We start from the raw sequence: 245210 nt of genomic DNA on the forward strand, positions 1-245210 counted from the left end.
GCTCCTGTTCCCACTTTAGCTGGGTTCTCACCATGTGAAAGATAGGTCCTTGTGATAGGATATGTTGAAGAGGTCTGGCATGAGAATTAATTTCTGAGGAGGGATATTAGTATTTGAATACGCATGGTGTTTTTCTCTAAAGTGAAGAAAAACTTACTTGATATCCATTGGGATAATATACTCTAACAATGAATGACTCTTAATAATTTAGGAATATTCTTGTGTGCTAAATGGTATCACAAATGCAAATAAAGTCCCAAAAAGACTATTCCTTCCTTGAGAATCTTCTGAAAGTCCTGCCTCAATTTATGTTTGGACAAATTATGGCCTTCATAGGGTTCTGCCTCTTCAGCTACTATTGTTCCCTTGAGAACTCAGTTTCATTCATACAGAAGATTGTCCGGTATTTGTTGATATTTCTGAGTACCAGTGTCACATGGATAATATGATATGTTGGCAAATGTTTAGCCATTTAATTTTATTTGTGGTGTTAGGAGATGCTATGTGAGTAACCTAAATTAACATTGTTATGCTTTTTGTAACTGGTACATACTGCAGCTACTGGATGCCAGTCATGATGAAGATGAAAAATCAGGTGGTGAACGGATAACTAATCAAGTGAGCTGCTTTGTCCTGGATGGTGTCAAGTTTCCTGAATTCTTGGAGCTTCAGCCATCTTAACCACTGGAGAATTTTCCATTAACTTCCTGGCTTACCTTTTAAATGTAATGCCACATTGATATCCAGGGATGTTGCTCTCACTCCAACCCTGGAGTTCAGTTCTTTGCTTCAAGGGTGTGATGAATGGAGCCAAATGACCATGGTAAAACCCAACTAAGCAAACCCAATGAGCAAACTTGCCCACCTGGATATTGGTTCCCCTCCAGTTCAAGTGCAACCCATCCCTTTTGTACAGGTCAGACTTTCCCCAGAAGAGATCCCAATGAAATATATACCCCTGCACTAGCTGAGCAGGTTATTGGAGAGTAAGTACCATTTGATAGCTCTGTCAAAAATGCTTTCCATTACTGTTGATAAATGAGGTAGACTAATTGAATAGATTTGTCCTGGTTTTTTTTCTGTACAAGATACCTGGGCAATTATCTGCATTATCAGGTAGATCCTAGTATGTTGGAACTTGGTTAAAGATATGCCTTAGTCTGGAGGACAGACTTAGTACTAGATCCAGGCTTTTCTCTGGTCCCATATCCTTTGCTATATCAAGTAATATCAATTGTTTCATGAATGAAATTGACTGAAAATGGCTTTGTGATGATTAGGAGGAAATCAAAATTTATTATTCACACAGCACTTCTTGCCAAACATGGTTGTACATTTCTAGCCTTAAATTTGTCCCTCATTCCAAGTCTCACCACTGAAGGTGGGGCAGATCTTGGAGTCCCTTTCTTGTACCATTCACAAGTAGATATGGAAGCCTCTAGTGCTTTGATCTGTTCCAAGACTTGAAGATCACATGCTGTTTTCATTGTTTGCAGATGCAGCAGGTTGGCACAGTAATTTTAGTTAAGTCTGGCTTCTGGTAAATCTTTCTGTACTCAATAAACATGAGAGAGTTCCTTGTCTTGATTATAATGAAGAGTCGAGGGATGTGAATTGGTAAATTGATGTGCAATACTTCTGACAGTGCACAATACCAGTTTTGAGCTACTCAACTTGTTTTGTCTCTTTTATTGATTATGATTGCAATGACAATGGGATAGTGTATGCTGTTGCCAGTTCTGTCATTAACACAGATTGATGAGTACAAGGTGAAGTTGGTTTCTTCCATTTGTTGGTTTGCTTACTGCCAGCCACAGAACAATCTAGCAACAAATTCCTTCATGACTCAGCCAATTTTGCAAGTGGTACTGCTGAGGCATTCTTGGTTTTCCATTTTGTGCATGCTACTCTGAGTCTCTACTGCCTGTTGGTCAAATGGAGGAGCACTTGCTTTTTCATCAGCTAAGAATGTGGTAATCAGAATATGCTATCTTGGCTCCCATTTAAACCTGACGATAACGTCATTCCTCTGGCTAGGAGTGAATGTTGAGAAATATCAGACCTACTCCATCTCTGTCTTGTCTTCCACTTGACCACCAATGCCCTCCACCAATGGTGCGTGTGTCCTGCTAGAGTAACAAAGCTAGGGGTTATGATTATGGAAACCAGCACTTTGCCTAAAAAATCTGATACTAAGTGCAACTTCATCAGGTTCAGCTCACCCACCTGTCCCCAGATGTTTGTGAGGTGTATTTTTCAAGATCTTGAAGTAATCTTGCTGGGTGTGAATTCTCAGTTCAATATGCAGTTTGACATTGAATTGTGGTTTCGTCCTTTTTATGTTTAAAGATAGACATTTTGATACAATTTTATTTCACTTCAGAGGGAAAAGAGAAGGTATTTACATGAGACACTCATGTGTCTGGCCAAGGCTAAGTGAGGGTGATGAATATCCTTTTCTAAAAAAAATTTCAATTGAATTGGTTCTTTCAATGATTCAGTGTTTTCATTGTCACTACAGTATTACTAATGCCATTTTAAAACTATATAATCCTGATTTTAAAAAGATCATTGATTAGGCACAACTGCCCATTACGAATTGCTTGTAACGAGCAGCAAAAGGCAATGAACCAGAACAGTGTTTAATTTTAAAACACTAATGTTATTTTTTACTCTTAAACTGTATTCTTAATTCTTTAACTATCCTTAACACTAAATCTATCCCCAACTATGCACAAGTGGTGTGTGTGTGTGTGTGTGTGTGTGTCTGTGTGTCTGTGTGATATATCCAAACTATTACAGTCCAGGCCAAAATTAAGAAAGTTACTTCAAAGTTCAGTCTTTTAAATTCAGTGTTGAAGCGTAGGTCTTTGAAATTTGATGCCACTAGCTTTGAAGAAATGTCCATCCACATGAGCTGCGGTCATAACACTCCTGGACCTTTTGTAGGCAAGACTTGAACTGGGCGGCCTTTACGAAGCTTCCAAGACCTTGGCACCGGTCTCTCCAAGTAACTTCACCACTAGTCACACTTAAAATGAAGCAGTCTCTCCAAGTGACTATCACTGTTAGTTACAATCAAAATGAAGCACTTTGCTTCCCAAAAAGACCCACTTGGTCCAAGTCAATCCACCGAAAAGGCCCAGTCATTCACAAAGCATGCTTTGCTCTGAATTCTTCAAAAATGGTTAGCCACAAGAGCTGCTTCAAAAAGCTGTTTTCTCTGCGGCAGCCAGAATGGTTCTCCCTTTGTAAAATCATAGTGTCTTTGCAAATGTATTGAATTCTGGAACAGACTGTGACAAACCTTCCTCCAGTTCTATTGTATCGAATTATCACTTGGCTGTAACTTGTGCTTTTGTGAAATATTAAATGTTAACTGTGACCATTCAGTCCCTCCTGTCTATACTATCCTTTACAGTGATAATCCCATTTTATTAAAACAGGATCTTGTAATAGGCACAATCATGGTGATGGTTTGTTTGTCCTAGCCTCTGGATTAGTAGTTAAATATATTTGGTAAATTCAGTCCCTCCTGTCTATACTATCCTTTACAGTGATAATCCCATTTTATTAAAACAGGATCTTGTAATAGGCACAATCATGGTGATGGTTTGTTTGTCCTAGCCTCTGGATTAGTAGTTAAATATATTTGGTAAATTAAATACTTGCCCTCTGGAATTGACCTGCTACCAGCTCAACTCAAACAAAAAAAAGCAATTTTTGTGACCATACTTAAATCTTTTGCCTTTGCATCCTTCAACTCTACCAAAATTTGATACAGATTCCTGCACTCAAACTATGAGTTGTTTTCCAGGCCCACTAATTATGAAAACACTGCCTATGAAGATAGCAGATAATAGGGGTTTGCTTGGCACTGGTTTGAATCCCAGATACAGGGATTTCCATGGATCACTCAGCAATATTTGTTAACAATGTGGCTCAATTGTAATCACGCCCTTCAAACATAATGCTATGTCGTGTATGTCTGTGTGAGTGATGATTTCTTCCTGCTCCTCGACACCTTTGCCACATGAGGTAGAAATGAGGGCGAACTATAATGCGAGTGCTGTCTACAAAACTATTGACATCAGGTGGCTTTGGGTCGATTTCATTCCACTGTACTGAAGTGCAGGATGTTGTTCATAACCAGATGAAAGGAGGTAAGGTTGGAAAAACTCAATGGTCTAGGCAGTACTTATGGAAAGACAGATTTAATACGCTCTCTCATTGATGCTACCAGGATTTCCCGAGTTTGATTCGAATATATTTAGTTTTGACCAATTCTCTGCATTGCCAACTCAAGGTTTCGCGCCGAACCGCTCCCCCCACGTGGGCTGACTGGAGCGAGGCTCGCAGACCGACTTGGACAGAACCAATGAAACTTCGAGAAAAATAAATATTGAGTGGCTCTCTGAAGATACAGGTTCCCCCACCCCAGAGTGGGCGGATATTTAATTTGATTGACATAAGCTGAACCAATGGAATATTGGGTAATAGGTAAGATGACTGATGACGCAGGCGGACTATAAATTGGGGCGCGACGATTTTCCCCATTCAGTCGGGCTGTAGTTGTCCATGTGTTCTTGTTAGGAAGTGGTGTGGCAAGATGAGGGAAATCGTTCATCTTCAGGCAGGCCAGTGTGGGAACCAGATTGGAGCTAAGGTGTGTACTGTTGTTGAGGGGGTGAAGAGGTTGGCCCAATGGGGTTGATTAGGTGGTGTACGTCCAGGAGTAGTGGGCCAGAGACTGTAGGCCGAGAGATACGCGTCCACATATGAGGGAAACTGCTCTCGATGAGAATATTAATATGTAGGTGCGGGATTTCATTTTCATCGAAGGCAGATCTGGCTTTAGCCTGTTGCCGTGAAGCGCCAAGGTCCGGGCCCGTAAGGCGCTGTTCACCAGGCGGTTGGAAAACCGTTAGAAAGCGCGCGCTTTTAGGAGCCTCCCGCTGGCCTGTCGGGCGACCCCACGCCACGTACACGTCAGCCCTTCGGCTCGTTGCCACGGACACGGCTGAAACATGGAGTGAAGGCATAGAACCAAGAACTGCGCGGGAAAACGTCGGCAGTCGGGCTGCGCCTGCGCCACATTTCCCCGCCGCCTCGGGTGTGGCGCTGCACGTGGAAGAAAACTTGGTGATTCGTCCTGGAATGAGCCAGACAACTCGCATCACGTATCGCTGGACTTGGTGACTGCAGTTTCTGCGAAGAAATTATGTTGGTTTTAATTTGATAGACAAGCTAGCGAGATAATCTCCAAAAAGTGGTATTCCCTCCCCACCCACTGATTAAAAATTAAAGTTCTTGGTTTTTTTTTAAAAAAAAAGCTACTTTGATTTTAACCAACTGTACACTCAAACATTGATCTTCGCTATTCCACAAATTACTTACTATCTTGTGTTAAACATGTCAACTCTGAATATGTCAGTTTTTTCCTCACAAGCGGGGTTTTTGGTTTCTCTCACTGATACCTAGTTTCATGCAATGCTTATTGTAAAGCTTTTCTGTTGGTTCCAAATGCTTCTTGAAATAATGGAAAAAAACTCCTCCGTTTTAGATGCAAAAACTGGAGTAGGTTCCCTAGTGGTATTAAATTAATAATAAAGCTTGTATTTGTCTTTTTAGTGATTGTAACGTAGCATTTATTAAAATTTTTCTCATGGCTTCCATCTTATTGACATTTTAGCAGCTAATTTGTAGGTGGCTAATATAGAAGTAAGGTATAGGGATACTGAGAGGTATAAAAAGTGCATATAAATATACTGGTCAATTCAGGGTTAATAGTTCCATGGCAAAAGTACTGAATGTTCAAAGAAACAAACCTTTGTGCATGACTTAAATCCTGGATGGTGGATATACATCTCCATGGTTGCCTTAATGATTCTGAAACAAAATGCACTGACCAATCCCCTCTGTTATCATTTTTTTAATGTAGGTTTATTGATATAACTCTAATCCCTCAATCTGGGATTAACCCAACACTTCATAGAGGTTGAAAGTTTGTTATAAAGTATTTTTTAAAACTCCCAGGCAAACATTTGCTTGTAGATTATCACGGTCATATATGTACATTATCCCTTGGTATATACCTTTCTGCAAATGCTATCTAACTGGATTGACTCAACTTTAATAAAAAGTGCAGAAGGGTAAAACAGAACCAGATTTGATTTTTTTTAAAATTAAATGCCAAAGTTCAGATTTATTGTTAGATGCATGCATAACATTGGATATAACCCTGAGATTTTAATTTTGTGCTGGCTGTGCAGAACTTCCACCTATTGGTAGTGCAAAAAAAATTATTCAAGAAAAAATAAATATGAAAAATATAATCAAATACAAATGGCAATGCAGAAAATAAATATTCAATGATAAATAATGTGCAAAGTCCTTAAATGTGTCTGATTGAGTTTATTGTTTAGGAGCCTATGGTGGAGGGGTAGCATCTGTTACTGGACCTAGTGGTGTGAGTCTTGTGGCACCTATACCTCTTCTGATGGCAACTTCAAGAACAAAGCATGTGCTGGGTGATGTGGATCCTTGATGATTGCTCCCTGTAGGTTTTCTCTGATGGAGAGATTTGCCTGGTATCTTGGGCTGCACCCACTATCTTTTTCAGGGCTTTCCCCTTAGGTTAATACCAGGTTGTGATGCAGCAGGTCAGCACACATTATACTTCACTACAACACAGGACTACATGTATGTTAAATATCTAAAGCAGCATGCAAGTAACCTCAACTGCAGTTAAATCAAACTGCAATCCTGACACATCTGTTTATCCTCATATGCAACATTAATAAAGGGATAAGATATGAGTGATCTTAACAAGAAAATTCATTTATCCATCTTGATTTTTCTCTTGAGTTTGCGATCATCACAGAAAATGGTCATTCAGGCAGTGTGGTTCAGTTTGCATGAATTCTGGAAAAAATGAAGTACAGCATCTGGGCTACAGCACTAAAAACCTGTTCTCCAGAATTAGTTGCACGTCTAATCTAGTATTTCCATTGGCATCTTCTGACCATGAGAATTTGCCCAGGTACTGTATTTGCCATTGTATAGGACGAACCAGAATTTACACCTAAAATGGTGCTTTTGAGTGGCACTCTTTGTATAAGATGACCCAAAATCTAACACTTAACTACTGATCAGTGGATGCTGATAAAAGCAAATCACAATATTAAAATAACAAATTTTAATTTGAAGGTTTCAATTTTATTTGGATATTTTTAAATAAACCATTGTCGGCTCCTGTAACACTGATTAAAGCCTGTACAGAGCCGGATGGACCCCATGGAGGAGCGCTGAGATTTTGCAAATAATTAACAGGGCGTACACAAGATCGTATCGGAGCCAGTAGGAAGATGGCAGTGGTGGTGTGACTTCAAGATAAGAATTTTAGACACTTCGTATAGGATGACCTGGATTTTAAAGTAAATTCGAGGGTCACCCAATGCAATGGCGTATGTGGTATGTATATTCATAATAAGCAAGTTTGCCTGGTGCTGCTGCATACTAAATTACTTCTTAATCAAGTTTTATAATTGTAGTCAACAGTGTTATGGGCAGACTTGGCAATGGTGAGCAGGTACTACCAAGACTACTTTGCTTCAGATATTTCAGACTGGGCTGAAAATGCAGTAATTGTTTCTGAAAGTAATGAAGTTAAAGTCCATCAAAATGTTCCAATGCAGCAATGAAATGGTTGTGATTTCATAATTCCAGTCATTGATGCAAACGTTCATGGAGGCAACCATCAATTCATTTGTAAACTCAGCAAATGAAAGTGCAGCAACACCTTGACAATTACCTATTGGCTAATGAGTGATAAATTACACTTGTGCCACTTTGAATGGCATGAAGCGATAATATATGCCAGGAGCAGCACCAGACAAACTTTAATGAACGGCAGTCCTGCCAAATTTTCAAGTCCGAAAGATACCACTTAATGGAATAATTTAATGACCTGCACCTGATGATCAGGTCAAAAGTACTGTTCAGAACTTAATGAGCTATATAAATAATGTGACTAAAGAGCAAATCAGAGATTGGGTATCTTATGGTGGTTATCTGCAGATGCTGGGGTTGAGTGCATGCACACAAGTGCTCGAGAAATGTGAATCATTAAACGTTATTTTCTATCATATAAGAATTCTAAGACTATGGCTTTAGTTTTTACAGTATATTATATTCACAGTACAAAACCACAAATATCAATGTTGGTTTGGTAGAATCTTGAAATAGTACTGTAATTCTAATTATCCAATTTTACTTGATGCCACATGATAATGCAATAGAATGATTGCTTCATTTGGTGTCTGTATTGCTTTTGACAGTAAGACAGCAGATAACTTAGAACCATACAACATTTCAAACATGTTCTGGGTCTGCTTTTCTTTTAGTTCTGGGAAGTCATCAGTGATGAACATGGTATTGATCCCACTGGAGCCTACCATGGAGACAGTGATCTTCAACTGGAAAGGATTAATGTCTACTACAATGAGGCTACAGGTATACATTTTAAATATTAATGTTTTGTTTTGTTTATATTACAAATACAGAAATGTGTTTATTTTGAACAGGTGGAAAATACGTACCCCGTGCGATTCTCATGGATTTGGAGCCTGGTACTATGGATTCTGTTCGCTCTGGACCTTTTGGACAGATTTTCAGGCCAGATAACTTTGTGTTTGGTAGGTAAAAGTTATCCAAGTGATTGTTTGAAGGTCAGTTGGATGTTCGCATAATAGAAAAAAATAACTTTTAGAGGTTAATTGGCCAACTCCTAGTCCATTGTTTAATAGTTTGCATATCCCCAATAATTTTTTCAATGGTTTCATTCAGTAGCAAATAATGCTAAGAGGGGCATAAAGAAACAAACAAATTGAAGTTGAAACACAAGGTATATATTGGAAAATGACTCCGGGCTTAGTCCAAGAATTAAAGAACGTCTTAAAAGAAGGTTAAAAAACACTAAAATGATGGAGAAACTCAGCGGGTTAAACAGTGCCTTTATGTAGCAAAGGTGAAGGTACATCACCAACGTTTCAGGCTTGAGCCCTCTGTAGGGACTGCTCCCTCCATGACTCCCTTGTGCAGTCTTCCCTCCCCACCCATTGCCCCCCCCCCCCCCAACCCGGCACCTTCCACTGTGGTCGTAGGAGATGTAACACCTGCACCCACATCTCCCTCACCAAGGTCCCAGACAGACCTTTCAGGTGAAGCAACACTTCACCTGTACCTCCAAAGAATTCATTTACTGTATTCAGTGCACCCTCTGTGGCCTCTCTACATCAGAGAGACTGGTTGCAGATTAGGAGATGGCGTCGCCCAGCACCTCCTCTCCGTCTGCAACAAAAGCAACTTCCCCGTAGCCAACCATTTCAATTCTGAGTCACACTCTCAAGCTCGCATGTCTGTCCATAGTCTTTCACACTACCTCACCCTGAATACCCACAGATAGGAGGAACAACACCTTATTTTTCATCTGGAAACCTTCCAACTTCAGGGCATGAACATTGAGTTCACTGCATTCCACTAATCAGCTTGCTGCCCCTCCCCCCCCCCCCCCCACTAGTTATTACAGTTCCTACTTCCTTTGTCTCTCTGCCTAGACTTCCCCCCTTCCTGTGATGTTTCTCACCCCCCTCCATCTGTCATCTCCCCTTCCCCCTTTTGTTCGGACATCTCTCATGTTCCCCCACATCTTGATGAAGGGCTCAAACCCGAAACGTTGGTGATACATCTTCACCTTTGCTACATAAAGGCACTATTTGACCTGCTGAGTTTCTCCAGCATGTGTTGTGTTTTTTCATTTTACCACGGTGTCAACAGAATCCAGTGTTTTACCTCTTAAAAGAAGGCAAAGGGTTTGGAAAGAATTCAAGGACATAGGGAACTAAAAGTTTTTATTATTATTAATTAATTACAGCGTGGTAACAGACCATTTCAACTTAGAGTCTGCCGCCTAATTAACCTACATTCCCTTATTTAAGATATATTGGATAGAGTAAAGAAAGTTAACTAAGATGGTACCTGGAAATTGAAGGATTATTTTAGGAAAGGCTGAATAGGTTAGGTCTGACTTAATTATATTTAGAAGACTTGAGAGGTGCTATAATTGAAAATTAAGATTATTAGGAGATAAGATGGCAAATTCTGGGTGGTTTCTTCTGAGAAAGACTTACATCAGAGGACAATTCCCGTCCCTAGACAGATAAAGAGGCTAAATCCTTAAATGTATTCAAAACAGATTTTTAATCATAATCAATGATTATGGAAATAGTGTGGACTTGAGTAAGGTTGGATCAACCATCATCGTATTGAATGGCCAACTTCTATTCTAATTTTTGTGGTTTTTTTAGATAGTTTCCCATTTCACTATCACCTTTGGTTAGCTTCACAAAGTTCTTGTTTCATTATTCGGGCTTTTTGATTTGGTTTTTAAAAAAAGTTTAATGAGTTGGTGTAAAATTGTTAGTTACTAGAATTTCCTTTCGAAAGATTGAGCATGGGTCCATTAGGACAGTGCCCTGGAATTAGCAGCAGGTGGAAGATTGTAGTTCCGTAGTTCGAAATGGATCAGTTTTAGACATAAGATTATCTTAAAGATTTTAAGAAATTTGTTGATATGTTGCCTAAAAATACTAATATTTGTTCCTCTCATTTCTTGTAGGTCAGAGTGGTGCTGGTAACAATTGGGCAAAAGGTCACTACACTGATGGTGCTGAATTGATTGACTCTGTTCTGGATGTGGTGAGGAAGGAGGCCGAAAGTTGTGATTGTCTCCAAGGCTTTCAGCTCACTCATTCTCTAGGTGGTGGGACTGGGTCTGGCATGGGCACACTCCTTATCAGTAAGATCCGTGAAGAATACCCTGACAGAATCATGAACACCTTCAGTGTTGTACCTTCACCTAAAGTATCAGACACTGTAGTAGAGCCTTATAATGCAACTCTATCTGTCCATCAGCTTGTGGAAAATACTGATGAGACATTCTGTATTGATAATGAGGCTCTTTATGACATATGCTTTCATACTCTTAAACTGACGACTCCTACTTATGGTGATTTAAATCATTTAATGTCAGCTACCATGAGTGGTGTAACAACCTGTTTGAGATTCCCAGGTCAGCTGAATGCTGACTTGAGAAAACTAGCAGTAAACATGGTTCCCTTCCCCCGCCTGCACTTTTTTATGACAGGGTTTGCTCCTTTAACAAGTCGTGGTAGCCAGCAGTATCGTGCGCTCACAGTACCTGAGCTTACCCAGCAGATGTTTGATGCTAAGAACATGATGGCAGCCTGTGATCCTCGGCACGGTCGTTACCTGACAGTTGCTGCCATTTTCAGAGGCCGTATGTCCATGAAGGAGGTTGATGAACAGATGTTGAATGTACAGAATAAAAACAGTACCTATTTTGTGGAGTGGATTCCCAACAATGTTAAGACTGCAGTTTGTGACATCCCACCACGTGGGCTGAAGATGTCTGCCACCTTCATTGGCAACAGTACAGCAATTCAGGAGCTGTTTAAACGCATCTCTGAGCAGTTTACAGCTATGTTTCGAAGAAAAGCTTTCTTGCACTGGTACACTGGTGAGGGCATGGATGAGATGGAGTTTACTGAGGCTGAGAGCAACATGAATGATCTGGTATCTGAGTATCAACAATACCAAGATGCCACAGTTGGAGATGAAGGTGAATTTGAGGAGGAGGGGGAGGAAGAGGCTGCATAAACAGAATTGTATGTTGTGAACTTCTAAACATGTTTTCTTTGTTAAATTAAGACTTGTTTCTGAAGTTTGACTTTTATTCTTATAGTTTCACTGTTGTGTTTCATATTGACCAATGGTTTGAAAGTTTTAAATAAAAATGGTTCCTAATTTAATTTTAGTGTTTCTATCCTAATAAGCCCAAGGTAAATTCATAAATGAGCTTAGAACTTGAATTATCTGCTGTAAAACACTGTAATGCCAGAATTGTTCTGTTCTGGCCTGGGTGCATGCTACATTTAGTTGAATACATTACTAATAGAAATGTATTTAGTACAAATTTACATAAACTATTTACTTGCATTAGAACTTTAGCCTTCAATGCTTTGGCAATTCAAATATATATTTTAAATGACATGAGAATAAATGCCTTCAGGCAGTGCATTCCAGACCCCATCCACCCTCTGAAATAAAATCTCCCTCAGACCCCTTCTAATACTTGCCCCCTATCTATCCTTGCATGTCACACTTCCTCGCCTCTCAGCTTTCTCCTCTTCAGGGAAAACAAAACCAGACTATCCACTCTCTCATAACTGAAATGCTCCAAATCAGGCAACATTCTGATGAATCCCTTTTACTGCTGCATCTGCTCAGAATGACTGAACCTAAAAGCAGTAATAGCATGGAACATGTAGAGATTAAAGAGAGGGAGGTGCTTGCTATCTTACAGCAAAAAAAGGTAGATAAATCCCACAGGCATGACATCATATTTCCTCAGACCTTGAGGGAGGTGAGTGTAGAAATTACAGGGGCCCTGGCAGAAATATATATAATGTCCTTATCCACAGGTGAGGTGCCGGAGGATTGGAGGGTAGCTCATGTTCCATTGTTTAAAAAAGACTCCAAAAGTAAACCATGAAATTACAGGCCATTGAGTCTGACATCAGTAGTACATAAGTTATTGGAGGGTATTCTGAGAGATCGAGTATACAAGTATTTGGACAAGGATGGCATGGCTTGTGGATGGTAGGTTGTGTTTAACATCTTAGTTTTTTGAGGAGGTTGCCAAGAAAGATGAAGGAAAGGCTATGGTTGTCTATATGGACTTCAGTAAGGCTTTTGACAAGATCCCACATGGGAGGCTAGTTCAGAAGGTTTAAACACTAGGTATCCATGGAGAGATTGTAAACTGGATTCTAAATTGGTTGAATGGGAGTAGTGGAAAATTGCTTCTCAGACTGGAGGCCTGTGATTAGTGGAGGACCTCGGGGATTGGTGCTAGGACCATTGTTGTTTGTTGTCTATATTAATGATCTAGATGATAATGTTGAAAATTGGATCAGCGAGTTTGCTGATGACATGAAGATTGGAGGTGTGGACAGTGAGAAAATCTTCAAAGCTTACAGAGGAATCTGGACCAACTGGAAAAATGGGCAAGAAGGTGGCAGATGGAATTTATTGCTGAGAAGTGTGAGGTATTGCATTTTGGAATGACAAACCAAGGTCGGACGTGCACAGTAAATGATAGGGCACTGAGGAGTGCAGAGGAACAAAGGGAATTCAGATACATAATTCCCGGAAAGTGGTGTCACAGGTAAACAGGATTGTGAAGAAAGCTTTTGGCATCTTGGCCTTCATAAATTTTGAGTACAGGAATTGGGAGCTATGGTGAGGTTGCACAAGACATTGGGAAGGTCAAATTTGGAATATTGTTTGCTGTTCTGGTCATCAAACTACAGGAAGGACATCAGGAAGATCTAGAGTACAGAGAAGATTTACTAGGATGTTGCTGGGTCTTCAGGAATTGAGTTACAGGGAAAGGTAAAACCGGTTATGACTATTCCTTGGAGTGTAGAAGAATGAGGGGAAACTTGATAAAGGTTTACAAAATTGAGCTATAGATAGAGTAAATGCAAATAGGCTGTTTCCACAGATTAGGAGAGATAAATACAAGAGAACAATCACTTAGGGTGAAAGGGAAAAGGTTTAGGGGGAACCTTTTCAGAGAGTGGTGGGAGTGTTGCCATCAGACTTGGTAAATGTGGGCTGACTCTTAGTTTTAAAAATAAACTGGATAGATGCATGTTTAGGAAAGGTCTGGAGAGTTATGAAATGGGTGCAATATGATATTTTTGACAGACTAGAAGGGCTGAATGACCTGTTTTCTGTGCTGTAGTGTACTATGATATATTTCAGCATACAAGTTGAAATTCAAAATCTGAAAAATTGGTGGTTGACTTGTACATCAGTTATACTTAAAACATTGGACTCCAATTCAATGTATAAGTTGCCCCTTGAAAACCCAAAATAAAACCCAATGACAAATTTTCATTGAAAAATTTATTGAACAAAACACATTTTGAATCCTTCAAAATCACTATCATCATCTGAAGCAAAGATCACGGCAAGCACATCATACTCTCATTGTTTAAACCTTCATTATATGGGTCCCAGTCTGTATCTGGTGAGGTAGCTTAAGTTTCATCATCTGTCCCACAATAAATCATCTTCTGTGCCAACAATTGCACAAGAGATGCCACTTTTTAAACGATTTTATTAGTGTCTACTTTCATTTTGTCCCATGCTTTGAATATGTAATCACACAGCACATCAAGTGATGCAACACACATTTCCCTGACTTTTGTAAACAACTTTTCTGCCTTCATCCATTTATTCCATTCCTCATGCACATGGTCTTTGAATGACTTGTTCAAGCAGATATTGAGAGTTGCAATATAGACGTCAAACCACCCAGGATAACTGCCATCTAAGTGTTTATTTTGTGCTAATCTATCTTTTTGTGCTTTCAATTAAGTGACTACAAAACATCCCAGGCTAGGAAACTTCCTTGAGACACATTGTCTACCATAGTTTTACACCATTTTTCATACATCCATCCTTTTTCATGAAAATATATAAAAATACCTGCTTGGAATTTTAGGTTTAATTTTGCATTTGAAGATTACCATGGGTATTAACTTCGTCCTGTTAGCCTTGCATGATAACACTATGGTAAATGTGGTTCTTCATGGCTTCTACTGGTTTGCACCATTTTCCCCTTTACATTTCTCTGTTCTTTTGCCTATCGTTGAAATTCATGGGGGATTTGTTCATGTTTCCAATATTTGCCAATACAAACTGGTGTCTCTGCTGGTTACGTATAATAAACTGATGAAAACTTACAACTTTATGATCAAGATCTTTTGGTAGTTTTTGAGCAATTTTTGTTTTTTACTGTTGTAATACCAGATTTTTCCTGTTCATGAAACAGTTGCACCAGCCTACTGTAGGTTCAAAATCTTTATTGAAGTCTAGGTGTGACTTTGTTTTCAAGTGACTTGTAGTAATCTCGACTGTTCACGTACCCATTCTGCAGATTTTTCTTAAAGTTTCTTCTTTCAGTCTCTTGCCAACTTCTCATATATGTCAAATTTTCTTGCATAAGCACAGTTACTGGGTTTTTTTGGCCATTTCTATCACTTTTACTTTAAAACTTGCTTCATACTTCTGACATTTTGTTGGAGCTTCCATGATAACAATCACCTCCAGCCAACGCCCAGCAGATCAATCATTGCGATTTTTGGGGATTGACTTCACGCCGACAAATGACCAACATCTCAGGCTTCACAATTTTAGGGGGTAGAGCTACACCCCATATATGATAAAAACACTTAAAACGAGACTGAAAAAAGTGGGTTGAATTATACACCAAAATATGCAGTAATTTAAACAATAGTAATGAAACAGGACCAGAAATTTTATTGGGATCTGAAGAATGGAATGCAAACAGAAAATGCTGGAAGCACTCAGCAGGTCAAGCAGAATTTGTGGAAATGGATATTTGGCTTTTATTTCATATTTCTTGCAACTGTAATTTCTTTTAGTTTCACGAAATAGAATATAAATAACATCTAAATTGTTAAGCCAAACCATCTCATGTATAAAAGCAACATTTAAAGTAAAAGATGAGTTAATGTGTGTACCTTTCAGATCAAGAGATGGGAAATAGTATTAGAACCAATGGAATAGAAGGATGAGGCAAGGTCAGAAGCCTAGAAGGTAGTTAGCACTTTTTAATGTGAACCTCCTATCAGCCCCTAGTGTATAAATTATTTGAACCATCCCTTATCAAATTCATGCCTATTTTAACAATGTCTTTTTTTCCTTACTTAAGTTACAAATGTTAATAAGGAAAACTGCTATAGATTTGTATATTGATCTTAAATCAGAGACAATGGATTTGTTTAGAAGCAATCCTGGAATTCCTTCCAAATGTTGATCCAATATCAAATCTAGATCCTGTAAAATACAAGACAAGAAAACATTAAAAAGCAGAATATTGCTGTTTATAGAATTAGTTTGTAAAGAATAAGCTAATGCATCACTTAAAATGACACAGTCAAGTCATGGGAAGAATGCCTTTTCAATGAAAATTTTGAGCAAAAGAAATTGGAGCAGCAGTAAGTCAGCGCTGCTTGAATTTGAGTTGCTATTCAATTTAGATGGTAGCTGATCCATTTCAACACCATTCCCACTCTTTTCTCCCTAGCTCTTGATTCTTTTGTAGTTCAATTACTTATAAATCGCTGCCTTGGACATATTTAGTGATTACCTCCACAGCTCTGTGGGTGGAGAATTGCCCTCATCATCTTAAATGGAATACTCATCATTGGGAAACATTCTTTCAGAGTTCCCCCTTTCAAACCTCCCATACTCCTTACACCAAGAATAGAATCTGGAACAGTATAACACAGGAACAGTCCCTTCTGCCCACCTTACTTCAGATGATTATCCTCCATTCTTCTAAACTTAAATAAATAGTCTCAATCTGCTCCAAATCTACGTGTCAACACTTCCATCCCCTGAAACATCAATACAACTGTACATTGCCTCCATTGCAAGTTGGTCATTGGTTTAATATGGAGATCAAAACTGTATACAATATTCTAGATACCATCACCTTGTAAAATGTCATCATAACTTTCTTATTTTATGTTCCATATTGCTTGTGATAAAAATGAGAAATCTATTATCACTTCAATACATTCTGCACCTGTATGCTTATCATTTGTGTTTCACACAAGAGAAACCCTAGATCCTTTCATACTACGCTGTTCAGTCACAATCAATTTAGATAATTGCATTTTTGTTCTTCCAAACTGGATAACCTACCATTTTCCTAAACTATTCCACCTGTGGGGGAGTCACGTGATGGAGTAGTGGCCGGACGGTGAACTCCAGCCCTCTCCAGAAAAGTCGGAAAAAACAAAGGAAAACACAAAGGCACAAAAATAAAAATTAAAGTAAAATGAGTATAAAGGTGGAAAGAAGGTGGCGACGAAAAAAGAAAAATCGAAACCAACGGTAAGAAGAGAGGAAGAGAAGACAACGGAAGAAGAAGGAGAAGGCCTTACCTGTTTGAAGAGGCCCGCAGTGGAGAGAGAAACCTGCTCCCTCAGGTCGGTAGAAAGTGGACTACAAAAATGGCTCGCTGAGCCGAGTAAAAGTGCGCAACCGCGCATGCGTGAGGAGTCGCGCATGCGCGATGCGCATGCAAAAAAACACACCGACGGGAGGGGTGACCAGCTGGGGAGTCAATCTCCACAGCCGGCAATGACAGCTGCAGAACAGCTGCAGCAAGAGGAGAACATAGAAGACAACGAAAACAAGAAAGAAGAGAAGAAAAGGGCAACAAAGAAACAACAGATGGCCAACCCAGAGGAAGAAGAAGAGGAAGAGGAAGAGTACAGTGAAATAGAAGAAGGAAAAGGCAAGATAAAGGATATACTTTCTCTTATTAAAGAATACATGGAGTCATTTAAAGAATGGCAAGTGCAAGAATTTAATGATTTAAGAAGAAGAATAAACAATACAGAAGAGAAAATGAATAAAATAGATATGACCTTATCAGAAATGGGAAAAAGAATGGACAAGATGGAAGAACGAGAAGCAGCAGTAGAAATGGAGGTAGAGGACTTAAAAAAGAAATTAGAGGAATCTAATAAAAAAGTTAGAGACACAAGAACTGTTAGCTCAGAAAATAGATATAATGGAAAATTATAACAGAAGAAATAACATAAAGATAGTGGGCCTTAAGGAAGATGAAGAAGGCAAGAATATGAGAGAGTTTATAAAAGATTGGATCCCTAGGATCCTAGGATGTCCAGAACTACAGCAAGAAATGGAAATAGAAAGGGCACATAGAGCAGTGTCCTTTAAACCACAACCACAACAAAAGCCAAGATCTATTTTAGTAAAATTCCTAAGATATACTACAAGAGAAAAGGTACTGGAGTAAATAATGGTAAAAGTAAGAGAGGGCAACAAGCCACTGGAGTACAAAGGGCAAAAAATCTTCATTTATCCAGATATAAGTTTTGAACTCATGAAGAAGAGAAAGGAGTTCAATACAGCAAAGGCGATTTTATGGAAGAAAGGGTATAAATTTATACTAAAGCATCCAGCGGTATTGAAAAAATTTATTCCAGGACAGCAAAACAGACTATTCTCAGATCCAGAGGAAGCACGAAAATTTGCAGAACAATTACAAAATAGACTGAGAGATGAAGACGTGTAACGAGAGTACTAAAGACTGCGAACTAAATAGACACATAAGTTTTGAACTCCTGAAGAAGAGGAAGGAGTTCAATACATCGAAAACGATCTTATGGAAAAAAACTATTCTCGGATCCAGAGGAAGCAAGGAAATTTGCAGAACAACTACAAAACAAACAGAGAGATGAAGACATGTAATAAGAGTAAAAATAACCACGATTTATATGTATGTGGGTAAAGAGGTATATGTGTGTATATGTATAATGTGCATACATGAATGTATCCATAATTAGAGGAAAATATAGATAGTATAGACAAGAATTAATAAGGGAAGGAAATGGAATAGAGGGAATAAGGAGGGAATTAAAAGAGTGACCTTTGTTACATATGAAAAGTGAAATCTTTTCTGGGGGGGGCTGGGTGGGGAGGAGTTACGGTCACTGCAAAATCAGCTGACGTTTGCGAGTGAATTCGCAAATCCAAATGGAGAGGGGAGGTGTGGTTGTCCGACAAGGGATAAAGGACAACTCAGGAGGGGGAGGGGAGATTGGGGTTAAAGAAGTTTTAAATAGGAGAATAGGGAAAATGTTTGATGTTTTAGAAATGTTGTCTTATAAAGTGCTCAAAACAAAAAAGCAGAAATGGATAAGAAGGAAAGGTAATGATGGAGAAACGGAAAGGGAAGATAAACAAAGTATAAAATGGCTATGTTGAACTATATGACTTTAAATATTAATGGAATACATAACCAAATTAAAAGGAAGAAACTGATAAATTTACTGAAAAAAGAAAAAATTGATATAGCATTTGTGCAAGAAACACATTTAACTGAATTGGAGCACAAGAAATTAAAGAGAGATTGGGTAGGACACGTAACAGCAGCATCGTATAATTCAAAAGCAAGAGGAGTAGCTATATTAATTAGTAAAAATGTGCCATTTAAAATAGAAGAGGAAATAATAGATCCAGCAGGGAGATATGTAATGATAAAATGTCAGATATATTCGGAGTTTTGGAATCTACTCAATGTATATTCACCTAACAAAGAAGATCAAAAGTTTATGCAAGATATCTTTTTGAAGATAGCAGATACGCAAGGGAACATATTAATAGGAGGGGATTTCAACCTGAATTTGGATTCAAATATGGACAAAACTGGGAAAAAAATTAACAGAAAGAACAAAGTAACCAAATTTATAATTAAATCAATGGAAGAAATGCAACTTTTGGATATATGGAGGAAACAACACCCAAAGGAAAAGGAATATTCATATTACTCGGCTAGACATAAAACATACTCAAGAATAGACCTATTTTTGTTATCAGCTCATATGCAAGATAGAGTAAGAAAAACAATATAAAGCTAGAATACTATCGGACCAGTCACCCTTAATATTGACAGTAAAGTTAGAGGACATCCCTCCAAGAATGTATAGATGGAGATTAAACCCCATGTTACTTAAAAGGCAGGATTTTAGAGAATTTAATGAAAAACAAATTAAAATGTATTTTGAAATAAATACGAAATCAGTGAAAGATAAGTTTATACTATGGGATGCAATGAAAGCATTCATTAGAGAGCAAATAATAAGTTATGTAACCAAGATGAAGAAGGACTATAATCAGGAAACAGAGCAGTTGGAAAGGGAAATAGTAAATATAGAAAAAGAGTTAGCAATGAAGGAAGATACAACTAAAAGAAGAGAATTGGCGGATAAAAAAATAAAATATGAAACACTACAAACATATAAGGTGGAGAAGAATATAATGAAGACAAAACAGAAATATTATGAACTAGGTGAAAAAACGCACAAAATCCTAGCATGGCAGCTTAAGACAGAACAAGCTAAGAAAATGGTATTGGCATCAAGGAAAAAAGACAAACAAATTACATATAATCCAAAAGAAATTAAGGAAAACTTTAGAGAATTCTATGAACAATTATACCGAACTGAAAACGAAGGGAAAGAAGGGAAAATAGATGAATTTCTGACTAAAATTGAACTACCAAAACTACAAATAGAGAAACAAAATAAATTAACTGAGCCATTTGGAATAGTAGAAATACAAGAGATAATAAAAAAATTACCAAATAATAAGACACCAGGAGAGGATGGATTCCCAATAGAATTCTACAAAACATTTAAAGACTTATTAATTCCGCCCCTCCTGGAAGTAATCAACCAGATTGATAAAACACAAAGCTAACCAGATTCATGTAAAACAGCAATAATTACAGTAATACTAAAGCAAGGGAAAGATCCACTCACACCAGCGTCATATAGACCAATATCTTTACTTAACACAGATTATAAGATAATAGCTAAACTATTAGCAAACAGATTAGCAGAGTATGTACCGAAAATGGTAAATTTAGACCAAACTGGATTTATCAAAAAAAGACGCACAACAGACAATATTTGTAAATTTATTAACTTAATTCATGCAGTCGAAGGGAATAAAGCACAACAGTAGCAGTTGCTTTAGACGCAGAGAAGGCCTTTGACAGAGTAGAATGGAATTATTTGTTCAAAGTATTGCAAAAATTCAGTTTACCGGAGAAGTATATTAATTGGATTAAAGCATTATACAAGGGACCATTAGCGAAAGTGACAGTAAATGGATATGTATCAAAGCAATTTAACTTAAGCAGGTCAACACGGCAGGGATGCCCACTATCACCTTTATTGTTTGCGTTAGCTATAGAACCACTAGCAGAACTGATAAGAACAGAAAATAATATAAAAGGAATAAAAATAAAAGACAAGGAATATAAAATCAGTTTATTTGCGGATGATGTTATAGTATACTTAACAGAGCCAGAAGTATCAATAAAAGAATTATATAAGAAATTGAAGGAATATGGAGAAGTGTCGGGTTACAAGATAAACGTAAATAAAAGTGAAGCAATGCCTATGAATAATGCGGATTTCTCAAAATTTAAGAAGGAATCACCATTTAGATGGCAAATGCAAGCAATAAGATACCTAGGTGTACAAATAAACAAAAATCTCGGCCAACTATATAAACTCAATTATTATCCACTAATGAAAAAATTACAGGACGATTTAGAGCATTGGAAAGATTTACCACTAACACTAATAGGAAGGATAAACTGTATTAAAATGAACATTTTTCCAAGGATATTATACCTATTTCAAGCATTGCCAATACAACTGACGGAGAAATTCTTCAAGGAGTTAAAGAAAATAATAAGGAAATTTTTATGGAGAGGGGGGAAACCGAGGATAGCACTAGATAAATTAACAGAATGGTATAAACAAGGAGGCTTACAACTGCCAAACTTTAAAAATTATTATAGAGCCGCACAATTAAGATACCTATCAGATTTTTATCAAACAAGGGAAAAGCCAGATTGGACGAGATTAGAATTAGATAAAATAGGGGAAAAGATACCTGAACACATATTATATAAATGGGATGAAAAATTGGTACAACATAGAACTTCTCCAGTATTACATCATCTCCTCAATATTTGGAAGATTCATGTAGAAAGAAATAAAACAAATTATCAATTACCAAAACTAATATTGATGCAAAACAAGTTACTCCCTTTTACAATAGATAACCTTTCCTTTAGAGAATGGGAAAAAAAGGGATTAAAAGAATAGAAAATTGTTTTTTAGGAAATAGATTCTTATCCTTTGAACAAATGAAAGATAAGTACAATATAACTCAAGATACAGCGCTGGCATATTATCAATTGAGATCCTACTTGAAGGATAAATTAGGAAGCAGTTTGAGTTTGCCAGAGGCAAGTAACCTTGAATATGTGATTACAGATACAATGATAATTAAAAGATTTATAACAAATATGTATATTAAACTGCAAGGAAAGGAGAATGAGGAAACAAATGGTAAAACTAAACAAAAATGGGAACAAGATTTAAATATAAAGATAAAAAAGGAAACATGGGAGAAGTTATGCTCTGGAACGATGAGAAATACAATAAATACGAGGTTACGTATGATACAATATAACTGGATACACAGGCTATACATTACACCTCAAAAGTTAAATAAATGGGACCCAACAGTATCTGATAGATGTTTTCGATGTAAAAAAGAAATGGGAACAACAATTCATGCAATCTGGACATGTGAGAAAGTAGAAAAATTTTGGGAAGATCTAAATCAGATATTAAATAAAATAACAGAAAACAATATACCAAAGAATCCAGAGATCTTCCTCCTAAGTAACATAAAAAACAAAGAATTTGGAATTGATTTGGAGGATGCACAAAAAAGATTTGTTAAGATAGCTCTAGCCGTAGCAAAAAAATGTATTATGTCAATCTGGAAATTGGAAGATAATTTGAAAATACAACAATGGTATATAGAAATGAATAAATGTATTCCATTAGAAAAAATAACATATAGTTTAAGAAATAATATTGAAATATTCGAACAAATATGGGAGCCTTACATTAAACACAATAGCGAAAACCTACCGGGGACAATCACTACCTAAGTTAACGGAAGGAAAAAGAAATGAAAAGAATTCAGTGGAATTTTTTATTGAATGACAACATTGTCTGACTGGTTTAATGTATCCTAGATTTTATACTTTAAATGGACGGGAGGGGGGAGGTAGGGAGGGTGGGATGGGAGGAGGGAGGGGAGGGGGGAGAAAATGGCACTGTATATGTATGAAAAGGAAAAAGTGTGTACCATGGTTAATATGATTTATGGTGTGAAAAATAAAAATAAAAAAAACCAACTATTCCACCTGTCAATTTTTAGGCATTTTGTGTCACTCTCATTTATCTAACATCAAACATGGCTTCATCCCTTCATCCAAATCCAAGAGATAAACATAGATTGTAAATTGTTGAGGCTCTTGTAACAATTGCCTGTCTAAATTAACCTCTTATTTTCTATTAGCTATCTAATCCCTAACCATGTAATAGATTACCTCTCAACCTTGGGTATTCTTATATTTAGTATCCTTTTTCTGTGACACCTTATAATGGTCTCCCAAGAGGCCAAATGCAGTACATGTACTTGCAACACTTGTTCCATACATTTTTAACTCTAGCAAACATGATTTGCCTTTCATGAATTCATTTCAAATCTGCTTAGATATCTTATGATTTCTACGTGCCCAGCTATTCCCTCAATCATGGATTCTGACATTTTCCCATGACATTTGACCCAGCTGAATAAAGGCTTTCCAGATTAGACTTTCCAGCTTCTGGTTGTAACCTTATAGAATGTAATACCTCAAGAGTATATTCAAATGCTACCCTTTTCAGCTCTGGTCCAGATCCCCAACACTTCCAGATGAATGTATTGTTACTTTAAATGTAACCTTTTACCATGCGTGAGCTGGATGGTTTGGCAGTGGTTGAATGGTGGGCTGCACTGGTGCTACCATAAATGCTGATAATAAATACTGAAACAGACATTATGTAATTTAAGTTTTAGATTGTCTCTGCTTGAAGCATGTAATGTACAGTGTATGACATAACTGATGATAATTTATCCAAAAGACACAATCCTCAGAAAAAGTTCCAGAATCAAGATTCCTTCTAGAAAACTACAATGATGCATTTCTGGTATTTCTGTGAAAACTCAAATCGATTCGATCCTCCCACTCACATACCACCACCAAGGTTTGCACATGGCTCAGCAGGATGTGTTACTCCAGAGGGATTTGCATTCATGGCAAAATGTCCCTCTTTTCTCCAAGTTTTTTTCTGATACTTTGCAAGAATTAAAACTACATTTAGCTGCATTTTTGTGAAAGAAAATAAAAACAATCATTTTATCCTCAAACACTACTTGCTGAATTTCATGAGTTGTTTCTTTCCAACTGTTTGATTTTCCCATAACTACTACTTGTCACTCATTCCCCAGCTCTTCATGCAAGTTCCCTATCTCATTTTGAATGATGTCATTCCTTGGAGACTACTTCGCACACTGATCTTGTTCTTTTTAAGATGCACTACGTTTACGTGCATTTAACTCTAATAAAGTTGATTAGCTGGGTGTTTGAGCTGCTGACGTTTGATGTCAAGCAGTTGCCCCAGCCTTTAATTTGCTCCGGTAAAAATGACTTTAAGGTTGAGTTGGTGTTTGGCACAGTTATCTTCCCCCACACCAACTTCCTCATATTAAGGCGAGCTCACAGCCGCATAGTGATCAGCCAGGCCCACCCTCCCTTGCCCACAGCTTGCATCCACTTTATCTCCCCACTGATCAGGCAATGGTGACAGCAGGAGTGACAACATCCACCTTCCAAGATATTCAGGCACAAGATGCGCCACGTTCCACTTCATCTCCCCTTTCTTCCTGCTGGTGTTCACAGCCGTGCTTCCCATGAGGTTTCCCAGTGACTGGAGTGACAAGGGACGGCTCCTTGCCTTGGATTTGCACCCCTTGGACTGAAGGGGCTGGCTGCGAGTTGCCTCCCCTCTTCAAGTCCAACGATGCTTGTTTAAACCAATGCGGGATTCAGCGACCATTCAGGTTGACCCACTTTATTCCCCCACAAGAGTGTTCTGTGCCCCCTGCTCTGGTCCACACCAACTGGATAACCATGCCACCGAGATGTTTATTAATATCTCCTTGCCCTGCACATGTGAGATTGCGGGCCAGATAAATTTGGATTGCAGGCCAGATTCAGCCTGTGGGCCATAGGTTAACCACCCTTGTTATAAAGCCCCTTTAATCCTACCAATTCTACGTCCATGATCTTAGTTGTTTAGGGAAAATAGCCCTTTTGCAATTTATACAAGCAAGATGTAATTTTGCATAGAAACCCTGGCCTATCCACTTTCCTCACAGCTAGAACTTTACAATCCTGTCAATACTCCCATAGATTTCCTTGAATTCCTCTTGTTTAATTAGAAGACCTGGATTAGAGACTGTATATTCTGCATACCCTTTGTGTTAATTTATTCTATATCTAATAAAGTACTTCTACTTTTCCTAACTTCCCTATAAACACCTGATCATCCACCTTAAAATTATCTGTGGACATGCCATCCAAAGTCTCCGTTCTTCTGCACTCTACTATATAGTGTATTCACAGTGCTTGTTTGTCCACCTCATTACATTTGCCCTATTGGAAATGGTCGTCTTAATGTAAAATGTATGTCATCAATTTTTTTTTTAAACACCAAGCAATTTTGGGTCTAACTTTCAATATTTCTCATTGGATTCCATATAGTAAATACTGTAGCTGAGGTCCCAGCATTGAACCTTGTACCCTACTAATAGCTACCCATTTATTACCACTCTGCTTTCTTCCTGCCAATTATTTTTTTCTATTTATGTCATTGCATTACCTTCTATACTACATCCTCTAATTTTGCACACTAATCTCAGGTGCGTGCGGGAAACACATCATATTAACCAGGTCACCGTTGTCCCCTCTACTGGCTACATTCTCTAAAAATTCTGGAAGATTTGTCAAACATGATTTCCCTTTCATAAATCCCTGCTGACTTGGATTCTGTTTCTTGATTAATCCATGTATGTCTAGATGAAAATAATTTTAGGTATCAGAATTTTTCCCTGCTTTATTAATGGAAAGTTGGATCCAAAATGGCACAGTTAGAGTAGCAGTTATTGCGCCTGCGACCCAGGTTTAAATCCAGCTCTGTCTGTGAGGAGTTTGTATGTTCTCCCCGTGTCTGCGTGGGTTTCCTCCAAGTGCTCTGATTTCTTCCCACCCTTCAAAAACGTATAGGTTTGTAGGTTAATTGGTCAGCACAGGTGAGAAGAGCCTGTTACTGTGCTGTATGTCTAAATTAAAAATTTTAAACTGATTTGATTACAGGGAAGCAAATGGTATTTGTTGACAATAAAGAGATTTGTGGATGATTATCAGTTAGGTTGAGATAATAGATTAGTCAGAGAGAATCCTATGATGGGGAAGATTAAAAGTAGTTGAAAAATTTGATCTGGGACTTCATTGTTTTCACACAAATGGCTGGGTAAATGTGGAACTCTTTAAAAACCTTTTGAGGTAGAAGAGTGGATTAATTGAAACTTTTGCATCTGAAATTGAGAAATTTTAACCAAAGCATTAAGGGAAATTGACTCAAAGTGGCTAAATGGAATTAAGAGGCAGATCAGGCATGACTGAATTACTTAACTGATAGGTTGATCAAAGGTCAAATGACCAGCTCTATTCTAATTTTATTTCATGAAGCTTGTGATTGGCCAAGAGGAGCTCATTCAATGACATCAAGCAACGTAGAATAAAATTTAGTTTTATGTGTCTGGCTAATGACCTGCATTCAGCTTCAAGTGATCAACATAACATTAACAAAAGGCAAACCCACTGTAATCTTCTGATCATTTCTTGATTTACATTGCAAAAAGCTCCTCCATATAACTTCTGTCCATTGAATGAAATTCAGTAAGTATACCTGAATTCTCAGTGAGTGTCCTATGAGAAGTCAGGAAGCAAATACATGAATGTATGATATTTGGGCTGCATACAAAGGGTGTGTATAGTGACTACACAGTAAAAAACAAAACTTACCTGGCAGGTGTCCTGCATAATTGGGAACTAATGGTTTGTTCAGATAAATTTTACTATTAGGTCGAAAATCATCTTCATGGTAACCCCTGATCTTATTTCTCACAAGGGACTGAAAGAGAAAAATAATCATAATCAGGGAAAATGTTTCAGTGTCTGACTTGCTATTGCCAGTGGATGGCAGAGGCTGCCCTTGATGGGTGCTAGTTATGAGGGACCACTGGTGTCAAAAGAAATCTACAGACAAGCAGGTATGTAAATGAACTTTCAAGAAGATGAAATATAGGCATACTAGCACTGCAAATTCATCCTATTCTGCTCCATTACCTTTGGACATCCAGGTTAGTCAAGCTTGTCTGGAGACCAATTAAGGAATCCTGGAGTCAGCAGACTTTCAGTAGGAGAGGAATAGGGGCTTTTCAATTTCAATCTGGTTTGCTGTCCAAGTGTATCTACTGTTAGGTCTGCTTTGTTCATGAATGAGTGAGTCAAACACCAGACTGAGTCGAAATCAAGGTTCTTTGTTCTTTATTGCCGGATTGTAACACTTGCAACTAACAGTGTTAGTTGGAGAAGGCGCATTCTGCCGTTATCAGCAAGTGGTGTTTTTTATATACCTTAGGATACGTACTTAGTAAATTATCATACCATGACATTGTCCAATGAATAAACTGTTGCTATCCTTCTCTGCTAGTTTCCTGCACATCAATTTGTCATCCCCACTCTTATCTTGAGAGTACAAGGTCACAACTGCATCTTGTTACGGCCCAGCACTGGGTGACTCCTTCTACATTCCCAGCTCATGATGTTTTTACCTAACACTACTCGTAAGAAACTTTGATCAGAAGTCATGGGGGCTAAGTGGTTATTGTGTTAAACTTACAAGCCTATGCTTTTAATGGTTCTGACACTTCTCAGAATAGATGGACTTTCTCCTGGACATAAAGTGATCATATCCAGAGTTTTCTCTGGTTAAATGACTGGATAATAAACTTAGCAAAGTGGCATGGCTGTATACTCATAACTTAGATGTTAATACATTTGCTCATATTGGGCACCTTAATTGTTGAGAATTTTTAGGGGGGCGAGGTTAGGATAGCAGTTACTGCAATGCCAGCAGCCCAAGTTTGAATTCAGCGCAGTCTGTAAGGAGTATGTACATTGTCCCTGTGACTGTGTGGGTTACCTCCGGGTGCTCCAGTTTCTTCCCATCCTTCAAATTGGTGTATTTGGGGGGAATGGGCTTGAGTTTGAAGAGTCTGTTACTGTGTTGTACATATAAAAGAAACTCAAACTCTAAATCTTAAATACCTCAACTCCTCCCTATGCCTCCAAGTTTATACTCCCTTTTCTTTGGAGATTACATTATGTTAGAACCACTGTCTTCTGATCAGCTGAAAAATTATAGACAATGTGCCCAATCGAGTTCCAAGATGAGGCATACACAAGATGGTGAAAGGTTTCTGCAGGTGGATAGGAATTAAGGTTGAGATTACATTGGATTAACTATGATCTTATTAAAGGCTAGATCAGGTTTGAAGGGATGCCTATGCCAAGCTGTAACTCATATGTTCAAAGATAATGTCAGAATTGCAGATACCTGTTTGCGCTGAAACTTGTCCATGGCATTCTTCACCTGTTCTTGGTAGGGATGTGCAAATTCACTAGAAGTACGTGGAATAAATCCAGCATATCCTACATCAGCAAAAAAAAGTTTTTTTAAACTGCACAGAATGTGCTGCCATTTATACTGCATGACTTCCTGTCCACCACAGAGGAGTCTTGATACTCAAGCATTTTCCTGAGGCATTCTGAACCCCAGAGGATGCTCAACTGGTGGTTATAAAAACACAAAGTTCATTGATCCCCTTCCACCCATCCTATCTTTTAAATTCCCAGCCCCCTTCTGTGAATTAATATTCCCATGCCTCTTCCCAGGTGAGATTACTTTTCCTGGTTTCCTAAGGATTATAATTCATGAATCCTCTCCTGTAGATTACAGGCTCACTCTAAAGTCTGTAATTATGGTAAGACTACACTGTATATGTTTTTTCTTAGATCATTGTAATATAACCTATGATTCGGCTTGAACGTGGAACTCAGCTATGTAATGATAAAATAAACAGTGATATTTTATTAGGGCCAAATCCTACCCAACCCCTCATCATCCCACGGGCCCTTTGTACCTTCCTCTCACCATATCCCTCAAACCCATCAATTTATCCTTTTTTACGTTCAACCTCACCTGCCATAACTTCATAGTGTCTATCCCTCTCTAAAATTATCCCTCAATTTGGTAATCTCCTGATACCCCTGCTCGTTTTTTTCATCAGAAGTACAGTTAATTGTCCTTTATGTATTTAACATAAACATAACATAACATAACAATTACAGCACGGAAACAGGCCATTAGGCCCTTCTAGTCCGCACCGAACCAAACACCCCTTTCTAGTCCCACCTCCCTGCACAATGCCCATAACCCTCCATCTTCTTCTCATCCATATACCTGTCCAACCTTTTCTTAAATAATACAATTGACTCCGCCGCCACTATTTCTCCCGGAAGATCATTCCACACGGCTACCACTCTCTGAGTAAAGAAGTTCCCCCTCATGTTACCTCTAAACCTCTGCCCTTTAATTCTTAACTCATGTCCTCTTGTTTTAATCTTTCCTCCTCTTAACGGAAATAGTCTATCCACATCCACTCTGTCTATCCCTTTCATAATCTTAAATACTTCTATCAAATCCCCTCTCAACCTTCTACGCTCCAAAGAATAAAGACCTAATCTGTCCAATCTCTCCCTATACTCTAGATGCTTAAACCCAGGTAACATTCTGGTAAACCTTCTCTGCACTCTCTCCACTCTGTTTATATCCTTCCTATAATTAGGTGACCAGAACTGCACACAGAACTCCAAATTAGGCCGCACCAACGTCTTAGACAATCTCAACGTTACCTCCCAACTCCTATATTCCATGCAATGATTGATAAAGGCCAGCATACTAAAAGCCTTCTTCACCACCCTATTCACGTGAGTTTCTACCTTCAGGGAACGATGTACCGTTACTCCTAAATCTTTCTGCTCTTCTGTATTCCTCAATGCTCTCCCATTTACCACGTATGTCCTATTCTGATTCTTCTTACCAAAATGAAGCACCTCACACTTATCAGCATTAAATTCCATCTGCCATTTTTCAGCCCACTTTTCTAAGCAGCCCAAATCCCTCTGCAATCCTTGAAAACCTTCTTCATTATCCACTATTCCACCTATCTTAGTATCGTCTGCATATTTACTAATCCAATTCACCACCCCATCATCTAGATCATTAATGTATATAACGAACAACAATGGGCCCAATACAGATCCTTGAGGCACACCACTGGTCACCGGCCTCCAACCTGACAGACAATTATCCACTACCACTCTCTGGCCTCTCCCTTTCAGCCAATGTTCAATCCATTTGACTATCTTAAAATTTATACCTAAAGACTGCACCTTCCTAACTAACCTTCCATGTGGTACCTTATCGAAGGCCTTTCTGAAGTCCATATAGACAACATCCACTGTGCTACCCTCATCCACATTCCTAGTCACCTCTTCAAAAAATTCAATCAGATTGGTCAAACATGACCTTCCTCCCACAAATCCATGTTGAGTGCTCCTGATCAGACCCTGTCTATCCAGATGTTTATAAGTACTATCTCTAAGAATTTTCTCCATTAATTTACCTACCACAGACGTCAAACTTACAGGCCGATAGTTGCCAGGCTTCCTCCTTGAACCCTTTTTAAATAACGGAACCACATGCGCAATGCGCCAATCCTCCGGCACTATCACCATATCTAATGACATTTGGAAAATTACCTTCAGAGCCTCTGCTATTTCCTCCTTCACTTCTCTCAATGTCCTGGGGAAGATCCCGTCTGGTCCCGGAGACTTATCCACCTTTATATTCTTCAAAAGCCTTAAAACTACACCTTTTGTAATCTCTATATTCCCCATATTTACCCAATTTGCTTTTTTTATCTCACATCTCCCAATATCCTTCTCCTTAGTGAATACCAAAGAAAAGAAACTGTTCAATATCTCCCCCATTTCTCTAGGCTCCACACACAGTTTTCCGCTCTGATTTTCTAAGGGACCAATTTTGTCTCTAGCTTTCCTCTTACCATTAACATATTTGTAGAACTCTTTTGGATTAGTTTTCACCCTGCTTGCCATAGTTTTCTCGTACCTTCTTTTAGCTTTCCTAATTCCTCTCTTAAGATTCCTCTTACATTCAATGCATCTTTCAAACATCTCCTTAACTCCATGCTTCTTATATCTAATGTACGCCTCCCTTTTTCTTCGAACCAAGTTTCCACTATTCCTTGAAAACCACGGCTCTCTCAAACCTTTTTCCCCTCCTTGTTCCTTCCTAAAAATAATTCCACTAATGAAAAAGTACCTCTGACCTTCCACTCACTTGAATTAAATCATATTGGACCAGAATGAAACCAAGCAATGTGATTTGGTAAGGTTTAAACATACAATGGAACCCCATTATAACGCGATGGTTCAGGTCCAAAAAATTAGATCACAATAAAAGCGGGGTCCTACTAAATTGAGATCATGAAAACAGCGTTTTCAAAAAAATAAAGAATATATGTACAAAACCTATATTTGCAATCATCTTTTTTATTTCTTACAGTCATCATTTTATTTCTTAAAAAAAGGATCAAGTGTTCATTGCCTGAGCGCAGCATGTCGTTGGAGGCGAGCGAAATCCAAAAATGCTTCTGAGCTGGAGGATTTTTATGTGGACCACATCCTGGGTCTCCAGCCAATGTAGGTTAAACTTGAGGTACTCAATGGCTTCAGACACTTTTGAGAGTGGGGGTGGAGACTCCTCCTTGTCATCCTCCTGTGGTTCAGAAACCATTGCTATAGTAACATTACGGATGATCTTGGAGTCTGTCAGATGCTCATATGTCGGGCATTCGTCATCAGCAGAGAACAACTGGTGAAAATCCTCTTTGCTAATTTCAAATGGTCTTTGTGCCTCACCCACCTCTTCATCTGTGAAGCCACTTCTTGATCATCATCATCATCCTCCTTGGTGGAGTTTTGTGATGAAGACCATTCTCCCAGCATTTTTCCACACACAAAGCACTGCTGTCTAAGTGACAAACTTCTTTAATATTCATGTTTTTCAGATAGTCTTCCAGTGTTGTTGATTCCCCTACAATTCTATGAATTAATTCATGTCTGTAATTCTACTTGAACACAAAGATGATCCCTGATCTAGGGGCTGGATCTTTGAGAGGTAAGAAACTCTGATCTTTCCATCACGGCTTAATAGGTTGGCAGCTGGCGGGTGGGCGGGATAGTTGTCAAGCAAAATAAGAGCTTTGAGTTATAGCTTTTGGTTACATAAATGAGTGCAGAGAGCAGGGACAAAAGTTATGTAAAAACAATCCTCAAAGATGACACTGGTCATCCAAGCATTGTAGTCGAATGGTGGAAACAGCAGGGTGAGCGAAATTTGCCAATCATGAGTGGTTTTAACATATGTATTCCAGTCTTGTTAACAGAAAACAACAATATCACGTAATCTTTGCATTGTTTGAACCCTTCATGTTGATGGGCATCATCTTTGCTAGACATTGTGTCATCTGGGATCATCTTGTAGCAGAGGCCTGTTTCGTCACAGTTGTGCACTTGCTCTTCGACATAGCCATCTTCTTTAAAGAGTGTTTTTAGTTCTGCTGGGTGTTCACTGGTGACAGCACTGTCGGCTGAGTGAATTTCTCCAGACACTAACACTTGAGAAATCCAATGACGGCGTTTAAAACAGTTTAGCCATCCATTGCTAGCTTTGAACAGTGAGATTTCTCCATTGATCACCTGGTCAAACTTCTCAGTTTGAGCTTTGAGAATAGTCCCAGAATTTTGGAAGGCCTTCTGAGTGCGCTTGAACGAACCACTCGTACAGGGAGTCATCAAGGCTGACATCTTTGGCTGTCTTCATACATTTGCCCTTTACTCCCGCCTCTTCTCCAACTTTCCAAAGCGACATGCATAGCTTAACTTCCTGAGATTTCCAGCCACAAAGTGTTGATTCAGGTATACCGAGGTTGCGTGCAACTTAGGTTTGACTTTCATTTTTGATCACATCATTCACAAAAAAGATTATTGTCTTCTAACAGTGTGTTCTGTTATGAGCCAAGAAGACCCATAAACCCAGCAGCAATAGATATTCACCAAGACAAATGGCTACTTAAACAAAAGTTCCTTTTAATTATCTTTAAACATGAAAAGAGAATCACACTTTAACTTATCACTATTAACTTAACTAACCTAACTTAACCTCCTTCTAATTCTAAGTCCACATTTGTCATCTATATCAATGATCTAGATGATAATGTGGTAAATTAGATCAGCAAGTTTGCAGATGACACAAGGGGAAGAGGTATTGTGGACAGTGAGGAAGATTTTCAAAAGCCAATTTCCACTGGCATCCCAGTTAATTGGCCGTGTGATGTGTCTAAGTTCAGAAAAGTTCTTTGGTTCACAGTCCAATCTCACTTCTCATTCCTCCAAGTTCACTGGTTGCAGGCAATTTTTATACTGTGCACAGAATTTTACATTTATGAATTTCACCAGGCTTTGGTGCTTGAAAGGTAAATGGTTACCACTCAGGAAGGTTCTTGACGGTTTTCAGAGAGAGATTTGTTGTTCCAGGACATCCACAACTGATCCCTTTTTAATCAGCCACTCCAGTGTTTTGCTGACGAAACTTGCCCCCTTCAGGGTTCTCCAGATGATAACCTCTTTCTTTCAGGTCACCACAGAGTTCCTTTTTGTTTCTCTTATTCCAAGTGAAACATTAGACAACCAGTCCTCTCCTCTTGCATGAATTACAAGTGTTTTGACCAGGCTGAAATAAGAACTCATCTTCCAAATGGGGTTTTCCACAAGCTTGCCTGCTTGTCCTGTTCCAGTCCCAGCTGCTGTTGCTGACTGTAACACTGTAGAAGTCTTCTCTCTCTCTCTCTCTCTCTCTCTCACACACACACATGCACACACACACACTGAGGAAAAGCCTGTTTGACTCTCTGCTTGCAAAACCACATGACCCTCTTAGAACATCTCCAGACAATCTGCAGTTCCAACAAGATCTTTCATCTGTGGCCTTTCTGCAAACAACAATCCATTTATGAAGTCTCTTGGGCACTCTCCAAAGCTCTTGCAAAGGCTGTGAGGCTGATACGTCTAGCATTAGCAGAACTCCAGTATTTCAAATAAGATCTATTTTAAAGTGTTTGTATGTGACCTACTCTAACAAACCTTTCCCAATTTATCTCCCAAAAAGATATCTATATACTCTGTCACAGTTCCATTTTGATCTAAAAACAATTTAATTCCAGAAAGAGGTAAAAAAAGGGTCCGCTGGCTGATCGTGTTTTATCCAGGTTTGCATTAAATCAAGCTCCACTGTAAATTTGAAAATTTCTCTATTGCTTTAGCTGAAATAAAACTGGTTCACATGTTCCAAGTAATATGTTTTGGTTATTATTGATTTCACACCTTTCTGTACAGCCATTCTGTCACCTACCTGAAATAGCTCTCCTCTGAAGATCAGAAGGTTGAGTGGCTAAAAGGTGCTTGTCCTTATATAGATGAGTCCATGTTTCAGGATCCACATTTGCAGCTACAGGTTTCAGTGGCCTGTTCTCATTGGCAGTCACCAGCTAGGGTAGGGAAAGACACTTCATTATGTGTAATTAATTTCACATCCATCTTAATAATGTAGAGGTTACTATGGAATGTAATTGATCACTGTGGTTTCCTGCTGCCTCTCTCCTTGTTCTACAGTTCAATATATGAGCCCAGGCATTAGATCAAATGCAAATTCTTCAAGGACTCATTAGCATGAATATAGGGAGAATGTCATCCTTGGCTGAGGAGTTTAGAACCAGAGTCCACAGTCTCAGATCAAGAGTAGGTAATTTAGGACAGAGATGAATAGAAATGTATTTACTCAAAGAGTGGTGAATCTTTAGGAACTCTACCCTGGAAGACTGGAAAAGATCAGTCATTTTACAACATTCAAAATGGAGATTGATGGGTTTCTGGATATTGGATAAAATGATTTTTTGCAATAGTATTTACTCAGAGTCAAGGAAAGTTGGAAAATAAGCAGCGAGGTCATGGGATTGATGCAGATTAAAGAGGAGGAAGTGTTTGCTGTCTTAAAGCAAATAAGGATGGATAAATCCCCAAGGCCTGACAAGAAATTCCCTTGGACCTTGAAGGAGGCCAATGTAGAAATTGCAGGGGGTCTGCCTGAAATATATAAAATATCCTCAGCCACGGGTGTGGAGCTGGTGGATTGGAGGTTAGCTCACGTTGTTCCATTGTTTAAAAAAGGTTCCAAAAATAACCATGGAAATTATAGGCCAGTGAGCCTGACATCAGTAAGATAAATTATTGGAAGGTGTTCTAAGAGATCAGATATATAAGTATTTGGATAGCCAAGGACTTATTAAGGATAGTCAACATGGCGTTTGTGCATGGTAGGTCATGTTTAGCCAATCTGATAGCATTTTGAGGAGGTTATCAGGAAAGTTGATGAAGGAAAGGTTGTGGATTTTGTCTACATGGATGTTAATAAGGCCTTTGACAAGGTCCCACATGAAAGTTTAGCCAGGAAGATTCAGACGCTTGGTATTCATGATGAGGTATTAAACTAGATTCAACGATGGCTATGCGGGATAAGCCAGAGAGTGATGGTGGATGATTGCATCTCAAATGGAGGCCTGTGACTAGTGGTGTGGCTCAGGGATTGGTTCTGGGACCATTGCTGTTTGTCATCTATATCAATGATCTGGATGATAATGTGGTAAATTAGATCAGCAAGTTTGCAGATGACACAAGGGGAGGAGGTATTGTGGACAGTGAGGAAGATTTTCAAAAGCCAATTTCCACTGGCATCCCAGTTAATTGGCCGTGTGATGTCCCTGGGATAGAAGCCATTTGTGTTGTTTCCACTGGGCCACCTTTAACTTGGACAGTGACTGCTTTTCCATTGAACACACTCATCCCTGGGGATTGGAGGGTTCTACCTTCAACTGTAAACAGGACACTTTCTGCTTTCCTTTTTCCTTTTTCCACTGGTTTAATTGGTATGCCGACATCAGCTGATGCCAGGGATATGAATATCAATCCTCAGCGTGAAATGATGTAATTTGACATCAGTATGATGACTGTTTCTTTTTCCATTGGACCCTGTCCCATTTAATTCACCAATAATTCCTGGGACAATGTGCCAGTGGAAAAGGGGCGAATGCTTGCAGAGGGATCTGGATCAGCTGGAAAAATGAGCTGAAAAATGACAGATGGAATTTAATGCGGACAAGTGTGAGGTGTTGCTTTTTGGAAGGGAAAACCAGGAAAGGCCATGCACAGTAAATGGTAGGGCACTGAGGAGTGCGGTAGAACAAAGGGATCTGGGAATGCAGATAGAGCAAGATCCCCATTATCTAGCACCTATGGGGATCCTGGATGTCGGTTTTGCGAATTTTCCAATTGACTGAGACTCTTACAATGCCTAACTAATTTAGAATACACGGTTTGGAAGACAAAAGACAAAATGTAAAGTAATTTGAAAAAGAAAATCAGTTTTGTATTCTTTAATTATATGAAGTTCACTTTAATCTGATAATTCCCTTAACTTACAAAAATTAAATTTGAACTCTGGTTGCTGGCGCTGAAACTATTTTGCATTAACTGCTATGCTAACTGTGCTGCCGTCAAAATTAACCCCCTTCCCTCGCACTGACAACCCGACTCACCTCAATGCCAGTGTCCCGGTCAGATCCTCAGTGCAACCTGACTCACCTCCATGCCAGTGTCCCGGTCAGATCCTCAGTGCAACCTGACTCACCTCCATGCCAGTGTCCCGGTCAGACCCTCAGTGCAACCTGACTCACCTCCACGCCATTGTCCAGGTCAGACCCTCAGTGCAACCTGACTCACCTCCACGCCAGTGTCCTGGTCAGACCCTCAGTGCAACCTGACTCACCTCCACGCCATTGTCCAGGTCAGACCCTAAGTGCAACCTGACTCACCTCCACACCAGTGTCCCGGTCAGATCCTCAGTGCAACCTGACTCACCTCCATGCCAGTGTCCCGGTCAGACCCTCAGTGCAACCTGACTCACCTCCATGCCAGTGTCCCGGTCAGACCCTCAGTGCAACCTGACTCACCTCCACGCCAGTGTCCTGGTCAGACCCTCAGTGCAACCTGACTCACCTCCACGCCATTGTCCAGGTCAGACCCTCAGTGCAACCTGACTCACCTCCACGCCAGTGTCCTGGTCAGACCCTCAGTGCAACCTGACTCACCTCCACGCCATTGTCCAGGTCAGACCCTAAGTGCAACCTGACTCACCTCCACGCCAGTGTCCTGGTCAGACCCTCAGTGCAACCTGACTCACCTCCACGCCATTGTCCAGGTCAGACCCTCAGTGCAACCTGACTCACCTCCATGCCAGTGTCCCGGTCAGACCCTCAGTGCAACCTGACTCACCTCCACGCCATTGTCCAGGTCAGACCCTCAGTGCAACCTGACTCACCTCCACGCCAGTGTCCTGGTCAGACCCTCAGTGCAACCTGACTCACCTCCACACCAGTGTCCCGGTCAGACCCTCAGTGCAACCTGACTCACCTCCACGCCAGTGTCCTGGTCAGACCCTCAGTGCAACCTGACTCACCTCCACGCCATTGTCCAGGTCAGACCCTCAGTGCAACCTGACTCACCTCCACGCCAGTGTCCTGGTCAGATCCTCACTGCAACCCAACTCACCTCCACACCAGTGTCCCGGTCAGACCCTCAGTGCAACCTGACTCACCTCCACGCCAGTGTCCCGGTCAGACCCTCAGTGCAACCTGACTCACCTCCATGCCAGTGTCCCGGTCAGACCCTCAGTGCAACCTGACTCACCTCCACGCCAGTGTCCCGGTCAGACCCTCAATGCAACCCGACTCACCTCAATGCCAGTGTCCCGGTCAGACCCTCAGTGCAACCTGACTCACCTCCACGCCAGTGTCCCGGTCAGACCCTCAGTGCAACCTGACTCACCTCCATGCCAGTGTCCCGGTCAGACCCTCAGTGCAACCTGACTCACCTCCACGCCAGTGTCCTGGTCAGATCCTCACTGCAACCCGACTCACCTCCACGCCAGTGTCCCGGTCAGACCCTCAGTGCAACTCGACTCACCTCCATGCCAGTGTCCCGGTCAGACCCTCAGTGCAACCTGACTCACCTCCACGCCAGTGTCCTGGTCAGATCCTCACTGCAACCCGACTCATCTCCACGCCAGTGTCCCGGTCAGTCCCTCAGTGTAACTCGACTCACCTCCACGCCAGTGTCCCGGTCAGACCCTCAGTGCAACTCGACTCACCTCCATGCCAGTGTCCCGGTCAGACCCTCAGTGCAACCCGACCCACCTCCACGCCAGTGTCCTGGTCAGGCCCTCAGTGCAACCCGACTCACCTCCACACCAATGTCCAGGACAAACCCTCAGTGCAACCTGACTCACCTCCATGCCAGTGTCCTGTCAGGCCCTTGGCACATCTTCCTTCATGTTCAAAACAGTGTTGCAGTAACTACTACGCTAAACCATGCTGCCGTCATAATGAGTTTACAGATAAAGCCTTACTAATATACTTAATAATTTACTGAAATAGTTAAGGACTCTAACTAGGCAGGGATAGGGAGACAGTTTGGGAGAGTCATCCCAGCAGCGAGAAGACCAGCCGGCTCTTCTTCCTGGGCACCACCATTTTATTTAAACACAACTTTATTGAAAATTTATTCAAACAGCTGCTGTGGGGGGGTGGGTGGGGCACGACCAGATGCTCCACTGACTGAATGTTTGCTCCCAATGGGTTGTGTGTTGCTTCGGATAACATTTATATTTACAATTTTAAACTTCTATATAAACTTTTATTTAAAACATTACTTATTTCCTCTTTATTTTGGCAGTTCTTTGTGTTTCCATTGATGGAGTGCTGGATAATAGGGATTTTACTGTACATTGTTCCCTGAAAGTGGTGCCACAGGTAGATAGCGTCACAAAGAGATCTTTTGGCATATTGGGCTTCATGGTATTGAGTATAGGAGTTGGGATGTTATGGTTAAGTTGTTTAAGACATTGGTGAGGCCAAATTTGCAGTACTGTGTGCAGTTTTGGTCACCTAACTACAGGAAAGATATCAATAAGATTGAAAGAGTGCAGAGAAGATTGACTGGGATGTTGCCCAGACTTCAGGAACTGAGTTACAGGGAAGAATTAAACAGGTTAGCACTTTATTCCTTGGAGCTTAGAAGAATGAGGAGAGATTTGATCGAGGTTTTTTAAATTCTGAAGGTATAGACAAAGTAAACGTAGGTAGGCTTCTTCTACTGAGGTAAGATACAAACCAGAGGATATAGGTTAAGGGTGAAAGGGGAAATGTTTAAGGGAACATAAGGGGGAACTTCTTTATACAGAAGATGGTGGGGGTGTGGAACGAGTTGCCAGCTGAAGTAAATACAGGCTAAATTTTCACATTTAAGAAAAAATTATTCAAGTACATGGATGGGAGAGGTATGGAGGGCCATGGACTGGGTGCATTTAACATTCTCTGGTTCTAGATACATCAAGGGATATAGGGGAAGGAAGGAAGTTTTGAGGGAGAAGGTAATCCAGAATCTTGTTGGTGAATCAGGCTTGTGGGCTGAATAGCCTAATCCAATTATATTTTATTAATGTTCTTATATTGGTGTTTTCCCTTTGTGGAACACCCAAAGCTAATGTTTTTTGAATCTGTTGCTGTTGTGTAATAAGTTTTCCTATGAACTCTCATGCTAATCTGGATGAGACATTGGGAATGTACCACCTTCTGATTTCAGCCACTTTGTGTTAGCTTCAAGCACATCAAGGTTGGGTATAGAAGGTAGAGCTACAGCTGAACGCTGTCTGCAGCTGTCCCAGCAGTGTGCTGTAGGCCTAATCTTGGAAGAACTGATGTGATCATTCTCCATTCTCCACCTGGCTCCTCAGAGCCTGGGAATTGGTGCTGCACTATTTGCCCTGAGCAGTTGCACATGATTGCTTAAATTCACTCATCTTGAATTCCTCTAGCTAAGGGAGGCATTGATCCATTCAGCCTTCACTAGAATTAGATCCAAGTTTCTTCATATGCCCCATTATTAAATATTTATCCCATTATGTGGCCTGCAAGGTGTTCCCTTTTGTGCTTTTTAAAAGGCCATTGCCAAAGCTCTCTTCTCTAACCCATGCATGCAACTGGCATGTAAGTGGGAGGATCAACCTTGCTGCCCTCAGTTTCCCACTGTGCTTACCTTCCTTCTCCCATCCATATAGCTGATGAGCACAGGCTCTTTCATTTTTTGCATGTATTCCATTTGGTGTTTTTGTAAATCTAGTCCTGATTTTAGGGTCTCCTTGTAATAGTTCCCACCATAGTTGAATAACTTCTGAGGGATGTAGCCTATTAAGTAAAGACAGAAAGAGATGAGATAACCAAGTAGTTTTGGAACTTACATTACAGTTGTAGAAGGCTGATTGGACCCCATTCAAGGAATTCTTTTCAATGTGGAGCACTGTTCCTCAGGAAGGATATACAGGGATTTATAAGTCAAGTCAAGCAAGTCACCTTTATTTATTGTTCATAAATTATAAAGATGAGATAGCGTTTCTCCAGGACCATGGAGCATATTTACATAAATATGTTAGAATAGAAGTTAAACCCATTGAAATATTAAACTATTAAGACATATACAGTAAAAGTCCATGGTAGATGTCCTGCATGGATTCACCAGCATGTTACTGGGGCTTACTGCAAATGTTTATTGAGGCAGGTCACATTAACCTGGCTGGAACTGACTAAAAGACAGAGTTAAAGAAGCAATTAAAATACATAAAGAATTTGTGAGGGATGAAGAGGAGCAAAACATTTGATGCCAAAACAAAGGGGTATGACAGAATTGGAGGCTTCTTATTCAGAGGTCTTGTCAGCAGGAGTTTCTTCACCTAGAGCGGTGTGGAAATCTGGCCATCCCTCTCCCTACCATATGAAGGAAATGTAAAACTGAAGTTGACAGAATTTTGATGAATGATGTCTCCAAATTAAACCCCCAGCTATAGATAGAGTGTGTGTACAATGAGTGGGGTTAGTATGTAGAGGTGAGTACACAGAGTAAGTGGAGTTAGTGAGTACAGGGGTGAGTGGAGAATGTATAGGGTGAGTGGGCAGACGATAGAGTGACACTAGAGTGAATTGTGAATTAGTGTAGCAGAACATACGTGGTATGAATATGTTCAGGTACTAGTCTCTGTTCAGGTTAAGGAGTTGAGTGTCTAAGATGAGTATGCAGAATGTGTGCAGAGTGAGTGGGGTGGGTGCATGATGAGATTCATGAATGTACACGAATAAATGGTTGGAGGTAGGGCAGTAGGGTAGAAATGGTATACAGAATGGAGATGAGGATGTTCATGTTTTGAAAGAAAAGGCAGACGCAAGGAGAGGTGGTCAATCTACCACCGAGGAAATGAAACTAGGGGTGAAGGTGTACAGGACTTGAGAAAAAAGGGCAGGGATGGAGGTGAAGCTGACAGGAGTGCTTGTGGAAGTGTACAGGATGGAGGTGACGAGTGAATCTGCACAGGAGAAGAAGATGAGCATTAACAGGTGTTGTGAGCTGCTGTACACTCATTTATCTGGCTCCACCCTGTTTTCTGACTGTACCCATGGCTCCTCTTTCTTGACCCTATATAAAGGCTCCAATACAATAACCCCTTTCTAGAAAGCCTGGGTCACAGCACAGGATGACCTTCAAGTTTACTGTAAATGAAAGCCTATTGTTCTGTAACTCCAGTCTTTTGAGTTATTAATAGTACATCAATTTTATTTACAATAATATTTTTCCAACAATGGAACAACTCTTGAAGCCTGATAGGCTGGAGATCGACCCAGAATTGCCAGAAGCCTCAGACTACTTTGAACTCTGGCTATGCTGCTTTGAGGTCTTTATACAAAATTCCTCCAGAATCGTGGCCATGGAGGCAAACAAGCTGCACCTACTCTTCTCCCGGGTTGGTCATCAAGTGGTCCTGATGATCAGGGATACCTCAATGTATGGGGAGGCAATGGGCATACTCAAGGACCAATACAGGGAGAAAGTCAACGAAGTTTATGCCAGGCACCTGCTGGCCACCTGCAGACAGTGGCCGAGTGATGAGTTCCTCCAGGCCCTGTGGGAACTCACACGAGTGTGCAACTTCCAGTCGGTGTTGGCTGCCCAAAACATGGGGGACATTATCCGGGATGCCTATGTTGTAGGTGTCAGGTTGGACTATGTGCACCAGAGGCCAGTGGAATAGAGTAAGATGGACATAAAAGGGATGATTGAAATTGTGAAATCACTGGAGATCACCCTCTGTATCATGGAAACTTACTCACAAATGGTGTGATGTCCACATGGGGGCTGCCATCTTGGGACATGGGTTTACAGGCCAACAGTCCACTACTGCGTCCAACAAGCAATCCCACCACAGCTACGGTTTCCCAGGAGCACCTGAAGTGCTACTTTTGTGGCCACTAAAGCACTCCCGAAAACGCTTCCCGGCGAAAGATGCAATGCGCTCAAAGTGCAGAAAGAAGGACCACTATGCAAAGGTATTTTGATCACAGCCACCTTCCAGCGCCAGTGCTGCTGCATGTGTGGCATGGGGGCTGCCATCTTGGCCACCTTTATCTTACAGAGACGACCACGCCGCGACATGAGGCCACCATCTTGAACACTGCCAACTTCCAGCCAGGGATAACCACGCTGCGGCATGGGTGCCACCATTATGTTCCCAGACTACAAGTCAGCATGAACCAGACCATGAACTGACACTGGCCTCCTTGGTCCTGGATCAAAACAGCCTGCATCAACTCTCACAGTCTATGGTGGACATCTCAAACAACGATGAGGGTGACAAGATGCCTTTTTGATAGTAGGAGCACTGGGAGTTTTATCCACCCCAATACAGTGTAGTGTTACTCCTTTAAAGCAAACCTAGTAATCTATAAAGTTGCCCTGGCTTCAAAGTCCCACTCAGCCGAGGCGCTACACCATCGTGACACTGACCGTGCAGGACACAACTTACAAGGACTTTAAACTCTTCATTATGTCACAGTTCTATGTGCCAATGCTGCTGGGGCTGGACTTTCAGTGCCACCTCAAGAGTGTTACAATGTAATATGACAGTCCTCTCCCCCCCATCATGTTCGGCAACCCACAGTTTGTTAGCCGGTTTCCCCCATCGCTCCCCCCACTGCTGGCCCAACTGTCACGTGGTCTCTCTGCACTCCATATTGATCCCCCACTGCTGTTCACGAACCTCACCCCCAACTGTAAACCAATCGCTACAAAAAGCAGGCAATACAGTGAAGGGAACAGGGTGTTTATTAAAGTGGAAGTGCAGTGACTCTTGAATGAGGGGATCATTGAGACTAGTACCAGCCCATGGAGAGCTCAAGTAGTGGTGGTGGGGGTAAACACAGGATGGTGATTGATTCTCGTCAGACCATTAACCACTATACACAGCTGGATGCATATCCCCTCCCTCGCATTGTGGATATGGTCAATCAAATTTCCCAATATCATGTGTTATCCACGGTCGACCTGAAATCCACCTACCACCAGCTCCCCATCTGCCCAGAGGACCACCAGTACACCACCTTCAAGGCAGATGGCATCATGTAAAGGTTAAAACCTTGTGTTTTTTGATTTTTAGTAATTTTATGACTATCCCTTTAAGAAAAATTGTTGTTTCTAGTGTTACCATAGTTCCTAATGATATCATATGTCATAATACCTGGGCATACAGGTAGCTTGCTTTCATCCTTTGAAGAACCATGGGGAGGCATAAGCATCGAAATATTTTTCTTTCAATTCATCTTATTTTATCTTAATTTAATTTTAATCATCTATTAATCATCTCTTATTATTGTCTTATATTGTTTTGTCTTTAAATATAGCCGAATGCTTCATTTATCCATAGTTATGAAAATCTTGATCCGAAGTTATGCAAGATGTTTAAACATTATCAAGCTACTTACAGCTGCAATTACAAAGTTTTATTTATTGGATTAATAAGATAGTAATTCAGGATATTGTGGCTTACATTTCTGTGAAGATAATATGTTTCGAATTTGAGAAATATAAGAGATTGGAAGTGTCACCTACACTGCCTCTACGACTTCCTTAGGGTACTCTTCAGTGTTACCAACAGTGTCTCTGTCTTCCAGCGGGAGATGAACTGGATGGTGGACCAAAATGACCTGCATGCCGCCTTCCCCTACCTGGATAATGTTATGATCTGCGGCGACAACCTGCAAGATCATGACGCCAACCTCCATAAATTCCTCATAACAGCCAAATTCCTCAATCTAACCTATAACAGGGATAAACGTGTTTTCCACACTACCCACCTGGCGATCCTTGGCTGTATTGTGGAGAATGGAGTCATTGGCCTCAATCCTGACTGCATTCTCCCCCTGCTAGAGATCTCCCTCCCCCACAGTTTCAAGGCCCTGAAAAGGTGCATGGGCTTCTTTTCCTACTATGCCCAGTGGGTCCCTAATTATGCAGACAAAGCCCGGCCCCTTATCAAGTCCCCACCCTTCCTCCTGACAAAAGAAGCCCGAGGAGCTTCCTTTCGCATAAAAGAAGACATCCTGGAGGAGTCACGTGATGGAGTAGTGGCCAGTCGGGGAACTCCAGCCCTCTCCGGAAAAGTTTAAAAAAAACACAGAAAACACAAAGGCACAAACACAAAAATTAAAATAAAGTGAAAGTAAAGGTGGGAAGAAAATGGCAGCGATTTGGACATGTGAGAAAGTGAAAAAATTTTGGGAAGATCTAAACCAGATATTAAATAAAATCACAAAAAGCAATATACCAAAAAAACCCAGAGATCTTCCTCCTAAGTAATATAAAAAACAAAGAATTTGGACTTGATTTGGATGGTGCACAAAAAAGATTTGTTAGGATAGCCCTAGCTGTAGTAAAAAAATGTATTATGTCAGCCTGGAAATTAGAAGATAATTTGAGAATACAACAATGGTATATAGAAATGAATAAATGTATTCCATTAGAAAAAATAACATATCATTTAAGAAATAATATTACAATATTTGAACAAATATGGGAGCCATACATGAAACACAATAGAGAAAACCTACCGGGGACATCTACCACCTAAAATGACAGAAGGAGAAGGGAATGAAAAGAATTGACTCAGTGGAATTTCTTGTTTATTTTTATTGAGTGACAACATTGTTTGACGGGTTTAATGTATCTTAGATTCTGAACTTTAAATGAATGGGAGGGGAGGTAGGGAGGGTGGGATGGGTAGAGGGAGGGGGGGGGAGAAAACGACACTGTATATATTTGAAAAGGAAAATGTATGTATCTTGATCAATGTGGTTTATAGTGTGAAAAATTTAAAAATTTAAAAAAAAAGAAGACATCCTTAAGGCCACAACATATGCGGTGGATGAATCTGCCCTGTTTCAGGTCAAGAGCAATGTGTCCAATTTCACCCTGGCCGCCACCCTTAATCAGACAGGTCGGCCTATGGCCTTCTTCTGCCGTACCATCTAAGGCCCTGAAGTTCAACACTCCTCCATTGACAAGAAGGCTCAGGTAATAGTTGAGGCAGTGTAGCACTGGAAGTATTACTCGGCCGACAGACGTTTTACCCTGCTCACGGATCAACAGGCTGTGGCATTCATATTTAATAACAAACAGTGGGGTAAGATAAAAAATGATAAAATTTTGAGGTGGAAGATTGAACTCAACCTATAACTATGATATTCTGTATTGGCCAGGGAAGCTCAACGAGCCCTCAGATCCCCTGTCCCGAGAGACGTATCCCAGTGCCCAGATAGACCACCTCAAAACCCTCCACAATGAGCTCTGCCACCTCAGAGTCACGAGATTTTTCCTCTTCATCAAATCTTGTAATCTGCCGTACTCCATCAGGGATGTCAGAGACGGAGACTGCTGGCTTTGCATGGAGTGCAAATGCACTTCTACCAACCAGATAGGGCGCACCTGGTAAAAGCTACACGGTCTTTGGAATGCCTGAGTGTGGACTTCAAGGGCCCCCTCCCCTCCACTAACTGCAATGTGTATTTCTTCATGGTCATGGATGTGTATTCATGTTTCCCCTTTGCCATCCCCTGCCCGGATATAACCACCACCACAGTCATTAGGGCACTGTGCAACTTTTTCACCCTGATCGGCTACCTGTCATATGTTCACAGCAACCAGGGGTCCTCATTCATGAGCAATGAGTTGCACCAATGCCTGCTGGTCAAAGGTTTCGCCACCAGCAGGACCACTAATTATAAGCCCTGAAGGAATGGCCAGGTGGAGAGGGAGAACGCCACCTGCTCGGTCTTTCTTCGAGATCATGGTTTTCATGTTCCAGCACTATTCCCATTTCCTTTGGTTCCCATAACTTTCAAAAATCTATCAATCTCAATTTTAAGTTGAGAATTGTAAAGTGAAGAAATCTCTCCCCATTTTAAATGGGTCACCCCTTATTTTGAGACTGTGTTTCTAGATTCCTCAAAAAGGAAAAAAACATCCTTCTTGTATCCAGGCCACTGAACCCAGTAAGAAACTTGTAAACTTCAATGAGGGCTCCTCTCATTCTTTAAAAGTGAAGTAGAATAAAATACAATAAAATATAAATAATCAAGAAAATAAGGCCTTGAATTCCACCATACCTGGAACAAATTTGTTTAATATTACCTCCAGGAAATATATTTTTTGGGAAAGGAGACCAAACAGTATGAAATACCAAGGTCCTATATAATTTCAGTACGACAGCTTTTCTCCTTCATTCAAAACATCTCATAAAAAAGGCCAGCACATTATTTGTCTTGCTTATTGCTTTCTGCACTTGGATGTTGATTTTTTGTGATTTCAGTACATTGACACCTAGCTCCCATTGAACACCAGAGGATGTTTAGAGTGAATATGTACAGAGTGAGTGTGAGTAATATCCATGTTAAAAGGTTAAGTCTTACAGAGAGAGTCTTTAGAGGTGATTGTATAGAGGGCTACCTGCACTGAATGAGTTTGCACTGGATGTGTATACAAGGTGAATATAGGTGTGTATATGAGTGCAGTATGTATGCATGCAAGATGAGTGGATAAGTATGCATAGAATTTGTATACAGCATCCATATGTACAGGATGAGTTATAATAAGTAACCTTGAACAGTGTGACAGTGTGAGTGGAGGTGAATGTGTACATGTGTAAAGGGCAAATCTCTCACAAGTTGAGCATTATTAAGGGCCTATGTGCATAGCAGAAGTAAATGTCATTGCACAAGCAGGGGAAGTGGGAACAGTGAAGTGTGGATGGGTGAGTGAGATGTGGATTTGAGTTTTGAACCAGGCTGGATCAAGTTTCAGTTTGTTGAACTATCATCCCTTTCCACCCCTCAGTCTGCCAGATAGGTTAATATATTGTTTTAGTCTGCAATATATTGTGTAAGTACTTACACCAAGGGAAGGAGAGCAACTACAGATTATCATTGCTTAATAAGGTGGAGGAGAGGGTTTAGGTATCTGGGAAGATTAAGGAATGATTGGTGACCCAGGCTTGTGGAGCATTCTCAATCATTGCAGTTCTGTTAGGTGCAACTCACCAGTGTAGCCTGGAATGAGTTTCTGTGGATGGATCTGGTCTGACACATCAGGTGTACAATTCTCCTCATATTTTGGAAGACACTTATCCAGAGTTTCAGTCATTGGTGACAGAATCGATTGGTCAGCTTTTGACTTTTTAGGATCCTTAAGGATATCATGAGTAATCCTTCCGTAAGTCTTGCCAAACTGGAATGGAAATGTCCGGGAGTATCCTCCATATCTGGATGGGTGACAAAAGTAAATATCATTGCACAAGCAGCCTGGTGGCAACAGCTCCTGGACTACAGGGTTCTAGAGATATACAGCAAAGAAACAGCCCTTCACCCCTCTGTGTCCATACACTAATCCCATTTACCAGCATTTGATCTGTTGTCTCCTGTGCCTTGGCGAATCAAGTACTTGTCTGGATTCTTCTCAAATGTATTGACAGTACCTGCCTTCTCTTCCTCTATCCACACAGACAGTGCAATCTAGATTCCAAATATCATCTCATGAAAAAAAATTCTTTGGATCTCCTCCATCCAATCTCCTCCAAACAACTTATCCTAATCCAGTGCCTTGAGGTTTCAGACACCTCTACTATGGGGAAATGTTTTTCTCAAACTATCCTATTTATGCCTTCATAATTTAGTAAGCCTTAATCAGGTCCATATCTCATCTTCTTGCACTTCAAGAAAAACAAAACCAGTACCCTATCAGTCACTGAGCAAAAATGTTCATGTCTTGGTTTGCACTGACTTATTAAAATGTGACATTCAAGGGAATAGAAGTTTCCAGACTGCTATAATTCTCATTTCTCCTCATCACCTTTACTCCTCACCTTCCCCACATTTCCGAACCAGACAAAAACGATTTGTGCTCATTGTTAAACACACTCCTCTGGAGGAATTCAGTGGTTCAAGCAACATCAAAGGGAGAAAAGGAATGGTCATTGTTTTGGGCCAAAACCCTTTATCAGTTGGCTCCAGCAGGTTGCATTTAGCTTCAGATTCCAGTATCTGCATTTTCCTGTGTGTCACTTTTGTGGTCTGTGTTTCTGAACAGAATTATTTTATCTCTTTGCACAATGCTAGCCATGGTATGGAAATCCAAATAAATAGGGAACCTTTCAGTTCTTCCTCATAAGAGTGTCCTAATCTGAGAGTCCGTGTGAATAGTGAGGAAATGTCACCTGAAGCACTCAATTAGGAATTCTTTGGCAAAGAACTTTGATAGAAATCTTAGTCCATTTAAGCAGTGCAAATAAGTGCCATGGAGAGAGGATGAATAACAAGCACAAAGTTGTCCTTATTATGGAAACATATAGAAGTGGAATTATGATCCTTAACACAAAGATTAAAAGTGGTTAGCTTTCGACTTGCCCTAATGTGTTGGGGACCAAGATATTGGGACACACCAGTCAGGACATGCACAGTGAATGACGGGGCCCTGGGAAGTGTTGAGGAACAAAGGAAATGAGAGGTACAAATACATTGTGCCCTGAAAATGGCAACACAGACTGTCAGGGTGATGAAGAAGGAGAATAGCATGCTGATCTTTCTTGATCAGACCATTATGAAAGTTGGGATGTCATGTTACAATTGTACAAAACATTGATTAGGCCACACTAGGAGTGTTGTGCGTACTTCTGGTATTGTGGGAAGGTTGCAACAGGACTAGAGAGGATGCAGAAAAGATACAGTAAGGGTGCTGCTTGCAGTGGAGGCTTGACTTTCAAGGAGAGGTTGTTAGGTCGAGAGATGAGCTGATAGAGGTATAAAATTATGAGAGGCATAGATAGTCTGAGGCTGTTTCCCATGGTTAAACCAGAGAACATACATTTAAGGTGAGAGGGAGGAGGTTTAAAGGGGATCTGATGGGTAAATGTTTCTCACACAGAGTAGTTGGTATCTGGAATGAGCTGTCAGAGGAGGTGGTGGAGGCAGGAGGGGAGGAGGGAGGAAGGGAGAGAGGGGAGGGGAATGGGAAGGAGGGTGAGTGGGAGTTGGGAAGGAAGGAGAGAGATGAGGGAGAGGGGAAGAAGGGAAGGGGAGGGAGAGGGCAGGGAGGAAAGGAGGGGAGGTACCAACACAAGCGCATCTGGACAAGAACAAGTGGGCAGGGCACAGAGTGATATAGAATTAATGAAGGCATGATGGTTGGCTCAGATACAGTAGGCGAAAGGTCCTGTTTCCATGCTGTACAACTCTATAACTAGAAGACACCATTGTTCAGGTGTTTGTCTGCTACATGATCAATGGGTCATATGTTTTGATGACATTTTCAAGAATCTTGAAATATTAATATAGGATGAAAAATAGTTGTCGTATATTGTTTATTCATGTGTATCTTCTTTCCAAAACATTCACTTCTTTCCAAAACATCTTGAGCAAAGAATTGCTGGAGGAACGTAACAGGTCAGGCATCATCCATGGAAGGCAATGGACAGCATTTCAGGCTGAAAACCCTTCATCAGGAATAGCAAGAAATAAAAGGGTGAGGAGACGGGAAGGAGCACGAGCTGGCAGGTGATAGATGAATAGAGCTGGGAGGTGGAAGAAATGGGAAAGAAGTTAAAAGTGCTGAGTTCCTCCAGCAATTCTTTGTATAAAGAGGCTATTTTTTAAGAATTTGTAGAGAGCCAATTTCAAAGAGGAAAGATTAAGTTTCTTGCTAATGAAAAAACAGAATGGATATGTTAGATTATTTCTCATTATGTTCTCTAGTCAAAGATATTGGGAGCATCTGGATTTGGTTGGGAACAATGAAAGCTTGCAAATCTGTAATTGGGGCTTGGAAATGGAATTGTCTCATGAGGAGAGTTTGCTGATTTCAGAAGCCCAAAGGGGCAATTAAACACTCAGTGAAGATAAAGGAAAGATCTGGAGTGGTTATCACACCGTTTGCAAAGAGGAATATGGTCACAAATAGAAATACACTGAACAGGACATGCAGCCAGTTACAGATACATGGGCCCTGGCGTCATCCCTCCCACCACATCTTCTACACTGACACTGTACACTTTCCTTACTCTGATAAAGAGTTTCAGCCCTTCCAGCAGATTGTATTTGGCTTCAGATTCAGCATCCTGTGTCTCCACAGTATACTTAGCCTGTTATAGTCATAAAGTCATTCAGACAGGCCCTTTGTCCAACTGCGTCCACACCAATTATCGAGCACCCATCTACACTGATCTGATTTTTTCTGCTTCGTGCCAGATTTTCTGCCACCTACCTACTCGAGGAAATAACAATTAACACAGCAATTAGCATGTCTTTGGGGCATGGGAGGAAATTGGAGCACACAAAGGGAATCCACGTGGTCATAGACAGAAGATGCAAACTCCATCGAGATAGCACCAGAGGTCAAGATCGAAAGGGGTTGCTGGAGGTGAGAGGCTGCAGTGCTAACTCCTGTGCCATTGAGTCACCCCATACCTGATGAAGGGCCCATGACCAAAACTGCTGGGAGACCTGCTGAATTTCTCCAACACTTTTGTGTATTGCACATTTACGCAGATTATATGGATAGGAAGGATTTAGAAAGATATGGACAAAATGCAGGTAAATGCGACTAGCCCAGAAAGTTAACTTGGTGAGCATGGAGGTGTTGGGTCAAAGAACCTGTTCCATAGTGTATGACTCTGATTTTATTCATACCCCTCCCATTAAGTCAAGTTCTTAGTCACAGCACAATCCTGATCAATCTCATCTGTATCTTTTCTAACTTAATAACATCCTTCCTATAGCTGGTTGACCAGAATTTCACACAGTACTCCACAAGTGTGGCCTGACCAACAAATTGCATAGCTATTATCATGATGTCCCAACCCAGGTATTCAAATGCCTGCCTAATGATGGCAAACATGTCGAACACCTTCTTTATCACGGTGCCCACTAATGCCGTCATTTTCAGGGAACTTGTGCCCCAAGGCCCCTCTCTTCTACAAGGCTCTCTAAGGATCTATCATTTACTGTGTGAGTTCTGCCCCATTTTGATTTAATTCATCACCTTGCATTTGAGGTGACACGGAATTTATTTCTTCATTGTTAGAATGAATAAGGAGTCAGTCCAACATTTGGAGAAGACACCTGTTGCAACCAACTGGTAGCTGTTCTCTTGCCGCTCTTTGTGGGTCTCCAGGCAATCTGGGCTAAAATGTTAATATTTACACTTTTACAAAGTGTCACAAATACTAGCACCATCACAATAGCCCCATACCTCTTCAATTATCCCTCCTCATAGCCAATATCTTCCCCAGAGTTTCAGATGTGAGTCAGGTTTCTCCACTGCCGTAATTCCAACATGATAGGTTTTTTTTAAAGTCACTTGTGATATAACTTTTCTTCTTTGAAGCCTTAGTGTTGTTGTTCACACTAATCTCTCAAATGCCCCTCCAGTCCAGCTGAATGGACCATAATAGACTAAAAAAAAATCAATGGTGATGGCACTTAATTTCTCATCACACAATCTCCTTCAACCCCTGCTGCCTTTTAACTTGTCAGGCACATGCAGAGCCATGTTAAAATACAAATTTAATGTTACTCATCTTCCAACTCAGTTTACGCACTGAACAGTACATCTATCCATGAATAGATATTCAATCACATCCACACACCCTGTAAAAGACCTGAATGAGAATCGCACAAACAGTATATACTATTGTATAGACTTAAAAGAAGACTCTGGTCTAATGCTTCCTGAAGGAGTAAGTATTGAAAAACAAACCATCTGATAACAAAGTCCCAGTACTGAGGCATCAAAGAAAAAGGCAGAGAAAACATTCCACCATTTCTCTCTCAGAAGCATAATGAAAGATAAAAGCAAACCAAAGGAGACACTGAAGGTTGGGGAGGAGGTTCACCTTAATCTGAGTCAAAGAGGTTTATTTTAAGGAGGAGGCAGAAAGAGAGGAACGTTTCAGAAAGGAATTCCAGAACTCGGGCACCAAAACACCTGAGGATTGGAAAGTTGTGAGGAAGTGTAAGAAGAAAGCACAGGAGTTCAGAGATGGAGTGGAATGCGGCCTTGGAGAGGTATAAACTCATGTCAGGCGATGGAGTCTGTTGGAACATGGAGAATAGGAGAAGTGCTGAGATGAATTTAGTGGGGAATGTAAAGAAGGAGGTCAGCTGAGTGTACACGTTCGCAGGTAGGGAGGACGCCCCAGGAATCAAATGGCCTGACACATGGGGCAATAGCAGGAAATGTTACTAAGGTGATGGAGAGGAGGGGCAGTTGCTGTTGGTTCTCCACGTACTTCATCCAGTTATGAGGAAACACTGCAGATGCTAGAAGTCTAGATATAAGTAGAAAATGGGAGGAATAACAGTGTCAGGCAGACTGAAAGGAATAACAATATCGTTTCTATAATTCTTGCTCCAGATTCCTGCGTCTGCAGCCTCTTCTGTCTCCATCAAGATTGTTTCTTCAAGACTTGCTTCTTCAAATAGTTTGATAGCTACTTACCCAGGAATATAATGTGGCTCTGGAGTGAAGAGATGGTGTTTTTTTGTAGTCATTTTTCAAATGCAGGTATTTTACTAACTCTTGATAGTTGGGACACTCAGGGGCACAGCCCCTTTCCTACTGTCAGTGTCAAGTAGTTACTAAGCAACCAGCTGACAGTGCCCATGACAAAAGCATGGGCACCACTGCCAGTCAAGCTAGTCAACAATTTGCTGCTTGATGTCGAAGAACACTGTGCAGGAAAAATGATGGGTTCTTCAATCCCATTCCAGTCCCACTGGCCAAAAGTAAGTGTAGATAGTCATGGCCATTTTGTCAAAGTAACACCTGTAAACGTGGGTCAGTTTGACCCAAACAATCCAAAATCCCACAAACTAGCCTCTTGCAAAAAGACTCCCACTCATCCACCCTACCACCATTTCATGAAGGAGAAGTATTTCCCACATGGCAGCCAAGCATTTCTAACCCTTCTTGCTCAGTTCAAGGCAAAGGCAATAGCACAGTCTGGCCTGGAGTGTGTTGGGACACACATCCCATCCCCAGCAGAGTGGAGAGCTCTGGAAGAACTCCGTCAAGAAACTGAACCGGGACCCTCATCAGCAACTGCCAGCAAAGCAGCTGACCCAGCCCAAAGATCTCAGCCAGCCAGCCAGAAAGGCCAAGAGGACACTGCTCAGGAAACTCAAGAAACAGCAACAGCTCAAGCTTCTGAAGTCCCGAAGGCAGTGACCACTCAAACCCCAGATTACCTTGTGATGCATGATCCAAGATACTTCCTGCGAGAAACTGGAGGGTGGGCCATCTGCCTAGACACCGCAAAGTCCCCATTACCAGGGTTTCAGCTACAATGTCCATGTGAGATGATAACTTTGACTTATTGTCCTTGTAAGCTACTGAAGGAACAGGAATTAAGCACAGTTTCAGGACAGGTCCCACCAGATCAGCAGGATGCAGAACCCAATGAACTAGTAGAACAGGCTGACACAGCTCCCACAGGATCAGCAGAGGATACTAACACTGTTCCTGCAGAACCAACAGAGCAAACTAATGAAGTTACCATTGAACCAGCAGAACAGATTGGCACAGCTCCCACTGAACCACCAGAGGAGGCTGACACAGTTCCCTCTGAACCAGCAGAGGAGGCTGACACAGTTCCCGCTGAACCAGCAGAGGTGGTTGACACAGGTCCCCCTGAACCAGCAGAGGCAGTAAATACAACTCCTCCTGAACCAGCAGAAGTCTTGGAAACATCTGCTGGTGAACTAGCAGAGAACTGATCATGATCTCCAGGTAAACAAGTTCAGTGTTCCTTTTATTGTCACATAATGATACATTGAAATGTAACATACATGATATACTTCAACTTTTGTTTACCATAAGGCAGACAAAGCATCATAATTAGTAATGGCCCAGACCCCTTACAGTTCGAGAGAAAGAGAAGCAAATGAGAGATCCTTCAAAATCATTAGCCCTTTTTCCACTGGCATCCCAGTTATTTGACAGTTCAGTGTCACGGGATAGGATGTGTCATTTCCACTGGGACACCCTTAACTGCGACACTAATTGCTTTTCCACTGAACGCACTCATCCCCGAGGATCGGAGTGTTCTACCTTCGACTGGAAACAGGTGAGTTTCTGCAGTCCCTTTTCCACTGGTTTTATCAACACTCCAACATCAGCAAACACCGAGGATATGAGTAGGGATAGAGACAGTTAATCCCCAGCGTGAGATGACAGTGCTCCTTTTCCACTGGACCCTGTTTCAGTAAAATTCCAGTTAATTCCTGGGACAGGGTGCCTCCAGCAATCCTGCAGCCCCGCAGCCACACAGAGTCCTGTTTGATTAATCAGCAACCCAAGATCCAGATCTAAACCTTAAATCAAGAAGTTATCAGTGTCCGAGGCCCTTTGGAAGCCCTTCTTCCCCTCAGCATCCTCTTGAATCCTAACTCTGATGCCTGGTTCTCTGAGCCAGTGTCAAGCGGCCTGCAGCTCATGTGAGTCCCTTAGCCACTCAGCCCCTTGCTGCTCCGCTGCCGTGGTCACCTTCTGTGGTGCGCTGTTAGCCAGAATCAGACACACACAAAGATAAAGGCTTTAATCCACAAAGACTTCCAATGAGCCAGGCTGGCTGTGGCTGCAGCAACTCTGAGTGAGGCCTTGGGAGGCCGGTGCAGGCTTATATCCCGGAGGGTGATTGACACCCGACCGGGTGGGGCTTGATCCATTCAGGCCGAGTGATTGACAGCGGCCAGGTGTTGTCCTGTCCTCTTATACTCCTGCAGGTACAGAGGTTGACCCCTGCAGTAGGCCGGTGGTGTACCACCACATTCACCCACTTCATTAAAATTGTCCCGGAGGGGGGGCGGCAGTAACAAGGAATCGCACCCACTATGTACATACAATATTTAAAGGTTGAGACGACTCGGCGGCCGCCGGGGTCTCTGTAACCGTCGTAGGGCTGGCTCCTCGTCACTGGTCAGAGGGGAAGTGGGGGGGGGTGGTGGCAGGGGTGTGTGGGGCTGGTGTGGTGCTGCGCAGAGGGGTGGCCAGGGGGGCTGGGGTCGACGTATGCAGGTCGTATTGGATGGGTGGGGGGGGGGGGTGGGTTTGTCTCCTAAGTCTGAAGCGGGCCCCTGGTGGTCAAGGAGGCCCTGCGTGCCCCATAGCTGTCTGTGGACAGGGATGTATGCCCGGTCAGCGTCGTCTGGGTTGGAGGGTGGCGTGGTGTGGTGGGTGCTCCTGCTGGCACCAGGTCCCTGGTTGAGACAGTGTCTTCCCTGCCACTGCCAAACCTAATGTAAGCGTAGTTACGGTTTGCATGAAGGAGGAAAACCTGCTCTACCAGGGCTTCGGCCTTGTGGGTCCGTACATGCTTTCGCAGAAGCACCGGTCCCAGGGACGTGAGCCACGCTGGGAGTGATATTCCAGTCGCCGACCTCCTGGGGAATGAGAATGAGGGGTCTCGTTGGTAGCCGTGCTCAGCAGTAACCGGTTGGGGCTTGATGCATTCAGGCTGACTGATTGACAGCCGGCTAGATGTTGTCCTGTCCCCTTACACTCCTGCAGGTACAGAGGTTGCCCCTGCAGTAGGCCGGTGTGTACCTCCACACCTTCCCTGTCTTCTCTAATTCTCCCTCTCAATGGGGGTGTTATTCCCATTTCTGGTGCTCTGCACTGGTCCACTGTTCCCCCGCAGTCTGCAATCCCTTGTGGTCTTGCTGAGCATAAACCCTACAGTTGCTGGGTTTTACTTACAAACACCTTCAACTCCATTAACAGGCCATTAAAAGCCTGTATGGAGCTGCCAGCATTGTGTCTCCACTCTCTGCCCTTCCGGATCTGCACTGGCAGGAGTGCTGCTGTTACACCTGCTCTGCCAGCACTCCCATTTTTTTGTTAAAAAGTGCCATTCTGAAGAATTATTTATCTATTCAGGTAGTTTAGATAGTTGTGGTATTGAATCTAACTCACCTTGAGTAGCCTTTTCCTGGTTAGAATATGAGTGTTCTCATCCCTGACCTGACACACAATAGTCCTGCTTCTGTATGGCTACAGTTCACCATGAAAAATAACACAACTCCCATGTGTTGTTCTTCCACACCTTTATAATATCACCTACACTCAATCAGTAGACAGTGGCTGTTCTTTTGCAAAGGGGAACTTGGTCAAATCCCCTTTCCAAGTCAGAGCTTACATACCATTCCAGTCATGGAAGATGATCAGTCAGGGTCGATCACAGTTCATCGAGGAGAAAAAGATACTTCCCATTGGAAAGGTCTCACAACACATTGGGTGCAGTTAGACTGTTGGTGAGTGCAACCTCACACCATGTTGAATGGCTTTATGACATCACATGGAAGCAACTTTGGCATCATGAAATGAATGTGACATACCACCTCATCTCCAGGGGTTGATGTCCCAACCAGTAAACAACCTGTGTAGTCAAGGTGATTGGGTTTCCTAATTATGTCATCCTGCCCCAAAAGTCCCCCTCCATCCACAGAACGTCCACTGATCCCTCTGACAGGATACGGTTTGATCCCCTTCTCGTTTACTATGTGATGGCCATCCAATCAATAACCTAAAGTACTGTGGAGATGTGAGTTGCCTCCTGCAACAGACCTCAGTGGGCAGGAATTCCACACCATGCTCCATAGTTTGGGGCCATAGTCACACTCTAGGTAATAAAGAGCCAATCTGGTGTGATGCAATGGGCAGTATGGATTCTTTCACAGTTGCCACTGTCTCTGAGAGAGAGCAGAGCCATGTTGCAGGCCAGGAGCTGAGATTCCCTGCACCTGTGCATGTCCCGCGATCCCTTCTGACCTGCGATGTTGACATTGGCTGCTGTTTCTCAGAATGGTCAATTTTATTTGAAAAGGTTTTTTGGCGTTCCTATATTCACAGCTGAACCTCAGTCTCAGTACCATATTACTCATGTCCTCTAGATGCCTTTTTTGTGTCCAGCATAGAAGCACACTTCCTTAAATAAATTCAGTGACTTGGCCTCCATTGCCCCTGTGGGGGAGAATTCCACCATGCTCTGAATGAGGAAGCTTTCCTTATCCAAGATCTGAATGTTTCATCCCATATTCTGAAGTTGTGATCCCTTTTGCTGGACTCCCCAACCCAAGGGGAATATCATCCCACCAGGATTGAGTCATGCCTACTTGGAAATGGGCCATTCAGGCCACCACATCTGTTCTAACCATCATCCATCCATTTACATTAATCCTACATAAATCCCATTTGATTGCAACCACATTCTCAACGCCTACCATTATCCTCCGCACTAGGAGCTCTTTGCAGTGGCCAATTAACCTACTAAACCACATGTTTATTTCACCCATGAAGTTACAGTGAGAATATGCAAACACCCATAGACGGCATGCAAGATCAGGTTTGAATCCAGGTTTCTGGCACTGTGAGACAGCAGCTTTACCAGCTGCACCAGTGCGCAGTCTTAATAAAGAAGAATGATGGGGATAATCTGTGAGTCATATATTTCCTTTAGGATTCTGCACCCAGAGGGGTTATAGGTAATTGACAAATATCTCTGCCATGGAGAATGGCCTCTGTGAGAGGGAGAGAGGAGTGCATTTTTGCACAGTACAATGACTTACCATATATACTCATGTAAAAATCGATACCATGTAAAAGTCCACGCCCTATTTTTGGCCCAAAAATCTGGTATTTTCCATGAGGCGTGGAAAAGTCAACCCCCTTTTTTCTCAGCTGCCCGCCCACTGGAGCTCCCATTGCCTTGACCGTGGACTCGCACTTAAGCCCTAACAGCCCACCTCACGGAAATCCTGATGCCCCGACTGCAGACTTTCACCTAGGCCCCAGCCGCCCATCCATCCCAAGCTCCTGACCATGGACTCTCACCTAGGCCTCGGCCACCTGCCCATCCAAGCTCTTGATGCCTCAAACCCGACTTCCACCTGGTCCTAACCACCCACCCATCTGTGCTTCCAACGCCTGAATGGTACAGGTACTTACTGTGGTCAAAATTAGTATTCATTTAAGAACATTAAAAGTAAAAGATTAGTGAGAGATAAAATTGGACCCCTTGTAGATAGCGAGGGTAGGCTGAGTGAGAAGTCTGAGGAAATGGGGGAAATTTTGAATGATTTCTTTGCCTCGGTATTCACTAGGGAAAAAAATGTTGAACCAGTTGAAGTAAAGAAAAATAGTGGGGAGGTCATGAAGCATATAAGGATAACCGAGGAGGTAGTGATGGCTGTGTTAAAAAAGATAAAGGTGGATAAATCTCCCGAACTGGACAAAATATTCCCTAGGACACTCAGGGAGGCTAGTGGACAGTTAGTGGGGCCATTAACAGAGATATTTAGGATGTCACTGGCTACGGGGGTGGTATCAAAGGATTGGAGGGTGGCGCATGTGGTTCCTCTGTTTAAGAAAGGGTCCAAATGCAAACCTGGGAATTATAGGCCTGTAAGTCTGACATCTGTGGTGGGCAAGTTGATGGAAAGTGTTCTGAGGGATGCTATTTACAAATTTTTGGAGGTACAGGGATTGATAGGGAGTAATCAGCATGGTTTTGTCAGGGGTAGATCATGCTTGACAAACCTGATTGAGTTCTTCGAGGGGGTTACAAAAAAGGTTGATGAAAGGAAAGCTGTGGATGTTGTCTATTTGGACTTTAGTAAAGCTTTTGACAAAGTTCTCCACAGGAGGTTAGGAAAAAAGGTGGAGGCATTAGGTATAAATAAGGAGGTAGTGAAATGGATTCAGCAGTGGTTGGATGGGAGGTGTCAGATTGTTTGTCCAATTGGAGGCCGGTGACTAGTGGAGTTCCTCAGGGTTCGGTCCTGGGTCCACTATTATTTGTTATATATATTAACGATCTGGATGTAGGGGTGGAGAATTGGATAAGCAAGTTTGCGGATGACACAAAAATTGGTGGTGTTGTGGACAGTGAGGTAGATTACCGTAGATTAAAAGGTGATTTAGGAAGGCTGGAGGTGTGGGCTGAGAAATGGCTGATAGAATTTAATACAGATAAATGTGAGGTGCTACATTTTGGAAAGGCAAATTTAAATAGGTCATATACATTGAATGGTAGACAATTGAGGAGTGCAGAGCAACAAAGGGATTTAGGAGTTATGGTAAATAGTACCCTCAAGGCTGATACTCAGGTAGATGGTGTGGTGAAGAAGGCATTTGGAATGTTGGCCTTCATAAATCGGAGTATTAAATTCAAGAGTAGGGAGGTTATGATGAAATTGTACAAGGCATTGGTGAGGCCAAATTTGGAGTACTGTGTACAGTTTTGGTCACCAAATTATAGGAAAGATATAAACAAAATAGAGAGAGTGCAGAGAAGGTTCACAAGAATGTTGACAGGATTTCAGGGTCTGAGTTACAGGGAAAGGTTGTGCAGACTGGGGCTTTTTTCTCTGGAGCGTAGAAGATTGAGGGGGGACTTGATAGAGGTGTTTAAGATTTTAAAAGGGACAGACAGAGTAAATGTGGATAGGCTTTTTCAATTAAGAAAGGGGGAGATTCAAACTAGAGGACATGGTTTAAGATTGAAGGGGGAAAATTATAAGGGGAACATGAGGGGAAATTTCTTTACGCAGAGGGTGGTGGGGACATGGAATGAGCTTCCGGCAGACGTGGTCGAGGCGGGATCATTGGTTACATTTAAGGAAAGACTGGATCGTTACATGGATAGGAGGGGACTAGAGGGGTATGGACCGGGTGCTGGTCAGTGGGACTAGGAGGGTGGGGATTTGCTACGGCATGAACTAGTAGGGCCGAACTGGCCTGTTCTGTGCTGTAAGTGGTTATATGGTTATATGTAATTGTCTACCCCCTAAATTTTATCCTTAAAATTCGTCCATGAAAGTTGACTATTACACAGGTAAAAATAGTACTTTTCTATCTCTACTTTTGCTTTTATACGTTGTATGAGCAGATTAGGAACTTATTTGCTTCCTTTGTCACATCTCCCAGCTGGGAGAGATGGGGTTCGAGGTTCCTGCTAATTGTGGGACACCCTGAGTCTCTGCAATTTACTGCTATTGTGCCCATCTATTTCTTTTGCTGCATCATGTCTCAGATAGAGTTAATTCCGGCCAACAGGGTCTTGCAGTGAGTGAGAAGCAGTATTTTGTTCTCAGGATGCTTCATGGGACAGTGCTTCAATAGTGTGATTACAGTTATTAAGTAACAGTGGTAGCCAGAAATGCTTAAGAAACTAACCCTGAGCCTTCTGGATGTTCCATGTGCAATATATTGCTCAAAGAAACTGTCTCGAAGATAATGTATGAACCTGTTTTCAAGGTTAATTTGCCAATTTCATTTGTTTAATTAATATGAAGACTAAACCTGTCCATGATTATCACAGTAAAAACATAAAAATGCTGGAGGAACTTAGTAGGTCTCTCAGCATCCATGTTTTGGGCCTGAGCCCTTCATTAAGGTATGAACAAAAAGCCGACAGGCACCTGAATAAAAAGGCTGGGGGAGGAGGAGCCCAGGCCAACAGGCAAAAGGTAGTAATTGGATATGGATAGGAGGACAGTTGATCGGGGGAGGAGATGGCCCTGAGAATGCAGAGCTAGAGACAGAGGCAAAGGGAGAGAGAGAGAGTGTCAGGGAGGGGGCTAATGAAAACCAGAGAAGTCGATGTTAATGCCATCTGGTTGGAGGGTGCACAGATTGAATATGAGGTGTTGTTTTTCCAGTTTGCATGTGGTCTCGGTTTGGCAATGATGTTGGCATGGGAAAGGAACGGGGAATTGAAATGGGTTACTACAGGGAGATCCTCGCTATTGTGGCGAACAGAGCCAAGGTGCTCAGCAAAGTATTTCCCTGTCTGCATCCAGTCTCTCCAATATAGAGGAGACCACAATAGGAGTTCTCAACGAAGTCTTCAATGAGGCTTACTGGGCACTCACGCCAATGACTTCTTTCTTAATTCTACACAAATAACTCCAGAAGCTCCCAAGATCATATCTCACCAGTGTATTGCTCTCATCCTTCATCAGCAGTTACCAACCTCTGTCTCTCCTCCAAAATGTTAATTACTCAGGGATATTCTGTTCTTAGTCTCAGTTACACAATTGTGTCATCTAAAAGGCCAAAAGCTCAAAGCTCAGTCCCAGATTTAGGGCAGAGATGAGGAAAAATAGTTTTTCCCAGAGAGTAGTGAATGTTTGGAATTCTCTATCCAGGGAAGTGGTTGAGGCTGCTTCATTAAACATATTTAAAATTCGGGTTAGATACATCTTTATATGATAGAGGAATTAGGGGATATGGGGAGAAGGCAGGTAGGTGGAGTTAGGTCATAAATTAGATCAGCCATGATCTTATTGAATGGCGGAGCAGGCTCGATGGGCCATTTTTGGCCTACTCCTGTTCCTACTTCCTATGTTCCTATGTTTCTACTTGTGCCAGCAATCTGCTGATATGTTATGAATCATGTGTAACAGATGTCTTGGCATCATATTCCTTATTTTGGCTCCATTTATAGTTATACTATCACATTTCTCCACTCTGGTAGCCACCATGTACTTTCTAATCTTGCTCATTGGAAACATCTCAACTACTATTTTGTTTAAAACTCAGTCTTCATCTTAGTTGATTTGGTGAAAGACTAGACCCAGTCCAATGCAGATGAAACCCATCACAATGGAACAGCTCTCCCTTCCTGTGTAAGTCCAAGTACAATAGTAAGTTCTGAATGTAAATCTGCAAATGATTTTGTGTCGAACTGGCCAGTTTGGATATATGAATATCTACCTGTAACGTTAACTTTGTCTTTCTCTCTCTCTCTCTCTCTTATTTAATTTCAGTGACTGTTGTGTTCAGCATTTATCTATTTCTCCCTAGTTCTCCCTCCATTTATTTCTTAAGGAAGCTTAACTGTGAAAAATAAACGCTTATCACCCACACTTCCAACATCAATCCGTAACATTCAATCTCCCCACATTTCCATCCATCACAGAAACACTATCTTTCTCTCCAACTCTGTCCTTTTCTTTCAATTTTGTAACTTTTCCAGGTTCTGAATCAAGATCAATGATGTGAAATGTAAATTCTGCTTTTCCTCCAAAGATTATGCCTGATGTCTGCAAATTTCCAACATTTTTTGTTTTTATTTCACATTTCCAACATCTGCATTTGTTTATGTTTTTGCCCATTAACCCATGTACCCAATGATAGACAGTGTCTGACCTTCTGACCCATGTACTCAGTGATGGACAGTGTCAGACCCACTGGCCCATTAACCCATGTACCCAGTGATGGTCAGTGTCAGACCCACTGGCCCATTATTCCATGTACCCAGTGATAGTCAGTATCTGACTCACTGACCCATTAACCCATGTACCCAGTGATAGATGGTCTGACCCACTGGCCCATTAACCCATGTACCCAGTGATACACAGTATCTGACTCACTGACCCTTTAACCCATGCACCCAGTGATAGATGGTGTCTGACCCACTGGCCTGTTGATCCAAAAACCCAATGAAAGAACAGTGTCTGATACTTTGACTGTTTGACCCATTGGGAAATTGACATCTGCAACACTTTACCTTTCAATTTCTACAAGGACAATAATTATCTGCTTGATCTCAGCAAACCCAGCCATCGTATTGCACTTCAGTAATGCTCTGGTACATTTCCTCCTGCTTGCAACAACAAAGAAGTAAAGAACAGCAGACATTGGTAAGTTCCAGTACTCTAACTAGCTGTATGGGGTCGGCATAATCACCTCCTCAAAATAATAATGTGGAGACGTGTTACTTAAGATAACAGACAGCGTGGCAGACAAATGTATGGTTGTGGTCATCAGGAACTCAGCAGAGTCCAACCTATAATTAAGTTATAGAAGAGATTTAAAACTCCACATGTGAAGTAGCAGAAAACCTTAATATAGAATCTGCACAAACATGTAGCAAAGACTCAAGTTTAATATTTTATATAGTTTAAAAAAAGCAGACTGGCTCTTGTTTGAATTGTCGTTGTCATGGGTATCCCTCGGGTCCAGCATGATGGTCTTCATTCCATTGATCTGTTTATGGGCTCTCAAGTCCAATCTTGGAAAGTGGCCCACAAAACAAAGACTGTGTGTATATTTGTTTAACGTGTACTTAATGTTTCACTCTAAGAAGCACATGATACTTCACAAATCAACCAATTCCAATGGCATGGAAACCATGATGATCGGAGCTGATGGATTTGTTGCAGCCTTCGTCCACCTTTACAGCCATTGAGTTCAAAATAACTTCATCCACTTGTTCCACCATTGTTGTTTGTCAGGGGCCTTACCACCATGGATGGCCCTACCATGAACATAGCTCCTGACAGCATTGCTCCCAGGATCTCAGGACTACACAAGCTTCTCCATCACGACAAAGTGACAATCTACAGAAAAGTCTGAAATGTAGTAGATTTCTGGAATGAGTTATTGCTTTAATATATCCTAACAAGAGTATTCTCCACATTAGACATATTGTGTAACCACAATTTAATAATGCATGAATGTTAGTTGAGCAGCGGGAATAGGGGTTGATAGGACTTGGTCTGAGATGGAACCATCACTGCCATGGCCAGCATAATGGTCCGCAGCCAACTGAAGGTTTACTGAGTGTAGAGCTCGTCGAAAGAATCAAAGACTTGTTGATCCAAACCAAGGCTTTTATTAGCAAAAGACAGGAGCTCTTCACAGGTGGCCGACCAGTCCAGAATGATCTGACCTGGCTAGGGACACAACCCTTTAAGGCCCAGACAGTAGGCGTGGCTAAGCTCTCAGCCAATCGCTCTAAGCACAGTCATTACACTCTAGATACTATAACTATATACATTGGTGATAGGTCTGTACTATCACACTGAGACAGTCAGAGGGCAGTTAAGAGTGAATTAAATTCCTAGCAGCTGTCAAGTTGACCAAATGCAACTGATGCCACACAAAAATGTCACAGATCTTGCAACATATAGGAAGTAAAAGGTGACCAACATTTCAGACCTGAGCCCTTGTCAGGAATCAGGCAAAACAAGTAGATGCTTGAATAAAAATGTGGGGGAGGAGAGGAGAGGAGGGAGAAGGGAAAGAGGAAGGTAATAGCTGAATACAGGTGGGAGACCAGAAGAGAAAGAAGCTGAGAAGTGATAGGAAGAGACACCAGAGGGTAGCTCTCTGGAAGGAGAAGGAAGGGAAGGAGCTGGAGAGGTGGAGGAAAGGAGGCAGAGGGGTAGGGAGAGAGAGTGACTGGGGAGGGGAAATAACAGAAATTGGAAAAGCCAATATTGATGCCATCTGGTTAAAGACTGCTGAGATGGAATATGTGTAGTTCTCACAATTTGTGGATGGCTTGATCCGGCAGCACATGATGAGATGGACAGACATATCAAAGTGACAATGGTGTATGGAATTGAAATGGTCAGCTGTTGCAGCGGACAAAACGCAAGTGCTTACTGAAATGATCTCCTAATCAGCATCCAATCTCCCTGTTGTAGAGAGGCTGCATCAGGATGTTATGGGCCTGTAGAGCTCGACGAAAGAACCAAAGACTTGTTGATCCAAACCAAGGCTTTTATTAGCAAAAGACAGGAGCTCTTCACAGGTGGCCGACCAGTCCGGAATGATCTGACCTGGCTAGGGACACAACCCTTTAAGGCCCAGACAGTAGGCGTGGCTAAGCTCTCAGCCAATCGCTCTAAGCACAGTCATTACACACTAGATACTGTAACTATATACATTGGTGATAGGTCTGTACTATCACAGGGCCCTGCTGGTGAAGCACTAAAGTAGCGCCGGGGAAGCGCTGAAACAGCCCTGGGAAAGCTGACGGCTGTCAAAAGCACAAGACCCATGCGCTGGAAGCCGGTGGGCTTGTGGAGACCGTGCTACTGCTGTCAACCTCTCTCCACCAATAGGGGGAGCTGAAGGCACGTGCTGGGGTAGTCAAAGAGCCCAGTGCGTTGAGTTTTTGAACAGGTTGGTAGTTGGTTGGTTGGTTGGAGAGTAGTTGGACAGACTGTCAGTGTGCTCGTCTAGTAGTATCAGTGGGAGAAAGAAGCCAGAGCTACTTTGTCTACGGGTGTCAGCACTGTTGTTCTGACAGCAGTTTGCGCCCCTCTGATACCCAGATGGTGTCTGTGACTGACCTGGGCTTCCCCAATCCCCTTCCAAAAGGAGGACTTTGTGTGACAGTAGTCACTTGACAATCCAAGACAGGGTGATTAGAGGGGAAGATCTGTGTGACAGAAAATCCCTTGTTAACCCTAAAGTGGGCTTCAGAGATGTGAACCTTGTGTAGTGACTAGGAGGTCCCTGGATGCAAATTCCCTTGTGAAAAAATCAAAGGTGGTTGTTGCCACATTTAAAACTCAGGAATGTTGTAAGTTTCCAGTGTTTGTAAGTCTACAGTGATCATGGCCACCTGCCTTCATGTCCAACTAAAAGACCAGTGTGCAACCAAACTAAGAATCCCTAGCCTGGAGACCAGACTCTACGAGCTGTTTCTTTTTGACTGACAGACTTGACGTGACTGACTTGAGGTTTTATATTGGGAGTTTTCATTTGGGGCCTTTTGAGCTTGGACTGTAATGGTCTGGGTTTTTTTTCCCACATATACCTTATAAATATCTATTGTTAATGTAGAGTTGCCATAAAGGATTATGTTCGGGGGTTAAGTTTATTGAGGTAATTCTATTATTGTTAATTTGTTAATAAATTTTGTGTTAAACTTAACCCTTCTGTTTATGCTTCTCTCAATTGCTGCTGGTGAGGTGTAACAGGGAGCAAGAGATGCAGTGAATGACCCCCACAGATTCACAAGTGAAAAGTTGCTTCACTTGGAAGGACTGATTGGGGCCCCAAATAGTGTTAAGGATGGAGGTGTAGGTGCAAGAGCAGCATTCCTTGTAGTCACAGGTAGGTCACAAGGGGGCATTTGGTGGGATAGGATGAGTAGAAGTGAGAGTTTTGGAGGAAGCAGACTCTGTGGAAAACAGAGAGGGGAGAAAAGGGGAAGATGTGTCTGATGGTAGGATCATGTGTAGGAGGTGGAAATTGTAGAGGATAATTATGTTGGATGCAGAAGCTGGTGAGGTGGTGGTGAGGTCAAGGGGAATCCTGTCCTTGTTGCATCTCGGGCAGAAGGGGCCAGGGCAGATGTGTGGGAAATAGAAGAGCTGTGGGTAAGGGCTGAGTTTTGGCAGTTGAGGGAGAGCAATGTTTTCTGAAGGAGGAGGTCCTCTCAGATCTCCTTAAATGGAAGGTTTCATCCTGGGAACAGATGATGCGTGAATTGAGAAAAATAAATTGAATCCTTTCAGGGGACAGGTTGTGAAAAGGTGTAGTCAAAGTAACTATGAGAGTTAATGGATTTATAGAAGATGTCTATAGATACTTTGTCTCCCAAGATGGAGACAGAGAGATCGAGAAAGGGGAGAGACTTGCCAGAGATGGATCAAGTAAATTTGAAGTCAGGGTGAAAGTAGGCAGCAAAGTTGATGAACTCATCATGGGTGCAGAAGGCAGCACTAATGTAGTCATCAATAAAGCAGAGGAAGGGTTGAGCCTTGCCTGTGTATACCTGTGGTATGGACTGCTCCATAGAACCAACAAAAAAAAGCAGACATAGTTGGGTCTCGTGGGTGCCCATGATACACCTTTAACTTGAAGAAAGTGGGATGAGCCAAAGGAAAAGATATTAAGGGTGTGAACAAGTTCTGTCAGGCAGAAGAGGGTGGTGGTGGAGGGGAACCGGTTAGGTCTGTTATTTAAGAAGAAGCAGAGAGCCTTGAGACTTTCTCCATGGGGGATGAAGGTTCATAGGGACTGGACATCCATGGTGAAAATGATGTGGTCCAGCCAGGAAACTAGAGGTTGTCGAAACAATGGAGAGCACGTGAGATAGCTCGGGTTTCGGATGGAAGGGTGGTAAGATGATATCAGTTTGGTGGGGTAGAAGCACATGGAAACAATGGCTCTACCAGGACAATAGAGTTTGTAGATCTTCGATACAAGGTAGAATCGGACAGTGTGGGGTTGGGAAACAATGAGATTAGAGGCTCTGGATCTGGAAGGGAGATTAAGGTCAGTGTTGGTGCATGAGATGGTGGACTGATGTTTCTGAGTGGAATCTTGATCAAGGGATAATTAAGAGAAGGTGTCTAAGAGCTGTTGAGTGGCCTCGGCAAGGTAGAGGTCAGTGTGCTAGACCATAAAAGCACCACCCTAGTCTGCAGGTTTGATGGTGCAGGGAGAGGAAGGGTGGTGCGTACTGAGACGCAAGATTGGAATAGTTGACTGAAATGATGAAGTGGAGAAGTTTAATGTCTCGGTGGCAGTTGGAAATGAAAAGATCCAGAGAAGGGAGAAGGCCCGAATGAGGTGTCTAAGAGGAGGAAGAAGGCTTAAAGTGGGAGAAGGGGTCCTCTGAGTGGAATGGGGAACTCTTACTAAAAAAGTAAGCACGGGGACTGAGGAAGAAGAGTTCGACATCGTGATGTGTGCGGAACTCATTAGGTTAACTGATATCGTTCTCCAAATAGAACCACAAAAATTCACCATACCTGTCAAAGCTTAACATGGCGACAATACTACTCCAGTCACTAGATAATTCCACTGTCAGTCGTGCCATAAGACCATGTTATAGGAGCAGTAGGCCATTTAACCTGTCGAGTCTGCTCCATCATTCCATCATGAGCTGATCCATTCTCCCACTCAACCCCACTCCCCATGCTTTCTCCCCATAAAATTTGATACCTTGACTATTTAGGTACCTATGAATCTCTACCTTAAATACACCAAATGACTTGGCCTCCTCAGCCACCTGTGGCAGCAAATTCCAGAGGTTCGCCACACTCTGGCTGAAGAAGTTCATCCACATTTCTGTTTTAAATGTTCAATCCTGAAGTTGTGCCCTCTTGTCCTTGACTCCCATGGGAAACAACTTTTCCACATTTACTCTGTCCAAGCCTTTTAACATATGAAATGCTTCTATGAGCCCACCCCACCACCCCCCCCCCCCATCCCGTATTCTTCTGAACTCCAAGGAGGACAGTCCAAGAGCCATCAAACATTCCTCATATGCTAATCCCTTCATTCCAGGAATCATGGTTGTGAATCTTCTCTGAACCCCCTCCAATGCCAGCACATCCCTTCTTAAATAAGGAGGTCAAAACTGAACCCCGTCCTCGAAGTGAGGCCTCATCAGTGTCTTATAAAAGTGTGGATGACTGATAGTGATTTTTGTGTGACTGCCTGCTTTTGTTGTTTGGTGTAATTGCTGTCAGATTTTGTTTCCTCAGTCATTTAAATTGATGCATTTTTAAATCAACCACATTTGCTCCAAGGTTGTCAGTTAACCAAGAGCTGGGACATATCACCTGTCCTGCTTCCAACACAACAGAAGACATTGATAAGTAACTTATAAGTAACTTATAAGTATCATTGATAAGTAACTTGTGTGATAGGATAGAGAGTCATGTGTTCACATTTTCCAATGGCATGGAGATTAGAACATTGTCAACAATGTGGTTGCAGAACAAAAGTCAGACAGAAGCCTCGTCGGCAGCTCTGAGGTTAGTACACTGGACCTAATAATGATGAGCGAGTGCATTTTCCAGATGATATTGCTGAAACGGTGTTGAAACAACCATAGAACCATTTACGGAGCGGAAACAGGCCATGTTGGCCTTTCGAGTCCGCACCGGTTCACTGATTTTGTGCGCCCTCTTCAGGCATTGGTGATTTTAAGTGTTGAAAATAAATAAAATTTAAAATAAAAGTTTAAAATTGTAAATGTCCTCTGAAGTAACACATAAACCTTTGGTGCACTGCACCTTGTCTAACCACAGTTTTCAAAGTTTCAAATACAGTAAAATGCCTGCTATCCAGCACCTACAAGGATTGTTAGATGCCAGATAAACAAGTTTTCTGGTTGCTTGAGACTCACTCTTACAATCCCTAACTAATACACCTGGATGAAGAATAAACAGTTTAAAAGGTAAAAAATAGTATACTGTACTTACACTGAACAAACTTAATTTGCATGAATATATAAACCTTAAAGCATTTTACTTTATTTTCAGACACATTCCTTTAAAACTTTTAATTGTTGCTGCATCTGCAGGTTCCACACCTTCCATGTGGCCATCAGAATGATGAATATAATAACACTGTAGATAGTTAACCCTCTCCCCACCCCAGTTTACAGATAAAGCTTTATTAGTGTACTTAAATAATATACTAATAGAGATAACGACTCTTACTAAGCAGGGATAAGGAGACACTTTGACAGTCACCCCAATGGCAAGCGGCTTCATCCTGGGAAACATCATTGCTGTTTCACTCAACTTTATTCAAACAGCTGCAAAGCACGACCAAGGCACTCAACTGGCTGCATATTTGCTCCCATCTTCACCAAAGGTTTATGTGTTACTTCAGAGAACATTTACTTTCACTGTTTTAAACTTTTCTTTCATTTTTTATTTATTATAATTTTATTTATTTTGTTTGCCCATTGCTTGAGGTTGCCAGTTGCTTGAATTCCCGATAACAAGGGTTTTTATTGTGTTACAATCTTCTATCAGGATCCAACTAAAACAACACAGATGCAATTATTTTTTCAACATTCCCTTGTTTTAGAAATTTCTGTGCATCACAATTCTGATGGAATTGTGCACATCCATTTGCAGTTCTTGCACAGCTGTGATTGTAGTCTGGTCCTCAAGTGGATCCTTGCGACTAACAAATAAGTGATTGCTGCGACTGGCAATAATCTGCGAAGGGCAGTGAGGGGGACAGAGGAGGGAGGAGTTATCTCTCCACCTGGCCCAACTTTTCACTGAACAATACCATTAAGAATGCCCATAGACAACATGTTTTTATAATCCTTGAAGGAGAGTATCCTAAGAATTTTTGGAGATGCATGAAATCCAGATGGACAGACAACACTAGTGTCCAGATGCTTAAGGTGAATAACTGTTTGATCACTGAGGGCCAGAAGAAAGCAGAAACACTTGCAAACCAATTCGAAAATGTCTTTTTCCGGGAAGATGTGGATCCTTCATCTTTTCCTGGTCTACTGCCCAGTCTGTATATAGACATGCCTTCCATCACATTTGAGGCTGAAGGTGTCAAAAAGTTACTACTTAACATCAATATGGCAAAAGCTATTGGACCAGACCAGATTTAGAATCAAGCCATCGAGATTGCAGCTGAAGAACTAGCTCCTGTTCTGCAGTTTATCTGCTAGCAGTTGCTCGACTCAGGTGACCTTCCCCTGGATTGGAGAAAGGCAAACATCACTCTTCTCTTCAAAAAGGGCTTAATCACCAACCTGGCAAATTATCACCCTGCTTCATTAACAAGCACCTGCTGCAAACTCCTGGAGCACATACTTGACAGCAACCTGATGAGGCATCTTAGCAGCTGCAATATTCTTGCTGATAATCAGCATGCATTTAGGAAGCAGAGATCACGCGAGACCCAGCTTATCCTGAGAACAAATGACATGGACAAAAACTTTGATAACAATGTCCCCACTGATTTAGCGGTGTCTCTCCAAAGCATTCGATGTCATTCCCCACCAAAGATTACTTAAGAAGCTTGACTACTTCGGTATTCGCTCCAACACAGTTTCTTGATGAAACGTCTCCAGCGGGTGTGTGTGAACGGAAAAAGCTCTGAATGGCATCCAGTGTTAAATGGTACATCCCAAGCACAATGTTAGGCACACATTTATTTTCACTCTCCATCAACGACATTCACAGAAATGTTAAAAGCACCACTAGATTATTCACGGACAACTGTTTGGTATACCGTCCAATTAAGTCAGCTGGTGATGAGGATGCTCTCCAAAAAGATCTTGATAGCATGGTAGAATGGTCACAAAAATGGGGAATGCAATTCAATCCTTCCAAATGCGAAACCATGCAAGTCACCAGGAAGAGAAAACCAGGCAAAATATCATACAAAACCAAACAGACCAAATACCTTAGCATCAAAATCCAGAACAACCTGTGTTGGAATGATCAGACATATCATACAACGGTGAAGGCAACAGGAGTCCTACATTTTCTGGGATGCAACTTCCATCATTGCTCAACTTCTGTCGAGGAGAAGTTGGACTTCACCCTCTTCAGACCACATTTGGAACTGCAAGGGATCCTTCACAAACAAAAACACTGCTACCACTGAACAAGTCCTGAGAAAGGCAGCCCGATTGTCACAAATATATATGGAAGAGAAGCGAGTGTTACAAAGCTCTTGGATTGATTAAAGTGGAGCTTTCTCCAATACAGATGTGAACCACACCACCTGACCTACTTTTACAAAATGATAAACTGCCAACTCAATATAGACGACCAGTTCGACACCGAACCCAAGACCTCTAGGAGCAGACGAGGGCACACAACCCTATTTGTGGTGCCATCTTCCAAGACAGATGTGTACAGCAATTCATTCTTTCCTCGTACAATTAAAGCATGGAATAATCTTCATCCTGCCGTCTTCACACAACCAGACCCAGTTAAATTTAAGACAGCTCTTCTCCAAAAATCTCCTCTTAAGCTCACCCTCCTCACCTCCAGTTTAAATTCCATATGGAATCATTTGGAGGATCTAGAACCAAGATGTCAACATGTGGATGGAGAGAGACATACTAGGGATATTATGGTGAAGTTCCCGGACTCACAGAATGAGTTCTGGACCATTGATCTAGAGATAGCATGGCAGGTGAGAAAGTTCCATATAAATAATTAAATTATGCCAAAATTAAAGTGAATATCATCACCAAATCACACTCATTGCCACACAAACTGACATTCCCTCTGACACCCCACCCCCCCACCCCAGACACCATCACCCACACCCACACACACAGCATATTATGCTGAAGCAGTTAGGCTGTATAACTTGATGTAATAGTTAACCTCAGGCCTTTAACGTCAAAGGAAACTTGCCAACCATAGAAATATAAGAATGACTTTCCTTGTGCTTACCTTTGGTTATGTCCTTCCTCCCCAGTTCACTGGTCTTGCACAGTTCCCTCAGTGGCTTCCACTAGGCTTTTGGAAGGACTCAGCCTTCACTGATTAATTGCAGAGATCTGTTTAGATGGGCAAAGGACTGGAAGGCTGGTGAATGCACCATTGAAGGCCAAGAATTGACAAGCTGGGGTCACCAGTTACAAGACACAAGCATGGGCATTGCTGCAAATATAGATGTTAATTGGCCATGAAAAGAGAGCATTTTCTAGTTTGTCCTCCTGGGACAAGGCTGTCTGTGATCCAGAGGAGCATGAACAAAGGTGACCAGCTACCGTGTGGCAATTGTTGGCTCCCCCATGGCAATAGTGGGCACCCAAGTGGCATCCCATCCTGCTCCAGGGTGTCAACTAATAAAATTGATTGGAGCCTCTTGAGTCTTCAATCCTTGCCAAGGGCTTGGGCAGCCTTGTATGCAGTACAAGCAAATGCCCATCGTGGGCAACACTGTGATGGCACCAGTTCCTGGAAAGGCTGGTGATGGTTGCTTCTTGCATCCTGTCTGCCAAGGTGGTCCATACATTAAACATTTCCACATACAGCTATCCCAGCTCCTGATCTACACAGTTCTCACACGTTTATGTGTAGGTTTGAATGTGTAATCATGTGTTGTAGTGAGTTTTTTAATCAGTGTGTGCTGGTGTGTGTAGATGTTAGTGTAAATATGTGTTGGTGTAAATGTGTGTGTGTGTGTGTTAGTGCAACAGTGGCTGTTGGTGTGAGTGTGTGCTGGTGTGGGTGTTGATGTGAGTGTGAGTGTTGGTGTGAGTGTGTGTGTTGATGTGGATGTGTGCCTTAGTGTGAGTGTTGGTGTGAATGTGAGCATGTGTTGGTGTGAGTGTGTTTTGGTGAGAGAGTAGGTGTTAGTGTGAATAAGTGTGTGATGGTGTGAATGTGTGTGAGTGTGAGAGTGGGTGTGAAAGTGGGTGTGAGTGTGTAATGGTGTGTGTGTAATGTTGTGAATATGTGTTTGGGAGAGTATGTGTTGGTGTGAGTATGGGTGTTAGTGTGAGTGTTGGTGTGAGAGTGGATGTGTGCGTTGGTGTGAGTGTGCGATGGTGTGAGTGTATGATGGTGTGTGTAATGGTGTGAGTGTGTAATGGTGTGAGTGTGTAATGGTGTGAGTGTGTAATGGTGTGAGTGTGTAATGGTGTGAGTGTGTAATGGTGTGAGTGTGTAATGGTGTGAGTGTGTAATGGCGTGAGTGTGTAATGGCGTGAGTGTGTAATGGCGTGAGTGTGTAATGGCGTGAGTGTGTAATGGCGTGAGTGTGTAATGGTGTGAGTGTGTAATGGTGTGAGTGTGTAATGGTGTGAGTGTGTAATGGTGTGAGTGTGTAATGGTGTGAGTGTGTAATGGTGTGAGTGTGTAATGGTGTGAGTGTGTAATGGTGTGAGTGTGTAATGGTGTGAGTGTGTAATGGTGTGAGTGTGTAATGGTGTGAGTGTGTGATGGTGTGAGTGCGTGATGGTGTGAGTGCGTGATGGCGTATGTGATGGTGTGAGTATGTATTGGTGTATGTGTTGGTGTGAGTGTAGATGTGAGTGTGTGTGTTGGTGTGTGTGAGTGTGAGATGCCTGATCCCATGGCTTGATTCCTGATTGACTGCACTGCCCTGTTTTCCGGATCCAGTTTTAAAACCCTCCAGTTTGTATTCTTGTCAATCCTTTCAGTTCTCCAAAGTATTTCACTGGCAACAAGCTCCCTGTAAAGTTTAAAGTCAGCTGGATGACAGTTTTTGGAGGGTTTGTACCCAAAGACCTGGAACCTGAGTTAACAAGAAAATGTGCAGATGATGGTGGTCGAGGGAAATACACAAATGTGCTGGAGAAACTCAGCAGGTCACACAGCATTCATCCTTTGACTGGGCCCAGGCCCAAAATGTTGGTTACTTTTTGAGGATGCTACATGACCTGCTGAGTTTCTCTAGAATACTTGTGGATTGCCTGGAATTTGAGAGTTCGGAGTTAGTTCTACTGTAAAGACTACAATTAACAGAGTACCCCAAATTGTAACAAATAACCTCTGTGCATTCTCTTTCAGGAAAGTCGACGTGCATACTCCCTGTAACTGCTCGTACTTGAGGTGAGGTGTGGGCACCAACCATTCTTGCAGACAGTGACTCTCCCTCAACATCCAATGGGAAACTCAATAAATATCAGCAGCACTAGTACGAGTTTCTCACTGGCATCTTTCTCCAGAGAGAGCATTCAGTTGGGTATGAGATTCACCCATTTAAAGGATGGCTAGAGAGGGATATAGTGGCATAAATGTTCACTGACATTTACACAGTTGGTTACATTGGCATGATTACACTACTCAAGAATTTTTTCCAAAATGTTTGCTTCCTGAAAAAAAATTGGGGATTAAGATAACTAATTTCAAACTGAACACAAATAATTTCATATTTACTGTATCACATTGGAAGTTGGAGAAACATTAAATTCATATTTATTAAATTTAGTATGTTTGTAATTATGCTAATGACGGCGACACATTGTGTTATTCAACTGTTTTGCTACTAATTTTCAAATGTACTCAGCATCTGATGCCTCTCCTGTCAGTGTCCAACAATAGTCGGCCAACATTTCTGATACTGCTTCTCCAATGTCCTGGTGAAACCTTTCACTATTTTCGTCACTGACTGCACCAACATCAGGAGGGAGCAAGTGCAAATGCAGAAAATGAATTTTCACTGACAAGTTGCACTTCATGGTTTTGTATCCTTGAATCAGGTTAAAAATGACAGGAAATCACAAAAATAGCTTGTATCTCAAAAACAGTACGTGATAGGAAAACGTTAAGGTGATTTGAGTGATCAGCAGCCCAAAATCCATAGAATAGACCCAAAAGTGTTCAGGAAGCAAAATCTTCATTGTCCAGTGTGTGCATTCCCCCAGGATGCTCGTTTCCTCCCATATCCTATGGACATGTGGATTCATAGGTTGATTGTTAATCACTGTACACAGAAGTGCAGGAGAAACTCGGCAGGTCACGCAGCATCCACGTGAGGTAATGCGTAACCAAGGGTTTTGGCGTGGGCACTTTGCCAGGAATAAGAAAAACAGGGAGATGCCCAAATAAAAAGGTGAGGTGTTGGGAGGTGGGGGGGGGGGGTGGGGGGAGAAGGGAAGTGGAAGAAGTAGCAACAACAACACAGACTGACTTGTTTAACTTAGTTGTCTGCTGTAAACTGCCTCTATTTATAGGTGAGTGGGGGTGGGGAGAAATTGATGAGAATTTTAAAAATGGGATCATTGTGCAGTTGTTGCTGGTTACCAAGGACTCACCCGACTGAAAGGCCTATTTCAGTGCTGTACAACACTGACAACAATCCACGATAGTGGAGTAAGGGGAGGGAAACAAGAACGCAGTCAGGTATATGCAGTTGTTGAGTGACTTTACAAGGGACGAGATCAAATTAAAACAACAACATTCAAGTTTTTTTTTAAAAAAGGCATCAATCAAAATGCTAAAACTAAAGATTGAAAATTCTTTCTAGGGTCCCTGACCTAGTAATGATCAATGTACTCTTAGACAAATCCAAATTGTAACTCAACAAATGGAACTATTTTAGGCTTACAATCAAATGCAGCTGTGTTTAAAGATATTGGGTGTTCATAGAAATGAAGAACTAGAAAGTCAGAATTTGTGTCACAATGGTAAACTTCCCCCTCTCTTGTGAATGCTTGTGACCGAAGACCTAAAAATAGGAGGATCTTGGTTAAAGGTAATGACTTTAACACAACTGGAATGGCTTAGAATAACAATGAATAATAACCTAAGGAAATAAAATAAACAAGACTTATAGTACATCATAAAGTAAGGATCATCTGAAAGCCCAGAGTGATACTCTGCTTCACAAGTTGCTTATCCCATATTTGATCCATCAAGGAGGACTGAAATGTTGGTTCAGGAAACCCCAGAATGATGCATCGGAATGCAGTGACAAAGCAAACCAATCTCATGGTGGAGGGAGAGAAATGCACCTGAGTGGATTAGCCACAAATATTTAACGCAATTAATAGTATATTTAAAAGAAAATCATCTTCTGAAGGTTAGTCATTCACACATAAACTATCCACCCTCCCAATAAGACAATATTAGGAAGGTGTATAATTATGGCCCAAACACAAATGATGGAACTTTTGAGATCACGCTCCTCTCGTGATTTAATGCCTATCCAAGTAGATTGGACGGGTGACTCCACAAATCTGGCGTGCTCTCAGCAAGTAACAGAACCTGTCTTCCCCCATGGACTACACATTAATCCGTGGGAATAGGGTTGGGGGGGGGGGGGGGTGCAGAATCACAAATGCTCAGGAGGACATGAAATTATCCTTGCTATTCAAAGGGGGTTGCAACCTTATGTAAAATCTTTTGCCCCTGGAAATAATTTTTCATGCCCGGTTATACAGCCAATTTTTTTTGTGTTAAATCTTTCATGTCATGCTTAAATGCTCATTCCTAAGGAAAGAAATTGGAATTGATGGGCTGATTGAGTTTCTAAGTTATACTGCTATGTTTGGTGACTTGCTTGAACAGACATCCTGACTCTGAAGCTGAATGATGGTGACCTCAGCCAGCAGTCAGTGGGAGAACTAAAACAAAGACAAAATGAAAAGGAAAACTAAAGCTGAAATAAATCATTGGATAAGAATTGTATCTCGTGCTACCTGTGATGCAACTGATTGTTATTGTATCTGGTAAATAACAGGACAGGCAGGGAGAGCAGATGAGGTTTTGGTTCAGCAAGGACAAGAAAAGATGACTTAAAAGTGACTGATGTCTTGAGGCGTTAGAACACCAGTCACATGTTTGGGAGGGTGAAGGGGGTTGGACCCAATCACCACTTTTGCAGCAAGACCACATATAAACTCAAAGTAAACCAATGTTGAAGTCAAGCAGATGGATTGTGAATACAGTGGTGACCACATTTTAAATAACTTTGTAAATTCTTCACCTTATTCATATTTCTAAAGCATCGTTCAAATCGAGGCACCTACAAGATTTGTCAAGGAAACTGTTTGCTTCAACACTCTCCAGAGCCCATGCAGTAGATGATCCAATACAGAGAGTTCTCTAGAGTAGGTACTGGTAACCTGAGAAACTTTTAGTCACTTTTAGTCACTTTTAGTCAGGAAATTTACTCACTCATTTGGATTGCCATCATCCAAGGGTCTTGTATCAATCAATCATTGCATGTGGTTTTTCTTTTTATAGCGAAAGGGTGTTAGTGGAGGACAAATTTAGAGCAACTTGAAAGAGATCCGAAGGCAGAGGTAAAGACCTAAAAAGATGGGGACAAGTTCATATGAGCACAAAGGCTGCACACTGCTCCAGTGCTGGCATCCAAGGGGCTCAGGAGGTTGGAACAGCAGGCTGGTTCTGATAGTTGAGACAAGGACTGAAGTTACAGAGTTCTTCTCGGGTCTCTAATGTACCAATCCTTAATGCAACGCACACAAAACCATCAGACACAAAGTCCAAAGGCTTAAACTTTATTTCTACAGAAACCTGCAGGGAAAGTAAGAGGAGATCATATGCACCTCCCTGGAGGTGGAAGAGTTTGGGAAATCGAGATTTAACACAAATAAAGTTTTCACACTTCTGTTCCTGGTTAGAGATTAATCACATTCAAAACTATGCCTGGGAATCAGACAGAGCATCAGAGAGTAAGCTTTTCTTTGGGTGAAGTGCAATGCCAGCAGATGGATCGGTTACTCAGCTGTGGCAGCCCATAATCCCTCCCGAATTCAGCTTGGCAATAATGTCATTCTGACTTCTAAAAAAGCCAGGGGAGACCAGTTCAGAAGAACTGATTTCGAGGCTTTGTTCTCATTTTTTCTTCGGTCCCTTCTCCAGCGGTTGTCCAATATCCTTCCCACGCAACTTGAGGCCTTTAAAAAGAAAAAGATAGTTCAGTTAATGCCAGGTAAGTCTGCACAGGACAATCAAACTTACTGGCTAAACTCAGAGTTGGAAGATGGTTAGGAATGAGACTACAAAAGGGCTGCCATTCACCATCAGCAGAATCCCTCCTTGAATCACTGCACTGTGAGACAAAATCTTGTTTGGTTGTGGACACAAGGGATTTTGACCCAGTCAGGAAGAACACAAAATAGTACATTTCCAAGTCCAGAGGATGTAGGAACTGGAAGAGAGCTTGCAAGTGGTAGAAAGCCCTTGTCCTCGGGCTGCTACAGAGTGCATGTTGGGGAGCAGAGTTAAAACATCTTGCAGTTGATGTAGAGCACAGGCAGGTGACAGAGAGAACACTTAGGTCAGTGGTCAGAATAGTGATCAAGTGGGCTGCTTTGTTCAGGCTGATGTGGAGCTACAAATTACCAATTTCCCTTGCATTAAAATAAGCACACTTCAACACATCAATCTCACTGTGTTCATCCTGTCCATCCTTTTAGATATGCTTCAGAAGCAGAATTTTTTGTCATGAAACTCGTTGTGCAGATCTTTTAAAAGTGCTGATGTGCAGAGGTATTTGGGAATCCAGGTCCATGCAAGTGGCCACACCAGTAGATAGGGCAGTAAAGGAGACACATGGGATGTTTGCCTTCAAAGGGAAAGGCAATGGGAACAAGAGTAGGGAAGGCATGTTGCAGCTATATAAAAATATGTTGAGATTACATTTAGAGTAGGAGTACTGTGTGCAATTCTGGTTATTAAAAGGATGTGGAAACTTTGGAAAGGGTGTAGAAGAGGTTTACCAGAATGCTGTCAGGATTATGAGGTAGCAGGAGTGGCCAACCTTTTAATTTTGACATACAGCACAGTAACAGCCCATTTCAGCCCACGAGTATGTACCGAGGGTGTAGGTTAATTGGGCACCATGGAATTGTGGACCAAAATGGCCTGTTGCTGTGTTGTACATCTAAATTAAAAAGGTTGGCCACCCCTGAACAAGAGGTTGGACAAATTTGGAAGTGTTTTCTCTAGAATATCAGAGGCTAAAGGGAGACCTAAAATTATGAGAGGTATAGATAGAGTAGACAATCATGGCAGAATAATAAATCAGCACAGACTAGAAGGGCCAAAAGGCCTAATCAGAATCTTTTTTCCTGGGTAAAAATGTTAAATACGAGAGGGGTGTTTAAGATGAGATGAGGGGAGGTGTTGAAAGGAGATTTGCTGGGCAAGTTGTTTACACAGAGTAGTGAGTGCCAGAATGGGCTGCCAGGTGCCGTAGTGGAAACCATCCCAATCCTTGCACATTCCCACATCACTGATGAAAGCTTTGCTGGGTCAGATAGACTATCACCTTGAAATCAGAAGCTGAGGTCAACGCTACACAATTTTACGTGATGGTGTTTTTTTTTTTGACACATTATTTATTATGACAACAGCCATTTAGCCCAGTGCCTTTGCTGCCTGTCAGGCATCTCCATCAATTCCCTTCCCCCACATGTATCCAGAAGCAGTTCTCTCTCAAGTCCCTTAGTCCTCCCAGCCTTGATTCTCCAACACAAGTAGGAATCTTTGACTGTGGCCAATCAACCTACCATCATACCTTTGGGATCCCCAAATTATATCAGCCCAGGTTAGGATCAAACCTCGAGCTCTGTGGCAGCAGCACGACTTGCTGCACTGCTGTACACCCAGTGCTAACAAAACAAAGTATGACAAAGGTACAAAGGGAAGCTCATGATGATCCAACTGAACTCCTGCCAGCAACGAGGTCGGATGAAGGAGGGCTGGAAACAGAGGTCTAGGTGTTCCTCGCCACCCTGAATAAAATTTATGCACTCACCAATCACTCTTTCAACCTTGCCAAGAACCTGGTTGTTAGGAATAGCTTTTCCACACTCGTAGTCAGCAATGACTTGAGGCTTCTCGCTAATTCTCTGAAGAGGCAACAAGAAGCATGAATTAGACTGAAAGAAATTTACTTCCTGCAGCTTAGGATTTTTAAAGCAAGCTGAGACAAGGGTAATGGCTGTGAAAATATCCCATAAAGTGAGCCCTTTTGCTAGAACACCCTAAACAGAGCGACACCACAGTCGCCAGGAGTGGGTGTTACCTGTTCTCAGGACTTGAACCATCAATCAACTAATCAAGTCACATGTGGAGAACATTCTCTTAAGTGCACATATTTTAATGTAAGGAGCATTGTAAATAAGGAGGATGAGCTTAAGGCATGGATAGACACATGGAAATACGATATTGTGGACATCAGTGAAACTTTTGTTGCAGGAAGGGTGTGTTTGGCAGTTAAATATTCCAGGATTCTGTTGCTTTAGGCATGATAGAACATTGGGGGATTAAAAGGTGGAGGAGTTGCATTACTTATTAGAGAGAACATTACAGCAGTGCTGTAGCACGATGGTTTGGAGGGATCGTCCAGCGAGGTTATTTGGGTAGAACTGAGGAATGGCAGAGGCATGAAAACATTAATGGGAGTGTATTATAGTCCACCAAATGGGCTAAGGGAATCGGAGAAACAAATTTATAAGGAGATTGCATAATAAACACAAAGTGGTAGTTATGGGAGATTTCAACTTTCTGCACATTAACCGGGATGCCCATACAGTAAGAGGGCTGGATGGGGTAGAGTTTGTCAAGTGTATTCAGGAAAGTTTTCGTAATCAGTACGTAGAAGAACTGACTCAAGAGGGGACAGTATGGGATCTCCTATTAGGGAACGAGATAGGTCAGGTGCCTGAGGTTTGTGGCGGGGAACACTTTGGGTCTAGTGATCACAATACTATTAGTTTTAGGCTAGTAATGGAAAAGAATAGAGATGGGTCAAAGGTTGATATTCTTGATTGGAAGAAAGCAAATTTCAAGCGAATAAGAAAAGATTTGGAGAGTGTGGTTTGGGATATGATATTTTCAGGGAAGGATGTAGCAGATAAATGGAGGATATTCAAAGGAAAAATTTTGAGAGCACAAAGTCAGTATAGCCCCGTGAGGATTAAGGGAAAGGCTTGAAACTATAGGGAGCCTTGATTTTCAAAAGATATTGGGACTTGGTTGTGAGAAAGAGGGATGTGTACAATAGGTTTAAACAGCAGGAGAATTGTTTGAGGAATACAAGGAGTGTTAAAAAAAAAACAACAAAGAAATTAGAAAGGCTAAAAAGGGATATGAAGCTGCTTTGGTAGGCAAAGTAAAAATAAATCCAAAGGGTTTCTATAGGTACATTAAAAGTAAAAGAATAGTGAGGGATAAAATTAGGCCCCTTGAAGATCAAAGTGGGTAGGCTCCGTGAGAAGTCAGAGAAGATAGGAGAAATTATAAATGTTTTTATTCTTCACTGTTCACTAAGGAAAAGAATATTGAGCCAGATGAAGAAATATAGTAGGGAGATCATGAATAATATAAGGATTAATGAGTAAGTAGTATTGGATATATTAAAAAAGATCAAGGTGGATCATCTCCGGGTCCCGACAAAATATTTCCTAGGACCCTGAGGAAGGTTAGTGTACAAATAATGGGAGTATTGACAGAAATATTCAAAATGTCATTGGCCACAGGGGAGATGCCGGAGAACTGGAGAGTGACTCATGTTGTTCCGCTGTTCAAAAAAGTCTGACATCTGTGGTGGGCAGATTAATGGAAAGTGTCCTTAAAGATGGTATATCCAATTATTTGGAAGGACAGAGATTGATTCGGATAGTCAGCATGGTTTTGTACGGGGCAGATCACGTTTAACAAATCTTTGAGTTTTTTGAGGAGGGATATCTTCTACAAGCCCATCAACTCCTGCAGCTCTCTCAACTACACTGCTATTACATATGCTCCCAGGACCAGGTCTTCCATGCAAGATTATCTACGAATGATTCCACCTGCATTGAATTCACCCATCGTTATTGAATGAAGATCTACCGGGACCAATGCCTGAAGACGGCGCACAAAATCAGTGAACCGGTGCGGACTTGAAAGGCCAACATGGCCTGTTTCCGCTCCATAAATGGTTATATGGTTATATGGTCACTAAAAAGGTTGATGAGCGGAAGGCTGTGGATGTTGTCTATTTGAGGACTTTAGTAAGGCTTTTAACAAATGGTTGGATGGGAGATGCCAGAGAGTAGTGGTGGAAAATTGTTTGTCGAATTGGAGGCTGGTGACTAGTGGAGTGCCTCAGGGATTGTTACTGGGTCCACTCCTGTTTGTTATGTATATTAATGATCTAGATCACACATGTCAAACTCAAGCCCGCGGGCCAAATTTGGCCCGTGATATAATTATATTTGGCCCGCAAGATCATATCAAATATGTATTAGAGCTGGCCCACTAGCCGCCGCGCCAGTATAGCGCATGTACAGCTAATACTACAAATCCCAGAATGCTTTGCAAATGCGTTGACGCCAGCCCGTCAGCCCGCTAATCGCCCCCACCTTCTCTCTTTACTTTCATTAGCATCTGCGACCTGTCGCCAAACTCACACGTAATAAACCCCTTACGAAAAATGGCCAAACGAAAGTCAGAAAACAGGACCTTTCAAGACAGGTGGGAGGCAGACTATATGTTCATCATTTTAAAAGACAAACCTGTTTGTCTTGTGTGTGGAGCCAACGTGTCTGTAGTTAAAGAATATAACATACGACAACACTATGAAACGAAACACCAGGACAAGTACAAGGATCTGAACGAGAAGTAAAAGCTCCAGAAGGTGGAGGAGATGAAAAGAAGTCTGGTTTTACAGTAAATTTATTTTATATTTTATTTCTCATTTGTTAATGCTTCTTCTGGAAAGAATTTAACCAAAACTATTATTAAACATTTATTTTAATAAGAAAAAGTTTAACATTACATATGTTGAAAGAAGAGAAAACATGCAGATGTTGTTGAAAATTTTCAATAAATATTTAGTTAGTCCAAGTTTTTAATTTTGGCCCTCTGTGAATTTGAGTTTGACACCCCTGATCTAGATGATAGGGTGGCAAATTGGATTAGTAAATTTGCAGATGATACAAAGGTTGGCTGTGTTGTGAACAGTGAAGAAGATTATCAAAGCTTACAGGAGGATATAGGACAGTTAAAAGAGTGGGCTAGAAGATGGCAGATGGAGTTTAATACTGATAGATGTGATGTGCTACATTTTGGTAGGGCTAATCAAACCAGGACATAGACGTGAAGTGGTAGACAACTGAGGAGTGCAGTGGAACCTTTGCAGTTGTTGTAGGAGTCATGGTACATAATTCTCTGAAAGTTGAATCACATGTAGATAGGGTGGTGAAGAAGGCATTTGGTTTGTTGGCTTTCATAAATCAGGGTATTGAATACAAGAGTTGGGATGTTATGTAGAAATTGTATAAGGCATTGGTGAGGCCAAATATGGAATACTGTGTGCAGTTTTGGTCGCCGAATTATAGGAAGGATATAAACAGAATAGAGAGAGTGCAGAGGAGGTTTACAAGAATGTTGCCAGGGTTTCAGGATTTGAGTTACGGGGAAAAGTTGAGCAAGTTGGAACTTTATTCCCTGGTGCGTAGACAATTGAGGGATAATTTAATAGAGGTATTCAAAATTATAAGGGGGACAGATAGAGTCAACGTGGATAAACTTTTTCCATTGAGAGTGGGGAAAATTCAAACAAAAGGGCGTGTAAGATGTAACAAAAGAGTGTAAAATGGGAAAAGTTTAGGGGGATCATGAGAGGGAATTTCTTCACATAGAGGGTCGTGGGGGTGTGGAATGAACTTCCGGGAGAGGTGGCAGAAGTGAGATCGATGTTAATATTTAAGGAAAAGTTGGATAGGAGAGGTATGGAAGGTTATGGGACGAATGCAGGCCAGTGGGACTAGGTGGGAGAAATTGTTCAGCATGGACTAGAAGGACCAAACTGGCCTATTTCTGTGCTGTTAATGGTTATATGGTGTATGAGAGGGCTCGCAAGAGTTCCCTTGGGATCAAGGACATTGTAAATACTACAAATAGTTCTCTAATTGTTAACAAAAGGGTTCGTACTTTGGATTTAACACTGGCATCTGTTATTTCTCTCTGGGTCTAATAAGATGAAGCTTGTATTCCACACAACGCGTGCACAGCACAAACATTTGGCACATTTACAACATTTTGGCAATGAGGAGACAGCTTCAGTCACAATGGAACAGTTGCAGGCTGTCCTCAAGCAGCAGCAGGAAAACTTTGAAAAACAGGCAAGGCCAATTGACCAGCTGGAAGAAAAAATGTCCGTTGGGACTTCAGCCGTTGTAGAAATCTGAAGTCGATTCAAATTCGGCGGATGGTTTAATAAGCTCTATCACTGAGTTCTCATTTGACCCAGAGTCAAGCATGTTTGAAACTTGATTTAAAAAGCATGAAGACTTGCTTGCAGTCAACTTTGCCAAGTTCAATGATGCGTGGAAAATTAGGCTGTTGTTGCGAGAATACAACTGCTATACAAACTTCATTCTGCCAAAATTTCCCCGTGAGCTCAGCTGCAGGGAAACACTTGACATGTTGGCAGAGATATTTGGTGAACAGACATCACTGTTCAACATTTGGTATCAGTGCCTCAAAATGACTAAAGATACATACCGAAGATTTTGTAACATATGCGGGTATGATGAATTGACAGTGCAAGTGTTTTAAACTCCCTACACTGAATGAAGACCAGTTTAAGTGTTTAGTCTTTGTAGCGGGAATGCAGTCGCACCAAGATGCCAACCTCAAAATGCATTTCCTAGTGAAGATAGAGTCAGATATGACTCTTCAAAGATTAACAGCCGAATGCCAAAACTTAATTAATCTGAAGCATGACAGCAAAATGTGGAAGCATACCAATCGTCAAGCAGTTGTGTCCAGACAGTCAAATCAGCAGACCTCACTAGACAAAAGTGTGATCCACCCAACAAAACCACCCAGCGCCTGTTGGAACTGCAATGAGAGGCACTACGCTTGTGACTGCCCATACAGACATTAATGCTGCAGTAAATGCAAGCACCTGGGGAAATAAAGCAAAATGCTGTAGAGCTGGAAGATGGAAAACACCTGATAAGTTCACTTCACCCTCAAAAATGAAACATACCACAGCTACTTTCAAGGTGGCTAATGCCAAATGTAGGGAATGTGTGAAAGTGCAAATTAATGGCATCCCAGTGAGGCTTCAAATTGATACAGGGTATGAAATTAAAATAATATTATCAAAGAAAATGTGGAAACTGATTGATCACCTAGAGGCAAATTCAACTGAAAAAACGGTATGGAACACTTCTGGGGTGGGTGGTGGGGGGGGGTGTGGAAGAGGGATTCTGGAGTTGTTAGGTTCAGTTGACTCTTCCGTCAGCTTAAACAGCACAGGAGAAAATGGAATATGTTATCTGATAAAACCTCCTAACCTTGATCTCATGGGTCTCCACTGGATCAAAAGGTGAAACCTTCTGGACCAACTACTCAACAATATTTGCCACAAGTTACAAGTGGCACATACCCCACAAGCAGCAAATACCCTGCAAAAGTTGCTGGTACAGCTAAAGCAATGCCACGCAATGGTATTTTCCGAAGACCTTGGACGGAGCACTAAAACGTGAAACCGACTTTCAAGCCACAACTGCACTCTGCAAAAAGTGGAGCAAGAATAGGAATGGCTAAAACATGAAGGATTAATTGAACAGGTCGACTACCCATCATGGGCTGCACCTATTGTGGTGGTTGGGGGTGCGGGGGGGGAGGGAGGTGTCGAATGGCTCCATGTCTGTGATGATTTCTTTGCTGGTCTGAAAGCAGCATTGGACACCCATCAATACCCACTGCCATTGCCTGATGACCTCTTCACTAAGCTGAGTGGTGGCAAATGCTTTGTGAAGATCAACTTAGCAGAGGCTTATTTACAGGTGAATCCAGAGAATTGCTAACCATCAACACACACTGTGGACTGTTCAGATTCACCTGTCTCCCATTTGGAGTTAAGACTGCTCCAGCTATCTTTCAACAGATCACAGACACGATGCTGAATGATGTTCCGGGAATTGTAGTGTACCTAGATGACATCCTGGTAATGGGAGCAAGCACATGCTCAAGAATTGTTTGATTGTCTTGATTGTGTTTTGTCCCGCATCAAAGACTACATTTTTTAAGTGCATCCCGAAAAATGCATTTTGTTTCTTCATTGGCAAATGTGGATGATGGGCAGATCCACAAAATGCTGACGCTATCAAACACTTGCCTGCACCCACAGATGTGACCACGCTACTTTCATTCCTTAGTTTTATCAGACATTACAGTTCATTTCTGCCAGAGATGCACAAACTCCGTGATCCATTTAACAAGCTCCTTACCGTGGGTAGCAAGTGGAAATGGACATTAAAATATTAAGAGTCGTTCAATTGAGCTAAGTCAATGCTAAACTCGAACCTTCTTTTGATGCCCTACGATCCAAACTTGGAGATTGTCATAGCTTTGGATGCATCACAGGGCAGTCATTTCTCACATTTTCCCCAGATGGTATTCAAAAGGCCATAGCACACAGCACACTCTCTAACAACAGCAGAGTGTAACTATGGACAAATTGAAAAGGAAGCTCTAGCAATTATTTTTGCAGTGAAGAAATTTGCCTATGGACAGCAATTTACTTTTCTGCTCAAAGAAAGGAATTCTCATTTACGCAGCAAACGTCTGCAAAGGTGGGCAACCATGCTACTTGGTTAGGACTTCAAAATTAAATACCTGCCGAACACAAGTCTCGGACAAGCTGATGTATTGTCACACTTATTAGCGAGCAGGAAACAGAGTCAGAAGATATTCTTGTTGTGGAACTCTCTGCAGAGGCAGAGGTCAACCTGGAATTCAAAGATGTTATCAACTCACTGCCGGTCACAGCAGAAAGAGTCAGACAAGCAACGAGCAAAGATGACCTCCTACAAGAGGTAATGCATTATCATTGTTCAAGGGGGCCAAAAGCTTGTCCATGAATGGAAATCCAGCCATTCTTCAAAAGACCAGAATCATTGATAACCATCAATGACCGTCTTTTGTTTGCAGAAAGGATTGCAATTCCCCAAGTTCTACAATCCTCAAACCATTTCACAGTGGACATCCTGGAACGAATTGAGGGAAAGCACTTGCATGACGCCAAGTTTATTGGCCTCTGATAGATGACCAGATTGAACAACTGACATGGTCATTCATCCTATGTGCCTAGGCTGCGAAATTCCCTTTTAAAACTAATCTACGTTCCTGGCCTCAACCAAGCGAGCCATGGAATTGACTTCATATTGACTATGCAGGACCAATTAATGGGGAGTACTACCTAATCATAGTGGACGGATACTCCAAATACCCTGCGATCATCAAAGTAGCCCGACCAACTGCATCGGCTACAATGATGGAACTCAAGTCCATATTCAATCACTTTGGTTCTCCTGTAATATTAGTTTCAGATAATGGAAACTTTTTTGTGGAAAGCAATACAGCATCATGCATATTCGCTTGCCTCCCTATCATCCTCAGTTCAATGGTCAAGCAGAACGTTTTGTGGACACATTCAGACGAACTCTGAACAAGGCCAAGGAGGAGGGTCCAATGGAGGAGATCCTGCAGACATTCTTGTTTAATTACAGGATCACTCCAACCCCTCGAATTCCACGTGGCACTTCATCTGCTGAATATCTCTTTGGAAGGAAAATATGAGCACCGCATGATGTCACATTTCCATAAAGACCAGAATCTGGACTGAGAGATTATGATATGGAACATCTGTACAATCGCTGGCATGAATCTAAAGAAGGCACTTTTCATGATGGTCAATGTGTGTTGGTGCAGAAATACAGAGATAAGTCAGATGTATGGCAGAAAAATTGGAGATGTTCTCTACCATGAACAAGTTGGGCCATACATGCCAACCAGTTGAAACTAACAGAATGCAACCTCACTGAAGCAATATTTGCGCAACTCATCCTGAATGCCCTGTTGGACATATTTGAACTTCAGAAACAAGTGAACCACCAATCACACAGAAACGAGCCTAAGCCCTCTACATTATAAGTGTCTCAAAGAGTTTGGAGACCAATGAAGCTCTTCGAAGTGGATCCCAGACTTGACGCATATGAGTAACTAGCTCACAAGGGAGGTGCTAGGATGCCCTAACCAAAGCAACCCCACTGTCGCCAGGAGTAAAGGTGTTATCGGGACTTGAGCCATTAATCAACTAATCCAACCACAAGTGTGTGAGATGGCTTGCGAGAGTTCTCTTGGGACCAAGGGCATTGTACATACTATAAAGAGTTCTCTAATTGTAAATAAAAGGGTTTGTTCTTTGGATTTGGGTAAACACCGGTGTTCGTCGTTTCTCTTTGGGTCGAACGAGGTGAAAGCTTGTATTCCACACAACTCGTGCACAGCACAAACATTAAGCAGATCCACAACACCTTTTCTCACCTGCACACTACTGTGATGCACAAGAGTCACCAGCCAGCCCTATGTACTCACCGTGGCCAAATCCTTTTGATTCATTCCCATATTTTGTCGCCCCTGTTGGATCAGTTTGCCAACAGTGAGTGACACGCGCTCGTGATGCAACTCCTCTGTTTCCCGGTCCAGTTTTGCAGTGTTCTTAGTTATAGTGTGTTGTTTATTTTGTCCTGCAGCCCCTGAGAACACAAAGTAGAGGTGTCCTTCAGTCAGTCACAACATCTACTCAGTACTCAACGGTGAATTTCCATCCAGCCCATCTAGTAAAAATCCTTAATCCTTCACAGGACAGATATAGCCTAATTAAGATTGAAGCTTTCTCTGAGTCGTCTCATTCATACCCAGGGCAGATATGGGAAGGATCAGAAACAAAGTTCCTTCTGCATCTTCCAATGAAATCCTCACAAAGCAGGCCATCCCTCCAATGGGAAATGAAAAGCAAAAAACCCCAGATGCTGGAAAATCAGAAATTATTTCTTTATGTATTAATGTCTTTCCCATGTCTCAGTTCAGTCGTGATTTTTAATAACGTCGCTTCATGCAACTTAAATTCTCTCTCAGTTGCTGGTTGTTGTTTATTTCCCAGCAGTAGAACATTTACAGGTCTGACTTTTAACTGATTATTCAGATTTGCCTTTTCATAAACAAAGTGCACAAGAGGGGGCTGTGGAGATAAAGGCGAGAGGGAAATCCAGAAATGTACAGATCAAATAGCTCATTGTCTATTGAGAATGAAGGTAAAGATGACAAACACCATGGAAGTTTCCAGTTTGACAAGTGTCTCAGATTATTAACAGATACATTCTGCTTGATGAACTACAATTGAACAACACTAGAATTTTTTTTAAAAGCCTTGAAAGTGACCAAGTAGTCATCAGGATACACGAATGTTAAATGCAGGGATTATCAGAAGGCAATTGTTCTAACTGCAAATGCCACATTAGTGCCTCGATGGGCTGGGTGGCCAGAGACTGCACTGTGGATGCTCAGGTATTCCTATTGGCAGCATTTGACAAGTGGCCATAAAAAAAATTATCCTACTTATAAATGGTTCAAATAACAGAAAAATCCATTCAAGATTCAGAAATGTCAATGTGAGCAGTAATGGTGAAAGAACTTAATGAGAACCAAATATCAAAAGATTATATCAATAAGGGAAACTGTAGATGAAGGATCTCAGTGTCGGCAAATGTAGTCATTTATTTTGAGACCTACAAAGATAAAGCAGAGAACATTCTTTAAAAAAAAATGGAAAAACTAGATACAGTGAAGCTGTATACAGATCTTGGGTTCATTATGTAAAATATGAAAAAAATAATCAAAAACTGAGAGAACAGCTCTCAACTGCAGGGCATTATACAGTGAATGATAATGTACAGGTAAGTGGCTTGATACAAAGAATTGGAATGCATGGACACTGCTTGGAGGTAGTCAGGAAACACCTCTATACCTTTAGAGTGGTTCGAGCAGAGTACTCTCTCCTCCAAACAACCAAAGATGCAAGGTCATTTGTTAATTTTGTTAATCAAAGTTAAGAGACAAGGAAGAAAGACCATAAATATAGAATACTGTCAGAAATGAGGTATAATAGATGAGGAACAGGGGTTAATCAAGCAATTAAATACCCCACATTTCTAGAAATAGCAAGGTGCAATTATTAAATGTACTTACATTTTTTTGTTGTCTCTACATCTTCTCCTCTGCGTTGGGCAGATGTAATTGCCTAGGGAAAAAGAAAGTAAAGTAAAAAATCAAGACAAGGCATAAAATCATTGCCAACTTCCTACCAAATCCACTTTCCTCAATGCCCATTATTCCTTTACTATCCAAAAACCCTCAGTTTATAGCCCTGAATAGTGCTCTAGCTACACCCAGGAAAGACAAACATACCAAAGTACCCATCCCACCCAGATGTATTCATCTCCTGCAAGTTCAAAAGTGTTGTGGGGGGGGGGGGGGGGGGGAAGGAAAAATGCACACCAACAGGCTTATAACCAGTTTCTTTCCCACAGCCATTAGGCTCCTATTGAAGGAACCTATCAATAGTGTTCTTGTACTGCCCTTGTTATGCTCATCTTTTGATTCTAACTCTTTCCAGTCCAAGATGGTGGTGCAACAGCAGTCCACAGCTGCCTCTCCGGATCTAGTGTTACAGCGACTCACCAATTAGGCACTGTGGACAACCACTGATGGGATGATGCCGGACACTGGAACACTGAGATGGGTGTTGCAAGTCAAGAGATCAAACAAGAAGCAGACGCCCGAAAGTCACTGAGAAGATGGGCAGACTTGATGTCTGAGACCAGACCACTGGTATGGTGATGTGGGACCGCAGCCCTCAAGTGTCAGAGGCAGGGGTGTGGCTGCCAGGGTCTCCACCATCAGAGTTGGCAGTGCAATCACCTGCAGTCGGCGGTGACTTGAAGAGTTGGAGTTGGCGGTGTTGCTGCCAATGGACAAGATGATGATGTTGGAGGAGGTGTTCTGAGGCATCCAGAGCAGTGGGCTGTGCCCCAGTTCAGGGATGTGTCAGCATGGATCGTGGGGTCTATTGATGGACAATGCCAAGGCTTAAGGACTACGAAGCGTCTGTGAATTGGGTGGTGGTTTCACTACAAGCTGGCGGACTCTTTTTAACATTAGTGGTCCAGCCTTCAAATCCTGGCCTTCGATGGCAGCAGGCCGCAGCAGCCTCTTTGGACAAGGGCGATAGTTAACTACAATCTGAGCCCACTGCCTAGTCTCTATTAATATATTGTAACACTTTTTTTATATATTCTAAAAAGTTTGTGTAATTGTAGTTTGTAAGTGTAAGAGGACTAGTTTAATTTATGATGTTTGATTCCTGTGAGGATAGAGACTGTGGTTTCAATATGGCGGCACAGTTGCTCGCAGTGGCCTCTTGGATATGGTACTATTATATACCTTGCTGTGTTGTAGTCCTATATGTTCTTTATGTAGCACTTTGGTGTTGGAGCATGTTGTGTATTTTTTTTTTAAGTCTACTGTTTTAAAGTGACAAAGAAGGGTACTTGAACTTGAATTCCCCACAAATATCCAGCCACTAAATTTTATTATTTTCAGCCAGTCTCTCAACAGCTAGCATCTCAATCCCCCTCAGAATTTTGTGTCTCAATAAATATTTTGGAGTGAAATTACAGTCAAACCACAGCTTGGGAGGTGAAAAAGGAACGTACATTGGTATCTGCAAGAGATGTCAATGCATGTTGGAGACAACTTCCCTGTAGTCCAGTGGCCATGTTTAGAGATTTCAAATTTGATAAATATCCCTGGTGTACATGTGACCTGCCCAGCATTGAAATATTCAGTATGGCCTGTTACACTGGCGTCCAGTAACCTTTGTGTGGTCAAATAAAAATAATGGCTCATACCAATATTGATGTCATCTTGATCTTTCAATTTCCAACCTGTGTCAAGAATCTTGGGATAGTCAGCATGACATTATCGTAAGCATGGAAAAAAAAAATCACTCCTCACAAATTTGATAAGAATTTTTTTTTTGAAGAGGTGACTTAGAGGATTTACATGGACAAGTCAGTAGGCATTGTTACTATGGGTTCAGCAAGTGTTTTTTTTTAAGGTCCTGCATGGGAAATTGGTATGGAAGGTTAGAACAAATGGCATTTAGGGTGAGCTAACCAATGGGATACAGTATTGGCTTGGTTATGGGAGTCAGAGGGTGGTAGAAAATTTTGGTTAGGATGCAAATGGAATGGTATGTGCAGCTTTAGTTGAACTAGGAAAGTGATGTGATTAAACTAGGAAAAACGTAGAGAAGATTCACAAGGATGTTACCTGGATTAGAGGGCTTGAGTTATCAGGAGAGATCAAGTAGGCTGGGTCTCTATCCCTGGAGAAAAGTGGCTGACAGATAACATGATGTATGCATGTACAATTATCGGAGGCACAAATAGGGTAGATAACCAAAGTCTGAATCTAAAACAGATTTAAGGTGAGGGGAAGAGGTTTAATGGAGATCCAAGGTGTACATTTTTCCAGAGTAGTTGGCATCTGGAATGAGCTGCCAGAAGAGGTGTAAGCATCTGGGTACTAGTACTTGAGAGATCAAGGAATATGGAATTAATGCAGGAAAGTGAGAGAGTATTGATAGACTTAATGGTCAGCATAGACATGATAGGCTGAAGAGACTATATGACTCTATAACTTTATAACATCCAATTATAACACTGCAGTTACTCACTAGGCTACTACAAGACCAACTACCAAATCCACAACCTGTTACCAGAAGAGCAAGGCAGGTGCATGGTAATACACCACCTGCTAACTCAATTCCAGCTCATGCACCATCTTGACTTGAAAATAAATTGCCATTCCTTCAGCATCACCGGGTCCAAATCCTGAAGCTCTTTCCCCCATAGCTCCGTGGCAGCACCTTCGCATCTCATCACCTTCGAGGATTGTACCAGTTTACCACAGGCAACAAATGCTAGATGTGCCAGCAACATCCAAATAATTACAGATACTTCGTCATACACTCAGATGCAGCAGCTCTTCAAACATTTTAGAGCATTAAACTAGAAACAGGTTTGCAATGCCAGTCAGGAGAAGTGTCACACTTGCTCAACACAATCTCTGTGGGTAACAATGAGAATTAGAGGAAGAGGACCTCCCATAATCTCACTGAATAAGGGAGAACATTATCCTATTCCTGTTTCCATTATAAATGCCTCAATTCATGATCTCACTCACACAGATCTCCGAATAAAAAGGCAACTAAAAACATATCATAAAGATATGCGCTGCTATACAAAGCTGGCGCTCTTTTGTGGAAGTCTTAATTTGTGTCTATCCTATACTCTTCATGCCAAGGAATGTTTATTTTGGGTAAAGTTCTCTATACACTGCCATCCAGCCTGTACTGTAACTGTTTAGGTTCATTTTGACATCAATCCTTGCTCCCTTGTGCCATGTGACATTTAAAATTTTCATAATTCACCAGAAAAAATATCTAAAAATTTGAAACATCACATACCTAGTAATCCTGGTGCTGCAATAAATGTAGAACATAGGAATTGACAGCACAGTACAATGTTGTGTCGACCTAATAACCTACTCTAAAGCAGCCTAGAATTTTCTAACTTCATAATTTTAAAATGTTCTCAGTTCCTTGTATCTATCTATCTAATAATCTCAAAAGATCCTATTGTACCTGCTTCCACCACCGTTGCCAGCAGAGCATTCCATACACCTACCACTCGCTGTCGAAAAACTTACCTCTTACACCCTTCCAGTACTTACTCCCAAGCACCTTAAATTTATGCCCCCTCATATTAACCATTTCAACCCTGGGAAGAAGCCTCTGGCCATCCACACAATCAATCCTTTCATCATTTTATGCTAAAAAAATCAAATATATTTTTGTTTCCATCGTAATGAAGTTATAAAGTACATAAATAAGACACACAACATCAACATAAGCTTGTAGAATGAGGGACATGGGACAAAATTTGATCTACGTATTGCCATATATTTATACCAACAACCACAATCAGATCGTGGAAAGTTGAGCATCATTCAGAAACTGACACCACGAAATGAATTTGAAGACACCTACAGCTGGGAATTTCCCCAGATTCCAGAAAGTTACTGGTTCAAAGCCACCCCACTGCAATGAGTTGAAGAATCTTTGACTACGCTTTGGTTGTAGTTAGCCTCTGTATCCTAGAGAGAGCAGAAGGAGTCCCCAAGTCTCGGTTGCCTCTTTTCCTGTGCGCTCTGGCAGGGAGGCGAGATGAAGGAAGGGGGCTATAAAGCGGGAGTGGGGCTGCAGGGTTGAGGAAACGGGCCCGTGAGGCCTGCGCTCGCAGCCACATCAGGACCAATCGTGAGCAGAGGCCAGCAGAGAACAAGCGCCTAGATCACGGAGCTGGGAACCAGCTCCCGCCCGCTACCTGCTTGGACTTGGCCTGCGCCGCGCTCGGGCCCTTCTTACGCAGGACTGTCACCGTGTCCCAGTCACTCTCCGCCATCTTCAACCGCCTTTCTGCGCAACCGCTTCAACAAAACTTTATTTAACGAGCACAACTTTATTAGAACAAAGCCCGGGCGACCAATCAGAGTGAGCGCTGGGCCGGAAGTGCTGACAGGTCAGAAATTGTCACCTCCTTGTAAAATTAGACTCCTCATGATGACATCGCTTCGATAAAAACAGCGTGGACTAAATACTCGTCCATCTCAGTCACAAAACCCTTCGGCCCACCACGCCCCTGCTGACCCGTCTGCCCTGAGTCCATGTCCCAGCTCTGGCCCCGAGCTTTCCCTAACCATCCCAGGGCGGCAGCAGCGGAGAGCAGCACCCATCCCTCTCACAGGATCTCTGGAACCTTTTCCCCACCCCCGGGATTTAAACAAGAAAATCTGACGATGCTGGAGAAACTCCTGACGAAGGGCTCAAGCCCGAAATGTTAACTGCGCCTGACTTTCGATGGATGCTGCGGAACCTGCTGAGTTTCTCTGGCTCTTTTGGGTCTCGCACTTTTATTCCTCCCCCAGCGTAGTGGAGGCAAGTTCAAGCTAGGTAGACATTTTTTTTAAATATTGAAAGTATCAAGGGATTTCGGGCAATGGGGAACTGAACTGGCACAGAAGAGGAGCTGAGAAATTAGCCACGACAATTGTGATTTTTCCGATTAAAAGCAGGGTGCCGCAAGGATCATTTGTCATCTACAGTATTTATGTATTGTTAATTTTGTCATCTGGTTGAGCAAGTACAACACAATGTAGTCACAGTGGATCCTTCATGTGCAGCCACTAAGACACAGAGTCATCCACATTGGAAAAGGCCCTTCAGCCCACTGAATTTACCCTGGTCAACAAGCACCCACCTGAATTAATCTCATGTCTTCTCACATTCCCATCATCTCCCAGATTCTACCACACACTTCCTCAAAGCCTATAAACAATGGCCAAATCACCCACCTATATGATAGAAAAACAGAAAATCAGCAGGTCAGGTCACATCTGTGGGAAGAGAAATGGCATTAATATTTGTCAGAACTGGGAAAACCCTCATTCAGCTGCAGAGTGGGAGGTGTCTCCAATAGAGAGAAACTGAGGCGACTATGGGGACAGCTATAAACAAGGTAATTTGATCAATTAGAGCAGTTAGATAGTGAGAACATAGGCAACTCAGAGCAAGAACAGCTAAAGATTTCTGGAGCGAAGGCATCTTTCAATGGGGTAAAAGAGAGGCAAGACTGTGCAAGTGAGTGATGTCAGCCAGTAGAGTGGGAAAAGTTTAAAAAGTGCCATATCCAGCTGGCAGTGTTCAGAGTGGGCTGCAGAGTGAGAGAATAGCAGAGTGGTAGGGCTTTGACTCAATGGGCTTAGACAGGGTAAATCTACCTGTGTTAATTGTGGACAGGAAGTATGTGTGTGAGGCTGGTGTTCTGTGCTCCATCTCAGATGTGCAAGGTCTTGAAGTCTCCCAGTCTCCCAGACAGTGATATCTGCACCTGGTGTTTCGAGCTCTAGCTCCTCGGGAACTGAAGTTGCAGCTCAAAGACTTTCATCTGGTCAGAGAGAGTGAGGAGGTGATAAAAAGGAGTTCTAAGCAGGTGATCACACTTGGGCCACAGGAGATAGACAAGTGGATCACAGTCAGGGAAGAGGAAGAGGCAGGTTATAGAGAGTAATGTCGGGGGAGACAGCTTACCTGGGGAAAGCAACAGTGGCCTTGCCTCTAGCATAGAGTCTGGCCCTGAGGCTCAGAAGGGTAGGGAAAGGAAGATGAAGGCAATAGTGATGGGGACTCTATAGTGAGGGGGTCAGTCAGGCAATTCTGTGGATGCAGGAAAGAAACTCGGATGTTAATTTACCTCACAGGTGCCAGAATGTTTCAGATCACATCCAAAATATCGTGAAGTGGGAGGGAGAACAGCCAGAGATTGTGGTACATATTGGTACCAATGACATAGGTAGGAAAAGGGAAAAGGTCTTGAAAAAAAATACTACAGGGAGTTAGGACAGAACTGAGAAGCAGGACCGCAAAGGTAGTAATTTTGGGATTACTGCCTGTGCCAAGTGACAGTGAGTATAGGAATTGAATGAGGTGGAGGATAAATGTGTGGCTGAGGATTTGGAGCAGGGGCCAGGGATTAAGATTTCTGGATCATTGGGACCTCTTTTGGGGCAGGTGTGATCTGTACAAAAAGGACGGGTTACACCTGAATCCCAGGGGGACCAGTCATCAAAGGCATAAATTCACCTTTGTTCATATTTACCTTGTATCCCGAGACCTTCCCATAATCCTCCAGTGTAGTCTTCAGCCTGGCTAACTATCCCTCGGACTCTGTCAAATACTCTAACACATCATCAGCAAAAAGGTTGATTTTGTGTTCCACCTGGCCCATCGTGAACCCCTTTATGTCTGTATCCCGCTGAATGGCTTCCGCCAGCGGCTCAATTGCCAGTATAAACAGCGCTGGAGACAATGGACAATCTACCTACAGGACCTACTCAATGGAAACACTGGAGACATCTGCCCATTTATAATAATTTTTGGTTGGCATTTATGCTAAAGTGTCTTCACCCAGTTAATAAATGTTTGACCCAATCCAAATTTCTCCAGTACCTTGAACAAAAAGTCCGTCTCCACCTTGATCTGGATTTGCTAATTTCAGCAAATATCTTGCCAACTTGTTAGCCAATGTTTTTGCAATGATTTTATAAACCATTTTTAATAATGAGATGGGGCTACACGAGGCGGGGCTCAATGAATCCCTGCCTCTTTTGGGTATCGCCATGATGATTACTGTTGAGAAAGACTCCAGGACAGCATGCGTCTCTGCCGCCTGATCCACCACCTTCATGAGAAGGGGCATTAAAAGATCTTTAAACTCTTTATTCACTCTTCCTGGTCCAAATTTGGTAGGTCCAATGAAAGCAGGAAATCATCTATTTTGGTGGGTTCACCCCTTGATTCCGATCTATACAATTCCTTGTATACCCTTCTAAATGCATCATTTATTTATTTTGGCTCATATGAGATCTTGCCTTCCCCTGTATGATTCACATTCATTGTTCTCGAGGCCTCTTCCACCCTCACCTGCCAGGACAAGACTTTGTGGGCCTTCTCCCCCAGCTCAGAGTACTGCAGTCTAGATTTTAAAATCAACTTTTCTGTTTTGTATGTTTGTAATGTAAGCTTTAATATTAACCATAATATTTAAGCTTTTCATTCACCAAATTTCTGTATTTTTCTTCTGTTCCCCATCTTTGATAATCCTTTTCCAATTGAGCTATCTCCTGTTCTTGAGCATTAACCTCCTTCATGTGTCCTTTTTTAATGCTTTTGGTATATCCAATGGTCTGGTTCCTTAAGTAAGCCTTTAATGTGTCCCATATTAGGAAGTTATCCTCAATAGAGGGGCAATTTATCTCACAGAACAATTTCATCTGGGCCCTGACATAGCTACAAAATTTCAGTTTTCCCCACAGCAACGTATTCAGGTGCCATCTATACACCGAGGCCTGCTTATCTGGCATTATGATGGATAAAATCAAAGGAGAGTGGTCCGACAGCACACAGTACTCGGTTTTACGATCCTATCTCCAATTGGGCTGATGTCAAAAATAAATCAATTCTAGTGTAGGAATCATGTTGTTTTGAGTAAAAGAAGTAATCACTTTCTCTTGGGTTCAGCCTTCTCCAGACATCTATGAGATTCAACTCTTTCATAAAAGCCAGGGTAGACTTAGCCACCCTGGCCCTTGTTACTTTTTTTGCTTACTTGTCCATGACTGGATTCAAACAAAAATTTAAATCCCCTGCAATCAAGAGGTTCCCACACTGTTCACATACGTTTAAGAATATATCTTGTATAAATTCTTCATCATCGAAATTCAGGGCATATATATTCATAAGTGTCCAGGATTCCAAGTATATTTGGCAATGCATCATTACAAATCTCCCTGCCAAGTCCGCAACCACATCCTCAACCACCACTGGAACATTTCTCCTTATCAAAATGGCCCTCCCCGGCCCTGGAAATGAAAGAATTTATTGTCACTTGATCCCACTCACCCCCTCTTTAATTTTAAATGCTTTTGTTTTGTAAGGTGGGTTTCTTGCAAAAACGCTATGTCCACCTGCATCTTTTTTTTAGGTCAGCCAAGACTCTTTTTTCTCTTAATCATTCTGTTTATCCTATTTACATTAAAACTCATGAATTTAATTGACTTATCCATTGTCCTCAGACCACTCCATTGTGCTCTTCCTGCTCCTTGTCCCCTGATACTTGGCCTCTGTCCTGATTCTCTTCCGTAGATCCTTAGCACAGGCAATTGTGCTCCAAACAAAAACTCAATAAGTTAACAGAATTAAAACCCCCATTCCAAAACCAAACAAAAAACTCCTCTTCTTCCTTCCTCCCACCCCCAATTTGCCCTTACCCACCCAGAACCAATAACCAAGCTATTAATGCCAATCTTCCTCTATTTTGAGAAGTGCCCAACACTCCCATTTTTCACTTATCGTTCCTTCACTTTCTGTGAGCTCCCCATAATTTTACTTTATTTAACATATACAATCCCCTTCAAACATTAACGCAATATAAAGAAACATAGTCTTCCTGTAGGCCCCACATTTTCAATATTTACAGTCCATTCTTTCCTAGAATATTGCTTTCCCCTTTATTTACATTTATATTTAGTCTCATAGTGGTGGCAGGGCTCTTACAAAGTCCATTACTTCCTTTGGGTCCTTAAAAAACTTTCTTTCCCCTCCAGCCCTTACTATCTTCAACATTGCCAAATGAAGGAGAGTAAATTCAATTCCTTTTTGTTTCAAACCCTTTTTAAAAAAAACCAGATCAAACTCCCTCCTACGCTTCAACAATCCCGCACTTATGTCCAGATAAAATAAGACCTTCCTCCCTTCCCCATATTCCACTGGACCCCCCCCCCCTTGATTTTCCCCCCACCGCCGCCACCCTCAAAATCCTCTCTCCTGAGAGCACAGGAGTCTCACCAGGATAGGGCATAGCTGTTGGTGTGGCCATTGGGGTGAGAGACCAGTGGGTCCAATCTATTTCCAAATTGTTTCCTATTTATTTTGACCCTCCCCAGTATGTCTGGGATCCATTTTTGCAGGAACTCCATTGTGTTTCTCCCCTCCTTCACCCCCACAATCTTAAACGTATTCCTCCAATTAATATTTTCTAACATACCTATTCTCTCACACATCTTTACCCTATCCCTTTCCCATGCAACCATTTCATTCTCCCTCCATCCCGTCCAATCTTCCCTCTCCCCTTTCAATTCTCTCCTGTTTCCGTTACCCTTTCCATTAATTAAGCTGTCTAACCTTTCTTTAATTGCCCCTTGCCCTGCCACCAGTGTCCTCAAAGTCTTTTTTATTTCCCCAGTGCCCTCAAGCCCTCTGCCTATTTTGTCAGTCTTCCATGTCCATAAGTTATCTTTCTTCTGCCCCCTCACTCATTTTTCTTCATCTTCCTCCTCCTCCACCTCGCTCTCCAACTCTAGACTGCCCCACCACGTATATTTCCCACCAATCTCCCTCTGACCGCATTGCCCCTGGAGTCCACCAGGCCTGACATCTCAGACGCTCTCTAATGCTTCAAACCCGACCTCCTCACACCCGGCAATTGGAGTGATCTTATCAGGTAAGTCCTCGCTATCCTTGGCACCTCTCTTCCCAGCCCGTCGACTCCATCTCTCTGCTGTTGCCGATGTTGCCACGGTCTCTACTTGGGTCCGACTCCCCCAGCCTCTTGCTTCCAGGTTTCCCTCTGTCGCTGTCATCACTGTCATCCCAACCTCAGCCTGGCTTTGCCACCCTCACCTCTCCATATCTCTTGCTGCCTCCAGTATCGCTGCCCTCTCCTTCTTGGACAGAGTCTCTTTACCTCAAGCCTCCAGGCTCCCTGTCCTCACCGACGTCACCACTATTTCTGATGCCATTCTCTCCATCCCAGCCTGACCTTCCTTTCTGCGCTGCCGCATCTCCCGTGCCTGACAGCACTTACAGCTCCTCAGTCGCTGTCATCACTGGGCACCTTCCTGGGCTGGCCTCTCCCAGGCTCACCTCCTCCCGTGCATTCTCCTTCCGACAAGAAGGTCCCTGCTCAGGTGTTGACATTGCAGGCATCGCGATCCTTGGCCTCTGGATAGGTCCCTCCTTGACTTCACTCTCCCTGCCACGAGGCAAGTCCTTTTCACTCTCTCCTCTTGCCTTTTTTACCTATTTCTTTATCACTTCACTGCTTTCTGAACTATCCTCTCTCCTATGGATTCTTACAGGGAGTTTCTATACCTCAACCTCTTCTAATCTTTTTAAACGGGAGCTCTCCAGCCTCACTATGTCTCTACTCCCGCCATTTTGCCTCCCCTGTCTAAGAGCCTCTTAAGTGCCCCTAATGTTTCAGCTTCCACCACCATCTCTAGCAAGGCATTCCAGGCATTCACAACTCTACATAAAAATAATCCCTGACTTCTCCCCTAAACGTCCTTCCCTTCACTTTGTACATATGTCCTGTGGTATTTGCTATTCCTGCCCTGGGAAACAGGTGCTGGCTGTCCACCCTATCTATGCCCCTTAATCTCCTCTCATCCTTCTACACTCCAAAGTGAAAAGTCCCAGTTCTACTAACCTCACCTCATCAGACTTGTTTTCCAATCCAGGCAAAATCCTGGTAAATCTCCTCTGTACCCTCTCCATAGCTGCCACATCTTTCCTATAATGAGGTGACCAGAACTGAACACAATGCTCTGTGTGGTCTTATCAGAAATGTGTAAAGTTGCTACATATAACCATATAACAATTACAGCACAGAAACAGGCCATCTCAGCCCTTCTAGTCTGCACTGAACCAAGTACACGCCTCTAGTCTCACCTACCTGCACCTTGCCCATAACCCTCCATTCCTCTCCCATCCATATACCTGTCCAATTTTTCCTTAAATGACAAAATTGACCCTGCCACCACTACTTCTCCTGGAAGCTCATTCCACACAGCCACCACTCTCTGAGTGAAGAAGTTCCCCCTCATGTTACTTCTAAACTTTTTCCCCTTAACTCATGACCTCTTGTTTCAATCTCTCTACCTCTCAAAGGAAAAAAGCCTATCCACATCAACTCTATCTATCCCTCTCATAATCTTAAATACCTCTATCAAATCACCCCCGTCAGCCTTCTACGCTCCAAAGAATAAAGACCTAATCTGCTCAATCTTTCTTTGTAATCTAGATTTTGAAACCCAGGTAACATTTTTTGTAAATCTTCTCTACACTCTCTCTACCTTCTTATAATTCGGTGACCAGAACTGAACAGTATTCTAAATTTGCCCTCACCAATACCTTGAACAGTCTCAACATCACCTCCCAACTCCTGTATTCAATGCATTGAATTATAAAGGCCAGCATACTAAAAGCCTTCTTCACCATCCTGTCCACATGAGATTCTACCTTCAGGGAACGATGAACCATTATTCCTAGATCTTTCTGCTCCACTGCATTCCTCAATGCCCTCCCATTTACTACGTGTGTCCTGTCTTTATTATTCCTCCCAAAATAAAGCATTTCACACTTATCTGCATTAAACTCCATCTGCCATCTTTCAGCCCACTCTTCTAAACAGTCCAAATCCCTCTGCAATCTTTGAAAACCTTCTTCATTACCACAATTCCACCCATTTTAGTATTGACTAATCCAATTTACCACCCCATCATCCAGATCATTAATGTAAATGATAAACAGCACGGGATCCAATACAGAACCCTGAGGCACACCATTTGACACCGGCCTCCAGGCTGACAAACAGTTATCCACTACAACTCTCTGGCATCTTCCTTCCAGCCACCGTTGAATCCATTTAACTATCTCAAAGTTAATACCTAGCACCTGAATCTTCCTAACTAACATTCCATGCGGAACCTTATCGAAGGCCTTACTGAAGTCCATATAGACAACATCCACTGCCTTCCCTTCATCAACATTCCTAGTCACCTCTTCAAAAAATTTAATAAGATTGGTCAAACATGGCCTTCCATGCACAAACCCTTCTTGAGTATTCATGATCAGACCCTGTCTCTCCAGATACTTATATTATCTCTAACGCTTTCCATTAACTTTCCTACCACAGATGTCTAACTTACAGGCCGATAATTGCTAGGCTTGCTCCTCGAACCCTTTTTAAACAAAGGAACCACACGTGCAATACGCCAATCCTCTGGTACTATACCCATCTCTAATGACATTTGAAAAATCATTCAGCCACTGCTAGTTCCTTGCTAACTTCTCTCAAGGTTCTGGGGAAAATCCCGTTGGGACCTGGAGACTTTACATGCTTCAAAATCACCAGTACTTCTTCTTTCTTAATCACTACAGTCTCCATAATTACCCTCTTTGCATCTTTACCCTCCACAATTCAATATCCTTCTCCTTAGTGAATACCGAAGAAAAGAACTTGTTTAAAATCTCCCCCATCTCTTTTGGTTCCACACACTGTTGTCCGCTCTGATTCTCCAATGGACATTAATAGGATGCAAAACTGGGCTGAGAAATGGCAGATGAGTTCAACTCAGATAATGTGAAATGGTTCATTTTCAGGACAAATATAATGGCAGAATATAGTATTAAAGGCAAGTCTCTTGGCAGTGTGGAGGATCAGAGGGATCTTGGGGTCCAAGTCCATAGGATGCTAAAAGCAGCTGCGCAGGTTGACTCTATGTTTAAGAAGGCATACAGTATATTGGCCTTCGTTAAATATGGAATTGAATTTAGGAACCTAGAGGTAATGTTACAGCTGGGACACTGGTCAGACCCCACTTGGAGTATTGTGTTCAGTTCTGGTCGCCTCAGTACCAGAAGGATGTGGAAGCCATAGAAAGGGAGCAGAGGAGATTTACAAGGATGGTGCCTGGATTAGGGAGCACGCCTTATGAAAACAGATTGAGTGAACTCAAACTTTTCTCCTTGGAGCGATGGAGGAGGCGTGACCTGATAGAGGTGTATAAGATGATGAGAGGCATCATTGTGTGGGTAGTCAGAAGCTTTTTCCCAGGGCTGAAATGGTTACCACAAGAGGACACAGGTTTAAGGTGCTGGAGAATAGGTAATGAGGACATGCCAAAAGTAAGTTGTTTTACATCAAGAGGGGTGACTGTGTGGAATGGGCTGCCGACAACAGAGGTGGAGACTTTTGGATAGATACATGGAGCTTAGAAAAATGGAGGGCTATGGGTAAGCCTAGTAATTTCTAATGTAGGGACATGTTTTGACACAACTTTGTGGGCTGAAGGTCCTGTATTGTGCAGTAGGTTTTCCACGTTTTAATTCTGCATTCTTTAAAGGAAAATTGTCAGGTACATGTCTTTAGGATGTGTTCAGTCATAGGCAGTGGAAAGGAGCACTCTAAATGTGATGAGTGGTGCAACAATAACAATGGTGCTGTACCTTTAAATATGTCTAAAAATATCAGAAATGGTTTGGTTCTCCCTGCAAAAGAACATTGTACTGCATGCCAGCCTTACTGTTTACCTCTTCTAGTTGGCCCTACATTGTTGAGTGTGCCTGATGCCGATACCAGTTGCTATGGATGATCTGAGTTTATGCTCAAGTTTGTTAACCCTAGGCTCAGGTTTATGAATCAAGGACGTGTACCACCTTTCCTGAAACAGTGAGAGGAAATGTTTAACATTTGTAAAGTAACTTCATAGCCTTGTAAAGACTAAGTATTGAGCATCTAGTGAATTTCCAAGTTGGGAAATTGGGTAAATGATGGATTGAGACAAATAGGGCCAGAAAAGCACTTTATTGTTAGTAACAGAGATATCAGATTTATAAAACTCATCCATCCCACACTCACCAAAAGGTTGGGTCATCCCACCTCTTGAGCAGATGACAGAAGAGGAAGCATTCTAATCATCAGAATATCCATGGAGATACAGAACAGTGTAGGAGAAGGATATAAGCTATATTTAAGAAGAAGGTGCATTTCTAGGAATGGGATGGATTTGGCAACTGGAATATATTTGGTGCCTGGTGTCATTTCTCATGATGGGAAAACCTCAGGTACCTGGCTGCACCTTCATTCACCAGCATTTTAGAAGAAGCATCTGGGCTGATGTTGAGGCGCAGACAAGGGAGTGCCCAGATCTCCCATGTAGCTACATGTCACTGGTATCTTTTTACCTCTGGGTAATACTGATTATCAACTCATTAGGGAATGTGAAGGGAGCTGTACTTGAATTCCTTTGTATAACTTTTGGTATTGATCATGTGAAAACATTTTTAACTCTCGATTAATCAACATATTTGACTAACTAACACCCTCATTGCCCATGAATACTGGATAAGAAAGGTTTAACTTTCCATGAGTAAATGAATAGTGGGGAATGTCTTCTGTCATAACTTTCCCATACAGGGAGTCATGGTCATCTCTCTTGAACCCCGTGAACTGAGAGGTTGAGGAAGAGGGGATGGGTTACACGGGGATGCCAGAGGCAGTGATGCAAACCTGGACCCATGATATGCTTTATGAGGGTCAGTGGCCCTTCAGCCCCATTTAATGGAGCAGCAGAGAACCTCTGAACCTGCATGAACTGGGAGTTGGAGTCAGTGACCCCAGAATCCGCAGGCTGGCATTACTGGGGTGGCGCGATCCATTGATCAACCCTGTCAATCACACAAGATTACAGGTCATCAAGAGCCTTAGTGTTGTGCAGATGCAGGAAAGACCCAGTCTCATGGAACAAATAAACCTATCAGCCATGCTATCAAAGTCAGAAAAAGATAAATAACTCTTTCTACAAATCAACATCAATTGGCTCCTGCCCTGTGTGCAGGGTTTTCCCTCTGGCTGCTCGGATCCTTCCAGTCATTAGTCAATCAGAAGTAGTGGGGGATGGAACTCCCGATCCTTCAGACGCTCTTCCAGATCCTGGCAAGTGAAGACAAACAGAGCAATCACTACGTTCTTCCATGGGAGGACTCTGACCCCCAGAGGGTCAAACCCAGCCCTTCACTCCTCCAGTAACTTACCCCACTCAAGGGGACAAACCAGCTGACCCATGCAGCCTACAGTGGGTTAATGTGGGGCAGACATCTACCCAATGGCTGACAACTCATGATCAGCAATGGAGAGATGGAAACCAATCCATGTAAAAGCCACAGTCCATTATGCTTAATTTGAAAGAATTACTCATTAGTCCTATATCCCGACCTTTTCACCTTGTTAAATATGGACATACCTGGTGCTTAAGTTTATAAATGTTACTGACTTGTCATCCCAAGGCAGAAAGAAAACTATCTTTGTCTTGTTGCATGTCTGTATGTGCTGCTTCATTCACTGAGGCTTTGCAGATGGAATCAACTATTGAACCAGGTGCCTCCACAGTCTTTGGGGTGGAAAGTACTGAAGACAATGTACCTTGTGCCCTGAGGAATTTCACCGATTAACAGTCACCAACCTGTGTGAGGTACAACCACAATTAGAGTGCCTATCAAGTTCAGTTTCACCAGGGCTCCTTGACACCACTTTCAGTCAAATGGTGACGGTATCACTCTCATCTGGAGTAAGGTTGACAAGAGGTCCTGGCCAATCTCAGACAGAACATAGAGGAGTGTTAATAGGAACAGGAATGGGCCATTTAGTACTTTGAGGTTACTGTGCAGTTCATGAAGATCATGACTCATCCTCTGACTGCACCATTTCTAGCCTGATCCTAATGTATCTTGGTTCTCTGAATATCGAGGAGTCTCTATTCTGATTGATGATTAAACCTCAATAGCCCTCGAAGATAAAGAATTACAAAGATTCACCACCTTCTGCATGAAGAATGGTCTTAAATGGTCTGCCTCTGACTCAATTAGACCTCTCCAAAGAGTTGTCTGATAGGAAGGTGATTGGCAGGACTGAATGGTTCCTTATGGAAAGAAGATCTCTGGGCAATTTTCCTGCTGTGTACCTGGACTGTAACAGCTTGGTGGAGGTGGAGGTAGTTTTGGAGGATATCCTCAGCACACCAGCTGATATATCACCGAATTCAACAGGTATTGTGAACCAGTAACTTTCAGCTGCTTGTTGATGTCACATAGAACTGTCTGGCTGAGGTCAGGATTGGAACATAGGGAGGAGAATGAGAATGGATCAACAATGGTTAAAGTTTGATGCTTATCCCCACCGGTACTGCACCAGTGTTAAATAGAAACAGACCAGTCCCCACCAATAATGTAAAAACATAGAAATGCTGGAGGAACTGAAGGTCTCGTAGCTTCCTCCTAGGGATCCTGCGAGGCCTGTTGAGTTTCTCCAGTATTTACATTTTTACTAGAATCACAGCATCTGCAGAGTTTCATGTTTCACTCCCAAATTCTGTACCCTAATGCTAGTGACAGACCTTCCCCACCAGTACTGTACCAGCGTTAAACAGACATGGACCCAGCCCCATCAGTTCTGTACCCCAGTCTTAAACAGAGACAGATTTGACCCAATCAGTACTGTACCAAAGTGTAACAGAAACAGACCCATCCCCACCATTACAGACCCATCTCCAGCATTATACCACCAGCACTGAACCCCAGCATTATACAGAGATAGACCCATTCCAACCAGTACTCTACCCCAGTGTTATATAGTGACAGACCCATCCAAACCAGTACTATACCTCAGTGTTATACAGTGACAGACCCATCCCCACTGGTATTGTATCCCAGTGTTATACAGTGACAGACTTGTCCCCACCAGTACTGTACTCCAGTGTTATATAGTGATGGACCCATCCCCACCAGTACTGTACCTCAGTGTTATACAGTGACAGACCCATCCCCACTGGTATTGTATCCCAGTGTTATATAGTGACAGACCTGTCCCCACCAGTACTGTACTCCAGTGTTATATAGTGATGGACCCATCCCCACCAGTACTGTACCTCAGTGTTATACAGTGACAGACCCATCCCCACTGGTATTGTATCCCAGTGTTATATAGTGACAGACCTGTCCCCACCAGTACTGTACTCCAGTGTTATATAGTGATGGACCCATCCCCACCAGTACTGTACCTCAGTGTTATACAGTGACAGACCCATCTCCAACATTATTGTACCCAGTGTTATACAGTGACAGATCTGTCCCCACCAGTACTGCACCCCACAAACCCATCTCTACCAGTATTGTATCCCGATGTTACATCGTGACAGACCCATCCACACTGGTACTGAACACCAGTGTAATACAGTGTCAGACCCATCTTCACCAGTATTGTAACCCAATGTTATATAGTGACAGACCTGTCCCCACTAGTATTGTTCCAGGGTGACATTGGGAGAAACTTCTGGGACTGTTCAAAAGATTAAAAGTTGTGCACAGGATTCATGCTACAAACACATCACGATGCCGCTGATTATTACATTTTTTTTATGACCTACCTCCCCTTCACAAGAGATGAGCGGTGAGATCTCACATATGGCAGGGGGATCGTCCACTTCCCGGAGTCTGTGGAGAACACCAGCCTTCAGCAAGACTGCCCTTGCAGGTGCAGATACACCTCAGATCCCACTCTGCCTCAGATTTCCCCTCTGTTCTGATCGATGACACCAGTTCCAGCTTAATACTAGAGTAGAAGCGAGAAGTGGGGGACACTAGAGGTGGGGCCAGGGATGGATATGGATAAACTCCAGAACTGACCCTGTGGGACTGGGAACATTTTAGATCCCTTCCTCCTCTGATCAAGTCACAACTCCAGAATGCCCTGCTTCTGCCTCCTGGCCTGACTGTGGCCAGGAACTGTTTGCTGCTCAGTTCCAGGGTGATGGGATGGAGCGGTGAGAGGGCAGGGCAAGGGGCGCCTCAGCAAACAGTCCTCATTTGGCTTTGCTGCAGGCCAGACACTCCCAGCATACCTCCAGCAAGGAGCTGTATTCTGCAGGATGTTTCCACATCAGCCCTCCCAGATATTTATAATCTGGGCAGAAAACCCACTGTCCAGTTCCTCCATCCTCATTCTGAAATGGGGCCAGGAATGGGAAACATGGTGTTGGAACCTGTCACAGCCTTGTCCACTAATCCAGACCCAGCCTATCTCCACCTGATGCCCTTACCTCACCCAGACCAAGCCAACAACTGGACCCGGACCCTGCCCCCTCCCACAACTGGAGAATCCAGGCCCGAGATGGGGGAGAAGTTCCACTCACTGGGTGAGAACAGGTATGCGGCTGTTGTTGTGGTCCAGGAAATGGGCACCAGCCCTCACAGCCCAACGGTAGTGCTGCCAGAGCAGGGCACGCCGGGCAGTCGAAGGGGTGTCTTTGGCAACAGCACTCTCAGCATTCTTCAAGGGAGAAAACTCATCTTCTCTCAGCACATCAAACACAGCAAACTTCCTGTGCAGGAACAGGGAGAGGCCATCAGACCCGAAGGGGCACCAGGACCCACCCTGGGTGCAGGGACCCCAACCCACTTGTGGCCACTGGCCTCAGGTACCCCAATTCATCCATGGGCGCCGATCGCGGGGACAATGACCCATCCATGGGCACTAGTTGTGGGGACCCTGACCCACCCGTGGGAACAGGAGAATGAGGAACTTGCTCCACCCTTGGGTGCACAGCATGGGGACCTTGCACCACCTGTGGGCAGAGCGTGGGCATACTGTCACACCCATGGGTGTAGAGTGTAAGAACTCTGCCCTACCTGTGGGTGGAGAGAGTGGGAAGCAGGTTTAATCTGGGCACAGAGCCAGGTCTTCTGCATTTTGGTGTTCATGACATGGTTGCCTCTCTGTAAGAGGGAGCATTAACCACTGGCTTTGCTCAGAGCAACTCCAGCCTCTACTGTCACAGCTATTTCCTTTGCCTCTCCATCCAGCCAACCCTCCCTAACCTTCCCTGCAGTTTACTGCTTTTTTTTTTTTAAAAATCAGATTTTTTTCCTCTTGTGATTTTTTTTTCTGATTGTTTATGAATCAGTCTCTCCCTCCCTTTCAATGTGCTGGCCTTTAATGTTTACAAGAACTTGTCTGCTCAGGGGGCTGTTCCAGCACCCTTAACCCAGCCAGTTGGAACTAATAGAGGGAGGAGCAGGCCCAACTATATGGAGGTGCGGTGGGAAAAACCAGGACTAGCAAGCAGCTACTGTTGGACCAGAGCTTCCCACACAACTCACTTGGAAAACTGGAAAACGTCAAAGACAAACTTCTCCATCTTAATGCCATTGGGCTTCTCTGGTTTTACACAGTTTCCCTCTTCGTCAACATAGGGAATCTTCTTCACAGCCACGTGAGGCTTCAGTTTAGGTTCAAACTCTCTGCAGAGAATGACAAGGGAACATCATGGAGTCCGTAAAAATTAGGAGGCAGAAAGGAGGGAGGAAACTGAAACCAAGAAACAAAAAGAAAGACAAACTAAGGAGGCCAAGGGGAAATAAAACACAAAAGTCTACAGACACCATGGTTGAAATAGAAAACACAATGCCGGAGAAACTCAGCAGGACAAACGGTGACCTTTTATATAGCAAAGGTAAAATTCTTAACCAATGTTTTGGGCTTAAGCCCTTCTTCAAAGTATGGAAGCTCTTGTCTTGCCTCTGACCACCCCCCACATCCACCCTCCATCCTCTGCCCTCCCCTACCCTCATCTCCCCCTCTGACCTACCATATCCACTTTCCCACTCTGACCCCTACATCCCCCATCTCCCCCTACCCTCTTTCTGCTCCGACCTCCCCTACCCCACCTCCCCCTACATCATCCATCACACTAACTCCCACTCTGCCCCCTGCTTGATCTTTACCATCCCCTCTGACCTTACCCTCTCTGAGTCGGAGTGTTTGTTCCTCAGTAGAGGCCTTGCCTTTGTCCCCCTCTGCCCACACAATGAATTCTGCATACACCCCAATGCCGAACTCTTCTTCGGTACCCTCCGTCTCCATGCCCACTTCCCATTGAAGATCCCTTCTTCCTCCTCTTGGACACCTCATCCTAGCCAGTTGCCTGCTCTGGATTTTTTTAAATTTCTGATTGGTGCCAAGACATCAACCATCTCAACTTCACCACTCCTCTCTTATTCCAATTTCACCTCCTCTGAACACTCTGCCCTCCACTCTCTCTGCAACGATCCCTTAAAAACTTACCTTATGAAGGGCTCAAGCCTGAAACATTGGTTATGTATCTTTATCTTTGTAATATAAACTACACTGTTTATCCTGCTGAGCTTCACCAGTATTGTGTTTTTACTGAGGACTGAGAAATCCCTAGGACCCCAGCACTGAGAATTCTACAGCAAATACTTTAGTTGTCATCTTCTGAAATTTCCCAGATCCTAAAAATATTCAAACAAATTAGGAAACAAAAAAATCTAACAACCAGATAAGGATGGAGAGAGAGAGATAACAGGCAAAATGCTGGAATCTATTGTTAAAAATCTAAAAGCAGGACAATAACGTTTCGCATCAGAGAAATCTCCCATTCCCACCATCTTCCCTTTGACTATTCTAGCCATGAACCAACAAAAAGGAGGCTAATTAACCTCCCAGAATGCAGTTGGGATGGAGGAGGTCTCAGGGCGCCCAGTGGAAACTGGGAAAATCATAGGGAGGTGGTACACACATCCACGCAGGCAGTACCAGAGGGCAGAGTTGAATCCAGGTCACTGGAGCTGTGTCCAGCTGTGACTTGCAACCAAGTCAACCATGGAACTATGGAAGTAATAGGTAAAGGTTCTATGGAAAATCTAGCCTGGACTCAGGTGCCCGAGGCAGAGCAGGAATTTTCACTTCTGCTGAATATTTGAAGAGGAAAGATGCGGGAATGGATACTACAAGCACCAAATCTGTAAGAAAATGGGGAACAAAGTGATGGAATGGAACTTGAACCACATGACAAGTACCTGAACCCGGTGTAATACCGACCTTTAGCAAAGGAGACCAGAGAAAATGAGAGAAGATTCAGCACATTCACCCAGAGAAGTATCTACTGAGAAACTGCAGAGGAGAAGGAAAATATACTTAAAGAAGGCAGACAAAAACAAGATAGTTTTAAAGCAGGATCAAGTCTGAGGACAATGCAGGTTTTCAGACTTACAAGCATCAGTTTTATCTGCTTCACAAATTTTAAGCAATAGCCATATCTCACCATGGATGTCCAGGGAGTGGGCATGAATATGGCGGCATGCTTTAGATCTGCATTTTTGTAGAAAAATGTGGTCATAAAAGCAGAAATGAACTTTATACTACTCTTAATCTTTATATTATTCCAGTCTCCTTATGCAGTAAGATTTTATCTATTGATGACATTGAGTCTTTAAAACAGTGCAGAACAGTGACAGACAGTATCATATACATAGATTAGCACATTTGAATTACTGATTAACAAGGACAAAGGTTAGATTCACCGAATTCCAGAGGTACAGAAAGGCCTATCATATCTCCATAAGAGCAATCATGAGTCCAACACACACACTGTCTCCCCATGACCCTGCAAATTCTTTCCTCTCAGGTACTCATCCAACCCCACTTTGAGAGCTGCACCATTCCCTAGGCAATGCGATCCATATCCTTTTCACTTGCAGTGCAGTAAAAAACCTTGAATCCTGCAATTGGAGGGAACTTCCACTTATCCCATACAGGATTGTGGTGGGTCCAGAACCAAGTGATGGATCAAAATTGCAGGGGTAGTGGGAGGAAGTTCATTCAATGGTCACATGAGGAGTGGTGATTTGTCTGAAACTCTGCCCATCAGCAATGAGAGGTCACAGAGGGAAGATGGAGAGAGACCTTGGGGAAACACCGAGAATGATTAGACAGTCCTATTCTCTACAACTAGAACACTTTTGTTGGACCAAATTGACTCTTTCTCTGCCTTCATAATTCAACTGAATGTTATTCATATATTCTGACTGGGGCCAAGAGAGGTGTATGGAAGGAGAGGGAGAATGGGGAGGAGAGCAGGAATGGGGCAAGGGAGAGTGGCAAAGGTACAGCAGGGTGGGGAAGCAATTTTTTTAAATTTAAATTTTAAATTTAGAGATACAGCACAATAACTGGTTCTTCTATCCCATGAGACCACACCACCTTAATAAACCCAAGTGACCAATTAACCTACTTGACCCTGTGTACTTCTTTGAAATGTGGGAGGAAACCAGAGCACCCGGAGAAATTCCCATGTGGATACGGGAAGAACGCACAAACACCTAATGGACGGCAATGGATTCGAACCTGGGTTGCTGGCATTGTAATAGTCCCGCCCCATATAACGAGAGGAAAGCTGGCTCACATCCAGTGGTAAGGAAAAGAGAATAAGCAGAGGGAATGGTCTCCTTGCCAAAGATAAAACCCATGGACAGTTTCTTCATATCACATATGCACAACTTACTCCGTCACAGACTTGAGGAACTCCACAGTGAAAAAATGGTTGCAGATGTTGCCAGCGTTGAAGGTGAGTTGGCCATCAGGATTCCTTCTCTCAACTGTCTCCTGGCTGACCTCGCTGTACTCCACAACCTGATAGATGCCGTTTACGCGACACACCACGCCCACAGGCTCGGTGGGGTAGGCCTTCCCAACCACCTGAGGAGGCAACACTGCTATGTCAAAGGCACACAGACCACCGTCCACCCCAAACTCCTTCAGCCACTGATCTCTGGCCCAGCATGTCAGTGTCAATCCCCAGGCATCTGTCAGTGACGTACACGCCAGCTTGGCACAGCACAAAGAGAGCTTCCCTGTGGCTGGCCAGAATGGGGAGAGTGCAATTCCCTGTTCCCAGACACAGAAGACCGCCACCCCAACATAGGGTCAGGAGGATGCATGGATTATGGATTATTGCTGGGTGGGGGGGGGGGGGGGTGGTGGAGAGAGGCAAGGGGGTGGATTGGGTGCCTCTCTTGGTTGGTTGGGGCATGGTGGGAGTGGAAGGAAGAAGCTCCTGAAGGAGTAGTCTAGTGACCAGAGATTAATTAAATTGTTTTATTGTCGTGTACAATAAAACAGTAAAAAGCTTTGTTTTATGTGCTATCTAGGCGTCGACTCAACAGCAGGCAGAACAATAATATTAAATCAATAAACAAGATAATATCACTTGGAAATTCTGGTGGATTGTGGCTGTGGGAGATGTTCATAGGTTGGCAGATTTTGGGTTGTCAGTTAGGCGTTTTCAAATTGCAGCACCTGGGTAGCCCTCCTGGGACCCAGGTGAGATTACTGGGTTGTGTGTGCCTCAATGCACCTTTCAAATAGCAGCCTAACCTACCTGATAAATCGCCAACCCGGCAATTTAATGGGGGTCCCACCCCTGTGATGTCGTGGTGAGTGATGCATCGCATTGCCACTGAGAAATCCCCTGTTCCCTGTGTTCTTTCTGTTTAAAGTTCCAGAGTAACCAGATGAGCCATTTCCCTTTCAAATCAGTGAAGAGGATGCTAGTTTTACTGGGTTCCCTGACCACCTCCGAGCTTGCCGGTTCAGCCCTTTCAAACAGCTCTGTACCTGGGTCTTCAACCTAGTAAATTGCCCAATTAACCCCATTTTACAAGGCAATTTGAAAGGGCCTAGTGACACCCTGACCTCAATGGATGACAACCCTTCACCCAGCTCTCTCAGGAGTGGGGAGCTCTGACTGACAAACTGACCTTGGCCCCACAGTCTGCTCCCCGCTCCACACAGAAACCGATAAATACTGGGTCTGCCAACTTCACCAAGATGTTGTCCACGCAGTACACATGAACAACTCGAACTCCTCGCAGGTCCATGTCCTCCAGGATCTTGTTATCAGTCAGAGCTCGGTATAGGCCACCATTTCCATCTGCAGAACAAACACACAGACTACTGTCAGCAAGAATATCCTCCGGTCCAGCTCCCAGCCTTTCCCTGCAGCAACACAGCCATTTCTCCTGGCCCAGGGCATCCATAACACTGGCCAGACATGCCCCCCCCCCCCCCCCAAGTAACTTGCTGCTCCTCCCTGATGCTCACAGTGTTTGCGAATCTGCCACACAAACTCTAGTTACTTCACATAGGGATCTGCAGAGACTTCATCCTGTGCTCTCGTTGTGGCCTCCTCTACATCGAAGAGACTGATCATAGACCAGGAGCTCGTCCCATTGAGCACCTTCCCTCTGTCTGCCACAATAGACGGCATTAACATCAATTTCCATTAACCCCTCCCCCAAGCTTCTCTCTTTCCCTATCCCTCTGTCTCCTTTCCTCCCGCTTACTACTCCCTTCCCTTCCAGTGAGCCACCCCCTCCCCCATCACCTCAGCTTTTTTTTTCTCTTCTACTCTTCCATCTGTATCCTCATATGACCATTTGCCTGTTAGACTGTGCTCCTCCCTTGCCCCTTCCTCCTTCCCACCATCTTCTTATTCAGTTGCCTGTCTGTTTTTGCTTATACCGGACAAACAGCCCAGGCCCAAAACATTAATTACCCTTTACTTCTTATGGATGCTGCCTGACCTGCTGAGTTTCTCCAGCATGTTTTCTATTGCATTCAACCCCAGCAACCCCAGACTTTATTGTTCAACTCCAGTAACCTCCACAGACTCCTCTGGGAGGGAGAAGAGATCTGCTGACAGTGAGAAGGCCACCTCCTGAGTGAAGTGTTCAGAGACTGCTGAATGGCAGCTTCAACCTCCCAAGGGGACAAGAAACACAAAGACATGGAGGTTGGGGTTGAGCTTTACTAGACATCTAACCCTAGCCTGGAAAGGCACACACTCATTAATAAAGTCCTCTGAAGACATTTGAAGAATTCTGCTCTTTTTATCCTCTTTGTTGTGAATGTTCTCATGAGACCCAGCTACCATGAAAATTTTCAACTCAGAAATAAGATTCTGATATATCAACACTCTATCATCAAGGACCCTCACCACCCAGGCCATGCCTTTTTCCTCACTGCTACCATCAGGAAGGAGGTACAAGGGCCTGAAGATGCACACCCAATGGTAGAAAAACAGCTTCGTCCTCTCTGCCATCAGATTTCTGAACAGACAATGAACCACAGACTCTACCTCACTTTTTCTACAAATTATTTATTTTACATCTTGTTTTTAGGAAATGTAATTTTACACCTGTAATGCACAACACCGCTGCCATAAAACAGCAAATTTCATGATAATAAACATGATTTTGACTTGGTACTTTTGGTGACACTGGATTGGAAGGTTTTTTGAGGACTACTGGATATTTCTAATACAGCAACACACTGGATGTTACGCAGTGGGATAAATTCTCCAGTGAAGCAGGTAAGATTAAAGGGAGCCCAGAAAAGAAAACCTGATGAGCCACATGCCGAACCAGCAGATTTACAAATAATCAGAAGTTTTACTGTACTTTCTTTTCTATTCATAATGTATTTGAGGGCAGTTAAGAAACTCCCATCAACCCTTGATCTTCCATTCTACCCATGTGGCCTTGTTTCCTGATCCTGCCAGCACATCATCCTTGCTTGCACCCACCCACAACCCCTCTCAGCCAGTCCTGCCCAGGTAGAAGTCATCTCCATGCCACAGTCCCACATCTGGGAGAGGCTGCCTGCAGCAGGAGCTGGTCTTGAATGCAGGAGCACTCAAGAGACCAGAACCATCTGGGCTGACCATGGCAAATGCAGTAGTTGGAGAGTCAACCTTACTCACCGAGCAAGATGCTATTCTGAACCACACTTCCACCAAAGAGTGCTGGGGACTTGGGAGAGCAGGGAGCAGAAATACAGTGTTCCTCTCCAGGGTCCTACAGCCTGATTATGATGCCGATAGTCCCATACAGACTAAACAGCCTGATAAAGGGGCCAATGGTGTTTTATCAACATCTTTGAAACACGGAGATCCATGGCCAAGCTGTCGGCATCCTTGCTTAACAGTAGATGAGGGGTGTGAGCTCTGGGGAAATCACAAGACCAGTGGTGGGCACCCAAAAGGGAGAACATCCCCTGCTGAGAAGGAGAAGCTTGGGAGTCAACCCCAGGGAAAAGTGATCTTGGCAACAGACCAGTGAGAAGCTTAATAGCTAAAGGACTCAAAGGTTTTTAGAGACCGGCTCATGAGTACCAGCATCGGGACCAGGATTTGAGTGGGTGCTGAAGGCAAGAAGGGCTTCCAAAGGGCCTCAAGAGCTAAAATCATGCTAATTGTATTGGAGGTTTGGATCTTGGAGCATGGGTTTACTGCTGGAATGTACAGGAGACCATGTGGCTGCAGAGGTCGTGGGTGCTAGAAGCAATTCCATGGACACTCAGTGTTTCTGAAGGGATTCTTATTTGCTTCACTCTTATTGTTGGGGGTGCCAGGCTAGTGGCACCTCTGTGCCTTTATGGCAAGCAAAAGTTGACAAATCTTATCTATTATTACATGATGTGTGTTATTAAATGACAAAAAAGGAATTTTGAGTCAGGGTGCATTGTGGTCAAATCTCCTCAATACACACAGCTCAGTGTAGAGCAAAGCTGGAGATGGCCTTGAGCAGAATGCAAATATGAGACAATTCAAAGAATAATCCAATGCACTGACCTGGAGCCATTGCAATCCGGCCCTTCCCTTCCAAGATGATCTTCCCATCAAATCCAACGGCAGGCAGCATCCTCTGTTCAAACATGACCACGTCCGACTGGGGCAGACCAAAGTACTGGTGCTTGGCGAAGAATTTCTCTGTGGGTTCCAGAGTGAACTCACTGGTCATTATATACCTTTGGAACAAAGAAAGTAACACCATCAATAGCAGTCATTTGCAAAACTATTGTAAAACAATTCACCACCAATAAGTAAGTACCACACACTGGTCTCAGAAACCAGAAAGAATGATAGAATTTACAGGTATCCCTGCCCCATCATGTACACACTTGTCAAGTCTGTGTTATTATGCATGTAAATAAAAAACTATATTTCCCAGCATGCAATGCACATGGTTGGGCGGAAACCAGAAATGGTTTCTATGAGGGGAGTCACGAGCATTATCAGTTAAAGACAGTTGAAAATCGTTGGATGCGGTGGAAGCAACACAGGGAAAATAGAGTCAGTTAATTGATAAGCCCACGTAAAGTCATTCTTGAAAGAACAAGCATAACATGGTGTCAGAAGTAAGTAAGAGAAGACAATAGTTTGTAAGCATGGATAAATTAAGTCCTCCCACACTGATGCAGTTTACTGGCAGCCTAGCCAATAATTGGAAATGCTTCAAACAGCGATTCAACACTTATTTAGAGGATAGTGGAGCAGGTAAGATCAATGGAAAATGGAAAGCACCTATATTTTTGCATGTGATGGGTGAAGATGCCTTGGACATCTAGAACCATTTTGAAATTGATCAGGCAGCTTTCACATTGGACACTCTGATGACAAGATTTGAGGAGTATTTTGTCCCAAGTAAAAACGTCACATATGAGAGTCAAGTTTTTCTCCTGTTACCAGAAACAAGGTACAAGCTTCGACCAATACTTTAGCAGAGTTTCACACGCTAAGTAAGTCCTGTGAATTTGGAGATTTGAAAAATTCACTCATTAAAGACAGAATAGTTTGCAGAATCCTTGATAATGGACAGAGAAAGACTGTTGAGTAAAAAAGATTTGACACTGGAAAAGGCTGTGAATAGGTGTAGGGCAGCAGAGGCCACATAAGCACAAGTTAAGGAGCTGCACAGGATAGATACAGCAGTGCATATGATGAAGGCAAATAGGCAGAGCACCAGGAATTTCCCAGAGCAACAATGAACCAAAGTGGTAAGATCAAACAGCAAATACAACAGGTGCAAAGGTAGATATATTCCAAGGATGTGACCTGCCTATGGAAAATCCTGCTACAAATGTGGGAAGAAAAATCATTTTGCATGATTCAAGTCAGGGGATACCAAAAGAAAGGTAAACACAGTGGACAAGGAAATGGAGGAATTCTTCGTGGATTCACTATAGACTGTTGCAGGCCAGAAGACTAAGATGGAATCTTTATTTCGAACTTCTTCAAAAGAATCACTTTTCTCATCACAATCAAAGGAGTCATTTGTGTGAACTGCTTCAAGAGAGTCACAGAATCAAATTGACACAGATGTTCAAACCTCTGGTCCTATATTTGATCAATCTTCAGATATGGAAAGTGAGACAGAAGATTCAGCAGGGACAGTTGAGAGCCTTAGTTGGGATCCATCTTCCAGGATTGGAGGATTATGTGAGGAGCTGGCCAATATAACTGATTCTACTTCTCGTAACAATGTTCTTCGTTTGGCAAAACAAGAAAATAATGAGTACCGCAGGCAAGTCCAGACATTGACCTGAGAAATTAATGCACTGAAGGGAATGAATGAATCACTTGAGCGCCAGATGCAAGATATGGAAAACTGGTATAAAATGGAGGCCACTAATACCAGGACACCATTTCCCAGCTTGAGAATGAAATCAGTCATTTGAAGGATGAAATGGGTCACCATTTGCAAGAACATCAGAAGGCCTAGAAGTGCTGGAGCAGGTGAAAATATCCAAAGAAATGAGTAGAGAGACTCTTATCAATGTTACCAGAACATTGTTATGCACAAAGGTCCACAACAAATTGGCGACTGTCTTGGCAGGAGGCTGTGGTCGATGTTGTTCTGATGGCGAAGAAACCAAATGAGTCAATGGGTCTCTTCATGGTTGAAATCATGGAGATGAAACACAAATTAAAAACAGAATGACACACGGTGTGAAGGGAATAGTTCTGGATCATGGTGCTAGGCACCCAGACAGGAAGAAAAGGGTGGAAGATGCTTACATTCTCACCAGCTGCATTTCATTGGAGTATGAAAAGATAGAAATAAATTTTGGATTCTTCTATAAAAACGCTAATGAAAAAAAAATTTTTGCAAGCAAAGAAAAAGTTAATTGAAGACTGAGTTAATAAAAATTATAGCACTGAAAGAAAAGTGTGTGGAAATTTAAAATGGATTTTGTAGTAATTAATCAAAAGAGTTTTGATCCATTGTTATTCGATGCATTTGCAAAAGAAGGTATTGTGGCCTTGAGAAGAACAAAGCTTGCTTCTGGAGGTATTGCTATGAATTCTGTGGAGGACCTCATCCCAGAATGCTTGGGTCATGCTGGATTTGTTTATGAGCATACTTTGGGTGAAGAAAAGTTCACCTTTGTTGAGCAATGCAACAATCCTAGTCGGTGACACTGCTTCTCAAGGGTCCAAATATACACACTTCAACACCAATCCAAGATGCAGTGCGTGATGGTCTGTGTGCAGTGAAGAATGCAATTGAGGATGGATGTGTTGCAGATGCTTTGATCAAACACAAGGCTAACTTAAAAGGCAGAGCAGAGTTGGGAGTACAAGCATTTGCAGATGCTCTGTTAATTATTCCCAAGGTACTTGTACAAAATTAAAATGACCCTCAAGAAAATTCAGTCAAAATACTATAAAAACAGTCAACTTGCTGGATGGAGTAGACTTGAACAATCCAGTGAATAGAACAGAAAACAATTTCTGCATCTTCTGAGCAAGAACATCGACCAGATTTTTAAAAAAAGGACAAGTTCTACTGCCACATTTGTTCAGTGTTAGTGTGACTGGCTGACATTTTGCTGGTGTGAAATTTGTCCCAGTTGAACCTCAAAAAGAAAAAGTGACACCATTTTAAGAAAGGCCTTGGGTGGGGCTGGGGGGGGGGGGGGGGAAGGGAGAAAAAAAATATATAAAAAGTAAGGCCTTGTCTGTTAAATGAAGATATATTTTGTGATTGTTGCAAAACCAATGCAGACGGGCAATAGCTGTCTAGTCTACTGTATTTTGTACATATTCTGTAAATATGCTTGTTATGTAGACAGACTATTGTGGGTTTTTTTTGTAAAGGGAAAGATGTGTTATTATGCATGTAAACAAGAGCTATTTTTCCCAACATGCATGGAAACCGGAAGTAGTGTATATGAGGAGAGTTGCAAGTATTGTCAGTTATTGTCGATTGAAGACAGTTGGAAATCGTTGGAGGTGGTGGAAGCAACACAAGGAAAATAAAGTTGGTTAATTTATAAATCCAGGTAAAGTTGAAAGAACAAGCATAACAAAAGTCAAGTTTATTGTAGAAGTACAACCTGACTAAACAGCGTCCTTGGTGCAAAAACATGCAGACACGCAACCAGACAAACACACATACAGTCAAATAATACATATACAGGACAAGTATTATATCTATAAAAGTAAATATTTTGTTTCGTAACAAATGAGAGCTTTGTGTAGTGTGAGCAGTTCCTTTGGTAGTTCAACGTTTTTACTGCCCGTGGGAAGAAGCCTGGTGGTGCTGGCTCTAATACTCTTTTCTCTTACCTGACAGGAGCAGCTGAAAGATGCTGTGTGCAGGGTGGAAGGGGTCCTCAATGATCTTTGCATCCTCTTTGAACAATGATCCTGGTAGATCATTCCAGTGATCACTCTGCCACCCTTTCAGTCCTGACCTCAGATTCATTTCTCTGCAGCAACCATACCACAATGTGATGCAGCCAGCCAGGACTCTCTTGATAGAGCTCCTTTAGAAGGTTGATATAATGATGGCATCATTTGCTCACTTCAGTCTTCATAGGAAGTGCAGTCACTGTTGTGTCTTCTTGACAAGTGAGGATATGTTGAGTGTCCACGATAGGTCACTAGTTAAGCGAAAGCCAAAGAACTTGTTGGTTGGTATACTGCTATCTTGGGATCTATACTCTAATCATCTACAACTGGCACTGACCTTAATGCATCTGGTGATGGAACGCATCAAAGCACATCTCCCAGAGACACTGAACCTATTTCAATTCACCTATAGAAGAAAATCGTTCCATGAATGATACTATAGCTTTGCCCTCTACTCCATCCTGACTCACCTGGAGAATGATGCTTCATACACCAGACTGCTGTTCATTGACTTTAGCTCGACGTTTGATATCATCATTCACTAGAGGCTGGTGGAGAAGCTGTCCTTGCTGGGATTCAACACCCATCTCTGTAACTAGATTCTGGACTTTCTAATGGATCGACAAGACTGTCGAGGTCAGCAGCAGAACATCAAGCTCCGACATGGTGAGCACTGGAGCACCTCAGGGCTGTGTACTCATCCCACTCCTGTTCATGCTACTGACAATCTTATGAAATGGTGCGAGAGTAGCAACCTGAGTCTCAACATGGACAAGATGAAGGAGATGATCATGGACTTCAGAACTAGGAATGATCATCCTCCAAATCACCTTAATAACTCTGTAGTGGAGAGAGAATGAGAGCACCAAGTTCCTTGGAGTCCACTTAACTAGTGACTTAACGTGGACAGTCAACATCTCCTTCACTGTCCAGAAAGCATACAGTGACTGTGCTTCCTGAGTAGACTGAAGTGGGCAAGGAGACCTGCCTCCATTCTGTCAACCTTCTACAGGAGATCTATCAAGTGCATCCTGGCCAGCTGTATCACAGTGTGGTACGGTTGCTGCAGAGAAATGGATCAGAGGTCAATCCACAGGAATATAAGAGTCACAAAGAGAATCACTTGGAGACTCCCTCCCCCCCCCCCATTGATGTGGTCTACTGGGATTGTTGTCTGAAGAGGGCAGGAAAAAATCATTGAGGACCCTTCCACCCTGTACACAGCATCTTTCAGCTGCTCCTGTTGGGGAAGGGATACAGAAGTATCAGAGCCAGCACCACCAGGCTGAGCAACAGCTTCTTCCCACAGGCAGTGAGTTGTTTGTCTGTATGTGTGCTATGGCTGGCTGGTGTCTGCATGTTTTGCACTAAGGACAGGAGAATGCTGTTTTGTCAGGTTGTACAATCAGATGAGTGTGTCCTGGCCGGCTGCATCACAGTGAGGTACGGTTACTGCAGAGAAATGGATCAGAGGTCAATCCACGGAACCATAAAGCGGCAGAGAGGGTGACTAGGGTCTCCCTACCCCTCATCGATGTGATCTACTGGGATCATTGTCTCAAGAGACAATCATTGAGGACCCCTTTAACCCTGCACACAGCATCTTCAAGCTACTTCCATCAGGAAAGAGATATTGGAGTATCAGAGCCAGAACCACCAGGCTGAGAAACAGCTTCTTCCCACAGGCAATGAGACTGCTGAACAACTGAATGAACTGGTCACATTAACCCTCCGAGACTATTATTTATTAAACAATATTAATTTTATATATGTATATTTATTCTGCATATGTATCACTTGTCTGTATGTGTGTCCTGGCTGGTTGGGTGTTTGCAGATTTTGTACTGAGGATCAGAGATCACTGTTTCATCAGGTTGTACTTGTGCATTCGGATTATAAATGAACTGCCATCCACATTGGTTAAGTATGTTATAACTAGTTAAAAAAAACCATGGGGCTAGTTCCCAAACATTGGTTACCCTCTTACTTCCTGTGTGGATGCTGCATGACCTGTTGAGCTACTACTCCACATTTGTGTACAGGCAGTCCTCAGGTTACGAATGTCTGAGTTACAAACAACTCGTACTTATGAACAGGCTGTTCCCCAATTTGCGCATGTGCATAACGTTACCTCACGAATGCTAAATAAGAACCGGTAATTACCCATTCCACCTTACATACAAATTCAGCTTAGAGACAGATCAAGGTAATGGAATTCGATCATAACCTGGAGACTGCCTATGTTGCATCAGTTGCATTTTGTCAACTTAACTATTATATAGGAATAAAACACAAATGTCTGCAAACTCCATGATGGAAGTAAAATATCTTTGAGGGATGTCTATCTTAAATAAATTCCCCTTTCCTCTCTGAAGGGAGTTCTGTGGGATTCTCTCTCACTGCCCCACATCTGTAATCCCTGCCGAGTTTATTGTCACATACAGATGCACTGAAATCCTTTTTTGCTGCAGCCACACAAGATACAGCAACAATAATATAAATTAAATTATCATAATGCGCCATGAGTCAGAAAAAGAGGCAATAATGTTGGAAAAGAGCACAGGTGAACCATAATAACTGGTATCCACTCACATACTCAATAACAGATATCCAGGCAGTAAGGTTAAGCTTTGCATGGAGGATGGTGCACTCTGACAGTTGCCTCCTGTTCAGACACTCCTGGCGTAACCATGCTGACAGAGACCAATTGGGGAACAGAAGCTCACCAAGGGAGAGTGCATTTCCCGCCCAGCCTCTCCTCTGCCAGTTGCTTCATCTTGCGAATTCGCTCGGCCTGGATTTGATAAAGTGTCTTCCCACTTGGCAACCCAACGTCATACATGCCCTTAGGGTATGGCACACCCAATCGGGTTCCTTGTCCACCAGCCAACAGCAGAACAGCTACGTGGCCTTTTGAGATCTCCTGGAAACCTAAAACAGTCAAGACATGAGGCATAGCCTTAGTAATGGCAAGGAAGTGTATTGCTTTCACATGGAAATCTGATGTCTTATTAACATTAGAAAGATGCCATACAGAAATTCAAAGTTGCATTCCTTTAGAAAAAAAATACATATAATTTAAGGGGTAATATTCCTTATTTTACAAATTTGGAGGCCATATGCTAGTATAATGAGATTGAAATTATATATTTTTTCTTAATCCTCCTGAGCAGTGAAGTTTTCCCTGAATGAATAATAATTTTTGGGATCCTTAAGTGTCATCTGAAGCAATCCAGATAAATACATAGCTATGTTATTATGTATTTTAAAATAGATTTAGATTAGTTATGGGATTTGGGTCTTTTTATATATTTTCAACATATATTTGTTAACACTGTAATATTGCAATTTATTATTGTTTATTATTATTCCATATATGTTGATTTAAATAAAATATTTTAAAAAAAGACATGAGGTAGCAGATAAAACAGAAGGTCATAGGCACAGCCCTGCAGTTCCCGCCTCCACAGGCTGCTCACAGTGCAGACAGACACCCAGCCCCATTGGAAGTTTCCTCGCAAAGTAACAGCACGGAACAGACCCTTCAAACCACTGAGTCCACACCAACCATTAACTGCTCTTTCACTATAATCCCTGCTGCTCCCATTTTATTCCCTCCCTGTTCCCGTCAATTTCCCCACATTCTGCCACTACCAACACACAGAGCACTGGCCAATTAACCAACCAAACTGCACTCCTTTGGAACATGGAATGAAACAACTCCCAGACTGCCACAGCTATCTCCACGGGGACAGGACCAGAGGTCTGGATTGAACCTGGGTTGCTGCCATCTGTAACCTCTTTATTTCCCTATCTCCTTCTGATCTGAGTGGTCTGTGGCCTGCTGTATTGTTAAAGGGAGGATCAACACGAGCCTGAAGAACAGTATCTTCCTCTTCCTGAAACTACTGAATTCAATATGGAATTCTACAACTTCAGGTCACTCAATCTCTCAGTCTGTATCAATCAGTGGGTTGGATGACTGATACAGTAATTAAGGGGAGAGAATTCTCAAACCAGAGGTCCAAAGAGTCCTAGTGCAGGATTCCCCAAAGTTTAACTTTCAAATTGATTCGGTAGTAAGGAATGCAAATGTTCACATTTATTTTAAGACGACAACAATATAAAGGCAAAGATGTAATGCTGAGGCTTTTAAGACATCAGTCAGACCACATGGAGTATTGTGAGCAGTTATGGGCTCCATATCCAAGGATATTTAGTGTTGGATAGGGTCCAGAAGGGGTTTACAAGAATGATTCTGGGGATAAGATGGTTAACTTATGAGAAGCATTTTATGGATCTGGGCCTGTAGTCATTGGGGGTATAGAAGGATGATGGGGGATGTCATTGAAATCTCTTTGGCTTGGCTTCGCGGACGAAGATTTATGGAGGGGGTAAAAAGTCCACGTCAGCTGCAGGCTCGTTTGTGGCTGACAAGTCCGATGCGGGACAGGCATTGAAATCTATAGAATAATGAAACCTACCGAATACTTCCCACCATAAAGGAAATCTACATAGAATGCAGCTGTCGAAGAGCAGTAGCAATCATCCAGGATCCATCCACACCACCCAGCACACACTCTGTTCTCACTGCTACCATCAGAAAAGATGCCACAAGACTGCACCACCAGGTTCAGGAACAGCTGCTACCCCTCCACCATCAGACTCCTCAATAAGACTCAATCAGAGACTCATTTAATTACTTAATATTCACTATTTCTGTATTTGCACAGTTTGATTACATTTCCTTCTTTATTTACATTTCTCTCTTTTGTATATGCATCTTTTCTTGTGTACAGTTTACATCACCAACAAGTACCCCACAGGAAAAAGAATCCCAGGGTTGAATGGAATGTCATACATTTACTCTGACAATAAACTTGAACTTGACTTGACAGTTTGGATGTAGGGAAAATGTTTCCCGTAATGGAAAGGATCTAGGACCTGAGGTCACAGCCTCAAAATAAAAGGACATCCTTTTAACAAAGTTGAGAAAAAAATAAAAAATTTAAAAAAAACAAAGATGAGGAGAAATTTCTTCATTCAGAGGGTGGTGAATCTGTGGAATTCATTGCCACAGACGGCTGTGGATGCCAAGTCATCAGGCAGATTTAAAGAGGAAGCTGATAGGTTCTTGATCAGTAAGGGTACCAAAAGTTATGACGAGAAGGCAGGAGAATGGGGTTGAAAGGAAAAATAAATCAGTCATAATTTGAATAGTGGAACAATCTTGATGGGGTGAATGGCCTAATTCTGGGTCTGAACCATGGTCTTAATATTAACTCAGCATTTAAAAAAAATCCTATTGGTCTTTCTGGGAGTGGAGACCATGTCCAGACTAACCTGCCGCGCACGTCTTCCTGCTATGCATATCACAACCTTTTGTTCTCGCTCTCTAAAATGCACACACAACTCGTGCAGGCACACGGACCCGCAGTCGCGGGCACACGGACCCGCAGTCGCGGGCACACGGACCCGCAGTCGCGGGCACACGGACCCGCAGTCGCGGGCACACGGACCCGCAGTCGCGGGCACACGGACCCGCAGTCGCGGGCACACGGACCCGCAGTCGCGGGCACACGGACCCGCAGTCGCGGGCACACGGACCCGCAGTCGCGGGCACACGGACCCGCAGTCGCGGGCACACGGACCCGCAGTCGCGGGCACACGGACCCGCAGTCGCGGGCACACGGACCCGCAGTCGCGGGCACACGGACCCGCAGTCGCGGGCACACGGACCCGCAGTCGCGGGCACACGGACCCGCAGTCGCGGGCACACGGACCCGCAGTCGCGGGCACACGGACCCGCAGTCGCGGGCACACGGACCCGCAGTCGCGGGCACACGGACCCGCAGTCGCGGGCACACGGACCCGCAGTCGCGGGCACACGGACCCGCAGTCGCGGGCACACGGACCCGCAGTCGCGGGCACACGGACCCGCAGTCGCGGGCACACGGACCCGCAGTCGCGGGCACACGGACCCGCAGTCGCGGGCACACGGACCCGCAGTCGCGGGCACACGGACCCGCAGTCGCGGGCACACGGACCCGCAGTCGCGGGCACACGGACCCGCAGTCGCGGGCACACGGACCCGCAGTCGCGGGCACACGGACCCGCAGTCGCGGGCACACGGACCCGCAGTCGCGGGCACACGGACCCGCAGTCGCGGGCACACGGACCCGCAGTCGCGGGCACACGGACCCGCAGTCGCGGGCACACGGACCCGCAGTCGCGGGCACACGGACCCGCAGTCGCGGGCACACGGACCCGCAGTCGCGGGCACACGGACCCGCAGTCGCGGGCACACGGACCCGCAGTCGCGGGCACACGGACCCGCAGTCGCGGGCACACGGACCCGCAGTCGCGGGCACACGGACCCGCAGTCGCGGGCACACGGACCCGCAGTCGCGGGCACACGGACCCGCAGTCGCGGGCACACGGACCCGCAGTCGCGGGCACACACACATGGGCATGCACACAACTGGTGCATAATTCTCAATGTAATTATCATCCCCGTTTTCCACCATCATCATCCTGGGGTGTGGGGGGGGGGGCTGAGTTGGGGCACACCGATTCAAGATTCCTTTATTATCATGTAATAGTACCGAACATGTAACATTACACAAAATTGCTTTCTGCCTCCCAAAGGCAGGTGAAGAGTCGCCAGTAGTGTCATACGGGACCCCTTACAGTCTCTACAGTGAGAGAAAAAGAAGCAAAAGACAGTTTCTTCAGAGTTGCTGCATCCATAGATTCGTCTCCAGCCCTCCCGTAGCCCCTGCAGCCACACAGACTCCTGTTCGATTCATCGTCCACTTGAGCTCCAGATCCAAACATCCTTCAAGAGAAGATCTGGATCACCCAGACCCTAACACTATGGCTATAAAAGGACAGAGGGTGAGTATCCAGCAGTGAGTGATTCACCTTCGGAAACCCCAAAGCCTTTCAATTAAACATCTGGACAGGGTGTTTGTTTAGTCCTTCCCAGTGTTGGAATCAGACCAGCACCACTCAAGGTGGGTTCTCTATCATCTAGCCTGTTGGGATGTGGGGTATGCCTCTCCACAGTATTCAAACTGGGGTTCAAACTGCAGAATATGGATCAAGCAACAGAGTGCTGGGGAAGGTCTTGCTGAATGCTGAGCATGCAGGCAGGTTGTGGTATAGTGCTGGGTTAGACAGCCAGCCACATCAGGCTGAGAAAGGATCCGTGTAACATGCTGGAATGGTGCGGTTAGCTTCCTGTTGACTTTCCTAGTCACGAGAAAAATCACAGGATGAACAGCTTCATTGTGCAGAGACCACAAGCTTTACTGCAGCAAATCCAGGTCCTGAATTTCTCATACACAGGCAACATCAACCACCCCCCCCCCCCCACATTCATCTGCAATCTCCTCTTCCCATCTGTCTCAGCACACCCCTTCTTCTCATCCTTCTGATTCTCTCCAACCCCTGATGTGTGTCCAACGTTGTCTATATGTCCTTCCAGCCTGATCCAATCCCCAAATGTCTCCCCAAAGCTGCCTCTCCATCTGTCCAGTCTGCTGCCAACTTGTGGGCCAAACTCCTCCCCCATGGACACAATCTCCCTAACCTTTCCCCTCCCTCCATCGAATGCAGACTCCTCATCAGGACATCTCCCCATCTGAACCCTGACCCAGTCTCCCTGCCTGGCCCCCATTCCTAACTGACTCTGACCCCTGTCTAACCCCCAACTCCATCTCCCTATCTGACCCCAGACTGCATCTCCCCACCTGACCCGACACCGTTTGATCCCAACACCATCTCCCTGTCTGATCAGGATGCCATCCGACACCACACCCCCCTCCCTCCCCCCCCCCCGAACATCTCCCCGCCTGACCCCATGACCCATCTCCTCATCTTATCCCCCCAACCCTTCCGACCCCATTTCCCCACGCGACCCACCCTCTCACTTTCCCATGCCCAACACCCGCTCCTAGTTGCCCTCCTTACCGCGCTCTTGCCACCTCCTCAGAACATCGGCCTCGGTCCGGGAGACGCTGCCGACCACCTCCTGAGGAAGCGGCTCCATGAGCCTGGCGAGCGGCGTCTGACTGGCGGTCCGGGCCCGGATCGCCGCCTCGCAGTGAGCCCGCAGCTCTCCCGGCTCCTGCTGCTGCACCGTGGTTGCCAGCGTCTTGCGCTCGGTATCCGACAGCTGCGGCCAGAACCGCAACACCTCGGGTTGCCCGGCCTCCACTAGCCGCTGCTCGGCCGCTTCAAACATCGCACCTCCGGGAAGAAATAGCACCAGGGACCGGGAGCTCACAGTCAGCCGACCCCAGCGGGAGGGCGGGGCCAGCGGCGGGCGGGGCCTGGTCCGGACCATTAGCGAGTGGTCTGGAGTGGGCGGGGCATTGTCCAGGTTCGGATGGGCAGGGCCTGCAGTGGGCGGGGAGATGAAGTAGGCGGGGCTCATTGGCCACCGTGTAGGGTGGGGCTTGGTGGGCAGTGCTGATTGGACCCTGTGGTGAGTGGAGTCTGGTGGACAAGCAGTTAAGGAATTGGAGGCTTGGAGCTGGAGTTGGATGAACTCCACATCATTTGGGAGGCAAAGAGGCTGATAGACAGGAGCTACAGGGACTCAATCACATCTAGGAGACGGGAAGAGGGTAGGTGGGTGACAGGAGGGGGAAAAGGAACAGGCAGTGCAGGGCACACCTATGGCTGTCCCCCCTTAATAACAAGTACAGTATACCTCTTTGGCTTGGCTTCGCGGACGAAGATTTATGGAGGGGTAATGTCCACGTCTGCTGCAGGCTTGATTGTGGCTGACAAGTCCGATGCGGGACAGGCAGACACGGTTGCAGCGGTTGCAAGGGAAAATTGATTGGTTGGGGTTGGGTGTTGGGTTTTTCCTCCTTTGTCTTTTGTCAGTGAGGTGGGCTCTGCAGTCTTCTTCAAAGGAGATTGCTGCCCGCCGAACTGTGAGGCGCCAAGATGCATGGTTTGAGGCGATATCAGCCCACTGGCGATGGTCAATGTGGCAGGCACCAAGAGATTTCTTTAGGCAGTCCTTGTACCTCTTCTTTGGTGCACCTCTGTCTCGGTGGCCAGTGGAGAGCTCGCCATATAACACGATCTTGGGAAGGCGATGGTCCTCCATTCTGGAGACGTGACCTACTCAGCGCAGTTGGATCTTCAGCAGCGTGGATTCGATGCTGTCGGCCTCTGCCATCTCGAGTACTTCGATGTTGGAGATGAAGTCGCTCCAATAAATGTTGAGGATGGAGCGGAGACAACGCTGGTGGAAGCGTTCTAGGAGCCGTAGGTGATGCCGGTAGAGGACCCATGATTCGGAGCCGAACAGGAGTGTGGGTATGACAACGGCTCTGTATACGCTAATCTTTGTGAGGTTTTTCAGTTGGTTGTTTTTCCAGACTCTTTTGTGTAGTCTTCCAAAGGCACTATTTGCCTTGGCGAGTCTGTTGTCTATCTCGTTTTTGATACTTGCATCCGATGAAATGGTGCAGCGAGATAGGTAAACTGGTTGACCGTTTTGAGTTTTGTGTGCCCGATGGAGATGTGGGGGGGCTGGTAGTCATGGTGGGGAGCTGGCTGATGGAGGACCTCAGTTTTCTTCAGGCTGACTTCCAGGCCAAACATTTTGGCAGTTTCTGCAAAACAGGACGTCAAGCGCTGAAAAGCTGGCTCTGAATGGGCAACTAAAGCGGTATCGTCTGCAAAGAGTAGTTCACGGACAAGTTGCTATTGTGTCTTGGTGTGAGCTTGCAGGCGCCTCAGATTGAAGAGACTGCCATCCGTGCGGTACCGGATGTAAACAGCGTCTTCATTGTTTTTTTTTTTTTTTTTTTTTTTTAAATTTTTTTTATTTTTCACACCATAAATCACATTAGCCATAATATACACTATTTCTTTTCACACATATACAGTGACTTTTTCTCCCCCCCCCCCCCTTTCCTCCCAAACCACCCCCCCACCCCCCCCTCTCATCCATTTTAGGTATACAATCTAGGTTGCATTAAGCCAGTCAGACAATGTTGTCATTCAACCAAATTACACCAGAAATTCTACTGAGTCCATTCTTTTCTTTCCTTCTCCTTCCATCAACTTAGGTAATGTTTGTCCCCGGTAGGTTTTCGCTATTGTATTTAATGTAAGGCTCCTATACTTGTTCGAATATTTCAATGTTATTTCTTAACCAATATGTTATTTTTTCTAATGGAATACATTTATTCATTTAAATTTGGTAGTTTCTTCCTTTTAATTTGGTTATGTATTCCATTAATATTTAAAGACATATAGTTCAGCGTAGCCCTTTTATGTTTTGTTTATCTTCTCTTTCCGTTTTTCCATCATTACCTTTCCTCCTTTTCCATTTCTGTTTTCTTATTTTCAACTCTTTATAAGACAACATTCCTACAACATCTAACATTTTCCTTATTCTCCTATTTCTATCTTATTTATCCCCAATCTCCCCTTCACCTCCTGAGTTGTCCTTTATCCCTTGTCGGACAACCACATCTCCCCTCTCCATTTGGATTTGCGAATCCACTCGCAAGCGTCAACTGATTTTGCAGTGACCGCTATTTCCCCCCACCCCGCCTCCCCCAGAAAAGATTTCACTTTTCATATGTCACAAAGGTCCCTCTTTTAATTCCCTCCTTATTCTCTCTATTCCATTACCTTCCCTTATTAATTCTTGTCTATACTATCCATATTTTCCTCTAAGTACAGATACATTCATGTATGCTCATTGTCTCTATTCACTCTTATACCTCTTTACCTGCATACATATCAATCGTGATCATTTTTACTCTCATTACCCGTCTTCATCCCTCAGTCTATTTTTGTCTTTACCCACATACATATCAGTCGTGATCATTTTAACTCTCATTACCCGTCTTCCTCCCTCAGTCTATTTTTGTAATTGTTCTGCAAATTTTCGTGCTTCTTCTGGATCCGCGAATAGTCTGTTTTGTTGTCCTGGAATAAATATTTTCAATACCGCTGGATGCTTTAGTATAAATTTATACCCTTTCTTCCATAAAATCGCCTTTGCTGTATTGAACTCTTTTCTCTTCTTTAGGAGTTCAAAACTTATATCTGGATAAATGAAGATTTTTTGTCCTTTATACTCCAGTGGTTTGTTGCCCTCTCTTACTTTTTCCATTGTCTTCTCCAGTACCTTTTCTCTTGTAGTATATCTTAGGAATTTTACTACAATAGATCTTGGTTTTTGTTGTGGTTGTGGTTTAGAGGCCAATACTCTATGTGCCCTTTCTATTTCCATTTCATGCTGTAGTTCTGGACATCCTAGGGTCTTAGGGATCCACTCTTTTATAAACTCCCTCATATTCTTGCCTTCTTCATCTTCCTTAAGGCCCACTATCTTTATGTTATTTCTTCTGTTATGGTTTTCCATTGTATCTATTTTTTGAGCTAGTAGTTCTTGTGTCTCTTTAGTTTTTTTATTAGATTCCTCCAATTTCTTTTTTAAGTCTTCTACCTCCATTTCTGCTGCTACTGCCCGCTCTTCCATCTTGTCCATTTTCTTTCCCATTTCTGTTAAGGTCATCTCCATTTTATTTATTTTCTCTTCTGTGTTGTTTATTCTTTTTCTTAAATCCTTAAATTCCTGTGTTTGCCATTCTCTAAATGATTCCATGTATCCTCTAATAAGAGCAAGTATATCCTTTACCTTGCCTCTCTTTTCTTCTTCTATTTCACCATACTCTTCCTCTTCTTCTTCCTCTGGGTTGGCCATCTGTTGTTTCTTTGCTGCCCTTTCCTCCTCTTCTATCTTGTTTCTATTGTCTTCTGTGGTCTCTTCTTGCTGCAGGTGTTCTGCAGCTGTCGTTGCCGGCTGTGGAGATCGACTCCCCAGCTGGTCCCCCCTCCCGTCGGTGTGTTTTTTTTCATTCGCATCGCGCATGCGCGAAACTTCGCGCATGCGCGGTTGCGCACTTTTGTTCGGCTCTGCGAGCCATTTTTGTAGTCCATTATTTACCGACCTGAGGGAGCGGGTTTCTCTCTCCGCAGCGGGCCTCTTCGGACAGGTAAGGCCTTCACCTTTTTCCTCCTTTGTCTTCTCTTCCTCTCTTCTTACCGTTGCTTTCGACTTTTCTTTTTTTGTCGCCATCTTCTTTCCACCTTTATACTCACTTTTCTGTAACTTTTATTTCTGTGCCTTTGTGTTTTCTCTTGTTTTTCCCGACTTTTCTGGAGAGGGCTGGAGTTCACCGTCCGGCCACTACTCCATCACGTGACTCCTCCAGCGTCTTCATTGTTGAGGTCTTTCATGGCTTGTTTCAGCATCATGCTGAAGAAGATTGAAAAGAGGGTTGGTGCGAGAACGCAGCTTTGCTTTACGCCATTGTTAAAGGAAAAGGCTTCAGAGAGCTCATTGCTGTAACTGACCCGACCTTGTTGGTTTTCGTGCAGTTGGATAACCATGTTGAGGAACTTTGGGGGGCATCCGAGGCGCTCTAGTTTTTGCCAAAGTCCTTTCCTACTCACGGTGTCGAAGGCTTTGGTGAGGTCAACAAAGGTGATGTAGAGTCCTTTGTTTTGTTCTCTGCACTTTTCTTGGAGCTGTCTGAGGGCAAAGACCATGTCAGTAGTTCCTCTGTTTGCGCGAAAGCCGCACTGTGATTCTGGGAGAACATTTTCGGTGACACTGGGTATTATTGTATTTAGGAGAATCCTAGTGAAGATTTTGCTATTGGGTTGGGGGGTTGATGACCTACCAGGGACAAGCCATGGAGATCAAGTCTCTGGCACAGAGTCTGGTCCTGTGGCTAAGAAGGGAAGGGAGGAGAAGAGGATAGCTGCAGTGAAAGGAGATTCCATAGTTAGGGGAACAGATAAGGGGTTCTGTGGAAGAGATTGAGTATCCCAATGGTATGTGGCTCTTTGGAGCATGGGTGCTATGGTCTGAGATATCTCAGATCAAGTTTTGGCATTCTTAGGAGGGAGCAGAGCTGCCAGATGTTATGGTCCATATAGGAACCAATGATGTGAGTAGGAAGGGTGAGGAGGTCCTGCAAGGAGAATTCAGGGAGTTAGGTGTTAGGTTGAAGTACAGGACCTCCAAGGTTGTGATCTCAGGATTACTATCCATGCCACATTCTAGTGATGTTAGAAATAGGAGGATAATGCAGCTTAACATGTGGCTAAAGACATTGTGCAGGTAGAAGTGCTTAAGGTTTCTGGATCATTGGACACTTCCAGGGAAGTGGGACCTGTTCCAATGGGACGTTTTGCATCTGAACTGGAGGGGGACTAATATCCTTGCGGGAAGATTTGCTGGTGCTACTCTGGTGGGTTTAAACTAGATTTGCAGAGGGGTGGGAACCAAAGTGCCAGATGGAGGAGAGAAAATTGCATGCACCATTAGAAATAAAAAGGTTGTACTTGGTGGAAATGTTCCAAGCAAGGGGTAGGAAAGACAGATGATCTTAGAGCACGGATTGGCACTTGCAATTATGACATTGTTGCCATTAGTAAAATCTCATTCCAGGAAGGGCAGGGCTGACAGCTCAATGTTCAGGGCTTCCATTGCTTTAGATGCGATAGAATGGGGCGGGGTGGAGGTGGGGGGGGGGGGGGGGGGGTGGGAATGGGAATGAAAGGGAGAGGAGTGGCATTGATTGTCAGGGAAAATATCACAACTGTGCTCAGGCAGTACAGACCAGAGGGCTCATCTACTGAGCTGAGGAATGAGAAAGGTATAACCACACTCATAGGGTTGTATTATAGACCATCCAATAGTCAACGAGAATTGAAGGGCAAATCTGTAGAAAGAGAGCAGACAATTGCAGGAAACATAGTAGGAGTGATAGTAGATTTTAACTTTCCATATATTGACTGGAACTCCCATACTGTAAAAAGCGCTGGATGGTTTGGAGTTTGTCAAATGTGTTTGGGAAAGTTTTTGAAATCAATAGAGAGAGAGAGAGAGAGAGAGAGAGAGAGAGAGAGAGGTACCAACTAGAAAAAAATACAAAACTGGATCTCTGCTTAGGGAATGTTGGGTCTCACTGTTGGGTCAAATGATCATAATGCCATTAATTTCAAGTTAATTATGGAGAAGGATAGGTCTGGGCCTTGAGTTAAGATTCTAAATTGGAGAAAGGCCAATTTTGAGGAAATGAGAAAGGATCTAGAATGTGTGGATTGGGATAAATTGTTTCTGGGCAAAGATGAACAAGTTAAGTGGAGGAGCTTCAAAGGTGAAATTTTGAGAGTACAGAGTTTGTATGTTTTTGTCAGGATTAAAGGCAAAGTTAACAGGCGCAAGGAACCTTGGTTTTCAAGGGATATTTGGGATCTGGCTCAGAAGAAGAGAGGGGTGATTAGCAGATATAGGCATCATGGAGCAAATGAGGTATTTGAGGAGTATTAAAAAATGCAAGAAAAACCTCGAGAAAGAAATCAGGAAGGATAAAAAATTCATGAGGTTGCTTTGGCAGACAATGTGAAGGAAAATCCTTAGGGTTTCTACAGGAATACAGGTATTAAGAGCTAAAAGATAGTTGACTTGAAGATCAAAGTGGTCGGCTTTGTATGGAGCCAAAAGAGGGGAAAGATCTTAAATGTTTTTTTAAATCAGTATTCACTCAGGAACAGGCACAGAGTTGTGGGAAGTAAGGAAAACAAGCAGTGAGGTTATGGAACCTATACAGATTAAATAAGAGGAAGCTTATTTCAACTGCTCCTGTCAGGGAAGAGGTACAGGAGTCTTAGAGCCAGCACCACCAGGCAGAGGAACAGCTTTTTCCCACAGGCAGTGAGAATGTTGAACAACCATAGGAACTGCTCACCCTAACCATCCGAGACTATTATACGTACAAGACAATATTTATTTATTTGTATATATGAATATTTGTCCTGCATATGGATTGTTTTTTTTTCTGTATGTGTTTTATGTCTTGTGTGCCTGCATGTTTTGTATCAAGTACTGGAGAACGCTGTTTCGTCAGGTTGTACTTGTACAATCAGACTTGAAACTTGGAAACAATTATAGGATTGGGGTGAAAAAGAAGGATGATTGACAAATCTATTGAAATATTTGAGGATGTTATTAGAATAAATGTGGAGTGTTTGAAGTCTCAGAAGTCCTTTCATAATGTGTTACATAGAAAATTATGAAAGAGAATTAAAGTATATACTGATGAATTACAAATTGGAGTGAACTAGAGAGGTGATGCAGAGTTAGAGAAACCCAGATCAGCTATGTCTATTAACACCGGAGCTGAGATAGAGGGAGATTGTAGCAATTGAGGAAAGTGGAGAGTGCAGGAAAATGGTAAGTTCTGATGGTGTGGATTAGAGAAACACAAGAATGGCAAATCCTAGGATCTTAAGGTAATATTGTGAAGCTGGAGGGACTCAGTGATTCAGCCAGCATCCTTGGAGAGATCAGTCTTGATAAAGGGTCCTGACCCACTGAGTCCCTCCAGCTTCTCAATGTTTGATCATGGTGGTGTGAATGGTGAAACATCTCATGGAATGAAAGTCCTATTCTGCTACAATTTTTCATGTTCTGTGTTCCTAGACTACATTCAATGAAAGTAACTTGCCTTTACATCACCCCTTTTTGTTACTTAGTTCACAAAACGCTTTCCTTGCAATGTGTGGTAATTTCTGCACCAACTCCAACAATCTGCCACAGATCAGATATCTCTTCCTGTGCATTGGACTTCAGAGAACTCTTCACCCTCCTTTAGAACTGTCAGGGATGTCTTCCATTGACCAATAAGATAGGCTGGGCTCTGTTTCATCTTTTTTTCTGAGGGAACCATAGTGTATTTGAAGGCCTACCTCAGTTCAGTCCAATCTATTTCTAAGAATAAGAATGTGATGCTACAGGAAATTCAATAACCAACGGATGCAGCCTGTGATGTCAAAAATAACTAACAGATGGCATTATTCTCCATGACATACAGGCGGACACAAGCCTGGAGCTGCACATTCTAGTCTTTTGTGGCCGAGCATATTAGGTGTTCAACCTCCCCTAGGCTGAGCAGAATGCCCTCCCCATGCCCATTCCTTGGATAAGTTGCAGCCCCTGGTGGACTTGTGGAGTGAGGTAACTCTCATTTCACCCAAAAGACTTAAGAGCAGAATTAGGTCATTCAGCCCATTGAATCTGATGATACAGAATACTAAGAGTTTTTAAAAAAATATATAAAGAGTAAAACAGAGACATGGGCAGATAAAGGACTGATTGAAAATGATGCTGGAGAAATTATAATGGGTAGCAAAGAGATGGCAGAAGAACTAAATGAATATTTTGCATCAGTCTTCACTGAGGAACACAATATACTTGATAACCAGAGATCTCAGGGAATAGAATTAAGTACAGTCAGGATTACTAGATAGTGCTTAGTAAGCTGAATGGGCTAAAGGTAGATAAGTCTCTTGCACCGGATGAGGTGCACCCACAGGTTCTGAAGGAGGTGGCTTTGGAGATTGTGGAGGGATTGGAATTGATTTTACAGAAATCAATAGACTCTGGCATGGTTCTGGAGGATTGGAAGGTCTCAAATGTAGTTCCACTATTTAAGAAAGGAGGGAGACAGAAAAAACAAAATTATAGTCCTATTCATCTGATGTCGGTAGTTAGGAAGTTATTAGAGTCAATCCTCAAGGACGATAGCATGATGGTTTCATGAAGGGAAGATCCTGTCTTACCAACTTAATGGATTTTTTTTTGTGGAAATCTCATGTAGGATGGACAAGGGAGAGGCTGTGGATGTTGTGTATTTGGATTTTCAAAAGGCATTCGACAAGGTCCAGCATAAGAGGCTACTTAATAAGATGAGAGCCCAAGGAATTATAGGAAATATATTAGATTGGATGGAGCATTGGCTGATAGGCAAAAAGCAAGGGTGGGAATAAAGGGATCCTGTTCTGGTTGGTTGGCGGTTATTAGTGGTGTTGGGACCACTTCTTTTTACAATGTATATTGATGATTTAGGTTATGGAGTGAATGGTTTTGTGGTGAAGTTTGCAGATGATACCAAGATAGGTGGTGGAGTAGGAAGTGTTGAAAAAACTGAAAGGTCGCAGAGAGACTTGACCAGCTTATGAGAGTGGGCAAAGAAATGGCAGATGAGATATAATGTTGAGAAATGTACAGTTGTACATTTTGGAAGAGGAAATAAACAGGCTGATAATTATTTGGATGGGGAGAAAATTCAAAATTCGGAAATGCAAAGGGACTTGGGGGTCCTTGTGCAGGATACCCTAAAGCTAATCACCAGGTTGGATCGGCAGTAAAGAAAGTGAATGCTATGTTGGCATTCATTTCAAGAGGAATAGTGTATAAGAGAAAGAGGTGTTGATGAGGTTCTATGGGGCACTGGTAATACCTCATTTGGAGTACAGTGTGCCATTTTGGGCCCCTTATCTTAGAAGAGATGTAATAATGTTGGAGAGTACAGAAAAGATTTACCAGAATGATTCCTGGAATGTAAGGGCAAACATATGAGGAATGTTTAGCGGCTCTTGGAGTATAGAAAAATGAGAGGGGATCTCATAGAAACATTTTGAATGCTGAAAGGATTGGACGAAGTAGATGTGAATAAGATGTTACCCTTCGTGGGTGAATCCAGGACAAGAGGGCACAGTCTTAGAATTAGAATGTACCCATTTAAAACAGAGATGAGAAATTTCTTTAGCCAGAGGGTCATGGATTTGTGGAATTCTTTCCCACATACATCTGTGGAGGACAGATCATTGGGGAAGTTTAAGAGGGAGATTGATAGGTATCTAATTAGTCAGGGTATCAAGTGATATGGGGAAAAGGCCAGAACTTGGAACTAGATGTGAGAACAGTTTAACTCAGGTTGGATTTGCAGATTAGACTCAATGGGCCAAATGGCCTGCTTCTGTTCCTTTTTCTTGTGAGTCTACTCTGCCATTGAAATCATGGCTGGTGTGTTTTTCCTCTCAATCCCATTCTCCTGCCTTTTCCCTATAACCTCACTGATCCTATCAATCACTTTAAATATACCCAATGACTTGGCCTCCACAGCGGTCTATGGAAAAGAATTCCACAGATTCACCACCCTCTGGCTGAAGAAATTTCTCTCATCTCTTTTCTAAGTGGATATCCTTTTATTCTGAGGTTGTGGCCTCTGGTCCTAGCCTCAGTGGCAGAGTCCCCCTGAGCACATTCTACAAAAGTGGTGCCTGTTCAACAATTTTTAAACTTTTTAGTTCCCTTGTGTGATAAAGTTAACCTCATTTTTAAAATTGTTTTGTTTTACTTTATCACATGGCCTTGGAAGAACTTTCTGGATTCATTCATTACTTTCTTCGACCAACCTCCTAGTCTTTAGAACTGTGTGCTCAGTATCCTTTGATGCGCTGGAGGCCGCTGGCATCTGGGGAACCAAAACAAACTGCGACATCACCTTCTTTCTGACGATGGATGATCCCGTGTGACTTCATCTTTTGCATATCACGAGTCACAACCCCAGTTTTATATGTAAGGTTCATACATAATGACACTATTACTAAAACGTGAACTTAACGAATGTAGAATACAATTATGTATGTTATAGCTAGGTAAGGTATGGGGATAGTGCCGGAGGATTGGCGCATTGCGCATGTGGTTCCGTTATTTAAAAAGGGTTCAAGGAGGAAGCCTGGCAACTATCGGCCTGTAAGTTTGACGTCTGTGGTAGGTAAATTAATGGAGAAAATTCTTAGAGATAGTACTTATAAACATCTGGATAGACAGGGTCTGATCAGGAGCACTCAACATGGATTTGTGGGAGGAAGGTCATGTTTGACCAATCTGATTGAATTTTTTGAAGAGGTGACTAGGAATGTGGATGAGGGTAGCGCAGTGGATGTTGTCTATATGGACTTCAGTAAGGCCTTCGATAAGGTACCACATGGAAGGTTAGTTAAGAAGGTGCAGTCTTTAGGTATAAATTTTGAGATAGTCAAATGGATTGAACATTGGCTGAAAGGGAGAGGCCAGAGAGTGGTAGTGGATAATTGTCTGTCAGGTTGGAGGCCAGTGACCAGTGGTGTGCCTCAAGGATCTGTATTGGGCCCATTGTTGTTCGTTATATACATTAATGATCTAGATGATGGGGTGGTAAATTGGATTAGTAAATATGCAGACGATACTAAGATAGGTGGAATAGTGGATAATGAAGGTTTTCAAGGATTGCAGAGGGATTTGGGCAGCTTAGAAAAGTGGGCTGAAAAATGGCAGATGGAATTTAATGCTGATAAGTGTGAGGTGCTTCATTTTGGTAAGAAGAATCAGAACAGGACATACGTGGTAAATGGGAGAGCATTGATGAATACAGAAGAGCAGAAAGATTTAGGAGTAACGATACATCGTTCCCTGAAGGTAGAAACTCACATGAATAGGGTGGTGAAGAAGGCTTTTAGTATGCTGGCCTTTATCAATCATTGCATGGAATATAGGAGTTGGGAGGTGATGTTGAGATTGTGTAAGACGTTGGTGCGGCCTAATTTGGAGTTCTGTGTGCAGTTCTGGTCGCCTAATTATAGGAAGGATATAAACAGAGTGGAGAGAGTGCAGAGGTTTACCAGAATGTTACCTGGGTTTAAGCATCTAGAGTATAGGGAGAGATTGGACAGATTAGGTCTTTATTCTTTGGAGCGTAGAAGGTTGAGAGGGGATTTGATAGAAGTATTTAAGATTATGAAAGGGATAGACAGAGTGGATGTGGATAGACTATTTCCATTAAGAGGAGGAAAGATTAAAACAAGAGGACATGAGTTAAGAATTAAGGGGCAGAGGTTTAGAGGTAACATGAGGGGGAACTTCTTTACTCAGAGAGTGGTAGACGTGTGGAATGAGCTTCCGGGAGAAATAGTGGCGGCGGACTCAATTGTATTATTTAAGAAAAGGTTGGACAGGTATATGGATGAGAAGAAGATGGAGGGTTATGGGCATTGTGCAGGGAGGTGGGACTAGAGAGGGGTGTTTGGTTTGGTGCGGACTAGAAGGGCCTAATGGCCTGTTTCCGTGCTGTAAATTGTTATGTTATGTTATGTAATGAAATATTTTGTGTAACTTAAGAGAAATGAGCATGCAAAATAAAAATGTATAATGAATTTAAAATTATTTGGTATGCATCGATGTGCCTTTTTTACACTTCTGCTTAGACTCTCCCACTGCCACACCTCACTGCACTAAAAGGTTTGTTTATCTGGGAGAAAAGCCGGGGTTCTTGCTCAGCACAAAAGAAAAAAACAGCCTCATTTTAGAACATTCCAACATTAATCAGCTGAGTTTGGAAATAGCCCAACTCTGTGATTCTCCCCACTGTGGCCCACTATCCCAGCCTCCAATCTTCCACTCCTCCTTGCATTCATTTTTGTCTTTTTAAATTGTGTGCCATGTTTCATACAGATGTTCTTGTAACAGTTTGGACGATATCGATCTTCTCCTAACAGCCAATGCATTGTATTCTGGTGTGGTTGAAAATAAAAATAACCACAGATGCTGGAAACCAGAAGTAAATACAGAAAATGCTGGAAAGTGATTGGTGAATTCACACTCTTTTTGGCTCCCCCCCTATCCAATAAAGTCACCCAAACTTGGGGTCCACTGTCCCAAGGACATCTAATCTTGATGGATATGGGGGAAGGGCAAAAGAGGAAGAGGGGTAGGGTGAAGGGGGGGAAGAGCGAGGAGAGGGGGAAAGACATTTTCCCAATTGAGTGTAGAACTAGCGGTGACAACCTCAGAACACGGAACTCTGAGATGCGGAGTAATCTCTTCACTTGGTGAGCAGAATTTTTAATGAAATGTTCTCCTTTGCCTGATTTCATGTAATATCACAGGAATGCCATTTTGTTGAGCAGGTTTATCTTTTTTTAAAAAGAAATTTATTTAAGAATTTTATAAAATATTACAAAGAAAGAAAATACAAAGATACAAAAATACAGATATATAAAAAAGGAAAAAAAATACAAAATATGAAAAATAATGGTAATATCCCCCCACCCTCCCTCTACTAGCTACATTATCTTAACTCTCTCCCCCATCCCTCGGAGTCTTACAAAAAATTATACATTGAAAAATTAATTAATCAACGTGGCAACTTTTACTTAAGATCAATAGCCATACAATCCAAATATAAACTCCACATTTTAACCAAAAAAGAATAATTATTTCACAAATTACAAGTTATTTTTTCCAAATATAAACACATTTGCAGTTCATTATGCCATTGTTGTATATTCAATTCCACAAAATTTTTCAAAGTTATCGCTATACATTTCCTTACAACCGCTAACCCTTACCTCAAAAATGCCAATTGTGGCTTATCAGCCAATCCCAAATTAACAGCATTCATGTAACCCAATAAACACATCATTGGATCCATTTGCAAATGGATTGTAAATAAATCTCTCAAAAATTTAATAACTTTTTCCCAAAAGGATTTAACTTCCTTACATATCCATACACAATGCATTTTTTCCACATCTAAAACACAAATCCATTAAACTAAATCCATATTTCTTCAACTTCTCAGGTGTCAAATATAATTGATGAATAAAATTATAATTAACCATACTATATCTCACATTAATTAATTTTGTAACACTCTCAGTACACATATTTGACCATTCCTCACAAGACAATTCAATATCTAAATCTTTCTCCCATTTCTCTTTTGTCCTCTATAACCCAACTTTATCCATCTTTTCTTGCAACAACCTATACATATCTGATATAAATCCTTTTGTTTCCTTATCAACCATTTAAATCTCAAACTTAGATTGACTTCGTAAAATTAAATCCTTACCAAATTGTGTTCGCAAAAAGTCTCGAACTTGATAATAAGAAAAAATAGAATTTGCAGAAATACCGAATTTCTCTTGAAATATATTAAATGTAGAGAATTTACCTGCCTCAACACAATCTTGTATAATACTAATTCCTTTCAGTTTCCAATTTTTCAAATAAGGATTATTTAAAGAAAACAGAATTAATTTATTCTGATACAATGGTGATTTAATTGAGATTTTCCCTTTAGAGCCTATAAGTTGGTCCTGCTTATACCAAATATCCAATATATGTCTTAATACTGATAATTTATATTTTTGAAACAATAAAGGATTCCATTTATAAATAAATTGACTCATTTCTTTTTCAGAAATTTGATTCAATTCAATAACCCAGACAGGTGGTTGATGAACATCAAAAAAACCTATTAATGAATTTCAACTGTGCCGCTTCTTAATAGTTTTGAAAATGTGGTAATTGAAGTCCTCCCCATTCATATCGCCACATTAATTTATGCATAGAAACCCTAAGACAATTTACCCTTCCATAAAAATAACCAAATTACTTTATTTAATTCTTTAAAAAATTTATTCAGTATCACACACGGAATAGATTGAAAAAGATATTGTTTACGAGGATAAATATTCATTTTTATACAATTTACTCTCCCAATTAAAATTAATGACAAATCTTTCCATTTCTGTGAATCAATTTTAATCTTATTCAACAAAGATATATAATTCAAAATAAATAAGTCCTGATATTCTTTATTAACTATAACTCCTAAATATTTAATCTTATTAGACCATTTAAATTTAGTAATCTGTCTACAATCTAAATAATCCTCACCTGATATCGGCAATATTTCACTCTTCTCCCAGTTAACCTTATAACCTGACAATATACCATACTGATTTAATAAATTTTGCAGCACCCTCAAAGATTCTTTAGGATATGTTAAATATATTAGATCATCATCAGCAAACAAATTAATCTTATACTCTTGTTCACCTACTTTGATACCTTTAATGTCCAAATTCTGCCTAATAGCTTGAGCTAAAGGTTCTATTACCAAAGCAAAAAGGATCTATTACCAAAGCTGGTGAAAGAGGACAATCTTGTCTAGTTGATCAAGATAATGTAAAAGCCGATTAAATCAAACTATTCATCATTATTTGTGCTGTAGGATTAGTATATAAAGCTTTAACCCAAGTAGTAAAGAGCGGTCCAAATTGAAATTTTTCTAAAACCTTAAATAAAAATTTCCACTCAACCCTATCAAAAGCCTTTTCCACAACCAATGCCACTATCATTGGTTGATTACCTTGTTGTCTAGCAGCATTAATTATACAAATCAATTTAGTGACATTAATCAACTGAATATCGACCTTTTATAAATCCAGCTTGGTCAACATGTACTAATTTTGGCAAATAATGAGCCAATCTATTAGCTAATATTTTCGCAACAATTTTACAATCTACATTTAATAAGGATATTGTTCAGTAAGAAGACACTTTTAATGGATCTCTATCTTTCTTTGGAATAACAGTAATGAACACCCTCGAAAATGATTCTGGAAATGAACCCATCTCAGTAGCCTGTTTCAAAACTTCCATATAAACCGGAAACAACAAGTCATTAAATTCTTTATAAAATTCTGCTGTAAACCCATCTTCACCCGGGGACTTTCCTCCCGGCATTGATTGCAGTGCTTCCTTTCATTCCAATTCTGTAAAAGGACTATCTAAGTCATTAATATCCTTCCCAGTCAATGATGGCAAATTTAAATTACCCAAAAACAAATACATTTGCTCAGTATTTTGTCTATTTTCAGATGTATAAAGTTCATTATAAAATCTAAAAAATTCCTCATTCATTTCCTGAGGTTTATAAGTAATCTCTGAATCTTTCCTAATTGCATTAATCATTCTTGATGCTTGTTCTGTTTTTAATTGCCAAGCCAAAACCTTATGTGCTCTTTCACCTAACTCATAAGAACACTGTTTTGATCTTTGAATCATTTTTTCATATTTATATGATTGCAAAATATTATATCGTTATTTTAATTTAGTTAAATGTATCTTATTATCTTCAGTAGAATTCTTCTGAAATTCTTTTTCTAACCTTTCAATTTCTTTTTCCAAATTCTGACTTTCAATCAAATATTGTTTTTTTTTAATTTGAGCTGTATAACTAATGATCTGACCTCTCAAATATGCTTTTAAAGCATCCCATAAAACAAATTTACTCTGAATTGAATCTTGATTCATTTGTAAATAAAAAGTAATTTGTTTTCTAATATATTTAATGAACTCAGGTCTTTTTAATAACATCTCCAACAATAAATATTTCCTACCTTCTCAGTGCCCAAACAAGAAGCCAACAACAACGAGTGATCAGACAATGTTCTACTTTTATACTCTGCTTGTGTAAATCTACCTTGCAATTGAGCTGAAACTAAAAATAAATCAATTCAAGAAAATGAATTATGTCGTGCAGAATAAAAAGAATAATCTTTTTCGGTAGGATTCAATTTTCTCCATATTTCTACCAAATTTAAATCCTTCATTACCTCAATAATTCTCTTTGCCATTTTAGTTCTCTTTAAAGTCTTTGAAGGTCAAGATCCTACGAAATTTTTTTGTAAATGGATTCCAGAAATATTTGGGGTGGAAGCGTTTCCTGATGGATTGGAATTGGATAGGGCTCATCGAGCATTAAAAAGAAAACCTTTTCCAGGACAACCTCCAAGAGCAGTTTTAATTAGATGTTTAAGATATCAAGATTGGGAGACGAAAGCTCGAATTGATCAGAATCCAATAATGGTTCAAGGTAGTACAGTTTTCTTTTACACATATTTAAATCAGGAGGTTATACAGTGGCGTAAGGAGTTTAATCAAGCTAAGATGGTGTTGTGGAAGAAGGGTTACAGGTTGACATTTAGCTATCCAGCTGTTCTGAAAGTGTTTTACGGGCCATCTCAATTTCAATTTTTTGAGAAAGCTCAAGATGCTTTAACCTTTGCTAATTCTTACCAGATAACAAGCTGAGTTTTGATCTCTCCAAGAAGCCAGCAATCAACATTCCTAAAGTCAAGAATGGAAATGGGAGTGAACTGCAGAAGATGGAGATGCTACGGCTGATTGACGTGGCGAAAGATATTATAAAGCAGTTTGGACAATAAGTTTATGATTTTTTTAAATTTTCTTTTAGAGTCTTGTTGAGGAGAGGTTGATGACCCCCCCCCCCACTGAATTCGAAGTCATCTGCCTCTAGTGGTATCGACCACACCCGGTCGACGAGGGGGGGTACTGCTTTGCAGTTTGGGGGAGGGAGGAGGGGAATTTTTGGTTGTTGGGTAAGGGGGGGAGTTTTTGTTGTTTTTATTTCTTTTCTTTTGGGGATTTCTATTAATTTTAGAGGGGAGCCGGTTTTAATTGTAAGAGTTAATTTTGTTAAGTGCCACTCTAAAGGGGATAATGAATAATTTGAATTTTGTGATGTTTAATGTTAAGGGGTTAAATCACCCGATAAAATGGAAATGTGTATTGGATTATATCAAAAAATTGAAGGTGGATATAGCATTATTGCAAGAAACTCATTTAACTGAGAAGGAACATATGAAATTTAAAAGAGATTGGGTAGGACATGTGATTGTTTCATCTTTTAATTCTTAGGCAAGAGGAGTAGCTATTTTGGTAAATAAGAAAGTACCATTTATTTTGGATTCTTTTTTTGTTAATGCTGGTAGGATTTTGGTGGTGAATTGCTACATTTTTTTCAGAAACCTGGACCTTGATGAATGTTTATGCGCCAAATAAGGACGATGAAGTATTTATTACAGATACTTTTATTAAAATTTGAACCAATCGAATGGAAATATTTTAGTGGGAGGGGACTTTAATTGTTGTTTAGATCCTTTGTTGGATAAATCTCCAAAGACTTTAAAGGGCAGGTTTATCATTTTGTGAACTATCTTTCCCAGATTGCTATGGAGCCTGTTTACATTCAAAACAGACATGGTGTAAAGATGTGTAAAGATGTTGGAAGATCAGTCCTGGGATTGATGAATGGAGTTGGGATAGATTCCCTCAATACTTTCTCCTCTCACAGATAAACAGGACAGCAGGCGGACGTTGTGCAATATACACCTTTTTTTTCTCTCTCCATCTTCCAGGTTAAGAGAGTTTAATTTCGGACTCAGCCACTAACATTGCAGGATTTTTCTCGCAGCCAATCAGAGAGGTCGTGGCCAAGGCGGGAAAACCTTTTTGTTACAAAAGTGAACCTCACCGGAAATTGAAGGTAACAATTGGATACAACCGCAATAAACTAACTTGGGACCAGACGGGATTTGTTCCACACTAACCCGGGACCGGACAGAGACGGATTGCGAACCGGTTCCATACTAACCCCCGGGACCCGACGGAAACTAATCGGGATCGGGAACTGGTTCCACGCTAACCCGGGATCAGACGGAGATCGATCGGGAACCGGTTCCACGCTAATCGAGACGAGACGGAGAGTGATTGGGATCGGGACCGAGTTCGCGGCAGCAGGCTCATGGACCCGGCCGCTGAGCCGCTGGAGCTGCCCCGCGGATTCCTGCAAAGTCTGCGGACTCTCTTCGATATCCTGGACGATGAGCGTCGGGGATCGGTCCACGTCCTGGAGATCGAGTCCCGCTGGCGTCGGGGTGGCCAGGCCCTGCCCCCGGGAGTCCTGCAGTGCCTGCGCAGGGCGGCGCCGGCCTCCGGTTACCTGACCTTCGAGAGGTTGGTGGCTGGCCTCCGCACGGCGTTGCTTAGCCCCGGCCGCCACCCGAGGTCCGGAGACAGCGGCGGTGAGGATGGGAGGTGGCTAGCTGGGAGGGTAGAGTCCCATTCCTTGGCAGTCCCTGGGAAGGGGCAGAGGAAGTGGTAACATCTGTAGGGCAGCTGTTCCCCGGGCGCGCAACATTTATTCACAGTAACATCTGCAAAACCAACCTGTGTCATTCATCTTAGAGTTGTCCCATCATTATACAAGATCTGGATAATTTTGCAAAGATTATGGTTTTGTTCCTGAAGCAACTCTGGAATTGTTGCAGATCACATTGGATATTTGGGGATCTACGCATCTTGTACAAAATCTTTACCTGTATTTGCCTTGGAGATTGTCGTTGCTGTGGCGTTGCATGGGAGATTTCTTGGGTACCAGTTAAAGGTCCAGAGGATTGTCCTAAATGGGTGGCAGCTGCAAGTTGTCAATATATAGCTGGGCTGCGTGTCGATAAGGAAAATCTGGGAAACTTGCTAGTTACCTGCAACTGGAATAAAACGCAAAAGTCTGCAGAACCTTGGTTGAAGTAAAAACACAATGCTGGAGAAACTCAGCAGGTCAAACAAATGTCCTTTATATAGCAAAGGTTTCAGGCTTGAGCCCATCATCAAGGTATTATGTATCTTTATCTTTGCAATTTAAAGGACACTATTTGACCTGCTGAGTTTCTCCAGCATTGTGTTTTTACTAGTTACCTGCAACTGTTGGGTTATCCTAGTCTCTGGGACTGCCCCAGCCTCTCTCTGTTAATATGGAACATCTGCTGGAAAGACTCAGCCAGTCAGGCCTCACCCATGGGAAGAGAAATAGAGTTAATAATACAGGTTGAAGATTGGAAGGAGGAGAGAAAATACATTAGTTTAAATTTTGAGATTCTGCACATTTACAAGCACTTGCGGCCCATATGCCAGTACTGCAACCTTAGTGTTTGGCACGTGGGAGGAAGCCAGAGCTCTCGGAGAAAACCTACACGAACTCGGGAGAACATCTAAACTCGTAACAGACAGCGCAGGATTCGAACCTGGGTCGATGACACTGTGATGATTTTCCTCTAACTGCTGTGCTATCCATCCAGATTGAATCTAGAGATGAGATTAACCAATGACGGGAGATTAAGTTGCCTGGGAGTATATTCACTGGAGTTCAGAAGAATGAGAGGTGATCTAATGGATACATATAAAATTATGAAAGGAATAGATGATAGAAAGGAAAGTTGTTTCCATTGATAGGTGAGACCAGAACAAGGGACATTTCCTCAAGATTTGAGATAGATTGGGAAGAACTGCTTCTCGCACAGAGTAATGAACCTGTGGAATTCTCTGCTCAAGGAAAATATAAAATATAGTTAAACCACAGATTTGTATCATAGTGGAGATCAGGATTATGGGAAAAGGCAGGTAGATGGATCTGAGTCCATGGCCAGATCAGCCATGTGGCTCCTATTTCTGATGTTCTTTCTCTGCTCTTGTATTGCAATTTGTTCCATGTTTCCTCACTATCATTGGGACAGGGCCTTTAATGGTGTACCTATCATGGGTCTGGCTTGTTGCCGGAGTCTGCATTGATGAAAGGACAGAAATGGACCTTCCCATGTACCCAGCGTCCCAGGATGTGTATGGAGATTCCTGGCCTTGCTCCAACTGTGTGCTGGGTTGTGTTTTGCAGAGCGGAGGAGGAACGAGGAGAGGGGTGTCGGGGAGCAGGCCTGTTTGGCCACACAGATCCGCATGATTGCTGGTCTTTGTCCTTTACCTGATACTTGCGATGGCCTCAAAGAGAGGCCGAGACCACCCCTGGGGGTGAGGTCCACGAACATCCCAGAGGAGCCAGGGCGACAGCGGGCGCTGGTGGGCGACAAAGAGCATTGTGCAGAGCGGAGGGAAGTGAGGCCAGCGACCTGCTGGGATGTCAGCCAACCACAGGTGGTGGAGGAACGGAGACATCTGAAGACAGGTGAGGAAGGGAAAGGGGAGGGGGGCAGCTTTGAGTAGTATGGGAGCTGCAGTGCAAAATAGTGACTCATGCCATCAGTATTAGGCTATTCCTACCCCTACCTCCCCTGAACCATAGAACATAACAGCACAGGCCCTTCAGCCCTTGATGTTATGTTAACCTACATATTTCTGCCAAAATAAAAATTGGAATCTTCCCTACCCCATAACCCTCTATTTTTCTTTCATCCATGTGCCTGTCTAAGAGTCTCTTAAATGCTCCTAATGTTTCAGCCTCCACCACCACCCCTGGCAAGGCATTCCAGGCACCCACAACTCTGTTTAAAAATAAAAAAAATTTACCCCTGATGTCTCCCCTCAACTTTCCTCCCTTCATTTTGTTAGGATGTCCCCTGGTGTTTGCTATGCACCTTGGAAAACTCTCTCAGGATAACCTTCCCTCCTTCCCCATGTTCCCCTCCCCATCCACTACCAAGTGCATTCCCTTCTCCTCCTCCCCAACTGCTTTGCCACAAGTTCCAAACAATCCCTCCTTTCTTCCTAGCCCCTTCTTCATCTGGACTCTCCCAACACCCCAGAATCAAACATTCCTATGCCTTCTACATTTTTCAATACAGTAAACAATCTGACTTTCTGGCAGTCTTGATCTATGCTTGTCCATTAGCCCTGCCACAGCTCTGGGTCAGGCTTGATTTATTCCTGAAAGGATCCTTCATCAACCATCCTGGCATTCCTCCCTCTGGCAGTGAGACCTGCCATCCTGTGTTTGGTTCAGGTTGGGTCAAGTAAACCATCCAACAATATAATTGGTTCAGGCCTGGCTGCGCCAGTCCCCAGACACTTCTGCATCGACGAGCAAATGTCTGGGGTCTGGGGCCCATGGTCTTGGCCAGCTCCCCTGAAGTTCCAGCAGACAAAGTCCGAGGTGCATAGCTATCTGCAATTTATGACACTCCCGTTTTACTGTTTTTCCCCCAGTTGCCAACAGTTGTGACTGATTTGCTCAATGCTCTGTCACACTCCAAATGACTATTGAGTTAGTAGGTTAATTGACGTAAAACAATCCCCAGAAGGACCAAAACAAAATGTAACCCCTCCCGTTTCATTCCGACACACTCCATCTACCTGGATCGGCTCCCCTGCTCCCACACCCAGCCCCCAATCGAACTGCTGCTACCTTCTGCTTTCATTGTCTTCTCCAAGGGTTGAATCTCTTCTCCCCACCCCACCACCCAGTTCCAGTTGGACTTTCCCCACCTCAGCTCGTCCCCACTCTGGGTCCCTCATTTCCCCCTCCTCCTTGAGCTGTCCCCTCTCCACCTCCCACCCCTGAAGGATGGCAGGGGGATGTCAAAAGAGGAACAGTGACCAGGAGCGTAACAAACTACCTATCCCATTCATTGAGTCGAGAGGTCAGTTAGATCCCAGTGTTGAGGGAAGTGGGTTGGTTCAAGTTTATCATCAAATGGCTGTATTTAAACAACCAGACAAAACAGTATATCTGCCGTCCATAGCCTGAATTTGATGCTCCTGTACCTCCTTCCTGATGGGAGTGAGTCAAAGTTCCTGACCCTGCACCCTCTCCCCCGGGGATACATATAGCTTTGGGTTGCTGCCACCCAGGCTGACCCTCGACCCTCTCTGCTTGTCTTGTGTTTTTGCAGACAAGAAGCCCATGGCGCGCTGCCAGAGCGAAGCCCCCTGCAACAGGACAACCTACAGCCGACGTCAGGGGCAGGGCTGCAGCGAGCCCCGACGTCAAACTATCACCAGCGGGGCTGACTACAGCATGGTGAGTCGGCCTCTCCGTGAGCCTGGGGTGGGGAGGGAGTTTGTGCGGAGGAAGCAGACCTCGGACAGAGGTGCTGTGTCTAACCACCTCCAGGTGGACTCCCTGGGGAGTAGGGGAGGATCTGCACTTCTCTGGTTGTACAAAGCAGGCAGTTTGTGTTTATTTTGCTCAGGCTTTCCCAGCGTTGTTCTCGTCTGTGCTGTGATTAGTCACAGAGTACTGGTCGCAATTCACAGGTTGTGGCACTGCCCCTGTACCCCGTTCTCCCCTTTTAATGTAACCACGTGATAAGGACAAGGACTTTGACCATTCTGTTGGCACCACTTATCCAGGAACTTTTTCATCAGGGTATCTGGGAGGTGGGTGCTTGAAACCTAGCAGCTGATTCTGACAGAGAGAAAAAACACTTGATAAAGGGACCCAACCTGAAATGTTACGTTGACTCACAGTGGATGCTCCAATGACTCGTGCTACAGTGATTCCGGTGAATATTTCTACTGTCACAGTCAACTGGGTCAATAGTTAGATGGTGTGACCACAGGTGAAGCGAGTACAGAGTATCCTGAGAGTACCTCTCAACATTGGGATGGTTGCTTGGAGTCAGAATTGGCTTGGTTGCAGAAAACAAAGGATGGTAGCAGATGGAATGTGTTTTGCCTGGGGATTGGTGACAAATGGTGTTCCACCCAGATTTATCATGGAATCTGTTTTATTCTGGTTTACTGGGTTGGTGCAGAGCTGGGGTGGTGGGGATGGGTCATGGGGGGTGTGCGGGGAGTGAATCACCACTGAGGTGGTGGGTTGGCGGTGGGTGTGGGGGTTGGTCAGTGAAAGTGAGCTGGTGAGGGCATGGGTCAGTGGGGATATATCACTACAGGCTGGGTCAGTGTGAGCTCTTTCTGAGTAGTTCAATGCTTTATGATTTTATTTTATTATATGACTTGGACAAAGAAGAGGAGGGGTGGGTCAGTCAGTTTGCAGATGGGTGAGTGGAAGGAAATGGACAGTCTGGTTAAGGTTGAGACGGGTTGTAAAGGTTTCTTGCCCTGACCACAACTGGGGTTAAAGGTGCCTGCTCAGGGCAGGAAGTGGAGTGGTATGATGGGGAAGCTGTTAGATTGACCTTTTTTACGGGGAGGTGGGTGGTGTGAAATGATCCTTGTTGATGGGGGAATTGTCAGATTATCCTTGTTGATGAGGGGAGCTGTAAAATCCTCTTTGGGAAGTGTGAGATTATCCTTGTTGATAGGAGAGGGGGATGTGAGGTTATCCTCGTTGATGGGGGGAGTTGTAAAATCCTCGTTGGGGAGTGTGAGATTATCCTTGTTAAAAGGGGAGGGGGTGTGAGATTATCCTCATTGATGGGGGAGTTGTTAGATTATCCTTGTTGATGGGTGGGGGGACTCTGAGGTAATTCTCGTTGATGGGAGAGCAGAGAAGCAGTGTGTGGTTTGCTTGGAGAGAGACTGTCACACTGCAAAATCTGCTGCCCTCATGCATGAAGAACAGAACCTAGCAAGTAGCAAGTGGAACGTTGGACTTTATTGCAAAGGCATGGAGTGGAATGGCAGAGAAAGTTTCATACAGCTGTGCATAGACTAGAACTCGAGGTTTGCTCTCCCTATTCACCTATGTTGGACGCACCTCGTGGTGGTTCAGTGGAGTAGTTCCTGGGGTAAAAGGATCCCGTTGTGAGGAGGGATTGAACAGGTTGGTCCCAGAACAATGGAGTTTAGCAGAATGATGAGGAGGAGCCACTTCTGAGTTTTGTAGACAATTGGAATTTCTTGACTCAGACAGATAGGGAGATGGGGTCAAGGACAAGAAAGAAAGAGACAACCTTTTGGTCCGAGGGAACAAACAGACCAAAGATAGCAGATGTAACCTGATGTTTCTGAGTGGTGCGGACTGAGGGACAGGCATGTGCAGTTCCTGTTCCACTCCTATATCCTGTGTATTTTAGTGTTTCTGTTATGGTCAGTCAATTTAAAAAAAAAAATTTAGATGTAGACATACAGCTCGGTAACAGGCCCTTTAGGTCCATGAGCCTGTTCCACCCAAATGACCTGCAACCCCAGTACTTTTTGAAAGGTAGGAGGAAACCGGAGGCCCCCCCCCCCCTTGGAAAACCTACGAAGACACGGAGAGAATATACAAACTCCTTTCAGGCAGCACGGGATTTGAACACCAGTCGCTGGCGCAGTAATAATGTGGCGCCAGCATCTATGCTAATTGTGCCACACTGTTTGTGGCTTGGTTTTGGGTACATCTTCTGTACTGTGCTGTAGTTGGCTGGTTTGCCACAGACTTCCCAACCCATTTTGCAATTGGCCGGTCTGTGGCTAGAATCAATGCTGTAATTGGCTGGTCTGTGGTGGGGTTCCGATTCTAATTGGCTACTGGTTCTGGTTTATTTCCAGGCTGACACTTTGATTTGTCCTCAGCCTTTGTCTGGTGTGTCAACCCTGTTTTCTGTGATTGCAGCTCAAGTGGATGAAGGAGCTGGAGCAGGAGAAAGATGCTTTGCTGCAGGGCCTGGAGATGATTGAATGTGCCCGTGTCTGGTATCTCCATCATCTCCAGGCTGTCCAGGACCATCAGAGGAAGATTGGCCAATCGTCTGTGAGCACAGTGAGTGGCCTCTCCCAATATCAGACTCCTGGCAGTTTGCAAGATCTTGACCACTCAAAAAAAAAATTGCTTTGAAAGAGTTCCAATTTTAAATCAAGAATCACTGATAATGTTTGGAAAACTTCTCTCCAATATTTTTCCAAACTGGGGCATATTGGCTTTTGTACCAAAGGAGGATGCACCAAAGGAGGACAAAGGGATTAATCAAGAGAGCAAAAATAAATTACAAAAGTAAGCTTGCGGCAAATATAAAAACCGACTGCAAAAGCTTTTATAAATATGTCAAGAGGAAAAGATTGGTGAAATCCAGAGTAGGTCCCTTGCAGTCGGAATCAGGGGAATATATAATGGGGAATAAGGAAATGGCAGACCAATTAAATTCTTACTTTAGTTCTGTTTTCACAAGAGAGGATACAAATAACCTCCCAAGGATGTTGGGAAACATAGAGACTAATGCAAGGGAGGAACTGAAAGAAATCAGTATCTCTAAGGACATGGTCTTGGTTGATGGGATTGAAGACAGATAAATCCCAAGGGCCTGATAATCTACATCCTAGGGTACTTAAGGAAGTGGCCGTTCAGATAGCAGATGCTTTAAGAATTATTTTCCAGAACTCGATAGACTCAGGATCAGTACCCATGGATTGGAGGGTAGCTAATATTACCCCACTATTTAAAAAGGGGGGTAGAGAAAAAGTGGGGAATTATAGGCTGGTGAGCCTTACATCAGTAGTGGGCAAAATGATGGAATCCATTATTAAGGATGTAATAGCAGAGCATATGACTAGCAGAGAAGGGATCGGATGGAGTCAACATGGATTTACAAAAGGTAAATCGTGCTTGACAAATCTATTGGAATTCTTTGAGATGGTGACAGGTAAAATAGATGGGGGAGAGCCAGTGGATGTGGTGTACCTGGACTTCCAAAAGGCCTTCGATAAGGTCCCGCATAACGACTGGCTTCCAAAATCAAGGCTCATGAGATTGGGGGCAAAGTATTGATGTGAATTGAGAACTGGCTGGCAGGTAGAAGACAGAGAGTTGGGATAAATGGCTCGTTTTCTGAGTGGCAGGCGGTGACCAGTGGGGTGCCACAGGGATCTGTACTGGGACCCCAGCTGTTCACAATTTACATTAATGATCTGGATGAGGGGATTGGATGTAATATCTCCAAATTTGCAGATGACACTAAGCTAGGAGGGGTTGTGTGCACGGAAGAGGGGGTCAGGAAGCTCCAGTGTGATTTGGATAAATTGAGGGACTGGGCAGATACATGGCAAATGCACTACAATGTGGATAAATGTGAGGTTATCCACTTTGGTAATACAAACCGGAGGGCAGATTACTATTTGAATGGCAATAGATTAAGAGATGGGGAAGTGCAGAGAGACCTAGGGGTACATGTACACCAGTCTCTGAAGGCGAGCATGCAGGTACAGCAGGCGGTTAAAAAGGCAAATGGTATGTTGGCCTTCATATCAAGAGGGTTTGAGTATAGGAACAAGGATACCTTACTGCAGCTGTACAGGGCCTTGATGAGACCCCACCTGGAGTATCGTGTGCAGTTTTGGTCACCTTATCTAAGGAAGGATGTTCTTGCAATGGAGGGAGTGCAGAGGCGATTCACCAGGCTGATACCTGGAATGGCAGGAATGACTTATGAGGAAAGATTGCGCAAATTGGGATTGTACTCGCTGGAGTTTAGAAGATTGAGAGGGGATCTCATAGAGACATATAAAATTCTGGCAGGACTGGACAGAATGGATGCAGATGGGATGTTTCCAATGATGGGAAAATCCAGAACCCGGGGCCATGGTTTGAGGATAATAGGCAAACCATTTAGGACTGAGATGAGGAGGAATTTCTTTACCCAAAGGGTGGTGAATCTGTGGAATTCATTGCCACAGAGGGCAGTAGAGGCAGGTTCATTAAATATATTTAAGAGGGAATTAGATATATTTCTTGTATAAGGGTATTAAAGATTACGGAGAGAATGCGGGGACGGGGTACTGAACTTTAAGATCAGCCATGATCTCGCAGGCTCAAAGGGTCGAATGACCTACTCCTGCTCCTATCTTCTATGTTTCTATGTAAATCAAAGTATTGAGTATAGGAGCTGGGATGTTATGATAATGTTGTATAAGACATTGGTGAGACCAAATTTGGAATATTGTCTGCAGTTTTGGTCACCTAACTACAGGAAAGATATCAATAAGATAGAAAAAGTGCCGAGAAAATTTAGTAGGATGTTGTCAGGACTTCAGGAACTGAGTTACAGGGAAAGGTTAAACAGGTTAGGACTTTATTCCCTGCGTAGAAGAATAAGGGGAGATTTGATAGAGGTATTTAAAATTCTGAGGGGAAATCATAGGTACACTTTTTCCACTGAGGGTAGGTGAGATACAAACCAGAGGACATGGGTTAGGAGTGAAAGGAGAAAGGTTTAGGGGTAATGTGAGGGGGAGCTTCTTCACACAGAGTGGTGGGGGTGTGGAATGAGCTGCCAGCTGAGGTGGTGAATGTGTGCTCAATTTTTAACATTTAAGAGGAGTTTGGACAGGTACATGGATGGGAGAGGTATGGAGACAAGGTACAGGTCAGTGAGATGAGGCAAAACAAAAACAGTTCAGTGTAGACTACAAGGGCCAAAGGGGCCTGTTTCTGTGTTGTAGTGTTCTATGGTTTTATACATAAGCAATGTTTTGGCCTTGAGCCTTTCAACAAGGTAAGAGCAAAATGTAGGCAGGTGTCTGAACAAAATGGTGGGGGTGGGTAGGGGCAGGGAGAGGAGCACAGGCCCACAGGCAGGAGGTAATAGATGGATATGGGAGGGAGGACAGAGCAACAAATCGAGGAAGAGGACATAGTTCTGTGAATGGAGGGGGAAGGGGGGAGAGCTAGAGGAAAAAAGACAGGAATGAGAAGGGGGAGAATGGGGAGTGGGCTAGTAAAAATTGAAGTTGATGTTGCCATCAGATTGGAGGGTGCTCTTCCAATTTATGGCCTTGATTTGCCAGTGCATGAGGCCATGGACAGACATGTCGATGCATGAGTGGTGCGCAGAATTTAAATGGTAGAGATTCCTGTCATTCATGCAGCTGCTCAGGGAAGCCATCTCCACTCTACGCCTGTTTTAAGTGACTATGAAGGGGTTTGTGAACATCCACAGAATCACTCACAGTTTAATACTTGTGAATCAGGAAGATTTTTAAAAGGTTTCAAACTGTGCCAGGAATGGCACTAAATAGCAGGCTGGAAGATATGTGGAGGGAGTGAAGGTGACTGAGTTGAAAAGATTGGTGCCAGGATCTTTCCTGGGAATGGGAAGAGTGGCTCTTCTAATGAAAGCTCCCTCCCTCTGCTTCACCAAGCCCCGAACTGTTTGCAGGGCCAGGGCAGAGGGACTCACTGCTGGCCCTTTCCCAGCCGTAATCCCTTGGGTGCTGGGCATGAGGTGAAGCCAGGCGGGGCAGTGATATGGGCCGGGGTGAAGGGTGGCGTTGCAGACTCTGACCCTTAGTTCTCCTCTTGCAGGGTGAGGCTGCCACGATAGACTCACGGAGATTACACCAGATGTTGCCCAAACTCCAGCTTGTCAGCCGCTGCCTTGCTGATCTCACCTCCTCTACAGCAAAGGTCTGATCCAGCGGGTGATTTCATATGTTCCAATTTCCTTCCCTGCTGCTCCACATGCTTTCCTTGCCCCCTTCTTGCCTGTCCCTGGGTTTCCCTGCCACAGACCCCACCACCCTGTGTTGTTTCTGCCAGGAACTGGTTAACTGAGGTCTCCTGGTGCACACCCTGCTCCCACCCAGAGACAACTATCCACCCCACAATGTTCTCCCCCCACCCACCCAATACATGGGTACCAATTAACCCAATGACCTGCACACCTTTGGGATGTAATGAACGTACAGACTACATATGCACATACACACATACACATGTATATACACATATTCATGTGCGCGCATACACACATGCATGTATACACACACACACACACACACGCTTGTGCGCGCACACATGTACACGCTCACAAAAATTCAGTCTCTGGCCCTACCTACTTCAGAACCATGCCCTTGCTGTGAGCCCGCTGTAAGCTGTGTTCCCACATTACATCAATGATCATTACTCGATACTTACATGGTGCTCTCCTCTGCCCTGAGGTTGCAAAAGGTGCTGAGAAAGTGTGTCCCCACACTTTGTCCCATTCCTGACCATGACTTGCCTGGCCCACTGGATGGTGAGGCCCCTCGTTCCTATTACCCTGCATCACTGCATTAATTTGCAGTGAGGGAACTGTTTGGTGAGGTAATTCCCTGCCCCCTGTCTGCTCTCTGAAGGCCGGGTATGATTGTGATCTCTCTGAGTCTGAGTGTGGTTTCAAACGCTGCTCTGTCCTGCTCCACAGCCACTGGTGAGAACAACCAATGCGGTGACTGACTCAGACTTGCCCATCAGGCCCAGCACTCCAGGCCTCAGAAACAACGCACAGGTGGTCAGTATGCTGAAGGAGCAAAACCGGCAGCTCACCAGGGTGAGATACAGTAGATACAGTGTGGGACTGGAGGAAGGCACTCGCGCCTTGGAACATGTTACCCATTCCCAGCTGGACATTTCCCCACTATTTACCCTCCAAAACTCCTGAATCTTCTTCATTGTTTGCCTCAGAGCTGCCTGTCTTCCCTGCCTTCCTCTCCCATCACAGCAGGTTTTCTTTGAAGGTTGGGCCCTATGTTCCGAACTGATGTAACCCTGCTCTCATTCCCTTAATCGCAAATTGACAAGGCTTGAACCTCTCAGCAAGTCGAGCTGCACCTGTGTAAAGCAGAGTCACCTTTCTGCATTTCTCTGTTCGGATGAAGGATCTAGGTCAGGACATAATCTCTGCATCTCTCCCCATGGATGCTACCTGACTAGCTGAGAATTTCCAGCCTCTGCTTCAGATTTTTCACCCATCCACCCAACTGCTTATAATCAAGGGCAGTTGCCCCCCGGTACTTGTGAGCCCAGCTCCTATTCACCCACTCAGCCACTTCAAATGGAGAACAAGCTTCTGGTAGCCTTTTTTGTACCTGTTCACCTGGCTGTTATCAAACCTCTCAGTCTCCATTTTTCCCCCTCATTTTATTCATTTGTGGACCCCCACCACCATCCTTCTAAGCCACTGATTAAAAGGGCAAGTTGATTAACGGTAAACATAGAAATGATGGAGGAACTCAGCAGGTCTTGCAGAGTCCATGGGAGGTAAAGATATACAGGGAATCCCTGCATTACGAACGTCCGACTTTTGGACAACTCGTACTTATGAACAAATTGTGCCTTCAATTTATGCATGTCCATAATGTTGTCTCACAAATGCCCCTTCTGGTATGCAAGACATCAATGGAACGAGAGTAAGTGTTAACTTTTAATCATGATTTTTTTTCTTTTTCATATAAAGGTAAAATGTATACTATAATATATACTAAGACAAACATTTGACTAACTGATGCTAAATAGAAACCTATTCCGACTTACCTACAATTTTGACTTAAAGACAGACTTAAGGAAAGGAACTCGTTCCTAACCTAGGGACTTCCTGTATTACCAACATTTCAGGCTGAACCCTTCAATGTATGAATAAAAAGCCACAGGTCCCTGTGTTAATTGGATATGATAAGGTTGATCACTAGTTACATCCTGGTGGTTGTTTCAGCTCTCACCACCCAACCAAGCTGTAACATTGGCCCTTGTACCATGAATTCTCACCTGAATTGGCACCTTGTTGAATATTGGCTGCAGCAACATTGGTAGACAGATGAACACAACAGTTGGCCATTCAATAATACTGTGACTGATCATTTACCACTCTCTTGTTGTCTTGACTCCCTCTATCTATCCATCTCTTATCTATTCACAGTGACTAAACCTCCTGAACATCAAAGATCACCTGTCCTATTTAGTCTGCCCTTTTCTCTGTTTATAGAGAGACAATCAAAGAGAAAACATCACATCAGCCCGCTAAGAATGTTGAATATTCAGTGAGAACATCTTTAAATCTACTAAACACGAGAGAAATCTGTTCAATCTCCTCTTGTAGGATAACTCCCCTCCCCACATCTCCATGCTTGGGATCAATCTGATGAGTCTTTGATCTCCCTCCCGAGCAAACATATCCTTAACTTGGGAGACCAAATGTGCACACAATATTCCATAGCCTTTAATTCCCCTACTATGTAAAAATCTATCCAACCTTGTCTTAAATATATTTACTGACGTAGACTCCACTGCTTCAATGGGCAGTGAATTCCATAGATTCACCATCCTCTGGGAAAAGCAGTTCCTCTTCACTTCTGTTCTAAATCAACTACCCTGAATCTTGAGGCATTGTCCCTTAGTTCTAGTCTCCCCCACCAATGGGAATATCTTATCTATGCCTTTCATAATTTTGTACGTTTCTATAAAATTCCCTCTCATTCTTTTAAATTCCAATGAGTACAGTCCAAGACAATCTCCTCATAGGCTAACCCCCTCATCTCTGGAATTAAGTTGGTGAACCTCCTCTGCACTGCCTCCAAAGCCAGTATGTCCTTCAAGTAAGGAGACTAGAACTGCAAGCAGTACTCCAGATGAGGCTTCATCAATACGTTGTATATTTTCAGCATAACCTCCCTGTTCCTATATTCAATCCCTCCAGCAATGAAGGCCAACATTCCACTTGCCTTTTTGATAGCCTGTTGTACCTACAAACCAACCTTTGCGATTCATACCCAAGCACTCCCAGGTCCTTCTGCATGGCAGCATGTGGCAATCGCTTGCCATTTAAATAATAATCTGATCTTCCATTTTTCATTCCAAAATGGATAACCTCACATTTACCACCATTGTAGTCCATCTGCCAGACCCTTGCTGCCTCTGTGAATGGCATCCACACACACAGTCATTCCCAAACAAGGACAACTTCCCCACAATATCTGTTGGATGGGAAGACTCAGGATTTCCTTTGAAAGGAAGGAGCCCTTTCAAAGAGTCTGGGTAATAGGGGTTGGAGGTGAATGGCAGGGAATGGGATGTTGACCAGCTGAGATCTAACCAAAGTTTCCTGGCAGGAGGTGACGTCTAAGAGTGGGCGCATCACACAGCTGGAGGAAGAGAAATCAGCCCTGATCAAGCAGCTGTTCACCGCCCGATCTCAGAGCCAGCAGGAGAGCAGCCAGTTGGACTCCACCTTCATCTGAAAGCCTTTCAGAGCGACTGCAACTCTCCAATTGGGGAAACCCCCACAATGCCTCCCTGGCTCTGGTTCACTGCCCCTTTCTGGGTTCTCTCCGACACAGACTAGGAACAGCCTGCACTCTGTGTGGCAACACTCCTTGCTCCTCATGCTGTGTGTGGACTGGGCCCTCAGAACAGAGGCAGAGCCCCACACCAACTGTCTGGTTGAGGTGGGAAGGGTCCTGGCTGGACAGAGAGTGGAAGATGGCTGCTATCCTATCTGTTGGTGGCTTCCCTGAGATCCTCACCCGCCACACCTTATTCTGTTTACATTACCATCGGTACTCACAGGTTGACCCTCCCAATTGCCGCACAGAGGGAGCATTGACCACTCATCTGTTTACAATAAACCTTCTCACCATGTGGTTGAGTCTGTAATTCACTGCATTCTGAGGTAGGGGTGGGGAGGGGGTTTGGGGGCAGGTTCTGTCAGTCCCACCCCTGGGTAATTCCACCCCCGAGGCCAGATTGGATTTCCACAGACCCTGCATGGGTCAGCCACGTCCCCTGGGTGTGAGGTGAAGCAGAGGTGTCTCCCTCTCACCCTTGCTGGCTGGAGGGCAATCACTTGCATGATGGGTGATTTTTTCAAACCAAAGGTAGTGGTCCACAGGTATTTTCTGCTGTGGAGGCTGTATCTTCTTGGCTTGGCTTCGCGGATGAAGATTTATAGAGGGGGTAAAAGTCCACGTCAGCTGCAGGCTCGTTGCCTAAATGTATTGTGAGGGGGAGGCTGGCTATCCCGCTGTGGGGGTGCAAGGGTGTCCTGTGCATCACCCCAATTCCCAGGCACAGGAAAGGCACTAATAGGGAAAAAAAAACATGTTCAATATTGCCGAGAAATCTTTTGGTGGTCCCAGAGTGGTTACTAATAGGCTAGGGTAGTAGGGGAGGTTCTAGACCTATTGGAAATAAACAGTTTAGGGGAAACTTCTTCACACAGAAAGTGGTGGGGGTGTGAAATGACTTGCCAGCTGAAGTGAATATGGGCTCAATTTTAACATTTAATAGGAATTTGGTCAGGGACATGGTTGGGGAGGTATGGAGGGTTATGGATGGGGTGCAGGTCAGTGGGACTAGGCCAAAAAAAATGGATTGGCACAGACTAGAAGGCCTTAAGAGACCTATTTCTGTGCTGTAGTGTTCTATGGAATCTAGAGGTACTAGTCTTAAGGCTTCTGTCTGCAGGGAGCAGTGTAAAGAGGTTATGACTGGGGTGATGGGGTCCTTAAGGATAGCATCTCACATCAACATGGACTGAAGGCTGGTGCTTGTGATGTACTTAAAGTCATATAGCATGGAAACAGGCCCTTTGTCCCAACTTGCTCAGAATGTCTCACCTACTCATGTCACCTGCCTGTATTCGGTCCATATCTAAACCCTTTCTATCCATGTATCCATCCAAACTTTTCTCAAGCATTGCAATAGTACCTGGCTCAAACTCTTCCTCTGGCAGTCCATTCCATACTCCCACCACACACTTTTTTTAAAAAAAAGGTTATTCCTCAAGTTCTTGTTAAATCTTTCTCCTCACCTTAACCTCTGATTTCCACTACTCTGGCCAAAAGACTCGTGTTCATGATTTTGTAATTTGACTTTGGTTTGCACACGAAAATCCAAATCTGCAACATGACTTGCCAACTTGTATCCTCAATGCCCTAGTGAATAAAGGCCTTATTTACTCCTCGCCCCCCCCCACCCCCACCCCATCCACTTGCATCCCAAGATCCCTGTATAACAATCCTCCTAAAAAGTCCTGCCAACTTTACGTTTGCTTTTAAATTCCCAAAGTGCAACACCTCACTTATCTGCATTGCACTGCCATTTCTCTGCCCAAATTTCCAACTGGTCTATGTCCCCCGGTCCCCATTTGACAACCTTCCTCATGCTGTCTGCAAACTTTCTGGTTAGCCCATCTACATTTTCATTCACATCAATGCTATGTATTGCAAAGGTCCCTGCACTGATCCCTGTAGAACACCATTGGTTATAGACCTCCAGTTCTGGGGATAGTCTCCATTTTCAATCTTCGGTCCATCAACCTCTGTGCTGGTGCACCAACCTGTTGAATTATATCATTGATGTTTTCCCTGGCCAACAGGATCTCACCTGATGGGGGGGAATGGTCCATGTTTTTTTTCTCTCTGGATGCACTGTTGAACCTCTGCGGTGCAGTGAGGTTTGGGGGGTAAGTTGGTGCAGGAAGGAGGTTGGTCTTGTGAAATGACAATAGGAGCTGGAGTAGGCCCTTCGGCCCGTCGAGCCAGCACCGCCATTTTACAGACCCATCCTCTTCAGTGAACCAGCTAACGATGGTAGAGCTTGACCTCCGAGTGCCCCCCGGTGACTGGCGCAGCTCCAGAGCACATGTCTGGCGTTTGCCCTGCAGCCAGTTGGAGATGGATGGGACTTGCACTGAAGGAATTGGTCGTGGGAGCTCTCTGCAAATCATAGGAGTTGCCAGTGGGGAGCAGCAGATACCCAGCGCGTCTCTGGGCGGCTGAGCTTCCTGTAATTTGGAGCGGCCACCCGTCAGCCCAGTCTTACGTGTTCCTGCGGTTGCACAGAGCCGTGGCCCCTTCCCCCCGCCCTGAGGAGTGACTGCAGTGGTCAGGAGCCGGCACCTCCCTCTCTGCTCAGCGCTGGCGCTGCAGCGACCTGGCTCCTGTTGACAACGTGCGGCTCGGTTCCTGCTACTGCATTTTGTTTTGTTTTAGCACTTTCCCCGGGGACATGGCTTGTTCTGTACCGACTTCCACCGTCCCGCGGGCTTGAGTTTGTTTTCAATAACAGATCTCTGTGTCTCAGCTTTCATACTAACATCATGGGCTGCGATGAACGGGAGATGTGAGCTCAGCTGCTGATTAACACTGCAGACTGACGCCTGCCCCCCAACACACACACCGTGTATTTCGCCCTACACACATACACCGTGTACATCTCCCCCCACACACACACACCGTATATTTCGCCCTACATACATACACCGTGTACATCCCCCCACCCCCCCCAACACACACACCGTGTATTTCGCCCTACACACATACACCGTGTACATCTCCCCCCACACACACACACCGTATATTTCGCCCTACATACATACACCGTGTACATTTCCCCCCCCCCCCACACACACACACACACAGCGTGTATTTCGCCCTACACACATACACCGTGTACATCTCCCCCCACACACACACACCGTATATTTCGCCCTACATACATACACCGTGTACATCTCCCCCCACCCCACACACACACACACAGCGTGTATTTCGCCCTACATACATACACCGTGTACATCCCCCCACCCCCCCCAACACACACACCGTGTATTTCGCCCTACACACATACACCGTGTACATCTCCCCCCACACACACACACCGTATATTTCGCCCTACATACATACACCGTGTACATCCCCCCACCCCCCCCAACACACACACCGTGTATTTCGCCCTACACACATACACCGTGTACATCTCCCCCCACACACACACACCGTATATTTCGCCCTACATACATACACCGTGTACATTTCCCCCCCCCCACACACACACACACACACAGCGTGTATTTCGCCCTACACACATACACCGTGTACATCTCCCCCCACACACACACACCGTATATTTCGCCCTACATACATACACCGTGTACATCTCCCCCCACCCCACACACACACACACAGCGTGTATTTCGCCCTACATACATACACCGTGTACATCCCCCCACCCCCCCCAACACACACACCGTGTATTTCGCCCTACACACATACACCGTGTACATCTCCCCCCACACACACACACCGTATATTTCGCCCTACATACATACACCGTGTACATTCCCCCCCCCCACACACACACACACACACAGCGTGTATTTCGCCCTACACACATACACCGTGTACATCTCCCCCCACACACACACACCGTATATTTCGCCCTACATACATACACCGTGTACATCTCCCCCCCACACACACACCGTATATTTCGCCCTACATACATACACCGTGTACATTTTCCCCCCCCACACACACACACACAGCGTGTATTTCGCCCTACATACATACACCGTGTACCTCTACCCCCCCCCACACACACACCGTGTATTTCGCCCTATATACATACACCGTGTACATTTCCCCCCACACACACACACACACCGTGTATTTTGCCCTACACACATACACCGTGTACATCTTCCCCCACACACACACACCGTATATTTCGCCCTACATACATACACCGTGTACATTTCCCCCCCCCCCACACACACACTGTGTATTTCGCCCTATATACATACACCGTGTACATTTCCCCCCCCCACACACACACACACACAGCGTGTATTTCGCCCTACATACATACACCGTGTACCTCTACCCCCCCCACACACACACCGTGTATTTCGCCCTACACACATACACCGTGTACATCTCCCCCCACACACACACACCGTATATTTCGCCCTACATACATACACCGTGTACATTTTCCCCCCCCCACACACACACACACACACACAGCGTGTATTTCGCCCTACACACATACACCGTGTACATCTCCCCCCACACACACACACCGTATATTTCGCCCTACATACATACACCGTGTACATCTCCCCCCCACACACACACCGTATATTTCGCCCTACATACATACACCGTGTACATTTTCCCCCCCCACACACACACACACACACAGCGTGTATTTCGCCCTACATACATACACCGTGTACCTCTACCCCCCCCACACACACACCGTGTATTTCGCCCTATATACATACACCGTGTACATTTCCCCCCCAACACACACACACACCGTGTATTTTGCCCTACACACATACACCGTGTACATCTCCCCCCACACACACACACCGTATATTTCGCCCTACATACATACACCGTGTACATTTCCCCCCCCCCACACACACACACACACACTGTGTATTTCGCCCTATACACATACACCGTGTACATTTCCCCCCCCCCACACACACACACACACAGCGTGTATTTCGCCCTACATACATACACCGTGTACCTCTACCCCCCCCACACACACACCGTGTATTTCGCCCTACACACATACACCGTGTACATCTCCCCCCACACACACACACCGTATATTTCGCCCTACATACATACACCGTGTACATTTCCCCCCCCCACACACACACACACACAGCGTGTATTTCGCCCTACCTACATACACCGTGTACCTCTACCCCCCCACACACACACCGTGTATTTCGCCCTACACACATACACCGTGTACATCTCCCCCCACACACACACACCGTATATTTCGCCCTACATACATACACCGTGTACATTTCCCCCCCCCACACACACACACACACAGCGTGTATTTCGCCCTACATACATACACCGTGTACCTCTACCCCCCCCACACACACACCGTGTATTTCGCCCTACACACATACACCGTGTACATCTCCCCCCACACACACACACCGTATATTTCGCCCTACATACATACACCGTGTAAATCTCCCCCCCACACACACACCGTATATTTCGCCCTACATACATACACCGTGTACATTTTCCCCCCCCCCACACACACACACACACAGCGTGTATTTCGCCCTACATACATACACCGTGTACCTCTACCCCCCCCACACACACACCGTGTATTTCGCCCTATATACATACACCGTGTACATTTCCCCCCCCACACACACACACACCGTGTATTTTGCCCTACATACATACACCGTGTACATCTCCCCCCCCCACACACACACCGTGTATTTCGCCCTACATACATACACCGTGTACATCTCCCCCCACCCCACACACACACCGTGTATTTCGCCCTACATACATACACCGTGTACATCCCCCCACCCCCCCCACACACACACCGTGTATTTCGCCCTACACACATACACCGTGTACATCTCCCCCCACACACACACACCGTATATTTCGCCCTACATACATACACCGTGTACATCTCCCCCCCACACACACACTGTGTATTTCGCCCTATATACATACACCGTGTACATTTCCCCCCCCCCACACACACACACACACAGCGTGTATTTCGCCCTACATACATACACCGTGTACCTCTACCCCCCCCACACACACACCGTGTATTTCGCCCTACACACATACACCGTGTACATCTCCCCCCACACACACACAACGTATATTTCGCCCTACATACATACACCGTGTACATCTCCCCCCCACACACACACCGTATATTTCGCCCTACATACATACACCGTGTACATTTTCCCCCCCCCACACACACACACACACAGCGTGTATTTCGCCCTACATACATACACCGTGTACCTCTACCCCCCCCACACACACACCGTGTATTTCGCCCTATATACATACACCGTGTACATTTCCCCCCCCACACACACACACCGTGTATTTTGCCCTACATACATACACCGTGTACATCTCCCCACCCCACACACACACCGTGTATTTCGCCCTACATACATACACCGTGTACATCTCCCCCCACCCCACACACACACACACAGCGTGTATTTCGCCCTACATACATACACCGTGTACATCTCCCCCCCACACACACACTGTGTATTTCGCCCTATATACATACACCGTGTACATTTCCCCCCCCCCACACACACACACACACAGCGTGTATTTCGCCCTACATACATACACCGTGTACCTCTACCCCCCCCACACACACACCGTGTATTTCGCCCTACACACATACACCGTGTACATCTCCCCCCACACACACACACCGTATATTTCGCCCTACATACATACACCGTGTACATTTTCCCCCCCCCACACACACACACACACACAGCGTGTATTTCGCCCTACATACATACACCGTGTACCTCTACCCCCCCACACACACACCGTGTATTTCGCCCTATATACATACACCGTGTACATTTCCCCCCCCACACACACACACACCGTGTATTTTGCCCTACATACATACACCGTGTACATCTCCCCCCCCCACACACACACCGTGTATTTCGCCCTACATACATACACCGTGTACATCTCCCCCCACCCCACACACACACCGTGTATTTCGCCCTACATACATACACCGTGTACATCCCCCCACCCCCCCCACACACACACACACACCGTGTATTTCGCCCTACATACATACACCATGTACATCCCCCCCACCCCCCCCACACACACACACACCGTGTATTTTGCCCTACATATATACACCGTGTACATCTCCCCCCCACACACACACACACACACACCGTGTACATCCCCCACATACACATCTGTACATCCCCCCCACACACACAGTGTACATCTCCCACACTGTTAGGTCTGCTTTGTTCGAGAATGAGTGAGTCAGACACCAGACTGAGTCGAAATCAAGGTTCTTTATTACCGGATTGTAACACTTGCAACTAACAGTGTTAGTTGGAGAAGGCGCATTCTAACGATATCAGCAAGTGGTGTTTTTTTTATACCCCAGGACACGCACTTAGTAAATTATCATACCATTACATTGTCCAATGAATAAGCTGTTGCTACCCTTCTCTGTTAGTCTGCTGCACATCATTCTTGTTATTGCCACACTTATCTTGAGCATACAAGGTCACACCTGCATCCTGTTACTCCTTAGTACTGGGTGACTCCTTCTCCGGTCCCAACTCATGATGTTTTTACCTTACAACACACAGTGTACATCTCCTACACACACACACACCGTGTACATCACCCTACACACACTCACACCGTGTACATCCTCCTACACACACAGTGTACATCTCTCACACACACAGTGTACATCTCCTACACACTCACACTGTGTACATCCTCCTACACACACACACAGTGTACATCCCCACACACACTTGTGTACACCTCCACACATACCCATGTACATCTCCACACTCCCACACACCCATGTACATCCCCCACACACACCCATGTACACCCTCCACACACCCATGTACATCCCCACACACACCTGTGTACATCCCCACACACCTACCCTTATGCACCCCCTTGTGTACACTCTCCCCACCCCTTGATGCCAGCCCTGAGGACATGGTCATATATATAGTGTTTCAAAAATATTATTTTTAATAAAATTTAAACTTGCAAAAAACACAAATGCAAACTGATGATCATCTTAGTTATTTTATTGAATAAAAATTCTAACATGAAACTTTTTTTGCCTATACAAATCCAGCAAAAACCTAACTATTTCAACATAAATCAGCAATTATCTGCCAGAGCCCTTTTTCCTATTCAATGATTTATCACTCTGCATATGACAGTCTTCCATTGATATCTCCTTTGCTCCATATTATTTCCCATTCTTCCTCAGAAGTTCTTCCTCCTTCCTTTTCCCCTTTTGTTTTAATGTATGAAGTCGAGTATGCCTTAAGATTTTACAGACTTTTATATACACATCACACACTTAAAATGATTTTACTACCATTATCTGAATTATATGCTTCTAAAAATGTCTTATCAAACATGTAGTTGTCTTGGATACATTTTTAACTCTCCTATTAATTTGCATGATCTGCAAATACTGATAAAAGTCTGTGTTTCTAATAAGTGTTTCTTGAAATGCTTAAAGAGAAGCACTTATTAGAAAATTTAAAAATTAAAATAAATGGAATCAAAATGGTTACTCACCCTCCTTCAAAGATCACAGTCCACACACTTGACTCAACTGTTGAAATAGTGAATGAAGCAATCACACACAGGCATAGCCGAAGATCTTTGCTCCTTGGCCCTGCGCTGAACGTCCAACCCGAATCCACCCCCATCTGCGTGCAGTCCCACTGCATGTGCGCAGACCAGCATTGGTCCTCAAATTCACTGCGCCTGTGCAAGTGCAAGAAGAAGTATGGTCTGACCCTGGGTCGCCGCAAATTGACAGGTAAGTACTGTGTCCCTTGACTCCTTCCCTTTTTGCGGTTTCTACCCCTTAATTTGTCCTCCATTTGGAGGTGTATGGCCTACACCCTCAAATGGAGGACAAAACATCCGGCTCCAGGTGGCGCCAGACAGAAGACAGAGTCCTCAAAAGCCAGACAGTCTGGCCTAAATCCAAAGTGTTGCTACCCTACTGCACACTCTCACACCCTCATACTCACTGCCAGCAGAGGGTGCCCAGTGACGGTGGCACTGCCAGTGGAATTGGACAGCAGATGAACAGGAATAACCTGTTGACTGTACCACATTATCTGAGTAGCTGCAAAAGAGCTGACTGTCATTTTGACTGCTCCCTGATCCTGGGGTCAAGTAGACTGGGGCTTTCTGGGGTCAGGTAGTCAGGGGCACCCTGGTTTACCCTAGGGCTGTATGGGCAGGGGCATCCTGGGGTGGTCAGAGCAACCCTGGGGTTGGATGGAGAGGGTCACTCTGGAATTGGGTGGAAAGAGGCACCCTGGGTTAAAGTGTTCAGGGACACCCTGTGTCCTGTGTGGGCAGCCCTTCCAGCAAGTGCCCTGACCAAAGCAGTGTCACCCTTCACCCAGTTCGTGGGTGTGACTCACCAACCCCCAGAATTCTCTCAGTGCTGGATTAATGAATGCCGTGCCTTTGTTTATCTCTGAAGTCCCACAAGATTTCAGACTTGTTTTTCAGATCCTTCGAAAACTGGAAACTCTATTTTCTTGGCTTTTGTCTTCCTGTCTCCGAGGACATTGTTTTGTTCTCAAACCACAGCCTGATTCAACAAGCTTGCCAGAGCTAGTTTCTGAGCTCGAGCACAGTGGATCCCTTAACCCGGGAGAGTCCAATGTGTGTGGAGTGTGGGGAAACCCTTCCCTCACTTCTTCACTCACCACTCTCCCCTTCCCAACCCTCCCCCCCCCACCCCACTGCTCCCACACTTTCCCTCTCTCTGCCTCTGCTCGCCCACACTGCCTACCACCTCTCTGCTCCCTGTTCAATACAACAGCGACAAGCAGCAATATGGGACTTTGCCACATTGCTAGGAGATATTTCATCAAGCAAAAGCATTGCTGTCAACTCAGTGACTGTTGTTCAGGATCAAAGGCAGTGCCTGCATCGAACAAAGAGTAGGGAGATATTCTGGCCCTTCCTGGGATCACCTGACTGCATAGGAAGGATGTGGAAGCTATGGAGAGGTTGCAGAGGAGATTTACCAGGATGTTGCTTGGATTGGAAAATCAGTCTTATGAGGCAAGGTTGGTAGATCTGGGACTTATTCCCTTCCAGCACAGAAGAACGAGTGGAGATTTGAGAAAGGTCTACAAGATTATGAGAGGCATAGATAGAGTGGACAGCCAGCACCTGCTTCCCAGGGCAGGAACAGCAAACACCAGAGGACTTATGTACAAGGTGAAGGGAGGGAAGTTTAGGGGTAATTTTTTTACACAGAGAGCTGTGGGTGCCTGGAATGGTGGTGGAGGCTGAAACATTAGGGGCATTTACGAGACTCTTAGACAGGCACATGGATGAAATAAAAATAGAGGATTACAAGGTAAGGGAGGGTTTAGTTTTTTTAAAGGAATATATGGTTCAGCACAACATCGAGGGCCAAAGGACCTGTACTGTGCTGTAGTGTTCAATGTTATATCAAAGCTAACATTCCTGGGCCATCAGCGATGGAAAGGTTGGGGAAGTGATATGGTCAGACCCTGCACCAATCACACCGCTGATCTCCCTCAGTCCGATCAAACCTCTGCTTCCGAACATCAGTGACACCCCAGCTGTGGATTCTGTATCTTACGCCTCAGGCTGGGTACAGAGTTTTTCTTCCTCCCTGCCACAAGACCCTTGAATTGACCACTCATTAGTACCACGATACTACACTTGCCTGGATAACAGGACAAACAAAGCTTTTCACCATATTTTGGTGCATGTGACAATAAACCAATTCAATTTTAGAGCAAGGTTCAGTGCATTAAAAGGCCCCTTTACCTGTCCTGGTTCACACACACCAGCAACTCTATTTCCTCCGAAGCCCGAGGAACTTTGGCATGCTGCCCATGTCCCTTAACAACGTCTGGAGGTGCACCATTGGAAGCATTCTGTCAGGCTGCATCACTGCATGGGCCAGGAACTGCTCCACCCGAGACTGCAAGAAACTGGAAAAGGTTGGGATTGTGGCTCAGGTCATCACACACACACACACACACACACACACACACACACACACACACACACACACACACACACACACACACACACACACACACACACACCCTTCCCTTCATTAACTCCATTTATAACTCCCACTGCCTTGGAAAAGCATCCAACATATTCAACGACTCATCCCACCCCTGGCTACACACTCTCTTCACCACCACTTCTCCCACCGCCCCAGGACGAAGATTCATATGACACTGTTAGATTCTGACCTTCAGTGCTGTCTGTGTGGATTTTGCACGTTCTGTTGGCAACAGTGTGGGTGCTCCGGTTTCCTCTCAAATCCTAAAGATATATGGGGTTAGTCAGCTAATATAAATTTATTTTGTGTGTGGGTGAATGGTAGAGGTTTGGGGGGAGGTTGATGGGAATGAGGGAGAATAAAGGGGATCAGATCACTACAAGAATAGGTGATCGATGGACAGCACAGATTTGATGGGCCAAAAGGACCACTTTGTGAAGTATCTCTTTATGACGACGATAATTATCAAGGTGCTGTTCAGCCGAGATCCTGTCTGACCTATTTAATTTTTCAAGGATGTGATTGAGGGTATTGATGACGGTTTGGATTGATATCATCTACATGAACTTCAGTAAGACTTTCAACATGGTCCCATCTGGGAGACTGGGGGAAAGAAGTCCATGGGATTCAAGGCAACTTAACACAATTGGATCTAAAATCTGCTTAGCAATAAGAAACAGAGGGTCATGGTGGGTTCTGCGATCAAAAGCCTTTAACCAGCCCAATAGAACAGGGCTGAAGGGTGAGAAGCTTTGTGTATATTGATGCAAGCAGAGGAGGAAGGATGAATTAATTCACAGAATTCTGATGGTGTTATTGATCCAAGGTGGGAGAGGGGGGTTGGATTTTGCTATTGAATGATATTGATGAGTTGATAAGATGGACAGAGCAATGGTGCATGGAATTTAGTGGAAAGTGGGGTCACCTGGGAGGACTAATAGGGAGGACCTTCACAGTGAATGGAAGGCCCTACATGAGGACCAAGGAACAGAGGAATCTTCATGTTGGCAGCACATTTAGATAAGGCAGGGAAAAGGCATGTGAGATACTTGCCTTCATTCACCATGGCACTGACTATGTGCAGGGAGATTAAGGGCATAAGATGATTGGCTGTGGGCACAATGTTGGTTAGACTGCAGATAGATTATACTGTACAAAGAAGATTTTGCTTCCTGAACACTTTTAGGTATATTTTATGGATTTTGAGCTGCCGATCATGAAAATCACCTTAAAAATCTCCTATCACGTACCCTATTTTAGATATAACCTATTTTTGTGATTTCCTGTCATAGTTTAAGTCTACTAGTATATTGCCCACAAACTAGCTGTTTTGGTCAGTCCAAGCAAGCCTAGGCATCCACTCAGTGCAGGTGCTATACAAAGGTTGTCTTAGGCCTGGGCATGTTTGGAAGGCTTTTAAAGATGTTGTTGAGAATTTTCTTGGCAACTACGGAGTACCAAACAACATCTAGCTGATTGACAACATGCTTCAACATACAAAACCATTTTCTGCATTCGCACTTGGACTTCTTCCCTGCTGATCTTCGTGCAGTCAGTGACGAACATGGTGAAAGATTTCACCAGGACATTGCGACATGGAAAAGCGGTATCAGGGCAACTGGATTCCCTCAATGCTGGCCAACTATCATTGGACACTGACACAAGAGGCATCAGATGCTGAGTTCAAATGAAAATCAGTGGCAAAACATTTTTCGGTCAGTTGACTGACACAATGTGTCAGCATAATTATGCGATTAACTATGCTAAATTCAATAAAAGTTAATGTTTCTCCAATGTCCTACATGATACAGCAAATTTATTAGGAAACAAATCTTTTGAAAGAAAATTGTCCAGTGTTATTGGACTCAGAACTAAACTTCTCAGCTCACTCCCAGCATTGATTTGCTTTACCCCCAGGCATTCAGAGGGTGACTGAAGTGAGCTTAAAGTGCACACCCAATGTGGACATCCCTTTTACCGTCCTTCAGAATATAAATGGATTCACGTAATTGCTGACAGGAGGAAGAAGAGCAGGATAAGAAGTGGAGAATGACGAGAGCATTGGTGTGATTTTGGTGAAGGTGGTCAGGAGCCACGGAAACCTGAGAAGCAGGTGGATGAGCACTTGAATCCCCAAGCTTACGGATCAAGTGCTGATAGTCAGCAGGGATATGATGGACCAAAGGGCTTATTTCTGAATGGTATGACTCCTTGATTCCATGACTGCAGTAATGGAATCAATCTCTGGTCTGGCTGTGAAGTAACTTCTGCCTCACCAGGAGGAGGCAGTTTCACCAACCGACCTCAGGCGTCCTCAGACTTACATATGCACCTACTTTTTGCATCCAAGTCACATTACATACACACACACTACAGACCTCGAGCTCAATTATCACCTTTCTACCACTACCCACTGCCTTTTGTGGGCCAGCCAATTCGGAATCAATCCCATGCATATACTTTCTGGATTAGCCCACTGAGGGATCTTGTCAAATGTCCTCTTCTATTCCCTTTTCTCATTTATTTATCTCCCCACACATCTTCTGGTCCTCTCTCCTCTCTTGACCACTCCCATCTTTGAAGGATTTCTGCAGTTCCCTGCCTGATGAATGGACAGACTCCTGTGGGCATTCTTTGAGGAGGCAGGTGCCCCCCACCAACAATGTCCCCAGCCTTCGACCTTTGGAGGATGGTGTCCTGGTCCCCAGGACAGCTTGCTGTGCTCCACTGGATTCCTGGACTGGTTACCATGCCCCTACCAGGAGATCCAGTTCCTCCACTGGTCCCAGCATGGTGGGATTCCCAGTTCTGAGCTCCTCCGCTGTTCCCCAAACATGCCCTGTAGAAGCCACAATTGACACGGGTGTGAAGAGCTTGCTGACTGGGCAGGAAAGGGTCCTACACAACTGATGTGGAACCATTCCAATGAAAGACCTTTGACCCATTCAGCAATGGGAATGTCTGAGCAGGTTGGTTCAGTGGTGCCCGGGCTGCGTCATCGCCTTAGACAAGGGTCCCAAGGGGTGCTGTTTGCTGACACCACGTCCTGGCACCGAGGGACAAGCCAGAGAGTGGGAGAGGACGTGCCTGTTGGAGACAAACCCATTTAATTGATTCTCAGCCAGATCTATGTCCTTTCATCTCCTCTGTAACACAGGGAGCAGTGTGAGTGGCACAAAGGCAGCCTGGGTCAGGATTAGCGCAATTAGAGTAAGATTGTTCTGACACAGAAAAGCTCCTTGCCCCAGGCAGGAACATTCAGTGGCTCCTGTGAGTCACAGGGATAGAGAACGTGAAGACTCTTCTCTCGGCAATGGGTCTATTCACAGCTGTAGCCCAACATGTCTCTGGCATTTTAAACATCTCAAGCCTCGCTAAGTCTTTGCAAGGCGAAGAAGGGCTTATGGTGTGTGTGTGTGTGTGTGTGTGTGTGTGTGTGTGTGTGTGTGTGTGTGTGTGTGTGTGTGTGTGTGTGTGTGTGTGTGTGTGTGTTTGTATGTATGTATATATGTGTGTGTGTTGTTTGTGTGTATGTATGTATCTAAAATGACTGAAATCAACACAATGGTCATCCCAAAATTAACAGGTAGGATACTTTCAGACAGCATGGAAAACTTGTAACAACCCCTATCATAATTGACAAGGCTTTGGATAAACTCACGGGACTAAAGCCATGTAAATCACAAGGACCTGAAACACTGCACTGGAGAATATGAAAGGGAGCAGCTGCAGCAGTAATGATAATGAGTTTATTGTCATACACATTGTACAATGTTCATCCGCATCAAAATTCACACATGGTGCAGCCAAACCCGTACATGTAAAGAAAACTACAATAGTTGACATTAAATTAAATTTTAAGGAGATTATAAACACAGAAATAGATACTAAATATTCAGTTTCCATAGTACAAAAAAAAGTGGTGTTACAATAGTGCAGACAGTCCTTTTGGTGTCGGTCCCTGATTAGTATACCAAGGGGAGGTCCAAGAGCCTGATAGCTGTTGGAAATAAACTGTTCCTGACCTGGAGGTAGCAGTGAGAAGAGGTTATGACTAGGGTGATGGGTTCCTTTATGATGTTGGTTGCCTTTTTATAATTTTTTTTATTTATTAAGTCACAATGTTCCAAACCTATAAAGTTACATACATCAATTCAATATGTATACATACATTGTGACATTTTCCATTTTCTCCCCATTACCCCCTCCTTGAACTTTTTGAACTTTGGCTTGGCTTCGCGGACGAAGATTTATGGAGGGGGTAAAAAGTCCACGTCAGCTGCAGGCTCGTTTGTGGCTGACCAGTCCGATGCGGGACAGGCAGACACGATTGCAGCGGTTGCAAGGGAAAATTGGTTGGTTGGGGTTGGGTGTTGGGTTTTTCCTCCTTTGCCTTTTGTCAGTGAGGTGGGCTCTGCGGTCTTCTTCAAAGGAGGCTGCTGCCCGCCAAACTGTGAGGCGCCAAGATGCACGGTTTGAGGCGTTATCAGCCCACTGGCGGTGGTCAATGTGGCAGGCACCAAGAGATTTCTTTAGGCAGTCCTTGTACCTTTTCTTTGGTGCACCTCTGTCACGGTGGCCAGTGGAGAGCTCGCCATATAATACGATCTTGGGAAGGCGATGGTCCTCCATTCTGGAGACGTGACCCATCCAGCGCAGCTGGATCTTCAGCAGCGTGGACTCGATGCTGTCGACCTCTGCCATCTCGAGTACCTCGACGTTAGGGGTGTGAGCGCTCCAATGCATGTTGAGGATGGAGCGGAGACAACGCTGGTGGAAGCGTTCTAGGAGCCGTAGGTGGTGCCGGTAGAGGACCCATGATTCGGAGCCGAACAGGAGTGTGGGTATGACAACGGCTCTGTATACGCTTATCCCCCCAAATAATTATAGAAAGAAAGAGAAGGAGAAAGAACAGGAAGAAAAAGAGGGAAAAAAAAGAAAGGAGAAGAAGAAAATGAATGTCATCTAGATATTAATTAATTTTACTATTTCAATAAGTATATCGTATCTCATTAAGAGTTGGAGGTTTGAATCTGGTAGTCAATAATAAACTTTATATACAGTTCCCAGATTTGTTTAAGTTGATCATAATTGTCTCTTAAATTATAGGTAATTTTCTCTAATGGAATACAATTGTTCATTTCTATGTACCAACGTTGTATTTTCAAAGGTGTTTCCATTTTCCAAGTTATCATTATACATTTTTTTGCTGCTGCTGAGGTGATCATAATAAATTGATTTTGAAATCTATCTAATTTTAACTGTGAATTTCTATCCTTTATATTGCTTAACAGAAAGATTTTTGGGTCTTTTGGTATTTTGTTTTTTGTAATTTGATTTAATATTGAATTTAGTTCCTCTGAAAAAGATTTTGCTTTTTCGCATGTCCAAATTGAATGTAATATTGTACTAATTTCCTGTTTACAATGGAAACACTTATCAGACAATATGGGATTCCATTCTTTAAATTTTTGAGGTGTAATATATAGTCAATGTAGCCAACTATATTGTATCATGCAATACCAAGCCTTTATTGTATTTGTCATAGTCCTTGCATAGTTCCATCCAAGTTTCATTTTTTATCTGTATATTTAATTCTTATTTAATATTTAATATTTAATACAAACCCATTGTTTGGGTTTGTATATTGCTTCATCATTTCCATTATTTTGTAATTTAATATTTATATTTGTAATACATTTTTTAAACTATCAAAGTATCTGTAATTATATATTCACAGCAATTTATTTCAGGCAACCTTAAATTAGTTCCTAACTTCTCTTTTAAATATGTTTTTAATTGATAATAAGAAAATATTGAGTCATTTGATATTCCATATTTATCTTTTAATTGTTCAAATTACCCAAAAACAGTCTTTTATTCTTTTAATTCCTTTTCTTGTCCATTCCTTAAAAAAAATGTATTATTCATTGTAAAAGGAATTAATTAATTTTGTTTTAGCAACATATTTGGCAATTGGTAATTTGTCAACTTTCTTTCTAAATGTATATTACTCCATATTTTTAATATGTTATATAATATTGGTAAAATTTTATTCTCTACTAGTTTCTCGTTCCACCTATAGAGTAAATGTTCAGAAAAATTTTCCTCTAGTTTATAAAGTTCTATCCTAAGCCAAGCCACTTTCTCTCCTACCTGATAAAAATTGGACAAAAATCTAAATTGAGCTGCCCTATAGTAATTTTTAAAATTGGTAATTGCCATCCCCCTTGTTTATATGTCCATGTTAACTTATCAAAAGCCACTCTTGGTTTCTTACCTTTCCATAAGAACTTTCTTATTAATTTATTCAATTTTTGAAAAAAAATTTCCTGATAAGGGAATAGGTAACGTTTAAAATAGATATTATAATCATGGAAATATGTTCATTTTTATACAGTTATCAGAGTTATAAGTTAATCCTTCCATTTTTCTAAATCATCTTGTATCTTTTTTTGTAATGGTTGATAATTTAATTTAAACAAATGATTTAAGTTATTATCTATTCTGATACCTAAATAACATATGGTCTATGAGTTCCATTTAAAAGGAGATTCCTTTTTATATTGTGCATAATCAGCTGTGTTCATTGACTCTTCAGGTTGTGTTAAATATACAATAATATCGTCCCCAAATAAACTAATTTAAAATTTTTCATCCTTTATTTTTATTCCCTTTATCACTTTATCTGATCTTATCAATTCTGCTCATGGTTCTATAGCTAAAGCAAAAAGGGAAGGTTATAGTGGACATCCCTGTCTAGTTGACTTACTTAAATGTAAAAGAATCTGAGATATATCCATTAGTTAATATTTTTGTCTTAGGACCATTATATAGAGATTTGATCCAGTTAATAAATTTTTATAGTAATTTAAATTTCTGTAATACTCTAAAGAGGAAACTCCATTTAAGCATGTCAAAGGCCTTCTCTGCATTGAGCTACTGCAGCTGTTGGTTCTTTCCTTGTTTTTGCCATATTTTTAACAAATCCAGTCTGGTCTAACTTCACCAACTGTGGTAGATAATTTGTTAATCTATTTGCTAATAATTTTGTGATTAGTTTGTAATCTGTAAGGATATTGGTCTACATGAAGTTGGTGACAAAGAATCTTTTCCTGTTTTTGGTATTACTGAAATTATAGCCATTTTACAAGATTCAGAGAGATTTTGACTTTTTTCTATCTTTTTTATTACATCTAAAAAGGGTGGAATTAATAAATTGTTGAAAGCTTTGTAAAACTCCATGGGGAATCGGTCTTCACCCAGTGCTTTATTGTTTGGTAGAGTCATTAATGTATCATAGACCTCTGTAGCAGTCAAGGGTTTTGATAGTTTGCATTGTTCTTCCAAATCTAATCAAGGTAGATCAATAGGTACTTTATCCTAGAAATTCGGATTGATATAATTGCATAAAATTTCTTAAAATTATCATTAATTACTTGTGGTTTATCTGAAATCTGGTTACTTCCCTTCTTTGTTTCTACAATAGTTCTTGTTGCTTGCTCGGTTTTCAACTGCCAAGCCAAAATTTTGTGAGCTTTCTCTTCTAATTCATAATACCTTTGTTTTATTTCTCATAATTTTTTTCCACTCAATCTGTATTATATTTCAATTTTTTTTCCCATCAATTGTCCTTTTTTCCATGTTGTTTTGTTTCATTAAATCTTTCTCTAAAGTTAATATATATTTTTCTAATTGTTCTATTTCTTGGCAGTATTCTTTTTAAATTTTGGTTGTATAACTAATTATTTTCCCTCGGATAAAAGCTTTCATCGTATCCCATAATATAAATTTATCTGTTACAAAATTAGAATTCATATCAAAATATATTTTAATTTGTTTTTCTACAAAATCCTAAAATTTTTTTCTTTTTAGCAGCATGGGATTAAGTCTCCATCTATATCCTTTAGGTGGAATATCCTCGAGAGCAATTGATAACAGTAAGGGTGAATAATCCAATAAAAGACTTGTTTTATATTCAATATCTTGAACTCTTCCTTGTATTTGAGCAGACAGTAAAAACATTTCAATCCAAGAGTAAATTTTATGCCTGTTAGAATAATGTGAATAATCTCTTTCCTTTGGGTGTTGCTTTCTCCATATATCTATTAGTTTAATATCCTGCATTGAGCTTAATATAAATTTATCTGCTTTATTTTTTTGTAATATTTTTCCCAGTTTTATCTAATAAAAGAACAAAACTAAAATTAAAATCTCCACCTAGCAAGATATGTCCTTGCGTATTTGATAAGTATAGTAAAATGTCTTGCATAAATTTCTGATTATTCTCGTTAGGTGCATATATAGTAAATAATAGTCCAAGATTCTGAGTACATTTGGCAAGTTATCATAACATACTTACCAGCCGAGTCTGTGATTACTTTTTCTATTTCAATAAGCAATTTTTTGTTAATTAAAATAGCCACACCTCTAGCTTTTGAATTATCTTCTTTGGCTTGGCTTCGCGGACGAAGATTTATGGAGGGGGTAAAAAGTCCACGTCAGCTGCAGGCTCGTTTGTGGCTGACCAGTCCGATGCGGGACAGGCAGACACGATTGCAGCGGTTGCAAGGGAAAATTGGTTGGTTGGGGTTGGGTGTTGGGTTTTTCCTCCTTTGCCTTTTGTCAGTGAGGTGGGCTCTGCGGTCTTCTTCAAAGGAGGCTGCTGCCCGCCAAACTGTGAGGCGCCAAGATGCACGGTTTGAGGCGTTATCAGCCCACTGGTGGTGGTCAATGTGGCAGGCACCAAGAGATTTCTTTAGGCAGTCCTTGTACCTTTTCTTTGGTGCACCTCTGTCACGGTGGCCAGTGGAGAGCTCGCCATATAATACGATCTTGGGAAGGCGATGGTCCTCCATTCTGGAGACGTGACCCATCCAGCGCAGCTGGATCTTCAGCAGCGTGGACTCGATGCTGTCGACCTCTGCCATCTCGAGTACCTCGACGTTAGGGGTGTGAGCGCTCCAATGGATGTTGAGGATGGAGCGGAGACAACGCTGGTGGAAGCGTTCTAGGAGCCGTAGGTGGTGCCGGTAGAGGACCCATGATTCGGAGCCGAACAGGAGTGTGGGTATGACAACGGCTCTGTATACGCTTATCTTTGTGAGGTTTTTCAGTTGGTTGTTTTTCCAGACTCTTTTGTGTAGTCTTCCAAAGGCGCTATTTGCCTTGGCGAGTCTGTTGTCTATCTCATTGTCGATCCTTGCATCTGATGAAATGGTGCAGCCGAGATAGGTAAACTGGTTGACCGTTTTGAGTTTTGTGTGCCCGATGGAGATGTGGGGGGGCTGGTAGTCATGGTGGGGAGCTGGCTGATGGAGGACCTCAGTTTTCTTCAGGCTGACTTCCAGGCCAAACATTTTGGCAGTTTCCGCAAAGCAGGACATCAAGCGCTGAAGAGCTGGCTCTGAATGGGCAACTAAAGCGGCATCATCTGCAAAGAGTAGTTCACGGACAAGTTTCTCTTGTGTCTTGGTGTGAGCTTGCAGGCGCCTCAGATTGAAGAGACTGCCATCCGTGCGGTACCGGATGTAAACAGCGTCTTCATTGTTGGGGTCTTTCATGGCTTGGTTCAGCATCATGCTGAAGAAGATTGAAAAGAGGGTTGGTGCGAGAACACAGCCTTGCTTCACGCCATTGTTAATGGAGAAGGGTTCAGAGAGCTCATTGCTGTATCTGACCCGACCTTGTTGGTTTTCGTGCAGTTGGATAATCATGTTGAGGAACTTTGGGGGACATCCGATGCGCTCTAGTATTTGCCAAAGCCCTTTCCTGCTCACGGTGTCGAAGGCTTTGGTGAGGTCAACAAAGGTGATGTAGAGTCCTTTGTTTTGTTCTCTGCACTTTTCTTGGAGCTGTCTGAGGGCAAAGACCATGTCAGTGGTTCCTCTGTTTGCGCGAAAGCCGCACTGTGATTCTGGGAGAATATTCTCGGCGACACTAGGTATTATTCTATTTAGTAGAATCCTAGCGAAGATTTTGCCTGCAATGGAGAGCAACGTGATTCCCCTGTAGTTTGAGCAGTCTGATTTCTCGCCTTTGTTTTTGTACAGGGTGATGATGGTGGCATCACGAAGATCCTGAGGCAGTTTACCTTGGTCCCAACAAAGCTTGAAAAACTCATGCAGTTTGGCATGCAGAGTTTTGCCGCCAGCCTTCCAGACTTCTGGGGGGATTCCATCCATACCTGCTGCTTTGCCACTTTTCAGTTGTTCGATTGCCTTACATGTCTCATCCAGGGTGGGAACCTCATCCAGCTCTAGCCTTAGGGGCTGTTGAGGGAGCTGGAGCAGGGCGGAATCTTGGACTGAGCGGTTGGTACTGAAAAGAGATTGGAAGTGTTCTGACCATCGGTTGAGGATGGAGATCTTGTCGCTGAGGAGGACTTTGCCGTCTGAGCTGCGCAGCGGGCTTTGGACTTGGGGTGAGGGGCCGTACACAGCCTTTAGAGCCTCGTAGAAACCCCTGAAGTCGCCAATGTCCGCGCTGAGCTGTGTTCGTTTGGCGAGGCTAGTCCACCACTCATTTTGGATCTCCCGGAGTTTGCGCTGAAGATGGCTGCATGCGCGACGGAAGGCTTGTTTCTTCTCTGGACAGGACGGCTTTGTAAGGTGAGCCTGGTGGGCAGCTCGCTTCTTTGCCAGCAGCTCCTGGATTTCCTGGCTGTTTTCGTCAAACCAGTCCTTGTTTTTCCTGGAGGAGAAGCCCAGTACCTCTTCAGTGGATTGCAGTATGGTATTTATAAGACGATGCTAATACATAACCCACCCATTCTCTCTTCAATTTAAGATGTTCTGCATCTTTGATGTGTTTCTTGTACAAATGCTATATCTATTTTTTTTCTTTTTTTAGTAATGTTGTAGCTAGCTGCTACAAGCCATGGCTCTACAGAGCGTATAGCACAGAAGAAGTTATAGCTGCAGGCAGGTTACCTCAGAAAGAACATGCTGTTCCCAGAAAGAATGATACAAACCCTTTTACTCAGTGTAGTTAATTGGGCTTACAGGCCTGCTTTTATTCTCAAGCTGAGGGGTGTGGTCAAAACCCTCTCAGCACTGATTGGTGTGTTTGTGATCTGCTTTCCCTGATAAGCCAGTTAAGCTTTTTTGGTTGTGCATGATGGGCATGGATGTCTCATGGAGACCGAAGGCTGTTTCCCTCTCAAAGCTCTATTTTTTTTAACACTTTTAAAAACTTTTCTCTGGAGAGGGCTGGTTACACCGGATCAGTCACTACTCCTTCACGTGACCCCCCACCCCCCCCCCCCCCCACAATTTTGGCTGCCTTCTTGAGGCAAAGCGCCACATAGATGTCTTCAGTGGATGGGAGGTCAGAGCCTGTGATGGACCTGGTAATGTTAGCAATCTTCTGCATTCCTGGACATCCAAATTACCCGTGGAATTTTGCTCCGAGGGCAGTGCCCGTGATGGACTTTTGTGTCCATCTCAGGTATCACCATTATTTTGGGGTGAAATAAAACAAATCTTAAATATCAGAAAGTAGCAGGAATGCTGCTTTATGATGATGGGTTCACAGAGTGTGATCCAGACTGAGGACATAGGAATGGACACAGCTGCACCTGGGAGTTGCTTGGGATTTCCTCGGAAACTTGCCTTCAGAAGTTAGAAGCAGGTGATGGTAATCCTCAATAGTTCCTGTGGGCACCACGTGTGCTGTCCATGCACTCTTGAAACACTTCGACTTCACTCGTGGACCAGGATCACCACCCAGAGTGAAGGCAGGCCACAGCTCCTGGTGATGCTAAGTGTCCTTGAAGTTCAAAGTTCAGATTTATTGTCAGAGTACATCACATACAACCCTAAAATTCTTTTTCCTGTAGGCGGCAGAAACTCGACTTGTTGCTAGTGCAAAAAAAATGGACTCAAGAAAGATACAAATACAAAAGAGTGAAATGTAAACAAGAGGGAAGTACAAACAAATAAACTATGCAACACACAAAATAAATATTCGATCATAAATAAACGAGTCTCTGAGTTTGTTGTTTATGAGTCTGATGGAGGAGGGGTAGCAACTGTTCCTGAGCCTTGTGATAGAAGTCTGTGGCATCTATACCTCTTTCTTGAAGGCAGCAGTTGCATGTCCTGGGTGGTGTGGATCCTTAATGATTACTGCTGCTCTCTGATGGCAGGATAACATGTAGGTTTTCTCGATGATGCACTGTGCTGTTTCCACTACCTTTCGCAAGGCTTTCCACTCAGAGGTATAGGTATCCTGTACAAGGCTGTGATGCAGTGGTCAGCATACTTTTCATTACACATCTGCAGAAGAATTCCAAGGTTTCTGATTTCATACCAAACGTCCATAAACACCTGAGGAAGTAGAGCCTTTATTCACCATGACATTAGTGTGCTGGGTCCAAGATGATGACACCTAGGAATTTAATTTTCCTCACACTCTCCACCTCTGATTCCCCCAGTGATCACTGGATCATACACCCCTGGTTTTCCCTTTCTGAAGTTCACAATTAGCTCCTTAGTTTTGATGACATTGTGCACAATGTTGTGTTGTTGTTAGAACAACCAAGTTTTCAATCTCCTTCCGTAAGCTGACTCATCGCCCCTTTTTACACAACCCACTACCATGGTATTAGCGAATTTGTAGATGGTGCTATTGTCGTACTGAGCCACATTCTCATGGATGTATAGCGAGTAGAGCAGGGGGTTAAGAATGCACCACTGTGGTGCTCCAGTACTGATAGAGATTGCGGAGGAGATGTTCTTGCCAATCCTCACTGATTGCAGTTTGGAGGTGCTCATCTTGATTTCCCAGCTTTGCAAAGATGGACATGCAATTCTTGTCCTTTTCCATTGCCTGCAGATTGCTCAGCCTGTCTTGCCTTTGTCCCATTGTCTGCAGGAGTGAGCTGCTCCATTCACAGAGGAGTTGCTGGGCAGGTGTGACTGGCCTCAGACAATCATAGACATTGTCCTCAGTACTACCACTGGGATGTTGCCTGGTCCTCTCCGAAATCCAAGTGAAGCCAGTCAGCAGAGGACAGGTGAGAATCTCAAGAAGCAGTCACAGTGGATCATCTACTTCTGGCTGGATATGGTGGAGATGCTCGGACTTTTCTTTGGCACTGGGGCCCACTAACTTGGAGTGTCCTCCTCCAATGAGCGGCTTAATTGCCCATCACCAAATGGCTAGATGTCACAGGGGTCTGAGATTGGCTGTTTATTGACACCTTATCCTGTTTGGCTTGCCTTTAGCCCTGCCTGCTGCTGCTCTGGGTGTGCCCATCACTCCCTGGCCAGTATTTATCCTCAGCTTGACTGTAACAGGAGAGGATAATGCTCAACAGCCCAGTTCTGAGGTGTCATGGCACAGGAGAGAAGGTGTCCACGTGGCAATACCAGGCAGCAAATGATCACAGCAAGATCCCATAGAGAGCAACATATTGCTCTGTATTTGTGTCATCAGTTGAGGAATGAATTTTTTCCAGCAAGGCAGAGAGAATAATCCTTCTCTTGGCAATGAGACTCAGCCGCACCTTCTTTTTACTATTTCTGGGTCTTGACGTCAGACTAACAAAAGCTCCAGTGTCTGAGCCTTTGTGGGATAATCACTGATGGATTTGATTGTTATTTCTTGTGTTATAATAATTTGCCGCTGCTGGAATCTGATGAGAACAGAAAGCTTGCTAATGGAACCATTGTAGCCGACCACTACAAAGAAACACACACACACAATGTGGCAGGTTAAGCTCACTCCTTTATTAGGGCTGGAAAGGCTGCTTTTATACTGTTCAAGTTCCCGCCGCTTTTGCTGATTGAATGAGTCACCCATATGAATAACAATAGCGGGCGGGAACGCCCATGTATACGAGTGCCCTTCTTCCCCAGCCTGTTCCTGCTGAGTTAGCTGGGCAGCTTGACCAACGCCATTTTAGGCTGTTGGTCTGATGCTGCCCCAGCTTCTACCCTCACCAGTTCGGTGACCTGGGAGTTGCTTTAGCGATCTCTGTCCATGTCTGCTGCTGCCTGATCTCCGCAATTGCAGGCCGCTACACCATATTAATTGAGAAACTTTCAACCTATTTCTCAAAAGTTAAATAATCAAACCCAGTCAATTCAAGAATGCAAAATATTGCTCAGAGAATCATCCACATCCCAATGTGAAGGGAATGAGGACATCAATATGACATCAAGAAACCAACATAACACCATCCATTTTTATAAATGACCCAGACAAAGATGTAGAGGGATGGATCAGTATGTTTTCAGATGATATGAAAATTGCAGGAGTTGTGGATAGAGTTGAATGAAGGTTGTCATAGGTTACAACAGAATATCAACAGGATACAGAGTTGGGAGGAAAAGTGGCAGATGGAGTTTAACCCGAGTAAGTGTGAGGTGATGTCTTGAAGGTCAAACTTGAAGGCTGAGTACAGGGTTGATGGTAGGATATGTTTCTTTGAATATTTGTTTTTGATTTTCCAAGGCTTACATAAATCGAAAACAACAGTATAATCTTTCTCAACAATGATATATTTATTACATTCTGAGTCCTTTTTCCCCGCTCATCCCTCTCCCTTCCCTCCTATACCCTAATACCACAAGGAAAAGATTATGTACATTAAAGAAACGTAAAGAACCTGTGACGGAATGTGTGTATTTTATATTGTAAATAGATATGTTTTAAAGGAGATAGATTGTGGCAGGTTTTTTAGTGTGGCCCACAGGCAGGTGCAGGTACTTCAAATCAGATCTCATTTGGAATGCCGGGGCTCTGCTCGAGCCAAACAGTCCAGGTTCCGGGTGCCTTTGAAAAAACTTTGAAAAATGCCTATAAAGACTTCACAAGTAGGGGTTAATTGGACCTGCTGTGGAGGAATGGATTATTGTTTTGAAAGCAACAGATGAACAAACTCAGAAGATTGGGTCCAGTTCCGCAGTCTGAGTGCAGTTTGCTGTTCTAGGAGGGTTATGTGGTTTTCTCTGAGAGAGAGAGAGAGAGAGAGAGAGAGAGAGAGAGAGAGAACTCAGTGCTACAGTTCTGCAGTTCAGCAGCAGAAGCTGGGATTGGAACATGACAAGCTGGCAAGCTTGTGGAAAAACCCCATTTTGAAAAAGGGTTGTGAGTTCTTAGTTCAGCCTGGTCAAAGCCCTTGTGCTCCATACAAGAGGAGATGGTGGCTGGGAAACAAAAAGGAACTCTGTGGTGACCTGAAAGAAAGAGCTTATCATCTGGAAAACCCTCATTGGCAAGTTTCTTCAGCAAGACACTGAAGTGGCTGATCAGAAGGAATCAGTTGTGGGTGTTCAACGAACAACAAATCTCTCTGAAAACCGACAAGAACCTTCCTGTGCAGTAACCATTTACCTTTCAAGCACCAAAGCCTGATGAAATTCATACATGTTAAATTCTGCACATAGTATAAGAATTGCCTGATACCAGTGAACTTTTTTTTTTTTTTTTTTTTCACACCATAAATCACAATAGCCATGATATACACTTTTTCTTTTCCACACATTTACAGTGACTTTTTCTCCCTCCCCCCTCCCTCCTCCCAAGCCACCCCCCCACCCCCCCCTCTCATCCATTTTAGGTATACAATCTAGGTTGCATTAATTCAGTTAGACAATGTTGTCATTCAACAAAAATACACCAGAAATTCTACTGAGTCCATTCTTTTCTTTTCTTCTCCTTCCATCAACTTAGGTAATGTTTGTTCCCGGTAGGTTTTCGCTATTGTATTTAATGTAAGGCTCCCATACTTGTTCGAATATTTCAATATTATTTCTTAAACTATATGTTATTTTTTCTAATGGAATACATTTATTCATTTCTATATACCATTGTTGTATTTTCAAATTATCTTCCATTTTCCAGGTTGACATAATACATTTTTTTGCTACGGCTAGGGCTATCTTGACAAATCTTTTTTGTGCATCTTCCAAGTCAATTCCAAATTCTTTATTTTTTATGTTACTTAGGAGAAAGATCTCTGGATTCTTTGGTATATTGTTTTCTGTTATTTTATTTAATATCTGATTGAGATCATCCCAAAATTTTTCTACTCTCTCACATGTCCAGATTGCATGAATTGTTGTTCCCCTTTCTTTTTTACATCGAAAACATCTATCAGATACTGTTGGGTCCCATTTATTTAACTTTTGCGGTGTAATGTATAGTCTGTGTAACCAATTATATTGTATCATACGCAGCCTCGTATTTATTGTATTTCTCATCGTTCCAGAGCATAACTTCTCCCATGTTTCCTTTTTTATCTTTATATTTAAATCTTGTTCCCATTTTTGTTTAGTTTTACCATTTGTTTCCTCATTCTCCTTTTCTTGCAGTTTAATATACATATTTTTTATAAATCTTTTGATTAACATTGTATCTGTAATCACATATTCAAGGTTACTTCCCTCTGGTAAACTCAAGTTGCTTCCTAATTTATCTTTCAAGTAGGATCTCAGTTGGTAATATGCCAGCGCTGTATCTCCAGTTATATTGTACTTATCTCTCATTTGTTCAAAGGATAAGAATCTACTTCCTGAAAAACAATTTTCTATTCTTTTAATCCCTTTTTTTTCCCATTTTCTAAAGGCAAGGTTGTCTATTGTAAAAGGGAGTAGCTTATTTTGCGTCAATATTAGTTTTGGTATTTGGTAATTTATTTTATTTCTTTCTACATGAATCTTCTTCCATATATTGAGGAGATGGTGTAATACTGGAGAAGTTCTATGTTGTACCAATTTTTCGTCCCATTTATATATTATGTGTTCAGGTATCTTTTCCCCTATTTTATCTAATTCTAGTCTCGTCCAGTCTGGTTTTTCCCTTGTTTGATAAAAATCTGATAGGTACCTTAATTGTGCGGCTCTATAATAATTTTTGAAGTTTGGCAATTGTAAGCCTCCTTGTTTATACCATTCTGTTAATTTATCTAGTGCTATCCTCGGTTTCCCCCCTCTCCATAAAAATCTCCTTATTATTTTCTTTAACTCTTTGAAGAATTTTTCTGTCAGTTGTATTGGCAATGCCTGAAATAAGTATAGTATCCTTGGAAAAATGTTCATTTTAATACAGTTTATCCTTCCTATCAGTGTTAGTGGTAGCTCTTTCCAATGCTCTAAATCGTCCTGTAATTTTTTCATTAGTGGATTGTAATTGAGTTTATATAATTGGCCTAGATTTTTGTTTATTTGCACACCTAGGTATCTTATTGCCTGCGTTTGCCATCTGAATGGGGATTCCTCCTTAAATTTTGAGAAATCCGCGTTATTCATAGGCATTGCTTCACTTTTATTTACGTTTATCTTGTATCCCGACACTTCTCCATATTCCTTCAATTTCTTATATAGTTCTTTTATTGATAGTTCTGGTTCTGTTAAGTACACTATCACATCATCCGCAAACAGACTGATTTTATATTCCCTGTCTTTTATTTTTATTCCTTTTATATTATTATCTCTTCTTATCGATTCTGCTAGTGGTTCTATAGCTAGCGCAAACAATAATGGTGATAGTGGGCATCCCTGCCGCGTTGACCTGCTTAAGTTAAATTGCTTTGATACATGTCCATTTACTGTCACTTTCGCTAACGGTCCCTTATATAATGCTTTAATCCAATTAATATACTTCTCCGGTAAACTGAATTTTTGCAATACTTTGAACAAGTAATTCCATTCTACTCTGTCGAAGGCCTTCTCTGCGTCTAAAGCAACTGCTACTGCCGGTGCTTTATTTCCTTCTACTGCATGAATTAAGTTAATAAATTTACAAATATTGTCTGTTGTGCGTCTTTTTTTGATAAATCCAGTTTGGTCTAAATTTACCATTTTCGGTACCTGTTCTGCTAATCTGTTCGCTAATAGTTTAGCTATTATCTTATAATCTGTGTTTAGCAGAGATATTGGTCTATATGACGCTGGTGAGAGTGGATCTTTCCCTTGTTTTAGTATCACTGTAATTATTGCTGTTTTACATGAATCTGGTAAGTTTTGTGTCTCATCAATCTGGTTGATTACATCCAGGAGGGGCGGTATTATTAGGTCTTTAAATGTTTTGTAGAATTCTATTGGGAGTCCATCCTCTCCTGGTGTGATACCAGTGAACTTGAAGGAGTGAGAAGTGAGATTGGACTGTAAATCAAAAAACTTTTTTTGAACTTATATACACATTATATACATGTGCACTTAAAATTAGAAGGGGGTTAAGTTAATAGTTAAAGTTAAAAGTAATAAGTTAAAGTTTGATCCTGTTTTCATATTTAAAGATAATTAAAAGTAACCTTTGTTTAAGTAACCATTTGTCGTGGTGAATTTCTGTTGCTGCTGGGTTTGGGGTCCTCTGGGCCCATAACAAACAAGAATCTATAGTGTCACAGACCCTTAAATATAAACCCAGAGTAACATAAAGTAAAATGAAAAAAACACAAAACAAGATCAGGTCATCTGCCCCCCTCCCCCCCCCCGACCCACTTCATTTATCTCAGTCATTTCATTATTAGTATGAATTTTACCTTTCTTCTTTTAGAAGGGTGTAGCTACATCTGCGTACCTTTATGCTACAGAAAAGGTTGCCAGATCCCAATGAATGTATCATATTTCCTCCTTAAATTGGACATGATTTTCTCCAGGGGAATTCAACTTTGTGTTTCTGTATTCTATCATGTAATATTTAGTTTGGAGTCAGACTTCCACGTGACCACTAAACACTTCCTGACTATCGACAAGGTGACCTTCATAACTGAATTTGATATCTGGACAGTTTAAAACTCACATCCGTAATGTTTCCCAGAAGGTACAATTCCAGATCCTGTGGAAAATCCACCTTTTAAATTTTTTTCAGAATGTCCCCAAGGTCCTCCCAGAGGGATCTCACTTTTGTACACAGCCAGGTTGACGGATGAAGGTTCCAATCTCCACCCCACACCTAAAGCACATTTCCAAAATTTCTGGTTTAGATTTATGTAATTTTTGTGGTGTGAAGTACAGTTGATGCAAGAAATTATATTGTACTAACCCATATCTGGCATTAATGACTGCTGTCATGCTCTCCCGATACATTAGGTCTGACCAGCACTGCTCATGCATTGTTGTGTTCAAGTCCAACTCTCACCTTTCCCTTGCCTTATGTAAGCCTGGCTTTAGGGCCTCACTTTGGAATAGGAGGTACATCATAAAGATGAACTTACATGTATTCCCCTTTGAATTAGAATCTCCATGTCACTACACACGGGCAAGGCCATAGATGGTCCCAAATTATCCCTCAAGAAAGAGCTTAACTGAAAGTAGCAGAAGAAAGTTTTATTTGACAAATCATACTAATTCCTCAGCTGTAATGGTAGGATACTTAACAGTGTGGAAAAATAGTGGGACCTTGTGGTCCAAATCCATACATCTCTCAAGGTTGCTGTACAGGTTGATAAAATAGTTAAGAAGGCTTATGGGATGCTGTGCTTCGTAAGTCGGGGGATTAAGTCAAGAGTCGAGAAGTCATGTTGCAACTCTACAAATCTCTGGTGAGATCACACTTAAAATATTATGTTCAGTTCTGGTCACCTCATTATAGGAAGAATGTGGAAGCTATGGAGAAGGTACAGAGGAGATTTAGCAGGATGTTTCCTGGATTGGAAAATATGTCTTATGAAGCAAGGTTAGAAGAGCTGGGGCTTTTCTCTTTAGAGCGAGGAAGGATGAGAGGAGGCTTAATAGAGGTCTACTAGATTATGAGAGGCATAGATAAGTTAGACAGCCAGCACCTTTTCCCCCAGAATGAAACCTTGAGATGTTCCAGGAAATGAAATGAGAGTATTTCTTTAGCTGTTAGGAACTCCTGGGCTACGAGCAGAGTACAGATTTAGCAACACAACAGGTGGGATGCTGGAAATCTGAATTAAAAGCTGGAGATACTCAGCAAATCAAGCAGCAGCTGTGGAAAGAAGCAGTTAGGAGCTGGAAACTCACACCCCCTACCTGCCCCTGAGATATATAACATCTGATGGAATATCCTGGACCTATTGGAAGAGAATCTAGCTCTGGAATTGTAAGGGGAAGAAGGATATAACTGGGTCAGTAGCCTGGCACATCTGGCATGGGAGGGAGACCAGGTACACCTGAAAGAGCTGCTGCCTCACAGCTCCAGAGACCTGGGTTTGATCCCAACCTGGAGTACTATCTGTGTGGAGTTTGCATGTTCTCCCTGTGGCAGTGTGGGTTTTTTCTGGGTGCTCTAGTTTCCTCTCACAACTTATGGACCTGAGGACTGGTTGGTTTATTGGCCTGCTGCGCAATTGCCCCTTGTGTCTGGGTGAGGGAAAGACTGTGGGGAGAATAAATATTAATGCAACAGGAGTGTTTATAGGTGGTCGATTACAGAGTGTCTTTTGCCTAGAGTAGGGAAATCAGTAACCAGAGAACATGAGGTTAGGTAAGAGAGGAGAGATTTAACTTTTTTACACAGGCAATGGTTGGTATAAGGAACAGGCTACCAGAGGAGGTGGGTGATTCAGGTACTCCTGCAAAGTTCAAGAAAAAAATTGGACAGATACATAGATAGGAAGGGTTTAGAGGGATATGGGCCAAACACAGGCAGGTGGGTCTAATATGGGTAAGACATCTTGATCGATGTGGACAAGTTGGAGCTAAGGGCTTGTTTCTGTTCTGTATCTCCCCATTACTCTCAGTGAAAAGACCACTGTTCCCATGCCAGGCCTAACCTGGTACAAGGTCAACAAATCTCCAGCCAAAATGATGAGGAACTCAGTGAACTTCAGCTCCTTTTCTCTGCCTTGGAGTGGAGGGATCAAAGTACACATGGCAGCGACACAAAGTACTGCTCTGGAATTGCTGGTAAATGTTGACACTTTACCTGGAACAGTGGGCAATTGCTATCACATCCCAGGTGGGAAGAGATTCGTCAGAGTTGGGAGAAGTTAAAAATAAGCTGTGGCAGCACTGAAAAGGCTGCAGAAGGCAGACCAATGAATGAGCAAGTTATTTAATTTTAATTTAGAGATATACCATAGTAACAGGCCTTTCTGGCCCTTGAACCTGCACCACCTAATTACATTCATGTGATCAATTATCCTGCTAATTCTGTACATCTTTGGAATGTGGGAAGAAACCCATACAGACATGGGGAAAATGCACAAACTCTTTACAGATTGTAGTGGATTCAAAACTGGGTCGCTGCCACTATAATAGCATTGTGCTGACCATTACACTAACCATGCCATCCAAATATAATAGACAAGATGGTGAAACGGGTTATTAGAAAAAAGGGGCTGGGATGGGAGGGGGAAGGATCGAGATAAGGGTTTGAAGGAAGTGCAAAGGGGAGAAGCATAATCAGTTCCAGTGACGAGACAAGAATGTACCTGTGTGAAGTTGGCCAATGTCATCTCTGCTTTCACAGACCAAGATTCAGATTTGCAATGTAATTGGGCTGGTTTTGCATCAGAATCTCAGGGTCAGCAATGGGGATAGGGCATTTGGCCCATTGAGCCTGTACGAGCTTCACATAAGAGCTATTCCAACACTGCTCCCCTGTGGTCCCACAAAGATTTTTCTCTGATTTCAGTTACTATTGTGGAGCGCTGTCATACAGAAAGCAGAAACAAGACTTAAAGACTGATGAACAGGCTTTATTCCACTTAAAGTCTCTGCTGCAGTTATCTGTGGTTCGCTGTGCTGGCTCCATGTAACTGACCTCGAGGGGCAAGGTGTGGCTTATATCCTGGCGGATGATTGGCAGCCGACCGAGTGGGGCTTGATCCATTCAGGTTGGCTGATTGACAGCTGGCCAGGTGTTATCTTGTCCTCCAGTGCTCTTCCTGCAGGTACACAGGTCACCCCCTACAGTAGGCTAGTGGTGTACCACCACAACTATACTCTGGCCATTCACCCATGTCCTCCTTTTTGCTGTACCCTCACTACACCTTTCTTTTTTAAAATTTTTTTTATTTTTCACACTATAAACCATATTGACCAAGATACATACACACATTTTTTCTCTTGAATATATACAATGCCATTTTCTCCCCCTTTTTCCCCCTCCCTTCCCTCCCCTTTCCCATTTATTTGAAGTTCAATCTATAAGATACATTAAACCCGTTAAACAATGTTGTCACTTAATAAAAATAAACAAGAAATTTTACTGAGTCATTTCTTTTCGTTGTCTTCTCCTTCTGTCATTTTAGGTGGTGGAAGTCCATGGTAGGATTTCTCTATTGTATTTCATGTATGGCTCCCATATTTGTTCGAATATTGTGATGTTATTTCTTAAATTATATGTTATTTTTTCTAATGGAATACATTTATTCATTTCTATGTACCATCGTTGCACCCCCAAGCCGTCTTCCAACTTCCAGGCCAACACAATACATTTCTTTGCTACAGCCAGGGCCACCATAACAAATCCTCTTTGTGCTCCATCCAAATCGAGTCCAAATTCTTTATTTCTTATATTACTTAGGAGGAAGATCTCTGGGTTTCTTGGTACACTGCTTTTTGTGATTTTATTTAATATCTGGTCTAGATCTTCCCCAAATTTTTTCACTTTCTCACATGTCCAAATTGCATGAATTGTTGTTCCCGCTTCCCTTTCACAGCGAAAAATCTGTCTGATACTGTTGGGTCCCACCAGTGAGGTGTGATGCACAGCCTGTTCATCCAGTTATATTGTATCATGCGTAACCTCGTGTTTATTATATTTCTCATAGTTCCGGAGCATAGCTTTTCCCATGTTTCATTCTCCATCTTTACGCCTAGATCCTGTTCCCGTCTTTGTTTAGGTTTACCGTCTGTTTCCTCGCTCTCCTTTTCTTGTAGTTCGATGTTCATGTTTGTTATAAATTTCTTAATTATCATTGTGTCTGCAATCACACACTCAAAACTGCTTCCTTCTGGTAACCCCAGACTGCCCCCCAATCTGTCCCTCAAGTAGGCCCTCAGTTGGCGGCACACAAACACTGCATCGCGAGCCATACTATACCTATCCTTCACTTGTTCAAAGGACAACAATCCATCTCCCGAAAAACAATTTTCTATTCTTTTGATTCCTTTTCTCTCCGATTCTCTGAAGGAAAGGTTATCTATTGTGAAAGGGATTAGTTGATTTTGCGTCAATATTAGTTTTGGTAGTTGGTAATTTGTTTTATTCCTTTCTACGTGAATCTTCTTCCAAATGTTGAGCAGATGATGCAGTACCAGTGAATTCCTACGTTGCACCAATTTTTCATCCCATTTATATAGTATATGTTCAGGTATCTTCTCCCCTATTTTATCTAGTTCTAATCTGGTCCAATCTGGTTTTTCCCTTGTTTGATAAAAATCTGATAGGTATCTTAATTGTGCGGCTCTATAATAATTCTTAAAGTTTGGTAGTTGTAAGCCTCCTTGTTTGTACCATTCTGTTAATTTATCTAGTGCTATCCTCGGTTTCCCCCCTTTTCATAAGAATTTCCTTATTATTTTCTTTAGCTCCTTGAAGAATTTCTCTGTTAGGTGAATTGGTACTGACTGAAATAGGTATTGTATCCTTGGAAAAATGTTCATTTTAATACAATTTATCCTTCCTATCAGTGTTAGTGGTGTCTTTCCAATGCTCTAAGTCGTCTTGTAATTTTTTTTATTAATGGATGATAATTTAGTTTATATAGATGGCCGAAATTTTTTTTAGTTGTATACCTAGGTATCACATTGCTTGTGTTTGCCATCTAAATGGTGATTCTTTCTTAAACTTTGTGAAATCCGCATTATTCATTGGCATTGCTTCACTTTTATTTCCGTTGATCTTGTACCCCGATACTTCTCCATATTCCTTCAATTTCCTATATAATTCTTTTATTGATAGTTCTGGTTCTGTTAAGTATATTATAACATCATCTGCAAATAGACTGATTTTATATTCCTTCTCTTTTATTTTTATCCCTCATTTTATTTTCTGTTCTTATCAGTTCTGCTAGTGGTTCTATAGCTAACACGAACAGTGAGGGAGATAGTGGACATCCCTGCCTTGTTGATCTGCTTAAGTTAAATTGTTTTGATATATATCCATTTACTGTCACTTTCGCCAATGGCCCCTTATATAATGCTTTAATCCAATTAATATATTTCTCTGGTAGGCTGAATTTTTGTAGTACTTTGAATAAATAATTCCATTCTACTCTGTCAAAGGCCTTCTCTGCGTCTAAAGCAACCACTACTGTTGGAGTTTTATTTCCTGCTACGGAATGAATTAAGTTAATAAATTTACAGATATTTTCCATTGTTTCTCTTTTTTTAATAAATCCAGTTTGGTCTAGATGTACTATTTTTGGTACATAGTCGGCCAATCTGTTTGCTAATAGTTTAGCTATTATCTTATAATCTCTGTTAAGTAGAGATATTGGTCTATATGATGCTGGTGCTAGTGGATCTTACCCTGTCTTTGGTATTACTGTAATTATTGCTGTTTTGCATGAATCTGGTATGTTTTGTGTTTTATCAGTCTGGTTGATTACTTCCAGGAGGGGAGGAATTAATAAGTCTTTAAATGTTTTATAGAATTCTATTGTGAGTCCATCGTCTCCTGGTGTTTTATTGTTCGGTAGTTTTTTTTAATATCTCCTGTAATTCTTCTATTTCAAATGGTTTTATTAATTTATTTTGCTCCTCTGTTTGTAATTTCGGTAGTTCAATTTTAGTTAGAAATTCATCTATTTTGTCTTCTTTCCCTTCATTTTCAGTTTGATATAGTTGTTCGTAGAATTCCCTGAAGTTTTCATTGATCTCCGTTGGATTATATGTAATTTGTTTGTCCTTTTTCCTTAATGCCAATACCATTCTTTTAGTTTGTTCTGTCTTAAGCTGCCACGCTAGAATTTTATGCGTTTTTTTCTCCTCGCTCATAATATTTCTGTTTTGTCTTCATTATGTTCTTCTCCACCTTATATGTTTGTAGTGTTTCATATTTTATTTTTTTATCTGCCAATTCTCTTCTTTTAGTTGTGTCTTCCTTCATTGCTAATTCTTTTTCTATATTTGCTATTTCCCTTTCCAACTGTTCTGTTTCCCGATTGTAGTCCTTTTTCATCTTAGATACATAACTTATTGTTTGCCCTCTGATGAACGCTTTCATTGCGTCCCATGGTATAAACTTATCTTTCACTGGTTCCGTATTTATTTCAAAGTACATTTTAATTTGTCTTTCAATGAATTCTCTAAAATCCTGTCTTTTAAGTAGCATGGAGTTTAATCTCCATCTATACATTCTTGGTGGGATGTCCTCTAGCTCTATTGCCAATAACAGGGGTGAGTGATCCGATAATAGTCTAGCTTTATATTCCGTTTACCTAACTCTCCCTTGAATGTGGGCTGATAACAGGAATAGGTCTATCCTTGAGTATGTTTTGTGTCTACCCGAATAATATGAATATTCCTTTTCCTTTGGGTGTTGTTTCCTCCATATATCCAAAAGTTGCATTTCTTGCATCGATTTAATTATAAATTTGTTTACTTTGTTCTTTCGGTTAGTTTTTTTCCAGTTTTATCCATGTTTGAGTCTAAATTAAGGTTAAAATCCCCTCCTCTTAGTATGTTCCCTTGCGTATCTGCTATCTTCAAAAAGATATCTTGCATAAATTTTTGATCTTCTTCATTAGGTGAGTATACATTGAGTAAATTCCAAAATTCTGAACTTATCTGACATTTTATCATTACATATCTCCCTGCTGGATCTATTATTTCCTCTTCTATTTTGATTGGTACATTTTTATTGATTAATATAGCTACTCCTCTGGCTTTTGAATTATATGATGCTGCTGTTACATGTCCTATCCAATCTCTCTTTAATTTCTTGTGTTCCACTTCAGTTAGATGTGTTTCTTGTACGAATGCTATATCAATTTTTTCTTTTTTCAGTAAATTTAACAGTTTCTTCCTTTTGATTTGGTTATGTATTCCATTAATATTTAAAGTCATATAGTTCAACATAGTCATTTCATACTTTGTTTATCTTTCCTTTCCGTTTCCTCATCACCACCTTCCCTTCTTATCCATTTCTGCTTTCTTTTTTTGAACACATTATAAGACAACATTTCTAAAACATAAAATATTTCCACTATTCTCATATCTAAAATTCCTTTAACCCCAATATTCCCTCCCCTTTCTGAGTTGCCCTTTGTCCCTTGTCAGGCAACCACATCTCCCCTCTCCATTTGGATTTGCGAATCTGCTCGCAAGCGTCAACTGATTTCACAGTGACTGTTATTCTTCCCCACCCAGCCCCCCCAGAAAAGATTTTCATCTTCATATATAACAAAGGTCACTCTCTTAATTCCCTCCTTACCTCCTTTCTTCCCTTTCTTTCCCTTCTTAGTTCTTACTTATACACTATTTTTACATATATATATATATATAGTTGTTATCATTTTTGTTCTTGTTACATCTCTTCATCTCTCTGTCTGTTTTGTAGTTGTTCTGCAAATTTTCGTGCTTCTTCCGGATCCGAGAATAGTTTGCTTTGCTGCCCCGGGATAACTATTTTAAGTACTGCTGGGTATTTTAACCTAAATTTATAACCTTTTTTCCATAGGGTCGTTTTTGCTGCATTAAACTCCTTCCTCTTCTTCAGGAGTTCAAAACTTATATCTGGATAGAAAAAAAATTTTTGACCCTTGTATTCCAGTGGTTTTTTGTCTTCTCTTATTTTCCTCATTGCTTTCTCCAATATATTTTCTCTTGTTGTATATATCTTAGGAATTTTACTAGAATGGATCTTGGTTTTTGTTGTGGTTGTGGTTTAGGGGCTAATTTTCTGTGTGCCCTTTCTATTTCCATTTCTTCCTGTAATTCTGGTCTTCCTAGGACCCTGGGGATCCATTCTTTTATAAATTCTTTCATATTTTTGCCTTCTTCATCTTCCTTAAGGCCCACTATTTATATTGTTTCTTCTATTATAGTTTTCCATTATATCTATCTTCTGCGCTAACAGCTCCTATGTTTCTTTAACTTTTTTATCAGATACTTTTAATTTCTTTTTTAAGTCATCTACTTCCATTTCTATGGCTGTTTCTCGTTCTTCCACCTTGTCTACTCTTTTTCCTATATCTGTCATGATCATCTCTAATCTATTCACTTTTTCTTCTGTACTTTTTATTCTTTTTATTTCACTGAATTCTTGTGATTGCCATTCTTTTACTGTTTCCATATATTCTTTAAAAAAAATATATCCATGTACTTGCCCTTCCCTTCATCTTCCATTTCTCTGTGTTCTCCCTCCTCTTCTTCTGAGTCCACTCCAGGATCTGTGTCGTTTACCTCTGTCTCTTCTGATTTTCTTGTTGGGTTGTTTATTTTATTTTGTTGCGTTTTTTTGTTCTTCTTATTTTTATTAAAAGTGTCTTGGTGTTGGTCTTCTTCCTCTGAGTTGGTCATCTGTTGTTTCTTTGATTTCCTATTTTTATTCTCTTCCTTCTTGTTCCCGTTATTTTCTGTTTTCCTGTTGAGAGTCTTGCTGTCGTGTTATACTTGTCTGTTTCGGCTGTGGAGATTTACTCCTCAGCTGGTCCCCCCTCCCGTCGGTGTTGTTTTTGTCTTGTGCATCGCGCATGCGCGAGGATTCGCGCATGCACAGTTGCACACTTTTGTTTGGCTCCGTGAGCCATCTTTGTAGTCCTGAGTTCGGGATTTCCACTGACCTCAAGGAGCAGGCTTCTCTCTCCACGGCAGGCTTCCTCGTACCGGTAAGGCCTTCACCCTCCTCTTCCGACATCCTTCCTTCTTCTTTTCTTCCCGTTGTTTTTGGTTTTTCTTTCTTTGCTGCCATTTTCTCCACACTTTCACTTTCAATTTGTTATGGTTTCTGTGTTAGTGACTTTGTTTTTTTCTCTACCTTTTTTTACTTTTATGGAAAGGGCTGGTATTTTCTTACCGGTCACTACACCATCACATGACTTTCTCCCACTACACCTTTCTTGAGGGCAAAGTCTAGGCTTGCTTGGTTCATATTCAGATTAAATGCAGGCACTTAGGGGAACTCTGGGGAGTTTCACTGTGTGATTCAGCCCATAGATGTCTTGACACCATGTTTGCAATACATAAGAGTGTTGAAGATACAGCAGGTCATGCAGCATCCAAGGAAGTAAAAGGTGAGCAACTTGGTGACCCTTTACTTCCTATGAATGCTGAGTGACCTGTTGAGTTTTTTAGGTATGTTGCACACGACCCCTGCAGACTTTCTTCTTTAACTTGAAACCATTTTTAGCAGCTTATTTGTATTTGAGGGAGTTGGACTGAAGAAACTTTAGTTCCATTGGTGACATCTTTTAAGATTTAGTAATAAGTTCATCGCAGCTTCAAATATATCTTTGGAAACTGCTCCGCATCCAAACATGTTGGTGAATTTACATTTTAAGGAGAGAGGTGTGCTACCTGCTACCACCATGACTGATTGCTGAGAAATAACTAGACACAAGAAAAGGGCACCCAAATGTTAAGACCCTGCATTCCAATGAGTTGACCCATTCAATGTGGGAACACCATGTGTGTTGTACCATGTATAGTTAAGGAATTGAGTGAAAAGGTACTTAGCAGTGACATGATATTGTGTTCAAGAAGGATGACAAACATTGACTTCTCCATTTTCCATCAGAACCCCCCCCCCCCGATCTTCTCCTTGTCATCTTTCCTCCAGCTCTGTCTCTCTTCTCTTTTCCCTCTGCCTCGTTTCACTAGGCCAAAACTAATTCTCACCTTTTCTCCTTCCTCTTATCATATACAATTGTGAGAAATAATAGAATATAGGAAGTAAAGCTAGTATGAATGAAATAAGGACTAGACTAGATTAGAGGAAGTTAAGTAAGTGCTGAGTAGGGATGAATTCCGATAAGAGTGTGAGGAAGGGTTACGCAAGTATAATAGAATAAGGGTCTTATAGTGATAGAAAGAATTAGCAAGTTCTGCATATAGAACTTTAGTAAGTCCTGGGGGATGAGATGTGTGAATAAGGACAAAGGCAGATTCATGAATAAGGATAATGACATGATGGGACCCCGACAGGATACCCCATGGTCTTTCAAGTTCACAGAAACTCCACGTAGGAAGACAGAATTACCAAATGCCAAACCAATCCAGAAGGCAGAAGAATGTTAGGGGGGGGAGGGTACCTCTACACTGAAATGAACTGTTGGGTGAGCCCCAGTATGTGTGTGTATTCCCAGGGTAAGGGAAAGCACCCAACTTTGCACTGTTGTACAATAAATGTTCTTTGTTCTCAATTTTTGTCTCGAGCGAAATCTGTGAAGGTACGTCTGTTTCTCACACAATTAACACTTTTTATCTGTTGGTCTGTTATGCCTCCTCCTACCATTCTTCCCCTTTCCCCCCACCCTTTAATACAGACAACTGTCTCTCTTTTTTTTTACTCATACCTTGAGGAAGGGTTCAGGCCCGAAACATCATTAATTTATCTTTATTTCCTATGGGTGCTGCAAGACCAGCTGAGTTCCTCTGGCATTTCTGAGTTCTGACTACATTCACAGCATCTGCAGACTTTCATGTTTTACCTCTTATTAACGCACACTTCATTCACATTGTGAAGTCTGACCAAAACATTTCACATGGTAACACATTCAGATTGCAGTGTAAATTCACAGTTACGGTCCTCTTATTTCAATAATTCATATTCTTTCTTTCTTTCTTTGGCTTGGCTTAGCGGACGAAGATTTATGGAGGGGGTAAATGTCCACGTCAGCTGCAGGCTCATTTGTGGCTGACAAGTCCGATGCGGGACAGGCAGACACGGTTGCAGCGGTTGCAAGGGAAAATTGGTTGGTTGGGGTTGGGTGTTGGGTTTTTCCTCCTTTGTCTTTTGTCAGTGAGGTGGGCTCTGCGGTCTTCTTCAAAGGAGGTTGCTGCCCGCCGAACTGTGAGGCACCAAGATGCACGGTTTGAGGCGATATCAGCCCACTGGCGGTGGTCAATGTGGCAGGCACCAAGAGATTTCTTTAGTCAGTCCTTGTACCTCTTCTTTGGTGCACCTCTGTCACGGTGGCCAGTGGAGAGCTCGCCATATAACACGATCTTGGGAAGGCGATGGTCCTCCATTCTGGAGACGTGACCTACCCAGCGCAGTTGGATCTTCAGCAGCGTGGATTCAATGCTGTCGGCCTCTGCCATCTCGAGTACTTCAATGTTAGGGATGAAGTCGCGCCAATGAATGTTGAGGATGCCAGACTGGATTCATTAAAAATCATTATTCCTCCTTTAATATTAGAAGATTGATGAATATTATTTACACTCCTTCACATAAGTCTTCAGAATGTGTTATTTCACTAGATGCTGAGAAGGCCTTCGATAATGGCCTTATTTATTTACAGTTCTTGAAAAATTTAATTTTAGTCCGATATTTATATCTTGGATTAAACTTCTTTATAATTCCCCAGTTGCCTCGGTTTTTACTAATACCCAAAGATCGCCATATTTTCGATTATTTCAGGGCACCAGGCAAGGGTGCCCCCTTAGCCCTTTATTATTTAACTTAGCTTTAGAACCTTTGGCAATTGCTATCAGAGAAGCACCCAATATTACTGGTATTATTCGTTGCAGGGATATTCATAAAGTATCACTATATGCAGATGATTTATTGTTATATATTTCCAATCCTGAAAATTCTATTCCTGCAGTTTTATCTTTATTAGCCCAATTTAGTAATTTTTCGGGATATAAAATGAATTTAAATAAAAGTGAATTATTCCCTTTTAATGGATGGGTCCCTATTTATGATAGTTTACCTTTTAAAATAGCTAGAGACCATTTTATATATTTAGGGATTAAGATTACTAAAAAACATAAAGATTTGTTTAGGACTAATTTTTTCCCTCTATTGGACCTGATCGGCAGTTTACTTACCAATTGGTCACCATTATCCCTATCCATGATAGGCCGAATTAATGCTATTAAGATGATGATCTTACCTAAATTTTTATATATATTCCAAGCTATACCTATTTTTGTTCCTAAATCTTTTTTTGATAAGGTCGATTCTAAATTGTCCTCGTATATCTGGCAAAACAAGAATCCTAGATTGGGGAAAAAATATTTACAGAAATCTAAACTAGAGGGAGGGTTGGCATTACCCAACTTTAGAATTTATTACTGGGCAATTAATATTAGTTACTTAAGGTATTGGTTGAATTATTCAGAATTATCTCTAAATCCCCATTGGGTAAATTTAGAAATTAAACCGATACAAAATTTCTCAATTAGCTCTATTTTGGGAGCTCCTCTCCCTTTTACTCTTACTAAATTATATAAACAAATTGATAATCCAATGGCTAAACATACACTACGTATATGGTTTCAATTCCGGAGATTTTTTGGCCTAAGTCATTTTATCTTGGAAACTCCTATTGTACTAAATTTCCTTTTTCATCCCTCTCTAATTGATCAAGCTTATTTACTCTGGAAAGTTAAAGGTATAACATGCTTTTCGGATTTATTCTTGGATAACTCTTTCATGTCATTTGAACAATTATCCATGAAATATGATTTACCTCGATCTCATTTCTTTCGATATTTGCAGATTAGGAGTTTCTTAGTTTCGACTTTACCCTCTTTTCCCAATCGGGAGACTACGACTGTTTTAGAGGATATACTATATTCAAAATTCCCTCCAAAAGGTGTGATATCTAAATTATATAATATAATTACAAAAATAAATTCTGGGAATTTTGAAAAGTTTAAAAATGATTGGGAAAGAGAACTCAACCTTCATATTTCTAATGAAAATTGGAATAAAATTCTGCGACTGGTAAACTCTTCTTCTCTATGTGCAAAACATTCACTAATACAGTTTAAAGTTGTCATAGAGCTCATATGTCTAAAGATAAACTCCATCGCTTTTATTCTCATATCGATCCTATATGTGATAAATGACAATTGGAAATAGCTTCCCTTACACATGTTTTGATCCTGTCCCTCTTTACAGAATTATTGGAAGGAAATTTTTTCCATTATATCTACTGTTTTGAATATTGATTTACAACCACATCCCATTACTGCAATTTATGGATTACCTATGATAGATTTGACTTATTTATCTCTTCCTGCGGATCGTATGATTGCTTTTCTTACACTAATGGCTAGAAGATCTATACTATTAAATTGGAAAGAGGTAAATCCTCCCACTGTTTTCCAATGGTTTACCCAAACCATACTATGTTTAAATTTAGAGAAAATTAGAAACTCTGTCTATGAATCCCCTTCTAAGTTTGAGTTAACCTGGCGACCATTTATTCAATATTTTCATTTGTGGTGAGTTGATCTGGCTCTGTTTTCTTTCTATGATTATGTATGATAATTGGGCTGTAAGATGAGATCGGAGTGATCGGCGTGGTTTAGCTATATCTGTAGGTTTTTTTTAAAGTTTTTTTAAAAGTTTTTTTTAATTCAGATTTGTTTTTTCTTCTTTTTTGGGGTTTTTTTTTTCTCTTTTTTCATATATTGTTATTAATTATATCTTTTTTTTTAGAGATAGTTCACACCCTAAACTGATCAAAAAAAATTTTTTTATGACATTTTTATTCTGTAATATTATTGTTTAATATCTCTGTATTAATTCATTACTTACTATGTATTTTTTTTATATCTCTTTGAACTGTATGTGTTTATAAATTATAATAATAATAAAAAGATTGAAAAAGAAAGAAAAGAATGTTGAGGATGGATTGGAGACAACGCTGGTGTAAGCGTTCTAGGAGCCATAGGTGATGCCGGTAGAGGACCCATGATTCGGAGCCAAACAGGAGTGTGGGTATGACAACGGCTCTGTATACGCTAATCTTTGTGTGGTTTTTCAGTTGGTTGTTTTTCCAGACACTTTTGTGTAGTCTTCCAAAGGCGCTATTTGCCTTGGTGAGTCTGTTGTCTATCTCGTTGTCGATCCTTGCATCCGATGAAATGGTGCAGCCGAGATAGGTAAACTGGTTGACCGTTTTGAGTTTTGTGTGCCTGATGGAGATGTGGTGGGGGCTGGTAGTCATGGTGGGGAGCTGGCTGATGGAGGACCTCAGTTTTCTTCAGGCTGACTTCCAGGCCAAACATTTTGGCAGTTTCCGCAAAACAGGACGTCAAGCGCTGAAGAGCTGGCTCTGAATTGGCAACTAAAGCGGCATCGTCTGCAAAGAGTAGTTCACGGACAAGTGATTTCTCTTTAAAGATCCTATTGTACCTAAGGAAGCAAAACCCGAAAGTCTGCAGGCGCCGTGGTTGAAGTTAAAACACAATGCTGAGAAACTCAGCTGGTCAAACAGTGTACTGTATTTTATGTAGCAAAGATAAAGATACGTCACTAACATTTCACACCTTGATGAAGGGCTCAAGCCCGAAACATTGGTTATATATCTTTATCTTTGGTACATAAAGTGCACTGTTTGACCACGTGAGTTTTTCCAGCGTTGTGTTTTTACTAATCCTATCGAACGTACCTTCACCACCACTTCCATGTATCCACCACTCATTATGGGAAAAACTTACTTCTTACATACCCCTTCACCCATCCCTGTACTTTACTCCCAAGCACCTTAAAACTCTGCCCCCTCATGTTAGCCATTTCAACCTTGGGAAAAAGCCTCTGACCAGCCACACAATCAATGCCTCTCATCATCTTGTACATCTCTATCAGGTTACCCCTCACCCTCTGTCGCTCTAAAGAGAAAAAACCCAAGTTCACATAACCTGTCCTCATACAAAATGCTCTCCAATCCAGACAGCATCCTTCTAAGTCTCCTCTGCGTGTTCTCTATACCATCCACGTCCTTCCTGTGCTGAGGTGACCAAAACTAAGCACAATATTCCAAGTGGGGTCCTAATGATGCTTGATTCCAGCAATTACAAAAGCTTGTCAGTTGCTGCAGAATATCTTTTTACACTTATATAATGACCCTTTTTAAAAATTTTATTTGTGTTAGCTTCACTTCCAAACTTTGCCTTTCATCAAATCAATGGAACTGATTTTAGATTTTGGATTATTTATATCCTATATAATTTTGTTAATTTGGTAACTTTGCAGATGACACCAAAATAGGTGGTACTCAGATAACAGCAGGATCTTGATGAACTGGGGAAGTGGGGCAGGGAATCAAACAAGTTGCATTTTGGAAAGTTAAACCAGAGCAGTACCAGCACAGTCCTGGGGAGTGTTGTGGAACAGAGGGACCTAGGGATACACCAATATGGCCACACAGTAGACATGATGGTGTAGGTATTTGATACTTGGGGATCTAGCTAAGAAGAAGAGAGAGGTTTATAGCAGGTTTATAGCAGGTACAGGCAACATGGAGCAAATGAGGTACTTGAGGAGTATTAAAAAAATGCAAGAAAACCTCAAGAAAGAAATCAGGAAGGCTAAAATAAGACATGAGGTTCTTTGGCAAACAATGTGAAGGAAAATCCCAAGGGTTTCCACAAGCATATTAAGAGCAAAAGGATAGTAAGGGACAAAATTGATCCCCTTGAAGATCAGAGTCATCAGCTATGCATTGAGCCAGAAGAGATGGGGGGCATCTTAATTTTTTTTGCTTCAGTATTTACTCAGAAAACTGGTATGAATTCCAGGGATGTGAGGCAAACAACAATTGAGGTCATGGAACCTGTAAATATTAAAGAGGAGGAAGTGCTTGCTGTCTTAAAGCAAATAAGGATAGATAAATCCCCAAGGCCTGACAAGATATTCCCTCAGACCTTGAGGGAGGAGACAAGTGTAGAACTTGCAGGGGCTCTGACAGAAATATTTAAAATATCCTCAGCCATGGGTGTGGCGCCAGAGGATTGGAGGGAAGTTCACGTTGTTCTGTTGTTTAAAAAAAGGCTCCAAAAGGAACCCTGGAAACTATAGGCTAGTGAGCCTGACGTCAGTAGTAGGTAAATTATTGGGAGGTATTCTAAGATATTTGGATAGTCAGGGACTGATTAAGGATAGTCAACATAGCTTTTGGGGGTGGTAGGTCATGGTTAACCAATCCTACAGTGTTTTTCGAGGAGGTTACTAGGAAAGTTGATGAAGGATGATGGTGTCTTCAGCAAGGTCCCACATGGGAGGTTAGACAGGAAGGTTCAGATGCTGGGTATTCAGAGTAAGGCAGTGAACTGAATTTGATATTGGCTGTACAGGAGAAGCCAGAGGGTGGTAGTGGATGATTGCTTCTCAGACTGGAGGCCTGTGACTAGTGGTGCGCCTCAGGGATCGGTGCTGGGGCCATTGCTGTTTCTCATCTATATCAATGATCTGGATGATAATGTGGTAAATTGGATCAGTAAGTTTGCAGATGACACTATGTTTGGAGGAATGTGGACAGCAAGGAATGGAGTCAGAGTAAATGTAGATAGGCCTTTTCCACTGAGGGTAGGTGAGATACAAACCAGAGGATATGAGTTAAGGGTGAAAGGAGAAAAATTTAGGGGAAACATGAGGGGAAACATCTTCATACAGAGAGTGGTGGAAGTGTTGAATGATCTGCCAGCTGAAGTGGTGAATGAGGACTCAATTTTAACATTTAAGAAGAATTTGGACAGGTACGTGAATGGAAGAGGTACAGAGGCCTATGGACTGGATGCAGGTCAGTGAGACTTGGTAGAATAATAGTTGGGCACTGACTAGAGGGGCCAAAGGGCCTGATTCAGGTCTGTAATTTTTTTTGGTTATATGGTTGAAGTGGGTACAATTTTAAAAAAATATTTTATTTATAGTTTTCCAGATTTGAACTCAACCGTATTTACAAATCTGTGTCAATCACAACTTATCCTTATCCAATCTATGCAAATTTTCTGTCGAGTCCAAACCTAACACCCTTTCCCCTCTCTCCCTTCCCCTGCACCGTTCCTTCAACATCGAACACTTAACACATAAACAACCAAAAATGAATATTTAAGACATCAGAATATTCACAACATGGGATTAAATCATATTGGGGAGTTATGAGCCTGGTTGGTCCAGCGGCCAGAGATCAGACTAATTTTCCTTTTTTCCCCTAACTTTTCCTTGTTAGACTGAGGCAGACCCCTCATCCCCCACCCCCTCCCCCCCCCCCAGAAATGAGGAGGGACTGGGGCGAACCAGGCCCCGAGGCAAAGTTGTCCTTTTCACAACTGTGCTCCCATATGGTTCAGGTGCGGCTGCCAAATTTTTTGGAAGGTTCTGTACCTTTCCCTCACGTCAGAGGTAATTTTCTTCAGGGGAACACAGGCTTGCATTTCTCTGCTCCGCTGTGCAATACTCAGACAAGAGTCGGACTTCCAGGTAACTGTTATGCACTTCCTGGCCACCGCCAATGCAATTATTATGAATTGAATTTGGAATTTGGACAGCTTCACAAGTCTTATGTCCATCAGGAACAACTCGGGATCCTGTGGAAATTCCTTACCTATGATTTTCCCTAGGACTTTGCCTAGCTCTGCCAAGAAGGGCCTCACCTTGGTACATGTTCAGGTCACATGCACAAAGGTTCCTGTCTCAATGCCGCATCTAAAATACTGGTCTGACAGTTCTGGCTTAGACCTGTTAATCCTTTGCAGCGTCAGGTGCAGCTGGTGCAAGAAGTTATATTGCACCAGCCTGTATCTTGCATTGAGGACTGTGGTCATGCTGGTCAGACACAAGTCGAACCAGCACCGGTCATCAATCGTTGTTCCTAAATCCAACTCCCACCTCTGCCTCGATTTGTGAAGACCTCGTTTGGGTCCTTCCGCTTGGAGTAGGGAATACATTCCTGAAATAAACGGCCATGGTTTGAGGATAATAGGCAAACCATTTAGGACCAAGATGAGGAGGAATTTCTTTACCCAGAGGGTGGTGAATTTGTGGAATTCATTGCCACAGAGGGCAGTAGAGGCAGGTTCATTAAATCTATTTAAGAGGGAATTAGATCTATTTCTTCAGTATAAGGGTATTAAAGGTTACGGAGAGAAGGCGGGGACGGGGTACTGAACTTTAAGATCAGCCATGATCTCGTTGAATGGCGGAGCAGGCTCGAAGGGTCAAATGACCTACTCCTGCTCCTATCTTCTATGTTTCTATGTTTCTATGTTTCCATGTGATCCCCCTTCAAATCATGGTCTCTATGTCATTGCACATTTGTAGGACCATAGTTGGACCCAATTTGTCCTGTAGAGAAGATCTTATCTGAAGGTAGCAGTGGAATGTCCTGTTTGACAAATTTTATTTCTACCTAAGCTGTTCAAATGACATTAATTGTCCCTCCTCGTATCAGTTTTCTATGCACTGGACGCCATTCCAATGCCTGGTGTCGAGGATCTTGTTACCCACCGTCAAAGGTATTAACCGATTTGGAGTCGGGGCGTTTTTGGAGACGGCCCCGGTTTTATTCCTAAATATTGATTAATGTCACTCCAAATGCAAATGATCTGCTTTAATATGATGCTGTCTGTTTTCCAGATAACAATTTAGCATCCCATTTGTAAATAAAGTCCTCTGCCACCCTCTCTCCCACCAAGTGCAGGCCAATTTGTACCCAGGATGGTAGCTCTCCCCCCCTCCCCACCCTTCCCCAAAGAGTGAGGAGATGTACCTTGACTGGGCTGCCCAATAATACTGTAATCTGCCCAGACTGTAATCCTAGGACAATTTCTCCATAGACCCCCTGGCTATTTTTCCTTTCCATAAGAATGATCTTAACCGTTAGAGCAGGGCCTGAAAGAAACCTCTGGGCAATGCCATGGGCAAGGTCTGGAGTCTGGGCAGCAAATTAATTTACACATAGTTAACCCTGCCCACCAGTGTTATGGGCAGGGACATCCACCTGTTTAGGTCCTCCTCGAGTTTTCTCAGCAAGGTGGTATAATTTAATTTGTACAAGTTATTTAGATAGTTGTCTATTTTGATTCCCAGGTACTTGATCCCAATTTGCAGCCACTTTAAGTAACTGATTTTTTGGCATTGGCTATAATCCCCTCCCATAAGTAGCATAATCTCACTCTTGTCCCAATTAATCTTGAACCCGGAGACCTCCCCATAGTCCTCCAGAGTAGAGCGCAGCGTGGGCAACGAGTTTACTGGGTCTGTCAAATATATCAGTACATCATCAGTAAATAAACTGATATGTTCTTCCTGGCTGTGATGATGTAATGGGGGGGGGGGGGGGTGTATTATACTGACTGCTTCTCATGTATGGATTTTCTTGCTATTGGCTGTGGCTGTAGAGATGCTCCACCCTACTGGTATAACAGATGGAGATGTTTTCCCACTGGCCAGTATAGTGGTGGCTGACAGTCTGTTAATAAAAGCCCTGTATTAGTAAACACTTGTCTGGTTCGTTTCTATGGCATATCAATTTTATCAACAGACTCACAATCATGGATACTTCCCTGAAACCTGGAAGACTCGAGATAGATCAAGATACCACCCGAGCTGGAGAAATTTTTCATCAGTGACTCCAGTGCTTTGAAGCGCACATAATGAGTGAACAATGTTGTGCTGTGAAATTGGACCATTTTGTGACTCTCCTCGGAGAAGTTCCTTACTCCGTGGTTAGGGAGACAGCTGTCTACCAGAGTGCAGTGAATCTCCTTAGAACCTATTATGGTATGCCACAAAATACTTTGTTTGCAAGACATCAACTTCACACTCGAAGACAACAAGCCAGAGAGCGCGAAGATCCTTTTGCGCTCGCACTAAAAGGGCTATCCAGAGCCTGTGCCTGTGTTGCTGTCACAGCCGAAGCCCACCGAGAATCCTTAATGTTGGACGCATTCATAAGCGGATTGGAGTCAGGGTACATCAGACAATGCTTACTGGAGACCCTAGGCCTAACCTTTAATGCTGCTTTACAACAATTGAAGACCCTTAGGCTACGCAACAAAGTGCTAAAGCTCTTGAGAAGGAAAGAGGTGCTGAAGCGGCACCCCCGAAGCCCACCCACAGCAATGATCCACTGCTGAGCACCACTAAACCACGGCGTAGAGTCCGCTACAGAAGTTGCTACTTCTGTGGATTGGCGTTGCATATACGCTCACAGTGCCCCGTGCAAAGAGCCGATTGTGCCAGCTATAGAAAGCAAGGGCGCTGGGCTGGAGCCTGCGAGGTGCAAGAGTCTTCATTTAGCTCACGCTGTGAGTTGAAGAGAGGGAAGAAGAGGCGCACAAGCCCTGCTAATAAGTAGGGGCGCCGCCATGTGACTGCTGCGTGGACTTGGAGAACCAATGATTCATCTGACTCCTTTTCTTCCGAAACAGTGAGTGGATCTGCCAGTGAGGAGGTAAGCTCTAATAGATTGCTGCCACGGGGAGATCCTGTTCTGGCGTCGATCATGATAAACCAAAGTGAACCCCATGGGCTGAAGCATTCCGCGATGAATGTGAAGGTAAATGGGGGAGCCTGTTGACTGTTTGAATTGGGCAGTACTGACAGCTATGTCCACCCTGAATCTTAACCTGCATCCATCTTAAGCGCAAGGTTTCTATGGCTTGTTCTGGACTAAAACAAGATGTTACAGATTGCTGCAGAATAATCCTGAAAGTACAAGGAAACGAATACAAAGATTTCAAATTACACCTTATACCCGGTCTCTGCGCTCCCATGATATTAGGGCTGGATTTCCAGTGCCAAATGAAAAGTATTGTACTGGCATTTAACGCCCCACTACCATTGATCACTGTACCCCAAGAGGCTGTTTGTGGGTTGTCAACCCTTAAGATTAAACCTCCACATCTTTTTACCAATCTAACCCCGGATTGTAAGCCTATAGCTACAAAGAGTTGGCACTACGAGGTTAGTTGTTTATTGAAAGAAAAAAATAATTGAACCCAGTACAAGTCCTTGGCAAGAAACCTGGAATGGTTGTGGACTACAGCCAAACTATAAACAGGTTTACGCAACTGGATACTTATCCCCTGCCATGTATCTCAGACATGGTAAACCAGATTGCACAATACAAAATATACTCCGCAACTGATTTGAAATCACCCAACCATTAGGTGCCCATTCACAAGGATGAAAGGCTGTTTACTGCTTTTGAGGCAGACGGCAGACTATTTCAATTTAACAGGGTCCCTTTTGGAGTTACCAATGATGTTTTGGTTTTACAAAGAGAAATGGATAAGCTAGTAGACACTTACAACTTGCAAGCCACCTACCCTTATCTGGACAATGTCATTACATGTGGGAAGGGCTTCAATGATCACGATCATAACTTAGAAAGGTTCTTCCAGGTGGCCAAGGATCTGAACTTGACCCTTAACAATGACAAGTGTGTATACTGCACTAAACGTCTGGCTATACTGGGCTACGTTGTGAGTAGAAGCAAAATCAGCCCTGATCCAAAGAGAATGGACCCCTCATGGAGCTTCCCCCACCTGCGATGCAAAAGTCCCTCAAGCACTGCCTGGGCTTTTTCTCCTATTATGCTCATTGGGTGCTAAATTATGCAGATAAGGCGCAGCCACTGTTTAAAACAACTAGTTTGCCCCTGTCTGAAGAAGCCTTCGTGCTTTTGAACACATAAAACAGGATATAGCCAAAGAGACAATATCAGCTATTGATGAGGATTTACCATTCCAAGTGAAATGTGACGTGTCCGATTGGGCTTTAGCAGTAACACTAAATCAAGCTGGTCCACCTGTGGCCTTTTTCCCTCGGGCATTACATGGGCCAGAGGTCAGGCAATCCCCTATTGAAAAGGAAGCACGAGCCATTCGCTATTGGAGACACTTTTTAGCTGGAAAGAAATTCACATTATTGACTGATTAAAAATCTGTTGCCTACATGTTCAACACTAAATTGAAGAGCAAGATTAAAACCGATAAGGTCATGAGTTGGCGAATTGAACTTTCTACTTATGATTACGATATAGTCTATCACCCGGGAAAATTCAATGACCCCCCCGGAGGCTGGCTCTTTCTCGCATGACCTGTGCAAGTCTGCAGTTGGACCATTTTAAAGGCCTTCATGATGAATATGTCACCCAGGAGTCATTAGATTTTATCATTATGTTAAGTCCCTCAATTTGCCCTATTCGCTAGAAGACATTAAAAAATTGACTAACAAGTGTCCAATCTGTGCAGAGTGTAAACTACGCTATTACAAACTTCCCACTTCTACACTGATTAAGACGTCTAGATTCTTTGAATGCCTCAGCATGGATTTTATAGGACCTCTACCCTCAAATAATAAGAATGATTATTGACATCATTGATGAATTCTCTCATTTTCTGCTAGTTCTATTATTAAATGTCTTGATATGATTTTCAGTATTTTCGGTTATCCTAACTTCATTCATAGTGATAGAGGATCAGCTTTTATGAGTACAGAACTTAGACAATACCTTCTTGATCAGGGAATCACTACTAGTCAGACTACAAGCTATAATCCACAGGGTAATGGTCAGGTGGTGCGTGGTAATGGTTCAATCTGGGAAGCTATCACTCTTGCACTGAAGTTGAAAGGTTTCCCCAAGACGTGCTGCCAGGGGCATTACACTCTATTCGTACACTGCTTTGTACAGCTACCAATGAAAGTCCTCACCAACTTGTTTTTTACTTTCCCTAGAAAATCGAAGGTTGGATCGACCTTGCCGACTTGGCTATCTGAGCCTGGAGAAGTCTTATTAAGAAAACACATTAGACTCAGCAAATCTGACCCACTTGTATAGCGCGTTCAACTGCTTCATGTTTATGTTGCTTTTCCTGATGGGGGAGAGGAGACTGTTTCCCTTAGAGACCTAGCTTCATCTAGTCTGCGGTCTACTAGCCCTCTAACTATTCTGACACCCTCACTGGCCTCCCCACCACGAGAAAATTAGCTACTTGATCCATTGCCGAAGGAACAATACTTTCCACATGAGAATGTTGCCTCCCACTATCAACTCCTTTCCACAGCTGATGTGAAAAGTCCTTCTTTAGGAGATAAAGCTCTGCTTCTACCAATGCCTTTGCGCAGATCTTCTCACATTTCTAAACCTCCCAGAGACTATGTTAATGACCATTTCCAGTTGTAGACATAATTACTAAGGCTACTTACTGTTATCTCTGTAGCCTGTTTTCTGGTATGTGCTCCAATTAATTCTGGTTTAGTATTATTCTGCTGTAACCCTTTACTTCTGAAAATTTTAACCTGCTTGCTTTTCCAGATTTTGTTTTGGTTAGTATAATATTTTATTAAAATTGGTCAATTTTTGGGTGGTGAATGTGATGATGTAATGGGGGGGGGGTGTATTATACTGACTGCTTTCTTTTGTATGGAGTTGCTTGCTATTGGCTATGGCTGTAGAGCTGTTCCACCCTACTGGTATAACAGATGGAGATGTTTTCCCACAGGTCAGCATAGTGGTGGCTGAGAGTCTGTTAATAAAAGCCCTGTATTAGTATAACACTTGTCTGGTCCATGTCTATGGCATATCACTGGCCCACTCGAAACCCCTTAATGTCTGGATCCTGGCGAATGGCCTCAGCCAACGGTTCCATGGCCAGTATGAACAGAGATGGAGATAGCTGGCATCCCTGTCTGCTTGATCTTGTGAGTGAGAAGGCTGAAGAGGTTTGCCCATTGGTCACAACTTATGCCTTGGGCGCATGGTATGGCGCCCTTATCCAATTAATAAAAGTTGGCAATCATATTTTCTGCAAGACTTTAAATAAAAAGTTCCACTCAAATGCCTTTTCTGCATCGAGAGCCATGGTGAGTCCCCTTTCTTTTCTGGTTTTGCGCCAAATGTATTATACTTAGTAGTCTGCCCACGTTATCCGCCACATGCCTTTTTTGTACAAAGCCCACTTGATCTTTAATGATTAGTTCTGGCAAATGCTTCACCAATCTATTTGCCATGGCTTTGGCTATTATCTTATCTTCTTCTTTGGCTTGGCTTCGCGGACGAATATTTATGGAGGGGGTAAATGTCCACATCAGCTGCAGGCTCGTTTGTGGCTGACAAGTCCGATGCGGGACAGGCAGACACGGTTGCAGCGGTTGCAGGGGAAAATTGGTTGGTTGGGGTTGGGTGTTGGGTTTTTCTTCCTTTGTCTTTTGTCAGTGAGGTGGGCTCTGCGGTCTTCTTCAAAGGAGGTTGCTGCCCGCCAAACTGTGAGGCGCCAAGATGCACGGTTTGAGGCGATATCAGCCCACTGGCAGTGGTCAATGTGGCAGGCACCAAGAGATTTCTTTAGGCAGTCCTTGTACCTTTTCTTTGGTGCACCTCTGTCACGGTAGCCAGTGGAGAGCTCGCCATATAACACGATCTTATAGTGCGTAGTTAATAGCGAAATAGGTCTATAAGAGGATGGCTTTAATGGGTCCATATATTTTTTCAAGATCATCGTAATGATTGCTGTTGAAAAAGATTTCGGGAGTCTATGAGTCTCCATTACCTGATCTATTACCTCCAGATAAAGAAGTATCAACAAATCTTTGAATTCCTTATAGATCTCAGGTGGAAACCCATCCTCCCCCAGAGATTTGTTAGTTTGCAACAAATTCAATGCACTCACTATTTCTTCTTCCATGAAGGGGAAGTCCAAACCTTCCTGCCCTTCCAGATCCAAGTTTGGCAACTTCATCTTAGACAGGAACTCACCAATTTTATTCTACCTCCCTTCCAATTCTGATTTCTATAAACCTTCATAAAATTTCTGAAAGGTGTCATTAATTTCCTTCAGTTTGCAAGAGATCCTGCCATCCCCTGTTTGTATCGCATTAATTGTTCTTGAGGCTTGTTCTGCTCTCAACTGCCATGTCAGGACCTTATGGGCTCTTTCCCTCAATTCATAGTATTTTTGTTTAGACTGCAATATGGCCTTTTCGATCTTATATGTTTGAAGCGAGTTATACTTCATCTTCTTATTTGCTAAAACCCTATATCGATCTTTTGAGCCTAATTTTTGGAAGTCCTTTTCTAGATGAGAGATTGCTTGTTCTAATTTTCCCACCTCCCTCTCACATTCTTTCTTTATTGTTTTAGTATATCCAATTATTTGACCCCTCAAATACGCTTTGAGGGAATCCCATAAAACAAATTTATCTGGAGTGGAGGTACAGTTGGCCTCACAGAACAGATCTATCTGTGCTCTTATAAAGTTACAAAACTCATTTTTTTTTAACAGTAATGCATTAAGACATCATCTGTATACTGTCTCCTGCTTGTCTGGCATCTCAATCTTGATTCCTAAAGGCGAACGATCTGAGAGAAATCTCGCCATGTACTCAACTTCCATGATCCTACCCTCTGTATGGGCTGAAGCCAGGAAAAAAAACTGTTCTAGAGTAGGGCTCATGTTGCCTTGAGCAGAAGGACTATTCCCTCTCCCTCAGATGCTTACGCCTCCACATGTCGATCAAGTTCAGCTCTTTCATTCTGCCAATAACAGCACATGCTGCCTTTGTTCTCATAATTATTTTTGTTGACTTGTCCAAAACAGGGTCCAGACAAAAATTAAAATTTCCCCCAATTAGAATATTTTCTTTTGTTTCTGCCAATCTCAGGAAAATATCCTGCATAAATTTTGTGGGCGTATAAGTTCATTAAGTTCCATGATTCTGAGTATATTTGACAGTGCACCATTATAAACCTACCTGTTTTATCTGTCGTCACACTCTGCACTCTTACTGAAACACCTCTCATGGCTACCCACCCCCCCCCTTGCTTTTGAACCAAACAAGGAGGCCAATATCTGGCTCACCTCTTTATAACTTTTGGTGCTCTAGTTCCATTAAATGAGGACCTTGGAGGAAGGCCAGGTCCACTCCTATTTTCTTAATGTGTGCCAAAACTCTTTTTCTCTTAATCGATCTATTCAGACCGTTCACATTAAAACTTGCAAACTTAATATTTTTAGCCATTGCCCCAGGGGTTGTCATGGCAATATTTCCTTTGTACCTTTGTCGCCCTGAGAGCCCTCCTCATCCAGCCCCTCACCATCAGCCTTTCACTCCTGACCGCTTGAACCACGCCAGACCCTGGGGGATAAAAACTAAAACTACTAGCCACACTAAAATAAAAAAGGGAAACACATATACAAACTAGGGTAACATACTTCACTTCTAGGAAACAAAGACAGCAGCAAGGACAAAGTTAAAACTGAAGTAGCTAACCAAAAGTAAATATAAAGACACACAAACACCATTTATAGTTATACCTTTGCTTAATCCCCTATTACCCTCCCATCACAGCCCTTGCCCATATTATACCTACCCCCCCCACTTGCTCAGTGACCACCTCCTTTTGGGTGTCACCACCCCCTCACCCCACAATGGATTGTGCTGTTTGCATCTGTCTTTTCTCCCTCTGTCTCCCACACACCAAGAAAAATTGCAATTGTAACATTCACTTCCACTTACTATAACTTCATTTTCCGTATCATCTTTTTGTTTTAACTCTAGAAATCATTACAGTCCACAATAAGTCTATACATCTCTGTGAGTTAGTTCCCACTTCAATTTTGGTTCTTTTTACCCGTTTGTGTGCATAAGTCTTCAGACATTTGCTGTGCCCTCTCTGGTGTGTCTATAATAATCTTTCTTCTCCATCCCCCACCTCCCCCCACCCAGTAGCACCACCTTCAGGGTAGCCAGGTACCTCAGCACACACTCATGACCCTTTTGCTTGATTAACCCCTTTGCTGGTTCCAGCACCTTTGTGGCCTTTAAGAGTGTCACACGAATATCGGGGTAAAAAAGTACTTTATTCCCCTCTATTTCTATGGGACCCCTCTCTTTTTATCCCTGAATGCTGTACCCTCAGTATTTCCTCTCTGTCCTGGTATAGCTATAATTTTACCACAACAAGTATGACCTTTTCCCAGGACCTGGCTTCGGAAAGATGGACCTATTCACCCTCTTTATCTCACTCTCTCCCCCAGTGCACCTTTGCCCAGCACCTTGGGGATCCAACTTTGAAAGAAATGTATAGGGTTCTGTCCCTACTGTTCTGTATCATTAAAATTAAATTACATTAAAATACCAGATACCAGAAACTACTTATTGTCATGTAATAAAACAGAAATGTAATATTACACAAAATTGTTTTTAGTCTGCCATAAGGTAGATGAAGATTTTCCGTAGTATTAGCATTGCCTGGCCACCCTTACAGTCAGAGAAAGAAAAGAAAAAGAGAGTCTCGCAGAATGTCTGTGGATTCTCCTCCAGTGGTCCCATAGCCTCTGCTTCTGCACAAGTCTGCATCGACAACCTGAGCCCAGATCCAAACCTCCGACATGATGAGGAAACCTTCAGCGCCCAGGATCCTTTGGGAGCCCTTCTTAACCTTAGCATCCTTTCAAATCCCGTTTCCCGGTTCTCACGAGCCGATCTCCAGTAACCTGCAGTTTGGTGTGAGTTCCTCAACCTCAGGTCACCAGCAGCCTGCAGCCTGTGTGGGTTCCTCACCCACAGGTTTCCAACAGGTTGCCGTGTGTATGCCCTTCAGCCACAGAGCCCCTTACTGGTCTGTCACTGTGGTCATCATCCTTAGGGCCGTCTCCTCTGCTTCTCCTTCTCAATGGAGGTAGGTGGGGTGGGGGGGGGGTTTCTCCCTATTACTGGTGCCTTGCACCAGTTTACTGCTCCCTCTGAAAGAACATTGCAGAGGCAGGAGTTGAATATTTGGCCCTTTGCACCTCTTCCTTTATTTGGGAGGACTGTATCTGTTCTTTTACCTCCAAACTATGCTCCTGCTCTAAACCTATATCCTTCTTAATATCCAAAAAGCTATCAGTCTCCATCTTCAATGTACTCAATAACTGAGTCTTCAGTTCTCCCTTGGGGTAAAGCATTTCAAAAATATTTTGTGTTCTGTGAAGAAATGAATCGCTTCTCTTTGGAATATTGAGCTGCTCATTTTGTGCCTGACCTCTGATTCAAGGCATCCAGCCAGCGGAACTTCACCGGCCCTGCTTCTAAACTATCAAGTCTCAACAATCCTGAAAAATCAAGAAAGCTTCACATAACACAGAAAGAGACATTCAGCCCATCGGGTCTATAGTGTCTCCTGGGGAAACACTCCCATTAGTTTCATGTTGTGGGTTTCCTCTGGTTGCTCCGGTTTCCTTCACATTGCAAAGATGTACAGGGTTAGTAGTTAATTGGTTGTGTAGGTATGTTTGGGTGGTAGAGGCTGGAAGGATCTGTTACTGGGCCATGCCTTTAAATTAAATTAAAGTTACAGGCCAGTCTCCTTAATTTCTGCCTCTATTGCATACTTAGTACCCCAGGAATCAGTCTGGAATACCATCACTGAGACCAAATCTGCAAATAATGTTTCAGACATGGTCTGATCAACACTGACAAGGCATCTCATCTCTTTTGCTCAAATCCTTTTGCAAAATATCCCATCATATAATTTGCCTTCCAATTGATTGCTGTATTTGCATCCCAACTCTCAATGGTTCACGTCTCCCTGATCCCTCTGAACACACATATTTCCATCTCTCACCAGTTTGGAAGCCCCCCCCCCCCCCACACACACACACACACACAAAGTGGTAAAGATATTTATTAATAAATGAAGATATTTATTATATCTCCCACATTCTCACCCATTCACAAGATGAAGCCACTGAAAGATCAGAGTGGGGGTAAGATAGAGAAAGAAGTAGCAAGGAGCTCAGGTGTTTTGTAAACCATCACTCAATCTGCCTTTGGTTTGTCCAGAGTGGAGGAGGCCATATACTGAGCAGTCTATCTGGATCAAGCTGGGGAGAAGTGAATCGGTACTTGACCCAGCCCCAATTCCTGTGGCATACCATGGGTGAGAGGCATCCAATCCATCACCCCTGATTCCTTCTCCCAAGCTAACTTTGTCTCTGATTGACCAGTCAAGTCTATTCGAAATGACAGCACAATTTAATCCAGCCTGAGCAAGGAAAGTTTGAACATCACCTACTTGCTTAAAAGGAACAAGATAAACTGGGTTAAATCAACAGGTCTTGAGGAGTTAAGAGGCCAGGCAATATGGGGGTGGAATCTTCTGTCAATGCTTGCTGAAAGTGGTTGATGGGACCTACATTAACTATATTGAATGGGTGTCCGGGGCTGCAGAGAGAGACAATTTCTTGCCCAACCAGAATTTGGCTAAATGTTCCTCACTCATCAGACCTGAGCACCAACACAGGCCATGAGAAATGGTGCAGTGGCGTGACAGTGGGAGGTTTATATTCACTCAGCAAGCCAGACCTGACAACACTGTGGCAAGGCAAAGATCTCTTAGATGTCTGGGCTTGGTCCTCAGAAGCCTTGATTATACTGAGGTGAATTGGCTTGGCTCAACAAAGGTTTTTGATTTCAAAGTGTTTGTACATGAACATTGCACTCCCTTTGCAAATATCTAATTCTAAGGAACCATTCTTCCACACACAAAACAGTGAATTAACCCACTGTACCATTGAAATTGTATTCAAGCAACCAGCATCTCATTTACAAATATGTATCATAACATTAAAAATAGCCTTGACAGGAAAAGCAGAAAAGTACCTAAGGGTTTGTGAGCTCATACCAGGAAGGGGGAAATGCAAGAAACACTGGAGATGGAAGGAGAAAGTGTTTGTTCTATTGTTGGTGGTGGAGGAGGAATGTTGCCTTTAATGTGGGATCTCTCAGGCATAGAATCATGTTGGGTACCAGCTGCGGACCATTGCGATGGAGCAGGACTGATGAGGTAGGGGGTTACAGAGGTAGATAAAAAAGAAGGCTGCATGGCCAGCCCATGGTCGCTGGGTCTACTGAGCCATCAGTTGTTTGCCCAGTGACTTCATCCCCTCTCAGAGGGAAGGGAGACCCAGAAAACACAGGGGGCCATCAGAAAGGCAAGTTGAAGCTCATTATCCTCTGGCTGTACATATAAAACCAGATGAAACAGCATTTCTCTGGACCGGAGTGCACACACATCCACACACAAGCACATAATAATCACATATACAGATATAATTTAAAATAAATATATATAAATATTTTGGGATGATTTACTCAGTGTCAGAATACTGTTCATGAATCTCACAGCCTGCAGGAAGAAGCAATTCCCCATTCTGATTTGATGCTCCTGTACCTCCTTCCTGATGGTACTGGGCCAAAGATACTATGTGCTCGATGGAAAGGGTCTTCTATAATTCTTCGAGTCCTATTTGAGCAATATTCCTGGTGATTGTCGTCATTGGAGAAAAGGGCTTTTCTCAGCTGTTTGGATGATCTTCTGTATAGGCTTCTGGTCTGATGCTTTGCAGCTACTGTACCACACTATGATGCAGCCAGACAGGTCACTCTCAATTGTGCTCCTGTGTAATGTTGTCAAGATGGGGCTGATAACCTTGGACTCCTCAACCCCCTTGGGAAGTGTAAATGCTGCTGCACCTTCCTAAGTAATGAGGAGGTATTGTGGGTCCAGGATAGGCTCTCTTTTATATGCACACCAAGGAACTTTGTGCTCTCCACTTTCTCCACTATGGAACCATTGATGAGTAGTGGAAAATGGTCCTCCTGATGTCCACAACCATCTCCTTTGTCTTGTCTGTGTTGAGACTCAGTCAGGCAGAGAACCTGCTATTGCCCTTGAGGTGGATGCCATGAGGTCAGCAGTGCAGGAGGTGGGAGATGGTGAGGAGAGCCAATGCCACCAGTGGCCAACTCAATGAAGGATAATCTGGGCATCAGCAGGACTTCCCCGGCGCTGTTACACCTACCGCAGGCTGCTCAGCTTCATCACACTGTGCAGAAAAAGTCAATATTGGCTCACATTTCCACAGCCAACATATATTTTTCTGTGGCCGATTCTCCCCTTCAGCAGGATACAGGTCATTAACCTCTCCCTGACGAAGCCCTGAGACTCTACTACTCATCCACGCAACTTACAGAGGCCAATTAACTCCCAACCTTCATGCCTTTGGGACAAAAGAGGAGATTGGAGCACCCAGAGGAAACTCGTGGGGTCACAGGGAGAATGTACAAACTTCACATAGATACACAGGGTCAGGATTGAACCTGAATGCTGGACCTGAGAGGCAGCAACACTACCTGCTGTGCCACTCCAGTCCTTCAAAGCTGTGAAGTAAGTATGTTGAACAGTAGGTCAGTAAACAGCTTGGAGCTTGTCTGTAACACATCAGGACACTAAAGCTTGTCCCTCGTACTGAGCATTGGACTAACTGGACTGTCCAGCTACAGTTAGAACAGTGTAGTACAGGTGCTTCGGCCCATGATGTGGTGTCAACCAATGAAAAACTTCTCAACAAACTAAACTTTCCCAACTCACACCCATAACTCTCTATTTTTCTTGTATTTACTGTATGAATGTGTGCAATAGTCAAATTTTGTGGACATATTTTTAGGGTAAAATTTAGGGGGATGATAATGATATACTACTTTTGACTGTGGTAAATACCTGCGTTGTTTGAGTGTCGGGAGCTTGGATGGGCGGATGGATAGACAGGTGACCAGGACCAGCTGGTAAGTCTGCATACAGGGCGTCAGGAGCTCAGATGGGTGGGCAGCCTGGGCCTAGATGAGAGACAGCTGCTGGGGCATTGGGACCTCGGATGAGTGGATGACTGAAGCCTAGGCAGGAGTTTTTAGTTGGGGCATTGGGAGCTAGGATGTGTGGGAAGCCTGGACCTAGGCGAGAGTCTGTAGTCAGATCATTGGGAGCTCTGATGGGCAGGAAGCCTGGGTCTAGGTAAGAGATAGTGGTTGGGGCATCAGAAGCTCGGATGGGCGGGTGGCGGGGGCCAAAAACAGGGTAGTTGACTTTTACACGTGATATATGGAAAATACCAGATTTTGGGGACAAACATAGGGGAGTCGTCTTTTTACATGGTATCGACTATTACACGTGTATATACCATATGCCCCTGTCTAAATGTACCAGCCTCCACCACCTCCTCCAGCCATCCACTCCAGGCATCCACCATTCTTACCCCTAATACCTTCCCTAAATTTTCCTCTGCTCACTTTGTGCATATGTTCTCTGGTGTTTGCTACTCCTGCACTGGAAATAAAGGTGCTTGATATCCACCCTATCTATGCCTCTCATAATCTTGTGGACTTCTATTAAGTCACCTCTCATCCTAGCTCTGTTAACCTTATCTCAAAATAAACATTCTCCAATCCAAACATCATCCTCGTAAATCTCCTCTGCACCTTCTCCATAGCTTCCACAACCTTCCTATAATGAGGTGACCAGAACTGAACACAATATTCCAAGAGTGGTCTAAACAGAGTTTTATGAAGCTGCAAGATCATCTCATGAATCTTGAACTTAATCCCCTGACTAATGAAGCCTAGCATACCATAAGCCTTCTTAACTACCCTATCCATCTGTGTGGCAACCTTGAGAGAGCTATGCATTTGTACTCCAAGGTCCCTCTGTTCTTCCATACTGTTAAGAGTACTGCCATTAATCATGTACTCTGCCTTCAAGTTTGAAATTCTAAAATGTATCACTTCATACTTAACTGGATTAAACTCCATCTGCCATTTTCCTCCTAACTCTGCATCCTGTCTATATCCTTTTGTAACCTTCAGCACCATCCACAACTCTTCCAGCCTTCGTATCATCCACTACCTTCCTGACCCATCCTTCCACTTCTTCATCCAGGTTTATTCATAAAATTACAAAGAGCAGGGGTCCTAGAACAGATTCCTGTGGAACTCCACTAGTCACTGGCCTCCAGGCAGAAAATCTTCCCTCTACTATTACTACTCTCTTCTTTCTGCAGGCAAGGCAATTCTGAATCCACACAGCCAGGTTTCATGGACCTCATGCCTCATGACTTTCTGAATGAGCCTACCATAGGGGGACTTGTCAAATGCCTTTCTAAAATCCATATAGACCACATCTACCACCCTAACTTCATCAATTTTGCTTGTCACATCCTCAAAAAACTCAATTAGGCTCATGAGGCACAACTCCACCTTACAAAGCCATCCTGACTATCCAGAGAAGACTATACTTCTCTAACTGCTCATAAGAATCCCTGTCCCTAACTCCAAAAGTTTACCCACTATTGATATAAGATGATAATTCTCAGGATTCTCTCTAATAGCTTTTTTTTCAGACAAGGGTTTAGCATTTGTCATTCTCCAATCTTCCTGTACCACCCCTGTGGTAGGGAGGATGCAAAGATTATTGCCAACTCCCCAGCAATCTCTTCCCTCTCTTCCTGCAGTAACCTAGGGTATTTGTCATCTGTTCCAGCACTTCCTCTTTCTTAACCTCCACATGTTCCACCACATTAGATAAACTGATCTCAGATTGAGTAAGGTCCCTCTAACCATATAACCATACAACCACTTACAGCACAGAATAGGCCAGTTCGGCCCTACTAGTCCATGTCGTAACAAATTCCCACCCTCCTAGTCCCACTGACTAGCACCCGGTCCATACCCCTCCAGTCCTCTCCTCTCTTTGTAACTATCCAGTCTATTCTTAAATGTAACCAATGATCCCGCCTCAACCACGTCTGCCGGAAGCTCATTCCACATCCCCACCACCCTTTGCGTAAAGAAATTTCCCCTCATGTTCCCCTTATAATTTTCCCCCTTCAATCTTAAACCATGCCCTGTAGTTTGAATCTCCCCCACTCTTAATTGAAAAAGCCTATCCACGTTTACTCTGTCTGTCCCTTTTAAAATCTTAAACACCTCTATCAAGTCCCCCTTCAATCTTCTACGCTCCAGAGAAAAAAGCCCCAGTCTCCACAACTGTGATAGTACAGATCTATCACCAATGTACATAGTGTATATAGTTACTGTATCTAGACTGTGCTTACAGCGATTGGCTGAGAGCTAAGCCACGCCTATTGTCTGGGCCTTAAAGGGTTGTGTCCCTAGCCAGGTCGGATCATTCCGGACTGGTCGGCCACCTGTGAAGAGCTCCTGTCTTTTGCTAATAAAAGCCTTGGTTTGGATCAACAAGTCTTTGGTTCTTTCGACGAGCTCTACAACAACCTTTCCTTGTAACTCAAACCTTGAAATCCTGCCAACATTCTCATGAACCTTCTCTGTACTCTATTTTGTTTATATCTTTCCTATAACTTGGTGACCAAAACTGTTCACAGTACTCCAAATTCGGCCTCTCCAATGCCTTGTGCAATTTCATCATAACCTCCCTACTCTTGAATTCAATACTCCGATTTATGAAGGCCAATATTCCAAATGCCTTCTTCACCACACCATCTACTTGAATATCAGCCTTGAGGATACTATTTACCATCACTCCTAAATCCCTTTGTTGCTCTGCACATCTCAATAGCCTACCATTTAATGCATATGACCTATTTTGATCTGGTGAATGCTGAAGAAAAGTATTCATTTAGGTTAGGGGCTCCAAAGTAGTCAATATCGACCCCCCAGCCATTGATGGGACCATCCAGGAGGTCGATAAATGCCAGGGGGGGTTGAAAGGGGGTCGATAACACCAAGAGGGGTCAATTTAAAATAGACCTCCCCCACTCCCCCTGCCATCCAGCACAGCCACCATCACCACCCTCCCCCCCAATCCACCACAGCTACTGCCACCCTCCACCCTCCCAGCTTGAGAGGAGGGGGGAGACTTAACTGCCATAAACCTTCGTGCACCACCGCCAAGCTTCCCCCTCATTGCACATGTGCCAGCCAGCTGTGCTCGACCTGTGGACGCTGGGACACTGCATTTAACAGGTATGTGTCAATTCAGCCCCTTAATGTGTCCACCATTTGAGGTATAGGCCCTACTCCCCCAAATAGAGGACAAATTAATGTCTGGCTGAGGTGGTGCCCGATGGAGGACAGAGGGCTCAAAAGCTGTTCTCTCTGACCTAAACCCTACCCAGCCCCCCTGACCAGCACCCCCCCCCCACTCTCCCTCCCATCCAGTTCCTCATGTCTACCATCAGGATTCCATGTCTGTGGGTCGATGAGGGACCCTGAAGGGGTCAACGGTCTAAAAAGCTTGGGGACACCTGATTTAGGACCTGCCATACCTCCTCTGCCTTCTCTCCTTCCTCTGACATGTCCTTTATCCTTAAGCAACCCTATCTTCACTCTTGGCATGCCTCTGTTCTTCAGTACGCATAGAACACCTTAGGGTTTTCCTTAATCTTACTTGTCAAAGGCTTTTCATGTCCCCTTCTAGCTTTCTAAAGTCCTTTCTTAAGTTCTTTCCTGGCTACCATTCCTCATGAGCCCTTCCTAAACCTTATGTATGCTTCCTTCTTTCTCTTAACTCATTGTCTCACCTCTTCTGTCAACCACGATTCCCTCATTCTATTTTTTGTCCCTGCCTCAGTTCTATCCAGAACCCTGCACAAGTGATCCCCAAACATCCTCCACATTACTTCTGTACCTTTCCCCAAGAATATCTCTTCCCAATTTACACACCCCAGTTCCTGTTTAATCTCATTGTAATTAGCCCTTCCTCAATTAAACACTATCATTTGGTCTGCTCGGTAACTGCAGGAGGAAGGCAGCTGGAAGGACCGGCCAACACCACAAGCTGCGAAGGAAGAGAGACAAAGACCAACAGGCTGGAGCAGCCAGGCAATCATCTGATTGGTAAGGAAGCAGTGCCAGTCACAGGGCAGAGGGAGGGGCATTTAGATTAACCAATGGTCACTGCAAGCTTGAGATGGACAACTCCATAAGACTGTGAGATATAGGAACAGAAATATGCCATTCAGCCCACTGAGTCCACTTTGCCATTTCATCATGGTTGATTTATTACCCTTTTCAACCCTATTCTCCTGTCTTCTCCCATAACCTTAATTCCCTTCTTAATTAAGAACCTAACTACCTCCATTTTAAGTATACCTAATGACTTGGTCTCAGCCATCCATGGCAATGAATTCTACAGAAACCAGAGCACCAAGGAAAAACCCATGCAGACACAGGGAGAGTGTACGAACTCCCTTCAGACAGCAGCGGATTCAAACCCGAGTCATTGGCGCTGTAATAGTGTTGCGCTAACCATTACACGAACTGTGCCATCATCTCCTTCCGGACTGGAGAAGGTGAAGAGTGTGTGGCTAGGGTGGTATGTGTCCTCTAATATCTGCAGCCTCCTATTTCTCCAAGTTAAACTGAGATCCAGACTGTCTGACATAAAATCAGTCACGATAGCCAACACCCATGTGATTATGCAGTCTTATGTGCAGACTGCACTGATGTTACAGTTGAATAACATTATTTTAGAAATTGTCAGCGTGATATAAACAGAGAAAGGAAACTTCCAAAATTGCTGAGTTTACTCTTGAGCTGTTGCTCAATGTTATGTATAGTCTCAGTGGATCAGCTCTCGAGACCACAAACAGACCAGTGGAGTGGAAGTGAAAGGCAACTTTAAACTAGTAACTGCCTGCAGACTTCTTGTTTACCAGGAATCTGGAAGATCATTCCTGAGGGGTGAACAAAAATGCTACTGACCCATACTTTTGTTGTTCTGTGATGATTAATTGGGTAACAGACAGGGTGCAAATTTAAGTTTAAATTTAAAGTTAGATGTACAGGATGGTAACAGGCCTTCTGGCCTATGAACCTGTGCCCCCCCCATATACTAATTAACCTACAGCCCCCATACAATTTTGAAGGGTAGGAGGAAACTGGAGTGCCAGGAGAAAATCCACGAAGATACGGGGAGAACTTTCAATCACCTGACATCAGTGCCATATTTGAACCCGGGTCGCTGGTGCTGTAATAGCGTTGTGCTAACCTCTACGCTAACACAATGCCCATTTAGCAAACCTATGTATAGTTCCCTCCATAATGTTTGGGACAAAGATACTTCTTTCCTTTATTTGCCCCTGTGTTTCACAGTTTTAAAATTGTAATCAAACAATTCATATGTTATTAAAGTGCACATTCCAGAGTTTATTCAAGATTATTTGTATATATTTTGGTTTGACCATGTAGAAATTACAGTACTTTTTGATACAAAGTCCTCTCATTTCAAAGCACCATAATGTTTAGGACATTTTGCTTCACAGGTGACAGATGTGTGGTGAAAAGTGTGCTGACCAGGTGCACCATGGTCCAGTATAAGGACATCAATACCACTGAGTGTGAAGCCCTCCAAAAGTTAGTAGACATTGCCCAGCACATCACAGGCAAAACTCTCCCCTCAATTGAGAACATCTACAGGGAACCCTGTCGTCAGCGGGCAGCAGCAATCATCGAGAATCCACACCGTCCAACATGCTCAGTTCTTGCTGCTGCCATCAGGAAAGAGGTCTAGGTGCCACAGGACTCACATCACCAGGTTCAGGAACAGCTTCTATCCCTCCACCATCAGACACCTCAACACCAATCTCAATCAGGGACTCATTTAAGGACTCTTACTTGTGCATTTTACTGATTTTTTTTGTTCTCTCTGTATCGCACCGTCAGTTTGTTTACATTCATTATCTGCTTACAATTCTTTATTTGTTTACATGTATACGCTGTGTAGTTTTTTTGTTACACTTCCAATAAGTGGCAATTTTGCCTTGTCCACAGAAAAAAGAATCTCGGAGATGTATATGGTGTCATGTATGTACTCTGACAATCAATCTGAATATAACAGTTACCATCATGAAATCATTGAATTTATTGGGCCAAAAGAAGGGGGGGGGCACAAATTTTACTCAGGTCAAACTTATGACCTTGGTAAGTACTTGCATTGTTCAAGGCGTCGGGAGCTTGGATGGCCTAGACCATGTGGTAAGTCCATAGTTGGGGTGTTGAGAGCTCAGATGGGCAGACAGCCAGGGTGAGAGTCCACAGTTGGGGTGTTGGGAGCTCAGATAAGTGGGCGGTCAGGGCCAAAAATATTTTACACAGATCATATGAAAACACCCAATTTTTGGGCCAAAAAAGGGGCAATTATTACATGGAATCAATGATTACAGGAGTATAAGGGGTAATTTTCATGGACCAATATGACAAATTGCAGGTAACACTGGTAACTATTATCACCCTAGTTCTCCTTAAAATTATTTGACTTTTATGAAGACATCCTTTAATTTTGTCTACAACAACCATAGCATAAACATATACTTAACTGGTTGTAAACATTTTAGGACATCTTAGAGCCATGAAATGAATGAAAAGTAAAAAGTAGATATTCTGCCTGGCCTGAAGGAAAAAAAGAATCTCAGGGTTTTATGTGATGTTATGTGTGTACTCTGACAATAAATCTGAAATCTGAAGACATTGACAAAATTTTGAGTACTCAGGTATGTTTAATTGTTTCATTGGTGCAGGTATAAGGGAGTAGGCTTGCTTCGAAGCTTTTGATCACCTTTGGAGTCTGTAGTTGCCATTTTTGCAGCATGAGGACCAGAGTTGTACCAATGAAAGTCAAAGAAGTCATTATGAGGCTGAAAAACAAGAATAAAACAGTAAGAAAATTGCCCAAATCTTAGGATTACCAAAATCAACAGTTTAGAACATAATTAAGAAGAAAGAGCATAGTGGTCCAACAGATCAGGAGGCAGGTGTGGGTGTGGCAATGACTACTGTCCACAGAAGATTTCATGAACAGAAACACAGTGGCTACACTGCAAGATGCAAATCATGGCAAAGGTGGTGTGCTTTGGATCCTGGGCAGTTCCTTTATGCCTTCACACTTTGCTCTTGCCATCACTCCGATATAGGTTAATCTTGGGTCTCATCAGTTCACAAGGTCTTTTTTCAGAATTCCGCAGGCTCTTTTAAATACTTCTTGGCAAACTGTCAACTGGCCATCCTTTCTGTGGCTAAGTAGTGGTTTGCACCTTGCAGTGTAGCTTCTGTTCATGAAGTCTTCTGTGGACAGTAGTCATTGACACATCCACACCTGCCTCCTGATCTGTTGGACATATATTTAGGGATTTTTCTTCATTATGATGAGAATTCTGTCACAAGCAGTGGCGGTCTTCCTTGGAAAACCAGTCCCTTTACAATTACGGAGCTCACCAATATGCTCTTTCTTCTTAATGATGTTCTAAACTGGTGATTTTGGTAATCTCAAGGTTTGGGTAATTTCTCTTGCTGTTTTATTTTTGTTTCCGAGCCTCCTAATGGCTTCTTTGACTTTCATTGGCACAACTCTGGACCTCATGTAGAAAAATGGCAACTACAGGCTCCAAAGGTGATCAAAACCTTAGAAGCAAGACAAGTTCCCGTATACCTGCACCAAATGAAGCAATTAAACATACCAGATTACTCACAAACACCTGTCAAGCCAAATATCTCAAATATTATGGTGCCAGTCACTTGATCTAAATCCAAATGAGCATGTCTTCCATATGCTGAAGAGAAACTTTAAGGGGACAGGCCCCTATAACAAGCAGGAGCTGAAGATGACTGCAGTGGAGGCCTGGCAGATCATCACCAGAGAAGATACTGAACACCTGGTGATGTCTATGAATCACAGACTTCAAGCAGTCATTACATGCAAGGGATATGCAACAAAATACTAAACATAATTACTTTAATCTACACACCTTTGCTATGTCCCAAATATTACAGTGCCCTGAAATGAGGGGACTATGTATAAAAAGAGCTGTAATTTCTACATGGTCAAACCAAAATGTATACAAATAACCTTGAATAAAATCTGGAATATGCTCTTTAATTACATGTGAATTGTTTGATTACATATTTAAAACTATGGGGCACAGATACAACTAAAGGAAAAAAGTGTCTTTGTTCCAATCATTATGGAGGACCCTGTGGAGGGTTCTCTGCCCTTTCATCCCATTCATTGATTGATATAGTGACAAGCTCCAGCCTCCCATCAAGATGCGATTGCACTGGGAAGTGGTGAAGTGAAACATGAAAGTCTGCAGATGCTGTGATTGTAGTAAAACTACACAGAAATGCTGGAGGAACTCAGCCGGTCTTTCAGTGTCCATAAGAGGTAAAGATATATTCCTGGTATTTCTGGCCTGAGCCCCTCAAATGATGGATCTGTGGGTTTCCATTGGGTGCTCCAGTTTCTTCCCATGGGTTGGTCGGTTCATTGTCTGCTGTATATTGACCATAGTGTGAGGGTGTGAGATGGAATGGTGTCATACAGCAGGGAACAGGCCTTTCAGCCCAACTTGTTCATGCTGGTTAAGTTGGCATTTTGAGCTGATCTCATTTGCCTGTAGTTGATCTATATCCTTGAGACCCTTCTTATCCATGAACTTGTCTGGATGTCTGTTGAATGTTGGAATTGTACGTTCTTCTACAGTTTCTTCTAGCAGCTCAGCTATGGACCACCCTAGTTAAAAAAAAGTTGCCCCGAAGGTTCCTCTCCAATTTCTCCCCTTTCAGATTAAGCCTTTGCCCTCTAGTTTTAAAATTATCTACCCTGGGAAAAAGACCATAAGCATTCACTTTATCCACACCTCTCATGATTTTGTAAACCACTATAAGGCACCCTCAGCCTCCTACACTGCAGGGAATAAGCACCCAGTCTATTTAGCTTTCTTCATAATTCAAGGCCTCAAGTCCCCGAGGAATTTGGGAGGAACTGATGGGAATGAGGGAAGAATAAATTGGGATTATTGTAAATAGGTCAGCATGAACAGGTGGGCCAAACAGCCTGATTCTACACAGCACCCCTCTCTGAACTCTGGAAGACCCTATGCATTACAGCCTCTGGGGAACTTGTCATCCATGGTCACTGCAATGAAGTTGGAAACATGCCTATGCACATCATAGGTGGGTGACCAGATCATTTCTTTCATCGCTGAAGGAGACCTTTCAGCCCATAGAGTGCATACCAGATCATTTCAAGGACAATTTGACCAGCCTCCCTTCTCTCCACACAACCCAGAAGATCCTTTACTCTCAGAAACTTATCCAGTTCCCATTTGAATGCTGCAATGAATCTTCCTTCCCCAGCCAAGTTCTCCAGACTCCCTGGCACTTTTTGTTTTTTGGCCACCCACTGTCATTCTTTGTCCCTGGTTCTGACCCCTCCTTTAATGCATTTCTCTCAACCTACTCTGTGGTTTTAATCTCCAAGTCGCTCCACAACAGATGCAATGTCTGCTTTGGGGGAGTCATCAGGGGTAAGCTTTTTACCCAAAGAATTGGAATCCATTGCCAGAGGTGGTGGTGAAGGCTGGAACAATAGGGGCATTTAAGAGACTTTTGGACAGGCACATAGATGAAAGAAAAATAGAGGGTTATGAAATAGGAGGGTTGTGTATTTGGGTGGGGGGGGGGGTTAGGTGTATTTTCTGTATGTTGCCACAACGTTGAGGGCCAAAGGGCCTGTACTGTGCTGTAATATTCTATCTCTGGATCTCCACTCAGGTTTGGATCACCTAGACGACAGCCCCAAATACTGTACATCAGGCTACTCTTCATCCACTACAGCTCAGTTTTCAATTCCATCCTATCCTCAGTGCTGGTCAACAAGCTCTAAACCCCGAGCATCTGCACCCCCCTCTGCAGCTGGATCCTTGATTTCCTCATCAGAAGAGCACAGTCAGTACAAATGACAATCACTGACAATCAACACAGGTGCACTTCAAGGATGCGTGCTTAGCCCACTGCTCCACTCACTCTACATCCATTACTGTGTGGCCAGGCACAATTCCAAAGCCATCTACAGATGTGCCAATGACACCACGGTCATCAGCAGAATCACAGATGGTAATTAGGAAGTATCAGATCAGATACCACCAGACTCTTTAACCTCACGTACATTAAGGATAAATGCGTATTTTGCACTACCTGCCTTGCCATCCTTGGCTGTGTCATTGAGAACAGAGTCATTGGCCCCGACCCTGAACACATGCACCTGCTTTTGGAACTCCCCTCCCCCACAGCATTAAAGCCCTGAAAAGGGCTTTTTCTCTTACTATGCCCAGTGGCTCCCCAACTATGTGGGCAAGGTCAACCCTCTTGTTAAATCCACCTCTTTTCTCCTAACACCAGAGGCCTGTGCAGCCTTCAGCCAGCATTGCTAAGGCTACGATGTACCCTTTGGATGAATCCACCCTGTTCCAGTTGGAGAGTGATGCATCTGACTTCTGACTGTCTGCCACACTTAACCAGTGTGAAGTCACCCTCCAGAGACCCGAAATTCAGCACTCCTCTGTCAAGAAGAAGGCCAAAGCTATTGTCTGGAGGCACTACCTGGCTGGCAAACGATTCACCTTGCTGACTGACCAACGTGCAGTCACATTCATGTTCAATAACCAACATTGAAGTAAAATCAAAAATGTTAAGGTATTGAGGTGCAGAATTGAACTTTTCACCTACAATTATGATATCTTGTCCTGGCCCGGGAAACTCAATGGGCCCCCAGATGCTCTATCCTGTGGAATGTGTGCCAGCACACAAATTGACTGCTTAAAAGCCCTCCACGATGATCTCTGTCGCCCTGGAATCACCAAACTCTTTCACTTTGTCAAGGCTTGCCAATTGCCTTACTCCATCGAGATCAGATCCATGCCAGGTCTGAGTGCAGTGTAAACCATACTTCTATCTGCCAGACAGAGTGCAGTTGATAAAGGCCACCTGCCCCTTTAAATATCTGAGTATCGATTTCAAAGGATCCCTCCCCTCCTCAGACCACAATGTGTGCTTCCTCAACGTCATTGATGAGTACTCACATTTTCTGTTCACCATCCCCTGCCCAGACATGACAGCTGCCACAGTCATAAAGGCCCTATGCAGTCTCTTCACCCTGTTTGGCTTCCCCTGCTATATTCATAACAACCAGGGGCCCTCCTTTATGAGCGACGAGCTGCACCACTACCTGCTGGCTAGAGGCATCGCCACAAGCAGGACCACCAGTTACAACCCCCAGGGGAACAGGTAGGTGGAAAAGGAGAGTGCCACAGTCTGGAAGCCCGTCCTCCTAGCCCTGCGGGCTAGAGGCCTTCCTGTCTCCTGATGGCATGAGGTCTTCCCAAAGGCACTCCACTTGATAACATCACTCCTATATACTGCCACCAATGCCACACCACATGAACAAAACTTTTAATTTCCTAGGAAATCGGCTGGTCCTACCCCAGAAACATTTGAGGAGTCATAACTCCGACCCACTGGTCGAAAGGGTCCATCTCCTCCATACCAACCGAATATGCCTTATTTAGCATACCCTAATGGGCATGAAGACACAGTTTCTATTATGGATCTGGTGCCCTCAAGGGCTCTGAAAACCATTACTGATCATCTCGCAGCCCTTTCACCTCTCACCATTCACAATGGACCAGGGCCATGGCATGTTACCCCAGCCTCAATGGATGGAATGCCAAACTTGATGCCACACAGCCACCAAGCCAATGTCAACGACTGCATACAGGCACCCCAGGCTGTCCAGGACCCCACTGTTGCACTGCAGTCACAGACGGTACGATGTTCACAGTGAAAAATCAGACCGCCCAAGAGACTTAACTTGTGATTATATCTAATGCATTTCACCCTGCCGGACTCTTTTTACAAACAAGGGGTGAATGTGGTAAAGCACTGTCTGTATATTTATCTGTTGGGGCACACCCATTGACTGACTGTTCCTGTGACTCCACCCACAGTCTCTTGAATAAAGGTGATGGCTCCACAGCCCCCTCCCCAGTTCAGGACAGTCGACCAGCATGGACATGCCTCCATTTTATTGTGAAAAAAAGCCTGTCAATTTTGCATAACTTCCAGTCTTTTGGATTTATTAATTGTGCATCACTCTGTCTATCCCCCTCATAATTTTGAATACCTCTATCAAATCGCCCCTCATTCTTCTACAGTCCAGGGAATAAAGTCCTAACTTGTTTAACCTTTCCTTATAACTCAGTTCCTGAAGTCCAGGTAACATCCTTGTAAATCTTCTCTGCACTCTTTCAGTCTTATTGACATATTTCCAGTAGTTAGGTGATCAGAATTGCACACAATACTCCAGAGTTGGATTCACCAATGTCTTTATGTTTTCCATAACATCCTAACTCCTATACTCAATTCTTAGATTTATGAAGGCCAATTTTTACAAACCTATCGACCTGTGACACCACTTTCAGGGAATTGTATATCTGTATTCCCAGATCCTTCTGTTCTACCACACTCCTCAATGCCATACCATTTCCTGTGTATTTCCTACCTTGGTTTGCCCTTCCAAAATGCAACAGTCACACTTGTCTGCATTAAATTCCAGCAGCCATTTTCCAGCCCATTTTTCCAGTGCTCCAGATCCCTCTGCAAGCTTTGAAAATCTTCCTCACTGTCCACAACACTTCCAGTCTTAGTGCCACCTGCAAATGTGCTGATCCAATTTACCACATTATTATCAGTTGTTTTCAAACTGCCCCCCTAAACTCACATATCACCTTAAGCAATCCCTATGTCATGTGCTCTATGATTAGTTATGGATTGCTTAAGGTGATATGTGAATGGAAAGAAAAAGGTTTGAAAACCACTGTTTTAATCATATCTAATTGACTTGTTATGTGCACTGCTTCATAACTCCAAAGGAAATAGGCCAATGACAATTTTTCTCCAGCAAAATATTTCAGTAACAATTGGATCTTGAACAGCGATTCTCAACCTTCCCTTCCCACTCACATACCACCTTAAGCAATCCATTACTTATCACAGAGCACTTATGGCACAGGGATTGCTTAAGGAGGAGTGTGAGTTTAGGATATAGATGACAAACAATAATAGTCCCAGCACCAATCCCTGAGGCACACCACTAGTCACAGGCTTCCAGTCTGAGAAGTAATCATCCATCACTGCTCTCTGTCTTCTCCCTTATAGCCAATGTCAAATCCACTTTACTACCTCATCATGAATACCCTATGAGCCTTCCTGACTAACCTTCCATGTGGAATTTTGTCAAAGGCCTTACCAAAGTCCATGTAGACAACATCGACAGCCTTCCCCTCATCAATTTTCCTGGTAACCTCCTCAAATAACTATCAGATTGGTTAAACATGACTTCCCACACATGAAGCTATGTTGACTATCCCTAATCAGTCCCTGGCTATCCAAATGCTTGTATATCCAATCTCTTAGGGCACCTTACAATAATTTACCTACTACTGACATCAGACTCACTAGCCTATAATTTACAGGTTTACTTTTGGAGCCTTTTTTAAACAACGCAACAATGTGAGCTACTCTCCAATCCTCCGGCATCTCATCTATGGCTAAGGACATTTTAAATATTTCTGCCAGAGCCCCTGCAATTTCTGCATCAGTCTCCCTTAAGGTCAGAGGAAATAGTTTGTTGGGCCCAGGGGATTTATCCATCCTTGTTTGCTTTACGACAGAAAGCACTTCCTCCTCTTTAATTTGTATAGGTTCCATGACCTCTCTGCTTGCTTTCCTTACTTTTCACAATTCTGTGTCCGTTTCCTGAGTGAATACTAACGCAAAAACTATTTAAGATCTCTCCCACTCTGATCTTCAAAGGGACCAATTTTGTCCTTTACTATCCTTTTGCTCTTAATATACCTGTACAAATTCTTATAATTTACCTTCATATTGTCTGCCAAAGCAACCTCATAACTTCTTTAGTTCTTCTGATTTCCTTTTTGTTTTTTTCTTGCATTTTCTATACTCAACAAGTACCTCATTTGTTCCATTGCCTATACCTGCTATACACCTCTCTCTTCTTCCAAACCAGATCCCTAATATCCCTAGAAAACCAACTTTCCCTATGCCTGCCAATCTTGCCTTTAATCCTGACAGGAACATACAAACTCTGATCTCTCAAAATTTTGCCTTTGAAGGTCTTCCACTTACCTCGCAAATCTTTGCCAGAAAACAACATCCCAATCCACGCATTTTAGATCCTTTCTCATTTCTTCAATAAACTGGTCTTTCTCCAATTTAGAATCACATCCTGAGGCCCAGACCTATTCTTCCCCATAATTAACTTGAAACTAATGGCATTATGATCACTGGATCCAAATGTTCCCTTACACATACTTCTGTCACTTGTCCTGTCTGGTTCTCCAATAGGAGATCCAGTATTGCACTCTCTCTACTTTCCTGAACACATTTGATCAACTCTAATCCATCCAGCCCTTTTACTGTGTGGGAGTTGCAGTTAATATGTGGAAAGTTAAAATCTCCTAATATCACAACCTTGCATTTCCTGCAGCTGTTTGTTATCTCCCTACAGATTTGTTCCTCCAATTCTCACTGACTATTGGGCTGTCTATAATACAACCCCATGAGGTGGTCATACCTTCCTTGTTCCTCAGCTTCTGATCTGTCCTGCCTGAGCACAGCTATGATATTTTCCCTGATGAGCAATGCCACTCCTCCCTCTTTCATCCCTCCACTCTATCATGCCTGAAACATCAGAACCCTGGAACATTGAATTGCCAGTCCTGCCCTCCTGCAACCATTTCACTAATGGCCACAATGTCATAATTCTATGTGCCAATCCACGCTCTAAGCTCGTCTGCTTTTCCTGCAATACTCCTTGCATTGATAAAGTTGCACCTGAGAACATTTCCACCACATGCAACCCTTTGATTTTTGACTTTACATGCAGTCTCCACATCATCTTTTTCCTCCTCCGCTCCTCTATCTGCTCTGGCTCCCTGGTTCCCACCCCCATGCAAATCTAGTTTAACAACCTCCACCCCCCCCCCAACCATCACCCCTGGAGCAGCACTAGTAAACCTTTTCACAAGGATATTTGTTCCCCCTCCAGATGTAAACCATCCTGTCGGAACAGGTCCCATCTTCCCTGGAAGGGAGCCCAATGAACCAGAAACCTGAAGCTCTTCCTCCTGCACCATGTCTTTAGCCATGTGTTAAGATGCATTATCCTCCTATTTCTAACCTCACTAGCACATGGCATGGGGTAACAACCCTGGGATCACAACTCTGGAGGTCCTGTCCTTCAACCTAGTGCCTTACTCCCTGAGCACTCTTTGCAGGACCTCTTCACCCTTCCTACGTATGTCCTTGGTCCCTACATGGACCACGACATCTTGCTGCTCACCTTCCCTCCTGAGAATAGTGTGAACTCGATCTGAGATATCGCAGATCATGGAACCAGGGAGGCAACATACCATCCAAGATTCTTGATCTCATCTGCAGAACCTCTTACCTGTCTCCCTAACTATGGAATCCCCTATCACAATAGTTTGCCTTTTCTCCTCCCTTTCCTTCTTGCCACAAGACCAGATCCATGCCAGAGACCTGATCGCTGTGACTTGACCCTGTTAGATTGTTTCCAGGCCCAACAGTATCCAAAATAATGTGTTATTGAGCGGAATGGCCACGGGGGTTCCCTGCACTGTTCCCTTTCCCTCTAGTGACTGTCACCCATCTACCTTCCTCCTGCCTTCTAGGTGTGGTAGCATCCCTGTAACTCATGTCTATCACCCCCTCAGCCTCGCGAATAATCCGGAGTTCATCCAACTCCAGCTCAAATTCCCTAATTCACCAAAGACTTGCAAATTTCCCTTGGTGTATCACGGGGAACATTCTGACTGATTGCATCACTCTCTGGAATGGTGGTGTCAACACACAGGACATGAATAAACTGCAGAGCTGTGAACTTGGCCAGTGCCATCATGGATATCAGTCTCCACTCCATCTACAAGAGGCTGTGTCTCAAGGAAGGAAGAATCTCTATCCTCAAGGACCCTCACCACCCAGGCCATGTTTTCTTCATACTGCTACCATTGGGAAGGAAGTACAGGAGCCTGAAGACAAGCACCCACCAGCACAAGGTCAGCTTCTTCCCCCTCCACCATCAGATTTCTGAATGACAATGAACCAAATATTTTACCTCACCTTCTTTTCTTTCACACTAATTGATTTATTTTTAAATGTAATTTATCACAATATTTGCACTGTAATTCTGCTGAAAAATAACACATTTTCTGATTGTGAATCTTCTAGATCTGATCCCATCGCATCCCCAGGAGCACAACTGCATCGCAAAAGTCCCTCATACCTGGAACCAGTTTAATGCATCTCACTGCTCATGTCCACAGCACTGTAACCACTTACTCAACCTGCTCTATCGCTTTCATTGCACCCTTTATTATGGTGCCCTCATTATATTGCCTCTTCCCAATCTGACACCATAATGACCCCTTCACAGTTTTCAGCATTAAACTGCCTCTGCTTCTGTTCTCTGAGTCTGCCTGTATCTCTGTGAGGTTCTTCTCAAAGTTCATGCCTCCAAGATGCGGGTCTCTTGCAGATTTGAAAATTGTGCCCAAGCTTGTTATCATCTGACTATACATATACAACCAGATGAAAATGTGTTTCTCCAGACCATGGTGCTCTCACATGATATACACATAACACAAAGCACATTAAAAAAAAATCACATAAATACAAGAACATATCACATAAAATCAGTATATATTTTGGGAAAATTTACTTGGTTACAGGATACTGTTCATTAATCCCATAGCCTGCAGGAAACAGCTATTTCCCAGCCTGGCAGTCCTTATATTGATGCTCCTGTACCTCCTCGCTGATGATAGCAGATCAAAAATCGATGAAAAAGATCCTCAATAATTCTTTGAGCACTATTTAAGCCAAGCTCCCAGTGAATGTCATCTATCGAGGAAAGGGAGACCCCAATGATCTTCTCCACCAGTTTGATGATCTTCTCTTGGCTTTTGGTTGATGTTATTTATTAATAGTGTATTTAATTATGTTTTAATAATTAATATTTAATATGAATTTATATTAAAGAAAACAATTATCCTAGTATTGATTCAAATGAAATTCTATAGCACACATGGCTCCAGCCCCAAAAACATTTTTTCCCAGTACTTTGCTTCCTGCAAACTCCAGGTCTTCAATCTTGATGACAAACAGATTATGTTGCAGTTTATCAAATGCCTTTTGGAAGCCCATGTACCTGTATATGATATTAGCTATTCTTCGCTCATCAACTTTCTCTATTACTTCATCAGAAAGTTTGATCAAGTTAGTTACACTTTCTGTCATCAATTCATAGTTGACCATCTGTCTGCTACTTTCATTCCTGATCATTGATTCTGAGAGTTTATCAACCACAAAGGGTAAACTGACTATGAAAATAAATTTAATTGAATGAAAACGGAACAATGATACAAAAATATTCAGTTATCCTCATGCAAAGTGACTTGCAATAATGCAGACATTCCTTTTATGATGTTGAACAAGTCTCTAACCATTGGAACAAGTGAGATCTCAAGAGTTTGATAGATGTCGGAAAGAAACTGTTGTTGAACCTCAAGGTGTTGGACTTCAGGCTCCTGTACATTCTGCCTGCAGGTAGCAGTGAGAAGAGATTGTGGCCAGGGTGATGGGAATCCTTTATGATATTCGTTGCCCTCTTGAAGCCCATCCAGATTAATTGTTCGACACCAGTTGTGAACAAGGGTGCAACATTTTCCAACCCTCTGGGTTCTCAATGTCTGGGAAATCATGGCGAGGGCCACAGTGATTTTACCCCTTTCCTCCCAGCCGAACTAGCTGACTGATCCACTCATAGTACAGTCACCTTCCTCATACATACACCTGCATATATTGCAGAAATTCTAGCAGTAATTCCCTCCATGGTGAAGACTGATCTCAAGTCCTCATTCAGAATGTCAGCCATGTACTCTGACTCCAGTATTGACACCAGTTCACATCTCCTCTTACAGCCCCTTTCCCGTCAACAGCCGAACTATTGCCTTTATCCCTGAGATGTGTTAGCTGGATCAGGGCAGCTGGTGAAAAACAGCAGCACATCCAGTAGAACTTTTGTTCTTTACCAGCTCCCCTGGCTTCATACCATCAAAGATGAGGGTTCAATCCTGACCTTGGGTGCTGTCTTTGTGGAGTTTGCATGTGACCACACAAAATTCAGGTGCTCCATTTCCCTTCTACCTCTCAAAGATGTTGGTAGGCTGATTGGCCACTGTCAGGTATCCCGAGAGAGATGGTTTGCTGCGTGACCTGCTGAGTTTACCCAGCACTTTTGTGAACTGAACAATCCCAGCATCTACAGACTTTCTTGTTTAATTTCTTAACAAAGGTCCTCTGTTCCAGTCCCAGCAACACAAGGGATAACAGTCAGATGGGAGCCACTGACAGTCCTTAAGGCAATCAGACAGGGAGTCTCCTGGCACTGTACTCTTTCCTCACAGTGTTTTCATGGTGTTTGCATACCAAATATGACAGAGCTGCACAGACATGGAGAACAAGCCCAAGAATCCTTGAAGGTGGCAGCACAGGTCAATAAGGTGAAGAACTTTACAGCACAGTACAAGCCTTTCAGCCCACGATCTTGTGCCACCCTATATAAACCTACTCCAGAATCTAATCCTTCATTACCTCACACCTTTCTTGCATTCATATGCCTTGTCTATGGTTCTTTTAAATGTCCCTATTTTATCAGCTTTCACCACCCACTACTCCCTGTATATAAAAACTTATCCATTGTCTCCCTAAAATTTTCATCCTCTCACCTGTGGAGCAAAGGAGGTTATTTTATGTGGGTTCTTGGTCAGTATGGACAAGGTGGATTGAAGGGTCTGTCTTTTTTTAATGTTTTATTTTAGTTTTATGGTCAAACAAGTATCAAGAATTAGCTATCATAAATATATACAATAAATGAAAAGGAATCTTTGATACAGGTTGTCCAAATTTTTTAAAAAAGAAAACCCCTCAATAATAAAATAGAAATTGAAAGAAAAGTAATAAAGAGATAAAAAAAAAGAAAAGACAGAGGGAGGGAGGGAGAGAGAGAGAGAGAGAGAATCCATTTCAGAAAGTCCAACTCTTTTTTCTACCTAGATCTCAAATTGGGAGAAAAAGGGATAGAGAATTCAAAAATAGTACGAGTGCCTTAAGTATTCAACCCTGTATTTGCAAATATAGCAGCCATACCTGCAAAAACAGTTTGTATTTTTTTCTTAAATTGTAAGTAATCCAGGATAGATTTATTTTTACTATCTGCACATTTACAGGATAGAATCATGGAAATTGAGTATAAGGTGAGGGGCCTGTCAGAAAATTTGCCTCTATTGCTATCAATTGCTCTGCTTGATAAAGCAGGATATGATATATAGGTAGAGTTTCAATTTAATGCTATTGAGAATATCTGAATTCTGTGATTTTATTAGGAGACATATTGGAATCTTTTGTAAAACTATCATTCTATTGCCAACAAATTTATTATATGGGATACCCTAAAATCTTATTTAAGGGGCCAACTTATTAGTTATACCTTGAAATTTTTTAAAAAATGCACTAGGGAGGTAGAAAAAAGAGAAAAAGAAACATATTATTTGGAAAAGGATCAACAGTTGAGAAGCTCCAAACAAAAATGAAGGGTAATTATTGATTAAAAAGCTCAAATATAATATGTTACAAGCATATAAGATAGAAAAAGTAATAATGAGAACAAGACAAAGATATTACGAGCTGGGGGTAAGCACTCATAAAGTCCTATATTGGTAATTCAAAACAGAACAGATTTCTCGTACAATTAATCCAATTGAAACAGAAACCAATAGGATCTCTCATAAGCCATAGGAAATCAATGAGGCCTTTAAATCATTTTATTCTAAACTATATAAATCAAAATCACAAAGAGATGTTAACAAAATAGATGATTACTTCTCACAATTGGCCTGACTGAGCAGATGGAATTGAATGCACCCTTTACTCAATTTGAAATAAAGGAGGCACTGAATTCATTATATATTTAATAAGTGTCCTGGTGAAGATGGCTTTCCACCAGAATTTTACAAAGGATTAAAGGGCTTATTAATGCCTCTTTTTATGGAGATATTGAATCAGGGGTTTGGATCGCACACTTTAATTGAATCCTTCTCAACAGCAATAATAAGAAAGAAGGGTTCCATTGAAAATGTCCTCATATAATCCAAACTTAACAAAGAAATTGGCCTCTAAAATACTAGCCAAGGCCTTGGCAAATAGATTGGCAAAACTTTTGCCTAAATTGAGAAATAAAGACCAAATTGGATTTGTGAAGAAAAGGCAGTCAGTAGATACACAACAAGACTGTTTAGTGTAATTAATTTGGCCTAGAAAAGAGGTGAACTTAGTGTGGCAGTTGCTCTGGATGCAGAAAAGGCCTTTGATAGATTGGAGTGGGACTTTTTATTTGAAGTATAGGAGGGATTTGGATTGGGTCAAAATTTTATAAATTGGATTCGAGCTCTATATAATGAACCAAAGTCGAGAGTTGTGACCAATGGTCAAATATCTTTGACATCTATCTAGGTCCAGTAGACAAGGATGTCCACTATCCCTGGCTCTCTTTGTATTGGCTATAGAACCTTTGGTGGAAACCATTTGAAGGGATCCAAACATTAAAGGATTCAAAGTGAACCAAGATAAAAATAAGATCAGTCTCTTTGCAGATGATGTATTCTTTGGCTTGGCTTCGCAGACAAAGATTTATGGAGGGGTATGTCCACGTCTGCTGCAGGCTCGTTGATGACTGACAAGTCCAATGCAGGACAGGCAGGCATGGTTGCAGCGGTTGCAAGGGAAAATTGGTTGGTTGGGGTTGGGTGTTGGGTTTTTCCTCCTTTGTCTTTTGTCAGTGAGGTGGGCTCTGCAGTCTTCTTCAAAGGAGGTTGCTGCCCACCGAACTGTGAGGCACCAAGATGCATGGTTGAAGGCGATATCAGCCCACTGGTGGTGGTCAATGTGGCAAGCACCAAGAGATTTCTTTAAGCAGTCCTTGTACCTCTTCTTTGGTGCACCTCTGTCTTGGTGGCCAGGAAGAGCTCGCCATATAACACGATCTTGGGAAGGCGATGGTCCTCCATTCTGGAGACGTGACCCACCCAGCGAGTTGGGTCTTCGGCAGCATGGATTTGATGCTTGCGGACTCTGCCAGCTCGAGTACTTCGATGTTGGTGATGAAGTCATTCCAATGAATTTTGAGGATGAAGCGGAGACAGTGCTGATGGAAGTGTTCTAGGAGCCGTAGGTGATGCCGGTAAAGGACCCATGATTTGGAGCCGAACAGGAGCGTGGGTATGACAACGGCTCTGTACACGCTGATCTTTGTGTGTTTCTTCAGGTGGTTGTTTTTCCAGACTCTTTTGTGTAGTCTTCCAAAGGTGCTATTTGCCTTGGCGAGTCTGTTGTCTATCTCTTTGTCGATCCTTGCATCAGATGAAATGGTGCAGCCGAGGTAGGTAAACTGGTTGACCGTTTTGAGTTTTGTGTGCCCGATGGAGATGTGGGGGGGCTGGTAGTCATGGTGGGGAGCTGGCTGATGGAGGACCTCAGTTTTCTTCAGGCTGACTTCCAGGCCAAACATTTTGGCAGTTTCCGTAAAACAGGACGTCATGCGCTGGAGAGCTGGCTCTGAATGGGCAACTAAAGCAGCAGCATCTGCAAAGAGTAGTTTACGGACAAGTTGCTCTTGTGTCTTGGTGTGAGCTTGAAGGCGCCTCAGATTGAAGAGACTGCCATCCGTGCGGTACCGAATGTAAACAGCGTTTTCATTATTGACGTCTTTCATGGCTTGTTTCAGCATCATGCTGAAGAAGATAGTGAAGAGGGTTGGTGCAAGGACGCAGCCTTGCTTCACGCCGTTGTCAATGGAGAAGGGTTCGGAGAATTCATTGCTGTATCTGACCCGATCTTGTTGGTTTTCCTGCAGTTGAATAACCATGTTGAGGAACTTGGGGGGGCATCTGAGGGGCTCTAGTATTT

At 42.8% G+C, this 245210-nt stretch overlaps 6 protein-coding genes and 1 pseudogene across 14 annotated transcripts; 4 read left to right on the forward strand and 3 right to left on the reverse strand.

Moving 5' to 3' along the window:
* Nucleotides 1-4543: 4543 nt before the first annotated feature.
* LOC138761877 (tubulin beta-4B chain-like) lies at nucleotides 4544-11891 on the forward strand. 2 transcript variants are annotated; one of them, XM_069934783.1, is made up of 4 exons: nucleotides 4544-4666; nucleotides 8406-8514; nucleotides 8586-8696; nucleotides 10679-11891. In XM_069934783.1, exons 1-4 carry the CDS (start codon nucleotides 4610-4612, stop codon nucleotides 11737-11739), a joined length of 1338 nt encoding a protein of 445 aa, XP_069790884.1. In that variant the 5' UTR covers nucleotides 4544-4609; the 3' UTR covers nucleotides 11740-11891. The 2 variants fall into 2 exon arrangements, with proteins under 2 accessions (XP_069790884.1, XP_069790890.1); XM_069934789.1 differs by lacking the exon at nucleotides 4544-4666 and having other exon boundaries at nucleotides 8426-8514; nucleotides 8565-8696.
* Nucleotides 11892-15770: 3879 nt separating this feature from the next.
* On the reverse strand, nucleotides 15771-56844 carry LOC138761895 (ciliary microtubule inner protein 2A-like). Of its 5 annotated transcripts, none has more exons than XM_069934841.1 (7): nucleotides 53006-53138; nucleotides 47557-47777; nucleotides 40181-40329; nucleotides 34386-34521; nucleotides 28386-28480; nucleotides 26789-26897; nucleotides 15771-16014 (listed from the first exon to the last, which is right to left on the reverse strand). In XM_069934841.1, the coding sequence occupies exons 1-7, from the start codon at nucleotides 53056-53058 to the stop codon at nucleotides 15941-15943; spliced, it is 837 nt and encodes a 278-aa protein (XP_069790942.1). In that variant the 5' UTR covers nucleotides 53059-53138; the 3' UTR covers nucleotides 15771-15940. The 5 variants fall into 5 exon arrangements, with proteins under 5 accessions (XP_069790942.1, XP_069790934.1, XP_069790953.1 ...); XM_069934833.1 differs by lacking the exon at nucleotides 15771-16014 and adding an exon at nucleotides 25802-25971; XM_069934852.1 differs by lacking the exons at nucleotides 15771-16014; nucleotides 53006-53138 and adding exons at nucleotides 26532-26692; nucleotides 56707-56844.
* Nucleotides 52928-74716, forward strand: LOC138761888 (fibrous sheath CABYR-binding protein-like). Of its 4 annotated transcripts, XR_011356571.1 has the most exons (4): nucleotides 52931-54295; nucleotides 63121-63210; nucleotides 69041-69078; nucleotides 74590-74716. XR_011356571.1 is itself a non-coding variant. In XM_069934812.1 (2 exons), exon 1 carries the CDS (start codon nucleotides 53170-53172, stop codon nucleotides 54280-54282), a length of 1113 nt encoding a protein of 370 aa, XP_069790913.1. In that variant the 5' UTR covers nucleotides 52928-53169; the 3' UTR covers nucleotides 54283-54295; nucleotides 74590-74716. The 4 variants fall into 4 exon arrangements, 1 of the variants encoding a protein (XP_069790913.1); XR_011356574.1 differs by lacking the exon at nucleotides 69041-69078 and having other exon boundaries at nucleotides 52928-54295; nucleotides 63095-63210; XR_011356569.1 differs by lacking the exon at nucleotides 69041-69078.
* Nucleotides 74717-78026: 3310 nt separating this feature from the next.
* Nucleotides 78027-94965, reverse strand: edf1 (endothelial differentiation-related factor 1). The gene is made up of 5 exons (XM_069934859.1): nucleotides 94851-94965; nucleotides 90589-90640; nucleotides 88936-89096; nucleotides 80312-80405; nucleotides 78027-78446 (listed from the first exon to the last, which is right to left on the reverse strand). The coding sequence occupies exons 1-5, from the start codon at nucleotides 94926-94928 to the stop codon at nucleotides 78385-78387; spliced, it is 447 nt and encodes a 148-aa protein (XP_069790960.1). The 5' UTR covers nucleotides 94929-94965; the 3' UTR covers nucleotides 78027-78384.
* A 9745-nt stretch (nucleotides 94966-104710) lies between these two features.
* On the reverse strand, nucleotides 104711-129640 carry LOC138761915 (UDP-N-acetylhexosamine pyrophosphorylase-like protein 1). Its single transcript, XM_069934870.1, has 9 exons — nucleotides 129229-129640; nucleotides 123981-124185; nucleotides 117409-117584; nucleotides 114536-114708; nucleotides 113281-113474; nucleotides 110078-110218; nucleotides 109111-109299; nucleotides 108346-108412; nucleotides 104711-105857 (listed from the first exon to the last, which is right to left on the reverse strand). Exons 1-9 carry the CDS (start codon nucleotides 129602-129604, stop codon nucleotides 105798-105800), a joined length of 1581 nt encoding a protein of 526 aa, XP_069790971.1. The 5' UTR covers nucleotides 129605-129640; the 3' UTR covers nucleotides 104711-105797.
* LOC138741382 (T-complex protein 1 subunit zeta pseudogene) lies at nucleotides 119341-120251 on the forward strand (annotated as a pseudogene).
* Nucleotides 129641-147349: 17709 nt separating the features above from the next.
* Nucleotides 147350-161842, forward strand: sapcd2 (suppressor APC domain containing 2). Its single transcript, XM_069895551.1, has 7 exons — nucleotides 147350-147876; nucleotides 149520-149807; nucleotides 151471-151598; nucleotides 154083-154229; nucleotides 157764-157865; nucleotides 158644-158769; nucleotides 161324-161842. Exons 1-7 carry the CDS (start codon nucleotides 147597-147599, stop codon nucleotides 161450-161452), a joined length of 1200 nt encoding a protein of 399 aa, XP_069751652.1. The 5' UTR covers nucleotides 147350-147596; the 3' UTR covers nucleotides 161453-161842.
* Nucleotides 161843-245210: the final 83368 nt, after the last annotated feature.

The sequence above is a fragment of the Narcine bancroftii genome, chromosome 1, assembly GCF_036971445.1.
Source record: "Narcine bancroftii isolate sNarBan1 chromosome 1, sNarBan1.hap1, whole genome shotgun sequence".
In the NCBI taxonomy this organism is placed as follows: Eukaryota; Metazoa; Chordata; class Chondrichthyes; order Torpediniformes; family Narcinidae; genus Narcine; species Narcine bancroftii.

Coding starts and splice junctions, on each gene's coding strand:
- LOC138761877 (XM_069934783.1), top strand. CDS start 4,610: ATGAGGGAAATCGTTCATCTTCAGGCAGGCCAGTGTGGGAACCAGATT. Junction 4,667..8,405: donor GGAACCAGATTGGAGCTAAG/GTGTGTACTGTT, acceptor CTTTTCTTTTAG/TTCTGGGAAGTCATCAGTGA. Junction 8,515..8,585: donor CTACTACAATGAGGCTACAG/GTATACATTTTA, acceptor TATTTTGAACAG/GTGGAAAATACGTACCCCGT.
- LOC138761895 (XM_069934822.1), bottom strand. CDS start 53,058: ATGACTACAAAAAAACACCATCTCTTCACTCCAGAGCCACATTATATT. Junction 47,778..53,005: donor GAGCCACATTATATTCCTGG/GTAAGTAGCTAT, acceptor TCACCCATCCAG/ATATGGAGGATACTCCCGGA. Junction 28,481..34,385: donor TCAGAGGAGAGCTATTTCAG/GTAGGTGACAGA, acceptor TTGCTGATGTAG/GATATGCTGGATTTATTCCA.
- LOC138761888 (XM_069934812.1), top strand. CDS start 53,170: ATGACAAAAGCATGGGCACCACTGCCAGTCAAGCTAGTCAACAATTTG.
- edf1 (XM_069934859.1), bottom strand. CDS start 94,928: ATGGCGGAGAGTGACTGGGACACGGTGACAGTCCTGCGTAAGAAGGGC. Junction 90,641..94,850: donor CGCAGGCCAAGTCCAAGCAG/GTAGCGGGCGGG, acceptor CTTTTTCCCTAG/GCAATTACATCTGCCCAACG. Junction 78,447..80,311: donor CAAGGTTGAAAGAGTGATTG/GTGAGTGCATAA, acceptor TTCTTTTTAAAG/GCCTCAAGTTGCGTGGGAAG.
- LOC138761915 (XM_069934870.1), bottom strand. CDS start 129,604: ATGGTCCGGACCAGGCCCCGCCCGCCGCTGGCCCCGCCCTCCCGCTGG. Junction 117,585..123,980: donor GGGAAATGCACTCTCCCTTG/GTGAGCTTCTGT, acceptor TTTGTTCCAAAG/GTATATAATGACCAGTGAGT. Junction 109,300..110,077: donor GACGTTTTCCAGTTTTCCAA/GTGAGTTGTGTG, acceptor GTTCCTGCACAG/GAAGTTTGCTGTGTTTGATG.
- sapcd2 (XM_069895551.1), top strand. CDS start 147,597: ATGGACCCGGCCGCTGAGCCGCTGGAGCTGCCCCGCGGATTCCTGCAA. Junction 147,877..149,519: donor GAGGTCCGGAGACAGCGGCG/GTGAGGATGGGA, acceptor TGTGTTTTGCAG/AGCGGAGGAGGAACGAGGAG. Junction 157,866..158,643: donor TCACCTCCTCTACAGCAAAG/GTCTGATCCAGC, acceptor CCTGCTCCACAG/CCACTGGTGAGAACAACCAA.